The sequence below is a fragment of the Meriones unguiculatus genome, chromosome 15, assembly GCF_030254825.1.
Source record: "Meriones unguiculatus strain TT.TT164.6M chromosome 15, Bangor_MerUng_6.1, whole genome shotgun sequence".
Classification (NCBI taxonomy): Eukaryota; Metazoa; Chordata; class Mammalia; order Rodentia; family Muridae; genus Meriones; species Meriones unguiculatus.
Window position 1 is genome coordinate 63,886,811 of NC_083362.1, and position 288,358 is coordinate 64,175,168.

General features: G+C 42.3%; 2 protein-coding genes, 1 long non-coding RNA gene, 1 other non-coding gene and 1 pseudogene across 5 annotated transcripts; 3 read left to right on the forward strand and 2 right to left on the reverse strand.

The window, feature by feature from the left end:
• The first annotated feature begins 28,868 nt into the window (after positions 1-28,868).
• On the forward strand, positions 28,869-28,975 carry LOC132648173 (U6 spliceosomal RNA). The gene has a single exon (XR_009586550.1). It is a non-coding gene; the product is annotated as a U6 spliceosomal RNA (small nuclear RNA).
• Positions 28,976-49,797: 20,822 nt separating this feature from the next.
• Epha4 (EPH receptor A4) lies at positions 49,798-189,816 on the reverse strand. Of its 2 annotated transcripts, XM_021638595.2 has the most exons (18): positions 189,663-189,816; positions 186,347-186,414; positions 181,578-182,241; positions 125,696-125,851; positions 108,502-108,840; positions 84,454-84,578; positions 82,836-82,995; positions 81,679-81,790; positions 72,399-72,457; positions 70,923-71,036; positions 70,254-70,439; positions 65,478-65,539; positions 64,817-65,026; positions 62,872-63,021; positions 59,379-59,572; positions 56,689-56,844; positions 55,416-56,354; positions 49,798-52,311 (listed from the first exon to the last, which is right to left on the reverse strand). In XM_021638595.2, the coding sequence occupies exons 1-17, from the start codon at positions 189,751-189,753 to the stop codon at positions 56,240-56,242; spliced, it is 2,961 nt and encodes a 986-aa protein (XP_021494270.1). In that variant the 5' UTR covers positions 189,754-189,816; the 3' UTR covers positions 49,798-52,311; positions 55,416-56,239. The 2 variants fall into 2 exon arrangements, with proteins under 2 accessions (XP_021494270.1, XP_021494271.1); XM_021638596.2 differs by lacking the exon at positions 49,798-52,311 and having other exon boundaries at positions 56,225-56,354; positions 56,660-56,844.
• A 7,255-nt stretch (positions 189,817-197,071) lies between these two features.
• Positions 197,072-235,826, forward strand: LOC132647989 (uncharacterized). The gene is made up of 3 exons (XR_009586311.1): positions 197,072-197,209; positions 203,324-203,382; positions 234,548-235,826. It is a non-coding gene; the product is annotated as an uncharacterized LOC132647989 (long non-coding RNA).
• Positions 226,055-226,432, forward strand: LOC110549418 (large ribosomal subunit protein eL37-like). The gene has a single exon (XM_060367871.1). The coding sequence runs from the start codon at positions 226,082-226,084 to the stop codon at positions 226,373-226,375; it is 294 nt and encodes a 97-aa protein (XP_060223854.1). The 5' UTR covers positions 226,055-226,081; the 3' UTR covers positions 226,376-226,432.
• A 1,647-nt stretch (positions 235,827-237,473) lies between the features above and the next one.
• On the reverse strand, positions 237,474-237,861 carry LOC110549411 (small ribosomal subunit protein uS3-like; annotated as a pseudogene).
• Between the last annotated feature and the right edge of the window lie 50,497 nt (positions 237,862-288,358).

Sequence of the window (288,358 nt, forward strand, 5' to 3'; positions counted from 1 at the left end):
CCTCTGCCAGTGGAGTGCAAAGATAGAAGAGACAGATATAGTCTAATAAAAGGCTCAGATTCTCCTTGGTCAGCTCTGTACACTAAACAAACATTCTAAAAATAACATAATAAATTTATGCAGCAAGGAGAGACAAGCTGTGGACTGCAAAGCAAGGTAAACATTTCCTCGTTCGGTTTGGAGGTTACCTTGGATTTCAACCAAGCAAAAAGCCAGCAGCATGCCTGAGTGTTGCAAGTATCCTCCCTGAGGAGGCATAAACAATATCTACCACTCCTTTTAAGGCCTCAAACACAAGTAGGATTCCACCAAACTCCTACATGGCAACCAGTTCATCTGTTTGACCTACTTACAGAGCGTAGAGTAGGGGGTTGCATACAGGAGTATGATTGATCTCAAAGCAGCCAAACTGGAAAGGCGTCAACCAGGATTAAAAATGTCTTCCCTATATGCAGCCTCAGAGATGGAGTTCCTCTTCAATTAACCCCAAGTTATTTATGTATTCTAGCATCTCCCAAGACACGGGCAATTAGAACAAAATTGAATGAAGATGGCCAGGAGGAGCAGCTGGACTCTCAGGTGAGGGTTCACTGACCCTCCCTAGTTCATCCTTCTGTGAGAGATGTCAACAGTTAGGAGACTCAGTGGAGATAGACTCCCTGCAAGCAGGCACAGCCAATCTGATGAAGACGGCAGCTGTCTTGCTAGGAGAACCAAATTCCACAGAACTTCATGAGGATGGCACCCAGAATACAATTAAAGGGACCCTCTTCCTAAAGAAGTTTCCATAAAGGCTGAACACTCAAGAGTCTTTTTTTTTTTTTTTTTTTTTTTTTTTTTTGTAGCAACTGTTCCACTGTAGAAGTAAAGCAGGAGGGCTAGGAGGGTCCAGAGGCCTTCCTCATTTACTCCACAGTGCACATGCTCTGCCTAGCCTCTAGAATCTCTCAGTAAGTGGCTTGGAAGTTTAGGAGATGAGCACAGAAGAGCAGGAAAGAAGCATGGGTCCTATGTTATGCCTTTCCTTCAACCTGTGTGTCACAACCCCTGTTGGGGGTCAAATGACCCTTTCACAGGAGCCACATATCAGATATCCTGCATACTACCTGTGACAGTAGTAAGATTACAGTTATGAAGTAGCAACAAAAATAATTTTATGGTTACAAGTCACCACAATATGAGGAACTGAATTAAAGGGTCACAGCATTAAGAAAGTTGAGAACCACCGATTAACCTACTTCCTTATCCTGACTAACACAGCTGGCCTGCCACATGCCTTTCGGTGACATAGGTCCATGACATAGCAACTTCATTCCACCAAGTGCACTGTGCTACAAATACTCTCCAAGACAGAAGAGGGAGGCCTGCTCTCTACGGTCCCAAAGTATAACCATGATCTTCCGCTAAAGCCATAAGGGAATTCATGTGGGAGAAGATGAGGCACTACCGGAAGGTTGCTTTCATCCACTTGCAGAATCGGTGTGTTTAACACACATGTAGGAATCAAACCCAAAGCTGACCTCCAAAGACAAGACGCCAAGCAGTTTTCTTCCCTGCCTCTCAAAGGCCTGGACCTAGAGGCAGACAACTCTTCCAGGCCCAAACTGGGAAGACATGTTCTGTCTCGCAGAAGTAGGCAGATCTCGGTGAGTTAGCAGCTAGCCTGGGCTACCTACTGAGACCTTGTCTCAACTGGGGGGGCAGGTGCTCTTTACAACCAGAAACCTGAGAGAAACCAAGGACCTGGGACCCCGTTCTCTCAGGAAAAGACTGATTAACCAATGTCACAGCTACATCTGCATATGGCCTAAACCTTGGTCTCCTGGTTGTCTATAAATTGTAAAACAGCCACAGATAGAATGGGAAGGACTACACATATGTACAAACATGCAATCACATACATATCATATACACGTTTGAGATTAACTATGGATAAATCTATATTCCTGCACCAACTCCTACTTCCTAGTTTCTTGGGGAATACAAGGAAATTAAGTTGACGGAGCTCAGCGCCGTCACAAGAAAAAAGTCTCTGTGCCAGACCCCGCAGTCTGCACAGATCAACGCTGCAGATCTAAAAGGCCTGGACTCACAACTATGTCAGAGATTTATTGTTGTTTAGTTTTAGAATATGTACATACATATAATACATTTCACATGAATGTTTCATATGTGGCCTAAAGCTAACCGTATGTAATTTTTTTCAAACGACTGCATGCTGAAACAGCACACCGCGGTGTGGAATGTTCCAGCTGTGGCGTCTCATCAGTGCACAAAAATCTTCAGAACTGGAGTAGTTCAGATTCCAGATTCCCGGGTAGGAGATGTGCAACCTGTATTTACAAAAGTTACTTTTTAAAAGTTTTCCCCTGCAACCATCTCTAAGCACTGTATATCACCTCCCACAAAAACACTAACCATCTGTGGCTGGAAATGTTTCTCTTCTGCAAACCATGTTTGAGTTTGGAAGGCCTGAATTCCCTTTATACTTTTGTTAACCTAAGGCTTGTGGAGTTGTTACACTGGAAGGTCTGGTTAGCAATCAAAAAAACAACAAAGAACTGGAACAGCTAAGAAAGTTAAACATCAGACATTCCCAAATTATTTCCCATGCTCCTCTGCAGAACTCCTGAAGACCTCTTCTTTTTGTGGGGAACTAGTTAAAACCCAGTGCCGGGCTGGCATCTAGCTCTTCTTATATATGTGGCCAGCCTCCATAGCCACAGAGCCTGGCCGGCTGTTCTGGCAAATCCCTGGGCTGGCGTTGTGAGTGGGTGTAATTGGGCATGGAGTAATAGGTAAAAGTGAAGTTCACCTAAATTAGATCGTAAGACAAATGTTCTGCTTTTCAGATGCAGCTGCCTTCAGCTCTCCTCTTTGGAAAAACAGGCAGGAAAATCAAACGTGTCCCTAAATCATGCAATCAGTCCAGCCCTGCCCCCATGACAGTGGGGTGACAACATCCAATCAGTCCTACCGCTCCTGACTCTCCCCTGAAAGCTCATTTACAGAAAAACACCAGCCAGCAAGAGGGCTCCGCCTGGCTGCCCCCGCCCCCACCACTCTGAACTTTCATGCCACTGCCTGGAAGAAAAAGAAATTCACCTTGAACTGCAACAAACTGACATCCTGATGTGGTATCAATTGCCTGGTCACTAGTGAAGAATAAATCCAGGCTAGCCTGTGTTTTACAGCTCATCTATCTATCAATAGACCGAGGAGGCAGGCAGGGGGATGCTAGATATTTACCACACATGACATTCCCGCAACAATGAATCAAGAGCGGAAACGTTCACTGGGTTAGAAATGACAAAGCGGGGGAGAAAGCGATCTGCTTATTATCATTTCAAAAACTGACCAGGGTTTGAGCCAGAAACATGGGAAACAGGATGAGACCAGTAGGACATATGTCCTTCCCCTGAGAGCTTGACAGAGGGAAATAAATGAGCCGGACAGCACAACACAGTACTGGAGGGCCAGGAAGAGAGGAGTGTATTTGTTCTTTCCCAAGTCTCTGAAACATGTTTGAGATTAGCCTATGGTGGAAGAACTCAGATGAAAGATGAGCAGGCCTACAGTGGCCTCTGGGAACCATGAGGAAGCCTGCTGTTATGTGTAATTCTGGCTGAACACCAGCAGCATGCAGTCCAGGGTACAGGCAGGAGATCCCAAACCCTAAGTCCAGGCACCTCTCTAGGCAATCACCTTGCTTGAAGTGGACTAGGAGGGTATATGATTTGGAAGCTACTAAAAGCCAGGTAGCCAGCTTCCCTCTGGGAAAGTCACTATACAGAGTGAGCAAATAGAGACAGGGAATGAAGGGAAAGCAGAGAGTGGAGGACTGCCAAGCAGCCAGCAGCCATCCCGGATCATCCTGGGGAGGCTGACTCTGGGGCTTATAGTATGCACAGGGACACTTCATATTCAGGATTGTCTCTATGCATGTGAAGCCAACTGGGAAACGAGTGGAGGGGGTTCATCTTAATTATGGACAATTTCCAGAGAGAGAGAGAGAGAAAGAGGGAGAGAGAGAATGGCTTCGTTTTACCTCTCCCCTTCCTGAAATATCTGTGTTTACATCCCCATACAGCTCAGCAGTCTGGAACAATAACAGTAAATCATGCTCCAGTTGGGCAGCGTCTGAGGTCAAGTTCAGGCCCAGAAAGACCAAGGCAGCTCTCCTAAGAGTGTAATGCTACACAGTCAAATGGGGACAGAGGATGGTTATACGGTCAGATGGACCTAGCGTCGGGTCTGAATTCTGGCACTCGAGTAACCACTTTGAGCTTCACTTTTCTCACATCTCTAAATGAGACACCACTGTCACGCTGTCTCAGTACATCAAGCACCAGCTACTCTCACCCGCACAGATTTGCTGTTATCTACTTCAGGGCAGAGTACCCGGCACAGAGTTTTCCGAGTAACTAGCAACTGACTGGCATGCCTTGTGTCGCTTCCTCTGTCTTTTAATGGCTTATGATTTCAATTACTATAAGTAACTGGACGAGGGTTTGGAGAGATGGCTCAGTGGTTAAGAAACCAGGAGAGTACAACCATTAGCCAAATACCACCATGGTTGCGGCTCCAACAGCCTTGTGGCCAAATTATTTCATAACCAGTTTTGGAAATGTAAGCTCCAGTCAGTGATGTAAATAATAGTATGAGCTATTTGTTGGGAGATAAGCCACATGAATAAAATTGGCAGGGTGAAAATCACAGGGTCAAACTTCTTTAGACCAACAATGGAGGGAGGGACACACGGAGGAAGAAACAGCCGAATGTTGCACCCTGAGCCCTGGGAGCAGTGATGGTAGGGACTCTCCAAGAAACAGAAGATCAGGCACATGTATCCTGACCCAGCAAGGACATGGTATTATTCTTCAAGACTCTGGGAGAAGATGGAAGAGGATGGGAGAAGCGAAGTGAGGCTGAGAACAACTTCTCGTTGAAGTTCTTGGGGTAGGCAGTTGCATATCACCCAAGGCTTGGTAATAATCTTCTCCATGCATATTTATCAGAGCTTGCTGTGTGCTCCTCCAGGCAGCAAAAGGGTTGAATTGTAGAGAGCTGTGTAATGCCGTGCCTGAAAGATGGAGCTGATTTCCGCCTTCTACCTTCCCGATGGTGAGTGCTCTCTGTCACAAACAACTCCACATTTGGCTAAGGCTGAGGATCTGGCTTGCTTCCATGTATGTGGACCTATCTGCATTGCCCACGTGGCATGCTGAGGTTGGCTACCCAGAGGCTATTTAAAGTGGGCTGGCTTTACCCAGGGTCAGATGATTGTTCAAGGTTCCTGAATAAACTGCATTGAAAAAAAAATGGTAATGAAAAGCCATTAAAGCGTTTCAAGTGATGAAGAAGCAATAAAGCATCATCTATTTATATTTTAAAAGTATTTTTCTGACCCACAGTGGCCAAAGAGGAGTCGAGAGCACCAAATGGGACATGCTCCCTGTAGTTCAAGGACAAGTGAAAGACAGCTTGCACTCATGTGGTCTCTGTGAATGGGGAAAAGTAGATGAACTGAGAAGGTATTTGGAACTGGTGATGACGGCATTTGGGGGTAGTAGCTGTGGGAACTCTGAGCTAATCAAAAGCCTGAGAAGATGCCAGAGCTGAGAGAACCAAAAAACTAAGAGTTATCTGGGTACGTGAGTTTTTTAGATATTTGTCAAGAAGTGAAGTAGAAAACCCCAAGTGTTTGTGAGCCTGAAGCTCACAGGAAAAGACACAACATAATTACTTGGGAGTGACGGTGAATGTTCATGTTATTTAAAGATGGCACTAGGTGCAATCATATAGAAAATGTGGGGAAAGAAAGGGAGCTCACATGGTAAGACCTCCTCATTTTCTCACTCCCTTAATGACCCTAAGAATCACATATGATTATCACGCAAACCTTATCTTTGTCAACAAATACATATCACGAAAAGATACTTTAAATATAGTGTGACCTGCCTGTGTCAAGCTTAGCTCTGCATTTCCATTAAAATAGTATCATCTGAAATGAATTTTGAGTGTCCTTTATAGTTCAATGGTAGGGAAACATTTCTGTGTATATAGCAAACTGTGTCATTTGTCAGATAAGATTGGATTTATCTCTCTTTTTTTGTATGTGCCATGATTTTTCTATCTCATAGAAATTATTTATTTATAATTTTTTAAATCTGACCTTTGGAGCAGTGTCCAGAAATTTCTTTCCCATTACTAAGATTTTAGGACAAAGTATAGCTCACCAGAAGCTTATTACAGCACTGTATATGATGCTATGTGTTTGTTTTGCATGTCTACATGTATGTGTGTGTATCCCCCAGTGTGTGTGGAGGTCAGAGGACCACTTTTAGGAGTCGGGTGTCACCTTTTAGCTTGTTTTGAGGTAGGATCTCTGGTGTTATTTCTGCATTTGCACAATGTTCCAGACCATCTCTGCCTCCCATCTTGTTGTAGGAGCTCTGGTATTACAGATGTGTGCCACGGCATCTAGATTGTTACGTGTGGTCTGAGGCTCAAACTCGGGCCAGCAAGCTTGTGCAATAAGTATGTTACCTGCCGAGCCATGGCTTCAGCCCACAGAATTTTTCTTTTTAATAAACCTAGAGATAGTCTAAGGATAGATCAATAATTGACTGTGAAGATACATGATCCTCATTCAGAAAGGCAAATGGGATGGACCTCGGAAGATGGAGAAAACAGGAAACAGGACAGGAGCCTACCACAGAGGACCTCTGAAAGACTCTACCCAGCCCTACACTGAAGCAGATGTTGAGACTCATAGCCAAACTTTACCAGGTCACAGAGGAAGACAACACAGACAGTCCTCACGAGACCTGTAGGCTAGGGTCAGATGGAAGGGGAGGAGGACCATGGAGTGGGGAAGGAGGATGGGAAGAGATGAGGGAGGGAGGGCAGGATTGGGAGGGGACTCTCAGAGAGGGGGCTACCGCTGGGATATATAGTGAATACATTGTAATAAATAAAAAAATTTAAAAAGATATGTGACTTTACAGCTTAGAATTATTTTCAGCCATGAAAAATAATACAACTCTATTTGCTGACATTGAACTGTAACTATTACATATTTAGTACAAAAAAGAGAGAGAGAGAAAAAAGTAATGGAAAATATATATACCGGATGATTCACTTTTGGCCTAGTGTTTTACATTAACAATCTACTTTTTTTTTCTGTTTCTATAAAAGAGTAAAGTGTAACTATTTTGTCTTTCTGTTACCTTTTTAAGAAATGAATCAGCTGAATTTTATTCACCCTGACACACACTTACGGCTTTTTAAAAATGTGTACTGGTGCTAAAGATGGCTGACATGTATTTCGTATACACTATGTGCCGGACTCTGTCACATTCATACATTAGTGGAAAAAAAGCAGAGAACTGGCAAGAAATATTTCAATGAACATGTAATGAAGTTATCATTGCCTTTCGGCTAATTGAGAAGTCAGAAAGCTGGCTGCTGCCTGCCTCTCCTAGAGTGGCTGCAGTTCTTTTCCTGGACGCCACAGGGCCTAGAGCTTTCCTGTCTTTCATGACCAGGGGCAAATGTGAAACAATCCAGTATTAATACTGACAGTCTCCCACCTGTCTTTTTGCTGTGTTTTCACTTCTCTGCTCAGCAGAACCAGAAATCTACCTCCAGCCTCAGAGTCTATTACTCATAAATTTCCTTTGCCCCCTTCTCACTCCTTTTGCCCCAAGTTGTCATCAAGAAATGCCATCTCCTTCAGCAACAAGTCTTATTTCCTTTGTACAGTGGTCCTACCTAGGAATCCAGGGGAGGGCAATAAGCATCAACTAACTTTTCTCTGAAGCGTTGGTAGATGACAGTTGTTGTTTTCTTTTGTTTTGTTTCTTTTCTTTTTTAACCTTTCTGGGGTTGAATCAAACCAATGAAAATAAAATGAAGGTTAAAAGGAATAGAGAAATCTCTTACTGAAATGACTCTCATGGGTAGGAGGACATTAATTATATGACCAACTGAAATGAAGAAAATCTTAAGGTCAGTCCTGTTCTTCCAACTGGTCTACCTGAGGAAGAGGCATGAAGGCCCAGGCAAAATGTGTGTGGGGACCCCAAAACAGGAAGAGGTCAGCGTCTTTTATGAAGCTCTTGATTGCCATAGTCTCTTCACTGTCCATAACCTCAAAACTCAGTATTCTGCTTCTTTAGGACCCTTTCGTCCATGTCCATACCCACAGAGGCTGGGCAGTGGAAGAGGAGTGGGCTTCTTATAGCTGAAAATGCTTCTCCATAAGAAACCCAAGACAAAATACAGCACACGGCAGCCCCAAACCATTTCACTCACTTGTACTTTAGATCAACCTCACATTTCCTGTCTCCAAAGAGTCTCACCAGATCCTAAGTTGGCCAGGACTTGAGAAAACTGAGAAACCACACTGTCTTGGTCCAAAAAAATAGACACACAGGGCTTACATTTTTCTCTTCCATTAGCATTCAAGTATTTTAATGAATACCAGATTTTACTATTTGTTCCTACGGGAGGGTATTTGAGTTTTCTGTGGCTCATTTTATTTTTAATATTTAAAACTTTTCCTCAGTGAGGCATAGCCATAATTATATTCGTAAAAAGTCGGCTGTGTTTGGTGACTGGAACTCTTTTCTAAATGTAGTGACAAAAATTAACTACATATTCCTTTTGCAAGGTGCTTTCCTTACCCACCCACCCACCCCCCTTTTTTTTTCAATTTATGAAGACCTTAAGGTTCTAAAGCTAACCCGAATCCTGTCATGTGTGAATACTGATGCCAAACAGCTTATAAGAAACCATTTAAGCAGATACATACAAAGAAAAACTCATGTACAATATAAAGAGCATTCAAATTGCTCAATCTAACCACGGGGAAGAGCAAATCGTCCTCCAAGTACAAAGATGCTTAAAGACAGAGACTTGAGAACTAAATTTGAAGCTGACATCTTGACAGGCTCATGACCTAGTTTCAGACACAGAGCTATGGAAGAGTGACAAATGAAGCAAAAGGAGGAAAGGTAGGCTGCAGAAGTCAGGGAGACAGAAAGGCAAGAGGAAGAGGGTGAGCTGGGAATGAGGAGCAGAATGAACACAATGAAGAGTAAGACACTGAGCAGAGCAGAAAATTCAGACTGGCTGCCCGAAACAACGTTCTTCAGTAGATGAAGAATGCATCAAATAAATACTGTAAATTTTAGTATTACTGTGATTGTAAACATTTTTGATGACAGACAGATCACTTTTCTGTCTACCAAATAAATAATCGTGATGGTTAATATTGATCGTCAGCTCGACAGGATCTAGAAACATGGAAGGACACTTCTCTAGGCTTGTCTATAAGGGATTTTTCCAGATTAGGTTAATTGAAGTGAAAAAGTACCCCTAGATCTGTGCGGAGCCAAGATCCTGGGCTCATTAAAAGAAGAAAAAAGTGGGCTGAGTTTCAGCATCCTTCTCTTTCTGACTCTTGGGTATGAATTCGTTGTGGCTAGCAGCTCAGGCCCTAACCACTGTGCCTCCCTTGACACGATGGACAGTACCCTTAAATCATGAGCCAAAATAAGCCCTTCTTTTCTTTAACTTGCTTTTGTCAGGCATTTTGTCATAGCGATAACAAATGTAACTGATACAAAAATCCATTAAATACTGATAAAGGGCAGACATCTAACATTAAGCTCTACAGATATTCAAAGATTTAATTTCTGTGTCCCTGTGTATACAGACACCATTAGATCAGATGAACTTTCAGGAAATGGCTGTGGTCAACAGAGTTTAAATCCATGATTTTCTTTCAACACAGAAACAATCTCAAATTGGCGTCTTTATTCTCAGTGTCTCTGCTTTTAAGAGATTAAAAAGAAAGAAAAATCACTGGCTCCTAAACAAAGCAAACAAAAGAAAACAAGCAAACAAACAGACTCTGGTGAAAAAAAACAAAACTGAACTTTAGACTCAGTCCAAATCCTTGCTCCTCCTAGAAGGTAGCTCTCCAGAAAACTGCCATTTTTGTTTCTTTTGTGTTCCCTCTCCCTCTCTCCCCCGCTTTGGCAATCTTTCTGTATAGGTGAGCCCCTACTAGAGAAAGCACCAATCAATTGAAATATGAAGAATATAGTTGTTGCAGGTTTTTTTTTTAAGAGCTAGGTGTTTATTGATATATATGACATTAGATTTTGATTTAAAATACTCTTCTATTGACATAAACATTGAAGGAATGTTGGAGAACACTATTTATAAGCAACTGATTGAAAGCTGATTGAAAAGAGCCAGGTTCATCTTATAGAATTGGTTATATGCGAGTTTCTAAGAAACAACACTCAAGGTGTAGAATTGTGAATAATGTTTAGATAGTTTTGCCATGTAATCTTTTTAATATTAAACTTTCTCTTTCATAGATTTCTGCCTGGGTTGTTGAGGGACATGGAAGAAATTGGCGTTTTCAGAATGTCAGGATGATTTTGCTATAGACTTTCCTGGGACTACATTTCTGAATAGTCCTCAGTTTTGATGACATTCACATATAAACTACAAAAGTAGGGTTTTTCTGGCTCTATAGAATTCATCAATATTATTGTTACTTCAGTTATCCTTCTGGGAAGAGGCTACCGGGCTTGTCAAAGGCAGGAATAGCAGCTCCTCCCTCAAAGCACCCGTTAGCATTTGAAGCTCACTTTAGCATGATAGTATAGCCAAATGAACCTCTTCCCTTTCATGGATCTAATTACTTCTAGTTGACTCGGGCACAAAGCAGCCCTGCTGGGAGAAAAGAAAACTATGCTCCATCCCATCAGGAACTCCTTGATTTTATTTATTTGTTCATTTGTTTGTTTGTTTATTCACTCATTCATTCATTTAAGAATTTGACTCAGGGCGTGGTGTTGTATGCCTTTCATCCCAGCACTCATGAGGCAGAGAAGGGCAGACTTCTTTGAGTTCAAGGCCAGCTTGGTGTACACAGGCAGGGCTATATAGAGAGACCTTGTCTCGAAAGAAAAAAGAAAAAGCCTGACAGCACCTGGACTATAGGAAAGACTAGAGTAACCCTGGGAGTGACCTCACCACAAGAATGCACATCTGAACACAAACCACATACAAAGCAAGATCTAAGCAGAGCTGGGAGAGGACAGACAGGCTCTGGTACAGTGTGGAGTTGGTCTAGGATCCTTATCCTGGCACAGCTATGCTAGCTGCATGGAAGAGGATGCGCTGACCATCCCTTGCCTAGAAACAGCAATGTGTCCACCTGGAGACAGGAATGGAACATTCTGAACAGACACTTTTGCCCCCTCCCTTCATCTATCAGACGATTGAGTCAATAGCCCGCTCCCCCCCACACTGCCAAATTGAAACTTCCACCGGACTCTCATGATGGGAGAAAGGAAGAGCTGGGCCTCATGCCAGCCAGAGGGGAAGCTGGCCTCCAAGAAGAGATTACATGCAGTTCTGACAACTTGTCAGCTCACCTTGCAGGATAGACTAGAACTGAGACAATGGTGATGGCTGGGGCCACTCCTTGACCAGGACTGCCTAGTTACGAGAGCTCTTGTTCTGTATTTGCACCTGAATCTCATTGCAGGTGGCTGAAGACAGACACAGTAGGGGGGAGGAATGCACCTATTTGTTTCTCTTCCTAGTAGTGGGACATAGACTAAATCTCCTTTTTCTGCTTTTCTCTATTACTTGTTTAACAAGGTAGCTGAGCCGGGCTTGTTAGGGCTGCCAGGGCCCAGGCACTGACATTAACAACTCCAGTGCCGCAAGGCAACCAGAGGCAAGTCCTGCCTCAAAGGAATTAGCAGTGGACATGTACCTTCCAGGACCGCCACGCCCAGGGTTAATGCACAGACTCCACAAATAAACCAGGAGGAGTGCAGACCACGTATCCAACAACAGTCAGGAGAGGTCCTAAAGGCCATGAAAATGGATACGAAGCCAGGCTAACTCTCTCATATTCCCAAATAAGGAATGGACGGTACCCACCGGCATTGTTTTCGCTTTCTAGCTTTTACACAAATCCGCTGAACTGGAAAAGGCTGAAGTCTTCACTGCTCTGCGTAACCTCTGAATGTCACAACTCCTTTGTTGATAGTCTCCAGGTCACGCCTTCCTCTGAGATGGTTTTTTTAAAAAGCTATGCTGGGCTTTAGTATTTAAAAAAAGAAATTGTACACCTTCCCCAGATCCAATGTCACCTGGCAGGCTATCCTTATTACCCAAGGGCCTGTTCTGTGCTTATGTTTTTCTTGCCCCTTCAACAAGGTGTGGAAGAGCAGAGGGCTTTGATGTTTAACGGCTGTGAACCAGGACATGTGGGTTTCATCGCGGAGTCCCAGCCCTGGCCCTTCCACAGCCCAGCTCCGGTAAAGCAGCATCCCAACGGATTGCATCCAGTGCTTGACTTCAGATTCCACTTCCCACTTCCCAAGGGTTTCTCCGCCTGAATGAACGGAGATTTCATTTAAATACAACTCAAGCTCAAGGTTTAAGATAAAGTGTGTCCTTTCAAACATGAAGCCCTGACGTTTATATTCTTACCAAGGGCTGGCATGTTTTCTCAGCAAAGAAACAGAGATGGAAAATACTTTGGGTTATGTGTCTATACAGTGTCTGACAGAAAACAACACCACTCTGCTACACTGCCCTGAAGATTTACATGAGTTACACAGAAACAAAAGGACATGAATATGTTACAATAAAACTTTATTTACAAAATCAGGCTGCAGATTTTTTTTTTTTTTTGAAAGGATGATTCTGGGCAACTATGATTAAAAAAAAAAAAAGTCCCTATGCTACACACAGATGAGAGCCTGAAACGCACAAGTACATGAAGCCACGTTTCCATGTGAGCGGCAAGGCGGCATCTCCCAATTGCTGATTAAGCCTGTAAATTTAGGGGCTGGCAGGCATGAGGATCCAAAGCCAAAAGAAGAAACAAAGTAAATGGCCTTCGCTCCACTTTGCTGTGGCTTCTGTCGCTGACGACTGCCTTCAAAGCCATAAAATTGGGAAAGAAAACTTCCTGACTTAAGCCACTGGCTTCTCATTAGCAAATATCATGTCCAAAGATAATATGTTGATTTAAACTTTAAACTTTCCTCAGGAAATATTTTTTATGGGCTTGCGTTTTAGTCAAGACATTGTTTAAACAAACACCCTCTGGAAACATGTTACTTTGCTGTAGCTCCTATCGCGCTAGAGACACAGTTCATATAATTTTCCGTTTTGAATATAAGAAAATTAGTTGCATTTGAACATGAAAAAACAAACTGATAAATTCCTAGCCACTTATCTGAAACTTAAATGACTAGGAAGAACTCTCTTTGGAGTTAAGCTTGGTTACTCACGCCGATAATACCATCATTGAAGGAAGGAGGAGCCTGATTCTGAGGTCACTATGGGCCCCATAAGAGAGTCTAAGACCAGTCTAGACTGTGCAGAAAATTCCAGTCCAGCTAAGGTTACAAACAAAACCCTGTTTCAAGAAGTCAGAAGAAAACAAACAAAACAAACAAACAAACAAAAAAATGCCTTCAGGGCCATTTTGCAAGCTTTGCTGTCCACCTCTTAAAAAAAATTACCATAATTTACTTTATACATATTATATATTTTAGAAAATATCTATTTATATATTTTGTACCATTTTATATTTAAACATCTTATATGATATATTTTTATGTATTTTAACACATATATGTTTAAATATTTAAAAGAGTAACTAGGGGTTGGAGAAATGGTTCAGCAGTTAAGTACACTTGCTACTCTTGCAGAGGACTTAGGTTCAGGTCCCGGTACCCACATGGTGACTCACAGCTAACTGTAACTCCAGTTCCTAGGGATCCGCCACCCTCTTCTGGCCTCTGAGGGCATGAGGCACACACATGGTACACAGACGGAGGTGCAGGCAAAATGCCCATGTACATAGAATAAAAATAAAATAAAATAAAAATTTAAACACCAGAAAGAGCAACTTCTGTGAAATATTCTTTTCTACCCATAATTCTTACATTTCAAAAAGAAATGTAACTTTTAAGTTTGTATACAGTAAAAATAAAATTCCAGTTCATGCACAGATTCTGTAAACACTATGATGGAGAACAAGCTAGAAGAATAGACCTGCTGTCTCCAAAGCATCCTTCATGCTGTACCTTCACAACCCAGCTAGCTCTACCTCTGGCTCCTAGCTACCCCTGATCCGTCCTTTCTCGCTAGGGTTTTATCTCCTCTCATATTTTATTTAGACAGAAGCATACCATAACTAATTTCCCAAACTGCTTTCTTTCACTCAGCACAATATTTCTGAGGTCCAGCCTCACCCTTCCATGTATCAACCGCCCCCATCATTTTTATTGTTGGGTAATTTCACACTTCATTGATGAACTGCGATTTGTTTATGCATTTACCCATTGAAAGAGATTGCATTTTTCTCCAGTTTGGTGGAATGATAAATAAAACAGATATATGCATTGATTTAAAGGTTTCTATATGAACATACATTTCCATTTCTCTTGGGTAAATCCTATGGATATAGGATGCCAAGTCATGTAGCAGGTGTATTTAAGTTTTGTTTTAAGAGACTGCAAAATAGTCTTTGAGAGTAGCTATAGTATTCCCAATAGGGTGGTGTGAGAGCTTTGGTTTGTAAAGACCTCAACAGTTTCTATTATTGCCAGAATTTTTCTTGACTCATTCTAGTTGATGTATCGCTCCTCCTCTTCCCTAAAATCAAATTTTTTGTCAGCTTCTCTTCCTAGTGTACTCTAGTCCCTGGGAAAGATAATACCTGTTCCCTCAGCATCTTTCTTCTTTCATTCTTAGTAGTTCTGTGCTCACTGCAGACTTGATTTCCATGGCAGAAGCAATGGACTAGCCCGTGTTGCCTTGTAATTTGCTGATAGAGACTCTTCCCAGGTTGGGGCAATGACCTGTTCTTTGGGAATAAGCCATGTTGACTGTTGACTCGGGGATGTGTTATTTTTTTACAGAGGAGATCTGGTGATGTCAGCAAGATGATTCATCTACAAATCATAGGACATAGCCTAGACTGCCTAAAGGAGATTTATAACAAATACTGTGTATGAGAATATATATTGAAAATTTACACTACAGTGGTGGCACACAAGTAGCTAAGACCGAAGCCAAGCTTCTGTGTGTCTAATTCTTGAACTGAAGTTTCTGTAAGCTAGTTAACATTGGTAAGAAGAGGATATGTGTTGGTGAGTTTTATGTCAACTTGACATGAGATATATTCATTTGGGAAGAGGGAAACTCAGTTCAGAAAATGCCTTCACCAGACTGGTCTTTAGGCAAGCTTGGGGGAATTTTCTTAATTAGTGATTGATGTGAGAGGGTCCAGCCCACTGTGGGTGATGCCACCCATGAGCAGGTGGTCCTAAATGATTAAAAAAAAAAAAAAAGAAAAGAAAAGAAAAGAAAAGAAAAGAAAAGAAAAGAAAAGAAAAGAAAAGAAAAGAAAAGAAAAGAAAAGAAAAGAAAAGAAAAAAACCAGCTGAGCAAGCCAATCAGGGAAAGCCAGTAATAGGCATTTCTCCATGGCCTTTTCAGTTTCCTCCTCAAGTTCCTGTCCCAATTTCCTATGGAAATTTAAGATGAAATAAACCCAGTTTTGCCCTAACTAGAAGTATATGTGTGGGTGGGTGGGTGGGTGGGGGTTATGGTGTTTTATCAAAGCAGTAGAAACCCTAAGACAGGATGTAGCTGGAGATCTCAGTGAAAGGATTTATTTTGCAAATTTCCAAGGTACAAGATACATGAGAAAGAGAGAGATGGTGAAAGAGAGAGAGAAAGAGAGAATGAAGAACCAGTCAGAAAATGACTGAACCTCTTTCTGGATCCAGTCACCCCTTCTCTACCCTTCTCTATACTCTTATTCTCTTTTGGTGGAACTGAGGTCACCAGGAATGGAGACAAGAAACAAGGGGAAGATGAAATTGGTACAAATGTTGAGCTGAAGATGATGGGAACAGTGATGCCAAGAGAATAGACATGCCATGTTGAGAACAAACAATGCTGTATTTGCTAGAGGGTCTCAAAATTGGAAGTGATATAAAAATTTTGCTTTTGTTGATATGGGGTGTCATGTAGGTCGAGCTAGCTTGGAACTCACAATGTTGCTGAACATGATCTTGAACTTTTGATCCTCCTGCCTCTGACAAGTGTGGACCATCCTGTCCTGTTCATTAAGTGTTGGGAATTAAACCCAGGATTTCATGAATGCTAGGCCAGCACTCTACCAACTGAACAGCATCCCAGACAAATGCATAGTTTTTAAAGGGGATAATCTGATTGTCCTTGTCCAGGATAACTCAGGACAAAGCAGAAAGAACTTATTGGAAGGCTCTGGAGACGGTCTTGAAGTACAATCTCCCTTTCTCTTATGATGCCAACCCAAGCTCCTCTGGTCCCTTCTTTTATAGGTTTGTCATTTCCACCTCAATTGGCACCCAGATGCTTCAGTTTTGGGTGACTACTGGTTCTAAACTCACTGACTTCCCAAAGTTCCTGAAGAAGGTTTTATGAAATTATACAGATAACATAGATCAGGTTAACATATAGATAGTGGAAAGCAGTAGCTGTTTTCTCAGAACTATTTTTAATAAAAGCGCTCTTTTATACATGGTTATTTTTCCACAGAAAAATGGGAGGCAGGTGCTTAGGCCATAATATAGCCCAGCAGGTGCCCAAATTCCCAAAGATGAACCAGGTACATTTTTCAGATCGACTTTTTCTTAATGTATTTGAAGGCAGGAAGCTGCCGCAATCTAGATGTTCCCAAGGAATATATGAACAAAATCCATGAAAATAAATACATTTTTAAAGTCATGAATTTATACAGGGCCATGTATTTATTTCTGATGTTATTTTTTATAGTGTGTGTGTGAGAATGTGTATGCATGTCCTCGCGCATTAGCACTCGTGTATGTGTGTGTGTGTGTGTGTGTGTGTGTATGTGTGTGTGTGTGTTTGCAGGCCAGCGGACAGCCTCGGCTATCATCCAAATGAGATCTATCTATCCCCTTGGGCTGAAGTTCATCAATCAGGCTTAATGTCAGGGAGCCCTGGGGATCCTCCTGTGTCTTCCACCACGCTCAGCTGTTTCTCCTGGGCTCTAGAGATCACACTCATACCCTCATGTTTACAGAGCAAGCAGCGTACCCCCTGACTCATCCCCTCGCTCTGCACAGTAGTGCTCCTCTCCGATATAGATCATCCTGTCCAAACAGAATTCTAATCATCCTATTTGATGTAACTTTTCTTTTTCCAGCTTCACTTTCTTTCTTACCGTAAAAGCAAGTAATAATGTATAGTTATGTTTCTGAAGAAAAAGGCTACTGTGGAGTCAGACATAGAAACGTAACTATCCACGGAAGTCTTGGCTTGGGGGATGTACCTATGATTGCACACACCATTTGCACACATAAACTTGTTGATACATAGTCAAATCTGCACTGCATTTGTTTAAAGTTGAGAGGGACGTTTTTCAACAGGAAGTCTTCTGATTGGTTGTCGTGTCTAATTTTCCACCCAGCTCTATTTTCTACTGTTGATGAGCCAGAAACAAAACAGAGGAGAAAAACAGTAGGGGACACTTCTTGGAATGACCTCATCTTAATTAAGCCTTACTTAATTACATCTACTTAATTTTTTTTAATTTTTCATCAATTACACTTTATTCATTCTGCATCCCCCCCATAAGCCCCTCCCTCCTCCCCTCCCAGTCCCACTCTCCCTCCTCCCTCTGCATGCATGCCACTCCCCAAGTCCACTGATAGGGGAGGTTCTCCTCTCCTTTCTGATCTTAGTCTATCAGTTCACATCAAAAGTGGCTGCATTGTCCTCTACTATGGCCTGGTAAGGCTGCTCCCCCCCAGGGGGAGGTGATCAAAGAGCAGGCCAATCAGATTATGTCAGAGGCAGTCCCTCTTCACATTACTATGTAACCCACATCTACTTAATTTTTAACACCCCCTCCCCCCCAAAAAAAAAAAAACAGAAAAACTAGAGAGTATCAAAGCTACTTTTTCATTATGGCTGAGAAGCACCCACCTCACCCATTCAATGACCTCATCAATCAATAACTCAGCTCTTCTACATTTTCTGAACTATTCAATCCATATAATTGATTAAAATCCAACCAACCAAGATTGTCATATTATTAGTATGTGGTAAGAAACGTCCCAAGATTTTTTTCTTTAACTAATATCATCAATTTGGAGGTAGAATTGCAGGCCTTACTCTCCTCCCCTTTTTGAAAATAAAATGATGTCGGTTAAAAGGAAAATGCCATAGTAGGGCAAGTATCAGAGAAACACAAGCTGCCACAATAGGGCAAGGGTTACACACATGCACATACCATCTCACTATCTCAAGTAGATACTTCAGGGAGTGCTTACACACAGAACACTGTAACCGAGACCCCATTGACTATGTCCATTAATTATGCCCATAATCATTTACTTTTCCTAATTAGCACAGAGTATGTTTTCAATTGGTTGCGTGTTTTCGGTTTGCTGTGTGTTTGTTTGTTTGTTTGTTTGTTTTGAGCACTGCCATCTTTTCTATTGTACCTACAAGATTAAAAAACAAACATATAAACGCTTCTCTGAAGAAAATTGCATTGTTTCTCATTACGTTTTCGCTGTTGGGATCTGAGTTGAAAAGTTCAGAACAGTTCCCTAGGATGATACCAACTCCCCCGCCTTTTCCCCCCCATTGGTCTTACTTAATTACATATATTTCTATACTTCTGTGATAAAAAGATTATGAAACATTTCCTCAGGGAAGCTGAGGTAATTGCACTTTTGAAAGTGTCTCAGGTTAGGGATCCACTTACTCTTCTTGTTTGTGTAAAGTTCTAATGCATCTACTGCGTTATCAGTGGGGTTTCTCCCGGCAGCCTTTGAGCTTTGTAAGTCACTGGTCAACGTTTATGTGTTTAACAACAGTTCAAGACAGTTTCATGGCCCCATCCTCCCACCCAGTGCTCTGGATCCTAGGGTCTCTGCATAGTTTCTCAGCCATAAAATGACTTCTAAACCCCATGCTTAGCTCTTTGAGGCCGTGGGATGCACCCTTTTCCTTCCCCTCCACTTCCCTCGGATAACCTCAAGAACACTCAGCTGGCCTGTGCTAAATCACACAGGCTGCAGAGGCCTGGGCTGGGGGATGTTAGGCTCTGTTTATTTGTAAGCTTTGGTCTCGTCTGTTTTAATGCCTGTCTTGTGTATTCCATCTTTATCTGCTTCTCAACTGGTCACGGTGACAAAGTTCTAACCAAAGAAAAGGTTGTTTTTCTTCAGGTTGCTGTGTTGAACACATTCTTACTGAATAATGGCTGCTTTTAGTGAGAAATAAAGACACCAGGAGCTCATCTACAACCCATGATTAAATTTAGTGTGAATTTTAGTGGTTTCTCTTGTTAGCTACCACTGCCTTGTAATAGCTGCTCAGAAAGATAATACAGTATTTATGGAGTACTTTTACTACCAGGTACAATGAATAAATGAGTATTAAAATTGGGCCCAACGTTCACCTTTTCCTTTCCACCCAAGCCTTTGCAAAGCTGAGAGGAAACGATGGTCACCTGTGTAAATAGTTTTCAGTAGGGAGAGGACACACCTTATTCAAGGAGCCCCTGGGAGGCTTAGGAGGTGCTGAGTGGAAGGACTCATTTGCATACAGGAGAAAGAAAATTGTTGTTCAGTGTCCCAATAAGTGGTTATAAAGAAGGTGTCCTCCGACAGATGCATGGAAAGACAACCTTCAGGAAGGCTCGGCGGTCAAAAATTCTTGCTGCACAATCATGAGGCCAGAGTTCAGATCCTGGTACGGGCTCACAAGATGGGCTTCCTGCAAAATCCTATAACCCGAGTTCTAAGGTGGGCAGAGACTGAAGGGTTCAGAGAGAGACTCTGATTGTTCCATGAAAGCATACAGATATTTCTAAGCTGTAATCCACTGTTGTTTCTTTGTTTAGTTTTTTTATCTGGGCTAGTTGATGACTGAATTCCCGCTCATGACCCCCATGATTAGAAAAACCTCTCTTGCAAAAAGCTGAAGGGCTTCCTATTTGTTCTGCCTGAGGAATTCAGAAGGGAAGTTTTCACTCCCTGCATTGTATCTGGACTAGCAGCCAGCGGGTAGTGGTTCCCTTCAGCCTTGCATACAGCCTCAGCTGCAGCCCAGGAATTCAAACACAAGTGGAACTGGGAACTTGGCTTGTCTCAGTATCAATAAACTTGTCTTTATAATGAAAGACAAGACTTGCTGGCCAGACCTATAAGGAAAACATATCTGTTTTGTGTACTGCAGACCTCTGGTCCATGGACAATGTCACTGAATGAAGGCAGAGGCCCTCCATGCCGGAAAGAAAAGCCTAACATGAGCTGAGGACCGCCTGGTTTTACCAAGTGCTCTCAGATGCCCCCCTTCAAAAGACTGGCTGGTTTTCATCCACCAGTGATTGCTGTTAGCCATGCCGAAGCCTGTGTAAGCTTTGCCGGTCCCATCACTAGGATTCAAGACCAAATCAAGACAGCATGATTGATGCTGATTTGCAGTTTACACAAAGCAGGAAGAGTGCATAATTTTCCATGTGACTTTTTTTGTTTTTTTCAGAAAGACATCTGACCCTGGATAAGTTCATTTATCAAGGTTTATTTACTTGTGTTGGCCAGTTTCTTGAAAAGAAAGGGAGCTCAGTCTTTGCTGCACTGAGTTTCATGAAACCACTTTAAGGGAGCAAGACAGTTGTTTCCAAAAAACAAATCTAGATCCTTATCTTTTACACTATCTTAGTAAATTTAATTGATTTGTATAAGAGGAAAATTTAATTAGGGAAGAAACTAGAAAATCACTTTAATGTAGTGACGTAAGTGTAAAACTTAAGATTTAAAAATGCCAATCAGCCCGATACATTTTATCTCACAAAAGGCACCATTCTCTCCCTCCCCCCTCTTCTTTTTTCATTCTTAACTTTTGTCTGTCTGTATTTTTGTCTTTCATTTTCTTTCTTCTATACTTGTTTTGACGAGACAGAGTCTCATGTAGCCCAGGCTAGCCCAGAACACGCTATCTAGCTGAGGGTGCTCTTAAACTGTTGATGTTTTTGTCTCCATCTCCCCAGTGCTAGGATTACATCATGCAACCACTAACTATACATGGCTCGACAAGGTGCTGAGGTTGAACCCAGAACTTGTACAGACTAGGCAGGTGCTCTACCAACTGAACTACAGCCCCAGCTCCTCAGAGTGGAGGCAGTATCATTTTCCTGCCTCCACACTGAGGCTCTGCAGAGGCTACAGGAGCTAAGTAAGTGGAAAGGATTGACCTTGGTGGAGAGGCTGAGGAGAAGCCGACTCTCCGCTTCCCTGCTGCTCTAGATCATCTTGACTCTAACATTCAGCTTGCCAGTAGTTCATCTCCTTTACTATGAGACATATGAGACACCAGAGCTCTAGACTTTAGATAGCGAGCATTTGGACTGTGCTATCTTGCGAGCAAAAGAACTCCAGTTGGCTGACGCTGCTGGGACCTACGGTGAGAGCCTGAGCCTGAGGAACAAGCCCTCCCCCCACCCCCTTGAGTTTCATTCCCAGCTCAGGCTTTTCTCTGGGTGAGCTATGGGGAAAGTTGTCAGTTGGAAAATGGAAATAATCGCTCCTATCTCAGAAGCCAGTTGGGAAGGCTCAAATAAGCCATGTGGGCTCTCATGAACAGTTATCGGATCTGGGCACATATGACTTCTCCAGGCTCAGACTTGAACAAGCGCTAAAGCTTGCTTTAGTCCCCTTCTCTCTAACGCTAGTGCTGAGAGCCAGTTGTCCCCTTTTAGACAGGGGTTTGAGACAAACAGAGGATTTTTGTGCTAATGAAAAAAGAAATAAATAAAGATTATCATTCCCAGGAGGCATCTGGAAGAAGCAGCAAGAATAAAATAAAGCCTGTGCTGGGCTAAAATAAATTAAAAAAAAAAAATCAAAGAATAGTCGAAGTTTTCCCAGACAGGTTTCTCACCAAGACTGATGCTTATGTTTCTGACCACCGTCTTTCTAGACTCTGCCTAAATCAATATTGACTTCCATGGTGGTTTTAGATGGTTTCCCTTAATATATATATGTCCTCAGTACAGTGTGAACTCCAACACCAGGGTCCACCCCTAAATTAGTCATTCTTCCCAGGCTTTCTCTGCTCCTCTTACCTGCATTTTCCCATCACATCACATTTTGAATGCGGAATTTGGAATCTGATGTGCACAACAAAAGAAAAGGCAAAAAAAAAAAAAAAAAAAAAAGCCACTGTCAGAATCCTTGTACTACTAAAACCTGTCATCTGTTTTGCTGGGTGTAACAATAAATCAGCCCAGAATATTTCTTGCTCAACTATATGGCATGAGTTTAAAACATTCTGATTGACAAATCGCATATGCACAGAACAGTATACACAGCGTGACTGAAGTATTGCGAGTTGAAGACCCCTTGTCACTATCACTCACGTTTGAATACAGATCATGACAAGCCCCCCACCCCCCGAAGGCTCCCTGTGCCCTGTCATTTATTTTCTCCCTTTTTCACTCTGAAAAACCTCAGACAAGTTGAAATAGCAAAATAAACACTGGCACGCACTTTTGTTCAGTTCTTCAGTCGTTAACATTTGGCCACTTTAGTGCTTCCCCCATCGCCCCATTTAACCACTTGGAAAACATAATATCTACTAAACAAATTTAAAAATTTTAAAAATGCTTGCATTCCCTCAGAACACGGACCTCCTCCTGTGTCACTGTTATCATGACCACTTCAACAACGCAGAAACAAGTGACATTATGTTCAATGAAGTCCATATTAAAAGTCCCCAAATTGTCCCATTTGAAGAATTCTTTCTTTAAGAGGTATGAAATAAAACTTTCTACTCCCCTCCCCGATGGCAGGTCCCACTGACAAACCAGAAGAAGCACAACTCCACAAAAGCTCACCCTAAGGATCCAGTGAGTTTATTGGGCTTACAATACAGATTATAGTGACACCCCCCAAAAAAAACCTCACTGCAAAGTCTTTCACCCAGCATGACCATGGTAGCCCAGCAGACATGTAGACGGTGCCCATTCTGTTAATCTTCTGCAGCTTCTAGACTTGTTCCTCCCAAGCCCACAAAGGCCATGTGCAATTAAGGCAGAATTGTATACACATGGCATGGAGGAGCAGCCAGAGCCTGTGGTGAGGGTTCAGTGACCCTCCCTAACCCTCCCTTCATTAATAGTCAACAGGCCTGCTCCTAGCAGCCTTTTGCAGAGAGGTATAACAACCCCAATGTTTACCTTATGTTTTTGTCTATGGATCTGCTCAATGTTTCTGCATTGTTTCTAGGTTTTATATCTCTTTGACATTCCCCATTCCAAAACAACGTCTCATCTTTTAACCTTCAGGACATTAAGAACACAAACTGGCTTACAGAATATCCCAGGAATGTTATTGGTATGTGTATGTATGTATGTATGTATGTATTATAGACAGGGTCTCATATTGCCCAGGCTGACCTTGAACCCCCATGATATGTAGCCAAGGCTAATCTTAAACTCCTGATCCTCCCTCCACTTCTGTAGAACCAGGATTACAGACAGGAGCCACCATGTCTTGCATGTATTTGCATGTATTTCCAGTGTCCCTTTGTGTATTATTTTATTGTCTCTTCAAGGGCAAAGAAACATAAACCTTTAAGTTATTTTTGTTCATAGTTGGCTCATCTAGAACTTCATTTAAAGATTTTTTAATCTTCAAATAAATGTTATCTTTTTTTTCTGTTTTGTTTTTCTTTTTGAGACAGCATGTTGCTATATATCCCTGCCTGATGTTGAATTTATTATCCTCCTGCCTCTGCCTCCTTAGTGCTGAGGTACAGGCATGCAGCAGCATCCCTATTCAATTTCTAGGTTTAAAGAAATTGATAATTTCTAATTATTCTATGTGATAATCTAAACTCTGTGAAGAACTCCAACGACTGCTTAATTCAGTTTGATCTGTAGCAAAGTACTTGTAACCTAGATGGCTTATAGACAGCAGACATTTCTTACAGCTCCAGAGGCTGGGGGTCTAAGATCAGGGAGCTAGCCTGGTCAGATTCAAGCACAGGTGAGAGCCTGCTTCCCTGAGACAGACTGCTGGCAAGTACTACATCCTCATGAGGCCCGAAGAGGGTACCAGAATCCCCTGGGGCCTGTTATGAAGGCACTAACAGGTAAACAAAAAGATGCTCAGCTTCCATTGCTAATCATCAGGGAAATGAAACCTCAGTGAGATACCGTCCCATTTCCGTTAATATGGGAAGCATTAAAAACAGTTAAACTCCCTTCCGTATTTAAAACACACACACACAAAACATTCACTGGAAGGTTTGAAACAGCAATCAAAACATATATGCGGATTAGGTCTAGAATGAGTGCTCCTGGTTTAAAGAACTCCCACAAAGAAATTATGCTAAATTAGAGGCAGCTCACACTTAGACACCTTAATGTTTAAAACTCTGCTGGGAAATCGGGTCAAAGATGTAATTCAAATAAAGCCATAGCCAGTGGAAGTTCACCAGCATTACTTATTCCGTTAGATAAAATTGCTGCTAATTTCCCCTGGAATGCAGCAAGAAACAAAACTGAGAGTAACTAGAGCTACCTTCAGACTCAACGCTATCAAATTAAAAGGGAAATGTAGCACACAAATTAGGTAAAAGAATTTCCCACTGTGGGTAAGAGCTATGAGGCCAAATTGAGATACTGTCTTGGCCTAATTTTCACTTGAAATTCAGAGTGTCTTCATTCTCCCTAAGCCACCTCCCTCTGAAGCCTTCTTCCACCCCTTGTGGCTCTCAGAGTTCCCTTTAGCACAGATAGTGTACAATTGGTTGCATGAGTTCAATATTCAACAGCTATAATTAGGATGGGGAAAAGGCAATGAAGGCATATTCCTCACAAAATGAAAAACTACAGCTGAATTCATTTTACTTAGCAGCAATTAAAACACATTTGTGAATTTATAAATATTTTGCAGCGTGGTTCTACAAGTGTTTCTAATTTGAGCAATGACAGGTGTTTGTTGTCTAAAATAAATAGCAATCCTGGGGTCTTTTACTCAGGATTCAAAATATGTCTGTGTGGAAAGGCTGAATTGAAATGCCAGCTCAATTTCCTTCAGATGTGAGATCTGCTCATTGAGTGTGCGCCTGTGTTAGAGCAATGTGTGAAGAAGCACCTACTAAGTGCCAGGTGATAGTGCACCTACTTCCATTTAATCTCCCCAAAATTCAGAGGCTGCGCGCGCGCACACACACACACACACACACACACACACACACACACACACACCTGAGAGGATAAATGACTTAGCAAAGAGCATATTGTCATTAAGCAGTTGTAGTATGGTTTATACCTAAAGCTGAATCTTCCTTGGGATGGTAGCTGGTATCAGTCCTCATCTCTCCGAAGCATGGTTTAACCAAGGCCCTGCTGGATGACTTGTCACAGCAGAGCAGTAGGTTTCTACTGACCATCTCCCAAATACACTCCCGTATTCAATTTAGAAGACAGTTGAAAGATTCCATTCTAACTTCTAGTCAGACAAGGTTACTTTTTTCATTAGCTGTGACAAATAACTGAAAAAAAAAATTGTTTAGAGGAAGAAAGACTTATCGGCGCTCATGGCTTCCTAGGTGTTAGTCCATGGTCACGCGGCTCTCCTGTTTCTAGGTCTGTAGAGAGGCAGCACATTGTGGTGGGAGCCCACGACAGAGCCAAATTTGCCCCCCCCCCCCGTGGTAACTGGGAAGCAGAGAGGGAGAGGAAGGATGAAAGGACAAAGTGACCTTGTTCCTCCATGTACACCTCACCTCCACGTCTCCATCACTTTCTAATCATACATAGCATCAGAAGTGACTCCATTGATAGATTCATCCCTCCAAGCCAAAGCCACCATGAGCCAGTGACTTCCCCCAAATCCTAGTAGCTGGCAGCTTGAAAACATGAACCCCTTAGGGCAGTGGTTCTCAACTTTCCTAATTCCGTGACCCTTTACTACAGTTCCTCACGCTGTGGTCACCCCCCCCATAAAATTATTTTCATTGCTTCTTCATAACTAATGTTACTGCTGTTATTAACAATTGTATGAACATCTGTGTTTTCCACTGGTCTTAGGCGACCCCTGTGAAAGGATTGTACAATCCCTATATTCAAAGGGGTCTCGATCCACAGGTTGAGAACCACTTCTCTAGTTTGTTTGTTTGTTTTTTTCAAACCAGGATAGTTTACACTCAAACCATCACTGCCACTTTGTAGTTCATGAACTTTGTGGGTTTCTACCAGTACACAAAGCCTTGTCACCTCCTCTTACAAGATGAGAATGAGCATGTCTACCCCATAGGGCCACTGTGAAGCTAAATCCATAGAATCCCTATAATTCACCAGCACAAGATCCAGGTCCACATCAGGAAAGACAAGAGAGAAAAAGAAAGAGAAAGAAAGAAAGAAAGAAAGAAAGAAAGAAAGAAAGAAAGAAAGAAAGAAAGAAAGAAAGAAAGAGAAAGAGAGAGGGGGAAGGAGGGAGGGAAGAAGGAAGGAAGAAAGGAAGGAAGGAAGGAAGGAAGGAAGGAAGGAAGGAAGGAAGGAAGACAGGAAAAAGTTCTAGGGGATCAAACAGCCTCTTCAGGCCTCCATGGGCAGCAGACATGCATGTAATACACGCATAAATATTCAGGCACTCAGAAGCTGCCAGCACACATAGGTAACCCCGGTGCTCTTGGTACATACAACATTCAGGGATGAGAAGAGGGGGAACCCAGGAAACTAGAAGGTCAGCTAGCCTGGTGTATGCAATGGTAAGCAAGACAGCCTGCTTCGATAATAGCCGAAGGACTCACAATGGAACACACTTGCCTCTTTCACCACTAGGGACACCACTGAAATGTGAGACAAGGCCCGCAAATGCCCACACTCACAGGCATGAATGTGTGCCTGTACCCGTGCACACAGACACACCGAAATTTCTGAACAGTTTCTGCATCAGTGTCCCATTTTCCAAAATGCCCTATACCAGCGTGTCTAGTACAGTGTTTATCAAACCATGCAAAAGATTAAAGTCAGTTCTTTTGTTTTTGACCGCCGCCCTGCTGAGGCTGTCTGCTGTAAGAAAGCAGAGACTCTTGAGGCCTTCTAGAAGTGCTGTTTCCCACCCTAATCTGCTGAGATGGGACCCATGTGGACAAAGCATCTCTGCCTGCAGGCCTTTCTGCAACACCTGGGTATAGTGACTACTGGTTGAGAGTGCCAGGGCTCTGCTATGCTTGGGGGACACCCTTGTTTCTCTCACCACTATGGACACCACTGTAATCTCCCACCAGGCCTAAAGAAGACATTGGGTATCAATACCACACACTAGCCCTAAGTTCTTCTGTTTTTAATTAATTAATTAACATCCCAGTTGTAGTCTCCCTCCTCTCTTCCTGGTCCCACCCTCCATCTCTCTTCTCCCTATCCCCCATTTCCTACTCCTCCAAAAGGGGAGACTCCACCACCACCAGCCCATCCCAACACATCAAGTAGAATCAGGACCGAGGTCTGGCAAGGTAGCCTGCCAGGGGGAAGTGGTCAAAAAACAGGCAATAGAGTCCATGTCAGAGGTAGCCCCCATTACCCTTTATAGGGGACCCATGTGAGGTCCAAGCTGCCCATCGGCTACAACTGTGTAGGGGACCTAGGTCTAGGCCATGCATGGTCCTTGCTTGGTGCTTCAGTCTTCCCAAACTCCTCTGGGCCCTGCTTAGTTGGCTCTGTTGGTCTTCTTGTGGAGCTCTTGTCCCCTCCAGGTCTTTCTGTTCTTCCCCCAACTTTTCCACAAGACTCCCCACGCTTCGCCCAGTGTTTGGCTGTGGCTCTCAGCATCTGTTTCTATCTGCTATTAGACTGAGCAGAGATACCACTAAATTCTTAATAATCACTGCAGTTACTATCCAACTTTCAAAAACAACAAAATTGACAAAAACTGTAGAATTAACTAACGTAAGCTTCAAAAGATCAAATTTTGATATTAATCCCTTAATTCACATGATCATCTACTTAGGAGACATTCAGAGAACTCTTCCATCTGCTGTTGGCCTCCAAACATAGGCACAGCTATAGAATTTCCTTACAGGAATAAGGAATGTTCTTCAGTTAGCCCTGTTCGTTTGGGTACGGTACATGTTTGCAGGGTTTGTCTCCAGAATCCTGCATATGCAAACAGTAGATTAGAAATAAGAGCAAGCCCTGTAGTCCCAGCACTCAGGGAGGCAGAGGCAGGCTGACCTCTGTGAGTTTGAGGCCAGCCTGCTCTACAAAGTGAGTCCAGGACAGCCAAGGCTACACAGAGAAACCCTGTCCCAAAAAACAAAAACAAAACAAAAAGAAAGAACAAGCCGATTGAAAGGACAAAGGACAAACCATACTCCTTCCGTTCTGTCATTCTGTCTCCTCCTTATAGCTCTGGTATCAGATATCTATAAACAACAAAGCACAGTGCGAGCTTTGAGTTTATCCAGTAGCTGTACATTTAAGTTCCTGTATCAAATTCCTAGTTGAATTTTAATAAAAGTATGACATTGGAATGTATTCTTTCTATTGTTTTCTTAGAAGAAAAAAAATCAAGAAAATAGTGGTTGTTATTGCTTCATAATTATGCCCGAAGTCCTCTTGTAGGGGAGGGAAGAAGATTTCGAACAGGTCTGTTGTGTTTGTCACATGTGTTAGGAAAGCCAGGACAAACTGCACTTACTCTTTGGACCATAACATCTTACAGATTCAGAAGGATCACACAGATACTAAAAACTCTGGTTGCTTGCTTGCTTCGATGGCACATATACTAAAATTGGAATGATACAGAGAAGATTAGCATGGCCCCTGTACAAGGATGAAACCCAAATTCGTGAAGTGTTCCATATTTTTAGATGGACATTGGAAGAGGGAGAAAACAGGGAACAGGACAGGAGCCTACCACAGAGGGCCTCTGAAAGACTCCACCCAGCAGAGTATCAAAACATATGCTGAGATGCATAGCCAAACTTTGGGCAGAGTGCAGGGAATCTTATGAAAGAAGGGGGAAACAGAAAGACCTAAAGGGAAGAGGAACTCCACAAGGAGAGCAACAGAACCAAAAAATCTGGGCACAGGGTCTTTTCTGAAACTGATACTCCAAGGACCATGCATGGAGATAACCTAGAACCCCTACACAGAAGTAGCCCAAGGCACCTCAGTATCCAAGAGTGTTCCCCAATAATAGGACCAGGGACCATCTCTGACATTAACTCATGAGCTGGCTCTTTCATCACCTCCACCTGAGGGGGGAGCAGCCTTACCAGTTCACAGAGGAAAACAAAGAAGCCAGTCCTGATGAGACCTGATAGACTATGGTCAGATGGAAGAGGAGGAGGACCTCCCCTATTATTGGACTGGTGGAGGGGCATGGGAGAAAAAGAGGGAGGGAGGGTGGGGTTGGGAGGGGGTGGCAGAGGGAACTACAGCTGGGATACAAAGTGAATAAACTGTAATTAATTTAAAAAAATAAAAATTAAAAAAATCTCTGGTTGCAATGATTAATTTTATGTGTGATCTTGCCTAGGTAATAAGGACGGCAGATGGCTGGTAAAGCGTGATTTCAGGGTGTGTCTGTGACAGGAATTTAGAAGAGTCTGGCATTTGAATCAGTACAGAATAAAGGTGGAGGGTGGGCATGGTTCAGTCTGGGGAGGACTGTGATGGAGCACAGGGATGAGGACCAATGCTCTGTTTCTTCTTTAGCTGGAATATCCATCTTCTGAGCTTGGATGCAGAATCTCTAAGGTCCCAGGCTTCTAAGAGACCGGTGACCGATTAAATGGTACCAAAACTGAACCAAAACTGGAGGAGTTTGACCTTGTGCGCTGGTCAAACTTACCCCACTCCTCATCTGACTCCATTCCCAAGGCCTGTCAGTTCCTGTATAAAGATTCCTAGAGAACCTTGCCAATCCCACTGCCATCCCTATCCCCAGCACAGACATTCCCAGACACTGGCCACATCCCCAATCACCCAGTATAGGGCAAGTGCTAAGTGAACTGCAAATGAAAGGCATAAGTTCAGCCACAATGGCATGGTAGTGTTTCATACACCCTGCTTTCCTTGGGGCTGGTTGAAGATTTGGAGGAAGGAAGGGGGATGGGTATCAAGGACGTAGCTAAAAAGTCAAGGCAGCTGTTAACAGGGGATCTGCAGGGCTCTTTACTCACTGCTTACCCTTCTCAGATCATAACATGAATCTGTCCACCAGAGTGCGTTTGTGTCTGTCTCTGTGTGTGTGTGTGTGTCTGTGTGTTAGTTTCAAGGCTTTCCAAGTTTTGGAGCTGACAAAGAAAATTGCATTTTGTTGCTTTTGTGCTTCCATTAGCATTTGGGTTTCATGCTTTGCAGGCTTTAATTTAGTCTTCAAGGCTCTCTGGAGAGCTTGTCTAGGCCTCAGAAGCATGTGGAACAAGAGCAAGTGCCCAAGAAGACCTGCCAACCCCTCAGTAGGGATCAGGATGCCTTGCCTCACTTTCCACTGGTCAGGCCCACACAGTCCCTTCAGCAGCATTTTTGCAAAAATAAAAGCACACTTACTCACTCTCTGGCTTCAGATGCCATCAAAGATTGGGATATACTCAGTTGTACTTAATTATAGTTGAAGACCTTCAGGAAAAGGACACTAGCCTTTTGAAAGTAATTTGAGGTAAGCAAAGGAAAGGGAGAGGGAGTTTGATCTAAAATCCTGAACCAAATTTTCCTTCTTTTTGAACCCCGATGATACTTGGTACCTGAACCTATCCACAAAGCAGGAAGTTGGTACTGTGAAAACAGGAATCTCTGTCCAACTTTAGAGATCCCTAGAGACTTCCTCGGTAGGCCTCTCTACTATTTGAACAGTGGCACCACCCACTGCCTCTGGAGTCTCTATAACATGACCCACCCTGAACTTCAGGGAGGCCATGATGTCCCATGTACCCACCATACCTTGTATCACCATCTCCTAACCTATCTCCAGACTGACTTAGGGCAAACTCCAGGAAGGCTGTAGATGATTTAGTATGAGCCATCATCTAAAAGGGCACTCAGCCCACATGATCATGACCTAATACCTGTGCTTATCTCAGCCACTCCCAGACCGTTTTGAGACATCGAGGTTCTCATAATTGGGCAGGCTTTCACCCTTGTATGGCCCTATGAACTCCTGATGTGGCCCTATAGGCCCCCAATTTCATGCCGTGCTCTTGTCATCCCCCAACCCTCCCAACTCTTCCATCTGGGATTCACTGTATTAGCCAAAGTCTTGAACGTCACTATTTTCTTCTAGGTACATCTCATTTCTTCGAACCTTTGCTAAAAGCTTGCAAAGCATGATTTCCCTACACACTTTGCTATTGTTCCCACATACCCTAAAGCCTGAACACTTACTGTCATCTTCCTTACTTTAGTAGCCATTTCCAGTTTCTTGTCCCTCCAGTAGACATGCATTTCACAGAAAGAAGCACATCTCTCAGGCAACAGTAATGCCCTTTCATTGTGTTTATCTATCAAGGGTCCAGTCAACCTCCCCAACCACTGAAAATGTTAGGTCCTACACTCTGCCAAACACATCTTGCCCTTACTTTAACTCTTCCTTATCATACCAGCCAATCACACTTTACAATGTTTTCTCCAGTTCATCTCAGCCCTCAGTTTTCACGGTCTTAGCAAATGAGATCTCATAGCCATGCAGAACAGTGTTCCGTCTAGGACCTTGACTGCGGATGCTGTTCTCTCTGAGCATGAGCTCTGCCATTCCAGCTTACTAGTCTAGCATGCTCCCCGTTGCAGCAAGTCTTTGAGTCTCCTTTGGACTTTGAACCTATTCACTTTTACATTTCTCTCAGACCCTCCAGCATCCTCAGGCACCTTTTGCTCAACCCAGATTCCATGACTCACACAGATGTGGGGGCTCAAGAACCAGAGAGAGGCTGGGTTTTCTAGCTGCTGTGGTGGCAATCAAGACTCCATCAAGGATAATAACCACCTGAGATCTTGACTGGGACTAGATGCTTTTCTCAGCATGACACAATAATGCAATGTGGCCGGTGACAGGAGACTTCATTTCCACACTATGTGGACACCTCCATGATGTAGTTTGAATGTCTTCACTAATGACAGTGTCATTCACCCACAACCAATGACTCAAGAACAACAGCAAGAAATTACAAGGACTTTTTAAGACCTAATTTTATAAGCCACACACCAACACTTCTATCTCATAGTTATGTAGTGAATAAGGTGTCAGTCAATGACAGACTACATAGAGGATGGCGTTCCTGCAGGAGTGAGTTTCCCCAGTGATGTCAGACTCATTCTGTCTGAGCACAATGCACTATGTTTGTGCAATGATGAAATCACCTGATGACACCTCTATCAGCATCTCCCCCCTCATTAGGTGAAGCACAAGTAGACTGTTTGTTTAAAGGCCAGTTGCCAAACCCAGGGTACAATCAAGAGAAGGAAAATTCAGCAGACCATTTCAAGGTAGAGTGGCACATACATGTACATGTTTCAGAACCACTGCGGCATCTTGTCGATGAAGAAACTGATGTGCACATGTGTCAAAAAACACTTGTGTCTCTTGCTTATAGATAAAGTGCTAATCACTGGATTCTTCGCCAGGTGCAAACCCATTGTGCCTCTCTGCTGCAGCCTTGCCATCAACATTCATACACAACTTCCAAGGTGACATTCTTCAGCCTCAGAAAGAAAATAGTATAGAACAGTTTTTCTCAACCTTCCTAATGCTATAACCCTTTAACACATTTCCTCATGTTGTGATGACTTCCAACCATAAAATGATTTTTGTTGCTACTTCATAACTGTAATTTTGCTACTATTATGAATCACAATGTAAATATTTTTGGAGATAGGCATTTGTCAACGGGTCCTGACCCACAGGTTGAGAACCACTGATACAGAGAATGAAACGCTTTAGGCTTTATATTATACCCTCTTTTTTCTTTCTAAAGTTTTGGGGATTGAACCTAGGGCTTCATTCATAATAGGCAAGCATTCTAAGAGAGTTATAACTCCAACCTGATTTTTGGTTGTTTTTTTTTTCTTTTTTAATGTTAATACAAGTTCATACTAAGTTGCTTGAGCTAGCCTGATACCCACTCTGTAGCCTGGATGGGCCTTTAATTCATAATCTTTCAGCCTCTGAATCTTGAGTACCTGGCATCTCAAGCCTGTGCCACCAGGCCCAAATTTTCTCTGATAGTCTTAAGAGTGACTGAGTATCATTTCCACTCAAATTTTATTGGCTAGAACTCATCTCATGGCTACAACTACCTATAATGAATGCTGGTAAATGTAGTCTTACAGGTATTTAAAAAGGACTAGAAGAAGACACCAGGTGTAATGGCTCATACTTGTAACCACAGCATTTTGGAGACTGAGGCAGAAGGATTACCGTTTGAGCCCAAAACAGAGAAGGGAGATGGGCTTGGTGGTAAGTTAGCAGTTACTACAAATCCTCTGCTCATGAGTGTAGCAACTCATGTAGTATGTAATACGTGAAAATATACATTTGTGTCATTAATAGGAAAAGAATGTTGGCTAGAAAAGCAAGTAGTATCATGAACTCTTTCTAGAATAAAAGCTCAATGCTTCTGGGGATCGACTGGCAAAAACACAGCATGTATCTCTGCAGAGCCAAGCCAGACAAGTCCATCCCGGATGAATAACACCCCCGCTAAGCACCAGGGAAATGAGGGAGAAACAAATGCTGTGTATTCTCTAGACCAGTAGTTCTCAACCTTCCTAATACAGTGACACTTTAATACAGTTCCTCATGTTGTGACCCCCAGCCATGAGCTGATTTTCATCGTTACTATTATTGCCATTAGCTGTAATTTTGCTTCTGTTCTGACTCATAATGTAAATGTCTGATATGCAAGCTACCTGATATGCGAACCCTGTGAAAGGTTCTTTTGCCCCCAAAGGGGTTGTGACCTCGGGTTGAGAACCATGGCTCTAGACAGATAGTTTGTATGCCATTTTTATATGACAATTGCTGATTTTTTTTTTCCTAGCACTTAAAATCCAGGCTGAGCCAGAGGAGAATCTTTCATCTACATAATGTCAATGCTTTTCCCTCTTCGAGGTCTACCAACCAAAATAAAGTAGGTCTGAGTCCACCTTGAGAACTTAGTTGATATAGCTTGGTACCTCTGATTAAAAGCCACCAGCCCAAGGTCCTCATGAGTCAACTGTACCATTTCTTTAAATGTTCCTTTAGAGGAGTTCTGTGTAGCTACTGTGCTCAGCATGTACAGAGCCTGGACTCCATCCCAAGTTCCCTTCCCAACTGAAAAAGAAGGGGAAAAAGAAAGAGAGAGAGAGAGAGAGAGAGAGAGAGAGAGAGAGAGAGAGAGAGAGAGAGAGAAGGCATTTGGAGATAAAGTTTCAGAAAAGATTTTCATTACCACCTTAAAATTGTAGACTCAACATTTCCTGTTAGAGAGAGGTTTGCTCAAGTTTTCTCTATTTAATTAGGCTCTCATGAATCATAGATCTTTCGCATAAGTAAGCTGGCCCCTCAGGGCAAGTGGTATCTTTGCTGGCAAATATTTTACAAAGAAGGCATTTGTTTCAGAAATAAACATTTAATTTGGATAAATTTTAATAGCCACCACACTTGATTCTGATGAAAATGTTTACCAGCGGTGTTTCTGCCTGGGAACCATTTGTTTCTATTATTTTGACAGAAACGGAATTTGGTTGGTAGCTGTTTGGGATTTGAAATGGTTCTGTAAGCATTTCAGCTAGATGCCCAGGCAGGCAGCCACAATCATTCTACTTCAAATAAATGGAAAGCACCGTTTTGCTTTTCATTACTTCAATGAGAAAAGTTTAACCAGAGAAAAGATTTGCAAACGACCGAATCACAAAGACCCAAAGCAAAGGGAAACAAAAGTGAGTGTATTTCTACAAATATTTCTTCAAAAGTTTGGGCAATCTTTTCTTTCTCAAAATTCTTGTCTGTGCACCCCAAAGAATGAAAAAGTCAAAGAAAAAAACAGGGTTTTCTCAGTGACAGCGTGGAACAGCAAATATTATTGAACCATCTTATGTGTTTCATGAGTTACACATCAGTGGAAAACTGTAGTTTCCTACAAACATATTAAGAAAGACAGAAGTGACTTCTGCAATTATGTCATTTTTCAAATCATCAAAATTGAAAATAAGCGAAAACAACTTCTGAAGAAGTCCAGGGTCAATCAACTAAATAAACTAAAGTCATTTAGCCAACTAGCATTGATTGGATTTGAGCAGGATGGAATTGACTTCCCTCCAACTCCACCCACTCCACAAACTAATTAAAAAAGCACATCAGTTACATCTTCAATCAGCTGAGGAAGATAAGTGGGCTTCAAAGTAATCAACTACACAACTGTCAGGAATAGCAATAGATTCTCAGAGAACTTCAGGAAGCTGGATGAAAGTCAGGGATGTCAATCAAAGAAGAGTACCCCAGAGCTTGTAATTTAGGGGCTTAAAAGAAAGGGAACAACATATAATGGCACACACACACACACACACACACACACACACACACAGACACATATTGCCATACAGCATCTCACTCAACTTCAAGTCTCCTAAAATACTCATGTGAGGCAAGAGTGCTAACAATGCCAGGACCAGAAGGGTTTGAAGGGCCATTAGGGAAATCAGGTAAAATACGTAGAAATTCATAAGTTCCTATAGGCCTTAAATTGAGTAGATAAGGTCTTAGTTACTGCTTTATGGCCATGAAAAGACAGCATGACCGAAGCAACTCTTAGAAAATAAAGTTTGCTTATAGTTTTAGAGGGTTAGTTAATCCATGATCATCATGGCAGGAAGCAGGCAGGTATGGTGCTGGAGGAGTAGTTGAGAGTTTTAGCTCTTAATTCACAAGCAGCAGGGAGAGAGATAGATGGGGGGCGAGGGGGTCTGGCTTTTGAAACATGGGCTTTTGAAGCCACAAAGTTCACTGACAGCTCCTCCAATAAGGCCACACCTCCTAATCATTCCCAAACAGTTCCACTAATGGGGACCAAGCATTCAAATATATGACCCTATTGGGTCTGTTCACCTTCAAATCCCCAAAGGGGGTTTACTGGACTACCTTGGCAGAGAAAAAGGTGTGCATATCAACAAGAGTTTGGTAGCAGCTCCCCATCTCCTGCCCAAAAGAGAATAGAACATCAGTTCTACAAAGAAGGTAACAGATGAAACACCGAGTTTTTAATTTTTTATACTGACACTATAAATGCTTCCTTTCTGGATGTGTTTCCATACTGCAAATACTGAAGACCATACACCACACACACACACACACACTCACATCATGTATATAATTGTATGTTGTTGTTGTGGGATACGGGAGAGCATGTTGTATCCCACAGTGTTCATGGATATCAGAGGATGGCTTTGGGGAGTCATTGAGGTGGGGGGTCTCTTGTTTCTCTATGACATTGTGTTTGCTCTAGGCTACCTGACCTTTAAGTTTCTGAACAATTCTCCTGTTTCCTTTGTCTATATTCCCAAACGAATTTTGGTGTCACAGATGACTGACATACCATCCAGCCTTTATATTACAATTAATTAATTGTGTGTGTGTGTGTGTGTGTGTGTGTGTGTGTGTGTGTGTGTGTGTACTTATACATCAGGACCCAGGTGTGGAGGTCAGAGGACAACTTCAAGGAGTCAGTGGTGTCCTTTTACCATGTGGGACTAGCAACCACTTTTACTCACTGAGGCATCTCCCTGGCCCTTAAAATGTGCTTTTTTTCTGCTATAAAATTTTTTTTTAATTAAAATATAGTCTACCCTGCCTCCAACTCTCATTCAAATTATGGCCTCTGGCCTTTTCTTTTTCTTTAAATAATCTGTTCAGTCTATATAATGTTACTCTAATGTATATGATGTCAGGGCTGACCACTTGGTATTGGGGGACTCTTGTCCAAGGAACATTGTTTTTCCTATGCTCAGTGTCCTCGATTGTCTAGAGTTCCTTGTCAGGGGCTGGGGCCTGGTGAGATTACCCCAGGAAATTCAGTGCTATTCTGTTGACAGTCCTAATAAATGATTGATAAAGAAATCTGCAAATAGAAATTTTCTTTCTTTAATTCTTGAAGGACAAGAGAAGGAAGAGGAAGAGGGGGAAAAAAGAGAAGACACAATGATGCAGGAAGAGAGACTGCCCGTATGTAGTGTGGCTTTTCATGTTCTTTCTGTTCCTTTCTAGTAACGGATAGATAACAATTTCTTCTTCTTCTTCTTCTTCTTCTTCTTCTTCTTCTTCTTCTTCTTCTTCTTCTTCTTCTCCTCCTCCTCCTCCTCCTCCTCCTCCTCCTCCTCCTCCTCCTCCTCCTTCTTCTCCTCTCTCATTTACTCACTTGCTTACTCACCACCTTCTCTTAAATCTATTTAGGATTACAGTTACTGTATATATTTCAAACTTCTTCAAACCTCAAAAAATAATAATCAGCACCTGTGACTGTGGAGCGGGTAATGCAACCGGCCAGAGGACCACTGAGGATGCTGTAGGATAGTGACCATTTACCAGCTGCCATGGAAGAATTAACACATTGTGGCCACTGCTGCAGCAGCTTCAGCATGACTTCTGCTGCACATGATTATCTATGACCTCCTGTTTCTATTCTGTGCCCTAGTCCAAGCATTCTTGTATTTAGAAACTCATACCTGGGACTTTAAAGAACAGATAGAATTTCAGAGTTGAAAGGTGATACGGGACTCAGGAGATGGCTCACTGGATAATGAGCTTGCCATGCAAACATGGGGGCTTGAGTTTGAATCCCCAGAGCACACATAAAGCCAGGCAAGTGAAACATGCCTACGATCCCAGGACCCCTACAGTGATATAGGAAGCAGACAGGAGAACTCTAGAAGCTCAGCCAGCCAGCATATGTGGTAGAGTACAACAAAGGGACTGCCTCAAACGAAGAAGAAAATGCGAACAGACACCTAAAGTTGTCATCTGAACTCTAAACACATTTTGTGTCTTTCCTGTACACACCTCTCACACAAAACACACAAACACACACAGACACACGGAAGGAAGGAAAGAAAGAAGGAAGGAAGAAAGTGGAGAGGAAGAAAGGAGCTACAGATGGTGAAGGATATGTCCTCCTTTCGGAGTACAAAGTATATGACAGCCTTTTGCTCACCAAGCTCTGTTGGCTGAATTCAGGCCAGGCTGTCTTCTAAACTGTACATTTTTTTCCCAAGGATATCAAGTGAAGTGCCTATTACACTAAGTATGCTTTCTATCACTCTGGTCTACAGCTAGGGGAAAATCAATTTCAGGACATCGACCAGGGAATTAAAAATCGTAAGATGTGAAATGTTGGCTCTCACAAAAAAACACACATCTCGCCTCTTATCTCACTCCTCCATCAAGACATTTGGACAGACGGCAATAATAACAACTTATATGGAAATAACTGCTCAAATTTACATCGCCAGATCCATTTTATGGAAAAGGTTGTAGGAAATGAAGGAGGAGCCGCACACTTCTCTGGGCCTATGTTTGTTCAGAAGAATCCTGGTAGGAAACCTCCATCGTGTTGAGAGCTGACAAATCCCACACAGGTCTTTCTGCCATCATTTTACAAGCAATTACATCTTGGGCCAGAGATTAACCCATCCAATTCCCATTTTGTACAGCAGGGAAATAGAAGTGAGAATGCTATCGCCTAGTTGTTGAGAATTGAGTAATTGTCCTCTGACCTCTAAACACTAGTTGTGTCATGCTCAAATGCTCTACTCTCACAAATGAATACCACACACAGACACACACACACACACACACACACGAACACACACACACACACATACACACTTAGATAAGAGTAGAATTAGAAAGTTATATTCATCAAATAGCAAATAATGTTGAGCAGAGAGAGGGCCTAGAGGGCCAGGAGGGCCTGTGGGCTAAGGAGACTTCTGTAGAGGATTTGGCAGTGGTGATGGTCAGGGACAGGAAAGAGGCCACTGTACTCAAGGATGAAAAGCTGAGGAAAAGAAGTGGGCCTCTGTCATCAAGTTGAGCCACATGGTTCAGGTCATGAAGATCAAGTCTCTAGCTGGGCACCTTGAATTCTAGCGCTCTGGAAAGCAGAGGCAGATGGATCACTGTCAGTTCAAAGCCAGCCTCATCTACATAGTGAGTTCCATGGCAGCCAGGGCTACAGAGAGATCTCAAACAGACAAACAGAAACAAAAAACAGCCAACAACCAACAAAGCAAACCAAACTAACAACAAATGCCTGCTCTCCTGGCCCATTAAGGAATATGAAGAAAATGAGGTTTTCATGGGAACATCCGATATGGGAGAGATTTTAATTATCAGATCAGTGCAGAAGTAGACTTGAGCAGCACGCCAACCAAGGGGAAGACTTTTGTCACTAGTGGAAATAATGGTCACGTTGATCTCTGTGTGTGCTGGTTAGTTTTTGCTCAACTAGACCGGATCTAGAATTACCTGTGAGGAAGAAACCTCAATTAGAAGATGTCTCCATCAGATTTGCCTGTGGACACACATAGGGAGCATTTCCCACTTATGGGAGGACCTAGGCCACCATGGGTGGTGCCGTTGCGGGCCAGGTGGTTGTAGGTGGTATAAAAAAGCTGTCTGAGAGACCCACAAGGGGCAAGCCAATGAGCAGTATTTCTCTGTAGTCAATGCTTTAGTTCCTGTCTCCAGGTTCCTGTGTTGAATTCCTGCTTTAGCTTCTCTCAATGATGGACTTAACTGAAATAAACCCTTCCCTCTCCCAAGTTGCTTTTGGTTAGTGTTTTCTCACAGCTACAGGGAAATAAACCAGAAAAGGATGTTAAAAGCTATTAGGAGGTGGCCACTACCATCTGAGGGACCATTAAATTGGCCAAGCTTACCATTAACCCGGAGCAAAGTGACTGCTGAGAATTCAGGAGGGGTAAGATACAGGTTGCTGCAGTTCTGTGATGTTTCACTTCATCTCTGACCCCAGAGGCACTGACATTGTCTCTCTTCTCTGACTAAGACGCCACTGCTGGCCAGCAGTGATGACTGTATACATCACCTGGCACCTTTGCCAAGGCCACCTTTGATGCCAGCTCTATGACTCTCAGCCTCTGGAAAGAGACCATGCTCACCAAGTCTCCCTGACAGGAATTCATTGACCATCTTATGAAAACCCACACCAGAGTCAGGGAGATGACTCTTAGGCAAAGGCATTCACTGCCAAGCCTGATGATCTGAGTTCAATTCCCAGGACCCACATGATGGAAGATAAGAATGAGCTTCCACAAGTTGTCTTTTGCCTTTCACATGGAACATAGCATATACTCGCCCATGCACAAAATAAATAGATAAATAAATGCAAAAATGCCTAAAATAATTTAATTTTTAAAGGAAGGAAGGAAGAAAAAGAAAGAAAGAAAGAAAGAAAGAAAAAGAAAGAAAGAAAGAAAGAAAGAGAAAGAAAGAAAGAAAGAAAGAAAGAAAGAAAGAAAGAAAGAAAGAAAGAAAGAAAGAAAGAAAGAAAGAAGAAAGCTCACAACAGAGTATCCATTCAGAGGGTCCAGGCTTCAGCTATGGCTACCACATAGGGTTTTTATATGAGAATAAAACAAAGCAAATTAAATCTGTTAAAAAACAAACTAACTAACAATGGCATATGTAGCTCATGAGTCAGCTTCTGCTTTGGTTGCAAAATGATGTCACATTTTCTTTTCATGACTCAACTATCTCTTAACCAACTGCTGGCAAACAGTTCCCTCACCAAGTCTCCAAGTTTCTCAGCCTCCCAGGTGGTCCAAAACAAATCTATCTGTCTCTCCTGGACTATAGATAATACCCACCATAGCTGTTCTTCCAGGGAACTATATTTCATGTCAAACCCCCCCTCCCCCGAAAAACCCAGCTTTCTGCTCAATCTAGTTCCCCAAATCACAACTGGGAGAGGATTAAAGAAGATGTGTTTCACCCCCAACTTAACCGGAGTTTATGAGCTCCAACAATAATTTAACAGCTGTTACCATCTTGTGAACACAGCTCTGCCTGATAGGCTCCGCATTCACAGGCATCAAAGGGTGTTTTCCAACGTCTCCTATTCAGTCTTAATAACATGTGTGGGACAAGGGTGGCTCAGTTCAAGCCACTGGGACCCATCCCCTTTCCCTCTCTTTCAGTGTTTCACCCTGCCGAGGGCAAAATGCAAAACCACAACAGAGAATACATGGTTTTTGTCAGAGTTTTATAGTTTGACCATTTGCAAGCAGAGGCTCAGTCTCCCCTGCTCCCTCTTCTTTCCCATGAGCAAAGTGTGCATCTTAGTTTGGGATGCTGTAAAATCATGCAACCAGAATTCATGAACAATGTATGGGGCATGGAAGCCAGTAATCTTCCCATACTCTCAACATATCCTCCCATCTGCTGGATACCTGGGCAGATACTATGTTCCTTTGAAGTGAATGGTGATGCCGTTGATGGGGGTGGAGAAGAAAATGAAGGAAGGCAAGAAAGTTTGATAGCTTTGTGATGATTTGTATCCATTAGAATATGTGTGTAACAAAAAGGGTGCCATGGGTTAGGGAGAAGCTTACGGGACTCCTCTATTCCTTACTGAACTATTACCTACAATAAATTCTGGGAAAAGGGAACTTACAGCCCTTAGTTGTGTAGGCCACCAACATCTGATAGACAGTCACTACCCCATGGTCAAACAGACTGTCCTGGTTAAACTCAGTGGGTCAGAAAATAAAACAGAAATATGGGAATTTGAGAAAGAGAGTTTTAAGGATAGGGGAAGAGAAAACAGAGGGTGGAGTGAAAATACTTAGAATGCACTACATACATATATATGAAATCATCAAAAAAGAAATTGTCATAAAAACAGATCCCAATACTCCTTCATTCATTGAAGCAACTTAATCAGTATTGACTGAGCAGCTATCATATGTCAGTCATGGTCTTAATGAAAATACAAACAAACAAACAAAAAGATAACAGTTCTGCTTTTGCTGATCTTGGCATCTAATGGGGGGAAATGGCAAGAAAATCAATTATGTAATCTGCATTGTTAAAAAAGAGCAAGTGAGTACAGTATGATGTGATGGTCACCTAGCGGAGACTAAGAGGATGATGGAAACCCTCCATGAAATAAAGACTCAGTGTCAGGATGAATGGGACATGGTCGATGACATGAATCACCATGGTCCATCAAGAAGTAAGAACATGGGAAAGGAAGGAGGCCTGACCTGAGCATTTGAAGCACCGAGAGTCTGAGAACGCTAAGCCGGTCTCGGTCTCTTTGACACTTAGGTAAGTGGCATTTGTATTCTAAGGGTTCGTTTCTTTATGAGCTAGAAACGATCAAAGAGTCTTCTACGCAGAGGTAAATGGCTTGTTTGAGCTGAAGTGGGTTAGTACTTACTGTAGTTCTTAGTCTTGGTCAAGGCTCTGTGACTGGTGATTCTTGTTACTATAGAGAAGCCTTAGTTCCTATGGTTTGAATTTCCAATAACAGAAACTCTAGGAAAAGTAACTCGCTTTTAATATGAAAGGGCTCAGCCTGAGATCCATGCTGCCAATAGCTGGTCAGTGCTTAATAACCAGCTGCCAAAAGAGGGAAAAGGGAGCATTCCAAGCAGGAAGAAAAAAGAAAGCGGGAGCCTTGATGGGCAGCTTTTACAGATTTCCATGGAGTCCCACTCCACAAAGGCCAGCGTTGACATGAACAGGTTCATGAGATTCCTGGAGCTTTAACCCTCAGCTCTTCTATTGCACAAGCCAGGTCTAGAATGCCTGTAAAAACAGCATCATGTCTATGATGATTTTTTTTTTCTGTCTACATCACCTTTATCTTGAGGATGGCTTTTCTCATGTTTATTATATGGCTGCTGGATAGAACAGTGTCTTTGGGTCATAGAAAAGTAGACTAGGGGCAAGAAGCTCATTCTTCACACCAACAAAATGCAGACTACAGCTTCACTTTGGCTTCAGCTTTGAATCAGGGATTTTGTTAAGGTTGCTTCTGGAATTAACTTCATAGCTGGTTCTGGGTCATTCCTACTCAAATGACGTGAAGGAAGTTCATGGTTATGTAATTAAAGGGTCTATCATTAGATAGAGCCGCCGCAAGGCAGCTAGTTCATGGCTGTGTACTACCAAGTTTTATATTACCATACCAAAAAAAAAATCTGATCAAAAGCAACTTGTAGGGAGAAGGGTTTGACTTATATGTCCTGATCATAGTCCATCACTGCAGAGAAGCTGGGTAGAGACTCGTGGTAGGAACCTGGAGGCAGTCAGGAACTGAAGCAGAAGACACAGAGCAGGACTATTCACTGGCTTGCTCTGCCTACATTCTCATACAACCCTGGACCACCAACCCAGGGGCGGCACTACTCACAGTGGTCTCGACACGCCCACAGCAGTCATTAGTAACAAAAATGCCCCGCAGAGTTGCCTACAGGCCAGTCTGATGGAGCCTTTTCCTCAGCTGAGTTTTCCCAGAGGACTCTAACCTGTGTCAAGTCAACCTAAAACGAACAAGCACGGGCTCTACGCGAGGGACAGCTGGGTTCTTCAGTTGGAAGCCACTGGTAGGAAGGTGCCTATACTTCTGTAAATAACCCCATCCCCCATGGTCCTGAAGGCAACCCTAGGTAAAGTTGTCGGGTCAGAAGGAGAAAAGTAGGGGGACTAGTTTGAGAGGGGGAAGGTGATGAGAGAGTAACTGTGAGCAGAGATGGTCAAAACACTTACATAAGAATGTCACAACAAAACCTGTCATTATGCATAATTAATATATGACGCTACAAACACTGAAAATGAAAATGACCCAAAGGGCCACAAATGTTGGATAAGTTACTCACGGGAGCTCAAGACACAATCAGGAGAGTTTGAACCCAAACTTTCTGGGAGAAGTAAATCATTGGAAAGTGAGCCTTCCCACACTGGCTGTCTCTCTCCATCTCACAGCACTCTGTATCTGGAAGCTTCATTATTTTACTTCAGGTTCCAGGTTTGGACATTTTATAAACAGCCACGACCTGACTTATAAAAAGACAATTTGCAAGTATCTTCTTATTTTTACCAAGGAAAATCTGTTTTTCAAAGATACATTTTAACTTCTCTCTCTCTCTCTCTCTCTCTCTCTCTCTGTGTGTGTGTGTGTGTGTGTGTGTGTGTGTGCCACATGGATGCATGTGTCTGCAGAGGTTAAAAGAGAGCATCACGTTCCTGGAGCTGGAATTACAGGTGGCTGTGCGCAGCCTGGTAGAGGTGCTGGGAGCCAAACTCTCAGGTCCTCTGCAAGAACAGGAAGTACTCTTAACTCCTGAGCCATCTCTCCAGCCCTTGAGAATTTATTTTGATTCTATAAGCTCATCACCATTTAGAGAAGGAAGGGGGGGGGGAGAAGAGGGGAGAGGATGAACTCAATTAAACCTTAATAAAATGGTAAATGAGGTAGCAGTTCTATTATGTCATTCACAAGATAATGCGAAAGCAAGAAAACCTACAGGATAATTAGCCTCCTGAGATAGCTCTAATATTTCAATAAGTCGCAGAGGTAAATCCTGAGCCATTGAGGAAGAGAACTATGAATTGTCATGTTCACCTGCTTATGTAGGTAAAAACAAAACCAAACAAAACAAAACCTTGCTCAAGGACGGCCTCATCCTTTTTTTTTATCAAGTATTTCTTAGGCTTCCTTGCAACTTTTCACATTTGCCTCTGGCTGATTTTAAATTATGCTAATTGGAAGAAGAAAAAATGCTGGTAATGGAATAAAATGGAAAGCCGTTTTTTATAGCATCTGGTGCAATCTGAGCCGTTTAAAAAGTGCATCTTATGGAATAAAGATACGAATAAGCCATGCCAGTCTGATTACAAACAACCTGGTCTCATTAGAACACGTCAATCCGATTACTAGGTGGTGAGACTGTGCAGATTAGTACAGTGGGCCGCAACTGTTTCTTACATATTCTCTGTGTAATGGATAGTTTCTCTGGGTCTACATTTAAGCTGCTTTCTCTCATGGCTATCTTTTCCAGCTCTACACAAAGCTGTGTCTGTCTTCTGCTAAGTTGATTTCAGCTGGGTTCTTAGGTCCTAATTCTATTTTCTCCCCAAGTATTCATCCAGTTTTCTCCAGCGGTGCTATAAACAAAGCAAAACAAAACAAAAAAAAAAAAATTACCCAGGGTGATTGCCAGAAATCAGATATGTCAGTGGTCTATTCAGCTGGGAGCCGTCAGTGGCTAGGGGCACTTCCTCCAGAAGGAAAAGGGTAAACTAACTGGGGCCTCAGCCCCCCACTCAGCAATAGGCCTTAATTGGGTTGTTGCTTTAAGTGGGTGCTGCAAGTTGTTCCACTGTCAAAATCCATTTGGTTCTTTCCTAGGCATGGAAGAATTCAGACACTGTAGCCCAGGTCAGGACTTTGGTGCACACTGTAAAGTTTGTGACTTATAGCATCCTAGTGCACTCTGAGATGAATACTTCAACCATCCTATTCTGAGGTATCGCGAGCTCCTTAACCTTCGCTTCAAATCTAGCGTGCTCTAGGCCCTACCAACACTGCAGCCGCTCGACCACCAACACGGAGAGGGAAATCTCCAACCAGCTGAAAACTGGGGTGAGAACTTGAATACGCCTTGTGGTGTGGCAGGGGAAACCTCAGGGCTAGCGATTCCGCTAAGGAGCTCGAACGCGGATCCCAGAGCTCGGTCCTAGGGCGGGCAAGTCCTCACTCCCCTGCTTACTTGTATCTGAGACCCCAGAGGACAGATATCCGAAATGAATTTGAAAACAGCCCCGTTCTCCAGAGAAATGTAAAGGATTCGAGTTTCGAATACAGTTTCAAAATGCTAGATTAAAAATGGTCAAACCGGTTGAAGAGAGGCCTTCTCTGAGCCTTTAATAAACCAGTGGGTTTATTAATGAATCAAAGGGGAGTTGTAGAGTATATCATGTTATCTAGTCTGTGGCCAGACATTTAAACCCAGGCCTTACCTGCGCTCTTCTGAGCTGTGTTTCGCATTCACGGCACCTGACTGGCCGGTGAAGACGTCAGTTTGGCACAGCAGTTTCCGGTTGAACGGATTGCTCCAATCATTCACACCAAACGGATACTACCGGGAAAGTTCACTCTCGTTTTATAGACGGGGAAAAGTGACTCGAAGGGAGGGGAAGCGATCCCTCTAAAGTCACACAACTGGGAACTGGCTGACGGAGGGTGTTCATATAAAAAATCTCTCATTGGGCGATGTTCCGCCTGTGCCTCAGTTGATTTTTCTGTTGTCAGTGGACCCGTCTCGTGTTTCTGTGTGGGTAATGACTAGCCTCGCCGTGTCACAGGCAGTGAAGAATGGCATTTGAGATGTGTTGCCTGTGGCTTTTATGCTCAGAACATGAAAATGGTAATTAAGGAAAATCACCACCTCTTTCCACCCTTCCCTGACTCCATGTCAGATGACAGTATCTTAGCTGTAGTAGATTAGGCTTTAGCAAAAAAAAAAAAAAAAAAAAAAAAAGTGGAATAGAGATGCATTCTTACAAAGTGCTGTCTTAGATAAATATTGCACTTAAATTATTATTTATTCAGTGAGGAGGGAGAGAGAGAGAGAAACAGGACAACAAATCAGTTAAAAATAGCCTAACTGGCAACAGAATGGCCAGGCAAAAAAAGCAGTGGACGGAGCACATACTGCTGAGAGTACTGTGTCGGTCCTGCTGAGCAAACCATGGAGCGTGCTCACCTGACAATATACACTGATTGGGTGGAGAGATCTGGCTACCTCATAAAGTATGTCAGGGTGGTGAGGAGCCAACCCCCCAACTTTCAGATCAGTGGTCCTCAACCTTCCTAATGCTGCGACCCTTTAATACAGTTCCTTATGTGGTGGTGATCCCAACCATAAAATTATTTTTGTTGCTACTTCTTAACTGTGTACGAATCATATGTAAATATCTGTGTTTTCCGATGGTCTTGGGTGACCCCCGTGAAAGAGTCTTTTAACTCCCAAAGGGCACGCTCTTTGCTTGTGTTTAATTTTCCAATTCAATACATATCAGCAAGGTGGCCCTGGATCAGCCACCACACATAATGTTCACACTTGTTGATGGGGAAGGATAAAAACATTCATTTCGTTGGTTTTACCTTTGTGGACTGTTATGAGAATTATATAAACCTAGCCTAACACCACGTCTGGTAAGACGTTTGTGTTCAGAAATACTCAAATAAATGAAAGCCTGAAGTGTGGGCTCCAAAACAATGCTTCTGTAGACAGGGCAAGGTTCTAAAGCCTTACCCATCTGAAATCAGAGGATCCAGGTTGGTTATAGTTTCATATTCTAGCTGCATATTTTATTTTGAAGAGGAAACACTCTTCCAATCTCTAGTCAGAGGTTAGGGTTTAATTGTGAACTCCCCACCCTGTAATGGAATGGTCAAGACAGGAGAACACTGCCAGGCAGGCACTTCTGTGTAGAAGAGGGTTGCCGTTAGAGACGTCTCGAGATAAGGGTGAGAATGGGCAGCATGGCTCAACTTCCCCACATCTTTGGGAAATGAACTTTAGAAGCGCCTGTGAGGAAAGGTAAAACTCAGAGGCCTATGTGTGAGCTCTCTCCTAATGGACATTTTCTCTACCACTTCCGTGTGCATCCTTCTGTGCTTGTGGTAGACTGGTCCATTCCTCAAGTTTCAGCTCCTTTCCCCATGCATTTAAGAGTACATTTCCCAGTGTCCTAGCACTTACAATGGGAACATGTGGTTGAATTCTAGCTGATGAGAAGGTAGAAATCCAATAAATTGTCTTCCAAGGATACCTAAGGATCTCTGAACATGATTATCCATATTTACTTCCCCTTCTGTGGTGACCTTTGTTTTCAAATCAAGCATGGGGGGCCATCAAGGGACTGGACCCATCACACAGTGCTTGGAGGAGTTGCCATGGTGATTTGTTGCATCTTTATCAGGCAGAATAGCCTCTGCTCTTTGGAAGTCAGCCCTTGTGCCCAAGGTTTTGCTTGACTGATGTTAAGAACTTGAGTCTAGTTTTCAGCGAACAGAGACTTTTACCAACTGATGTTTTACAAAACAGTGTCACAAGGTCATTTAACTGAAGACTAGCTTTTTGTTGTTGTTGATTGCTGTTTGTTTTTAGAGACAGAGTTTCTCTGTGTAGCCTTCTGTGCCTTGGTAGTCCTGGACTAGCTTCGTAGAGCAGGCTGGCCTTCGAACTCACAGCAATCTGCCCGTCTCTGCCTCCCTGAGTGTTGGGATTAAAGGCAGGAGCCACCAAGCCTGGCTGAAGACTACTTTTTAATGGTTTGGTGTCTCCAAACCGATTTAGAATTTGAGGACATTTATGGGACTCCCCTTTCAAAACATATGTACACATGTAAAAGCAACAATTTCATAGCTTGGGTGGGGGACTGTCTTGAACCTTATTGGGCTTCAGTGCTAGGACTCATGGATCTTGATTCAAAGCGCAGAACTGGTGTTTGCAGCTCACAGAATCAATTGACGGGAACTCTTGGGGGCTCGATGAGGTCAGGGGAACTGTAGGGGTCTGATCTAGGTCCTCATTCTTGGAATCCTAAGAGTGGAAGCAGGCACTAGCCCTGTCTCTTTCACCTACTCGTGGGACCCTATTCCTCCTGAGGGTTGGCTTGTCCAGCCCTGATGTGATAGTATGTGCCTGGTCTTATTGATAGCTTGTTATGTCGCTCGGAGGCCTGTTCTTTCTGAGGGGAGGTGGGGAGAGACTAGGGGAGAGGAAAGAGGAGAGAGGAGATGGAACATATGAAAGAATACAAAAACAAAACAACTGGTGCTTCGCATCTTGGGCCAGTAATAAAGATGTAAGAGAGAAGAGGGCTGATGCTACTCAAGAAACTGGTGCCATCAAACTGAGAATTGCCATAGTTCCTCCACACTATTGCAAACAAGGAGACAAGCCCAGAGAATGCAAGAACCTTACTCTACACTATGTAATTAGTAAGCAGGGGAGCCAGGACTCCAACATCAACAGTCTTAAAATGGAATAGGGAGGGAATCTCAAAAATCAGATTGGTTTCAGGCATGATTTTCAATGGCAAGTCAGTGTCTTTTCAAACATTGTATAAATGAAAAAAATCACACTGTCCTCCATAAACATGTACAAATAAATTAATCATTAGTACATTGGGCATGGCAGCACATGCCCATTATCCTGGACTCAGGAGGAGGCTGAAAATTTGAGGATAACTGGGGTTACATACATGTTAGATACTTTGTCAAACAACAAAAAGGAAAACCAAATAAATATTTTAATTAAGTAGTCAAATATTTGAAATCCTCCAGATATTAGGATATTAGCTAAGATTCTGTATTTAATTAAATGACAAACAAACCATATAGCAATACCATACAAATGAAAATTATTGAAAAGAGACAATGAAAGCAGAGTGATACATAGCTGGTAATCCCAGCTCCTAGGGAGGCAGAAGCCAAAGGATTGCAAGTTCAAGGTCAGCTCAGGCTATAACATGAGTATCAGGCCAGGTTGGGCAACATGATAAGATCTTGTCTCAAAGTAAAAAGAGATTGGGTCTAGCTCTTTGGTAAAGCACTTGCCTAGCATGAGTCCCCAAAAGTGAAGAAGATCAATGACATAGAACAAAGACAACCAGATTTTGGGTTTGTATACGGCAACTACTTTATTACTTTCAAATGCAAACTCTTTGCATTTAGTTTGCTATTTTACAACTTTACAAACTAGGTATAAAAGACCATAAATAAATGACATAAGTTATGTGTACCTAAAGTTCATGAAGGGAAGAAAAATACCTTGACAAATAAAGACAAAATAGAAAATTTATGGCTAACTCAAAAGACTGCTCAAAATTTGGAACACGTATGAACCAAGAGATGTTCAGTTAATGTCTTTTCCAGAATGAACTAAATTATAATATGCCTTATACATTCTAATTATAGCCACAGTCCTTGCATATTCCAACAGACTTGGAGTAATACAAAATAAATGCACTCTTCAGCACTTAGTAATTACTCGATGTTATTTGGACAATGCTAAAGGAGTGAAAATATTGCTTCTAGAACTTTCCTTTACCGGTCAAAATTTAAGCGTCTTCAGACAAATAATTGAGGCTATAGGAGTGTACGGATTAATACACGTACCCTTCACAGATGAATACAAGAGGTCTCAGAACGCACACAGCAATCGTGTTGTGAACACAACCTTTCTTCCTCTCTTTAAACACACCAGAACATTTCATTTATAAGATTGCCAAAAATAACTCAGAGCCTGCAGACACGCGGTGAAACAACTTGGTTTGGTGCAGGGATCAGCTTGAAGCTGCTTAGTAGATCTGAATAGAATTTAGCTTTCTACCTCTCCAGGCCAGCACTTCTCCTGGGCCAGATCCAGACCCAGAAATTGGCCTCCTCCCACCTGACCTCTGGGAAAAATGATCCTCTCAGAGATTCAACCTCATTTTGTTGTTTTTGTTTTTTTTTTTTACACATATTTTTCAGGCATCAATGCATAGGCACATCCCTTAAAAAATATATTAAGGTCCCCCCAAAAGGGGTGAATTAACTTTTGTCACTCTGGCACAGTTACTAGAATACAATGCCACACACCCTGTCAGAATGCAATAAATATTTATTGGTGATTTTCTCTACTTATTCAACAATATATGGTTCAGAATCTTTTTTCCCCCATTTTTTTTTCCCTGATTTGATGTTAGAATTTCTATAAATGGCCACAGTCTCTGCAACCGTAGCTCAGAATAAGCAAGGCAGCCACTCAGGTTAAGTCAAATGGCAGTATGCTGGCTGGAGTTTGGTATACGTATCCTGTCAATACTGAATCTTCATACACCAGAACTCAAGATTCTTAGAAGACTGATGTATTTTCCGAGGGCAAAAGGAGTTATAGCTGCATATTAATTACCGGAGAACTTTCCATTCGTAATTGGGGAACCTGGAATTGCTAAGGGCCACATCATCCCAACTACATTAACCTCAAGAGCCGCTGGCATGTACGTATCTTTTCTGTGACACTGGGGAACAGAGTATTACTCCAGACACACCATCTCAAGGCTGACACACATATCTAAGTTCATCTCCAAAAGTATAGGAATTGCATATATTTGCTCGCATTCATCAGGTTCATTTATGCAGGGGAACAAAAGGCGACTTGTACTCCATCTGGGGTCACTACTCGGATTCCATTCCCTTCTCTCTCCATTGTGGAACTGGTGAATCAGGCTTATATCCAAAACCCCCTCCACCACCAAGGCAAAAAAAACATCCGTCCAGAGCTGTAGAATTGCTTCTCAGGGTGAGCGGGACAGCTACATTACACTTACAGATAAAAGAACACGTAGCATTTTCAAGCTGTCTTCCCAAGGGGGCGGCCATGGTCCCCGACCTCGTCTATCATGTGGCTCTTTATATCTGAACTGGTAATAAACCAGGATTCTCCAGGTCTAGCATTCCACAACATTCACAGGCAGTTCTAAGCATGAGGTTACACGCACGCAAACGCACGCAGGCGTGCGCGCGCACTCACACACATACGTACACACATACGCGCGTGCGCACACACACTCACACCTATGTACACACATCAAAAGAGATATTCATGTCATATTTTAGTCTAGGAAAAAAAATATATTTATATCACTGCAATGGTACACCCTGGGTAAAATGTTACTTCAGCAATGCGTATCGTAGGCAGCTTGCGGAACTGGCTTTGTTCTGTGTGGTGGCGCCTGACCTGGCGTCCATAAGAAAACCTGTAACGTTTGGTCACTTGCTGTCACACGGATGCAGCAGTAGCGTACAGGAATGAAGTATGGAAATACGTATAAATAAAACCACAAGGAGTTTGGGAGCGAGGGCTCTGCAGAGCTGGTGCCTTGAGACAGTACATTCCTCAGTGGAGCTGGGAGAACAGATGCCAAAGCTGGATGGTGCTGTTTTCCTGGGCGAGGGGGACTTGAAACACGCCTTCTGCTTTTCGGGAACAGGTGCTTCATCGTGTCTTTGCCTTCAAAAGTGGCAGAAGAGAAGCCAAAGAAAAACATTCAGGGGGAACGGAGGAGGGTGTGTTCTGTTTTCTTCCAAGGGCTTTGTAACCAACAGGAAGGGCTGTGGGGCTGAGATAGCAGAATCTATTCCCTGTAGAGAAAAGAGAGACGGAAAACGTCAGCCAGTATTACAGCCAGCAGTCTATGAATCAGTTATAAGTCAGGCTAATATCAACAGAAACAGGACACACAACATTTTGCATTCACAGATAGTGACAAGGCCCAGTGCCTACTGAATCCCATCAATATGTACATTAAGTATAGACCAGAAAGGACATCTCACTTGTCAACACGAGGCTGTTTATCATTATCCAAACCATTAATATTGTTGTTGTTGTTATTTGAGACAGGGTCTCATTATGTAACCCTGGCTGGCCTTGAACTCCTAGAGATCTAACCTGCCTCTAACCCCTGAACTCTGGGAATAAAGGTGTACACCACCACCATCTGGTTATTCAAACTATTATTTTAAAAAAAGATACAGAGAGCTAGTCATAGTGGCACAAACTTTTAATTCCAGCTCTCGGGGGACAGTGGCACATGAATCCCTGAGGTTAAAGCTAGCCTTGTCTACACACAAGTTTCAGGCCAGAGCAGGCTACATGGTGAGAGCCTGTCTCATAAACAAAAGAAAACAAAACAAAAAACAAAACAAAAAAAAAAAAGGGAAAGAAAGAGTCTCTGACATGCTTTATAATCTTTCCATTCTGGGAGGGAGTAAATCCATCAAATGTAGGTTTTGAAACCCAACCATAGACGGATTTCATAAGGCACACATGTGCTATTGTGAAGGACAAGGGGAATGACCTCAAAACACCAATGTGCAATCATGCCATATAAACAGGCAAAGTTTCACGGACGTTCTCTTGCTGCCTCTGCCCACTAATCAGCCTGCTAACCCACTTATCATTCAATCTGGAAATATCAATACCTATTGTGTAAATATATTCACAGTCCCAAGGGGACATTGTGGGGGCTTGCTTCGGTGAAGATGAAGAGAAGAGGACCATCTAGTTAAGGTCAGAGTAAGAGTCCAGAGTGTTCCTTTATTATTAAGAGAGTTCTAGAATTTAAGCAGCTGGTCTATGAAGGGCCTTATGACACAAAATAATAGGACGCAATATATCTCAATACACAAACGTGCTGCTCTTTTGAGTCCAGCACAGGAAGTGCAACTATCTTTATAGCTGTTCTTTAATAGTGATAACACACACATTTCATCTCAGTCTCCCACAAACCAACATGAAGGGCCTTCATTTGCCTGGTCCTCTGCACCTGAGCTGCCTTTTGATCCCCCGGGACCCCATGCAGAGAATGCTCGGTGGTCCTGGATGAGGTGGGAGAGAGCACCTGTTCCCCTTGGCGCTCTCTGCAAGAGCACTTCTCACATTCGCACACCACCGAGGCTGGAAAGCTATTATTATGAATGTATCATTATCTCTCTAATTTACAGGTGGAGGAACTGAGTTAGGAAGCAAAGTGGGGCGAGTTTCCAGTGTCAACGTTTCGGTTGGCATTAGACTCCAGAGCTGTCTGGATGCCAGAGTCTGGCTCTGAGCCCTGGGAAAGAGTGTGGCTTTCCCATTGTTCTCAGGGCTCACTGCTAAGGCTTCAGGAGGCGGTAAACACTTCTACTGCTTCTTGGGTATTATTACAGACACTTGGGACATCCTTTTTTGGCCTTTCCATTGGCCATGACTCTAACACCAGGCTAAGACTCAGAAGGTGGCCTTTGCATGATGTAAACTTCCGTATTATTCCATTTGCAGAGATGACCGCCACAGAATGGCAATGTTATACGTTCACTTGTTAGAATACATTAGGGAAGTTGTGCTTTGAACACATTCTGTGTTTAGAAAAACATGTCAAGCCTCAAGTTGGTGACTTAAAAAAGGAAATCTTTTAATCATTCAGTGCTGGCTGAATGATTCTTTTTTCACTTAATGTACAATTCCATAATGCTTTATTATTAGGACCATGCAGAGGTTAAAAACAAAGCACCTGGACCAGTGATATGGTTCAGTGGATAAGAGTCCCTGTTGCCAAGCCTAATGACCTGAGTTCAATCCCTGGGACCCACATGTAGAACTGACTTGTGAATGTTGTCCTCCAGACACATGCCACATATGTATATGCCTGCACACACACACACACGCACACACACACACACACACAGAATAAAGTAACAAACAAAAGAAGAACACCCCCCAAATTTCCACAGCTTCTTAAACAAAACTATATTTGTAAAACAAAACAAGCAAAATAAAAAATGTAGAACCCTACCCACAATTGTCAACTTTTAGCATCAAAATAAAAAATTCCTAGGCTGCAGCAACAGGAGAAAACAAAATTTGGTAGAGTACTTTAAAAAAAATCATATTCCTTGGGAACAGAAAAAAGCTTTTTACAACTGATAACTGTAAAAAAAAGTTTTTACTAAACTGTCAAAATTTGACAGCATCAAATTTATCATTACTTACTCTATAAGAAATAGTTTTTGGAGAAAAAAAATGAAGAAAAAAAAAGGTCATTTAACTCACCCAACCTCTTGGTTAAAGTTAGGGCTTTTGCAGCTAGGAATGAACTATCATATAATATACCTGTTTCATGAAGAAAGTTCAGTTCTAGAAGTTAAAATAGAGGAAGCATCGGTTGCTGCTAATGGAGCTAGAGATGAAAAGTGCCTTTTTAGCAGGTCATTTTCTGGTAACGAGGAAGTCAGAGATACCCTCAGTCTCACCACTGAAAGCTGATGATTCCTCCAGGGTCAAGCTGGTCTGGTATAGGGGTTGTGGGGATGAGACACATGCTTCCTTATTTGAGTGTCTCCCCCAGAAGATGGGGTGCACAATTCAGTAGGTAGAAAGGCTCCTATCACTACATCTGATTTCCCGATGTTGACAGGCATCAAAGGTCAAGGTGAGCCTTCTGGAGGTTACTGTAGCCAGTGGGGAGTCTAGGATCCATCAGCATGACACTGACTTAACTTGAAGTGATTTTTCCTATTTCTTGAAGAATAACACAACTAGATTGGTCTTGTTGTCTCCTACCATCAGAAGAGAACTGAAATCACACACAACCCAGCACCTGACATGATGCTTTTCACTGTTTCAAAAGGAATCAAGTTATGTGAGAGAGAGAGAGAGAGAGAGAGAGAGAGAGATTTTACCGGAAAGTCATTGTTTATTAACTTACCTTGTACATTTGAAAGTTGCCTTTTTAGAGGGGTGTGTTTGTGAAAATTCCACACACAGGATTGTCACAGCCCACTATCCATAAGGTAGTCATGGTAAGTTTGTAGCATTTCCAAATAAGACTTTATATGGCACAGCCTCAGGCCCAAGAGACCTCATTTGTCCAGTTAGGGGTAATAGGGCTTGGGAGTTTGTATTTTTTAAAAATCCATTCTCCTTTTCTTTCTAGGCCCCTCCCTGCCCCCATGTCATAAAAATCCAAGTGTCCTGGGCACTGAAGAGGCAGCATGGATGGTCCACGTGGCTTTCACCTGGATTTTATTCTGTGGTATAAACCAAGCCCTGACAGCCACCACTGAGTCCTTTGACAATCAATGCTCCTGGGGCAAAGCGGTCTTCCTTCCAAGAGGGGTGATGACTGTAGTTGATGCCACAGACAAAATCCTTCGGTTGAAAATTCCAGACAGACAAAAGATTAGGGTGACTTTAAAAACTGGGTATCTGACGGGAAATACAGCATCGGAACTCAGAGGCAGAGTTTTATTTATATAAGTACATGTATTTTACACACCAGCGATGGCAGAGTTGTTCTGAGAAATTACTGGCTCCGGGTTTAATTCCGATTATCAATCAAGGTCATTCATACAAGCTCCGTGGTTTCAGCAATCTCGTACACCAAGCAACGCTGCAGATAACTTCTGTTTCTGTTTTGTTTTTTCCTTTAATTTCAGAGGGCGAAGACGAAGTAAAAAAAGTGCAGTTCTTCAATTAAAGTGCATGGATGAGGTAAACTATTCAAGAGTTTTGAGTCTATTCAGTACTGGCTCAGACCGGAACCATCCTGCCGTGCAGCTGCTGCATCTGGGTTCGCATCGCCTGGACGCTGCTCAAAATCTTATTCTGGTGCGTGATTGCGGTGATGCCAATTCTCGCCAGGTCGCTGCAGGGGGAGGCCAAGAGAGAGAGGGAGAGAAAGTCATAGGCGGGTGCGGAGAACAGTCCTCCTCAAGGCTTCATGCAGACACACATTTGAATCAGCCACGATTAATACAGTACAAGGCAGGTGTGTAAATGTTTCATTAAGCAATCCAATACAAGGCACGCACTACAGAGGTCGTGTAAAACTATACTCAATCAAAATGAGAGGCATTCCAGGTTTCTTTCTTTCTTTAACTGTTTAATGAGTAGGGAATGATTATGAGGCTCAAAAGCAAAACAGGAAAATACTATGAAATCTAGATTTACCCTTTGGTGTTACATCGCTGAGTACTTACTCCTGGTTCACGTGAACCACGGCTTCTAGCGTGGTGTACCCGGCGGCTGTGAAGTTATCCTTGTACCGGTCCATTTTGATGGCCTGCAGCCAGTCGCCCACCGATACTACGGCAGAGAACTCAGGGGAGCTGGGATCCAGCAAGGCAGTGTTTGGTCTGAAAGGAGAATGAGAACAAGTCAGATTGCATTAAGGACAGGCTAGGTAAACAAAAGGCCAATCAAAGATTTAAGTAAACAACTGTCACACGAAACTAACCCGTTTCCCCACCCCCACACTATAGGTGGACCACTCAGGGCATTGCGCCTGAAAGAATCTTTTTTAAAAATCAGGACCAAATACATTGGTTCAACAGCTCTGGAATCCCCTGTGAAGCACAGGGAAGGAAAACTGGGAGCTTGCAAGCTGCCAGGCTTGACGCGAGCTGAGAGCAAGCTGTGAGGGCACAAGCCCAGCACGCTCTCAGCCGGGTCTGCAGACACGCTCAGTACACAGACCTGGGCCGATGGGAGTTAAACCACCCTCTCATCAACCCTCGCCTGACCAACACATGTGCCACGACCAGCAGAAAGAACTTTGGTTGCTCTTTGGATTGCGGTATGTGTTCCTCAGACTCGTCGGCCAATAATGCCAATGAAGTCAAGGCACTTCTTATTAACTCAGTTCGTAATCTGTCGTCTCAAGGAAGGCGTTTGCTATCAGATTGATAGTCAAGACAGACTACCTCCACCTTTCCTCACGATAGAGATACACAAGGAATCGCCCATCCATGAAAGTCTAAGTCATCTCTGTCTTTCTATCTGACCCCTACAGGTTAGACCTTCAGGGAGGCATTTTATAACACTCTTATTGTAATTCTCTGCAGAGAAACGCGGTTTTCTTAAACTTCTCTTTTCCCTCAAAACCACAGAAAGTCTGTGTCTGATTTTAACATTTTAGCCTGAAACAATGGTTGTACACACATGCATTTAAGTTGGAATAATTTCCTCGATTAAGACAATTTTTTTTCTTATTTAAAAAAAAAATAACAGAAGAAAGTTATTGTAATGCCTATATTTGTTTTTTTAATACAGAATTAATCCAATCCTTCAAAAGCTCCCATTTTTACCTAAGTTGTTTTGATTTGCATTATCGCCATTTTTACATAAATTTTTAACAAAAACTTACTTTACACCAATCAACTGTGTTCAAATAATTTGCCTCTCTGACTTTTCTTCTCTATCTTGTTGTTTCAGTTGTCTAATTTTTTTTCTGAGTAAAATTCAGTTTGTTTACAATAAAAAATAATCAAGGTTGAATTCTCCTAATTTTGAGTTGATAACATCACCCCATAGAATTGTATTTTTTTGTCATTAAGTGTAGGACGTAGAACCACGGCCTTTGTTGTCAGACAAAGACCAAATTGTTTGTATTTATTTGTAATTTCAGGATAAGCTCATGAACAGAGCTCTTAAGTGCCTGACAAAGTCAGAATAACCTCAGGGTGGAAATACCTCCCCTGGATGTCAGTTATTGCCAAGCTTGTCCTGAAATCCTCATTTTCTTTGTACAACACCACATTTTCCCTAACTTTGTGTCAAATCATGTCCTGCATTTCATTACATTCTATTATCAGCAATAGTGACAAGCATTATTTAAGTACTATGATCAAGAAGAAGTCCAGAGAAAAAAATACATGCTGTAACTCAGTCTGCTCTTGGCTTTGGTGCAAAATGGACATTATATGATATTAGTGGCTGAAGGGCTTTTAATAGTTTTTTAAATGCTAAGAGAAGTACCAAATACTAAAAAAAAAAAAAAATTAGCCTTACACAATACCCTCCCCTCCACATGCACACACATCCCCTCCCCCAAAAAGAACACAGCTGAAAACAAGGTAGGGGAGGTTCACCCGGGGAACTGAAGAAAATGGCCATCCCTAGAAAGGGGGCTCGGGAGCCATTTTAGCCTTTCCAAGAATAGGACAAACAAACAACAAAGCCCCAACACGGCAGAAGATATCTTTTGTCAGTTAATAAAGCCACACAAGGTCCCAGCCTAAGATGTGAATTTCAGCTATGCTGGATGAGAATCCTTTTTGTGCCATGGCCATTGGCAAGGATTTAGAAGCACAGACACAGAAGGTTTCTCTGCTACCTACTCAAGTCTCTCTTTCTTGTGTTGTGATAGCAAATATATTCTTTTTCTTCCAGGATGTTCTGAACAGAACTTCAGAGGGTCTGCAAAATCAGAAGGCTCTGGACATCCTAACATGGAAAAGATGCTCTATTTTTAAGTCAAGGTCACACCAAGAGAGACAGCTTTGAGAAGCTCAGATCTGAAGCCGAGTGGGAGTCTCATTTGACACGGGCCCGAGTCTGAGCATTTTTCACTTGTGAACAGTCTAACCAACAGGCCTTTCTGCCCTCATCTACATCAGAGGAGTCAGATGTCTAGGTGTCCTGAATCTGTTGACAGTAAGGCCCATTCTCTAAATGGGGCTTCCTAGTAAAGAACGGCCTTGGGACCCCTACGTTTTTCAGACCAATCAGCTTCCTCTGGCTCAGAGTAATTAAAGAAGCCACCCAGTTGCAGAGCTTGGAGGTGGACCGTGACTATGCAAAGGCAGGAATCAGGATGCAGGATGCACCACACTCGCCTGTCACAAATGATGTAGTCCCCCATATATCACTATTAGCAAGCAAGGCAAACCTGGAACTCTCCGGCCCTGTCCTCTTCAGGCTGTTGGGATTGCGGATGAGTTTGTCCAACATGTTGACAATCTGCCCAAATTTAGGCCTGTCGCTTCTCTCTTTTTGCCAGCAGTCCAGCATTAACTGATGGAGGGCAATGGGGCAGTCCATGGGTGGGGGTAGCCGGTAGCCTTCCTCGATGGCTTTAATCACCTAGAAGACAACAGGGAGATGTGGTAAGCAGCCAGCAGCTTCGGCATGGGCACAACTCCAATGCCTAAGCTAGGTATTGCTGGCAACAGGGGACAGAAGCCAGCTGTTAAGTGGAAGTGATGCCAATCTGAAACTCAGAAGTAAAGAGGCATTGATATTCCAAAGTGGTTAGAAGCCAATTAGATCACAGCAGGGTGTCACAGCTCTGGTGACAGCCCTCCAACATCACAGGGTCCTGTCTGCACCCTGCAAGTTGGCATCAGCACACCTACACGCCCCAGGAAAAGTGACCTGGTACCAAGTAATTCCTCACTGAAGTCCCTAGGCATCACTTTAGCCCTGTGGCCCCTCACTCAGGGGACTATGGGGCTACTATGTCAGCATCTATGTCCACTTCCAGACACCTAGCCATTTTTTCCAGGAGGTTCACACCTTTATACATCAACTCAGTCTCTGTCTTGGCTACAGTCCACTGCTGATTAACTCTATTCAAAAGTGTTAATAAGTCAATTCTTTAAAAAAAAATATTTTAATACATTCATATTATAAGGGGATCCTTACACACAAAAGGAAGTTTCAGTGGTAGATGTCTGTTGTCTTACTGCTCAAGGTCATTCGGAGTGGTTCGTCTTCCTGCCTAATTTTAGATAAAGGAATCACTATACCATGTCTTCACCACTAGAACATCGGTTTTCTTTCTTTTTTTTCTCTATCCCTTTTGTTTTCTGAGAGAGGTTCTAACAATATAGTTCAGAGGGCTGGCCTCCCACTCTCCATCCTCCTGCTTCAGCTACCATGCTTGGCTCATACTACTTTCTCAATGGCTTTCCCCCCCCCCCCAAATCCCTTCCCCATTGGGAAATGAACCCTATAGAGGTGATCTGGCAGATTCTTGCCATGTTCAAAGAGGGGGAACCACTTCCTACTGCTTCTTACTCATCAGCCTCAGATATTGAAAGCAGCTTTGTTTGATACTTAAGCCTTTTATTTGTTGTTTTCTTTGCCTCTACCCAAATGATTGCTGTCAAAAAAGAGAAAGTACTGCAGCCATCCCATAACCACACTGGATGTATCCCACAGGGGCTACTGACTGCTGAGAAACTGGCCTGTGTCAGAACATAGTCAGTTTGAGTGGATCTAGATTCTAGGCAGAAATGTGACCGCTTTCTGCTTAACCAGCGCACTGCTTTCACTAGCAGCAGAAGGACTATTTGATGGAGGACCAGCTCCCAAGTATTTTTCAATATCTTATTGCATCTGAATTATCTGCTTTTCCTTCTAAAGCAGATGTCTCTACCTCATTGTATTTAATTTTGACAAGCACATTAGGTCAGTTTGAGCCTTGCGTTTTTCCAAGTACATGGTATTGATTTTGGAGTTGATGAAAGCATTCTCCATTGGAGAGAACCCAAATAGCACTGGGCTGGTGGCTGGAGAACTAAAATTGATGAATGCTCTCTCCCAGGCTCCCTACCCATGACCAACTGGAATGATAGCTTTTAGGTTTAAAAAAAAAAGTGTTAGTGATGGTGGAGCACACATTTAATCCCAGCACTCGGGAGGCAGAGGTAGGTGAATCTCTATGAGTTCAAGGCCATCCTGTTCTACAGAATAAGTTCCAGGACACAAGGAGCTACACCAAGAAACCTTGTCTTAAAAAACAAACAACAACAACAAACCAAAACAACAACAAGAAGCATGTTTTTCAGCTCAATGCTGAGTCTTCCGAGTGGGGGAGCAAATGATAATTTCTTTTTTCAGATTACTAAGTTTGGTGTATTTTCCCCAGCATTGCAATTCTATTTGCTATATGCCCCATGATTTCACTTACAAGTCCTGATGATTCCCATTGGTCCCCAAATCCAGAGAGACAAACATATGAATGATATATCAACATTATTTGTGAGCAAGAAGTGGCCTCGAAACTGCCCAAACGAAAAGTATAGAGCAACCAAATTGCTTTCTGTCAAAATCATTGAGTCTGAGAACAGGTAGGGCAGGAATATTGTTCTTTCATAGACACTCACTTAGCTAGGACTCTCAACTGAAATAAAGGAAGCTTAATGCCACGTAAGTCGAAGGGACTGTAGACGCCTTCAAGAATGCATACTCTTTCAGCAGTGTATGCATCCAGTGCCTCAGAGAGACAGAGGTAATATGAACGAGCATGAACTCCCAAACTCCTATCACTCATGCTAGCTGTTACCTTTCATCCTCTCCACTATGAATCTCCTTTTATGAATGGCTGATGATGCAGTGTCGGTGCTACAATTCTTTTTTTAAACTGGCTAGGCACAGCAGAGAGATCGCCCCTCCTCCACTTGGCTGCGAATGCCTGGCTTTCCCTATTGCTCTTACCACCAACTCTTCCACTCAGAGGAACCTGTGCTCTATTCGAGGGCACCTTGGCCCTTTCCCTGTGAGGGTTTTATAATTTCCTGTTGTATTAGGCGGATGAGGCAAGCCTCCACATGAGAACCAAGTTTTAAAAGGAAAGCTTTACTAAATATAATTTTAAGTGCTAAGCTAGCTCAGTTTATGGGAGAGTATGATACTCTCAAAGCATCATTTTAATCGATAACTATATTGTAAACACTCTTCTATAATGTCTTACCATTAGTGAAAAATCAGTAAAGTTTGAAAGGTGTGGCGGTGGGGTCACTTTATTTTTAACCCTAAAAATTTTTCCAAAATTAACTAAAACATGTTCTAGAAAATCCCCAATCTGGGACTTAGTGTGTTTTCCATTTGTTTTTTCTTTCCTCACTGGAGATGTCTGTAATTAAATTCTATTAGCCCAGAATCTTATTAGTGTCATTATTGAATGCGTCTCTGAAATTGCATGCATCGTAGATACTCCCTCACGAACTAGTCCAGATGGTACGTTTAAAGGGATGTGCATAATTTACAAAGGGTCATTTAGGGAAGCTTTATTTAAGAGTCCTTGAGGGCCAAGGTCTAATTACAACTACACCAGCTTTAAAACAACCACTAGGTTTCCTGCAACAACACTTTTGCGTCAGTTTACCACATTCGAAATTTGTTTCCTCAATCTTTGCGTTGTTTTATCTATAAATCCGAGGATCTATCTCCCCCCTTACACTAAACCATGGAAACACTTTTTTAAATTTTTGGTCTTGAAATCAACTCACTGTTGGGGTATGATGTGAAACGTGGCTACTAGATATAGTCATTTATATTAAGAATATTGACTTTAATGTACCCTATCAATCCTAACACTCACTTAATCGTACGGTAATGCAGAACTTCCTGAAGCTCGGGGTAAAAGAAAAACTCACGTCTTGATTGGACATATCCCAGTACGGTCTCTCTCCATAAGACATCACTTCCCACATAACGATTCCGTAGCTCCAGACGTCACTGGCTGAGGTAAATTTACGATAGGCAATTGCTTCTGGCGCGGTCCACCGGATAGGGATCTTGCCACCCTGCGAACACGTCAGCTATTAGCCACCTCACAGATGTACCAGCCGTTTTTTACCTCTGAATGCAGTGACTAGTTGGCGAGCCAGACAACAGCATTCCCGAGGTAGCTCTCAGTAATAACAGACTTGTTCAGATGAGCTAAAGTCTTCCAGGTTGGGGCCGTTCTATGTGTTTGTGAACCACAGGGAAGTGAGTGAGTAATCTGTCTAATTATTCTCTGAGTGCTGCTTCGGGCAACATTATAGAGAGGAAATCTCAGGTTTTACATAAATACATATGTTATTTGGGGCCTATCAAAGCATTTGTAGCTTAGGTTTATTTTGCCTTCTTCCTGTATTTTTTCCATCCAGCCTTGCAAAGGCAGTGAGGCCTTAACACTGGCATCAGATACAATGAACAAAGGAAGGCAAAAATAGACGCTTCTACCCACCACCCTGTCTTCCTAGCCTTATGTAGCATGACATACTTAGTAAACCTAAAAAGGCAATAGGCCCTTAGAAAAAGTTAAGTATGTTTTCATGAAAGAAAGACTATTATTTGAATTATTAAAAAAAAAAATCAAAAAAGTGATAAGTTAACAAACTCTCACCCAGAAAAAGATTTTTTCCCCCCAAACCAAAACTAAATTACACTAAACACCCTCAAATATACTTTTAATTGAGTTTCAAATTTCCTAATGTTCTACCTGGGTAAAAAAACTTGAACTTAGATCCACACAAGGTTCTATCAGCCATCATTTAAGCTCGCCTTATAAATTGCCTGGAATTACTTTCCTGTTCCATGGTTCACTGTGAAAACCCAGACTGTTATGTTCATACACCTTATCACAGATGGACACATATGCTTTCTTTAAGTATGTTGCTAAGGGATTTATCTATATACATGTATCCTTCTAGAAGCCTCTGTAACTATTCCTCTCGTTCAACATTGGAAGCGACAATAAAAGATCTTCTGAGCTCAGAGATATTCTCAAAATTTTGAAGAGGACCCATATGGGTATCAGAATCATTTGAGGACTGTGCATTTATAATATTATATTCTGATTGTCAGCCTAAGACAATATACATTATGACCCTACTCTGAGCATTCCCCACTGTGTCCTAGTCCCTGCTTATCTATCAGTACTAAAATGAAAGCCATTAGATATTGGGAAATGCTCTATAAATCCTGTACATACATTCTCAAATTCACTAGAGAAATATTGCTTTGGCTTATTAAGATCAAGAAATTTTGCCCCACCTCCCCAAGAATGGAGAAGAACCAAGTAGAAAAGCTCAGACGAGAAAAGGAGTATAGAAGAAAAGAAAATCAGAAAATCAAGAGCACTTTAGCATTGCATGGATATATATTTGTGATATATATATGTGTGTGTGTGTGTGTGTGTGTGTGTGTGTGTACATACATAGTAAGTCACCCAATCTCCAGATTTCATAATAATGTATCATTTGTTGAGTAAATTGACCTTGATGGTGGCTTCTGATTTGGCTCAATTTTAAAGACACCGTCTCGTCATTCATGAGCACTTTACTTTGTCCAAGAAAATTTAGCAGAAAGAGAATTCATTTTGCTAGTAATTTGTGGCTCCATAAAATGGTTACCCATTACAGTTGGCTTCAAATCCTTTTTTTTTTTTTTAAAGCGTGGTTTAAAAAATGAATGCAGAAATATGGAGAGGGCTGGAAGAATAAGTAAACTTGAAGGAAAAAAAAATCTAGGAAGAGTTCCAACATCATGATGACAAGAGCAGATTAGTTTCAGAGCGGATGACGTGCCTATGACATGGGAAATGGTCCTTACCCTGGTAGTATAGGCTGCTTCAGGATCATCTTCAAGCACCCTGGACATGCCAAAATCAGACACCTTGCAGACCAAGTTGCTGTTGACCAGGATGTTCCTGGCAGCCAGGTCTCGATGCACATAGCTCATGTCAGATAAATACTTCATCCCAGAGCCAATGCCACGAAGCATGCCCACCAGCTGAATGACTGTAAATCGCCCATCATTCTTCTGAGTAGGAAGAGAGTGGGAACAACAGTCCCATTAGCATTAGGCCAAATCAATTATCACCAAGCATTTATTACTGGGTTCTTTTTGAATATCTGTATCCGGCATGCAATGAAACTCGGCATTATTTCCGGGCCTTTCGGAGCAAAGTCACTAATTCACGAGTAGAGTATACTCAACGAGCCAGGCTGGCTTCCTGTGATAGATGGAAATTGTCCAAGCGTAATGAATCTAAGGCTCAAAGAGCTCCACGGTGTGAGAATAAATCAAATGCTACCCCCATTGCCCATGGATTATTCAATAGTCTTAAGAATCACATCAGATTCCATTCCTCCTCTTCCTGAACCCTACTGGAAAAAAATCCCATGAATGCAACTGAACAGAATGTATACAAGGAATCTGTCAAGTGGCTGGACACTAGGATTTCGTGGCTCAATAGAAAGTAGACACATACCCTAAGGAAAGCATCCAAGGAGCCGTTCTCCATGTATTCCGTTATGATCATTACTGGTTTACCTAGAGTTTCCAAAAGAGAAAACAAAAGCCCTCGATGAGCAGTGCAGTTAATGAGATAAAAATGGGCTGTGCAAAATTTTACTGCCAAGACACCTGTCTTGTGTGATCTAATTTAATTAAAACAAGCCGAGCTTATGCCTCAGCTGTGGGAAGCTAGGAATGAAATATTCAAAGGACAAGTAGGCTTAAATTCCATCTGGAAGGTTAACCCTTCGGACGGCTTGTTGACAGGGTCCTTAACAAAAGTGGCCTCTGGTACCCAGGGACCACATGAATGGCTAATTGCTCACTTAAACAACAGGGGGAAATGATAAATGAGCAGGCCTGTTGAAATGCAGGGAGAAAAAAATAAAGAGAAAACAACTTTAGAATAATTCATTGATTTTTATCCCCAGAAGAGCAACTTGTGTGATGCTGAAGTCTGTGGAGAGAGAAAGTGTCTTCTTTATGTAGAGAAACTCAAGTTTCCTTAGGCTGTAGTTAACACTGAATACTTCATTATTCATAGAATGTGAAGCACACACCATATAGAACTATGTGCCTTCTCTTGTTCCTGTCCGTAACACATCTGTTTTATTTGCTTCCTTTAACAACTTATCTTAAAAAATAAAATCTGTTTTCTCCCTCTTCCAATGTTCATCCCATTTGCCTTTCTGAATGAGGATTGAGCAACTTCCCCAGAATCCTCCGTCTTGCTTACTTCTTTAGGTGTACAGATTTTAGTATGTTTATGCTATATTATATGTCTAATATCCACTTATAAGTGAGTATATACCATGTGTGTCTTTCTGCTTCTGGGATATCTCACTCAGGATTATCTTTTCTAGTTCACAGGGAATAGGACAGGAGCCTACCACAGAGGGCCTCTGAGACTCTACCCAGCAGGGTATCGATGCAAATGCTGACTCTCATAGCCAAATTTTGGGCAGAGTGCAGGGAATCTTACGAAAGAAGGGGGTGATGAAAGAGTTGGTTGGGACAGGAGCTCCACAAGAAGAGCAACAGTACCAAAAAATCTGGGCACAGGGTTCAGACTGATACTCCAACCAAGCAGCATGCATGGAGATAACCTAGAACTCCTGCACAGGTGTAGTCCATGGCAGCTCAGTGTCCAAGTGGGTTACCTAGAAAGGGGAACAGGGGCTGTTCCTGACATGAACTCAGTGGCTGGCTCTTTGATCACCTCCCCCTGAGGGGGGAACAGCCTTACCAGGCCACAGAGGAAGACAATGCAGACAGTACTGATGAGACCTGATAGGCTAGGGTCAGATGGAAGGGGAGGAAGACCTCCCCTATCAGTGGACTGGGGGAGGGGTATGGGAGGAGAAGGGGAAGGGTAGGATTGGGAGGGGATGAGGGAAGGGGCTATAGCTGGGATACAAAGTGAAAAAAAATTAATAAAAAAATCTGTTTTAAACCATTGTCTTGACTTTTGTGTTTTGAAGTTGGTTGAGTAGGGAGTTGGGGAGGAGAAAGAATAAGGATCAAAACAGATTCTATATTTTTAATAACAATATATTAAATCTCTAAATAATTTCACTTGAGACAGGAGCTTGAATTCAGCATTTTGTTTAAAGGTCCAGCGGGACTTGGGACTTTTCATTTTACTTAGGAAATAACCCTTTTTAAGTTTCTTACAGGCAGTGAATTAGGGTCTGAAATTCTTTTGAGGGGGCACTGTTGGGGTGGGGGGAGGTACGCATCAGCCAGCGTTGTAACCCTGACAGTACAGATCAACAGATCCCATTTGATGAAAACATTTATTGTTCTTGCTAACTGGACGTAGTGATTTAGTCAGAAAATAGGCGGACTATCTCGCCGTGGAAAAGCACCCCGTATTCTAAACCAGTATATTCTTCCAAAGATGGAGTGGAAAAAAGAGAAATGTCCTTGATTCAGAGGCAACAATTTTTAATTTCAACGACATCCCAATTTATTTTTGGGTGTGTGTGTGACTGTCATGTCTAAGACCTATTTCAGAGGTAATCACTTTAAACTGGAGAATGATTCCATTCAGACTTCTAGTGAGGAATGAAAGTCAGAACTGCGATGTAGGCAGAAGGACACTAGGAACTCTTTGGTCTCGCTGAAGAAAGGGGTCCTCAGGAGATACTTTTTCATCTTGCTCAGTCCACGTGGGGCGCCTCACTCTCAGCACATTTGCCCTCTACAAGTCGTTGGACACAACAAAATCACCTATGTGAGTTTTAACCATCCTGCCCCAATCAAAAGTTACTTTGTCAACTAATGGGGAAAAGCCTGCTCTCCCAGCCAAGCTCTAACACCTAATTCCGTCTCACCAGTTCCCTCTGGAGCTCTTCCGAAGAGGAGATCCAAGAGAGCGGAGTGGGGAGAATTTGTGGTCCTCCCCTCATTCTTAATCGCTCCTTGGAAACCAGCTGGTTATGAAACACACTCTGATTGGGCCCTTTCACCCTCACAGCTCCCTAGCCTGGCTCTTCCTATCATCTACTCAAGTTTCCTGTATTCTCTTGTCTGTTTATTGAAAGTATCCATTTATCAGCATCTTGAAGATCTCCACAAGGGAAAAGAAGAATCCTTTCTTCCATGGCACGGGCTTATAAACCAAGCAGGGGCGGGCTCAGGGATGGAGGTGGCTGCTTCCCTACACAAGGTTGGGATTCGGAGGGGAGGGGACAGAACGGGAGGCGACCCCAACAACTTCTCTGCTGGAAAATTTTAAATCATTTTTAATTCAGTGATAACTGCATTATGCAAATGAACGCAGTCGTTTGTAACAGTTACAGCTGTAATAGCTGCGGGTTTTTAAAGGCGCGGAGGGATTTTAACACAAAGATCCCCTGTTTCTCCTCTCTTCCGCAGAGGTGCTAGGAAAATCACTGTCTGCGGCAGGAAAAACACCCGGGCTGAACAGAGCCTCCTTTCTAGAAAAGGGACCTGCAGAAGTATTTAAAGGGAATGTTATCTTTTAATTAAAGTAGTGAGGGGCTCGGGCAGCCTTGAAGGCCACAGGCAACAGAAAAATATCCTGTCTGTAAAACCAATCTTAGAAAGCAAATAGAACTATTCTATGCTAATTATAGCCTTCACCTGAGGTAGGAAATTATACGTCCTTAGCATTCAATTTCCCTTTTTGAAGAATTCTCAATGTGAGGAGAGGTGTACTCCTTCAGACATAACACCCGTTAACACTTCAAGAGGTGCATGTGTGTGTGCATGTGTGTGTTTAATTTGCCATTGTGCAAACCACTCTAAATATTTTCCTTCCACCCCAGATAACCTTGCAAGGCAAGTTTTATTTATCTCCATTTTTTTTAATAGATGAGAACAGTGAAACAAAAGACTGACCAATCCATCCAAGCTGCCACCAGCTTCTGACTGAGCTATGAGCCAACGCTTTATCGTCAAAATGGATCCTGGATCCTTAACATGGCCTGGCACCACCTTTACTGAATCCTTCAGGAATGAAAACTCAGGTGGGTCTTCCCTATCCCCCATGCCACAACCCCTGCCACCACCCATTCAAACGGCTTCAGAAGAGGCCCAGGAAACTGTCCTAAAAACACATTTACTTAGTGTCACAGGGTAGGGGCCACATATGCCCCAGGGGACTTGTCCTAAGGTCAGAGGACAGTCTTCGGTAGTTAAGCTCTCTCTTCCCAGCCACATAGGTTCCTGACAGGCCATGAGGCTCGTCCGCAAACACATTTTCACGCTGAGCCATCCTGCTGGCGCCTAAACATCATTACTTGGAGTCTCAGAGGTTGGCTTAAATTTAAGGTGCCTTGATTTCTTTTCTTTTTAAGGAACTTTTTTTCTTTTAAGGTAGACTTTTAGCTTACTGCAAGGGTAACCCACTCCATTCCCCGCCCTGTATCCCATCCACTGAAGCAGCCACCCTGTCGCTCACCACTTGTTGATTGACAAGCTTTTCACAGAAGCCTTAAATCAAACAAGAGACATCTTGGCCTTACTGAAGATGGAGCCCCAGGCTTACAAGGTCCTTGACTTGTACTAACTGTAGTTAGGTGCCAGGGCTCCTGGAACAGAGCCATCTAAAACACGCCCTGCTTCAGTGCCCCGTCCGTGTAGCACTTTATAAGTCAGTCTTAGCCAGCCTTACAGATGTACACAGGGTTAGCCTCACAAAACGCATCTGTTGAACTGTGTCGTATTTTTAACTGAAGCGTGGTTCACAAGCCTGGTGAATGCCAATGGACTAAAAAAAAAGGAAGGTTCAACCAGGTGTTATTGTAAATAGGTGCTGAATGGCAACAGCCATAAATCAGGCAGAGTAGACAAGCGAATCCCCCACTATAATAAAGATTCCCAAGTTTCACTCCCTGCATCTGGAACCCAAGCTTCCAATACAAGGTGTGGCAGGCTTTTGTTTTCCTTTATATAAAATTCATTTTGTTTACCATCTGCTTGTGCCTACCCTGCGACAATCAGTTTGTTCTAGCAAAGATTTGAAAGATGGTGTGTTGGACCCAAAACTCTGCAATATTAATTTCCCCCAAATCTCACACAAGCTGCCTTGGAGACAGGGCATCAGCTGCAGTCATAGACCCATTTAGAGCTGACTGAAAGATTAATGACTTGTCCTGCACTGATTTCCTCTTATTAGTAATCAGTAGGCCTGTCCCATCTGTCATTTCCCCAGAAAGAAAATGTGTATTTAATCTCCCTGTAGCTCTCAACTTAGCTTCGTAGAGGGAAATGACCCACATACATTTAGTGACAACGCCTTCCAGGTGGATAATGTTTGGGTGGTCAAACTGTCCCATGATGCTGGCCTCGCTCAGGAAGTCTCTCCTCTGCTTGTCAGTGTAACCAGCTTTCAGAGTCTTGATGGCCACACAGATCTCCCTCTTGCCAGGCACTTTGAGACGCCCGCTGCAGACTTCTCCAAATTCGCCTGTGGGAGAAGAATCCAAGAGGCATCAAAAAATGCACTCAAGATAAAAATAACCTTCGTTGTCTTCCTAGCTAGGAAACCCCAATGATGACTCCATTTAGTCTTCCCAAAGCTCTGGAGCAGACGCTATTCTCAGAGGCTCCATTTTAGCACAGGAAATTTAAGCTTAGGGTAAATCTCACCAGTCTTGCAGCTAGCAAGAATTAGAACATTCTGAATCCAACACGTCTGGCTACAGATCTTATGTGTTCATTTATTTTATCCCCATGCTCATTTTCCTGAAAATAAAATACAGATTTGTACCAAAGTTCCTTAAAGAACATCACATTCATACTCTGAATAAGGAAATCTCACTGCATAATATTTACATATGTAGACAGACATGCAATAAGCTCATACATGTGAATGTAATTGTATAATTTACATACATATTTAACATTTACAAAGGAAGTTGACTCACTGGACAGACACTCAGACACTTACCGACTCCTATGACCTTTTCAATTTTAATGCAGGATGCATCGATTTCTTTGGCAAATTCTCGAACTGCCTGGTTGGGGTCTTCGTATGTAAAGGGATCCACGTAAGTTCTAACACCTAAGTAATGAACGTGAGATAAAGTGACTAGATATATCCTAGGAAACATGAATAAACCTAAAGGGTCAAGGTCTTAAAAAAAAAAAAAAAAGCCCTGCACATAGGGAAAGTTAACTATATGGCCGTTGACATATGAAAATGTTTAAATTCTCTCTCTGGTTTTCATTAGTGGGTAAACAAAGAATTTGCTAGCTGCTTAAGACAATGTAGCTCTACTGACTTCCTGGAATGTCCTCACACTTCAAGGATAAGAGTTTAGAAACAACTTGTCCCTGGAGGAAAGCGAATCCGTTTTATCAGAAAATTTGGAAGGAGTTGTGTAACGTGGATCTGTTCTCCCAACCAGTGTCTCTTAGCTCTACTGTCCTAGCACTGAAGTCATGTCCCTCACTTATCTCAGTCTTTCCACAGGCCCCGTCTATAGGGTGTCACATCTCTACCATAGCTAGATCAAGTAAGTACCCCAATAATGAACCAATAATGAATAGATATAGATTAAACCTAGATTATTAAACACGAGAGGAGTACTGGCCACTGGTTGATTTGAAAGGAAGGACTCTACATCGGAGCCCCACTTGCATTCTGTTTGGAAGAGAAGGTTCAGCTGGAGGCATGCTGTAGTCTAGCTGAATATTGAAGGTCCTACGAGTACAGTTCAGCCATGAATCAACCACACTCACTCACGCGTTGAGAATGAGAGCTCTGAGTCAGCTGGGAACACGCATTGCTGACGCCTTCCACTGGCATCTGCCCTGAGGACTTGAGTATACCCAGTACCAGCTGGCCAAATCTCCCCGGGACTGTCTTCTTTTCCTTCTTTTCTCTTCCTTCCTCGGTATGAATAACTGAATAGGCTGGGGCTTTCTCCCAGAAAGTACAGTACAAACTACTGCTGGGTCATCTGGCTTCTTTTCAGTGTTTTCAACTACTTAAGTCAATTTCTTTGAACTTTCTCTTTGCGCCTCCTTGTAAGATCAACATCTAGAGCCCACTAACACATTCTTGAGAGCAATACACGCCATCGTTACATAACTTCTTATGCTCTGACCACTCCTCTCCTCAAATTTTTCACTTATGAAAATAAAATAATAACCCATCACATCTTGCCACACATCTACAGAAATGAGCTGGCTAGAGGAACACTTTTCCAGAGCAGAAGATAAAATAAACAGATTCTGAAGATCTTCATGCCTTTACACAGTATTGAATCACTGACTGCACCTTGACATACTTGAAGAATGTTATTCGGATAAGGGATACATTATATAAATATTAACAGGCACATCGACCAACATTTCTAATTAGACAACACAAGGCATGCTCTAAAAACTGAAATTACTTTTGAAACCAATTTTTTAATACCTTGATTCAAATGTTTCTCTTCGTCTGCTTCTTGTTTTGCTTTGCTGTACTTACTCCGTCTATTAAATTAAAAAAATAAAATAAAATGAAATGATTTCCAACACAAAACCTCTAACAAAAAAAGCTGTAAGCAAATTATTCTCTACCACAACATGAGTTGGACATTTCACACATCGGAAAGCTGAGGCTTAAGAGAGGTAAAATAATAGAGAGAATAATATTACCTCATGTTGAATTAGGGTTACAAGCTTAAGCCACAAGAGCCCAGAATCTCTGATTGGCTATGTTTTTCATAGGACTCTTTATTTGTTTGTTTATTTCTATGTGTGTGTATGTGTGTGTGAGAGAGAAAAAGAAAGAGAGAACATGAACACATATTGGATGTGCCAGTCAGAGGACAACTTTGGAGAGTTGATTCCCTCGTTCCATTCCACCTTCATGTGGCTTTCAGAGGTTAAAGTCAAGTGCAAATGCCTTTTCATTTGCCAGCTCTACATATATATTCTTAATTAAAGTAAGTTTCATTACGGAAAGTACCGCACGCACACCTTGTTCCTCTACTCATGACAGCGTCATAACACCTTTCATCATCACAGTAGGTTTCAGGGATTGGGGATTTAGCTCAGTGGTAGAGTTTCTAGGTTAGGTCTTCATCTGGGGGCTGGGAGATCGGGGAAGAGCCCTACCCTATAGCCTACAAATACCTAATTTACAAATGAAATTTTAGAAAGTAAATATTTTGCTTTGTACTTGATTTCATTCCAATAGAGTTTGTAGACACTAGTTTCTGTATAATTCTCTTCTAATAGGGGGCACCTCGTCTCGAGGCTTACATACTGCCTGTTGGAGTTAGGTTTTATTTTTATTTTTTTTAATAAAGCTTCGGGAAATATAAATCTCTAACAGGTAAGTCTTGAGTCAGGAAAATATGAATCACTTGTATGCATAAGGTAAAAAAATCAACTCAAGACTTGAAAATAAAAAACTTTAAATATATACACATACGCACATGTGTACGCATATGGAATTTTGTGCCCGTGTTTGTGTGTGTGTGTGGTACCTGGAAGAAAAGCCAGGACCTTGATATGCTAGACTAGCATTCCACAACGGCCTACATCCTCGCCCCCCCCAACATGTTATGTTGAACAACAAGAAAGTATATCATATAAAATAATAATAAAAAAAAAATCAACTCATTTAATTATTACAGATCTCTTCACATTGGGAGACTAAAACCAAATTAGGGAATAAAATGTAACACTTCTAGTGAAATTGATCAAAGACTGACTAAGGCCACTCACTGTGTTTGAATTTCTCAGCCCCTCCACTTCGAAGAGGTAGAAAGGCAGGAGAAGCCCCCAGTAGAGGAAGGAGCCTAGAAACTAAGCGGGGCAAGCAGGCAGCCCACCTCTGGCACCTCAGCCCCAGGCACATGCGCAGAGCTTCCCTCCCACATCCCCTCATTTGTCAGCTCTGTAGGCACCAGCTCAGCAATCAGACCCTTGGAGCCCACAGATGTTCCTCTACGTGGATAATTCCCTTGCAAATAATAATACCTTGTGCTCTTACATTGCATTTAACTTTTCAAAGTAGTCTCATTACATACATTATCTCCTCCCCTAACTGTTTGCAAAGCATGAGCCGGCTTAGCAAAACAGAGACCCCAGTTACCACAGTTAACTGCAAAGTGCATATTTCGGTACCAAATAACAGCCTGTGTTTTCCTTTGCAGTTAGCTTTTCAAAGGGCCTTCAAAGGGTCTATTATTTAATTGCTTGTTCACAACAACCCTAGGAAAGGAATCAGGTGCAAACCACATGTTCAGCTCCATTGTACAGATGAGGACTTGCTACAGATGAGGACTCAGAACCAGGGGCATCAAGTGAATCACTCACATCGCCTCGTGCCCTGACCCTGTGCCTTTCCAAGAGGAGATGAAGTTACAAGATAAATGATGAGACTTAATTGTGCATTTGAAAGTATGGATTGATTGATTCATGTTGTGTGTGTCTGCCCACATGTACATGCACTCGCCAGACTACAACCTTGGGATTTGCTCCTCAGATGCTGTTCACTTTTTGAGACAAGACCTCTCGCTGTGTCCTGGGCCTCCCTAGCTATCCACCTTATCCCTGGCTCCCCACATTGGATTAGCAGCACATCTACCCCCATGCTGGCTTTAGTTGGTACCACTTGGGTGCTAGGGGCTGAACAAGATGGCTGTTCTTGCAAAGCAAGCAATTTACTCACTGAGCTCTCTCTCCAGCCTTAACACTGCGTTTTGTATCAGCAAATCCACCTATCAGACTCAACTGCTCTTAAATGGCTTCAAAGAAACTTAACAAACAGATTTCATGCCATGAACAGAATGAACTTCCTATGAAGCATGAAGTCTCCTCTAACCTGACCCCCTCCCCTGTCCTTTGCCCCCTTTTTAAAGTAAACAAAAAGGTGTTTATTCAAAGACCAAGGAAACGATGTTTCAGGTAAGGAAAGTCCCCAAGGTGTGATGGGCTATCTTATCAGAGCTCTAAAAGCCTTATCTGAAATAGAAAGAATTATCTTTTAAACCATTTTAGAACTTCAATACTGAAATTAAGGGGGGTGGAGAATATATAGGGAGAGAACAAGAGAGCTTTAGTAAGTCCCTCCTTTATTTACCTTTCTGGAGGCCCAACACTAAACCTAGTGCAGGCTAGAAAAGAATTCAACCATTGAGACATACCCTTGAGCTCTTGGCACCCATTTGAAATTAAAGGGTTGGTTTAAAAAAAAAAAAACAACAATGGCTATCTACAATAGAAACCATTGCCTCAAGCAACCCTAAAGCATGGTTCTTTTCACATCAAGCACATTCATTAAAAATGGACAAAGCCAGAGGAAATACAAAATGGCAGAGGTCATTAATGATAAGGTTGACCCTCCCATCCCTTTCTCAGACTTGCCAACATGGAAGAATTAAATAAGCATCGAAGGTGCTTTTAAAGATCTTTTTAATGGAAGTATTATTTGGAGTAGAGGACCCAACAAGGGTACAGGGAATATTGAGAAAGAAACACAAGGATTACTGTTCAAAGGCTAATTGCAGCCTATTAGTGCTCTAATAATACCTTGAAAACAAAAATTCCTAAGTTCTGTTCTACCTCTGTCACCTATGACCCTTTCACCTTGGCTCAGAGTGGGACAATGTGGCTCATTATTAACCCAGGAGAGAAAGACCACTGAAGCTTACTTTGGGTGAGCCCTCCTGATGAGCTCAGTCTAAATTGACATCCCAGACAGATCACCTGAATGGCAGAAGCAAGGCTTTGTGGGAGATTTTCTAATTACAGAGATGTGGACGAGGCGATTAACTAGGGGAAATAGTGAAGTGGTTTGTTAGCCGGGCCCAGAAGAAAACGTGGAACCTTGCCACAGCAGGCATCCTGGCAAAGGGCCCTTGCACTGCAGGTGAAAACTGCAGTGAATGGAATCCTTCCTGCCATCCCAGGGTCTGGCTAATAAGGGTTTTAACTATCACTGGAGGGAACAGCAGGAAACCTCCCAGCCAGTGCGCTCTTCCCCACACCTTGACTACTCAATAAAATCAGTAAGAAGACAGGAGTGAGGCAGGGGCCTTCCACAAGCCTCGCCTTTATCAAAACACCAACGTTCCCCATCAAGTAGACAGAGTTGATGAATGTGGTTCACTGTTCCAAAGTTAATTAGCAAAAGGTAAGTAATTTATTCACTAAAGTGCAGATTAAAGATGAGGCGGTAATAAGGAGCATGGCTCCGGGAGGGACCCTTTTCAGAGCTCAGGAGTCTCTCCCACAAAGATTCATAGCTGACATCCTTCTTCTGCTTCCTCAAGCTGCCACTGTTCCTGAATCAAAAGATAACCTAAACACTGCTCCCCAGCAGCAATTAGATAGAGCTGGAATTGCAGTGTGGGTTGCTTGTAAGTTGCTTAGAAATGTTCCCCTGGGAATCGTTCGCCTCCCAGTTGTGTGACTATATATGACGTCATCTGAGCCCATTTGGGTAAACGTTTAGGTGTATTCTTCCTATGTGAACACGGCATTCCAGAGAAGCATGAGGGTGCAAGGAAAGATGTACACTGGCAGAGCAGATAAGGACTGCCTCCGCTCCAAAGTAGAGAATGCTAACCTTGGGCAGAAGGACAATTAACTCAGAACTTGTTCCACACATTCAATGTCATTTATTCAAAGATCACAGGTTGATTTACAGGTCCTGGTAAACACATCTGAATCTTTCCATTGATGCTACATTGTTTTCCTTAAAATCAATTTGGTTCTTTGTAATGTGGTGAGAGGGCCACTTTATAACCTTTACACAAACGGAAACCCGGTAGCACTAGCCATCAATATTAGGTCATCTTGAAGAGCAGCATGTATTTGCTCGTCAGCCATGCTGTCCCTTAACCAAAGAGTCTTTTAAGAAAACCCAAGGACTCTTACAATATTTTAGTCGTTTTCTTAATATTGTTTCCCACGTTTGAACAATAAAATACTGTTGAGGGACAGCATGGTGGTTCAGTGGGTAAAGGCACATGCTACCACACCTGAGGACCAGAGTTTGAGCTTTGAGACCCCTGTGTAAAAGAAAACCAATTCCTGCAAGTTTTATGTACGCTGTGGCATACACATGTGCACACACACATACATGCTAAATAAATAAGTTATTAGAGATAAATAAATAGCAGAGAAAGAGTGGTCTAAGACAATTTGAAACCACTGCTATCACAGGGAAGAGCTGTTAGAGAAATTTTAATTACTACAGGGGCTATCTGTAGTCCATGAGGGTCTGAGTTTCAAATTGCATTTAATGATACATAACGATTAACAGTCCTTTGAAAGAGATGTTTAAAAAGCGGTAAAGAATATGGCTAAACTAGAGACCACAAATATATAAACATATAAAAAGGGGAATGGCACTTTTCTCTTTAGGAGAACGTGTGTATAGCTTGGGTTAAAAGTTCTCATGACAGTAGCACAGCGTCACACTGACAGCAAGGACAGTTAGGTGCTCTGGGAAGCGTACCTTCCTGAAATGATAATCTAAGCTTAGATCTACAATGCCATAAAACGTAAATGAGGGGCTTTTGAGACAGCTTACTGGGTAAAGGTATTTGCTGCTAGGCCTGAAGACCTGTGTTTTGTCTCTAGAAACTACATGGTAGAACAAGAAAACAGACTCCAAAAAGTTGATCTTTGACCCCCACACACATCAGAATACACAGTAGATAAAATGTAAAATAATAATAATAATAATTTATTTACTTGCCATTATGTGGGCTGTAAATACATAACTCAGTGAAAATACTTTGCACAGCAGGACAACATTTCATGTTGAATACTTAAGTAAAATCTATAAATGCGGTAATTTCATTCACTGATGGAAATTCCTAAATGCTTACACAGTAAAATTGGCAGAGAAAGAGAGCAAGAGAGAGAGAGAGAGAGAGAGAGAGAGAGAGAGAGAGAGAACTGAACCTTCTGGTTAAAAGAGATTTTTTTTTCTGCTTACTCCAAGTTCTGGCTTCTCATTATAAATTAAATGAGCACAATAAAATAAATAAACACCACCACTATTTTAAGATCTAGCAACATGCCAACTGTGAGCCGGAGGCAGTTTCCCCTTAAATAACAAATTAGCAACAAACAGATTTTCTCCTGGTGGTCACCGGAAGTTCTCAAACAGTTCTCTCCCTCTCAGGCTTTTGCCATGTACGTATTTAGAAATCTCCCATTGATGGACATGCCAATAACACCACGGGATTCATCTCCGCTCACAGCGGCTCTGCTTCACTATGGACACAGTCTAGCACCGATCTCTCAATCCTCCTGCCTCAGCTTCCCCAGGACTGGGTAGGTGACACTATGCCTGGCTTCTATAATCCTTTCTGACATCAACGTTCTGTAGCTCTTGGAAGCAAAAGGTGGTGCCAGGCAAAGGTGACCTGGCTTCTCCAGGCTCAGATGCTCTGCATGTGGATTTCTCACACTGCTGGCTGAGCCCAGGCAAGACTATTTCGGGGTACCTGTCTCTTGTACTCTAACTAAAGCCCCGAGTCTGACTTCTTTGTCTGCAGGTCCTGTCTCCTCTCTGCTCACCTGTTGTTGTCCCATTTAAACACATGTAGTTGTCCCAGATAACAGCAGACAGCACGAGGAGAAGAATTAGCTGACTGAGCATGCCCTGCCGCAGGCTTGTCAGCTACCTGGCTCCAGGCAGCCCCTTCCCCTGACAGCTTTATGGCCAGCACTAAGGAAGAATCAATATGAGGGCAAGGGGCTGACATTTCATTTTCTAAAAAGTGATCCATTGAGGACCAATCACCAAGCAGTGTTTATCAGACTTAGGAAGTGACTTTTTTTTTTTTTTTTTAAACTGGGGGAGAAGGGGCAGGAATCATCACCGGGTAACTCGACAGGCTCAATTCTCTAAGGAGGCAATGGCCTCATAACTGTGAATCCATGCATCCCGTTGCCACTCTTCTTGTATATAACACAGTGATCAATAAAAGCACAAGGGGAATTAAGTCCTCCTACTCAACATGCTGCTTTCACAGCCAACTTTTAATAATCCTGTCTTCCTGCATTATAGTGTCATGGTTGTTGTTGTTGATTTTTTTTTCCTTCTCTTCAAAGCTAAGATTTGATGCAGAACATTCAAAAGGAATGACTTATCTTTAACTGCTTGACTCTGACTATTGTATTTGGGGACATTTAAAATAAAAAATTATTAAAGAAAAAAGAATGAAAATTAAAGAAAGGAAGCTGGACTGTAGAGGAATTTTAATTCGGAACATGGCTGTTCTGGCAAAAGATCACATCCAAAGATCTTCTTTGTGATCCAGCTAGAATACAAACACACCTTTAATCTAGTAGACAGAGGCAAACAGATTCAAGGCCAGCCTAGTATAGAGTAAATTTCAGGTAAAGAAAAGCTTATGTCCAGGTATGGTGGTATATGCTTTTAATCCCAAACAATGAAGGTAAAGTTAGTTTGTAGAAGGAAGCACCCATGTTTGAAAATGATGGCTAATTGAGTGGCAGAAACAGTGATGAATCAGAGAAAGATTTGACAGACTAAGATACACCCCAACTCTCTCATGAGAAGAGAGAGGAAAGGGAAGCTACTTAATGGGCAATGCAGAGAGAAGAGACAGTTTTATAAGGACAGATTAAGAGACAGGTTAAAGAGAGAACAAGTTAGACATAGGTGAAGACAGAACGAGGCTGGAGAATGAAAAGGAGCCAGAAGATTAGAGCAGATTGCTGGAGTTAGTTTGAGGCCAAGAAGAGCAATTCAGAGGCCAAGAGCAAGGCCAGATTGAATAAGTTAGCCTGGAGAGGAATTTGAGTCAGAACACCCGAGATGAACCAGCCAGCCCAGAGCGCAGTAAGAACAAGAAAAGGTGAGTTTATTCAGCAGTTAAGTCTCAGCAGAGGAAATCATTCTAGGCCTAGGCTAGATTGTATGGAGGCTATAAGCTTCCAGAACTAGGCCTAAGTTAAGACAGAGGCAGAAATTCTTCCAGACAACAGTTGAAACAGGCGAATAAAATTTTCTTTTACACTGGACCACCAAGTAGACAGAATGTTCCCAGTCAATACACAAGATGAGTTCACTTGTCAAGTGTTTGAAATGCTCATGTGCCTCTGAGCATCACACAGTGGCTGCACATCAGGATACTGTTTTTAAGGTAGAGGTCATTCATGTTACGCAACAATTTTCCCATTTTTAACTTCCTGTGTTTATACTTGAAACACTGAAATATGCATTATTTAAGCCAACTCCCAAGTTATTTCCACCCCACGTGCACACACGCACTCTTCTCCTTGCAATTTGAGTTCAGGACAATGCACCACTTCTAGGCGTCATCTAAGGCATCATTTACATGACACAAGGCAGCAGATAAGGACATCTTGATTGCCTTTTAAATTTTTTACTTCTTAGAGACATAACTCACAGCTCTAGTCAAATATACCTACCAACAGACTTTGCCAAAAGGAATGAAGCCAATGACGAACACAGACACATCACACAGAGCAATACATTGTTCCATGTTGTGTTGTTACTAGAGCGAACAAATGGATCTTTGTATACTGGGTTCAAGGGTGGTATCATATTACCAAATGCCTGTGACTAGTGGGGCTCTCACTCCTTCTCACATCTGTTCATTGCCCTAATGTCAATGTATATCAGCATGAAGTGAAAACATTGTGGCTTACAGATGTGATGGCAATAGCCGAAGACATTGATTACATTGGTGAGATCATCAGCATGTGGATGAGACAATATGACAGTCAGTGGCTTGAGAGCCAAGCATGGCTATTGGGAATCCAAAAGATGCTCTAACTACAATCATACCAACGACCATATCTTCCTTATGTTACTTTCATGTTCTGTCCCATAAAAAGCTTTATACTGAAGATCATATTCACAACAAAAGCCTCTCCTTGGAAAGAAATTGTGAATGTGGTAGATGGTGGGGAAAGTTCAAGGCGCTGCTAATATGTTGGGTACGGGTGATGTTACCCATCTGCGCCCCATACTATTGGTCAGTGTGAACAACCGGACAGAAGTGACAGTATGAAGATGGTTCCAAAGACCATGCAAGCAGGCCATTGTTTTGTTTTCTTTCCTCCCTTTCAAGTATCAAGGTACACCTTAAATGTACATGGGATAAATACTCAGCCCAATCAGATTCTCTTATAAGAGGAAACACCTTTGTGCCCAGAATGATCAATGAGTGTTCTGAAAATGCTGATGTTTTTCAAGGGATGGAGAAGCACAGTGCTCATATCCCTTCTCTGTCTTGTTAACCAATATCATGCTGCAGCACCTATGGAGTTAGAGTGCTACCTAACATGTTAATCAAAGTTTCTTGCCAACAACCCTTTCAGGCAAGAAACAACCCCTGCTATCTTATAAAAGAAAACAAATACGGCTGTGAGATGGCAATGTGCAACATTCAGGTCTGCATTTTACCCAGCTTCTCATCTTGGATACAGAGTCCAGGGTTAACAAAGGGATAAATGAAACCCCCTCGAAGCTTAATGACTCCAGAAATCTCCCCTTGGCTTCCTGGAATCAATTGGAATTTTCTAGAGTAGGCTGTCACCCAGTTCCTGCCATAAAGTCCAGGATGGATGTGGGATGGTCAAAGTGAAGAGAGAACTTGGCATGCAAAAAGCCTTTGGCTTTGTGTGGAGAAGACAAATCCTCCTGCAGAAGACTGGGAAGGAGAGGGGTGTGCTTCTGTCCTTACCTACGACTGATGACAAAAGCTGCGATGAGAATGACCACAAGCACCACACTGCCGGAGACGGAGACCAGCAGGACAGTGGAGTTGGCTCCATCACCAATGATGCGGGAAGGCACTGGAATGACAATTACATGGGGGTCACATAGGGGGCAGTTCGAAGTGATGGAACTTGCTAGCAAACTCAGCTTTCTGAAGATGCTATCCATGCAAGAGCATCTGCTAAGCATATCCCCAAACCTTTTAATCATTCTGTGAAGAATCTCAAAATATATGTTGATGCATGCCTTTATATCTTTTTATGTCAAAAATTTCACATGATGAAAATATACATTCCTTCATAAAAAGACATTTGGAAAATTCAGAAGGTTTGCTCTCCCTTCATCCACAGGTATTAAATTCCAACCTATTACAGGCCAGCTCTAAGACACCTCCTCCTTATAGCCATCCTTGGTAACACCAAGGATGTAGTGTCCTTTCGCGTCATCTCAACTTTCCCATCTGTCTTCCTCATTCTCGTTTAATAATCTGCAAGAACAATTTATATCTGTAACAGATGTTCAAAATTTGGTCCAACCATCTCCTTATTAAGTAGGCCTACTTTAGGTTAAGTAATTAAGGAGGTGGAGATCTCTTGCTCAGTAAACTTTTGTTCAGTTAGCCATTCCAGCGCTCCAGGGAGCAAGACTTAACGTTCCTACAAGAGACTTAAAAACATACATGCACACTAATGACACTATTTAAACAGATTCCTAAAAATAAGTAGGAGAGGAAAAAAAAATGGTAATTTTTGTTCCTTCTTTAATCTTCTCAGGAAGAAAACTCCTTTTTTTAAAGTGGGGGTAGCTACAGAACCCTCAATTAGTCAGGTTAGCAAACCCATTATTCACGCTTGGTAGAATGTTCAAGATGATAAACACTGACATTGTTTTTCATTCATGGGAAGACAGATGAGAAAGTATTGTGGAAAATTTTCTCCTTCAAACAGCATGGAGTTTTCTCAGAGGTTGGCACTGGTTATCCTGTTTCATGCACATATCCATAGTAGCCAAATGCTTACATAGCCAAAAATTATACACAGCTCTTTGGTTGCACCAGAGCGGTGCTCAACCCATAAGTAAAAAGCATCTGGGAACAGGTGGCATCTAAGTGGTCTCCATTACCTGTATTGGTAGTGACCTCCAAGGGTTCGCTGAAGTCCCCATAGCCAGCAGCAGTCCTGGCCCGCACGTGAAAAACATAGGAAGTCAGAGGGTTCAGGCCTTTGATATCTGTGTTCCTGGCAGCTGTCCGAACTATGCGATAGCTTCGTTCATTCTGATCCTACATGACAGGAAAGCAAAACTGGTGAGGTGCAGAAGGAGTCCTCTGACTCTACGCAGAATCAGAGAGGACAGTCCAGCTCCCCAAGAACCTGGACGCAAGTGACAGGTCATAAGTACATTCTCTGGAATGCTTTCCAGGGTTGAAATACTGGTGTTACTTTTTACAAGTTAGAAGAAAAGAGAAAAGAAAAAACAAAAAAAACTTCATGGTCATTGTTGACATTGGTCATACTACGTTTTTATTATAATTCAAATTTATATTTTTTATTTACAATTTATTGAATTGTTGAAGATACATAAAACAATTGAACATCAAATGATGGTTGATGTTTTTTCTAATTTTTGCCCCCACCCCAATATTAAGATATTGAAATCAGCATCACAATCTCCTTCATTTCAGACCTATATCCCAGTTCTCCTCAGTATACAGTGGACTGAAACACAACCATGCATTGGGAACCATTATATCATTTCTATTCCATCTATTTGGTATATACTGCTTTCCTTAAGAAGGTCTGTAAAGTGGCAAAAATCTTATAATTTGAATTCAGCTCAATAATCCAGCCCCCTTTCTGCTTCTAATAAGGAAGCCAATAAGAGACTCCTTTAATCTCAGCACTTGGGAAGCAGAGGCAGGTGGATTTCTGAGTTTGAGACCAGCCTGGTATATATAGAGAGTTCCAGGAGAGCCAAGGCTATGCAGAGAAAACTTGTCTAAAACAACCAAAAACTGGGGGCTGGAGAGACAGCTCAGAGATTAAGAGTACTGTTGTACTTCCAAAGGACCTGAGTTCAATTCCCAGCAACCACATGGTGGCTCACAATCATCTATAATGAGATCTGGTGTCCTCTTCTGGCATGTAGGTACAATACTGTATAAATGATAAATAAATAAAATATATAAAAAAATAAACAAGAATCAAGAAAAAAAGTCTGATTGTTCATTTTCTGGACAAAGCTTGGATGCAAATAGCTCTCTTCAAGACTCTATCCAAGAGACAAGTTATTTACAAAATTAATGGGTTTCTATAAAATGGTGATGAAAAATGTAATTTTCCTCGCCCAATTTTCTCTTAAAAGTTATCAAAACCCACACCTTCATTTTGAACAGCAGTGATCTGCTTAAACATATCATTATTTTAGCAGTTATGAGTCATTCTCCATGATAGAAGGTATACAGATTAGGTCTTGAGTTCTCTTACTTGAAAGAAAATATAATTATATTAGAACACTGTGTGTTTTTTCAAGATAATGAGCCAAATATTATATTCCATAATCAGATTTTGTTGGGAACCAAGATGCTTTAAATTTTGTTTTTTATGACTGGTTCATGACTTGGAACTGTTTAATGCTTGAAGAACAGACAGGAAATAATGGAAAGAAAGGGAAGAGAAAGAGGAAGAAGAAAGTGAGGGAGGGAGAAAAGGAGGGAGGCAAAGGAAAAGGGAAGAAATACCTTTTCATAATATTTGACTTCATACTCTAAGATAACTCCATTTGGTCGATCCGGTTCCAGCCATGCCAGGGCCACACTGTATCTTGTAACTTCCTTAGCCTGGACCAAAGCAATGGATGATGGTGCTATCAGGGAGAAAGAAAAGAAAATGACATCATGCTTTAGAAAGAGACATGTTTTGGGAACCATCACTCAACAATTTCACTTTTCTTCAGAAAGTCCCACAAGATTACCTTCCTGCTGACCACATGGCCATTCTCCAGACAAGGGCATTTGTCATTATCATTCTCTTCAGACTTTGCTTTGTATATGGCTTGTCTTTAAAAGACCGTCTGGGAGGGGACTGAGGACACGGCTCAGTGGATAAAGCTTGCTCTGCAATCATGAGGACCTGAGTTTGGCTCCCTGGTACCCACAGAACAGCTGTGTGTGGTTGGCACTGATTTGTAATTCTGAAACTAGGGTGGTAAGTAGAGAATGATAGAGAAGGACACTGGATATTCTTCTATACCTGATGTCTTCCTGTAGACTCTGCACAACTGTACATAGAAATGGGTATGTTGAGTGTACACTCTGTTGCTGTCTCTCTCTCACATACACACAAAATTGTGAAGCAAAGGGTTGGTTCAGGAGCCCACAGTGTCATTTCCCCATACCTGAGACCACTCTTGCTGTTGGGCCATGGGTACAGGGCATGCACCTAAAGTATCCTTTTTATAAGCCATAGTTTGCCCACAGCAAACCGCCATTCAAGCTCAGCAAACCTTTCACCCTACCTCCAAGTACTAAGTCACCTTACTGATACTTAGTTTGATTAAGTAGAGGGATTTGCCATTCTTCCACAGTTACTGTGTGGAACGCTGGAAGGCAAACGATTTATACACTTTCCAATATAAATAAAAGTACTGTTTAATTACAGTACGACTTTTCCATTTAAGCACGGCCATGCAAATAATGAAGAACACAAATAAAAGCTGTGATGGTCTCTCTGGACATAAACGGCATTATGCAACTGTTTTACAAGAGGTTGAAGTTGTTTTTGTGCCCTGATGAGCAACAAACCTTCCTTTCTACTGAGAAAAGCAGGAACTGCAGTCTTCTTGGGCATGTTGCTGGAGTTACTTGAGATCTGTAAAACCTGGCTGCCCAGGCTCATATCTCTCCTCTGTGGAGTTGTCATCTCCAGCCAGCTGTTAGCAAGCTCTGCTGTGACAGATGTGGGCCAGTGCCAATGTGCAATCCCCAGAGAGAAGAGGAAACTTTGATGAAATCCTTCATCTTATCTCACAAAGCTGGCCCGAAGTACCAGAGATTAGGGGGCTTGCTAAATTGAATGCATATTCACTTTACTCCCCAAACTGTGGGAATGTGAAAATGGGCTTCCAACAAATGAATGTTATCCTCCCTCCCTGCCTCCCTCGTACCCATGGGATTGCCAATTCTCAGTGCAGGAAAGAATAAGTAAAATAAATTATCACCAGAAACAGAATATGGAAAGCGTCAGACCCGCCTGACCACACGTGGTGTGTGGCCTGGTGGCAGAGCGGAGTGGACAGGCCAGTCATAAAAGGAAGTCTCCATGACAGAGCCAGTCCAGCAAGGGCTGTCTCCTAGAGGCAGATACTGACAACCTGACATCTCTGTTAGGGATGCCTCAGGATAGAAACACACATTCAGATAGCCCTCCCAATATCTCCCCACCCCAATCCCCCCCTCTCTCAAAACTATCCCAGATTGGAACCCAGGCATAAACAGCAGTGAAAGATACAGTGTGTACACATGTTCTCCATCAAAGGCAAGGCCAAGGTTAGCAATACCCAACTGGATGAACAAAGCTGTATGTACCAGACATATGGAAGCCAATGAACATCTGAACAAAATGAAAAAACGGAAATGTGCTCGTTAGATGTATCAACACACACACACACACACACACACACACACACGCCATGTTTTTCTTTCTCTGTACTGGTTGGCATAGAACATTTATCCTATAAAAGTCAAGCAGCAAGTTTCCTAAATATAGAGTTAGGGAGGCAGCCAGGCTCAGAAAGCTGTGAAAAGCCATTTCACTCCAGGTAATAAATATATTGCCTACCAGAGCACTTTAGCATACACTCCATTAAAAAATGGGGGGCTCTTTCAACTCCAATGTTCGAGACTGGGAAATGAAATAGAAAAGTGAAGCCCATTAGAGGAAAGGTAGGAGGGAGCAAATCAGAAAATTATCAAATGAACTTTCTCTAAGAAATGGTCTGGGTTAGATTCTGAAAAAAAATCGACAGATTCTCTGGGCAACAATTGCCTGTCTACCCCCAGAGTGCTGCTGAACTAAAATGGCTTCTCTCGGGCTAGGTTATGAGGACACCGCAGCATGGGGAAATGAATCCAATTTCAATTTTTGAAGTCTGAGCAGCAGCATTCCTGTAGCCGCTCAAAAGGGACCTGAGCTCTGCGTGGATGTTTGAAACTCTCAAGCAGGGAGTAAAAAATACAATATGATCCCGTTTGTTAATGGAATAGTCTTAATGCATACCTACTTGGAAGATTGACATGCACTGATGGGAAATCAAATGGACAACGTGGATCTTGTCTCAGGTGTCATAAAAATGCAGGAAGAGAGGAAAAGGACATAGAAACACAATGGGAAGGTAAAACAGTGAAAATGATCGGCTAAGGGTGGCCAGGAGTTCTGAGTTGCTGCTTGTCTCTAATTCACAAAAAAGACCCTGTGATGTGACTGCCATATCTAAATTCTTGATTGAACAGCTGTTCTTGAGAGGGGGTGTGTGACTGGGCACCATGACAAAAGCAATCCATGGCCAGTGAGGCCTGGAGACATACCTAACTAAGTCAGGCATTGGCCCATGCCACAGTCTCTCAGAAGAGCTTCTCCTGGGAAGAACTCGGGTCTCAGAAAACTTCAGCCCTGCCATCCTGCCACTTTGGAAAAGAGGCAACTTGGATGTCCTCCATATCACAAGCCACACATGGGCTCAGCCCTTGCCTTTTTCTATCCTGTTTCCAATACTGCCTCCAACTCTACATCTGGAAGCCATCAGCTTGCCGCGTGTGCCTGCCTGCAGCTCATTTCCCGAGATGAGGCACTTGGCAATGGAATGTCCCAATCTTTCCCTTAGCCTAGTGGTTCCCAGTGGTCTTCCCATACCACCCATCTGCTGTCACTAACCCCCCACAACTTACTCATTGTATCATGAATAAGTAACATTCTTACGAAGAACACAATATTTGAAACTGTGGAAGGAAAACTTGGAAGGAAACTTCCCCATTAATAAGTTAAACACTATTATCTGGTTAATGACAGATAACCAGCAAAATATAAAACGTAAGTAAAGCCTTCGCTGGACACTGTTGCCTCCTCAAACTTTGTTAGAACGTGAGAAACATTGAGGCTATTGAGGCACTGACTTGAGATCCTGACCTTGGCAAACTCAGAATTACTCAGTGTTGAGAGAAAAACAAACAAACAAAAAACTCGATCAATTCCTTCTATTGTCAATGGTCTTTTCCTAGGCTATCTTCAAGACCACTCCTGGTATCAATCCGCATTGGTTATCCTCAGTCCATCTAGAAATGTATGGGTTTCGTTTCTTTGAAACAGGGTTTCTTTGTGTATTCCTGACTGTCCTAAAACTTTGCTCTGTAGAGTAGGCCAGCCTCAAACTCAAAAGAGCTACCTGACTCTGCCTCCTGACTGCTAGATTAAAGGCATGTTCAACCACCTCCCAACTCATATAGAAATGTTTTGGATGCTGCATTCTAGCGTGCTAGGGCTCTGTTCCTGCAACAAATAATAAAACTTATTAAGCCCCCAACTAAAATATTTTGATAAGAATTTTTCAATAAGAAGATCGCGCAAATAAATAAATAAATAAAGAACAGGTGGCAGTTGCCTGTTGGTCTCCCCATCACCTCTGGAAACAATTCTTCCTTGAGAGAAGAACTACGCAAGAGTGAGTACAAAAGTTATTCTACAATCAAGTACCATCTGATGACTTTAGTATCATTTTCTTCTTTTAAGGAAATTTTTATAATACATTTACACAAAAGATCATTTCTAATGTCTACTCAAGGACTCCTTTTTCTAGAACTTAAGAAGTCAATTCTACTCTTCCAATTTCAAACTTTCTGGCAGTGGCAGAAGCACAAAAAGGATGCTTCTTCCTCATGCTGTAGACACATAGTGCACCTGCTGGAGGGCCACAGGTAAGGTGGACGAGCCATTCCCAGCTCCCCACAGCCAACAGGTCTCCTTCAGGGGAGGTCATTGTTTTGAGGTTAGTTTTGTTCCTCTGGACAAAGGCAAGAAGAACCCATTGTCATTGCAGCTTGTTTTACTATTTATTAGCTTTACTTCCTTTGAGACATGGTCTGGCTCTGTAGCTCAGGCAGGCCAGGAATTTACTCCGTAGGCCAAAGTAGGTTTCTGCTTCAGCCTCTGGAGTAGTCTCTTAAGTGTTCTCTTAAGTGTTATGATTGAAAGGGTGTATCATCACACCTGTTTTTTAACATTATTATTATTGTTATTTTGTAGTGCTAGGATCCTACCCAGAGCCTTGAAAATTCTTTGTTAAGTACTTTAGCATCAAACTATGTCCCCAGTTCCAGGTATGACTGTATCACAGGCCAGACTTTGCTCCGCAAAGAAGGGATGATCGCATTGACAGAATACAGGTAAGGAAAGGTGGATCCAAAGTTCACAAAGGCAAGCACAAGGAGAAGGCCATCTCTAGACAAAGATTTATGTTCTCATTCAATTATGCTCATAATTTTCAGTTTTGTGGCAGTATTTTGAATAACAAATAGATGACAAATGTCCTAGTTTGAGATATGTGGCTATAAATGAGCAACTTCTCTCATCCTCAAGGGAATTTTAATCATTTTTTTTTTAATTCTAATATCCTTCAATTCTAATATCCCTCACTTCCTCGTTTACTTACAAACCATGCTGACATATCCATTCGGCCATCCAAAAAAAAAAAAGAGAAAGAGTATGCTTTATGTCTTTGCCTAGGAATCTTTATTGGGACTGACGCCCACGTAGGTGAAGGCCATGCTGTAACCAGATGCTGGGAAAAGGAGAAGGGCATCATGGGTCACAAAACATTTTTCAGTAGTTTGAGGTAAGGTCAGAGCAGTGTGGTCGGGTGTTTCTGCCATCTACATTAGAAATAGTGGAGGACACCTGTAATCCAAGCACTGGGAAGGGGAACACAAGCAAATCAGAAATTCAAGGTTTAAAAAAAAAAAAGATAATCATTCAATCCATATATCTTAAATATTTTTAACCTAAATGATTTAGTAGAATGTTCAACTGACTTGGGGAAAAAAAAATAAAGGACATTTTGGAAAGAACTATCTCATTCTAAAATGTGTTAGTTCCCATCTTGGACAAGTCCCTCATCAATGCTTCATCAGTAACGGGTCTGCCTTCCAGACACAAGCATAAGCTGCTAGGATGCTTATTTTAGGGGCAGGTCTTCAGTTATCACTGCATCTTCAGGATTCAGGGTGTCTAGCAAATCCCTTTGGGTGGTCAATACATTCAAGTGAATAATAATGAACTAAATGTTAAAATTGATCTGCTCTTTCTTTTCGGTGGACAGTGAAACATTTCCTGAATATTAAGTGCCAGTCACAAGACATCCTTCAAACTCTCCATCTGCACTTACATCTCATGACCTTTCGTGGGTTTAGTTTTGTCATTTAGTTTAACCAAGACATTGAAAATTGGAGGCGAAGCAAATGACAATCCCAATTATAAATGGGACCTCTGTTTTCGAGGTCCATGTGACGTTTCTGAACACTTTTCAAACACACAGGCTGTAAAATGTCATTCAAATGCAAGTTAACAGGAAAGCCAGGCTTCACTGCACCTGTTCCAGACATTTTGAGGGACTGCTCTTTAGGCTGACAAAGGTGTTGACAATTTGCTCAGCGTTCCTCATCTGTACCTCTAGGATGTATGCAAATAGTTTTCCTGACGTCTTCATTATGAGGACATGATTGAGATTTCCAGGTCATTTCCTGGAACCCAAAAGGTCCCTATAGCATTTCTTTTGTTCTTTAAGACTCTGTGTATCACTGTAGACAGGCAGCAGGAGCGGGAGACATCCCTGGTTACCATATATCCTGGGAACACCCATCAGGCCACTGAAGCAGAAGAGGAATTGAGAGCCCTCTGCAGTCAGACTAGGAGCACCAAGATTAAACAATTGGAACAGACTACCTTTCCACACACCAATGGAAACAAGTAAAATTGCTGTAAAATAGAGCAAAACCCTAGAAAAGATGAAAGGGAAAATTCACCCAAGTTTGGAAGTTGAATGAATTGAGCTTCCTAAAAGAAAACCAAGATAAATTTCACATACCACCCCCAAGCCACTCTCCATTATTCAGCACTCAGAATCCCACATATCCCTGAGAAAAATGAGAATTTGCTCTGTACCTGTAGCTGCATCCGGTTTGGGGAAGACCACAAAGCATTCAGAAAGCATGTGTGGTTTTTATCTCCGTGTGTGTTTTAGATAAACAGAAACTGCATAGATTAGAGGGCTCCATCATGACCCTAACAGTGGCACATTTCACTGGGAGGAAGAATTACAGGGGATGCTTTGATGTCAAACAGAGGTGGCTCCCTTTAAGAACATGGTAAATTTAACTTTCTTTGGTTCAAAGCTCAGTGGTTCTCCTTGCTCCCCACTGATGTGAATACTGCAATTTTCTTTTATTCACTTCCTCAATGACTTGCCATTAAACACCTACAAGTCATTTTACTGCCTCAGTTTGGTGCTTGTGACACCCAAATGGGATGGAGAAGAGAAAAAGAGACAAAGAGAAAAGATATAGGGGAAGATGTACTCAAATCCTGGGCTGTATCATTGCTTCCTTGAACCCAGCCAGCATCATGAGCTCTGAATAAAAAACTGTTGGGGGGGGGGTTTGGGGGGATTTATAGGTGGAGAGAAAACAGTTAAAATAACTCAACTGCTTTTCATACCTGGCTCAAATTAGGGTTTGGGGTGGTGGTGGATGAGGGAGGAAATAAAAAGAAAAAGATCCCCTGCCTATGGGTACGGAAGAGTGAAAGCAGCTCTTCAAAGTCTAGAAGCCTGAATGGGTGGATGCCTAGGGTACGCTGACCACTGTTGGGAAGGAAGGTTACCTTTCTCCTACCCTGGAATCTAGATTTAAAGAGATGATGTTTAGCCAAGGGGTCTCTTCCCAGTTCAAACAACAACAATAAAAACCCACCTAAATTCACAGCTTATAAATATCACTGCTTTATTCAAACAGTACATTTAAATTTAATTACTTGGAGCTTAAGGTGTTTTTTTTTTTGTTGTTGTTGATGTTGTTCACTTTTCTTCTTTCTCAATTCAACACCACAGCTCTGATTTACTCTTTATCAAAGGTTTGTGCATTTTAAAATGCTGTCAAGCATCAAAATTAAATGCTTCAGAGCACTAATGATATCCCTGTGATTAAGGGTTTTACATCTCAGAGATGCTAAGAACTCTGGTGCTAATATTAATTGCTTTCTCTACATTCAAGGAGAGAGAAGAATTTCTCCTCTTGGACTCAGCAATATCTATGACACAAGGAACTAACCACTGAGCAGGTTCTATATACTCAATGTTTTTTACACTATCATTCTTAAAGTATTAACAGTACCAAAATTTACACACACACACAGCTTGTAGCACATTCAATCAGTTGGATTACCTTTGCTCTTTTCCCCCCAGTGAAGTCATTAAAAAGCTCAGTTGCCTCAGGATCCCTGTGTAAGAAGTGCAGCCCACTCCCCACTGCTCTTAAGCTGTTAAATTACTACTTCACATGAGCACATTATCATTTTGAAACTAAGCACCTGTATTTGGCGGTACACATCTGTAATCCTGGGGCCGAGGCAGGCTGAGGCCCTGACTTCAAAGCAATCCTTGATAGTTTCAGACCAGACAGAGTTGCAGTGTGAGACCTTGCCTCACAAAGAAAACAAATAAAAAAACAAAACGAGGCAAACAAAGAAAACCTCACAACAACCGCTCAAAAGTGAAAAAAAAAAAAAAAAAAAAAAAAAGCAAACAACTAAGCAAAAGGTACAGAAAAACTAAAGTGGTATCAGCTTTTGTTTTTCAACTTAACAAAAAACAAAACAGAACATACAGCTAAGTTTTCAGCCAAAATCTTCAGAAGAGTTTGAATTAAATGACATTTATTTACATTTAAATACGGACGGATCCATATGGATTAATTTTAAACTTTGAAACACAGGATGACTGCGTCTTTCTCAGACAGTGATTTTCCAGAGGGAAGTACAGCACGTATTCTCAACAAATACTACGACGCAAGCAATGCGTGCGAATGTTTATTGAAGGGCCCAGCTGAGCCGTGCTTCCAAGGATTTCGAGCATCTGACTCTGGAACACTAACAATGCTTCATCTGAAGGCTTTAAGTGCTGAGAGTGTGCACGGGCTGTCACTCGGCCTTTTTTTTTTTGGCTCACTGTGGAGTCAAGACGTTATAAGGTTGCCTTCTCGACCCCCACACTAAGAGGTGGGCAGCAAATTCTTTTCACCCAACTCTCTACAGAAAGCCATCAGTAAAACTTTACATCACGGGACGAGATGTTCTTCTGAGCTTTCATGCAAAAGCGCCTGTGCGCTGCGGTGGGAGGTGTCGGGATCCGCTCCCTTTAGTTACTGTCCAGAGATGTGAGTTCCCTTTACCCGAATAGCTGTTTCAAAGATGGAGCTGCCCAGCCAAAACCGCATTCCTAGACTCCTTTGTATCCAAGGACGATCATATGACTGAGTCTAGGGCTATGGAATTCGGTTGAAGTAATTACTTATTTTCTGGACTCACTCATGAATATCTCCCTTGTGACTCTCCATTCTCTCTCATCTGTGATCTGCCAGCTGGAGGTGGATGCCAACCTCGGCCTATCCTGGAGGCCCCACGCCAACACATCACCACCAACCGAATGTCACTTCAGCAAGAGATTATGTTTTATTGCAATAACCCACTTGTGGACACTGAGGGTTGCAGCAGGTGCCCAGTGGAGCGAGGTGGGGGCCACTTAGCCAAAAAGACATTTTCCATGACAATGAACTTGAATCAAGTGTGGTGTGCTGTGGCCAATAGAGAAGATTGATTGATTTGTGGTCTGAGGCTGCCAGAATGGGGTCCAAGTTCCTTCCAGTTCCTGGCTATGGATGATGGGTGGATTCCTCACTCGTTTGCAGGGAACTGGAGCATGCTACCCTGAGGTGAGCTGCTAGCAGAGGCAGAGACTCTGAAGGGACACAAATCATGGCCATGAGTCCTCTTCCAACAGTAGGCCCAGCAAGATGACAAAATAACTGGGCCAAGGGATTTGGCTGAGCTTGTATCCGTGTGAAATGAGAAAGACAATGGGGTTGGGTGAGCTTTTCATTTTTAGAAAAGAGGCAATTTAATCTCCATTGCACAATTAGCAGTGCGCAGTTGAAGCCTTGGGCCCGTGTGGGGAGGAACGGGTCACAGAAATGAGTGAAGAGGACACTGTCCCCCTTCGCTGGAAGTCACTTCCACACATGCCACACTTTTCTACTCTTAACTGCTCTTTCAAATAATTAGGAGTATCACTCCTATGTTTCAAATTCAGGAATTCCAGCAGAGAGAAATTAAATAATTTGACCAAAGCTATAAAATGTGTTCAAAATCCAAGTCCACTTGACTCGAGGGATCCTCCCCTAACTCCACATGTCTGTAGTGACACGCAATGAGCCCACCTAAGGGCACAGTGACACACCAAGGCTCTAAGTTCACACCAACCTCATGAAATAGGCACTATTATCATCCCATCTTACAGACGAGGAGAATATAGGACAAAGAAGTTTAATTTCCTCCAGATAATTCTGTAACTGGTGAATTTCAGAGCCATGTGTTAGCAGCCGATCTTGCTCACTGATCTGTAGAGAGCATCACATCTCCTTTCTGTTAGGAACTGAATGGAAATTTACCCTCCCAGGCTCATGGGTCCATTTGTTTCCCAATGGAGGTCCTGTTTGGGAATGTTTTGGAAACTTTGTTACTGAGGCCAAGCTAGTTGAAGCTGGTGGCTGAGGTCAGGTCTTGAAGGTACCCCTGGCTGTCAGGAACTCACTCTGTAGACCAGGTTGGCCTCAAACTCTGAGATCCACCTGCCTCAGCCTCCCCAGCTCTGGCATTAAAGGTGTGTACCACCATGCCCTTTAACTGGTAAGAAATAGTGTATTTGAAGGCTAACTTTCCTTTCCACAGCAATGGCAACAAGCACCACAAATGTCCCAAGTCATTAGATACGGCCTCTGCTTACACATAAATCCTACACTGTCTCATTTTGATTCATATACACTGAACTAATTTAAAGAACTGAGAGAAATAGAAAACAAACGAGTACAATAACTTAAAATATAAAAATAATAGTTATTTTGAGTTATAGAAAGGATAAGAGGACAAGAAAAGCATTTGAAGGGTTATAATAGTCTTATTGTTCTGTGCTTGGATCCGTGTCATGATGAAACAGGAAGTCAACAGTGATATGTTAGAATAGTGCCTACTTTTCTAGGCTATGTACATTTTTTCATGACAAAGAGAGCAGAGATTAAATATTAAGGTTATTATTAAAGGGTAGAGGTAGTGAACTGCTGAATTTATCATTAGAAAGACTCATCCAAAATCCTTGGTAAACCTCCCTGGTCAGGAAAAAACTAAAATAAGTCAAGAAAGCGGTAAAGTTTTACAAAATAGAGCTTCAGTGACTAAAACCACGATGCTATTGAGTTCCCTGCTCCTGGTGACGAAGAAAATTGCATTATTGCTTCAATTTTGACAGACACCACCGTATGCGCCTCCAAAGCGCTGGTTCTAGAAGCACCTTAAGAGGCCTTCTTTACCTGCTCTGGTATCTCTGTGCACAGAGCATCTCCTCAGCTATTTGTTTTACTTTCTGCATGTTTCTCAAGAGATTTGTAGGTGCATTCTGACAATTGCCAACAGAAACACCACAGGACTCCATGTGTGTACTTCCTGCTAAGTGAGAACACCAGTCTGAGGCAAAGGAAAACAAGCCTTCCCACTCGGGGGTTATTTGTAAGAATTTGCCTGAACTAGACAACTGTATTAAGATAAGAATACATTAAATCTGGCAACAGCAAAAGAGCATAATTCCCCCCCTCCCCCCACCCCAGATGCTTTTGGTGAGAAGAGCATTCAGGCAGGCTTACCTAGATATTGAATAATTATTGAGTATTTCAACTGTTCTGCCTGTATGTGACTTGGATAGAGAGCTCCTTGTCCAAGCCAGGTCCTCTGTGACCCACAGTGGCCTCCAATATTCATTTGGAATATGTAAGGAAAACCCTTTGTGCTGAGCAGCCAAGAGCAGGCAGGATTAACTGCTATATGCCGAGGCTTTATTCCTTCAGCTCTCAGCCCCACTGGAGAACTCTGGGCCTCCCAAGGCTGCAAAATGAAAAGCTGAGCCATGTGCTGCCCGTTCTCTTTGTTTCCCAGACAGCTGCTAATCGTCCCGACAATGCTGTAACATTTAGCTTTCTGACATCCAGAGGATCTAGACTGGTCCTCAATTAAACACGTTTTAATCACCAAGCCTCTAAATGCCAGCATGATAGATGCACCCAGTAAATCTTTGCTCCTCCTGCCTCCTCCTTCCCATACTCAAATTTCCACGTTTATACACAGGAAAACTTGAAAACCTTCTCCAGAAGCTGACGAACAGAGTCCTGCTCCTTCATTTTTATTGGCTACTTTCAATTTCTTACCTCTGTAAAGCCATTCTTTAGAGGTAAGGTACTGAACAGGAGCCTGTCAGTTTTAATAAATAGACCAGTGACTGTTATTTTGAATTTTTTAAAAGTGTGTTAGGGTAGTTGTGGCTTTGCTACTTGTTATAGGAATTTTTGAATCACCTGTGAGGTAAAAGAAGAGGAAGACAGGAGAAAGAAGAAGGAAGAAAGAAAAGAAAAAAAGAGGAGATGACAGCAGCTAATAGATGAAACCAGAAAATCTCTATGGACAGTCATATTAAGTCTCAGTCCAATTCCTAAGCTGAGAGGAACCAATGATGCCTTATTCTGGATTCCAATACTTGTAACAAAAGCATCTATGTTGTTGGGTCTCCTTTACTTTCACCCTTTGAAATTCAGCTTAGTTTTTGTTTGAGGTAAGGTCTTACACGTAGCCCAGGCTGACCTTAAACTTGCTATGTAACAGATGACCTTGAACCCCTGATTTCCCTGCTTCCATTTCCTCCGTGTTGGGATTGCACCACTGTACCCAGATCATGCTTAGAAATTTGCTGATAACAGGGTCTCATGTCACTTTTTCATACTGTTCTTCATTTTCCAGAACCACGAATATAGACTTACGTTATCTATCAATAAGCATCTTTGGTAGCTATTGCTAAGAATACATGATCTTGTTATCAACCCTACTCAAGGTGCCAATCTTCATAAATGCTGTATATCCCTACAGGACAATTGAAAAGAAAAGCTCAAAGACAAGAGGCATTAGCCATTCTGAGTTATTGAAAAAATTTGAAAATTAGATTCCTGTTTCCTACCTCTTAGGCTAATGGGGCTCACGACAGACATGTGCAATGTTTACAAGGTAGTAGGGGTGTCCACTCAGGGAGTTCCGTTTCTTTACTGACTGAATACATCATGAACTACTTCTTCATGAGAGCTGCCTCAGAGAAGGCCCCAATTAGTGTCAGTTACGATGTGAACACCTGTCGGCAAAGACCTGGACTGAAACCAATCCCATTACCATAGTCACTCATGGCTGCCAAATGGTCAGGCTTTGGATCACTTAGGATGTCGTCCACATTCAAAGAGGTGACCCAAAGGCAGAAAGGTCCAAAGCCCCATTAGTCATCTTCTGGGCCATCCAATTCCCCATCACATATACATGATGTATGTATCTTGGACAGGGCATCTACTTTCTAATGGTCATTTTAAGAGATCACACAAGCTACTCACAAAAGTCAAGGTTACTGTAAATTGAGAAATTGAGTCTCTTTACCCAAACTTTTAAACTCTTTTTAAAAAGAAAAAGAAATCTCTCTCTCATTGCATTTGAAACACATAGTGGGAAGAGAGAAAATTCAGGCAGCACTATTTGGAAAAGAATAAAGAACAACACAAAATTATAGGATAGAGAACACTACTGACAGGGCCCTACTGTCTTAAGAAAGATGTTGGTGAATCTTTCCTTGCCAAATTGATGTGTTCTCTGCTATGTGGGAGCTTTCCAAGCCCAAATGTCACTCGGCTTACAGAACCACGGGACTGAAAAAATGATGACTCTGGATAATAAAGTGGAATGTCACAGTGGAAATGAGAGACAGGAAGAGCAATGGATGAACACCATATCTTAATTCCGCTTTGATTCCTCAGTATGGAAGTATAGGGAAGTTATAAATACAAAGGATCAGATATGTATGGGGCAAAAGCTGTGGACCAGGCTTCCACTTTACACACAACTCTCTCTTGCTGTGGTACAATGAATCCCCCAGTGAGTGGAGAAAGAGAGAGACCTTCGGGTTAGATTATAGAAACAACTTCTTTTGAAAGTGGTTCCTCTAAATGGTCATCATATGCTATGTTCTCAAAACAAAACAATTCAACAAAAACAACAACAACAAACCCAAAACTATGGCCATGAAATGATCTTTCAGCAATCCTCAAATCTAAAACTTTATCTTTTGGACAATTCTCTTCAAAGGGTATATTACAGGTTAGGAACAGAAGAATCAGTTGAGAGAAGATTTTAAGCTTGGGAGTTGGCAACAACATTTTTTTTTTAAATTTTTGGGGTATCAGCCAGAAATGAAATTGTGTGTGCCAGATAATTTAAACTCCTACGTGCAGTATAAGCTCAGAGCGGAAACAACTGAGCCATTAAAATTTAAAATGTTATTAAGGCCAATAGATGTCTTCAACTAGATCTGTGCTTAAGAATTCAAGATGACTTTTGTAGTCATAAAATATAACAAAGAATGCGTTAGGAAAGCCATAACTGATCTGTGCTTAAGAATTCAAGATGACTTTTGTAGTCATAAAATATAACAAAGAATGCGTTAGGAAAGCCATAACTGTTTGGGGATTTTTTTTTTAATAGAGGGGTTCACAGCACCTCTCAAGGGCCTCTCTTTAAACACAGTTTGCTGAAGTGTGACATTTGCTGGATCCAGCTCCGCCCAGGAGTGAATCTCTAAGTGCGGGAAGAACCTCATTAGAACAATATCTCACCTGAAAATATTCCCCCAGCAGTCACTAAGAAACACGGAAAACCACAGCTCCAGTGCGTGGTGCAAGTTACCTTGTAACGGGTTCAGAAATGAAGGAGGAAGAAAAAAAAATCAAAAAACATGCCGTGCAAGAGAGGCTCCAGTTCAAATATACTTTGAAAATTTAGCACTTGTATTTCAAGGACCTCTCCCCCGAATAACACATCTTTTATATTCTATGAAGACTCCCTAGCTGCATTGTCTTACACCCTCACTTAAGTCAGTTGACTTCTCTACAGTGAAGTTTCAAATGGAAGCTGTCAACACCATTTATGGCTTTAAGAGTCTCCATCCTTTCTTCCTGCTTACATGAAGACATGCTTCTGACTCCCATGTCTTCAGGGGTCTGTTGTTGTTCTCCTAGTTGTTGGTGAAAAGTGAAGCAACAGAGACCTACCACCTTCTACAGTGATAACCCTGCCTCTATTTTAAGCGAGAAGAAAGGAGTTGATGGAAGGTGGCTTCCTGGGAAGCTCCCTCAAACCTTGATCTCTTAGAAACCCTATAGGGTCAGGGTAGGTTCAGTGGGTGTCAAAACAATCATGGAACTCCATCCTACATCAGCAACACTTGGGATCACCAGTAATTTCCAGAGCAAAGAGTCCTTGGCTCCCTTAGCGAGGGCAGAGAGAGAATACCTGAGTAAGCTTTCTGCTACTAGCTTATTTGAAAGACTGGCTTGTTTTCATGCCCTTAGCGTTGGTAAGGAAACATAGACGAAGCTGTGTTTGAATCTACCTTAACACACACACTTAGTTGCCCTCCCCCACCCCAAAGAAAAGTTGATTCCGGAGGCTGCAGATTTACTGCTTGCAGTGTGTTATCTAGACAACACAAACTCTCCAGGGAGCCATGGTGAGCTGTCCCTTTTCAATGTGTGTTCTAATGGATGGCTCTTACCCAAGTGTGCAGCGTACTGAGAGCCTGCTGGTGGCAGATCCTTATTTAGCTCTCAACTGAGAGGTTGGCTCTGCCTCCAAAACGCCATGTGCATATGCCACGGACCAAAGGCTCCTGTGAGAACTTCCTCAAAACATCGATTCTACGGCTTTCATCCAAAAGGTGTTTTGAAAGTGCACCTCAAACTGCCTGAGAAATCTGTGTATCTCTGGTATCGTTTGGGAACTGCAGAGCAAACAATTGGCACACTCTTCCTTTCTTCTCTGATTCGGCCGCTCCACTCAAAAGTGGTAGCAAAATAGCACAAACATCTCAAGGCACTTTCTCCATCATATGCGTTAGATGTATATTTCATATAAATGTTATATTTTAGTAAGTGGTCCCTACGCTTTGTTATAACAAAACACAAAAGATGGCGCAGTACAGAACTGCAGTCTAAGCCTCAGCAATTAATTCGCCAGATAGAGAAACAAGTTTAAGTAAGGCTTGTTTGCCTACTCTGTCTATAAAGTAATCATTTTGAAGGCTGTTTAGCCTGATTGCCACAGCCCTGTTCTAACACTGACCCTCATATTGTAATGAGCTCGGCAGAAAGAAAGATATCCTACCTCCACATACACAAACACACAAGGACTCTCCTTCTGGGAGAACAAGAGGTGCCAGCCAGAGAACTGCAAAAAGATTTCACACAGATCTAACAACTTATCACAGCAGCTTACAGGATGGGACTGCGGCGCGGACAATGAAGGGTCCGTGGTGAGCAGGCCCACACCTCGACTGGGCTTGCTTAGGTGTGCATATTAATTCTCTATTTAAACTTTAACCTCGTTTCAGGACCTTAAGGGCAGGCTTGGGACTTTACTGGAACTCTGTCCCTCTTTCCCAAATGGTAACAGTGAATAAATTTCCTTTTTCTACTTATCGCTATTAACCTGGCTCGTTTGTTTATTGAGGAAGGGTGACCAGGCCTGGCTTGGGGCACATGCTGTGTCCTTCAAAATTAGATAACAATATGTGAGAGGTATTTCTCAGGGTATCCACCATGTTCATGAAGCAGGTGACCACAGAGATGTGGCACTATCTCTATTTTGTCACTATTGTACAGCTGAGAACTCTTATCATTGTACTTCTGGCCCAGGAGGAGAAAGCAGGGTCATATATTGAGGGCGTCAGGGCCAGGTGGCCCCCATAGAAAGGCTAATTTAAAAAACAGTGTTCCAACAGAAAGGCAAATTACAAACCTAATGCAATATTTTCTGATCCACCTGAAGACCACATGCAATGTCTTCCTGCCTAAAACAACGCTATCTTTGGGAGACATGGACAGGGATTCCAACTAGTCCCTGAAGACTTCAGAACCCTCAAGACAACATGGTTTTCATGGTATTTAAGGCAAAAAATAAAAACCATTTAGAGATATCAGTAAGGTGTTCATGGAAGCTTCAATAAAGATTCTCTGGATCTTTTTATTGATGTTCAATTGCAGACTGGAGTCTAGTCTCCTTTGGCTTCTCTGAGGAGACAGTGATTAATTTCACTAGTTGGAAGGGCATCTAGAGAGTGGAGAAAGAAACCCACCTAAAAGCACTGGTAAGCCCTGCACTTTTCGGTTCTCACCTCAGACAGGCATTTATTTTTTGGATCTCTTGATGGCTTCTCCAGAATGTAGCAGTTGGCAGTGGAGGTCAATGTAACGCGCACAACATTGAAAAATGAGAAAGAAAGCAGAATTAGACTGCCAAAAGCATGCAGGAGAGAGGCTTTCCCGTCTCACAGATGAACATGTGTGTATATTTATGTAGGAGCAAAGCAAATGGAGTTAAGGAAAACAGTGTTCTCTGGCTTGGGTGTATAAATAAAAACCAACGTCCATTTTCTGAAAATGAAATATTTACCTTTCTAAACAATGAGAACTTTCACTTATACACAATAATCACCGCTAGGCGCTGTAGGCATACCATTTGTCTATGCTGCTCAGTCAACCTTGAAGTTGGATAATTTAGTAGATTCCTTTGGAAGGCTTTTTATTTTATTTTATTTTTTTATTTTTCTCCTCACCAGGCCTTATGGTACTAACCATGAATATGAATCCAGGAATCCTAGTTCCCCAAACAAAAAGGCTAATATTTTCTAGAACTGCTTATGTATTTTATTTTAGAATTATAATTATGAATTAAGGAGTAGGCTTATTAATTATAGTGAAAGCAGCAATATTCTATAGAAATAAGACTTTTTGGTATTGAGTTTAAATCAAGAGTTTCTTTAAAAAAAAAAACTGAAAAAAAAAAAAGCAAAAAAACAATGTACTATATGTTTTTCAAATACATTTTCCTAAGGACTTTTTGAACTAAACCAGGACCTTGAGGCTGGAGCAGAGCCGTTAATGAGAAAAGCACAGCCTGGCCCTTCTGAAGACCATTGTGTGCTTGGTCAAGCTTATAATTATCCTAGCAAACAAAGGTCTCTCAATCAGCCTCCACTTTTGCGCTGCCAGCATTATGCACCAACAAGGAAGGATGTGCAGACACCATATCAGCACAGTCTCAGAGGGATTTCTTTACCGAGTTCCTTGGGAGATCTTACTAGTTCTACCATTTGTTTTTCCCTTCAAATCTTGTAGGGGTAAGGAAATGTATAGGTAAGGAAAAATACCATGATTTCCTGGAGATCAAAGCAGACAGGAAATCATCTCAGTGAGAGGCTAACATGAACAAATCAGAGCAAGTGATTATCTTAAGACTCAATGTGGTGAGGATGTAGACTTTAAATGAGAACCAGGATCAAGGAAGGGCACTTGCTGAGCAAGACAGATGGCTGGGGTTCAATCCCTGGAACCCCATATAAATAAAGGTAGAAGGTAAAAACTGACTCCAGAGTTTGCCTTTGACGTGGCCTCTGTGTCCATATATACTATGTACACACACATATAAACACACACACAAATGCACAAATAAAATAAAAAATTTAAAAAGTAACTTGAAGAGAACCTGTGCACACCAACATCAAAAAGAAAGACACATTTAAATGTGAGTATCAGTGGGAAAAAATTTGTGGTCCAAGGAAGCAAAAGCAATGTTTGAAATCGTAATTGCTTTGGCTAATTTTCTTAACACAATCAAAACATCTTACAAATAATGGATCTTGCCAAATACAAACTGTCTCATATGGATTAACTAGAGTGCTAAACCACCACATCCTTCCCCCGAAGCACTGTTTCCCACAAGTGGCATGGCCATTTCAACATCTTAACCTCAGCTCTGACTACTTCCTTTACTTGATTTCGTATTCCAGAGCAGAGACCAGCTTTTAATATAAATGTAAAGCCAGAGAGTTAATTATGTTTACACTGCTGGCCATTCACTCTCCCATGTTTTGCAGCCGGAAGCCCTCCTACACAATATGTGAACCAATGACTGGCCTTGTGTTCCAATAAAACTTTATTCTTAGATGCCAAAATCTGAACTCTACATGTCCAAATGCCACAAACTGTTACTCAACTCCTGACTATCTTTTACCCTTTAGAAATACAAAAGCCATTTTTAATGGGTTGTCTTGAGTATAGGGCAGGTAGGATGTTGAAACAGTTAAAAAACGTTGTGAAGAATTTGTTTTCTCTCCTTTTCAAGCTTAAAGAAATGCCTTGGTCCTGAGCCCACTTCATTTGAGTGTTGTATTCCACCATAATTCTTGGAATGTGCTTTCTGCATGTCCTTTGATCTCACATCCTCCTTCTGGCTAACTCCAGTATGGCCTCCACCTCTCACACCTAACCACTGGCCAGATGCCTAGTGAGCTATGACCTTGCTTTTCAACACCTTTCATATAAAGCCAAATTCTCCTCTTCCTTTTTCACCTTGAGCATACTAATGCAGAGCTCTCCTTATCTGACAATTGTATTCTCTTTAACCTTGTCAGAATATGGCATAGGAAAGCTAAAAATTTTCATATGGGTCCCAAACTCTGGTTTCTTGTTTTGTTTTCTATTTTGAGCCCTATTCCACTCTTAATCACACAAAACCCATCTCAGCTTCAGACCCCAGAAAACCTGCTCCTTTATGCCTATGGTATCACCTCACTCAATTGCCCCAAGATTTTTTTTTCCTTCTCCCACCATTTCTCTGAAGCTTTCTTCTCCTGTCTAGAAGACAGGTAGCAATTATACCCAGTGGGGAAGAGAATTCCCACTGTTCTCCATTATCCCACTCAAATAACATAATGTGTCTAATTAAAAGATGGCAGAGAAGGAAAGAATGGGAACTTACCAGTTGAGTAATAACAGACAGTGTGCCTCTTGTACTTAATTATTTTCTTTTCTCATTATTTTGAGTTTATTGGATGTATTACTACTATACAGAGTTAACCCATTTGTTTTTACTGTAAATAAAAGTTAAGTCAACAAACATATTAAATAACTACTAGGACATTTGGTACAATGGTGTTATGGCAAAGAGTCATGCCACTGTATTGGTGGTGTGGCTTTCTTCTTGCAGTTTCCTTAACTGTGCAGCTCCAAAGAACAATGCCAACCTAACAAGTACTACCGGTTTAACTAATGGCAACACAACTGGGAAAGTCTTCAGAGAGGTTCCTGAAGGCTCAGACATCTGCCTTAGAGCACCCATGACTAAATTAAGTTCTCAGACTACAACAGCGAAACAAAGGAAACCAACTGCTTCATGCTCTACTATGACTAGACAGGAAAATGCCCCCTGGCTATGGGACCCTTAGGAGATGAGCATTACTGTAAAGTCACACCCGAGTGTGGCAAAGTTATAATGACAACTGTACTGAAACCCTTCAGAATTGCTTCCGACCTTGGAATTGCTCTTTAGGTCCACTTCTGAACGTTAGCCTCAAGAGTCCAGCCCTATGAGCTCCAAGGTCATGCTGGCTGTTGGCTGTATATTTGAATGCATAGGATTCCATAGAAAAGGCAGCAATTGGGTGGGTCTGGATAATCATACAATCTATACTATATCTATAAAGTATGCTTTTGGTCTCAGTGTTACAGATAGTCCTCAACACTATTGATACGGGAGAGAGGTAGCCAGATCTTTCCCACCTGGTTATACGCCAATGAAAACCCAAAATGTACATTGGGGCTGGTGAGATGGATCAGCAGGTTAGTGTTTACAACTATCTCATGACAGAAGGAGAAAATGGACTCCAGAGAATTATTTCCTGGTCTCCCTACATGTGCCATCATGTGCAAAACTTACCTACCGATATACCCTTTCTCATACAGAAACAAACAAACAAAAACACTCTTTATGAAACAAATGCCACTGCTTTTGTTCAGCATTTGTAGAGAAAACTACTAGTGGAGGTCAGGTTAATAATGATTTAAGACAAACCAGTATCTTTCCCTCTCTGCATGATCTAGTCTCCAAGCAAACCAATCCTGAGAAGGTTGGGGAATGCAAAGCAGAAACAACTCAGCAGTGTTAATGTTGGCTGCTCCCATGACATTTTAAGGGAAACGATCACAATTCTGTTCCTTAGCAAGGAAACTTGTTTCATTTACACAGCATCTCTCTCCTAGGAACACGCCCTGTATCCAATTGCCTGAGATGGTCTGCTTAAGTCTAAATAAACTGCATATCCATTTCTCATAAACACTAAAGCAATTTCCTAAACAAAAGGCAGAATAACTGCTACAGGATGGAAGATACAGGAAGCAAAGCCTCAATTTACCCCCCCCCCCCTTTGCCTGTCATGAAGAACAGGAAGCCTGGGAGGAGCTTCCCCCTTCCAACTCTAACGCTTTAGGTAGTTCCACTGCCCCATCCCACCTCTTTCATCACTCCTGACATGGGGAGTGGAGTACTGACTTCTCCTTAAGCATTTGTTGAAAATAGGTACTCCAAAGTAATATACATTCAACACAAACCATCTGTACTTTCATACCACATACAGAATGCTCACTCTTCAGCCTCAGCACCAGCTTCCTTCCTGTGGGACCCTTGCCACCAGCCTACTGGGTAACAACTGGTTGTCACCCCATTAAGACCTTTTGGTTAGTTACAAAGCTGGCATCCATCATCACCTTATCAATAACCAACTGCCAGATACCCTGATTCCCTTTGTCTTTTCTGTCAATTGTTTTTTAACCCAGGGGGGGAAGAAAAGGCTACTGCTTTATCTGGGTTCAAATGGTTTACACATTCTTGAGAGAACATGGCCCATTCACACTGCCTTCCATCAAAGCCCCTCTAAATCCAAACTTCACACCCCTTTCACAATGGGAGGCAGGCCAAGCTGAATACAGGAATACTATTGATTTCCTAATAATTGGAAGGCCACTATCTACACTAAGATTTTCTCCTTGTTATCCAGTACTTGGTTTGTTTTTAAAACAAAACCAACCAAACAAAAAACCAGTAGAAAACAAAACAAAACATGAAAACACAGCAAAGGTGGAGAACTGTTGTGGGTGTTATATGCTAACATCCATTAATCCTATGTATTCCTTAGAGAGTAAGCAGTCATTGCCTATACAGGTCCTTAAGGAATGTAATTTAATGGAATGATGGAACCAAATGCAATTAGAATATAATTGTGCATATGTAAATATGCTTAGGGGAGCTTCCATAGAGCTGACGACTGTTACACTCACCCAGGAACTTAGCCTACATTATTAATCCTTACTATTATGGAGAAGAGGTTTGTTAAGCAAAGATAAACTACCCAATCATTTTGAATCAGTGGACCTCAAAGGTTGTGGCAGGACACTGAAGTGGCCCTGTGCACATATGTAGTTCTCTGCTGAGCCAAAACAGTCTGTGACTGTCCTCATAGGAGATCTCCTTATTGAAAGATTTATTTTTAATTCTGAACAGCTTCTCAGCATCCACCTCCATGAAAAATTAAAATTAAGAGACGAAATGTTGTCCTATTAAACAAACCTCCCCACAGGATGGCTCAACATGACAGGGGGAAAAGATACCTCACTAGATTCAAAATAGTTACAACAACATTTTTCATAAAAATGTTGACTCTTTCCTCCATTCCTACCTAATAAAGTTCTTGCACGTGTTTTTTTGTGGGGAAGATTTTCTACATGCCTTCGCTGTGCTCTTTGGACCTTTTGGCATATAGTAGGGGCTGACATAATTTTTTGGCTTGAGTCCTTTTGAGTATATGAAGACAAGGAAGTCTCTTCCTGAAGCCCGTGGAGGTTAAGTGCATCTGCAGCCCACCTCCCAGGGGCTGCCCTCTGCCAGAGAGTGACTTCAGACTTGACCCTGAATAGACGTGGCCTCCAAAGGTACAGTCCTAGCTGTAAACTGGTCAAGACCCATAATTCTCTTATTTGTGGGAAGATAACTGAAAAGGTGCAATGAAAGAGAGAGGACTGAAGAGGAAGCTCAGTGGAAGAGCAGCTGTCCAGCACTGTGGGTAGAATGAGGATAGGGAAGGACTGAATTTAAGAGGACCGACATGTATGCAAGAATGCACAACCACAGAAACACAAATCACGTCCACACATGTGAACATACATAGGAAAAAAGATAAAAGCTTGCCCAGTTGACATATTTATGATTCAAAATAACAAGATGTTCTCTCTGACCTCCGCGTGTGAACCCTGACTTTCCCATACTTTGAAATATTCAAGATTGTAACAGACTGGTAATTAATTCAGCCAAAGCACTTGAAGAACATCTTCTAGTTACATCTCTTTGAAATATGCTATACAAGAAATGGAGGAGCTACCACCTCCAGTGGCTCAGGTCACTCAGAATCAACTAGGCAAATGTCTACAAAATTAGCATGCATCCTTTTTGAGAAGGTAGGGTGGAGTTTGAGAAAGGGTGTGACCATAGCCCAGGCTGGCCCCAAGTTCCTCATCTTCCATCTCCTAAGTACTGAAATTGTGGGTGTGTCTATGACACAGGATGAGCAAGCTTCTTAAGGCTAATTTTGTTAAGTAGAAGTAAGATTTACACAGTTGGTTCTGATATAAAGCCATGTATATTACTGATGGTCTATTACATTTAAGAACAAGATCCAAGCTATAGCTGCTAAGGTTTTTGTTGGATACTTTAGCAGATGCCAGGGTAGCACACTGCATTAGTAATATCAATTTTATGGTCCTATGTCATTGTAAATGCAATTATGTCAATCTAAGCACTTGGGGGTTAAGCATCAAACAAAAGGACCAGAGAGATGGTTCACTGACTAAGAGTACTTGCTAACCAATCATGAGGACCAGAATTTGAATCCCAGTGATCACATGACAAGCCAGGTTATCACTAGAAGCCAGGTTTGCTGGCTTCCATTCTGGCCTAGAAAAACAAAACAAACAAACAAAAAAAAAAAACAAGCCCCAAGCCCCATGTTTAGGGAGAGACACTGCCTCAAAGGAAATGGTGGAGAGGTGGACACCAGGCTCGTTCAGTCCCTTAGTGCTCTGGTGCTCATAGGCTCTTGTACTTACACACACATGAATCTACACTCACACATAAATAGTTAAACCTTAAAAAGACTTTAGCAAATAAAATATAAAATGCACCCAAGTGACTCAGTTTACTCATGTTTCATCATCTTTTAATCACACTGTCTGATTCCTCATTTCATTTCTATTGCCTAATACCAGAAATGGTATGCAGCTGCTGTCAAAGCTATCTGTCTGAAGTTGCTAAACTAGTAACTGTCTTCCTCCAAATATTTTGTATTCTAGCACAGCTTTATAGATTTATAATGGGTTTTGTAATTCATGCTTATCGGCACCTATGACTTTCTCCATAAACATTCAGAGTTATGTAGTACATAAAAATGAATTCCTTCCTACCTGCTTGGTTGGTTGTCACTGTGACAGACACTGACTGGTCTGGGCTAGGGTTGTACTTAGATACTCCATTCACTGCCCAGATCTCAAAGGTATAATTGGTGTGTGCTAGGAGATCAGTGATGGAGACTCTGGTCGTCTTGAGGCCATTCTGCTGTGGTGTGTAGTGGACTCCACTGCCACAGGGCCGACACTTGCTTGGATCACCAGCTCCACATTTCTTGCAGACCACATTGTAAGAAATGTCCTGACGGCCACCTGTGTTCTGAGGACTGCTCCATTCCAAGTTCACCGACGTCTCATTGACGTTCGAAATCAAGTTGAGGGGAGCAGATGGTGGGCCTGGGGGAAAGAAAAACAGAGCGTCACACCAAGAACTGAGATCCCGTTGGGCTCCGTCGGAGTTTGCATTATTCTTTCTGCAGCTCTAGGAGAGGAGGGAGGCCAATTTGGCAAACCTAGCAAAAGGCAAAGAAAGCTAACAAAAAGGATCCTTTAAAAGAACAATACGATAGAAGTTGTGCGTGTCTGTGTCATTCTACTTCCAGTGCAAATAAACACGCCACTTAGAGACATGAAACCACTCCACAGCGAGCGGGCTCGAAGCCCAGGCCTGTTCTCAGTTGGCAGCAAAGTAGCATACGTTATCTGGTCTCGATCTTACCTTCTGAGAGTCGGCTCTACACATGGGATTTCAGTTCTCATGGCTGTGGGGGGCTTAGGGACTGCCTTTGAAGACATGTTCAGATTGCTCAGTAGAAACACATTATCAACAGCAAATTAAATGACCAGGGCTATATAAAAGTGGGTCTGCAGCCCCAGATGCGATGAGAGTAAAACCACTGGTGGGTAATTAGCAGGAACTGGTTTAACACGACTGCAAAGATGTCAAAGATATACACAGCTGCTGAGAGATCTCAAAGCTGTCCATCACTACCAGAAACCTATACTCTAGCCTATCATTGTTTGATAGACTAGAGATGCACCAGGCTATATAAAAGCACATTCATCCCCACTGACATCAAAGTTTCTGAAACGACGGTGACTGTCATAATAAATGACTGGTTACTCAAAGCATCATAGGTATTGAAAAACAATGAAAGATTGTGGACCCTTTAGTCAAGAGGCTATGTCCTAACTGCTGTCAAGTAGAGACTGAGATTGAGGGAGGAAAAAGTGGCTTTCTTGGTCTAACTCAGTTTCAAAAGTTTAAGAGATACCTTTAATCTAAAAACACACACACACACACACACACACAAAAAAAAAAAAAGTGAAGAGACAAAAACGTGAGATTTCTTTTAAAAAACCTGTAGTGAGAATTTTGGTTTCTTTAAAAACCCAATTATGTTATGTAAATGTTTTTGTTTTAATCCTATAAAAGGCTGTTTCACAGCAGGTGATTATGATTTGCCTAGTGCCCTGGCAAGGGTGTGATTTTGCTAGCCGAGGATAGTTTGGCGTTCTGGTAACTTTACAGAAGAGATAAAGGCCAGAGTTCCAAGAGGGGCCGGTCAGGGGGTGCTCTGAAGAGGAAGGCTCTGTTCTTCCTCCTGATTCCTGTTGTTTCTGTTTAAGGAGAAGTTGGAGCTGTCCTGACAACAAAGATTGGAATTGTCCCAAGAAAGCAGTTTAAAGACTGTCTTTTGCCCTTTAACCTTTCTCACCTACCTAGTGTAGGTGGTTGAAAGGGATTGGGGTAGAGGAAGGTGGTAGATATAAGAACCCAAATAAAATATCTAAATAAATAAATAAATAAAATTTCCTACCCAACCCATTCTTTCTACACCCACACATGCCACATGTTTTGGGGATGACTGCTTTGAAGGTAATTTTACACTTGCCTCTAGAAGGGAAGTTAACTAGAGGCCTGTATGAAATTGACACCTTGCCCGTTAGCCACAATGGAACCCTGAATCCGGTCCAAAGCAGTAATGGAGAGAGAAGTGAAGCAGCTAGCCAGTGGACATATAGTCACATTCAATATTTATTACTTGGCTTGCAGTGATGAATAGGGCCAATGGATTTGGTGGAAATGTTCTGTGTGGGAAATCTCCCCTTCTTCTCTCTCATACTGCTTAATTAAAGAGGTTATTTTTAAAAGGTAAGCAACTTCTCCCTGTCTCCCCTTGAGACTAATTACCTCCAATCTCCTTAGCTCTAAGATCTATCCCCCCAACCTTCAAATCTTAAGGAAAAGGAACAGAACTATTGCAAAATTTGTGTTACAGCTAACTCTACTTCATAAAAACCCCAGAAACAAAATATAAATGTTCTCTTATTTAGATTTTAAGACTGGATTTGTGGTCTTGAACACAACAACTAGGACAGAGTAAGAATGAATAAATAGCTTCAGAATATATAAACAAAGTTACTGAAAATATCAGGCTCTAAGAGCCAAATACGGTGGTCAGTATCAAATGTTAAAGATGAGGGAACTGAGAGGCAGAGAGCAGAGAGACAAGAGTGAAAGCTGACATAATGTAATTCATAACAGAAGTTTACTGATGTCCCAAAGTACTGTGTCCTAGTCTGGGATTATTTCTGCTCCACCAGGCAGAAGTGTCACTTTAAGTAGGATTTTGCATTTTCCACTCTTCAAATTCTGTGGCTTATGATGGCCACCACGGTGAAAGCCATCACTGGTCTGCAGCTGAAGCTGCCCACAGTCTGCTTTATAAAATAGGTCAGCCACTGGGTCTTATTTTGCTGCGACTTCCAAGGCTAAACAAGAGTGACTCTGAAACCATTAACCTCCTCGCCAAGGCTCCCAGTCCACTTTCACATGGGAAAATGTGACACAAAGAACCAAGCGCTGCAGAGGCAAAAAGTCAGTAATTAGTATGTAGGACGGGGCACCGTGGTGTCTAAACAGAGAAGAAATGGAGCAGAAAACTAAATGGTCACAGGACCCGGAGATGTAACACTGCCATGAGGAAAGCAATACAAAGATGCAGCAGGATTTCGGAACGGGGTGGGGGTTGATAGGAAAACAAGCCATGGTCTCAAACAGCCCTCTCGGTTCTTAAAGGCCTTGAGGTAGATGCTTAAAGATTAAGAAGCAAGTTCAAGTTCGATGTTGCCTCCAGGGATGGTTTAGAGAACAGCACAGCTTGTGTGTCCTATTTTGCTGTCTTGGAACATGATGAGAACATAGTAGCAGCTGTGTACAAATTGGACAATTACAGTTGTAGGATAAAGGGGGAAATGAAACATGGAAAACCCCGCCCCGTATGATTATCACACTGGCCTACAAAGACCCAGAAAGGCATGCATGCTTTACAAGCTAACATCATAATGGCGGCTGTGCTGTCAGTGGGATTGTGGTTTCTTTTTATAACTCCTGCCAATTAAAAGATGATAAACATAGGATGATGAGTATGTTCCTTACTTACAGAAGAGTCACTGCTTCCTCAGGAGTCAGGAGGGAAAAAAAAAATCTTCTGGAGACAATGAGGTGGGAACAATGGACTTGAAGACTGCCAAAGCCAATTGAGGTCTCCAGCTATAGCTAACTTCACTGCTGCAACTCTTTGCAAGGACAGCTAAAGGAAAGCACACATGCTGAGAAACAGAAGCTTCAGCAAAATTACAGAAAACATACAAAAAAAAAAACCCAAAAAACCTCTGAGTACGACCTATTCTCCTCCATTTAAACCTTGTATCTGAGTCTCTAGTAATAATCAAGTCTCTAACAGCGATTGCCTTCCTGCCCAGAGACAAACCCATTGGCAAGTGAAGTTTCCAGTTCTAAGTGCAGTGGGGCTCTCTCTTCACACATGGTCCACTCCCAGGCATCCAACAACCAGCTGAAAGTATTCAAGAAAGAGTGTGTTCTCTAGATCTGTGAGTGAGTTCAAGGCCAGCCTGATCTACAAAGTGAGTTCTAGGACAGCCAAGGCTTCAGAGAAACCCTGACTCAAAAAACCAAAAAGGAAAACAAACAAACAAACAAACAAACCTCAATCTCAAATGGCCTCATGAACATAAAGGGCCAACTTTTTTCATTATTCCCCTTAATAATACAGTATAACTACTTAGATAGTGTTATATCAGTTATAAGTATACCAAAAATATTTAAAATTTATGGGAAAATGGTATTGTTCATATCATATTAGATATGGGTGCAGACCATCTTTGGATTCTGGTACCCATGAGATGCCTAGAGCCAATCCCAAATGCACAGTTAGAAAAAGACCACAGGACTTTATATCAGCAAAAGCTACTACAGAATGTGATCAAGTTTTCTAGTCTTTCTGTGTATGCTACTCTTATTGAGCACACATTGACACCAGATTGCTTACGGGTCACTGTGAGGAAAAAAGGGGGCTTCTAAAATCTATCAATACTAGCCAGAACACAAGACTGGCAGCAAGTCCAATACTGCTTCCATTTCAGCTTCTTGTTTCTGTGGCCCAATTCAATTTTGATGCCTGACATTTTCTTACTAACCAGACATCCGCTCCACATCTGTCCCCATCTATCACCTGTGTCTCAGTCATCCTCGAGGGAATCAATGTTCTCATTATTTCCCATTGTCTACCATTATTTCCAAATATCTAGTTCAGAGAAAGCTCAATAAATGTTTGATGAGTGAGTAGATGGATGGATAGCAAACAAGGTCCTTGAGTGTAACTTGTATCGTGTGGATGAATGAACACAGGCTTCCTTGAGTTCAGGCAGGTTCACTAACACTAAGTCTGTGAAGGACTCATTCCCATAGACTAACCAAACTAGAAAAGGTGGGGAAAGACCGTGTCCACTGTCAGTGGTTACTAATGCTAGAGGGGCTGCAGAGTGCTTGTTTATTTAACCCTTATTTATCAAGTGTCTCATTTCTTTACCTGCTGGAGAGGAGGTGTGTGTGTGTGTGGGGGGGAACAACCTTCAATCCATTTTCACGCATTTGTAATAGATTCCTGGATAGAAAGAGGATTTGTAGAGGAAACAGAGGCTGAGGGCATCTAAATACAAAGTCTGTGTGCCCTGGATTTATAGGCAAGCAGGCACCCTGCTCTCATCTATTTGTACTGACTAGGTGCCTAGCCACGGTACCTGGGGGTTTAAAGCGGGGCCTGTCAGTTAAAGCTTTGTCAAGTCAGAACTGAATGACTCCAGTTCCTCTTGTGCTTTGTTCTCGGGTGATGACGCATCATGAAGTTAGCTAAAAATCTCTCTGGAAGAACTGGATTCTAACATTTCCAAAGGAAGCCTTGTTATTTGCCTTTAATAGAACTTCAGTCGAGCTTCTCCCCCATTTAATTTTATTTTTATCATCAAATTAAGCCATTTTAAATATGAAATAATCAAATGCTGGAAAGCTCATAAGGGAAGACACTCCTCAGTTTCATTTTAAATCGCACTTGTAAATCTCCCCATGGCATTCACGTATAAGCTCAACATTCTCTGTCTCAGCAGCCCAAGAATGGGGCTGGCATGTGAAACTCTTTTAAAGTTTTCACATTTCCAATGCCCTTCTTGTTTTTAATATAATTTAAGTGGCACAGATAATAACTATACTACCAGAAGAAACAAAAGGCAAATGCAATAACCTTTAATTTATGAATAGAGCGGGGTCAGCATTCTTTCTTTGTAAGAACTTTTTTTTTTTTTTTTACTACGTAGCCACATTGTAAATATTTTAGTCTTTATGGGCCATATGCTCTTAGCAACAACCACTCCTCAGCCACAGCGAGTATCTCCACCATCGGGCACGGCTGTACCTGAGAAAACTTGGCAACAGTAGATAGCAGTTGAAATTGGCCATAGCTTGTCAATCATTCCTAGAGGGTCTATCAGTGACTCTCAACCTCCCTAACAGTGCAGCCCTTTTACAGACTTCCTCATGCTGTGGTGACCCCCAAGCACTAAATTATTTGTTGCTACCTCTTAGCTTTAACTTTTGCTACTGTTATGAATCATAAATATCTGTGTTTTCCGAGGCTCTTAGGTGACCAGATGATCCTTCCTCCCAAAAGAGGGTCTCTGAAGAAGGTACCACTCACAGGCTGTGAAACCTTGAAGGGCTAAAGCTTTATTAGACAAAGAGGTATGTATGCTAGTGGTCGCTTCATGAATTGTACCCTGACCTGTGCCCCCTGCTTCCTGGCAGTTGCAACAATGTAACCAGCCACACCTATTCTTTCTGCAATCACAAGATCCACTCCCTTAACTTGCTTCCATGATGGGCTTGTATCCCCTTACCTCTGAAGCACAATAAATCATTATTCTCTTTCTGTCAGGTATTCTGCCATAACATAGTAATACTGGTACCCTCATAATTATACATATGTATATATATTATTGTTATTATACATATACACATATGTAGATATATAATATGGCCATTAAACGCAGCTTAAGTGAACATAGGAAGGTCAGACTAGGAAGCCATGAATAATGGGGATTTCTAAAATCTAAAATCTAAGATATATACCTGATGTCACTGTTGCGAGTATGGAATGAAATACACGGACCACTACTTCTCACTGCTCTAACAAAGATGGGCACAGCACGTGGAGAAGTTAAATGAACATTCATTTCCTGCGGTGGTGTGAAATGCTTTCCACATCACCTAGCACGTACCGGTGAAAGGTGTTACAATGGGTAATTACTGTTTTCTTGCGGAATGTCAACTTGCATTCGGTTGACAAGAGTTTGACAGTACGAGGGCCCGAAGAAATTATAGCCATATTATAGCAGATACAAAGGGTTATCACAGCATATCCTCGTGTATCATAAAGTATCACATGCTATATCGCAAAAGGGAGGTTCTTTCTCGTTCCCCTTTGGGAAAAGGCAGCACATACAACTGAGGTGGCTTGGGCACTGCTCCTGCAGAGGACCTGAGTTTGGTTTCCTGCACCTTTGCCTGGTGGTTCACAACTGCTTGTACCTTCATCTCTCTTCGGGTCTCCCCTGGCCCACACTCCCATGCACACATCCTACACCTGCACAAATACACACATGATTTAAAACTATCAGCCAACCACGAGTCCGGTCCTTAATGTGTGCGATATGAGGTGGAGCCAGCATGTGAACCAACTCCATGGGAAGCTATGACAGCAACACCTGCTGGATGCCATGAAACCTCGATGAACTGGAACGTACTTATTGAGTCCTAAAGGAAGAGGCCAATACTTCATCTGTATGATGAGTCCATTTGGATGTGAGTTTAACAGACACATATAGACATATGGTGTAAAGTTCCACGAAAACCTGAAACTTCAATATCTTCTAACAACCGGAATCAATGTGCTAAAAGACCCCAACACATAACCTTTTTATTTCCTTCCTGTGAGAACATTAGTTTCCATTCTGATTTCTTGGTTTATTACTATTTTGAGGTATGTTCATGTATATGGATTGAGTGTACATATTTGTTCATGTGGAAGCCAGAGTACATCAAGAACCCTTGCTTGCTGACTGTCCCACTTTGATTTTTTAGACAAGATATCTTATTTTGCCTGGATCAAGACAAGTAGGTTAAGCTGGCAGGCCAGCAGGTGTCCAGGCTGGGTTTACAAGAGCATGCCACTACATTGGATTAAAAGCAAAACGGGTTTTGGGAACTGAACTTGTGCCCTCATGCTCACTGACAAGTACTTTACCTACGATGCCTTCTCCCCCGCCCCTGGTGTCTTGTTTATATTCCCATTCGACCCTGCACTCTAGTGGTATTTAACAGCCTAGTATCTAACTGCTGGCTGAGTAAGTGATAGCTCCTTTATCGGGAGAGTTCAACTACATTATCTGACCCATCATTTCCATAGCTAGTGGTATGTGTGAGAGAAAGAGAGAGAGAAGCTGACAGAAAAAAATAAATAAGAGGCAGTACCATATTAAATTAAAAAAAAAAAATAAGTCTGTAACCAAGACAAGGAGTGTTACTTGACAGAAAAGTCACAGCATCAGGGCTCCTGTGGCACAATGGCATCCAGACCCATTACAGATTTTTTTAATACTTAAATGATTTTTAATCACCATTTTAAAATTCAATGCCTGAGCCATGAAATTAATTCTGGAAGTAGCAAGGAACATCCCAGGAGCCTGGGCAGAAACGTAACTCTTAACATGATCAATTTCTTTAAGCGCAACTGTCACCCGATTAAAATGCCAAGGCAACCAGTTACAAGACATTATCTTCTAAGGAAGAGGCACCTTGGGGCTCCAGTTCCATTTCATAAGGCTTCCTTGGAGCATGCGCAACTTTTGGACTGTCAATAATGCTTCAGTGTCTTAGCTGGAAAGCCCTTCAACCCTTCAGATAAGCTTTTGTTGTTAATCTCTCTCTGGCTGAAAGACAGGTTGTAAGGCAGAGTAAACAGTTGGGGGCGTAAACGTTTTAGACTCTGAGATGAAGCCCCTGCTCCTCTGACAGCTGTATATGCTGCCACCACTAATTGCTTTCTCTTGACCCTGGTGGCAGGGTTAGTTTACATAAAGACTGCTGTCCAGGGATACCACTTTTGAGATTTATGAACGGTGCACAATCTTTTATCACGGCAGTTTATGTGTCTTAACAATGAAGAGTGCCAAGGCAGAGCTGTCCATAATTTCAAAGCTGAACCACTTGGACACATCCATCACTTGTTGCTGTCATGAAGAAGTCTTAGCTTCTCATAGAGGTCAGCATGCTGCAATTCCGCTAGCATCTATTCTTTCTCTTATTCCTGTTTCGCCATTGTCCTCTCCAGGGATCTTTGTCTTTTCTTTCTTTGACTGGATGTTTTGTTGCTTTACATGAGCTGACTGACTAGAGTATGGCTGAAGTACTTCACAGATTCTCAGTTGCACATTAGCACTGGGGAATATACACGACCCAGGAAAGTGTAACTGGTATTTCATTCAGGAATTAGCTGAGCTGTGCATGAGCGGTGTTCTTAAAATACTTTTTCATACCTTATCTTTAATTTAATCCCCGAATGAAATTAAAGTAAATATCAGGGCAATCTGATAACCGAAAAGTGCTACGAACAGAAGCTAAACGAAGTGGGAGATGGCTTAGCTGGCAGAATGCTTGCTGGGCTAGTGTGGGGACCTGAGTTCAGATCCTAGGCAGCCATACAAAAGCCAGGTACCATGACACTATCAGTCTGTAACACCACTGCTGTGGGAGAAGTGAAAATAAGTGGATCACCTGGGGGCTTGCTGGTCAACCAGCCCAGCTGGAAAGGTTCAGGGAGACCTTGTGGAAAACAATGAACTCTATGTTGGTTGGCCTTCTTCTCTCTCTCTCTCTCTCTCTCTCTCTCTCTCTCTCTCTCTCTCACACATACACACACACACACACACACACACACACACACACACACACGGATACATCTCATACACAAAGGAAAAAAAAGAAAGGAAGGAGGGTAGTCTAAGCAACTCAACCAATTAACACAGCAAGTTGGTTCCAGCTTTATCAAAAAAATTCAGATTCCAAAGCAAAGTGATCCCCTCAGCATCTCAAAGAGACAGGAAACAATGAGGCTTAACTGTGAATTCTCATTTTGGAACGGAGTGGAACATTTCTAAGTCTATCGACTCACCCCAGAGTTGCATTTCTCTAAGTCCACCGCCCTTCGTGAAGATGGCTAGCTGGCATTGCTCTGGGGACAGTGCCCTGATCTTCACTGATCTGTCTTCTCTGCCTGGCTTCTACTTTCCTCACAACAGGGTACTTAGGAGTTTCTGATAAAAGGCCCCTTCCCTGGTGAAGATCACAGGAGGGGGCACAGGAGCAGTTATATCTCTGCAATGGGACTCCACCATCAGCTGGGCCCTAGAGAGCAGGCGGAGCAGGAGTACAGGCTAAGAGAAAAATCAAAATGCTGATAGCAAGGAAGAGCCTTGGTTCTCACTCCAGGGGGGCTCAGAAAAAATGTATAATTGACCCTGTTTCAAAGAAGCATGCTGTGCGTAACCACTGTATGGCTTCAGTGAGGACTGTCAGAGATGCCATCCAGAAATGATGGGGCTTGCTTGATGGCAAGCCACTCCTAATTATTCATGGGGACAGAAAAATCGTAGTAACTTGGCTGAGTGGCACTGGCAGATTACCCGAGCCTTTCACTTGAGCAGAGATTCATGTTCCTCATACCTAGGCATTTCCTCCTTGAGTATGCAGCACCTTGTTTATTCCTGTGCAGTTTAAAGTAGGTCAGAGGTGTGGATTCCATGAGATAGTAATTGATCCCTAAGGAATAGCATGACACACTTAGCACACAGTCAGCCCGACACCCCCACCCCATCCACACCTGGTACCTAACATTCAGCCACGGTGTGGAGGTCAGAGGTCAACACCCCTTGTTTTGTAGGGTGACCTAGGCTCACTGATAAGGCCAGTTGAAGGGCAGAGATCTGCCTTCACCATCTCTCTAAAGTTGACAGAGCACTGCCATCACCTCTGGCTTTTTCAATATAGTTCTGAGGATTGAACCTGAGTCCTCAAAGCTGCAGTAGCAAGCCATCTCCCCAGCGCCTCCCTCTCAACTTCCTCAATTCCTATATTGTCTTTCTGGAAGAATCCTATACTTGCTCCACCTGTCCTCACAATGCCAAAAGGGAACAAACGAGAACATGGCTGCACCACAAACGAATATTAGACCTTGAACCTTTGAGCAGGTGGCCTAGAAATGGGAACGAGATGGCAGCTGTGTCTGGATCATCACAATGTCTTAGGTTGCTTTGACCACATTAGCTAGATTGCCACACCTGAGTGACAATGGGGGGGGGGGGGGAGCACAGGATGCCAACTAAAACCCAACCATGATGATGGGGAAATCGAGATTTGATTTCCACCTTATCAACAAATTACATTGTTACAATATAGAGTTGCTAGGTGACGTAAAGAAATTCCCCTGGAGGTCTTGGAATTCAAGAGTTTTTATGCATAAACAGATTGATGGCGCAGATGATAAAACAGTTAGAGAAATCACCCGGTGGACCGCCTGAAACTCCCATGAACACTCGGGGAATTTTGTTCTCACTCTTCTACCAAACAGGTTATGACCCATATTCACTGATCTGTTCATACAATTGCCCCCTCCCCACCATTACAGTATTTGTAACTCCAGGGTCTAAAATAAATAAATAAATAAATAAATAAATAAATAAAGCAAGCAAGCAAGCAAGCATTTTTAGGGTGGGGAGGAAGAGTTGTTGTATACTTAAAACTGAAGGATGCCTTTTATCCTATGGTTTAGACATCAAAGCCTTATTCTAGACATACCTCCCTAAGTCCCTAGCCACACTGCTAATCTTTGGGGTAGGGGAGAATTAAACCAAACAGCGGAGGTACCTTTAAGAACTTGTTTTAAAATGAATACAAGATTCTCCAAATTAGAGCACTCTGAAAAAAAAAAAAAAATAGAGTTTTCTTCTGACCTTGGAAGCTAGTAAGGACAGTGTTACTTTTAATTTGCATTCAGATTTTAACAACCCAGTCACACAGCACCGGTGGGACCATCGCTGGGTTTCCACTGAAGACTGCTCATCATTTCATTATGGTTCATTATGTTGATAACTGCCAGCAAGCATTAGAAGCAAGGGCTTTGAGTAATAGAACTGAAATGATGATTTTAAAACAATACACTTTCTAGAAGAAATACAGAGGCCCACTAAATTCAATTAGAGGAGTTGAATGCAAAGGCAGCGAGGATCACGTCAGTACCCTCCCTTGCTTGGAGCTTGGTCATTTCAACTTCGATACCCTCAACTTCCAGAACCTCTCCCCAATCAGGCCTCTTTTCAGCCTAGGTCTGGGCACATTTGTGCTTATTAGCCTTCATCTTTTTCAGTGTAAGTTGTATCAAAAGCTTCGATTTGGGGGGATGCTCACACCATGATGAGTCAATCAATCACTCTCCCTTCATTTGCAACAACTGATGGAATTACTCAGGGCCATTTACTAAGAGAGGGGCCCTTCAAGTTGGCCATGTGAAGTATGAGCTCTCTTGCCTGCAGCGCACTGCGCCCCTGATCTTGGACCCTAATAACGAGTGGAACATAGAGCAAAAAAGCAAGGATGCCTTTTCGGTTGAAGGCTTACAGAAAGCCACTTTGTGAATAGGACTGAGTAACAATAGTGGGGTCTTTTTGTTGTTGTTGTTAGATAAGCTAATGACTTCCTTCAAAGTTATGTTGCTTGCATATTTTGAAATGTATCAGAAATTGCAATAGTTACCCTAAACTTAATATTGGCTCTGCCTCCTTACGACAATCACCAAACACCAGCTAAGCGCAAAGGTCATAAAGGACTTCCTGTTTTTTCACAGGAGCCTTTCCAACATTGAAGAAAGACAGACTGCATTCCAGAAGGAAAACAGAAATTTGGGGGGAGAAGGGGCTAGGTAGCTTAGTTATAGAGCGTGCATGTTAATAATAATAATGAGGAGGAGGACGAGGATGATAATACTCGATATGGGGTTTGGGGGCTGGAGAGCCAGTGTCATGCACTTGGGAGGGAGAATCAAGAGTTGAAGGTCATCCTCAACCAATAGAGAGTTGAAGATCAGCCTGGGCTACATGACATCCTCTCTCAAAGAAAAACAAAAAGAATAAATTTCTTTGAAAAGAAAACAAAAGTAAGAACTCAAATTCGTCTTTGGGTTCACTGCATTCTTGGGTCTCTGTCTGCAGGCAACATCGGCAGAAAGCCAGCGTCTTTCTCCTCTATCAGGGCCCGGGAGAGAATGGAAGGGAAGAATTTACATGTCTACTGTCTGACATCACTCTGTAGGGAGTCTGAAAGAACCACAAAAAACAAAACCAAAATCATGCATAGTGAGGGGACTTGGTTGTATGACCTCCAGCTGGGCTGGGTTATTTTTTTTTTCCGAAGGAGACAAATGAACTCTTTGATTTCCATTAAGAGCAAATGTTCTGGGTCCTTGAAATATCCTTCTAGAATTTCCACAAGCTGAAAGTTACCGGCATGAAAGAGAATCTCTGAGCTCCAGCTTCAGACAGAGAACGTATGCCCCATAGAAGGCTGGTTCATCCAAGTCACGTGGTCACTGACAATATTGTCAGGTCTGGCCCCTGGTCCTACTGACCCCGTGAGTGGCTTTTATGTGGCTTCTTCCACAGTGACGTGTAATGTAGGCACTGCGCTGGCTGGGTCTGGTGGCACCCAGCTATGATCTATAATTTTCATAGATGGAACCGAGGAACATGAGTCTGAGGCTAGCCCACAAAATTTAACAAGATCCCATTTTTTATAAAAATCAAAGAGCTCTTTCTTAGCATATGCATGGCCTGGGGTTTAATCCCCAGAAGTAGGAAGAAGAAAGAAATAACAAATAACAACAATAATAATAACAACAACAACAATCTTTTCCACGAGGTTCCCTTCTTTTTTAAGTAGGTATGGGCTACTTTTTTTTTTTTTTTTTGAATACTCAGACTGGAACCATCTTAGTCTACCTGAACCACATTCATTCACATCAGGCTAACCAGAGGTTCCTTCAAAAGTCCTCCAAAAACCAAAGTGCATTCATTATCAGACTCTCCTAATTTTACCAGGGGTGTGGACTTTTAGGTGTCTCCTTCTAAATTAGCCGGTGTGATTCATATTCACCTGGTCTAATCGTTCCCCAAGTGAACAAAAACCTGATTTTACAAGCCAGTGAAGCAAGAGTCTCACTTTGGCTAGGAGAATGAGTCTCGGAGAGTGTGTTTTATTTCTTCATTAGTGTGCCGTCACAGTGAGCGAGCACTAAATGCGGGGCTGCATAAGAATGCTGGGGTTAAAGACAGCATAATGAACAAAGAGGGTGCCTGATTATCGTGGCTGTCAGCACAAGGGATTGGGTTTGTCACCTGGTTTAACCAACTGGGAAGAACTGATTAGGGGCAGGAATCTGTTTGAAAGGATCCCCCCACCCCCCGATGTTTATTTTCCCTTCCATCCCCACATCTTGTCAAGAGCAGCCGATAAAGCCCGGCATGGAGGGGATTTTGTCTGTGGGTTATCTGAACAAGAGGTTCTTTGAGGAGCTCCCACCGCTGGCTCTACCGAACCACCTAGGCAAGCTGAGGTTAGAATGAATGGAACTTTCTGCAAAGTCAGAAACATCTACACTCGCGCTCTATATCCCAGCAGCGTCTACAGCAGCCCCGTGTGGCTACTCAGCTCCAGAAATGCGGAGAACACAAATGAGCAACCAAACGCGAAACTCAGCGCTCATGGCGTTCCGCTTAAACAGCCACGTGTGCCCACTTGACTGCAGACCGAACAATAAGTTTCCAGTCTAGTCAACAGAAGGGGAGAAATATGACCCTCAGAAACAGATTCTAACCCTGCTGTCTCATCTAATAATACAGGTCCCTGAGTGTCCCTCTCAGACGAAGGCTTCCAAGGCTTACATAATAAATAAATAAATAAATAAATAAATAAAGATAAATTAACTCTGTAGAGATGTTGATATCCATCTTAGCTGTATAGGATTAGAAGTCAGATTTTTGAGTCCTGCCTCGGAGATCCTGGGGTTCAGTGTAGCCGCTGAATAATTTAATTGTGTAGTGAGGACACAAATCACAAGTCAGGACAGAGAGTTGGTAAACAGTAAGTAATGCCCACTCCCTGAGAGGTGGTGTGGTCAAGGAAGTAACCTACTAGAGATAAAAGAGACACTTCAAGATTCCTACCAAGTGTCAGGCTTTCACAAATATTTTAATTCTTTTTTTAAAAACAGTCAATGGGCATAGATAGTGAGAATACATTTCAAAGATAAGGAAACTGGGACCTGGTGATATAAAACACTCTCTGTCACTAACCAAACTTGGTTAGTGCTAGAAACCCAGGCTAGCTGGGAAGTCTGGGAGATGTCATCAGTGCTATTTGTTCTTCTGAGACGCCCTGGGGAGCAAGCCAGCAGGATACAGCTCTTAGCCCACAGGCAAGGTACACAAGACCTCAGCGGAGAAGAGTAGGAGGGATTCAAAGAAGCCGAGAGAAAAGAGCTCCCGCAGCTCCTTATTGACCTCTATTCACAACTCAAAAAGCTCCCAACTCTAGTTCCTTAAACTTGTGGAACACAATCTCATGGGAGAGAAAATTAGAAAAGTCACATCAGATTTTAAATATTTTGGTTTCGGTTCATGAGTTTAAAAAAGAAAATCAGTATTTTGTTGTTGTTTTTTTCACTTGCATCTTTGGGATACAGCTTACAGCTTATTTCTGACACTGTAAAATTTCACATAGCTGTCACGCATACGGCAAACAGCACGGCACGGCGCACATAAAGCAATCTCTGGAGGTGCCCTACACTTCCAAGTACCAAGGAAGGGGTGGTCACAGCGTTGGCACACATGGCTTATGAGAATCCTAGAGAACAACAAATGGCATCTGGAGAATAAAGAACAGCTATGCCATTCAGTGCTCAGTGTTAAGTTTCCTGACATTCACAGCACCGTCAAACCTTACCCAGAAGTGAGGAAGGAGGCTGCGGGAGAGTAGGTGGAGTACCTCATACCAAGAAAGGGCCATTATGTAAACATCAGCTCCAAATACTTCCTCTGAAATTTGCTCTTGTTCCCCGAGAGTTCCCAGCACTCAGGAGCTGTTTGTTGCCTGGTTCTGAGTGTAGACAAAGGCAGGGAGTTCATTCTTAAGACAAGTCAGCTCTAACACAAAACAAAAATACTGAAAAGGGCAGTATTTTAATATTTTTTTTTTTTTTTTGAGACAGGGTTTCTCCGTGTATCCCTGGCTGTACTAGTACTTGCTCTATAGACCAGGCTGATCTCAAACTCAGAGATCTGCCGGCCCCTGACTCTCTGGGATTAAAGGCATGTGCCATAACCCAGGTTTAAAAAGGTGGGGCAGGGTGGAGGGAGAACACACAGACAAAAGACTTAGTCCAGGAGTGGTTTCTGTGTTCACTGATGGCGGCCCAGGCCGCTCCATCAGGAATATATAGTAGTTAATTTAACAATTAAAATAATCAAAACAATTAAAAGTCATAGTAACAGTAAAAGCTAAAACATATCTAGGAGGATTGCTTTTACACATTACAGATACACAACCAACAGAAGTTACAATAACCATGGTCCTAAGAAAGGTAGAGAGGAAGAATTCCTAACCCCCAAATTCCAAACTGCTCTAGAATCTGACACTTTTTGAGCAGGAGTGACATGATAAGGAGACAGATTCCACACTTGACTTCCTGTAACAGGTTGCAGTCAAAACAGAGACACACCATACTGTGTGAAGTTACCATCAAGCTATGAAGATAGCATGAAACAGAAATGATTTTCAACTTTAGACTTGGGTCTCATTCCAAATGGGAACTCTGTGTGTATTGCAAAAATCTCCCAAATCTCTAAATGTAAAGCTTTCCAGAATAAAAAAATATAAAATGCTCTTATTAGATCCATTCCACAGATGAGAAAATTAAGACTTCAAATGCCAAGAAGTCAGTCTGCCAGTGAATCAAGTTCAGGCATCGGCCTGAACTTGAAGTCCTGTAGGCAACATTACCAGGCTATACCCTGAAAGACAGTCCTCAATTACTGTAAAATATGAGGGAAATGCCCAGGGCCCATCATTCCTGCCTTAGTCAAGGTCACAGCTACTGCAAGATCTATGGTGGCTCCTCTGGAACATTGTCCAAAGAAAGTGTGAAAAGATTTCCCTATCCACCCTCCCACCAGGCTTGCCAACCCCATCTATTCATTAGCCCAGCATTTATTAAGTGTCTAATATGAAATAAGCATTTATTAGGGTCCTGGCCTAAGTGTTATGAACACAAAACTATGACGAAAGAAGGAAGAGGTATAATGACAACCAAAGCAATGACCTCAGAGTACTCTAAGCTGTTTCTTATGGGACTGAAACACATTCCCAAACCCCGTCCTCTACCTATTTCTCCTGTGGCTGTCAAATTTCCCCCAGCCCTTGATGCAATGGTAAAGCCATTTATAAATTCCATTCTCAGCTGTAATTACACTGTCAGAGAACCTGAACACTCAATTTCTGTTCCACAAACTAGTCTGTTGGCAGCTGTGCATTTTTGAAGGCAACCAGAAACAGTGAAAAAGAGCCTTTCTTTTCATAAGCGTTTCTCCTGCTATGCTAGAGGGGGCTATGTGCTTGAGATCTAATTTGCCCCCTGCAAGGTTATCCTGGGCAAAGTCCTGGCAGCACCCCGCTAGGTGGTAATGAAAGCTGCTGGCATCGCAGAAGACAGGAGACAGGCAAACCACTTACGGGTGCAAGGCATAGACGCAGCGTCGTTGTCAGCTCTGAAAAAGCCTCGGTCACAGGTGCAGGACGTGGCTCCTTCCCAGACAGAGTAGCTGTGGGGTGGACACTTGGCACAGGTGGCATCCGTGGAGAGAGCTTTGTAATATCCAATTTTGCAAGCTACAGGGAAGGAGGAAAAGAAAAACAAACATGAACCATGGTGAGAACAACAGAACAAAATGTGAAAGTATTTCCACAGTGGCAGAAGTGTGTCTGTGTGTGGAGGGGGAATGAAGGAGGTGGCATAGCTCATCTCTAGTGATCACCTTGCTTGAAGTGCAAGGTAAAGCAACCCAAAACATGAACTGACAGGTCTTCAGTAACCCAGGCAAACTCTCTTTGTTGCTGAGGGTGACCTTAAATTTAGCCAGGTGGGTGGCACATGCCTGTAATCCCAGCACTCCGGGAGACAGAGGCAGGCAGATCTCCGTGAGTTCAAGGCCAGCCTGGTCTACAAAGTGAGTCCAGAAGAACCAAGGCTACAGAGAAACCCACAACCAAAGCCCCCATGTCTGCCTCTACCTCGTTAGTGCTGGGCTGCAAGCATCTGTTACCATGCCTGGTTTATGCAGGGATGGGGAAATCAAACCCAGAGCTTTCTGAATGCTAGTTTAAGTATTCTAGCAACTCAGCCATACACCCAAGCATCATAGCTTGTCTTCAAGGCTCACTGTCCTGGCAATTCTGGTTACATGTCAAAGAGACTCCGAAGGACCACTGCCTTAAAACTAGTGTGATCAAGTACAGTGCCATGAAGTTTCCTGGAAGCCAGCAGCCATTAGAGCCACTATCTCAGTCAATCTTACCATAGCCCCTTTCCAAAGCACTACTATTATTGTTCTTTTTAAAAGGGAGAATTCCAGCTTCCAGCAGGTAAAATTGTTCAGGTAAGACCTTGCACCTCGTTAAGTGTCAGCGTCCAGCTTTGAGTCCCAAGCGCTCTTTCCCTGCCCCCAGAATCTAGACCCATAACCACTTACTTTGGAATCTGAGAGTGGAGGTCTTTTATTTAATCAACCAGATGAGTGAAAAAACATTGCTCAGTGGTTATTTCCTAATTATGGTTCTAAAGACAATTAAATTGAAAACACAGAAGCATCCCTAAAAGATAAGAGCTCGTAAGGCATGAGCCATTCCCTTTCAGGGCAGTGCAACAAAGACTACTTAAAGACAGATTCTAGAATAGGATAAGTCAGTTATTGAAAAGCCAGCTCATGTGTGGTGTAATGAGCACTCTACATGGGTTCACACAGTCCGTTACACACCTGACTCGGCTTTCCATGATCTCATCTTTATAAACATCACACGGACACTGAGGGCTACTTTCACTAATGTGGAAAATTTCAATAATGCTGCAAACCCTCATCATAAAAATTAATTAATCGGGCTTTGCTCCCTTCCCTTCTTTTTCCTCCCCACACTCTTGGTGATTACTCTCCGAAGCTATCTTAACCTAAAATAAAAGACTGACCAGCACAATCAAGTATTAAGGTCACAGATAAGGACACTTATAATTAAGTTATTCTGTAATATCTGAGGTTGGAAAAGAAAATGAGCTACCCACAGTTTCCCCAGCATGATTATCTCTGTGCGCGCATCATTCATCATGCTATAAGAACACGTCAATATCACCAAAACCTATGTGGATGAAGGACTCATTGCATATTCCACTAGGCTGACATGCAAGAAGCCAACCACAGTGGCCATCTGGGGACCTCTCAAAAAGGAACAGATACAGTGATCCACGCATTCTGGATGCTCTGTGGAGATATGACTATAGAGAACCATAGAGACCTGCAGTCACAGAGAGCTGCTACATTGGTCTATGAAGCATCTACCCACAAAGCATCCACTGAAAGCCAGCCTCTCACCCTCTGGCCTGGCCGGCAGGTATTTTCCTCCTCATCTCCCGTAATGACAAGCGGAAAGGGACTTTAGTGCTCAGAAAGGCCTACGGTTACTTCACTCTTATTAACTAAAGCTGTTTATGGAATCTCCCTTAACGAGCCAAAACTTTATGGTGTGTGGAGCACCGACAATAAAAGTGCTCCCAGATCAATCTCTCCCTTATTTGCTTTTCGGTCTTTCACTGGACCGAAGCATCTTTAGAAAAACAAATTGCTTTGGTGGCTGTGATTTATGTGTCTCAAGTTCATATGCATCCCATAATTAGATAAGGTTCAGTATGCAAGGTGCTTTTGGTCATGTTTGAGATGGCCGCAGGGTTTTTATAAAAATCTGTAAGCCTGAGTTTGACAGGAAGAGCAGATGTGGCCCCACAACAAACAGGAAGAACCCTAAATGTGGACCAACTCCCTGAGTCCCACCTGCCATTCGATGAGTCACAGAAGGCCAAAGCAAGTCGTGTTAGAACTACCAACAAGACACAGATGATTTTAATGTTTCTCCAAAACAATGTTCTGCACATCCCTGGTGAATGAAAAATGAGTGCAGAAAGGAAACCAAAGCAGATGCTGATCTGTGGTGAAAAGTTTATTATAAACTGCAAAGGTTACCTCCTGGAAACGCAAGGAGAAAGGGTTAAATGAGAAAGGGGGCTTGTGAGCCAGCATAGGGATAGTGAGTAGGACAGGGAGCCTAGAGGCTAGCATTGACCTTGACAAGTTAATAGGGAGTCATATGTTAATGGCAGAGCCATAAGATCCTCTAGCCAGAGAAAAGGAGAACAACTCCCTTTTAGCAAGGAGGAACTTCTTTCAAGCCCCGAGGGGATGGGGGCTTTGTCTAAATGCCTGACCTTGGGAAAAGGACTTTCTTAGGGGCCCAGACACCTGGCTAATTCAAGCACACTTTCATTTTTATAAAGCAGCATTATCTAGTGTTGCACAGCTAGAGTAGAAGGTGATAATTGATAGAAATTAATCAGTGACTTATCAGTGTGATATGAAAATACCATATTCAAAAGCTGGCAGGACCAAAAATTCTAATTGGACAACTTCTAGTTACAAAATTAATCTGGAGTTGTTTCTTCCAATTTGTTAAAAGCTCGGAATTTATTGTACTTCTTCAGTGAATTTAAAGGCGAGGATAAAATGCATTTCCAAGTTTACATAGTTTTTCTTTTTACCCCAACGTTTGTATTAACGCGTTACCAAGGATAAATATATGTGAGTTTATTTGGGAAATACAGAGTTCTATACCAATTTAGAAAATTAAAGGCCGCTGTTCTTTTTTTCTTCTTCTTCTTCTTTTTTTTCCAACACACTATTTTCACTCTTCTTGCTTTTACAAGCACAAGCAAAAAATACAAAATTGTCATTGGGCTATTCTCAGCAGCCCTTAACTACATTAAAACCATGTCATTAATATTTCAGGATTCTTAGAAAGGCTCTTTCAAAATATAGTAGTGGCTTTTCACACACAGAACCGTTTTGCTGCCTACGTTCAAAATGACCTACTAAATTGATGGTTTGGTACATTTCTTTGCTCTGTGTGGTTCAGCTTTTCAGAATTTAGCCCATAGATGCGATAAGTACATCCTACATCTATTTACCAGTGTACTTAAACATTTTAAGAAGCTCACTATCCCTTTTATTCAATATAATTCAGGAAAGATGCACTTGGTACGATACACATGGACATAGGCTTATTTCTCATCTTTTTTTTTTTTTTTTCTCTTTTCTCTTGGTTGATTGAGAACTGTTGTTACCCGGCATTTTTGAAAGCAAGTGACTTCATACTGTTTTCTCAAGGAGCACCTTTCTGCAGCAGCGATGGTGCCCAGGACAGGTCACCTCTGAACAGGAGTCTCCCATGTAAAGATCAACTCCAAACAGCAAAGCAAACACCCATCCCAACCCCTTTAGCTACACCTTAATCAATTGTTTACACTAACATGAAATAAAAGAAAATGGAGGAGGGCAAAGAAGGAAGATGAGGAGGAAAAGAAGACATTTCTTTCATTAGTTTACCTACAATCATACCAAGTTAAACTTTCAGATTCTTCACCAAAGACAGCAGGATATGGATGGAGCTTTTCATGGTCTGCACTCTGAAATCTCAGCCCACAGGAATATAAGACAGGAAGGGAGCCATAAATTCTAACAGCGTGACAAACTCGATTGAGACCCTGTCTCAAACAAAACAAAAGCTAATGTAAATTCTGAATTTTTTTAAATTAAAGGGGATTTTGCTTTTTTTTAGATTACAGATGCAACAGGCTGGCTATGCCTACCTACTCTTTTAAAAATACCCTGTACAAAGCAGTTGAGTTTGAAGCCAGTGTTCAACAAAAAGAACTACAAAACACGCCTGTATGGGATGGCAACGGCCACTTTTCTTCTGGAGTTACAAAAAGACTCACAGTAAGTAGCTGTCTTCATGGCTCATTTGCAACTAATTTGTAAAATAACCAGCAAAAGTTATTTTGGTGGCAGATTTCAAGCATCCGTTGAGCTTTATTGTATTAACACAAATAATCCATGTGTTCCAAGTATTAATGCTATTTTGCAGATGCAAGTATCCAAGGCTGTAAGGAATCTTCAAGGTCATACAAACATCTGACTCCAGAGCTCATGACCTCCTAAAGGTTTGTATGCACCGCAGAAAGGATGGGGAAATAACAGAGATGCCACCCAAATTGCATTTCTTCAACAGCCATAGTTTGTCATCTGTGATCAGCTTCTGATTTGGGATCCTCCAAGGCTGTCACTTTCTTACTGGTCTACAGAGACCACCTGCAGGAGTGAAATACACTCCAGAAATCACGACCTAGCCCTTAACCCCCACGCACACCCGGAATATCTCCTTAATTACATTATCTATTGAAAGCACAAATGTCTTGAATAAATAATGTCATTACCTGGCATTTCGTCTTTTACAGTATTTCTCAGGGGCTGGGAGATCACCCAAAGGGTAGATGCTTGCTGCATCAGCAAGAGTGCCTAAACTGGGATCCCCAACACCCAAACAAAAATAGCAGGGGTGTCACAGGCCTGTAATCCCAGCACTTGGGAGACAGGCTATACTAGAGCTCCATATCCAGCCAAGGTGACCAAGTCAGCAACCTGCAGGCTCAAGGAGACCTGTCCCCAAAACTAATGTGGACACACAGTGTAGACCTCTGGCCTCCATGAACACCCGTGAATACACATAAACAGGTACATAAGACCTATCTGTACACACAGTTGTTTTTCAGAGTGACCCCTCTGCAATCCTCCATTTTATTTCTCTTGTATAAAATTGCTCTGGAAACAATAGCATTGATCCTAGAAGGTGAGTGGGGCGCATGCGTGTGCCCACAACACTTTTGCAGAAGTCAGGAGGATACACCTAGAAACCTTTATCATCAACACACCCAGAACCCACCTCAAAGAACCTGATCAATTTCCTTAAACTCAGCTTTCAGGTAGCTAATTTCTATGTAAAATTTAATTTGAATTACAATCCAAATTAATGGGGGGGGGGGGGCGGCGGCACTAAAGGTTACCTTCCCAGGGAAACTGGCATTTCAAATAGAGCCTCCAGAAGTTCAGAGCAGAAATTCCAATAGGAATCCTCTGAGGGGAATTTGAGCCACTCATGCAAACTGGTCCCTAAGGAGTATTTGGCTCTTGGCCCAAAGGCCTGTCCACTTGTCCCTGTGGATGTGATAGAGGTGCACAATTTCTGCCTTCTGTGTGCTAGACACAGCATATTTTCTTTACGTAGGACCATAAACATCAAAACCACCTACTGACCCTTACAATGAATCACTTTTTAAATTATGTGCATGACAAGGGAAACAATCTGTATGACAAGGGATTGCTGCATTCAAGAGTTTATAAAATTGTGCAAGCCCCAGTAATGTATGGGAAAGCTGGAAGCATGGAAACATTAGCCAATGACCCTCCTCCCACTACAGATAAAAAAGAAGAAGAAGAAGAAGAAGAAGAAGAAGAAGAAGAAGAAGAAGAAGAAGAAGAAGAAGAAGAAGAAGAAGAAGAAGAAAAGGTCTAAATACAAATAAGGTTGGCTTTCTCATGTATGCAATGTGATGCCACTAACATTTAACCTCCAGCATGCAGCTGGACTGGAAGCTGTTACAGGAAGTAAGCTCTGGTTCAGGACTCACCCAACTCCAAGTAAATACAGCCAAATGCTGCCCAACACGTATTACTCAAATCACGTTATTGTATTAATAAATGAAAGTGGACCATTAAAAAGACCTTAAAGATTATCTTTCATTAAGAGTCAGCCAACCCTTCCATAGAGCTGAAGAGCAAATAACTTAGGCTTTGCAGGAAAAAAGATATTACGTAACAATAGAAAACAAATTGTAATGGTTAATTACTTTTTTTGTATTAGATATTTACTAATGAGGAGAACAGGATTCTTTGTTGAAGAAGAATCCTTAATTGGTCTTCAAGGAAAGTGTTTTCTATTACCAAATCAATTGCAAACACCATCTATAAAAACATTACTAGCTTTCAGGTCATATAAACACTGGTAGCCGGCTGGATTGGGCTCAGGGGGCTCTATACTGTCAGCCAATGATTGAGATGTTCGAAAATGAATGCCTTGCCTGAGGTTCCTTTCTGGAGCAAGCAAGAAAGGACTGGGTTGGATCTACACCCCACACCACCCCCTTCATCTGAATAAAGAGCGTGAGCTACCTACCTTTCCTGGCAAAATAGAAAACTTCCCATCAGCTTATCTCATTGGGAACACTGATAACTACCTTTAAATTGATTTTTCCTTGATTAAATGATGTAGCCTGACTTGGTTGGTGGGGAAGGACTTTGCTACTCTATTCTCAGACCAGTTTAAGTTCCTTCATTATAATTTTGCAATTATAATGCTGATTACTTTAAAATTGTCTTTCTTTTCTTCAGCTCCCAGAACTGGAATGGTTAATCTACATCATAAAACATCCAACTGGGATCTGGGTGTGGTGCCACAACCACTCCGGAGTTCAAGGTTGACCTTCAGTAATAGTGAAATCAGGAGTTCAAGGTCAACCTTCAATAGTAGTGAATTCCAGCCAGACTGGCCTAGGAGACTCTATAGTAGTGATAGGGATGATAATGAGAATGACAGGCAGAAACATTGGTGCAGCTGTTAAGAATGCATATTGTTCTCGCAGTAAACCCCAGTTGAAGTCCCCTCACCCAAGCTGGAGAGGTCACAACTAATCTATAACTGCATCTCCAGGGGTACTGCATCTTCAGGGGATGGATGTTTCTGGCTGCAGTAGGCACCAGACTTACACATACACAACCACACACAGAAACACACAATTAAAAACAAACTAAATATTGCAAGCAACAACAGTGGGGCAACAGAGGACCAGGGTTCATTTCCTGGCACCCATGTGGGCGCTCACAGCCATCAGTTCCAAAGACTTCATCCAATGCCCTGTTCTAGCCTCAGCGGGCACCAGGCAGGCCCACTGTACATAGGAATAAATGAAGGCTAAACAATGAGACATTTCAAGTACAGTTATAATGATGATGATGAAATTGGTGTTTGGTTCCTGAGATACTACAAACATGGTAAATATACCTGCAATCAGTGTCTCCCTGGAACAAATGCTTCCTCTGCTTTGTACCTGTGCAGATGGCTCATACCAACTCCAACTCAGACAGACAGAGAATGGTCCAAGAACTTGGCAAGATGTCTTGAGTGATGCCTAGGGTTCCTAGGTACTAGTTCGTGACATTAAAGGACCAATGAAGAGCTGAAACTGAAGACAGCCTGAAGCTATGTTCTTTGGATGCTAAAGCTCAGTAAATTCTACTCAGCTTAGTGTCTTAGTTCTAATTTTCCTTCTTCAAATGACATGGGGGAATATAAAGTCAAATGCCAGGCTCTACTTTTATCATTGTCTGGTGGGGCCCAAGAATGCTCACTTCTTTTAAATTTCTGAGGTTAATGAAAACCCTGTTGCTGCAGATACGCCACTCTGAGAACAACTGTCCGACTGCAAACGACAGAGCCACCTCTTAGTGTACGTGTGTGCGCTCGGGTGTCTCGGTGGCAAGCGGCGGGCTTCAGGTGTCATGCTCTATCAAGCTTTACCTTATTTTTTTGACTATCACTGTTGCCATTAAATACTATGCTCCTGGACTTCAGACCCTCCTTTCTTTCTCCATATTTCTGGCTCCTCGATTATAAGTTCAGGAAGGTAAAACCAAATAGTTTTTAAAGGTTACTAAATACAGTAACTGTTTGGGGATGCCTAGTGCACCCTGGGGAATATAGGAAGTCAGACACAAAGGTTCCCTACTTTTAAACAGTTCAGGATATGAGACAGAGATGTTTTATAATCATCAACAGCAAGAACATGCTAGAGGATGACATGGGGAAATAAATGATCTCTTATCCAACAATTCTTTCACCTCTGCCTTCCTTTAAACCAAGATTCATGCAAAGAGCAGTGGAGATTAGACTTGGCTCTTAGGCTAGTGCTTGAGTTTGGGGGAAAAAAGCCCAGGCTTGGCTCCCTGGTCTCAATATGCCAATTAAAGAGACAAGGGATGGTGAAAACCAGAAAGAGACCTAGTCACTGTGACCACAGGAAGAGGAACAAAAGAGGAGGCCAGTGACACCCCTCCAAGCCCACTATCTAGACAGTGACAGGAACTTTAGGTTGAAAGGAAGAATAGAGAGGTGGGGCAAGAGATAAGCAGAAACAAGTCCCGACCAAGGTCTCCTCTTGTGGATCATTTCCTCGATTCTGGTTTCGTAAGATGGTCCAAAAGAAGTCCTTGTTGCTTTAGCAATAACAAGGCGGGTCTCAGGAGGTGAGTATTTCTGCTCCAGGCTGGGCCCACATTCACAGATAACTGCCCACATCTGAGAATGTTGGATTCCTGGAATCCAAGGTGACTCAAGCGGACAGACTAAATACAAAGTTATCTCTGTGGCAAAGTACAGGAGGCTGACAAGACAGAAGGATGAAGGCTTCCATCCTGCTTCTTGTCTCCTGTGGGCCCAAGTAAAGTCGATGCTTTTTATAGCCAAAACATGTTTTATGTGTCTACTTATTGGCTGTGTGAGCTTGAACAAACAATGCAACTGTGCACACTTTCTGATTTTTCACCCTCAAACGTGATGGGGAGACTGGCTAAGACAACACCCAAAGCACAGTTGAGGTGTGTGTAGGTGCTCATTGTTATAAAGACTTGTTACCTCCTGAATGAGGCAAATAAAGCCATATGGATTTTTCCCCCTAATACTAGGTTTTTTAAAAATAAAACTGAATACAATTTCTATCCATTATAATTTAAAATCTACCCTTATCATAAAATAAAATAAAACTACTGAGACAGAATTTAGCTCATATTAACTACAACTTATTTAACTGCAAATAAGTAGCAGGTAATTTTCACTTAAAAATTTTAATTAGATAAGCAACTGCTGAGGGTTCTTGTTGGTTCTTCTTTCCCTCTCCTCCTACAGGCCCAGACCTATCTGGGCTCTCAATCCCCTCACATGCATCCTCTTTTCAGAGCTAGCTTTCAGAAAAACAGACAAGAGGGGGGAATGACGGAAAGAAACTGCTGGAAATTGCCTTGCTCTTTCATGAACAGAAGGCAGTGTAATCCCATAAATAGGTGGGTAATTCCAAAATGTCAGCCGAGGATGCTTTTCACAAGAGGTGCAGTAAACCCTCTGGAAGCAAATTCAAATAAAGCTTGCTCATTTCAAGTTAACTCCATAAAAGTTATTGAACACCAGCAATGGGGAATACAGCGAAGAATGCTGCTGTGAGACTTGGCGAAGACTTAATACATCTCTGTCTTGACGGCCAGAGGTTTTAAAAACCACTTCCTGAACTTTTTCTGTGCCCACTCCATTTTCTCGGAAGAGGGAGCTATCCTGCACCTGTAACAAACCCCAATAGAGTGTGTTCACGGAGATCAAAGGCCAAGCTAGGATACTGTTTCCTCAGAAGAGATCTATCACATCTTGGTTTTTGAGAAGGTCTCTCGTGCACTGGGTTCTGGAGTTTATAGATCAGGCTAGGCCGTCCAGTAAGCCCCGGTGTCACAAACAAAACAAGAAGGATTTTGGTGTTACACAAAGGGGAAGCTTTCTTGGCAGAAAGGGCTCATCCTAATATGACCCTACTAGCAAGCGCACTGAAGCTATCCCGGCTTCTCTTGTCTTTTATGGCCCACATGTGTGGTGACTCGTCTCCTTCCCATTGGTGGGGGAGCTCAACTTTACAATCTGATGCGATTGGCTAGTTGGTGCAAAGGGGATCATTCAGGAAATGAATCTGGCCAGCCTGGCTACCTTTGATAGAAAGAAAAAACCCTTTTCTCCTACCAAGAATCTACTTGTCTCACCTCCTCGGTATCTGAGATTATGGGTCCATGACTGGGTTTGTACGCAGACCCTCATTTTTTAGGGGCAAGCATTTTAACAACTAAGCCATCTTCCATACACATTTGGGGTATGGGTAGAAACAAGACGATAAATTATTTCAGCTCAATAAAGTGGTACCAATTTTAAAATAGAAGCAGACAACAGCAACTTGTAATCACAATGAAGTTTTTTCCCCCCTTTTCTTTCTTATTTTAAAACATGTATTCTGCTAAATAAAGATCCCTCACTCCTACTCTAATCTTTTTTTTTTTTTTTTCATTTTCCCACTTAGGGCAAAAAAACCCACAAGTCACTTATTTGAATACCACTTGAAAAACTATTAGGCTAGTACCATAAAACATACAGCTCTTCAAATTTTATGTATTTCTCCCATTTTATGATGACTTTCCTTCTAAATTTCACATAAGAACCCTATGACTTGTCTGTGACTAAAGTCTGAGATTAAGAAAATAATAACTTGATTTTCCTCAACTGATTTCATAAACGAACAGCACTTGAATGAATGATTCTATTAATAAGAAAACTTCAAGGTCAAGAAAAAGATGGAAATATCTGTTTGCCTAATGTACTGAAGTTTGTGTGATGCAAAGGCTGAAATTTAAAGGAGCCTCCATGTAAAGAAAAACCAAGGCTGGGCTGAAGAAATAACTCAGCAGTAAGAGGTATTTGCAGCTCTTTCAGGGGACCTGTATTCAGGTCCCAGGTCCCACATGGTGGCTCACAGTCATCCCAAATCCAGTTCCAGGGAATTGATCCACCATCTTCTGGTCTTTGCAGACTTATGGCATACATATGGTACACATAAACACATGTGGTCAAAATGTTTATACACAATAAAAATGTAACCCATAAAAATAGAAAATGAAGGCTTAGGTACACACTCAACGGCTGAGCACTTACTTGCCCAACAGGCTCAAGGTCAGAGATTCACTACTGCAAAAAGTCACCTACTTGGTATAAAAGAAGCCAAATATTATAGGATGAACTAAATGCTGAAAATGCTAAATTGTTAAACAAATGTCTACCTTTAAGTGTAAAATCAATAAGCTGCCATATGAACTCTCCATCCTTACGGGGTTGGGGGAGGAGGCGCATCTGTCACAGCCAGGACATGCCAATCAGGAGTCACTAACAGTGACCTTGATTGCCCTTGGCATTTCACAAAGCATGGGGCTTTCCGAGTTTCTATTGTCTTGTTCCCTCCCCTTTGATATTTGGGGTACATGCAGACTAACTAGTTGCTCATTAGAGACTTGCTGGTGACAGCAACAGATCACCGCAGCTGCTCCTCCCTCACCCCTTCTCCTCACTCTCCCTCAACCAGAATTTAACGTCAGGGTCAGCCAGTGTGTCACTGTAACTGCAACCCGTATGATATGCAGGGCGGTGTGGCCACAAGGCTATCGCTGTTTCCACAAGCACTCGTTCAACCTTTTCCTGAGGATTACATTAACAATCACGAGAGGGACTTTACTGAGCATATCTAAGGGCTGAGAGGCTGAGACTATGAAGTCGTCACCGGGCACGCTGCGGATCACAGCTGACTCTTACATCTGAAAGGGCGCTGTCTAGTAGAGGGGATTCAGACTCCGGGGGTGGGGAGGGTTCTTCCTATACACCTTGCCCAGGCGATGCGCTGTGGCGGTAACAGCAGGAAGAAAATGTGACAGGAGACCCCGAGCATCAATCAATCAAAGAAAAAAGCTCCAGAAGCCAGCTCCCCCGGCGGAAGCTGAAACAGTAGTTATTGATCATCAAGGAAACCAGTGGGATGGGGTGGGCACTGAAGGTGTTTACTGAGCTGGCGACTGGCGAAAGAACGGACCGGAAGCAAAACGCTTTCGCTGCTGTTCCTCACGTTGTAGTTAAGCCTCCTTTGCTTAGTTTCTCTGTTTATTTAAAACTAAAAGGCTGCAAAGGAGACAGGGAAGGAATGAAATATGTAGTAAAGCTGGGGCCAGAGCAAGAGAAACACGTGTTAAATAATTATTTGATTAACTCAGGCAGCATAGCTAGTCATTGTCACCCAAACGACTTTATAGCCAGAGTTGTCACCAGCCATGATTTATGCCCCTGAAATGACTGGAGTCATAACTGCTGGCTGAGCGTCTTTCTTTGTTATGTTGATAGGGCCTGCGGATCTCAGGGGGAAGAGGAAGAGGTTTAAAAGAACTCAATTTCCCCACTGCTAGTAATTAGCAGTGTCTCCCTGTTCTCCTTGGAGGTTTTGGATCACTGTCACCTTTTGTGGCCTTCAAACATTTTGTGTGCTGTGAATTTTTTTGAAAGAGAATTTTAAAGTTCTGAGTTTACAGGCCATTTTAAAAAGTGATTTATGTTGAACAGATACGATCATGCTTCACATCTGGTTTCGGTATTACATGTTAGCGGATTAGAGATTTTTCTATAACTATCTGCCAGCATTTAATGTTATATGTGTTGGACTATTCCAGCCTTGCTTTACATCTGACGAGGAGAACAAAATAAAATCTCTCCAGGAGTTCCCTGAAGAGAGCTCGTCTAGACCAAGTGAAATTTATGGAGAAGCTGCACTGTCTGTTTTTGGTTTGATGTAGAGCAGAGCAAGGGGGTCATTGCAAAGAACAGCATCCCAAACACCTGGGACAACACTGATGATCTTGCTATATATATATATCACAGTGTGTGTGTGTGTGTGTGTGTGCGCATGTGTGTGCTCATGCACAATTTTACATTAGGAACTCATCAGCTGGAGGTGTCATTGTCCCACGAAGTCAGTGTAAATTGCTAGTCAAACATAAAAAGCCTGGCAACAGACAGCTCATCTGCTTGAGGAGGACCTAGCAGCCTACCAGAGATTTACCTGTGAGCTGGCTCTACCACATCCCCACAGGAGCTGCAAGGAGATCAGCATTCAAAACCCCTCCTGCAAATCATGTAGAGCTGCTCATTACACAGGCTGGCAAGAGAGGCTGGTCCTATTCTCAGGGGCCCTGGGAGGTTCTGCAGCAAGTGCTGTGGCAGCCCCTGGCAGGCCAGCCTTCTGTCATCAGATTGAATTCATGGGAAAGGGCCAGATGCCAAAAGTGCTTGCAGGTGAATTCTTTGTTCCTTTCAAGTACACCTGACTTACACTGATGACTTAAAATGTGATTATCTTTTTTTTGGAAGGGATTATCATTTAGGTCAGAAGATCACTTCCAGATGTAAATAATAAATCACAAGCAGGCATGTAAAGAAACTAGCTAGTCACAAATAACTCATTTGTTCATTCTCACTTAATATTCCCCATATCAAAGGAGAACAACTGGAATGAAAACACAACAATAATAAACATGGCGTGCATTATGTTAAGTGTTCCCCAAATGTTGGGTAATGAAGGAAGAAGAAAGGGTAGGAACGTGCCTTTCATAAGGAGCACCTGGTTTTTCCCATTAAAAAAGAAAGGGAAGGAAGAAATGAGGCAGAAAAAAAAGAGTAAAGAACAAAAAGATAAGGAAGAAAGAGGAGCAATGGAAGGAAAAGAGAAAAGCAAGAACAAACAGATTTTTGGCAAATCTGACAACCTAGATTCACCCCAGAGTGTTTATTCAAGCAAATCTTTAAACCAGCCTCCAAAAATGGTTTAAAATAGCATGGGAAATGTAATAGTTTTTCTTAGTGTTTATTCACAAGATATATTGTACCTTGATTTTGGAAAAGGGAATCTGTGATGTTCACTAATGACACTTCTTGTTTATTTATTCCCGCACAATTTACAAAGTACTTCCAATAAGCCAGCCCTAGCAAGTCTTCTTGTGTGTTCCCGAAAACCAAAACACTAACACCTGAAAATTTTACGTATGACAATGGAAATTCTTATTTTTATTTTCCCCTACCACTGGATCATTGTGAACCAGGATCAGACTTGAAAGGAAAATAGTGGCATCATAAATTCTTCTGGGGAGGGAAAGGGGCAACAATGTTGTAAGGTGGTCATACTGAAGGCAACTCAAAGGCAACTAAGCTATGTTAAGGTTCCACAAATCCTGGCGGGGCAGTGCTGGCGCATGCCTTTCATCCTGAGAGTCTCACTGTGTAGCTCTGGCTGGCCTGGAACTAGATACACCAGACTACCAGACTGTCCTCGAATTCACGGAGATCTGCCTGCTTCTGTGCTGAGATTAAAGGTGTGTGTACCCAGACCCAGTTTAAAATTCTAATTCCCTACTCTTCCCACAGGCAAACTCAGTGACTATGGAACAACCTAGGATGTTTTTAAGCTTGACTTGGGAGCTATGTTTTCAGCACCCCAGTCTCCCTCCCATGACTGACCAGATCTGATCTTGGCCACACAAGCCTGAGGTCATCTACCACACAACTTTGTTCCCACTAAATTCATTCACTTTAATTTGTTTGAATTTTTACACACTCCCCCAACTTTGAGGGGACAATGACAGCCAAGTTCGGTGCATTCACAGGCACATGTTCTAGAGGCAAGCATAGAATTCAGCAAGTGGAGAAGGTAGAGCTGGGAAGTCCGCCGGAGCTGGGACACAGGCTAAGACCAGGGCAGGAAGGAGGGATAGTAAATGGGGAAACAGGAGAAGAGAGGAGTATAGCACCCTTGGGTAAGAACTTGCTGTTTACAGCTTGGGGAGGAATGCCAAGGCCAGGACACTAGAAGACAGATGCAAAGAACAGCCCTTGAGTCTCAGGTGCCATCCTAAGCACCACGGTGAGAATTGCCACGGATTTCCCAAAGGTGCCATTAGGGTTAGGGATGTGGCTCGGCGGCAGGGGGCTTTCCCTGAATGTACAAGGCCCTGGGTTTGATCTTCAGTATCCCGGAAAATGATTCCACTGACTACTGGAATGTGGGGCACCCAAACTATTAGGATCTGAGACAGAGAGTCTGCTAAAAGGCTCCGGAGGTGGTATCCAAGGAGTTGGGTCGAAGAGGTGGGGCTGAGTCAACTTCCATTATCAGTGACATAGGAGAGCAACCTTGTTCCTCCTCACTCTCAGAAAAACATTCCCTTAAGTAGACCTGAGATTCCAACCAGGTGACACAGGAGCGATTTCTGATTTCCCCTTGGCTCTACCTCTCGCCATGAGTCACATCTACAGCCACCTGCGAAGGGCCAGCACTTCCGCAGCTAATTAGGCTCAAGACACCTCCCCGTGTGTTATACCTTTAGGATGTTGGAATCAGACCTGCTCCTGATCACTTAAGGAGGGCCACACCTTGATAGCAGCCTCATGACAGTACCATGACTCCCAAGGGCCCACCAGTGGCTAAATTCCTGACTATGATTCAAACCGGAATTAAGTGCAGCTGGTGAGAACCTGCCTAGGCTGCCAGAAACGATGGAAGAACTTTTACAGTGTTTTTGGAATGGCATCAGGTATCAACGCGTGTTGGGCAGTGTGCGCTGGTATTCACTTCACGTGAGGTATTTTTTTTTTCTTGCCGCCTTGTCATTTTTACAAAGACAGAGAATTTATGTAGCCCGGGCTTGCTGGAATTCCTTATCTTCCTGCCTCAGTTTCCCAGGTACCAAGAATACAGGTGTGTGCTACTATTACCCAGAGAGGTTCACTCTTTACCAGCCTTCTCCACACTGTGACTACTCAACAATGCGGAGTCTTTTTGGAAATCTGCGGTGCCTGACCCTCTGCAGAACACACTCCAAGCTGGGCAGCAGCAAGTCTGCCTATCCTGTTTACTGCTTGAGCACTGGGGTTTCCAAAGGTTCTTGTAAGGAGAACTGTACACCATCTCGGGATAGCTCCTGCACAGACTGAATAGCATGAATGATGTTCCTGCTGTGTTTACTATCTCCACGTTGAAGACTGCCCCTAGCACCTGGATATAAAAGGCAACTTGGACTACCCACCTCCTGGCTACGAGCTACACAAAGGTGTTTTTTTTTTTCCCCTAGGTTTTTATTTTCTTGTTCCTATTGCCTTTGTGACTTGTATTTCCCTTCAAATGGCCTGCCAACAGTTTAGACTCTGTTGGAAGTTGCCAAAAGGGAAGCAGGGACAATCCCACCCCAGGCAGGCAAAAAGGATTGCTGATAATCCCTGCCGACTGGGAGGGGCAGGGGAAAAGGGCTTTCTATGGCCTCTTGTTAGGAGCATTGATCACCTAGGGGTTGTAGGGAGCCTGTGGCTCCGATCGCCCACCGGGAAACGAAACAAACGTGGGGAACAACCACTTTAAAGTGTTACAGCTTAGATACGAATAATTTTCAGAAGACAGATAGCACTAAATGTTGGAAGGGGTGGAGTTGGTTGGGAAAGACATAAGCCCTATCCCGGGCAGGCTTGGCAGCCCAGGCAGATAGGATGAGAGATAAGGCCCTGGCTGGGTTAGTCACACCCTCCCACACACAATTCGTTTGGCACTCTCACTAACAAAGCAGGTCCGTGCTTCAAGCAGAAGGCAGTACAGTCCAACACCCAGGGTGCCTAGAAAGGTAGTTTTAAGTAATTTATTTTTATTCCCACCCAAAAGGTCTGGTAATAGAAAAGTGTGATCAATTAAAAAAAAAAAAGAAAAAAGAAAATTATCTGTGACACTCCCCAGGCCACAGAAAGAAGCCAAGATTCCCCCAATGAACTTTCTGGAAAGGGGTCAGAGACAAGGGTCTCAATTTGCTTTGAAGTGGAAAACAGATGGTTATTCCAGCACAGGAATGCAAAGAAAGGAGAGAGGGGATGGAGAAGAGAGGACCACTGACAAGAGTCATGAAACCCCATGCTCCATTTCTTTCTGTTCTCAGGCCAATCCACTGGACTCTCTCTCTCTCTCTCTCTCCCCCAGCTGTAAAGACATCCTACCTAGGACTTCAGTCCTGCTTGATACAGGTGTCAATCCTATCATTAGCTGTCCCAGGACAAGAAGCACCTCCCAGGATTTAGGAAGAAGGAAGAGTGAAGACCAACGCACAGCGTATTCTCAAAGAACCAAAATAAACATTCAAATACAGGCCTGCAGTCTCAGAAACCAGATAAACGAAAGCTGTTTGCCTCCGCTACAACCTGCATGCAGGGTCCCAGCTCCTTGATTTAGAGTCTTCCTCCTGCCCTCCTTCCCTCCCTCTTCCTCTTCATTATGTAAATCTAAAGTTTTAAAATATTAATTTATGTAATAAATAAAATGTTCATAGATGATTATGCCAGTCCCTAACGTACCCTCCCCTCCACCCCATTCTGTGTGCTATAAAATTAAAAAGAAGAGTTAAACCATGGCCCCCATTTGGCATTCAGCCCCCTTAAATACCCTCCTACTTCAGTACAAGCAGACTGTACACCATGGGCTTCACACATGGCAAATGACTAAAGTCTTAACTCCTTCCGAAAGCCTAAAGGCAGGCACTACCTCAACTATCAAGCATTACTCCATTTGGAAATCAGAATACAAATTTACGCTTGTATATGCACCACTTCCTGCCTGAATGTTTATTGGGCGTGTACCCACTTCCTTCATTTCTCAGCACCCAAATGAGAGGCCCAGGAAATAAGATTTCTTCTTCATCTCTCTCTTTTTCAATTTTTTTTCCCCATCTTCTTTCCCACAAGACTTGTCACCGTATAAGCCCAGGCTAGCCTTAAACTCATGATCCTCTTGCCTCAGCCTTGAAGCCCTAGGATTACAAGTCTGTGCTATCATATTGGGCTTCTAAAATCTTGTTTCTGAAAGTTCATGAAGTCTCTGACTTTTTCCCCTATAAGTTGATGATTCTGAACAAATGAAAGAAAGCCATCAATCATCCTTAAAATTCATGTTTTATAATGACATGATAACATTTTGATGAACCCCCTTGACAGTTCTACTTTTAGTATGCATTCTTTGAGAAGTATAGCATGGCACATTTAATGCCTCTTTAAAATATATTTGCATTTTATTAACTTTCATAGCATCTGCATTCATTTAAAATTTCCTATGGCTCATATTTTATTATATCCCACTCTTTGATGGTTTTTCTTTTAAACTGTGTTAAGCTACTTTAAAAAAAAAAAGAGGGAGATTATGAAATGCTTATTTCACGCACAACAATACTTGGTGCATGGAACATTTAGCCTAGAGGGATTGTACAGAAACCCCTTCCTTATTCTGAGCCTTTCAGACTGACTATCTCATCTACCATTGTGAACTCACTCCATACTTGGGCTTGTGCTAAGAACAGGGGACAGCGGAGACCCGTGAATACCCCTTCTGTTTAGATGCTACAAGCTATTTAAAAAAGTAGTCTTTAGACTGTCTTAAGGAGACAGGTGAACTGGTGCACACCTGTAATCCCAGCACTCTGGGCAGGTGGATCTCTGTGAGTTCAAGGCCAGGCTGGTCTACAAATTGAGTCCAGGAATGCTAAGGCTACACAGAGAAACCCTGTTTTGAAAAACAAAACAAAATGTCTCAGGGGTTCCAAGCCAAATGCTGGAGACTGTAAGAATATAACTCAAATAGGGACAGGGGAAACAGCGAGTTTTCAAAAGAAGAGTGTGAGGTTCTTGAGATATTTAAGTGAAGATGTTTAAGGTACAGCTGAAAATACTGATCTGATCCAAGTTAGCACGACCACAGACCGTGGGAAACTTCTGCTATAGGCTCAAGAGTGAAAGTCTTGGAATCATATTCCTAAGGCAAATGGGAAAAAAATTTAAAAACAAACAAACAAAACCTTGATAGACAAGAGAAAGAAACACAGAGTAAGGAGGGATCAAGCATCCATTTAGAACTGCCAGGGACGAGGCCAGGCATTCTCATCCAGACCTCAGTCTCTCTCACAAATGGCATCCACCACACCACTGTCCAGGTAAGTCTCCTGAGAATTTCAGAGCCAAGGCTACAAATGACTACAGCCTTCACTGAAGAACCATCAAGGAGCACTGAAGAAAGCTCCCCCACCCTCAACCCCTCAACCCCCAACTCGAGTGGAGGTTGGGGGGGGCAGTTAGCTTCACACCATCAAGGGGATAGCAAGGCAGGCACAGATTAGAAGGATTAGAAGAGACTTTCAAGACAGCCCATGTCAATGATCAGGTTCTTTTCCCCAACTACAGCATCCAAGAAGCCAGCCTGCTCACCCTGTTCCATTTGCCAAAGTTTTACCATCTGATCATATTCCTGGTCTGTTAAATCACATTTGAAATCGTCATGAATTGAAACAGACAACACAAATACAATACTCATAAGGATATTATTTTGAATTAGATCCTGTGTTGTATTCAGAAACCTCAGCACCATGGGTGAGCCTCCCATTCTTAACAGAATTGCCAGTGACAGTCAGTGTGAGCAGTGCGGGTAACTACTTACAGGATCTGTCCCTATCCTCTCTCCCACACACTCACTCCTTCACCCTGCTTCCACATACATACATGAATGTGTGTAATATAGTCACAGATGTTAAAATCCCATTGGTTACGTTGATGGAGAGCAAGCGAGGAGTGGTAAATCCATACAAAAATGTTGGGTGATGAGAAATACTCTGAGAAATGCTATCTATGTCTTTTCTCCAAATATCCAGAGCCAAAGCACCTTACCCACGCAAGGTTTGCAGAGGGCAATGCACATCTTATGAAGTGGCAGAGGCCAGCTGCAGAGAGCTAAGGCTTCTGGATCCTTCCATGTGCTATCTCCTCCGTTGTTGAAACTAGGGCTAACACAGCAATACTCCAGAGCAGCTGAGCATTTTGCCCAGCAGATTCTCCATGAGCACAAGTTGACGACACCAGGCCTCGGATAAAAATGAAACTTCAGAAAGGGCCATCGTTCGTGTGCAGTCAGTAAATGCCTTACGGCTTAGTGTTGAGGTTGGCGTGCAACAGCACCGGGGAGGCTCAGGAAGGAGGATAAAAAGTTTGGTCACAGGAAAAACCCCCAACAGCAGCAACAACAAAAGCCCAGCAACTGAGTTCGAAAACTCTCCGGCGTCTTCTGGTTGAAATGAAGGAGCAGAGGGTACGGGTGAATCCCGCTCTGCGTCACGCCTTGGTGTAAGTTGTTAGAACTCAACACTGCAGACTTAACGGCCAGCCCTTTCGTTCCTTTGTATTTTAACCTTGACACAGGGGCTCACCACGTAGCCCTGGCTGGCGTGATACTCAGAGTGCTACGACGAAAGGTGTGTGTCACCTTGCCCAGCCTACACCCACACAAATTAGAAAAAAATGGGGGAGGGGGGGCATTGTCCTTAGTGACCTTTCAGAAGGTCCAGAATTCTTAACTGTCTACATAAAGTTTATAGAGACCTTAATGGCTTTGCTTAGGCTGAGAAGATAAAGTGTGCTAGGAATTTCTATATATCTAAGTGTTTATCCAGGTTACTAAACAACCAGGCTTAGCTGTGTTTATTAGCTGGAGAAAAAAAAAAAGAATCTTGATTTGCTCACGTTTTACAGCTTTTGTTTCGAAATAAAAATGTGCAGCAGGCATATTTTCTAATACATGTATTCAGAGTTAAAATTTCCAAGTAATGATCTTATTTTCCAAATCTTCCTAGCCTCAAATGTGTCCTACCTATTGTCTTGTTTACCTGGGTGGTGGGGAGAGAGGAAGCAAATTTTATAAATATAAATATGTAATTTTAGAGCCGACTGAAGGAGCTTAACATTCCTCCGTGCTTGCCAAATTACAGCCCATGATAGAATTTTGTTTCATGAAAGAATGCAATAAAAATGGACGTAAACCGGACCAATCTGTCAAGCAAGTGGCGCTCGAAACGGCCTTAGGGCAAAGCAGCTGCAAGTCATCTGTCCCCACAATGTGGGCACAGAGAGGACATCCTTTATGCTGCATGAAGCTTCCCATTTAGGGGAATGAGAAGGAGCCCCGGGCTCAATGGGCAGTGTACACATCTAGGTAAAAGGTTAATTTTATGACTCGTGGATTTGAATATTAGAGATGGGGAGGAAAACGAGCTGTCATATGCTCCCTAAATTACTTTTCAGTTAGATAAGATGAGGTAGATGCGTCCTTTCTTTACGTTCCTTAGTTCCAGCAGGGGCAGGTTCCTGGCCATACATACCAGTCCTATGTTCCATCAGCAAAGACAGACATGCTCAGTGGTTAGACACACCTGAAATGACTGATGGTACTGCCACTTCAGAGCAGTGGGATGTGAAATGTAACCCTCATCAGTGGAAATGGGATTCAGTCATGCAAGGAATAATGGAAAGAAAAAAAAAAAAAAACTGGCCACAAAGTACATCCTTGGTATGTACACAAAATAGGCACTGGGTGTCTGTTCCTTCATGATCCTGGTGCCTTCCACATCCAGTTACTGACAGTCCTTGAAAAAAGCTATTAAGAAGAGAGAGTAAGGGTGAGCACAAAAGATACAAGCAACTGCTAGGTCCCCTGAGGGACTACGTGTCCACAGTGGTAGTTCCCCTTCTGCAACTTTAACTTAACTTGGCTTTTCCCCATGACACTGTCTAGGGAAGAAAACAGGTTCGGCAAAGATTCCAAGCAGTTAACCAGTCAAAGTGGGAGTCAGCTTGAGGATTAGCACATTCCAAAAATACATATTACTAATGTTTACAGAAGGGTTGTGGCTCAGCTCTTTGCGTATGCAATGATAATTATTAACAACCCTATGAGTAAGGAAAAATATTATACCCAGCTTAAAGCTAAGGAAACTGAGGCAGGTAGAGTTAACCCATTGCCTGACTGTGCACGTCAGGAGTGGCAGACTCAGAACTTGAATGACAGACGCAGTACATGCATCCCTCCAAAATTCATTCCTCACTCTCATGAGCTCAGAACACAATGGAGCCTAACTCTGATCAAGAAAAGCATTCACACATGCTTAAAATTCGCAAGAGGGAGAGTCCATGTCTTTAGAATGGCATGAGAGAATAGGGCATAATATGCAAACTAAGTAAATCCAACTCTCCCACATCTTCCACCTTCTGTTCTACCCTTAAGGCCTCCCTTAGAGTGACATGTGCCTCTGGTTAATACATGCATACATGTCACCACCTGCCTATTCCTTTGATTAATACCTGTGGGCAAGGGTCTACCTGCCCAGTCTGTCACTAGGAAGTATTAGGAGCGATGAGCAAAAAGGGGGGAATATGAACTAGGACCCCGGTTAGGAATGGCTGAAAGGCACATACCTCACCAGGCTCTAGATGAAACTTAATACTTACTTGCCCGGTATACACAGTTAATCCCAGCACTTGGGAGGCAGAGGCAGGAGGATCTCTGTCTACAGCCTGCTCTATAGAGTTTCAGGACAGCCATGGCTACACAGAGAGATGTGTCTCAACAAACCAACCAACCAAAAAGGAAAACACCTGACTTAGGACAATAATTTGGCACCATGGGAGGAGAAACCATAGCCTAAGAGCCTAAGAGCTCATCCCAACAAGGGAGATCCACTTGTATTCCAAATTGCAGACACTTAGGTGAGCTGTTAATGACTCTTGAGGCATCTTCTCAGATCCTTTAAAGGACTTAACACATAGTTGGCAAGGATCTGTCTCCATGCTATCAGTGGCTTACATTTATCTCACAGCTGATTTGAGCTTAATGTTATTGCTTATTTCCAGCTTTGAAGAGGAAATGGGGATGCAAAAAGAGTGGGGAACTTAACCCTCATTGACCAATGGGACAATTTAGACTGAGACAGTCTGGCCTGAGTTTCCTGATACCGCCCTGCAGGGCCCTCCCTTTAATATTTCCCCAATTCCTAAGGCTCATGAGCAGAGACAAAGACATTCTTTCATGTATTAAAGGTGTTTATGTATCTTTCTCAGGCCCCACCCCTCCTGAGAGCTCCCGCTTCCTCTCCCTGCACCTACAGCAGGTGAACCTTATCTGTTGTTTAAGACACAACCATGCCCGTCCAGTTCCCCCCTGTGTAAATGCATGGAGATTCCTGATAGGAGGTGTGTAATCCACAGCAAATGGTCTGATAAGAGTCTCTCAGGTAAGAGAGCAAACACGTTAGCTTTACAGAAGAATGTACACGCAGAGTTAAAAATACACAGACAGAAGAAAGAGCAGCCCGCTCAAAACAAATAGCAGCCTGCCTAAGCTGCCTCCCTAGTAGAAAAATCTCCTGTACAAATAACCATACTTCCAGGCTGGATGGGCTCAGAAGGATCAAAATGAAAAAAAATTCCACTAGCCACTGAAGCTTTTCCTCTGTCCTCTGTTCACACACATAAGACCTCCACCCCCCCCCCCCCCGGCTCACCTGTCCTGGCTCCCTTTGAATCAGGGCGGCTGCCATGCCCAGGTGGAACATTAGTGTTGTCTATTTCTACTCAGCTTTCTTGCAAAGCATTTTCCTAAGCAGCTCTCAGCTAACCAACTCAATCATCAAAAAAAAAAAAAACAAAAAACAAAACAAAACAAAAAAAAAACAGCCAGGAGAGTAGGAGTTCTGTTTCCCAGATGGAGAAACTGAGTTTTAGGGATGTTACCAAAGCAAGAGGTAATCAGTCTCTGACTTTCTCCAGTCTTGTGTGGTTCTGGTCCTTCATCCCTCCCTCCCTCCTTCCTTCCCTCCATGACTTCCCTACCATTCTGAGTCCCATGGTGTCCTGTTGTGTCATGTAATAATCTACATCTCAAGAATTTTTTTATTCTCCAAATGCTCATAAAAATAAAGGCTTGCTTTTTGCCTCTACCCACTATGCCCTCTGATACAAGCAGACAAAAATCAAGTTAGCATTTGTAGTCTCAGAGCAATTAAGAACACGTGTCCCTAAAAGAATAATCTGTCCACATGCCGCAGGACCTTTTTCCCCCTTCAAAAAGAAGGAAGACAAATCACCTCTAACAGTATACGTAATATAATAATACACAAGTGGTTCTCTCTAAAAGTAGGATTGAATATGATTTCCTTCAAGACAGTATTCCATACTTATGAAATGTCTATAATTAACATATATTGCACTGTTTGACATCAGTGGGAAAAATGATTTTTAAAAATATTAAGGAATGAAGGTCCTGGAAAACATCATGTCCCTCAGGGAAGGAGGGAGAGGAAGGGACCCTATGGAGAGGCCTGACTGTGTCAGTGCTGAGGAAGGCTGCAGAGGGGCATGTTGGTGGGGAGCTGAGTAGGTGGCTTCCTCTCACGGAGAAACTATGACTCCTGAAAAACAGCCACCATTAGGGACTCCACCTAACCTGCTGACTGATACCACGGAGAATGCCAAGTTCAAAGCTCGGTTGGATCTGGCAGAGGGGGTGCAGCTGAAAATTGCACCAGACTTAACTAGTCTAACCAACGCTTTGCAGGTAGCGGCTCTGACTCCAGTTCACAGGATATCACACAGGAAGCCTGGATATAAAAACAAAACTAGATGATGTGGGAGGACGTGGCACAGGGTATAAAGTGCCAGCCTCAATGCTACAGAGCCTTTTAGTGCCACACCACGGATGGACCGTCTAGACACAGAGCAGCCTTTCCCCTATATTTTCTTCATGTAAAGGCGGAACACTGGAAATCAAGAGCATGTTTTAATGTGGACACCGTTTCCAAACCAGACAGTTTGACTTTACACGCAGGGAAAGGAAGAAAAATCCAACTCAGAAGGCAGAATTGTTTCAAGTGTTATGTTACCTTAACCTCAAAAATAGTAAGCAGACAAAGGAAACAGCCCAGTATGGTGGAGTAATAAGCCATGATGCTCACGGATCATGACGCTGGTTGGGGAAAAGGGAACTGTTGTACACAAGCAAGTAGAACCAGCTCTTAACATTCTTTCTCTCAAAAAAAAAATGTTTGGTACAAAACTCTATCCTCTTTTTTTTTTTTTCCCTATGTGGGTACATGTCTATGCAAGTCACAATCAGCTGTTCTTTGTTAGCAAGGCTCTGTATAAATATTAAGGCGAGGAGACTGACTCATGCCTGGGAACAGGAAGAGAAAGGACGGGAGCTCACTGTTACTTCCATCAGCAGTCATGTTCGGCGTCACCCATTCCAGAGGGGGTGTCACTTACCATCCTGCAGCGTGAAACATTGGAATGTGGCAAGAAGCAAACTCTAGAGCAGACCAGCGGGAATGCCCACAGTATGCTGAGGGGACGTACGAGTGGAGGGGTCGCAGATCCACAATCATGGATCGCACAGGTCGGAACTCTGCAAGGAGTACTTGCAAGCCTAAGCATCATTTCCAGAGTCATAATGGCCACGGAAGTTTTAGGCTCGGAAGACTGAGGGCCATAGGGTGTGTGTGTGTGTGTGTGTGTGTGTGTGTGTGTGTGTGTGTGTGATCTGGAAATTAGGAACACAGGGAAGGAAGTCTGTTCTGCAGCTCCACAGGCTGATCTGTGCATCTGCCTCGGCCAAGGGAAGGAAGAATTATAGCAGTCCGTGGGGTTTACAGTACATTCCTGGATCCCCAAACCAGACACCCAGATTCCAACTTTCCACTGTGCAGTGGGCGGTTACGATTATTTGGTTGTTGTTATTTAATTCACTTACATTTTTGACTGCTTATATCTATTCATGCACTATGTCAAAACTGTGCTTATGACAGATGTGGTAGTCCCTTCCTTTAATCCCTGCTCTTGGGAAGCAGAGACGGGAGAACGTCTGTGAGTTCAAGGCCAGCTTGGTCTACATAGTAAGCTGTTCATGGCAGCCAGAACTACATAAAAAGAGTATCATAAACAAAACAACCCCCACCCCTTCAAAAACAACAACAAAAAAACCAATCCTTCAAGACTGTACAAATTTATGAGATCCAAGCCACCCCTTCTTGCTCTAAGTACTCAGAAATTTCATTTATCAGCTAGGGCAGCTAAAGACAGCTCAAAAACAGCCTGGATAATGGGTCATTTTGAGGGGTTCAGGGTCAGTTCAAAGTACCCAGTCACCATCAAGTTCAGAAAAGGATCAGAGTACTTAATTCCAGCAAAAGAACCCAAGAACACAGGGCCACCCAGCACTGAAAAGTGGACAATGATAAGTGTGTTCACTGCATTCCAGTCAGAAAAAGTACTTATATTTTTAGTATATAGTTCCACATATCAATAGATTAACCACTCCATACCTCTGACTGATCCACTGATCATTATAAATGTGTGTATGTATATATGTACTTATGTATGTATAGAATTATAGAGTGTAACTATTATTTTACATCCTTCAAAGCATTGGACATGGTTCTGCTTGAGAAAGCCCTATCTGCTGTCTTGAGGTAGGTCAGCATGCCCCAGCTCGAAAATCTATTTCCAAAGAACTTTTGCCAAAGCCTCAGCAGTGCCCCAGGCAGGAGTCTCATAGTTATTCTAAATTCAAGCTAAAAAACAAAGGATACTCTAGTTCAAGGTTGAACTAAGGTAGAAAGGGAAAGCAAACAACACTATCTCCTAGACACATAGGACACGAGTCACCTTCTTCTTTTGGGCTGGTTTGTAATATTATCTCGTCTGTTCACTGATTATATATATATATGATTTATTGTTTCTTTTAAATAGGCTGAAAGTTCTGCCTACCTAACCATATCATAGATAAATATACAGATATCTGCTTTAATCTTTACAGTATAGCCAGACCCAAACTGAATCAAAGGCCTTGATTTTCTTTGCAAGCAAGCAAATGGTCTTGAAACAAATGGTTGCTGGGCTCAGGGGCTGTTGAAACGTCTCAATCAACGTCAGGGACAAGAGTCTGTATTACTGACTCCTTTCCTTTACTAGCAGCAAAGCTCCCTGGGAAGCACACAAGGGAACCCACAAGGGCAAACCTTAAAAATGGGGTGTTAGGTATTTAATATTTATGGATCTAGATCTGCCTGCTGGCTACCTTAACTTGCACCAATTAAACACCAAACTCCGACGGAACATTAAGGACAATCAACTTCTAGTTTCTGCCCAAAGAACCATCCTGGGGCTACTGTGTAAACTTACAGAAAGTCAAGTCAAAATGACCCATTGCAGATCTACAACCATTGCAGTGCCCGGGGCTGCTTTCCAAACCCTTTGTCTACAATTGAAACCTCACCCTAGAGCTCCAATGAGAACTATGGTATCCGGGTCTCAGATGGAGGATGAAAGAAGCACTTCCACAAGGCCTGTCACAGCACTTGACACAGGAGCAAACATGCAAAGCTACTTCCTATCCAAACAGGTACGTTTGCCTTCTAACTTAGGACAGGTTTCGCCCAGTTACCTGTTTTGTTCATTGATGTATGTGAAAGGCCTGGGCTGCTGTATGACCTCTTTACAGTGGAGCAGCTTTTCACTACACTGTCACCTGAACTTTGGCAGGTGGGGAAGGACCCTGCTTCTCTGGGGCTGGTTGCCTTGAGCTGTTCAGCGAATTGCTTTTGAGACATGGAACTGGTAGGAGATCAGAAGAGAAATCAAGAAGAGTGAGCAGACCACCTCAACAACAACAAAACCTGCTCATTCCACTCACTGCACTGGAGCCACCCACCGAATGGCCTAGCCATCTAAAATATGGGTATGTCACAGCTAAGAAAGCAGAGGATGCTTGTCCTGCTGTCCTGCTGCTCCACATCTCCAATCCCTAAACCTGGTACAGCCCATCACTAGCTCAGGCCGCCTTCCTTTGCACCTTGGCTCCTCCGTAGCCTCTCCCACCTTTTGGTAATGTGTGAATGAGGAAATGGAGGCAGTAGCAGTCTGCCCCCCCCCGCCCCCCACCGTGGGTATCAATGAAGGGCACAGATGTTCAGCGAGCTGAGGTGGCTGGTAACCGACTTAGGAAGAAGGAGGAAACTTCTTCAAAGCAGAAGTTCAAAGGTGTGTCTTGGGAAAGAAAAACGCTGAAACTCTGGCCTCCACCCACCTGTGTCTCCTAAGATCAACACAGCTTCCAGACACACAGGGCACACTGAATGGGTTGCGATTTGTAGAGTTTTATCATATATATTTAAAGAATGGAACCAGAGGCCTGGCCCGCTTTCAAGGAAATCAACCTGATTTCAAATACATGCTTTCATCTTTGTGATTATTCTATTAAAACAAAACAATAAAGCAAGCAAAAAAAAAAAAGTGCAGGGAGAAGATTTGGATTGTTGATTTTTTTTTTTTTTTAATCACTAACAAAATGTCTTCACAACCTTCAACAGGGCCAAGGCTACTCCTATATCCAGCTGTGGCCTACATATCGGTAGGTAGACTTGGGTCTCCTGGGGGAGGCAGGAGATCATAGTGTATGGTCCAGATAAACTGTACAAGAAGAGCCTCGGGGCAGAAGATGCTGCAGGTGAGATCACTTTTTCCAAATGTGTCTGCGGCATGCCCTGTGGTTCTCACCTAAGTAAGTCAAATTCCTGTTCATGCAGGCATCTCTGCTCCAGGTTCTCGTTTGTTCTGTCCAGCCTGGCTACGCAGAGATTAAACTGCAGAGAGCAATCCAGCCATATTATGTCTCTGTCAGGTAAGACATGGATGGTGTCAGCCCACCTAGCCCTAAGGATGCCCAAGAGAACATTTGTAGAACAAAATGGATTTATACAAAAGTTTTCCAGCAGTTACTAAATGGTACCCAATCTGGTTCTCCACAATGGTTTTGGATGAGTTGTCTGCCTTGGCTCCTGGCCCTGTTGATGGCTTCTGGTAGGTCTTGAACGAGGTCTAAACAAGTTTTTTTTTTCTCTTAAACGGAACACTGTGCTGACTCCAGAAGACCCTGAGGTTGTTTCTTTGATCATGTATCTACAGCCTTTCTCCCTAGAGAAATGTAGACGCTGCAGAGGCACTGGGAGATCCTCTGCGTAGCTCAGCTCAGTGGTTAGGTCCTCATTTTTTACAAGGATTGAACAACTGCATGGAGGCTGCCTTAGGCTTGGTCAAGGTGTTAGCACAACTGACGGCCTCCGCGGCCCGTAACTTCTGTTCTTCTGGTAGCTCTAAATTTACCTGATAGTTTAATTTTATACCTATAATCAAACGGAGCAGCCTTTCTTATCTGTGTAGTATATTTCCAATTATCTCCTTCTCCAGGAGATAGAACTGCCGACCTTCATTTAGGCATGTGTGTGAGTTATTTCTGCCCTCTCCCCTTTTCTTCTAGATGCTGGAGTCTGGACTCAGGATCTTATGCATACCAAAAAGGCTGGAAACTTAGCTTATAGTTGAGGCTTTCATTCCACCTCAACTTTAAGTATCTTCCTGACCAGAAAAGAACACCTAATCTAAACACTCATGGGACTGGCAAGTTCTGCCATGGCAGAGATTGCCCCTGTCAGCTACTTTGGGTTGGGTGTAAATGCTGCTCTTTTCCCACAGCCCCTGGATCCACAGACCTTTCTATTAACTATCAAGCTAAAAGAAACACCAGACACCCTTATCTAAGATCTACTCAGTACGGAGACCCACAAATCACGTTAGCTCTGACACCCAGGATGAGTTGGAGGGATGCAAACAATAATAGCTTCCAAGTGGTGTCTTTTAGCCCAAACAAATCAGAAGCTGATTAAAAAATCAAGGCCACTCGGGCTGGAGAAATAGCTCACTGGTTAAGGGCACTGCCTACTTTTCCAGAGGAACTGGGTTCCATTTGCAGCACCCACATGGGAGCTCACAACTACCTAAAGGCTCAGTTGCAGGGGATGTGGTGCCCTTGTTTGGTCCCCACAGGTACTGGGCATATATGCAGTGTACAAATACACAGACAAAATGTAAATACATGAAGATAAATTAAAACAAAAACAACAACAACAACAACAAAAAAACCCCAACAAGCTGGGTGGTGGTGGCTCACACCTTTAATCTCAGCAAAGGCAGGTGGATCTGTGTGAGTTGAAAGCCTAAGCTTATCTACAGAGTAAGGGAGAGCCAAGGCTATACAGAGAAACCCTATCTTGAATAACCAAAATTAAATTAAATTAAAAAAAAAAATAACGCAGATCATAAACTCCAAACTTTAAAACTGTTTTGGTAAGTGACCTTAAAAAAAATACCTGTGTGGTAGGGCAGGGGCTGGGGTTAACCCAGTGGAAGGCCCTTCAGCATGGAAGAGGCCTGGGTTCAATTCTGAGCACCAGATAAACAAGCAATGTCCATTTGTAGCAAGCATCTCAAAATGCTCTGATGTATGAACTTCCTTCTGGAACCCCACTATGGCTCATTGTCAAAGAACAAAGAGCAACAAACAAACAAACAAACAAATCAGAGGGTCACTGACTCCTCTCCTACTCACCTTCCACTAACTTATCTTAGGGTTTTAACCCAAAGGTAGCAAGCATGTATTGACTTTCTACAACACTTCCAAACTCCAAATCTCAGTGAACACCATCCTCAGGTCCACCGGCCTTAACGACTCATCTACAAGGCAATAAAGTATCAATCATGCTAAACCAAGGGCTCCTTCTTTTTCTCCTCTTCAAACACCAGATCTGTTATTTTGTCCTTTTGTTTAAATACAGCCAAACACCCTTTAAATTTAACCCTCAAGTCAACTTTGCTCTGAGGGTTTCCTTATCTTTTCTTGGCATGCTCAAAGTACCAGCACTAAGATTCTGGTAAACATTACAAATCCTCCTATCAATGGTGCATTCCCTTTGGTTGAGTAAAACAATCTACCCCTGCCGACTATAGTACAGAAAAGGACCTCCTAGAATCAATGGTTCTCAGTGGCTGCAAGATAGAAAGCAACCACAGAGTATCTGATAAGTTGGCTGGGGGAAGAGACCAAATTCCCACACTTTGTTCTTCAAAGCCCCTCAGGACAGAGTCCTAGGTGGAGCAGGCAACTCTAGTTCCCCTGTTACCTTAGGCATTTTTCTGCATTTGTCCAAGTCTTCTTCCCCCTGGGAGCCTTTCCAGATAAGGCCAGTCCACACACAGTTATGTTGTCTGTAAGTCTTAACCACACAATTCATACAAGGATCTTACCACAGCTTGAGAGCTTCAAGGCATTGGCAGATGACCTATTTTGCTGAGTGTTTCTCTGGCCAATGAGGTGGGAGAGTGGAATGCATTGTTGAAGGGCAGATAACTAGTAGCTTTCAAAACGGAGATTTGGAAAGCCTCACAGAAGATCACAGGCATTTGGGGAACTTGGGTTTTGGATGAGAAATGGTTCTGAATAATTAGGATGCTCTGAAGTAGCATTTGAGAGTGTGGGGCATGGTAGGGTTTTCTCAAACCCTAGGCAGCCACTCTAGCAAAGAGCTTTTCAGACAGGCTTATCAGTTTCCAAATTAGCTCCCAGGCTCTGATCCCCAGCAATGAAGAATCAATTTTTAGAGAAATATATAAGCACATAAATGAACACCATGCCTTTAATTTTATCACTTCAGAGGCAGAGGCAGGTGGATCTCTGAGTTCAAGGCCAGCCTGGTCTACAGAGTGAGATCCAAGACAGTCAAGGCTACATAGTGAGACCCTATCTCAAAAAACAAATTAATTTATTACATAGATAAATAAAAAATATAATATAATATATATAAAACTTAAAAAAAAAAAAGCTGGGGTTGGAGAGATGTCTCAGTGTTTAGAAGCACTGGCTGCTCTTCCAGAGGACCCAGTTTCAATTCTCAGCATCTACATGGCAGCTCATTAACTGTCTATAACTCCAGTAATACGGCATCTGACACCCTCACACCAACGCTGTTGGGATCAGTAAGCAGGCACCTCTACAGCCAGCCCCAAGGGACCTGACAGACCAGTTATCAGGCATTTGTGAAGGCACCCAGACCACCTGCTGACCACCTGAAACTACCTGGGCATGCCCTGGGTCACCCTATAAGAACTCCTGGAGTATCCCCCCTTCTCTCTTTCTCTCCTCTCCCCCCTTCTCTCTCTCTTTCACCTGTCTCTCTGCAACCCCCCTTGCCCTAATAAACCTCCCACGTGGAACCGACCTCGTGGTGTGATTTGTGAACCCGCGTGTAACCTGCACAGGCACACAGACACACATTTCCCTACATTGGAAGGTACGTTTCCTAACAAACGCACCTAAAGTAAAACTAAATAAAAGGAAAAGGAAAAAAATATGTTGTAGACAGAGGGCCCTCTCCTCCCTCCCACCTCCCAGCCCCAGATTGTTTGTGTAGCCCTGGTTGTCCTGGAACTCTGTGGAGCAAGCTGGCCCTGAACTCACAGGCATCTGCCCGCCTCTGTCTCCTGAGTGCCGGAAGTTAAAGGCGTGCACCACCACCACCTGGCAAAAAAAAAAGAAAAGCTGAAGATAGTTTGAAGACAGTTCCGGACAGGTTCTAAGAAAGTACCAGCAGCATTACCACAAGCTGCAAACCACCCCTTTAAAAGACTTAGTTGCAGAAAAAGTCTTCGCATTGCTTCCTTTTTAAAAGATGGATGCAGATTCCTTTGTATGACTGTATCATCTGGGAAGCCGGCAGGGAACTGGATATGCAGCGAGCACAAAATGAGTGATTTATTGGCTTGAACTAAGAGCCTCAAACACACGGGGATGAAGCAGACGTGTGCGAGCCGGGTCGTAAGTCTTCTATCCTGAGACACGGATGAAAATCTCCTTAGGGATACAGCCCCACCTGTAATTTATTTGCACATTATTCTTACGCGCAATATTATTTTTGGCATGTTAATATATTGTCAAAGAATTCCAATCTAGTGTCATGACAAAAGGTGTATTTCATATCAGAAACGTAAAAAGTGCGAAAATCAATTGAATTATGTATCAATGACATTCAATAAAGGTAAGCAGTATATTCTGGGTAATGTCATTTCTCTGGAATAAATTGCAGCCCAGTGAGCTTGGATTAATTACCAGAGTTTTATTCTAACTACTCCTATCAACTGGATTTGTTGATGGAAGATGAAAACCCAGAGTCATCTCTGTTATCCCCTTCCTTATAAGAGAGAACATTTGGCTGGAATCCATATAATTTAGATCATTTTTCCTTTCTTGGCAATTGCCTAAACCTGTAACTTTACATTTGGCAGATAAAATAAATGCTGAATGTCAAAGTCAGTCTTTGATCTGGTAAATAAGCCCACAGAAAATTCAGCCTCAATTACTCTTTACATTTATTACACATTCAATACCATAGCAAGACGGCAATGCGTGCGCATTCTGTGCTGTGCTCTTGAGTGTGTGACAAAGAGCAACCAGATGCCCGCCTACAAATAAACAAAACCCTACTGACACCTGCACATTCTCCTGTCCACACTCACCTCATCCCTTCCTGCCAGGGATCAGTGGTGAGGGCCTGGACTACGAAGGACTCTGTGTACTATAATTTTAATCATTCCAGTAGATGCAAAGACAGTTAATGATCAGAAGCCCCAAGAAGAGGGTGAACTCTGCCTCGGAACTGCCATGTACAATAGAGGCTGTTCACTGGACAAGAATGTCCAGCTGAAGGGGAACGAGGTAACTGGTAGCCTAATTTCTCTGAGGAGACAAGGGCACAGAGCCACAGCAGGCCAGCAGTGGTGGTAGATCAGTAAGAGCCAATGGGTGCTGAATGATTGCTGTCTCAGGCCCAGACTGCAGCTGCTTCACACTCTTAGGTTTTCTCCACACGAGTCTGATGGAGTCTATACCGTTCCTATGTGAGTACACTAGACACAGGGAAATCCACTGACTTGCCTGAACTTCAACAGCTAATAAACAGAGAGCACTTGCTCTCTAAGCAATACTGTGGGCCCTGAAGAGTGAAATAAATTGCTATTAGGACGTTTAGGTGACATCACGGGATGCAATCAACATACTTTGGAGAGGGAGCAGTATTCTGCTGCCCTGGTAGGTAAAAAGGCATTTAACACCGAGGGAAACAACAGGTACAGCCTGGCCATCTGAGAACACTGAAAAAGATCTGTCTTCAGACAGCCTTTCTTGGCAAGGCTCGTGTGGCGGTGCTTTCTGTGTAGAAGTGACCATGTATTCAACGCTTTCATGACTGTTCATGTAATGAGAGGTGTGCGTGCGTGCGTGCGTGTGTGTGCAGGAAGGAATGTGTGTGTGCATGGAGGGTGTGTGCATGTATAAAGGGAGGTTTGGTATCAACTACATAGTGAGAGCTAGAGAGCAGCAGACAGAAGGAAAGTGACACTATTCTACCATCTCCAACTTTACTTACTAACTTTTGTACATTTCTATAAGATGCTACTCTCCACTCCAAACATCCAGGGGCTGCTCCTTGTGGTTATTCATTTGTGTGTGTATATATATATATATACAAACAAATCTCTAATCTAACTACTGACACAACTACTGTCTTCTCAGTCACAGCATTTGACTAAAGGAACAGGAGCCAGTCCAGCATCTTGGGGCATGCCTGCAATTCAAGCACAGGGGAGGCGGAAGCAGGAGGAGCCTAAGTTCAAAGTTAGCCTGAGCTACACAACCAGTGAGATGAAAGCTTATCTGGGCAAGAAAGAGAGACCCTCAAGTAAAGAAAGGTTGGGGGGCGGGTCCCTAGAGAGATGGCTCAGCGGTTAAGAGCCTTGGCTGCTCTCCCAGAGGACCCTGGTTCAATTCCCAGCACCTACATGGCAACTCACAACTGTCTGGTTTGTAACGCCAATTCCAGTGGATCCAACTCCCTCACACAGATATATATATGTATGCCAAACATCAATGGTACATAAAAATAAATAAATTAAAAAAAAAAGAAGGTTGGGGGGAATAAAAGGATCAATATGTAATTTAAATGGTCTGGTCGATATCATTTAAATGATCAAACATGCCAGTTTTGATCAGCCCTCTTTCTTTCTATTGATGTGCCCTTTGTAACAGTTAAATTTACATGCCATTAGTGTGCAAGAAGAGCTTTGGTGCCTAACCTCATTCTTCCAGTGCTGAGTTCAGAACTGAGACTTCAGCAAGGTTCTCTATTGAAGCTGTTGAGTGGACCAGCAACTGCTGAATGACAATCCCCTCAGAGGGATGAGGGCAGGGCGGCTGCCCCATTCCTCTGCAGGAAAGGACACTGGCTAACAGTGTCTAAGTGTGAGGGAAGCAGCGACTCCACTTGTAGGTAGAGGCCACTGCTTCTCCCAAGCACAACAAAAGGGCAATCCACAGTAAGGAAGTGAATTCACTGCCCAGCCGGTGAGGGATGCTGAGGTCACCAGCCAAACACTGGCTGCTGTCTGCAGGGGCATCAGAGGAAAAGTTAAGTATCACCATCCAGGCAGGGAATTCCTACCGAGGCTCCTACAGCAGCGGACAGGAACCTTTACCCACGACATCACCAAACTGGACTTCATGTTTACTCTGTATGTTGGGGTGTGTTCCTGTTTGATCTATTCCGTGATCAACACTACTAACTTCACCGATAAGTTCTGTTAATGTGTTTAGTAGAAAAAAATTAAGTTTTTCTTTTCTTTTCTTTTCTTTTCTTTTTTAAATCACGACTTAAAGAGTTAGAACGGCAGAGGGTACAGGAATATTTCGAGGTGAAGGTGAGAGAGTGGAGAACGGTGGGAGAAAGGAATAGGCATTTCTATACATTTTGTTTGCATGATTGGAAAAATAACTCGTGGGAAGTTCAAGGAGTTTAAAAAAGGAAACGTGTCACACTTAACTGGACCATGAGCATTCTGTGGAGAACTGGGACAGCCACACACAAGGAAGGTATGGGCAGATAGATGGATGACCCCGCGTCATGGCATTGAGGATCCGGAAGAGAGAAGGATGAATTCTGAGGTCACAGAAACAACTGATGACAGAGTAATCAACACCCTGAACTCGGGAAAGAGGAGGGTTAACCACATCTAGAGAGATCTGAGGTGCTATTTCCTCCAGTGTGGGTATTTTTAAGTCCATACTTAAGCCATGAAGTCATTTTCCTTTCTGCCTGGTGAAATCCTTGAGGACATTTTGGAAAACCGTTAGGCCACAGCGCCCAAGCTACTGTCGGAAAACAATCAGCCTCCTCCAGGGAGAACAATGGCTTTGAGCAGGGCGGAATTTTCTGAGCTCCCAGAGCATCTCAGTCAGGAGAGAAAGCACGGGGAGAGTCAGAGGCAGCGATTTGCATCAGGCAACTTAAAATACATATAACCCGTTATATTAAAAGCGAGCTGCCAACAACTGTCAAGGGTAGACGAGGAATCGTACCTTTGTTTAAAACAAGCTTAAGAAATTAATTGATTTTTTTATTTTTAGAAAGGGAATAAAGGCTTTGATGGTAAGAATCTTGAGAAAGTAAAGACTTAGAAGAACTTTTCTCATAAGGAAGCGCTAATGAGTAAAAAGAGAAAAAAAACCCTTCACTTTGGAGTTCTTTTCATTAATGACTAGTGCATGCAAATAACACAATGACCCAATATTTGTGCTATTTCTCATTGCATTTGTCTCCAAATAGAAATTTTTAGCATATATGAAGGTCTACAATGAACACATTTAAACCAAAATTTCAGATTTGAAATAGTAAAAACTAGTTTAGGGTTTTGCTGATGATAATTAAGGCAATGTGGCTAAAAGCGTCAAACTGAAAAGAAACTCAGTGGCTAAACAAATAAAAATAAGGTTGATGGGGTTAGGGAGCTGGGTCAGTTGGTAATGTGCTTGCTTTGCAAGTACAAGGATCTAAAGTTCAAGTCCCCAGTACCCATGTAAGCAAAACAACAAAACAAACAAACAAATAAAAAATAGGTATTAGAAGGTGGGAATTAGGAGGGCTAAAGCTGATTGACAGCTACTTTTGCTCAATAGCTGGGCTCTGGGTTCAGTAAGAGACACTGCCTCAAAAATCCTCAGTCTTCACACATACATATATACATACATGCACACACACAGAAACACAACACACACACAAATTAAAAATTTAAAAAAGAGAAAAGAAAAGTGCGGGTTGGGGTATGCCGATCTTAAGTATATCCAGATCATAGAAAACTTACTATAGCCATAAAATACTATGTCATTACATAGTATTGATCTGGACTTTTATGATCATTGCATGTGAAATAATATGGTTTTAGAGTGTACTTGTGCTTATATGCATGTGCAGGTATACAAAGGAAGCCCAGAAACCAAAGGATATGCTTGGAAGAGTGATGATGATTTTGCCATTTTTTTTTACATTTGTCTGTGTGTGACATTTTAACAAACCACAGGAATTTGTGACTTGTTTTCAAACCCAGTAACTGTGTGATTCATGTGCTCCCGTGAACATGGCTTTAAGCCATATTTAGACAGGAGAGTTTCCCATGCTATGTTAACACAATATAACAGGAGTACAATTAAATCTCTTATAGTCTGGTTAAACATTAATCAGTCAAAATAGTTAGATCATTGATAGACAGATGAACACTAAAGTATTTTCTTCATCCAATGACTTGACACACATATATAAATACATACGTGTACATGAAGTGTTAGAGTAAACACTTAAAAATACATACACATCCATGTATGTGGACCTATCTGCATTGCCCACGTGGCATGCTGGGGTTGGCTACCCAGAGGCTATTTAAGCTGTGGGCTGGCTTTCCCCAGGGTCAGAAGATTGTTCAAGGTTCCTGAATAAACTGCATTGAAAAAAAAATACATACACATATAAGAATATGTATGGACATCTCAGACAGCTAGCTAGTGTAGACATGAAGAAGGGTACGTAAAACCACTGAAGCCCAGGCATGTGGAGAGACACACAGCAAGTATACAGAATCCCCTCCATCCAACAGTTAATTTTCTGTTGCTTTGATAAAACAACCTGATTAGTAGCAACCTGGGGGAGGAATGGTTATTTATAGGAGAAAAAGTTTTATTATGGAGAAAAAGTTCTCACCTAGTTAAGACAGTTCTCCCTTGAGTTGAGATGATGTACCTGTTCTGTGCATATAAATTCCCAATTAGTAGGGAAACCTATCATCCCTTTATGCTGTGATACAATGTCCAGATAGGGATAATTTCCCCTGGGGGCAGGAGAAATGTCTTCGATCCCAGCACCCCCACAGGAAGCTGGTTTGGCATACACACAACGGTAACCCCAGTGCTGTGTCGAGCTGAGGCAAGAAGACCGCTGGTGTTTGCTGGCCTCTGGCCTTGCTCTAGGCTCAGCAAGAGACCTTGTTTTAGAGTGATAGAGCAAGACACCTTAACACGCTCCTCTGGCCACCACGCAAACACAAGCATGCACATGTACACACACATGTATGTCTTCCATACATTCAGAGACAGATGGTGGAAGGGAGAGATAAAAGCTTTCTCACACCCAGAGAAAGCATTGCGGGCAACTGGAGGGCTTGGGGACCAGGAAATGTGTGTGAGACCAGTTGCTGGCCTGGTCCGGTGACTCGGGGCTGACACCCTGAGTTCTCAGTGATTTCTGAAATACTGAAGTGCCAGCAGGGTAGACCTACAATTCTTAGCAGGGAACTGTTTAATGAAATGGGTCCTGCGCCATCTGTCAGTGGTACCCCACAGAGAAACAGGGGCCTCAAGCCTCTTCCTCATAGAAGCTGTTTGGGTAACCACTGGGAATGTGTGCACAAAACACAAGGCATAGAGATGGAGCTGCGCCCTCGATTAGTCAGAAATACCGGCAGAGCTAAGCTTGGTGGTCCAGGGCTGTAGTCCCAGCTATTCAAAGCTTACCTGGACTGCAGAGAGATTGCATGGTTACTCTGAGTAATTCAGTAACTAGACCATGACTCCAAAATGGGGTGCATATAGCTTGAAGTTAAGTGACTTGCCCAGCATGTAAAAAGTCCTAGATTCAATCCTGTAGGCATAAGGTTGTTGTGTAATTCGTAATTCAAGTGCTGAGTTCTGTATCCCCCATATCTGGTTGCAGTCCTGGTTCTGGGAATCTGTCTCAAAGTAGTATAAACTCTGCTCTCCAACTGTCCCCTGTTATGCCAATAAAGCAGCTTACAGAGAATCACTGAGCAGGAGAGAGAATAGACTGGACTGCCTACCAGCCAGGGGAGAAGGAGTTGGAGGAAGAAGGAGGAAATTCAGCCATGGGCAGATGTTCAGGAGGGACCAGGAGAGAGAGCTCAGCAAGAAAATCTACAAAGTGCAAGTATCTCTGGGATGTACTGAGCTTAGAGTATTAAGAAGAGAGTAATAACTGTTTAGTTATTGCATTGTGAAGCTTATTATTAAACAAATAGTAAGCTTATTATTAAACAAATAGTCAGTTATTTGTGTGATAGATATGTTAAGGAAGAAACAGAGAAAACAAACACAGTTGTGTAAAATTAACATTAGTACCATTAGTCTTCAGTACCAAAGATAAATACTCAGTTCTTCCTTATGTTGAAGTGGACTTTGTCTTCCTGGGATCTGTACACTCACTGTGGCCTACAGAATAATTTGTCTAGTTAAGCAAGTAATGAAACCTTCAAGTCCTCGAAATCCACACATCATTTTGTCAAAGCTGTGCTTGAAAAAGCACCAGGTGTTTCTACATTCCTTCCATGTCCTCTCAGTCTCCCTCTTCTCCTCCTCCCCTTCTATCTCTCTTTTGATAAGAAGCAGACAAACTCAGAGGGGCAGCACCCATGCCTCCTGTGAGGTGGACAGTACCTTAGCCTGATGGGATATAAAATATTTTCCCATATGTATTACTATGACACTCACATTTCTGGCTCCTAGCAGTTCAACCATGCCTGTGATCAAGCCCTGAGTTAAACAGTCTTATTACCCTCCATTTACAAGCTTAAAGATCTACTCATGTAATGAGAGTCATCAACAATGAGAGGATGGGCAAGGGGAAAGAGCACTTTGCTTTTCTTCATGAAGACAACAGAGGCTGAGAATGGTCCAAGTCAAGAGAAAAGACTACAGTGCTGGGTTTCAAAATCCACTTGTGTGATTCCAATGCTCATGGCAGGGTCCCAGGGTTAGTGACGTTGCTCTTGTGTTTCTACATACATCTGGAAACGAGTCTAAATCGCAAGCACACCTCTGAACCAAGGCGAACAGTAGAATCTTTTAAACTTGCAGGAGACAGTTCTCATGTGATAATGCTCTATAACGGTATTATTATCAAAATGGAAGCCATCTCAGGTTCCTGAACTGACCCTAACCCGCTGAGAAAACATGAGGAAAAAAAAAAAAGCCATAAGTATACCAACACTGTGTGGGTATTTATTTAAGATTAAAAAAAAATTAAACATCCACATTTGCTGGATACTAAGACAATTATTTCATACGTGAGGCTTACATAGGTTGCACAGTATTTAGTGTGGTGCCCCCACAGGGGAGGTCCTGTCAGTCCCAATGTATGGGGAGCGGAGCAAAGTTCTTAAGTCAAATAAGCAATTAATAGTCACACACTGTGCTGGCGTGATTTATGTCAACGTGACACAAACTATATATAGTCATCTGAAAGGAGGGAGCCTCAATTGAGAAAAAGACTGGACAAGCCTGTAGCGAGAGCATTTTCTTAGTGATTGAGGGGGGAGGGCCCAGCCCAGGTGGGTGGTGCCACCCCTGGGCTGGTGGTCCTGGGCTGTCTAAGAAGGCAGGCTGAGCAGGCCAGTAAGCAGCACTCCTCCATGGCCTCTGCATCAGCTCCTGCCTCCAGTTTCCTGTCCTCCCTTCAGTGATGAGCTACAATATGGAAGTGTAAGCCAAATAAATCCTTTTCTCCCCAGCTTGTTTTTCAGTTATGGTATTTCACTGCAGCAATAGTAACCCTGACCAAGACACACACTGAGGGGGCAAGCTGAGATTTCCCTCCCGATCAGTCTTGTTCCAAAGACCAGACCCATGCCCCAATCTCATTTCAAATGAGCAAATTAAAATTGAGAGACCACTCTTCAAATGTCATTGTGCCACATAGCATGGTTTTCCACCTACAAATACAGTTTTGGACTTAGTATCAGAAAAAAAAAAAAAAAAGATGCAGTAACTCTCCTGAGAACAACTCACCAAAAAGTAACTGAAGAAAATTTAACATTGATTCATTCATTCTACGACATGTTTAGACACTGTAAAACTAAAGCTAGGAATGACAGCTCATACTTGTCATCCCAAGATTCAGAAGGCAGAGGCAGGGGCATTGCTGTAAGGCTTTGGCCAGCCTGGACTGCATAGTAAGGTCTAGGCTATAGAATGTGGCTATCTCAAGAAAACAGATATAAACAAATACAAAACAAAAATTAGAAATACAATAGTAGCAAGGCAGCAATACCTTTAATTCCAACCCTCAGGTGGCAGAGGCAGGAGGATCTCTCTAAGTTCAAGGTCAGCCTGGTCTACAAAGTGAGTCCAGGACAGGCAGGCCCTGCTACACAGAGAAACCATGTCTCAAAAACAAATACACAAACAAGTAAACAAACAAGAAAATAGTTTGCTACAGTTTAATTATGTCCATTAAGTCTAAGCATAAAATAAGAATGTTCTTTGTCCTTGTTGCTGTTGATTAATAGTTTAGCAATTCTGACCAATATTTCAAAGTAAAAAGAAGGTCTAATTTTTGGGGTGGAATGGAGGGAAAATACTATCACTTGCAATAAAAACTCTTTTGTCTCTAGAAACCCCTGGAGTAGTAACTGAGAGCCTATTAGGATTCACACAAGAGCTCAATAAAGAGATTGGGTATGAGATAAACATACAAAAATCGATAGCTTTTGCGTAGACCTATGATAATCAGCCAGAAGATATAATGGAAACTATTGGAAAAACTTAGTGGGTCTGTGTTCCTCCTTCCTTATCTATAGCAGACATCAGTAATCCTTTTGTGGACAGGGGGGCTCTTTTCTCAGTGTGTCTTTATAAACATAATATTTTTAACTTTAAAAAAGTGCATTCTTTTACTCAATGGATGCTTTGCCTATGTGTCTCTCTATGCACCACATGTGTGCCTACTGACTAGGAAGCCAGAAGAGGGCATTGGATCCCCTGAAACTAAAGTCGCAGACAGTTGTGAAATGCCGTGTAGATGCTGGGAGTAGAAGCTCTGATTCCCTGGAAGAACCAGTGCTCTTAACATGTGAGCCATCGCTCCAGCCACCACAACTTGTGATTCTTAAAAGGTAACGTGACCTATGTCTCTCTAGGAGGGAGGAAAGCCAAGATCTCTAACACGCTTTTTATAGAGCTTTCAATCAAATGCCAGCCCACGTGCATAAATCTCGCCATACGTAGCAACCACCTAAAGACAACTACCAAGAGTTATAGCAAAATTTTACCAAAATGGGTCTTAGAATCCTTTCTCAAGACAAGAAGTTACTTAGGCCGCCACCATGCTTGTCCTATGGAGAATTGTTCACACACCATCCTTTTCTACATCAAGCTATCTAAAATGGCATTCCAGCCTTTGCGAAAAGACAATGCCCATCTTGTTCCTCCCATGAGTTCCTTCCTTTGAAAAAAAATCCACAGGACCTCCTATATGCCTGCATTGATGCTAATTTTTTAAACTCTAGGATACAAACAAAGACACTTCCCCAAAGAAAGGGATCTCAACCTGTGTGTTGCAGCCCCTTTGGGTATCAAGATATCCTGCACATCAGATATTTACATCACAATTCATAGCACTAGCACAATTATAGTTATGAAGTAGCAATGAAATAATTGTATGGTTGAGGTCACCGAAACACGAGGAACTGTATTAGAGGGTCACAGCATTAGGGAGACTGAGAACCACTGGTTTAGAAGGAACCAGGAATTACTGTGAAAGAACAGAGAGTAACGAGCTCTCAATTCTTCTCATCAGTTAATCAACACCTCTGAATCTTCAAAAGACCCAACACAGTTGTGTTAGCTACCTTCAAGCCTGCTCTCCAAACCCAGGGGGCTGCTGGGCTATCTACAGTTCTAATGCACAGGCTTACACAACCCTTAAGAAAAAACAAACCTGTAAAATATTCTTCTCAAAGCCCAGACTAAACTTAACAAAACGGAGTGATGAAGGTGAGCTCAGACAAGGAGCGCCAGCTATCGATCGCTTATCTCTCCCAACACTTTCCTTCTAATCCTCTCCATAATTACATAACTGCAAGTGCTTTCTGAAGCTGTCAATTCCTCTTGCATCCATTTTCAAATGGCCTGCGCTGCGCAGACATGGGCTGGGCACTAGATCAAGCTGTCAATGTCCCCCCACCCTTACCCCCCACTTGTCTATCGACAGTCCTCTTGGCACATCTGTCAAGGGCCTCCTAGGGTTCTTCAAAACTCTCTCCCTTGGAAGGGAGCAAGAAGGGTGGAGGAGCCAGAAGTTATTGATCCATTCTTTTAACATGCTAATTTGCTGGAGGCTGCTTCAGTCACTGCCAGGACGAACACTTCAAAAGGAAACTGTTTTTCAAACTGGAGATGTCTTTTTCAAACACTCAAACTGAAAACAAATGGATGCAAGTATCAAGTTCACGGTACGTGGTGAAAGAGCTTGGCCAAACTGAAAAGCCAAGACTTAGAAAGGTGTGTGTATATGAAAGTTTGAAACATTAAAAACAAAACAAAAACATGTTTGAGATGTATTTTATTCATTGAGTGCCTTGCCTGCCAAGTATGTCCCTGTATGCCTGCCTGCCTGCCTGCATGCCTGGTGCCTGAGGAAGTGGTGAGCCTCCACGTGGGTGCTGGGAATTGAACTCGGGTCCTTGCACTGACCAAGTGCTCTTAACCACGAACAAACTCTCCAGCCCAGTTTGAAACATTTTAAAACCTCTCAAGCCTCTGAGCATCACATCCCAAGAGAGTGCAGCTGAGTTAATGCTATTTATCTTGGGGGGGGGGAGGAAATTAAGGCTGGCAAGATTATGATAATGTAAAACATTAACAACATGGATAGTGATAATGGCTTGGGTATCGCCTTAGAGAAGGGACATAGAAACCAAACAAAACCAGTTCTTCACTTAACTGCACCTGGAACTGGCCACACATTGAGAAGGCTAGACCAAAAGAAATAAAAAATAAAATATTTGTTTTTGCGTTGGTTATCAGTTAAATACGTGATCATTGAAACCTAGTACCCAAAGACTACAAAACAAAACTGAATATATAAGACTATAAAGTAGTAGCACATTATTAAATTTGTAAAAATGAATTCTTCAAGATCAATAATTTTCTGCTGGGAGTTTTCAGGTCATGTGCCTTGGGGGTAGGGGGTGTTGTTAGTTGTGAATGGGAATTAAAGGATGATGTCATATAAGAGAGAATGTAGGGGTCTGCTGTGGAAGCAACAGTGGGAAAGTGGGCATCTTAAATCACAGACGTTCTTAGGGACAAAGGCTTCGGAGAAAAGCATTCCTAGCTGCCTGGGCCTTCCCTAATCATGAGGTTGGGCCAAATTTACCTGCCATGGTATTATGGGAGAAAATCAGTATTCTGTTAACCTCTGACCCCTAGAGCTCAGGCAGACAAAGGCCCAAGCTGGAGCCTTGGGCAAAAGTAGCCAAATGTCAAACAGCAGGGAAGCAATTGTGAGATTGGCTTGGGGACAGCGGGCTACACTGGGGCAAACTGCTATTCACAGAAACGAGCCATGAAGAGATACCGCCATAAAATATGAACAAAACGGAACCTTTTGCCTTGATTCTAAATTGTTAGTTTTATGGGACTTCATGCTGAACACTATGAAAAAAAAATCCAATTTGCTTTGAAGCGCATTAGTCTGTCTAACATCCTAATTATTGTTTACATTGCCATTTGCCTTCTATTAAGAATTGAATAATTACCCAGCACTTCATAGTTTAAAAAATACAAGCAAACAGGATTATCAGGGTAATTAGGAAACTGTACCATGGCTTTGTACTGGTGTGGGAAATATCTGTACTTGTAGGGAAATGGCCGTTATCAATCAACTGACTTCAAATGATAATCTAAGGATTTTGGACAATTTGAGCTCTGCAACTTATTAAGAAGAGGTTAGGAAGATCACCTTTGAGAAACGTGGGTCTGTTTAAATGCGGGCTTAGAAACAAGAGCCAGAGCAGCAGCTGAACTTTCTCAACCAATCACGACACCAGAGAACGCACCAAGTCCACAGCAGTCTGCGGCTTTCTAATCCTTAATAATCCATCCCAAATGGACTTTGCACAGAGCCATCAAACTCTGTCAGACCACGGAGGAGCACCCCCAAAACTCCCCCAGACCCCCACTTAAATCTTATCTTCTGACCTTCCCTCCACTTTAATGAGTCTGGCCGGGCTTGGTTTTCCACCCTGTGAAATTAACTGGACTCAAGACTAATTAATTGAACTTCGGAAACCACTTCATGCAATACCCTCCTTAAGTTTATAAATGAAGACCACTCGGTAAGACAGGCAGTGGACTTGCATCCCTGTCTTAGAAGGAATAAGGTAAAACGTGGGACCAGTTGAAGATTTGTGGGAAATGAGGAGACTGTAATGTAAAGGGGCAGCTCAACCAAGGGTGCACAGAATATGCTTTTGTCCAAGGATGTTATCAGAGAAATAAGAAAACCGACTTGTTTCCAGACACGGGGACTGACTAGCGTGTTCTTTCGGGGGATTTGTCCCTGATACACTTTCAATACCTACACGTTGAATGAGCAAATGGAGCCATTAGTGACCGAAAACTTATTTTTGGAACTTCCTGGGACCCGACAACTCTTAGAAGTTTTCCTCTTTTCCTTGAGAAATTGCTGAGGCTCTTTGTCGGAACACTTCTAAACATTCCTAGCATAATCTGAATAATGCCATCTCCTCCCACCTCAGGAAAGAACAGCAAGATTCCAACTGGATCTGTCAGTCTACCGACAAGTGTCGAGATGCACCAGAGCTGGGGTTCTTTCCCAAAGGTCAAAATGAAATGAGCAGCAGGGGCTTCGGTCATTTTGCACGGGGCAGGGAGACATGGAGAGCTGACAACCAGTCAAACTGCGGGCCGGGGGAGGGGCCTTACACAAAAAGTGTCCAGCGCAAACAGTCCACTCTGGCCTCCAGGCCCCCAGTCTCTGGAAGCATTCAAATCAAATAGAGGCTGAATTAATTTGCATGGTGTCTAACCCTTTGGGTTCCGCATAAACAGACCGGGATCCTGGCTGGGGTTTCCAAAGGCAGCAAGCCCCGGCTGCCTTTGTGAAAGGGGGAAATGGGTGTGCTGTTTTGCATGAAGGCACATACAGAATATGCAAATGGAGTTTGCAGCCTAGAAAGGCAAGCGCAGGCAGACAGCTGACGACCCACATTCACCCCGAAAATGCTGGGTGTCTCCGAGAGGAGTTGAAAGCCATTCCAGCATGCCTGTTTCCCAGGAAGGGGAAATAGGCCCTGAATATTCATAGGATGTCCGTTTAGTTAGGGACCTATTAATTACCCTCTAGATCATGGAACCTCACCTGATTTTCCTTTCTCAACTGGCTCAGAGGTACCTGCTGTCAAAAGAATAGGAAGAGAGGGGTTTTAAAGTCCAAAAGAAAAAGATCGGGTCTCTCTAGATCTTCTTTAATCATCCCTTCATAGTAAGTCTAAAGTGAACACTGAGCCATGTTATTGGACACAGACAACCCAGTTTTTAAGCCAAGAGCTATAAATTGCTCCCTAACTTTATGGAAACATCTATAAGTTGACTGAAATGCCATTCTTTCAAACTACCTACCAGAATCTCCCAGATTATAGAAAAGAACCCTCAACATTACCCTAGCCCCAGAGTTTCCCAAGTCTGTTTTAATCAGTACAGTGAGACACGGTCTCACAGGGGGATAGGGGAAAGCAATATGCCCACTTTAGGTTAACACAAACAATTATATTAATGAAAATAAAATGAAAATCCTGTGTATCTCAGATAAAAAGAAAAAGGGGACATAATTTTCCTAATCTGTTTTTTTTTCTTTTTAAATGTCAGACTTAGACTGTACACCCGGAAATTTATTTTTCAAGACAGGGTTTCTTCTGTGTGTATCCTTGGCTGTCCTGAAACTCACTCTGTAGACCAGGCTGGCCTCGAGCTCACAGAGACCCACCTGCCTCTGCCTCTCCAGTGCACCACCACTGCCCAGCTGAACACCTGGATTTTTATATTTGGCTCTATAAATAATCCAATGAAATATCACATATCAGACATCTTCTCGGAAACTCAATTTCACTTTTGAGAGGATGAGTGTTAGGGCCAAACAATATCACAGAATCAAGAATGTTTTGACCTTGAATAGTCGATGAATCACATTTTAAAACCACTGCCAGACAAGCATGGTGGAGTACTCCTTTAATCCTAGCACTCAGGAGGCAGAGGCAGGCAGATCTCTGTGAATTCAAGGCCAACCTGGTCTACAGCATGAGTCCAGGAAAGCCAAGGCTACACAGAAACCCTGTCTCAAGCAAACCACACCCCTAGAACAATGACTTAGGAAAGAAGATGTGTGTGATGTGATCAATGTAAGTGAAGACCAGCCTTGGAGCAGAAGAGATGTCTCAGCAGATAAGGTCATCGATTGTTCTTCCAGAAGACTCAAATTCATTTCCTAGGACCTGATTTACACCTGTAACTCAAGTTTGAGGGGTCCGACACCCTCTTACAGCATCTTCAGGCACCAAGCCAAATACTTGCGCAGTGCACATACATATACGAAATGATTTGTATACATATTTAAAAACCAGCCTTTATCAGTACGTTGTGATAGTTTGTCAACTTGACACCAGTTAGAGTCACCACTAATTAAGAAAATGCCTTATGGCTTAGTGGTGGAGGGACTCGCCTTTAATCCCAGCACTTGGGAGGCAGAGGCAGGCATATATCCGTGACTTCGAGGCCAGCCTGGTCTACAGAGTTCCAGGCCAGGCAGGGCTAGCTACACAAAGAAACCCTGTCCCAAGGGGGTACACGGGAGGGAGCCTTACAGATGAATCTCATGGAGTCTCAATTGAGTATATGTCTCCATAAAGTCCAGCTGTAAAGCATTCTCTTAATTAGTGATCAATGGGGGAGGGCCCAGTCCATTGTGGGTGCCATCCCTGAGCTCGTTGTCAGGAGTGCTAGAAGAAAATAGGCTTAGTGATCCAGGAAGAGCAAGCAAGTAAGAATCCTTCCTCCATGGCCTCTGCATCAGTTCCTGCCTTCAGGTTCCTGCCATGTTTGCGTTCCTGCTCTCGATGCATTTGATGTCACAAGTAAGTGAGATAAATTTTTTCCTCTCCAAATTGCTTTGGCCATGGTGTTTCATCACAAATATAGTAACCTAACTGAGACATATGCCATTATTCCTTTCCTGAAAAAGTAGCCAATGACCTTTTAAAACAAACAAATAAGTCTCTATGCTGAGACTATCAGTGCTATTTGTTGGGCAGAAACTGACCAACCAGCCCATACTGTTACCATATCCATACTTGGCACCAGAAAAATAAGAGTAAAGGTTTCTACACATTGGAGCTGGACAGAGACCTCAGTAGCTGAGAGCACTTGCTGCTCTTCCAGGTTGAAAAGTTCAAAGACACCTGAAACTTGAGCTCCAAGCAATTCAATACATTCTTTTGGCTTCCTTGGGCACATCATACATAGCCTACACATAAAGACACACACTTTCTCTCTCATACACACACACACACACACACAAATAAAAAAATAAATATTTAAAAAATATATTTCCATGTGATGACTGGTGATAAGCCGTACATACTTAATGCTCCTATGTACATATCCTACTATATGGCGTATGGCTAAATATCACCAATTACACATGTGGCCTTGAGGTTAGTACCCATAATTACCTATCCAGTTAAGTGGCAAAATGAAAAATTCCACCCAACTTTTTAAACTCTAGAGGTATTTTCTTTTCCTTTGTTGTCATTTTGTTTTTTGAGACAGGGTTTCTCTGTGTAGCCTCGGCTGCCCTAGACTCACTCCGTAGACCAGGCTGGCCTCAAACTCACTCACAATGATTCGCCTGCCTCGGGCTCCCTCGGTGCTAGGATTAAAGGCATGCACCATCACAGCCAGCTACTAGAGGTAATTTTGAATCACTTGGTCAGTCTGGGTACGCTTCATGAGCATCATGCAGTGTTCTGGCAGAGGTACTAATGAAAAAAGGTGACAAAAGACCTAGCTTTTTTCCCACACTGCTATAGAGCCTCACAGAGGTGGAGGCTCGGCTTCATCTGCCATAGCTGAGGAAGGCGTGGATGCTGGCTGTGCCGGACACTGACACCGCCACACCGCCTTACAGAAAGAAGGTGCTGCAGAAGAGGACCCCCGTCCATGGTGCCCAGTGCATAGAATTCACGGAGCTTCCAAAACCTTCCATCAGTGCCACACTCATCTCTGTGCGCTTGCATCTAATTGTGTTGGGCTTTAGGTACGTAGAGCGGCTGGGAGGAGCCTCTAAGTCTGTACAGTTTGTGGAGTCCCTCTGTGTGGAGTACCAGATCAACCAAATTAAGGTGGATGACAATAGGCAACTTTGGGCATCTGTAAACACTGATGAGAGGGGAGGAAACCCCACAGAGCAGCTGGTGGTAGCTGTGCAGTGGTTAAGGCCACAAACAACAGAGAGACCTTCAAATGCAGGCAAATGAATAATTCGGTTCATTCGAAAAAAGAAGAGTATGTGACTGAAATGAGGAATACAGAAACTAGAAACTTATCCATACATTAGTCCACATTCAAGTAATTCCACAGTTCCTGATGACTCCATGAAATGTAATTCTTCCAGATAAATGTTTAATATGGCACAGGCCAGAATTCCTTGCTCGTTTGTTTACTTATTCATTCATTCAATGAACATTTAATGAGATGTCATGTGCTCCACTGATTGTCACCATGGCAGTGACTTGGATAGATACAACTAACCCCACTCATCCGTTTCTATCATCAAGGAATTGTACTAAATTTTCTTGTTCAAGATGAAACCAGAAAACTAAAAACAAAACAAAACATGGCTCATCAAATGTTTCTAAATAAAAATTGCAAGGATAAATTAAAATTTAAAGTGTTAGCTTAAAAATATTAGCCTGGCATGGTGGCCCACACCTTTAAAACCAATATTTGGGAGACAGAGAGAGAAAAGCACATGGACCAGTTATGTTATGAATTTTCATCTAGCCTGGTCTACATACAGAGTCCCAAGGCAGCCAAGGCTAGCCACACAGTGAGATCCTATGTAATAAATAATATCTGAGAGACTGTAGTATGACTATCTTATTTAACTTTTCCACAACAGAGGAAAGTTACACTCCTATTATGAAATGATGTTTATGATAGTCAAATTTTATAATAAACAAGATGACAGTTAAAATGATGGCTATTTTTTTTTAATGCATAAATAGAGGTACTTGTCAAATTGTGAAGAATAGTAACTCACAAAGAGCTGGAATGAATTTGAAACCTGAATGCCTCTCTCTGTGAGTGAGAGGGTGAGTGACTTCTCCTTTTGACTTTACACAAGCCTGTGCTGGGAATCTTTCTGACAAGCATGCAATTCTTTGGTAATATTCAATTCATCAACTAAAAGCAAAAGAGAGAGGAGAAAAAAAAAAAAGGTAAGTGGTGAAGTTCAGTGATGTGAAAAGCCAAGAGCTGTATTAGAGCTACCTTTGCTCTGAATAGTGGCAACCATGAAACCGTTTAATCAGCCTTTTATCTAGCAGCTCAAGTATTAATAAAAATAATGACATCTTAATTCACTTTTGAAAGGTACAAGGAAGCTCAGTTAGAATAAAATAAGTCATCAAATCTCAAATAACCTATTTCAAAAATCCCTGACTGTGATAATTTCCAAGTGATGCTTTGCTGAACCCAAAATAAAAGACCAGCACATGATCCCCCTGCTCACAAAGGAAGTCTGGTCACACAAAGAAAGGGGGGGGGGGACATAAATACATACATATAGATAGATATAACATATATAAGTATTGAAGAAAAAGGACAATAATTAAACCTTGCTCCTCTGAGATAAAGAATTAGGTCTGTGAGTGATCACAGACACGCTTCAAAGCTGCAGATAAAAGCAGCTTCGGGAGTCAACTGATTGATTCTTAAAGGCTTGATTCAAAGGTAGAAGAAAAATTTCAAAAACGAGAGGGTATGGAGAGGTGGCTCTCTGAACTATATTTGAAATCCTTCTGTCCACTGCTTCTTCCTTTGACAGTCCTGCCCCGTATCAGACAAACACAGTCATCTGTCTTTTTTGATATGGCTCTCTCCTTTGCAGAGGATAAATTTATAATATTTCAGTGTCATAGCCACTGTGTCATCTCTGGATCATTCCTTCTTTCTTGATGAATATTCGTTCTATATTCATTCCTGATGAATGACAATGACAGTGTCTTTAAAAGACATTTTTGCTGACAGAAACACATGTGTGATATGGTATCGTATAGGTCCTAGCCAAATACTTCAGTTCATAGTTGTTATTCATATTTGTCTCCATACTGATTTGTTAGTGTACTAGTTTGTTTGTATTGCTAGGGTTGGAATTCATAGTCTCCCCTGCTGTGGGGAAATGCTCTACCAATGAGCTATACATATTCTCAGACCAGAAAAACAATATGTTGTTGATTCCTCCTTAACTTACTTTTGTCACTACTATGATACTTTGCCTTTTTAAGGATCCTTTTCTTTTTACTAATATTCTTTTTATATGCACTCTCTGAAAACATTGTTTATTGGTACTTCCCAAAGAGTAAATCTAGGTCTCTCTTTTCATTTCTCAGCTTTTAAATTAAGATTTTTAAAAATATTAGAAATCCTTTGCTCTGCTCAGTCTTCTGAGCTAACGGGAACTTTGCTCCCTGGACACGGAAAGAGGCTGTATTATATTTGATTTCTCTTTGCAGATCCAACTAACCCTGAGAAACGAACTAGGAGAGTTGAGTTATCCTTTGCATTGGATCCCTGAGTCTGGGCTGACTGGGTCGTATAGTCAGTCTCCTTGAGGACAGACAAGCGGCTGACACCCTTTATTGTCCTGGTGAAACCAAACCAAATCATTTTTAGACCGTGATAACCCCCAGCACAATGAACTCCTTGCAGCTGCTTCAGTCAGCGGAGCAGCTACCATGGCTCTTGACACCTTCCAGGCAGTCCTGCATCCCTCTTACATCAGCATGTAGTGTTGGCTCTAAGAACTGCAAGAGGAAGTGTCGTACTGTCACCAAGGTCCCTTGGGGACTCCAGAGGATGGCCAGGGTTAGGCTCAAGACAACAGTACACCCCAGGCCCCCTCCCGCCCTGGCCATTTTCACCCAAGAAGCCTTTGTCAAACATTTAAAGTCTTAATCAATCTTCGCTCTGACCTCTCAGACCCCAAGGAAGATGGATGAGGAAGTAGGTGACCTTTCACCTGTCCTTCTATTTGTCCTGCTTCAGTGGACCCATTGAAAAGACAATGGGGAGGACCCTGCTGCCACAGTTGTGAAGAGTTGGCTTGGTCTCCTTTATGCTTCCCCTTAAGCTCTCTTTACATTCCTCTTCTTGTCCCTCCCCCAAATCACTGGTCTTTCATTCAAAGGAAAGTTTTTGCTATAGAGATAGAGAGAGAGAAAAAAAAAGGCAGAGGAGGGGGGAAGAGAAAGGACACTCTTCAAATGATTTTCAATATGAGATGTAAAAAGGGGTTGTTATTAAAGATATGGGGGTGCTTTCCATCTTTAGTCTTGACTGCAGATAGTGCTTAAGAGACAGATCTTTAATTATTCTAACTCAGCTCCCAAGTCGAAAGCTTTGACCTTGGGAAGAGCAAGTGACAGAGATAGTACCATGTCCACCAATTTAGTGTTTCTGATCTACAAGGCAACTTTTACTGCCTGGAGTCCTTTGGCAAGTTTGTGAGTTACGTATGATCCCTGTCATTCTGTCTTATAGATGAACAAACCAAGGTTTAGAGGGCTTAGGAAATATGCTCAAGGTCATATAGCCAAACTATCAAACAGAGAGATGGTCCCTAGTCCCCACACCTGTCCGCCCTATCTGGTGACTGATGATTTGGGCCCAGTAAGGTTGTCAATCAAGGTCAACTGCGTTCTTACTTTGGGGAGTTTTACAATGTTGAATCACTTTTAAAGATGTCACTTAAATTTGGAATTTAAGAAATGCCCTGTTGTTCAAGTTTTTCCTTCTTTCCTAAATTTACCAGAGACTCATGCTTGGCAGAAATGAAAAACAAATGACTGCGGTTTGTGCTTGAAGCATCTCCTTGAGAGAGTTATCCACTTTATTGAGGAAAAAAAGAAAGGCAAATTTAACACACATAGCTCCCTCCCTGGCTTGTATGAAAACACAACGTTCTAAAAAAAAGAAAGAAAGAAAGAAAAAAGACTCAGATCCTGTGGTGCTGCATTTGGGAAGTGGAGGCAGGAGGATCTGTGGGTCAATGCCATTCTCAGTCACATAGGAAATCTGAAGCCATCCTTACGTGATTTGTCTCAAATAACAAATAAAAAATTCGCGAGACCCTGTTCTCAAATGAGCCAGAAGAGGAGCTAGGGGAGATCCTCAACATCCACATAAGAAACCTAGGTATAGCACACACCGAACTGTAACCCCAGGCCTGGGGTGGGTGGAGACAAAAAGGTTCTCTGGGACTTGCTGGCTGCCAGCATAGCTCTGGGTGCCTCAAGACCTTGTCTTAAGAGAATAAGGCAGAGGCAGCACATCCTCCTCTGGTTTTACCACACCACACCACACCACACCTCACCACACCACACCACACCCACCCAGAGTCATCCCCGTGTATTTCATTCATTTTCAAACGGCCTTTGTAGACAATTTGCTCAGAAATGGACAGGGCCTGCAGAGTTTAGCTCCCCCACCCCTTCCAGGAATCACATGATGAACCCCTCTCTTCCATAAAGCAAACCACAAAAATGTTCACTTGCCTCTCCACTGACTTCATCCCCTACCTTCTTCTCTTTTCTCCCTAATTTGGAATGTAAAGTTATCAAGGAGTTGCAGGGCGAGCAATATATGGGTTACCAGGATCTGTGACAACTGAAAATCAATAGCATTAGGTAGACAGAGATGAGTAGTGCTGCCAGAGAACGGAAAAAGGAGAAAATAACAACAACAATAACTATACACAGGTTATCTCCTGAAGATGTGAAAGTTCCATTTTATAAAAATCAAACAGGCAGAGGAGAATCGTTTTCTAGAAAACCATAGTGCGTCACTGTCCTGTGCATTTGGTGGTCTGCTATGGCTGTTGTGATTCCTTCACCAGTAAAGGAACTTGTGCCTTTTCTCATGTGAATGCCAGGATATGCTTCCGCCCTTTCTACTCCATACAAGTGTATTAAGTACTTGCCAAGTCACACCAAACCAAACAGCGTGAGACTCATCTTTAGAGAGAACTTTCCACTGTGACTTGAAAATATTCAAGCCAACACTTTAGCTTGGAAGATAACACAATCAATCTATCTTCTCTCCCCGACAATGAAATAAAAGAACCTTCGTAGACAGTCACTCCTAGAACTAACTAGCCAATCAGTGAAGGCCCCAGGCGGAAGCAGAAGAACTCTGAAAGCGGAAGAATATAACCTGACCACACCGGAATGACTATCAGTGCACTTTTTCTTGATGCCCACAGACTCCCACTCCAGCAAGTGGAATGACTTGCACAAGATCCCACCCCATCATTAGGATGCTTGAGATACCAGACAAATTGCTTGGCAAATTGTCATTTACTTTAGGCCCTTTAATCACCAAATCAGGTGAACCCCCAGGCAGCGACTGAACAGAAAGGTTCATCCCACCTGTCTTATAATTGGAACCTGGAGACACAGTGACACTGTGACACTGGCCACTACACAGCAAAGGCCATAACAGACTGGGGAGCAGCATGCCGTGGCTGACCATTTACAGCTGATACCAAGCAAGCAGAAGACTTGGGACGACTGGCTTGTTCTGGCATTGTAATCCCCACATGAAATAAGCAAACCCTATTATAAACATGGGAGCTCCTCTCATCCTCAAAGCAAAGCTACCCAGAAGCCCGTCTCTGCTCTGACAGACAGAGAGGAAGTCAAGAATGAGATGCCAATGCTCAGCTTTGGGTGAGGTGGGTGAGAATCGCTTTCGGAGCATAATGAATTGTGATCGACACAATAGAAATGTTATTTTTCAAAAACCCGATAACCAAAATGGATTGCAATTTATTATTATTGCCTTTGACCACAGATCAAATCAGGAGTCTTCCTAGCTGCACTATGATCTCCTAAGAGAAAGGAAGAGGTCTTTTTGTCAAGATCAATTTTGCTTCAAAACCCTTCAAGGGGTGTTAGGTGGAACAGAGGCAATTGAAGCACCTCCTAGTTTCCTCTTTTGGGCCGCTTTTCCACTGGTCCACGGAGCAGGAAAGAATTTAGACTCTCCCTACACGGCTTAATTGTGATCGGTGGGAAGGGGACCAGGTGGGTTAATGTATAATTCACATTTAACTCCTTCCTGCTCACACACACTTCACCATTTTTACCAAGTCAGAGAACCACAGCTCAGAAAGGTGTCCGCCCTCTTTAAGCACGATCAATCAGCTTGTTCATTTACATTTCAGAAGGGGCTTCAAGCAGGCTGGGATCTAAGTGCCTGTTAGCAAATGTGCTTGGCCTTGTGCTGATTACAGCCGCATCGTTTGTTTTCTCAGTATTAGAAATGTCTTAGCCTTGCCACCTGGAGCTACAGCACTTACTCATTAGATCCCTCTGTCCCAGCACATCCCACAGGGGCTGCTAATTACTGGCTGTACTCCATTCAGTCGCATCTCTGATTTAATTACGTGCCACTAAGCCCTAATGAAAAGTACAGTATGGCCGTTCTTACCTTGGCATTCACCATTCTGCTCCTCATGCCCAGCATTGCATAGGCAGTTGCCAATGGGTACCAGCCATTCGCCATCTGCCCCACAGTACATTTTTGGCACATCCTTCTCTTCTGAGTTATTGACACAGGAGCCTCGAACTTCCACCAGGGAAGAGGTGTCAGCCCCTGTGATGGTGTCGGGAAACTGGGCTAGATTTCGAACAGTGAGTGGACATTTCTTGTAGAACACACGGACGGACACCAGCGCAATGCAAGCACCCACATCCTGAAAAGCCAGATAAAATCCCTTCCTGCTCAGCGGCCCTACATCCCGGATCTCTGTGTTGAGCTTCATGATTCTGTCACCAATGTCCACCTGCGTGAAGCTCTCGTCAGCCGCGATGGTGTCAATCTTGCCAAACTGGCTCTCTCGGATGAAACGCTCCTTGTCGTTGTCCGATTCATAGTAGTAGAGGTTAAACGTCTCCTTGCAAGTCCCCATGACGCCCGGAAGACTGTTGCAGTCCCTCAGAGTGAACTTAATTTCAATGTACACCCTCTGCGCCCCTTCTCGGGTGATCCAATCAGTTCGCAGCCAGTTGTTCTGGCTGGCTTCCATCACGTTGCACACCTGGTAGGTTCGGATCGGTGTGTTCTTTTCATCCATAATACTCACTTCCTCCCACTGCAAAGATCCGAAGAAAACATATCAATGAGAAAGTAGCATCCAGACAGAGATTCGTCAAATCTATGCCACACTCTGAGGATACCCGTTATCCTTCCAATGGTGAGGAAAATGACTGTGTGCCAGTCCCCCGAAAAAAGGTGTCTTATTGGCTATTTTGCTATTTTCTTGAGATAATCCCCCCCACCTCACTGCAACCCCGCTCCTTCCTCCCCACAGACACTGTTTCTTTTTTCCGCCTAAAATCGAAAGGCAACAGTGGATTTTCTGTTGTGCGTTCTCAGTACTTCCAGCAACCTTAGGTTCACCTATTATAAGAGCCACAACTACAAGTGGCAACATTTACTCATAAACGAGAAAAAAAAAAAAAAAACAAAACAAAACCTGCATATGCATTTGTTTCAACCACTAAACAGAAACCTGTAAATTAAGGGCAGGAAGAGTTGAGCTTGCCAAAGGGAGACAGTTATCAGTTAATTAGCAGTGTTCCTGTCAAAACTTTGCTCCCCTAATACTTTAAAAAACACTTAAAAAAAATCATGATTCAGTCTTTCTGGGGGGAGGGGGTGCGAGAAAAACGAAAATTCCACCTGGTTTCAGTAAGCCTGGGAAGACAGTACATTTCCTGGTTTGGGTTCTCAAATGTACTATCACAGTATTAACTTTTTAGAGCCCGCAATTTAGTACAAAGTGTGTACATTTTTAAACACACACACATACACACACAAACAGGAATGCCTGAAAGAGTGCTTCTCTTCCAATCAGTCTCAGCCAGTTAAAGTAAAATAGTAAGTGGTGTTTGTGACTGAAAGCCCAAGCAAGAAAATTGAAAGGGGGCACTTGGGCTGTTTTCTTTGCATTCCGCTTCCTGACAGATTCTAAAGGTGGGCACTGGCCATGATGAGGGACTCATTTCGATTAGAGTGGTCATCTCACCCCTCCTGTACTCTTGGAAACTAATCCTAAAAAGCAGAGAGGCAGTTTGGGTTATACCTATCCTCCAGCTCCTTCTAGGCTGCTAGACAGCCTCCATTTCTTCATTAACATTGAAAATGATGCAGGATTGATATAGATCTGGCATAAATCAGCTTAAGTACCCAACAGGAATGTAATTAGAGCAGAAAAAGAGTTTTGAATAATTTGTATTCCACAACACCAACATTTCACTCTAAGGAGGTACATGGAATCTTAGTGCAGCTTTCAACAAGTTCCCGTCCTTGCAGTGAAAACATAACGGGTGGAAATATGAACGGCTAGAATACATAAAAAGTATTCTGTATTTGATTCCTCTGCTCTCGTTGTGAAAGTTAGAATTGAGGGTGTAAGTACCTTGTGGTGGTTCATATTACTACTATTATTATATGCAGTGAGCAATAAGTTATCAGTAATTTATTTGGGGAAATTTCATGTAAACCAAAAAATAGATTCTGCACCAAAAATACCTACTCAGCATGTCCCTCACCTCAGAACAAATACAAATTGGAAAAGCCCATTTATTCATGTAAATGAAAGTGCAGAGTTCTCTCTAGAGCCCCTATAAGGAAATTCAGGTCAGGTGAACTTCTATCCTGAACTACAGTGTTTGCCCACACTGACCTATCCCATGGCAGTCATGAATGAATCCTCCCTCAGTTGCCTATTTCATAACAGCCACAGCACCCAGCTCATCTCTTTAAATGTTCATTGTCAGGAAGGAGTCCTGGTACGTGTTGCCAGCAGGAGCCAGCCTTCACTTGTCACCATTCTCTGGTTCTTCCTGATTGCCCTCTGGGACATGGAGACATCTGATTCCATCTTATATGTTACTTGGGGGTGTTGGCAAATCAGGTTTTGTTTTTAAAAGAATATACTACAGGTAAATGCCATTACCAGACAACTCTTCTGTTTCCAACAAAGATAGGAAAATATTCTATCTACAAGAAGAGAGCCCTGAACAAGCAAGAACACCCCATTTTTTACCCTCAACATGGACGTTTCCAAGAAAATCCATTTCTAGTTAGTGGATCTTCAGAATTTACTTTCATATAAACCTGAAAAGGATTTCAATGATAAAATGGTAGAGATTAACTAAACATTCAGCTTTGACAAATTTTTTTCAAATGGTAACTATGTCTTTGAATGACTTTAGGTCAATTTTTTTAGTTAGTGTACAAAATAAAGGATTTGATTATGACATATAATGACACTGTGCCTCGCTCTTCTTCTACCCCCACGGCCCCTTTTCTTGCTGATCTCCTTCCTGCTCAATTTGCTTTCATGTCACACATCATGTGTGTGTGTGTATGTGTGTATATACATATGTACACACATACCTGTGTGTACAGATACATATGCAGAATATGTAGATTCTGCATATGAAGGACAACATGTGACATTTTGTCTTTCTTTCTTTCTCACTACCCCTTCCCTCATTACCGCAGAATGACTAATTCCAATGTATGCTAGTAAAATTTCATGTCTGACCTCACATAATAGCTGAAATGGTACACACCTCATAATAATGGAGAAAAATTTGAGTACCTAAGTCCACAGAAAGTTCTGGATTTGTGCACAGTGATTTTGTGTTTTTGTTTTGCTTTGTTTTGAGTAGAGACTTCAAAACAACTAAAAAACATTTTGCATCTAGAAAATGTGACTCTTCCAGCAATGCTACAGAGAGAGGAGGAAAAAAAAAAAAGATGTGTGCATACTAAATTGCAATTAACACTTTCTAGAAACCAGAGACCCTAAGACTATGCTTTCAAATTTGTCACTCCTTGGTTTTCTATAGTTCAAGTGCATAGTTAGTGAAACAAGTTAGGTTCAGAATGATTTTAGCTATAGTCTTACTTCATGCTTGGGGAACAGAGAAAGAGAAAGGGGGGCTTCTGTTGCTGAGCATAGACCCTTCACCCTCTGTTGTGTTGGCTAGCCCATGTCATACCTCTAACCCAGGGAGTGAAACTCATGGTGGGGCCTGGGAAAGCTTCCCCTGCACCAGTGACAGGTTCAGAGTCTGGGATTAACACTGAGTCTGACTCCCAGCAAGATAAAGCTGTACCTTTCTTCACATTCAAAGGATGGGGGCAATGGCCTGCAATCAGTACTGAATACAGCCTGTCTACACCACCAGAGGGCTGCCAATCACTCTCCCTTCTAGATTTAAAAAAAAAAAAAAATGGCTTGGGAGACAGAATGGAATTTTTCAAAGACCAAGTCAGCAGCAGGCAGTCAAGTTCAGAGAACAGGAAAACAGGGTGATCTCCATTTTATTTTAGATGGATTACAGGGCCTGCTTTGACTCCTTGTTTTTGTTTTTGTTTTGTTTTAGTGACTATTTAATTGCAAACTCTTAGTTTTGAAACATATATTGTATAACAGTGTCTACAGATCCCTTTGGCGCTTTGTTTGTCAGTTCTTTATTCGACCATAGGGTGTGGAACACCGTGCTGGGTGCTGGCATCCCAAAGTTTGCCTTGCAAGAATCCTAGTCTTTGCTCCTCACTGTTTTTGATCAACTGACTCAGCCATAAACTATCATGCATGTAAAAGATTGGATGGCTTGCTTGATTTATAAGAGATGCTCAAAGACTGTAGAATTCTTTTGGGTTTACAAGCCCCTGGAAGAAACTTTTTTAACCAGCAGCTGATTTAAGATTATGACTACAAGATTAGCAGCCGAGCCTCCCTGCTGCTTTGGTGGGTATAACTGGAGATGTTTTCTTTCTATCTTTCTTATTCTCCTTCATCTGGAAACAGAACAATTGCTCTAAAATTAACCCCGCCAGGACTCCATGACCACCAGAGTAATAGGCATAAATTCTAATTTGGTCCCCAGATCATGTTTCTTGTCGGTATTTTAGTTTTAAATAGGCATCTAAGTCTATACCTCCACCACTCTCCTAATTTTGAAGCCCCTTTCTGCCCTCTTGGTTTCTAGCTCTTCCATGGCAGAGGTATCCGAAGGGAGTATTGGATTTCTCCAACAAAGCGTAATTCACTTCATAGGCCACAGTGGAAATCTGACCCCCCTCACCACAATCACTGAGAATCAAGCCATTAGACTCTCAGAAAGTGGCTAATCACTCTTTTTTCCCCTCTTGCATCAGAGGGCCTCAGAACTTACCCCTCCTTCCAAAGGACTTGCTATCCACCCAAGCTCTCCCTGAACAGACCTGGAATCCAATAAAGTAACTGCAAAAAAATATAAAAAATACAAAGGAAAATAGATTAATGTCCAATTGCAAAACACCAATACTACAAAAACCATTTGCCTGAGCGTTTCCATATGTGATGAGGGTGCACATATCCAATCTGATCAAAACCGAACCTCGGTCTCACTTATGTAAATAATCATTCCTCACAGGATCTTCTCCCCTCTCTAAATCTGCAGGTTCATATTTATTTAACTTGCTTAGCATTTAAAATTCCATCCCAGGACCCGACTGATTCCTCTCTCTCTCTCTCTCTCTCTCTCTCTCTCTCTCTCTCTCTCTCCCTCTCTCTGAAAAGGATGAATAGGGCATCTCAAGCACAATTCAAACAAAATAAATATATCAGTGTAGGACAGCAACACCAGAGAGCAAAGTCTGCATTCATCTATGTCTGCTATCTACTAGATGTATTTGTTTTTTCAAGCCTCAGATGACCACATAACTCACCAGCGGTGGTGACAGAACCACAAGTGAATGCTATCGGAGGACCTAAAGGGTCAAGGAAAAGGCTCTCTCCTTCTCAACCCCCCAAGCCCCCACCACTTCCACCACCAAATAAATACAGGCCCCTGTATGTAGCATCCGCTGCTTTTTAAATATCAAAGCTCCAAAAAGAAGGAATGCCAGACGGGTAGGGTTAAAATGCAAATGTACTGAAGTAGTCTCTTTTTCCTAGGTCCTTTGGAGGACAATCGAGATGGATGAGCCCTCCACCCCCAGGAAATGGCTGGTTTGAATTTTAGGTATGGAGTGCTGCCTAATGGATTTAGTATGCTTGCGCTACACCTAACATTGGGCCTCCAAGCTAGGGGGAAGGGAGAAGACGCCTCCAGAGCTGCGGTACCCTTCTCGGGGTGGAATCAGGCTATGGGTGCCGACATTGAAAGAGTCAATGAATTCGAAACCTATCCACATTGCCTTTCCCACCGCGATCTTCAGCTCTGGGGTCGAAAGGCCCATCTAAAAGGAACCCTTGGGTTATTAATTTGATCAGGGAGGCTTGGCTCCTCAGGCTGGGGGAGGGGTGGGAATAGAAGGCCTCTGTCCTTGCGGCCCGAGCACCCCAACTCTCAGTCTTAGCCCCAGCGCCTGGAATTCTGCCCACCTCTCCTCATTTTAACCCTCAAATCAAGGAAGTTAAACGCAGCCCCTTTGCCCTAGCTCTCCCGAAAGATCCTGTATCCTTGGGGTCTATTAATTATTCTAAAATGTAGAGGCTTCCCCGGGTCGTTCCAGCCCGGAGTTGTGGTCCCTTTCCTCTTCCCGATCCCTAGAGAAAAGCCCGCTACATCCACTTGGATTTATGTAAGGTGGATTAGGGACACAAAGGGAACAATAAGACCCAATTTACAAAAAAAGGGAGGGAGTAGAAAGGGAGGGTAAATGGGAGAAAACGAAACGTGACGGGAATAAAAAGCAACAAAATGAATTAATTTTTAAGGAGGGGTGAGGGGGACAGCCCCCCTCCACTTCTTTCAACCTCCGTCTAGGTTCCATCGAGCGCCTTTTTGTCTAGGGCGCCCAGTCTTGTCTCCCAAAGGAAAAATGGGGGGGGGGGGGAGCGAGGGAGAATTAAAGGTAAAAAGAACCCTAACCCTAACTCTAACTGTCTCTACGTCTGCGGCGAGAGGTCTCTGAGGACACTTAACAAGTGTGTGAAGTAAGTAGCCAGCAGAACGCGAGATACGCTGTTCCGCTCAGAGGAAAAGCCCCAGGGATGGGGCGGCAGCCGCTGCCGAGGTGCTAAACCGAAGCCCCAAACTAAGGAGCGGGGAGAGGGAGAGGGAGAGATCACCCTTCTACCCCCACCAAACCCTCCTCCGCCCCAGCCGCGTCTGTGGGCAGGAGTACAACAGCGACCGAGCCTCCGCCAGGAGAGCTCCCGGTACCCTCTGCCTGGCCAAGCCTAAGTTGGTTTTTGGCTCCCTCCTTCGGAACAGAAAAAATGATAGTGGATTGCACAGGAATAGATAGATGGACGGATGCCTGGGGAGACGGAGGATGGATGGATGGATGGATGGATGGATGGATGGATGGATGGATGGGTGGATGGATGGATGGATGTTTGTAGGGAGTGGAAAAGAATCGATGAGACGTATGCACAGCTAATGCACGCAGGTTGGAGCACGAACATAGGCCGGAGCCCACGTTTCACACAGTCTGCACTCTCTTACCCGGCACAAATCGTCCAGGTCCATGCAAGCACCCGCGCGCCAGGCACACATTTGCCCTCAACTACACACACACACACACACACACACACACACAGACACTCACACTGAGAGAGAAAGAGATACAGAGCGTCTGCTTCCCTCTAGGCCCATCAGAAACTAAATGGTCATCACCTCTCCCACACCTCGAACAGATTAAAAAAAAAAAAAAATTAAGACAATCCTTTCAGCATGTCCCAATAGACAAACAGAAAACAGCGCACGAATGGGTCCCGTCTGTCATGCATGTCCCTTCTAGACTAGTCCAGTTCACCATTCCGGAGAGAGAAGCTTAAAGTGGGATATTGTTTTAACTCGCTGGCTGGTCCCCTGGGTTTCATGGATGACCTAAGGATCTGGGGGGAGGGGAGAGGTAGGCCTACGTTTGCAACCTTCGGGGTGCGCGGCCCGAAGGAGAAAAAGGTGTCTGAGGCCCGGTGCTAGAAATCAGGTCATCGTTGCCCGACAAGCGGCGCCACTACAGCTGCGCTTCGGGGACCAGGCAGCCGGGTCCCAGGGAGCGCAGCGCTGGGAAAACTTTGCAGAAACCCGGGCTCGCAAGGCTTGGACAAGAGGCCGGGAGCGCTAAGTCTCCACTGCGCTGCACATTTGCATTGCCCTTCTAGCCCGCGCTGCTGATGCTGAGGACTTGACTCACACGTTTTTTTGTTTTGTTTTCAAATCCTGAGGTTGGCCCCCGGGTATCCCCTCGGGGCGACTGAAGCCGGCCCCGCAGGCGGATGCTGATAAACTTTGGCCTTTCGCTAGAAACTTGGGTAGAGCGGCAGCTTGCAGCGGTCACCCCCCTCCGTTCAGACTGCCTGACCGTCCTCCGTCTCCACTTCGAGGAACCCCTCTGTCCGGCACCCTTCTCCGGAGCGGGAACGCGAGGCTAGCGCCGCGCTCTTCCACCACCCCCCAGCCCCATCCTAAACTGGCTCGGAGCTCCCGAAGACCATTCATCAGTGCATCACCCCCTCCGGGTCCCGGGCCGCGCTAAGGGCTGCTCGGCTCGTACCTTCATTCGCGGGGTATACCCTAGAACCGGTGACAGCGTCGCAAATCCCAAAGAGAAACGAAAAGAGGACGAAATAGAAAATCCCAGCCATGGTTCGCCGGTGCCAACGCTGCTCCTGCCGCTTCTATCCCAGTGGAATAAATGCTTAAGTTAGGAGTGCAGCAGTCTGAAGACATTGCCAAGAGGGTGGGCCCGGACCATGACGTACACCCGCCAGTCCGGAGCGACCGACCAATGGAAGCGCAGAAGAGGGCCCACGGCTCCACGCCCATCGCACAGAGCCCGCCCCCGAGGTTCCGCCCCCTCCAGCCTCCGCTGGGCGCAAGGTCTCCGGAGGCTGGGTGCGCGGCCGTGATGGGTCTGTGCCCCCGCGGGTAGAGCTCGAGCCTTGTTTTCCAACACCTCGGGGACCGATGCCCTGGGCGGCAGGGGGAACTTGGAGAGACTCCTGAAAGGACGGTGGGGAAGGCCAGGAAATGTTGGCAGCCCCCCGCCCCACCCCAACTCGGGCAGGGTGAGGGGAAGAAAAGACTGTGGAGATGAAATAAGTCTGAAGTTGACCTGTACCTTGGCCCTTGCCCCTGGCTGAGGTCGTGGGGTCGCTGTCCCGCCTGCCCCAGCTCGGGTCCGGAGCTCCCCGACACACCTCGCCACCCTCCCTCTGTCTCACTTGCCCGGTATTGTGTCTTCACCGCGCTCCTCCGGGGGAAATGCTTCGGGCTGGGGGACTTTCAGAGCTGGATTATTAGTTTCTTAGTTACCTAGTCAAAGGGGCCCCGTGGCCTCCCGAGCCTCTCCCGAGCCGCCCCCGCAGCAGCAGAGCGCAGCCACTGTCCCCCGCCTTTTTAACGTCGGGAAGTGCTCCCGGGCCAGGTCCGGGGGTTCACATCGGCCGAGCCCAGACCCGGACTATAAAGGGTAAAATCAACATGAGGCGGCCCCGGCGCCCGGGAACCCCCCGTGAGAGTCTCTGGAACCGGGTCTAGCCGTTCCGGGACACCTGGGTGTAGAAGGGAAGGGTGGAAGGGTGGACGGGGCAGACGGAGGCTCGCGAGCTGCCTGCCGTAGCCGCGGCGGCCCTGAGCTCTGACGTCTCCCCGGTGCTGATGGGACAGTCCCCCGGGACACCGAGAGGCTCTACCCGCGGAAACTTGTCCCACAACTCCGCGCCGTCCTGGGAGACGATGCTCAGGCCACGGGAGAAGCCGCCTGAGCGCCAGCCGGAGACAGCAGCTCCGCCGGTTACCCGGGGACCCGCCCCGGCTGCAACTGGGTGGCTGGTTCCCCAGGCGTGTGAAGGGTTGGGATTCCAAAAAGACGCACCTTCCGTGCTCCCACTCAAGCCACCCCTCCTTTGGCTCCCTTCCGGGCCAGGTTTTCCTCCTCCAAGTCTCCGCCGGAGAGCTAGGACCGGTGGTGGAGGCACCTTGCAAACAGCCGGGGCAGCGGCTCAACGTGAACCAACTGCGCCACCTGCCGGCCACTTGCGGGAGCGCGCGGGGCCCGGAGCAAGGCAGAACGGACAAAGACCCCAGAACCAGACAGACAGGTGGTCCAAGCCAGGCCAGTAATTCATTCATCCACGCGCCCGGGTCCTGTCACGCTACAGTGTGGGGAGTCCTGTCGCACGTCCCTCCGCCCCGACCACGAAAGATGGACTAGGGAAACGTTTCATGGAGAAACTTCACGTTCGGTATTCGAGAGACGGCACGAGTGGCTGGTCCCCTAAAATGGAAATTTGGAGTGAAAATTCGAGCGGATTGGCAAGGTGTGGAGCAGGGAGCAAATCGAGCGTGGCTCCCGGCGCTTTCTGGTTATTGTCACCAGGAACCGATCGTGTTTCGCCTCCGGGGCTCGAAAACTGTCCTTGCCAACAGTTAGAGCCGGGCTAATCACACCAGCAACTTTTACGGAAGGCGGGAGTGCCGCAATGGGCAGTAGCTGAGTCGGTTGTCCAGAGGAGCAGCGTGTAAGGCTCCTAGCATTTTGACTCTACGACGAAAAACCTATGGAAATGTCACCCACCGGGGAAGTGGATTTCCGTTGTTGTAGCTACTGATTTCACATCAGTGACGCGGGCGAGGGGTGGGGGAGGGGGTAGTGAGGGAGACTGCCCAGGGGGGGCAATACATATGTGTGCTTAAATTATTAAAAATAACCGCGCTAAGCCCCCTGAAGGAAAGTCTCGATTCTTTCATATGTCTTTCTGGGTTTTGCAGGAAAAATAAATAAATAAAGACATAGGTCCCTGCCATTTGGCACACAGATTCAAAAGAGAAAAGAGCAACCCGAATTCTTAGAAAACGTTTTTTAAACAATAGATGCCGCTTGTGTCTTGGCAGGAGAGTGAGTACCGTATATTTTCTACGGTTGAAATAGAAAACTACCTGCCTGTCTCGTTGAAAGCAGTAACATTTCCAAAACGCGCACCCCAGCCCATGTGCACACTGAATGCAACCGTCTTTCCATGCTACAGCGGCCTGAAAAGGCAAGGCAGGGTGACCTAAGACACAGTCCTCCCTTCTCTTCCTTCCTTTTCTTTCGTTTTTCAGGCCTCAGGGCAACCCAGCTGTGAGGAGAACACAGGAACTCAACCTAACTGGGGGAAAGCGCCCTGTGACTTCGCTCGCCAGGGCTGGGCAGCTGTCGGTTTTCAGTGGTAGCCAAAGGGAACACTCTCCTGTCCGTTGGGACCATGTATTGCCTGGCAAATTACATTCTTTCTTAAAATAGTGCAGAAATGAAAACGTAGCTCTGGCCCTGCTGCCCACCAATGCAGAACTGCCCAGTGTGCAATGTATAAGGCCCTGGGTTTTTCCTAGTGTCCCCCTGTTTATAAGAAACCGGCAGAGTCACCTAGAAACAAGAAAAATTGCTATTTGCGACTACAACCCAAATCACTCGCCTCTAAAAGAAAACAATCCACAGGATGTGGGCCACGCCTTCAGTCCCAGCACTTCAGAGTCCAGCAGAGACCAGCAGACCCAGGGCAGTCTGCTCTACACAGTGAATTCTACTCAGGGCTATACGGTACGACCATGTATGAATACGTTACACATAGGAGTTAAATATAAAATTAAATAGATGGAATTATTGGGTCCTTTAGGTGAAAAGACTGCGCCCTTAAGAATTTAGGTGTAACTTGAAAATACTAAGAAACATATCAAAATACTTGTGCTAATAAGCATTCTAAGAAGGATAATTTATTTGCGTGTGTGTGTGTGTGTGTGTGTTGTGGTTGTTGCTGTTGCTTTTTAAGACGGGGTTTCTCTGTGTAGCCCTGGCTGTCCTGGAACTCACTTTGAAGACCAGGCCAGCTGCTGGTCTTTTTGACTATCACAAAGACTTGGACGAATTAGACTGCAAACGTTTAGTTGAATTAAGGCTAAATTTTCAAAATATTTCTTTTTAACATTAAAAATTTTAATTTGTGTGTGTGAGAAATAGATAGATAGATAGATGGATAGATAGATAGATAGATAGATAGATAGATAGATAGATAGATAGATGGATAGATAGATAGAGAATGCCATATATTTGAAGGTACCTTCAGAGTCCAGAAAAAAACTTCAGATCTCCTGACCCTGAAATTACAAGTGATTGTGAGCCACGTGACATGTGAGGGGCAAGTCATGAGGGTATGGGGTAGTCTGGGAACCAAACTCTGGTTCTATGGAAATGCATCAAATGTTCTTAACCCCTGAGGCGTCTCTTCTGCCTCCACCAGTGTTTATATCAATGATAAAATAGTAACTGTCTCTATGAATACATTGAAAAATCATTCTGAACTTGAATGTTCCTTTCCAAGAGGACCTGAGCATCCAGACTTCCCTTCTGTGATGCAGGAGTATGGGGGCATAATTTCAGTAATTCCTGCAATGGGAAGGGATGGAAAATGATTTTGCATTTCTTCCCTTCTCTCATTGATGACAGCTTACCTTTGTCTCTCAGATTCTTGGATGATTCTCCAGGGTTTGAAGCAGGGATTGTACCTCCAACAATAGTTACAAAAACAACCAAGCAAAACAAGAAGAAAGGGTGCTAAGGGTCACCAATAGCTCTCAGCCTTCTCCAGAAAAAGCTTTGTACTCTACACTACCACTACTCGTATTCCTGGAGTACCCAGGAAACCCAATTCCAGATTTCATCCTCTGACGTCAAGCCTGTGGCACAGCATCTCATGCAAATGAGACTCTTATCAGCCCTTTGTATCTGAGTGGGGAAGATGGCAGCAGAGCCATCCATCAGGTTTCGATGGATCAGAAAGGGGAGAGTAGGACACAGTAAGAGACTTTTCTGAAACATTAAGGAGGCAAGGGCTGCCTAGAGTACTCCTAGGGCTAAGTCTTTGGATTCTACTCACTTCAGACCAACCTTGTGCCTGGTTTGCAAGGCCTCACAGGTTCCTTCTGTCGCTTTTGAATGCCGTTTCACCTTCCATGTGATAATGTGAGAGACCAGAGAAATGGTCACAAATCTTTCCCTCTGCATCCCAAAGGGATGGCGAAGAGAACAAAGAGCAGGCAGGAACCCTCCGGACAACCCTACCCCAGATCTAGAGCTTTGAACTAAGTTTCAGATAATTGGGGAGAGGAGCAGAATTCAGACCAGACACCTTGTGTCTTTTTGGGCTACACTGTGAATGTGAGATTAATATAAGAGTTATTCTTAAAAACATGCCCAAATGAAGTGCAAAATGCTCTTTACTCAGCATCTTTTAAAATCAGTATCTATGATACAGGTTCCCTCATTCTAGCGCAAAACTGAAAATCAACCTATATGTTAGAGTTATTAAATATCTTTTTGAAGATTTATTTATTTATGTATATTGTGTATGTGAGTGCTCTATTTGTATGTATGCTGCACCCCAGAAGAGGCATCAGATTCTATTATAGATGGGTCTGGGCCACCATGTGGTTGCTGGGAATTGAACTCAGGACCTCTGGAAGAGCAGCAGGTGAGCTTAACCTTTGGTTGAGCCCTTTCTCCAGCTGCCATATCTTAATGCTATAATAGCTGAGGTACAGTTACTAAAAATTTTTGAGAAATATTTTTTTATAATAAGCTAATGGCTATATATGTGAAAGACATAAAGTTGATGCAAATTACAAAAGCTTCTTTAAGAGAGAAATAATTATATTTGGAACACTATTTTATGAGCTTACAATTACTGTCCCAATCCTCTCTCCCTTTTCTTTTTTTGGAAAAACAGTGCTTAATGGCAATTCTGTAAGAAAGTAATATTGGCCAACACTGGTGCTGAAAAGGCTAGAATCTCTGTTTTGTTACACATCATGTAAATGTTTTCCATGCTTCTTTAGATAATGGAATGCGTACAGCTCTGGAGGAAATGGTGCTTTCACAGCTGTGTTTCTGTCTTTACTTCTTCAGCCTAACCAGGTATGCTGGTTGGTAAGGAAGAAGAGCGGCTTCCTTGAAATGGCTCTGCTTCTCAGGAGGCAGAAGCAGGTAGACCTCTGTGAGTTTGAAGCCTGTCTGGTCTATAAAGTGAGTTCCAAGGTAGCCAGGGCTACACAGAGAAACCCTGTCTTGAATCAATCAAACAAACAAACAAACAAATTGTGTTTCTGGATCATCTTGTCAAAAGAACTAAAGATATATATGTCGTGAAGACTCTAGAAAGCATGGTGTAGGGTTCCTTGTTTTCCTGAATTACACACCACTTGAACTCCAACTGAAAATTAATGAAGACCCCTTAAAAGCAACCCAAATTGACACACACACACACACACGCCCCCCCGAAGTAATACAAAACCACACACTATCAGCATTGGAGCTGGCGTTGTTTAGAGGCCGGATACATGTTTAGAGGCAATGAAGAATTCCCGGATGTCTAACTCAGAAGCCTTTGGATGGAGAATATGCCCTACCCCTTTAAGTCACTCTCAACAGCCCTTACCCATAGACACGTGGAGACACTTTTGGTGATGTGTACGTCTGCACAAATAAACTGGCTTAATTCAGGCAACGGCCCGGTGATTTGAAGCAGAGAGGTAAAAAGAAACAGTTGATAGGCGGACCATTTGGCTCCAACTGGCATTTAAAGTATACCAACTCACCCATTTGTTTTCCTGGTCATGTGAATTCATTCTGGGCTCTCCTTTTGCTGGATGTCGAAGATGTTAAGAGTTCAGTATGGAAATCTGAAGAACAGTTTCCTTATGAGTTTTATGATTGATAATTTTAGAAGGAACTCCCTTATCTGTTTCTGAGTTTATTGGAGGCTGTTGACCTGTGTGGCATAAATCTTTGCTGTGCAGTATCTGTTACAAAGGATGTAGAGATGTAGTTCCATATTCATAGTTGGCAGGTGGAGTAATACACTTGTCGCTACTCCCAGTTTCTATCAGCTTTTTTTTTTTTTTTTTTTTGAAACCAGAGTTACAAGGAGTTTGAACAATCACACACAGGTGAGATTAAGTGGGATTCCAGTGTACATTCCCCTTAAGAGAGAGGGCTGGCGACTGCCACTTCAACCTGCCTATTTAGATTACGTTAGACACCTATCAGAGGTAATTGCACATTGGCAGGAAATTAATCAAGTCCGTTCCACTAAATGGTCAGTTTACTGCAGCTCAGTAAAGCGGGCCTCATTTCCTCTGTGTGTCTCATTAGAATCTCACCTGAAACTTTTACGGGCCTTACTTGGATTGTTGCAGTTTAAAAATGTGTTGGTAAGTGTCTAGCTGCACCGCCCGTACGGGTTAAGTTGCTCCACGCATGGCAGTGCGGAACTCCCAGCCGAGGCAGAAAGCAGAGTGAGCAGATGAGAAAACTGAGGCTGCCTTGCGTCTTTCCACCTACAGCTTTCTTTAGCAATGCTCTCTCCGCGTTGCTGTATGCTAGGTGGTTGTGTGTTTGACATCTATCTATTTCTAAGCCGGGGTGCTTACTATTCTAAAGACCTGACTTAAGATGGACTGGCTTTAAAGCTCTTTCCCATATGTCCTCCATGTGGTTAATCATCACAGAGGTCCAGCTCTAGATCTGGAAAGGCCTGTGATTTAGAAGCTTCCCTGGCTGTGTCCTGCTTTAATCTGCTCAGCTCTGTCTTTGCCATGCCCACCTACACACAGCTGTCCATCTCCTGGAAACCTTTCTGCTGTCAGTCAAGTGACAGGCTTCCCATAGAAGCTTTGTGTGCCAAGGCCTCCCAAGGCCCAGGACCACATTTAGATGGAAAGCAAAGGGGGGAGTGGGGGAGGGAACACAAGGGATTCTCCCAAGGCCAGGGGTCCGGGGTGTGTGTGCGTGTGTGTGTGTGTGTGTGTTTCTGTAGACTGCTGGTGGGAGGCAGCTTTCTCAGACACACAAGAAAATTCATGCATATATACCAGCCCCCAACATCTGCAGCCCAGAGGCACTGTAATGTAAAATCCCCGTGGGAAGTAAGTATCCGGGGCTGGTGGAGGCAAGGGATAAAAGCAGGGCTCCGTGCTCAAGAATGGCCCCTGTTTCTCTCTTAGTACGGGTGACAGAGGTGCCTAGCTTCCTCTCTCTTGGATTCGCTGATTCTTAGCTGACCTGTAAGTACTGTTAGTGCCTCTTCCTAGGTCTACTCGTGAGCATGCTCTGTAGTTGGAGCCGCCAGGGGATAGTTCCGCTTCCGATTTTGTATGGATCTCATCCTCTGAGACTCAATGTCTTAATACCGGGAGGAGGGGGCATCTGGTGACAAGATGCCAGGCTGAGATGTCTCTATTTGTACAGTAGCTGACGTCCCTTTCACAGCTTTGTAAACGCAAACTGGGATAGGATAGACTCGGATCCCTAGCGAGGTGTCCTGAATTGAGACCCTGAGTTTATCCAGACTACTTTATTTTTTATTGGATGCCATTCTCGTTCTCACTACAGTTCTGTTTTGTGTGTTTTGAGGCAGGGTCACACCGTGTAGCCCTGGTTTGCCTAGGACTCACTACATAGACCAGGCTGACGTCCAGTGGGCGGTCCATCTTCTTGCCTGTTTCCTGAACGCTGGGATTCCAGGCACGGCCACCATGCCTAGCTGAATTATAGTTTCTTAAACTTGACTCCATATTTCCAGGCAGCAAAAACTCAGGACTTTTCTCCGAGCATCCTAAATCTATAATAAAATCACTAGAATTACAGACATTTTTCTCTAGCAATAAGTAGATTTTTACCTACCTGGCTAGAAGTTATGTTTGCTTCTAGTTCAAGGTAATACAAAGGTACATATCAGTTAAAATAATTATGATTTAAAATAATTATAATTTAAAATTGTATATTAACAGAGACTTTCCATTTGCTGTACTCAAATTTCAATTTTTTTCTGTGTCTATTTTTGTTTTGTTTTGTTTTACCGTAAATCATGAGGTAAAAGGAAACAATTGCAGAGGTAGCTAGCTATTTGAATATTATAGTTTCTCTCTGATACAGACCCTGTGTTGCTGTGTCTGGGAACATTGTCTATGCTCACAACCAGGTCTGTCCTCTTGTCAGGCAAAAGGCAGACAGCCATGACTTAGGAGCAACAGTGTAGCCAATAAGCCTGAGCAAACAGCTTTATAACCCTGGAGGGTGCTTGGGATGTTAGCACAGATGCTTGGCAAATCCATGAGGAATGTTTGGCAAATGTTTGATTCACCATTGCTCTAAACTTGTTGAGTGCAAAGCTAATAATTACCAAGTCACAAAAATTTTGTGACTCTTTTTTTTTTCTTCCTGAGCACAACTGATCTTCAAAAACAGTGTTGTTGTTTTTTTTTTTCCAACTTAGTATAAAAATGGGGGAAGGGAGCCCAAGAAATGTGGTAGGTTCTGGGAAACTATATGTGCTCATATACAAGACCAAAGAGTGGTAGACAGCAAAGGCTTTAAATTTTTTAAATTGAAGTCACATCAAGCAGCCTCTTCAAAGATAATTTACCTATTTATTATTCTGTAATGTTTTGCTCTTCATGTTCTGATAAAACACACATGTATAATTTAAATCTAATATCACTTGGAGTTCAACTTTTTTTTTGACAGTTGATTAATTTTCAAAATGATGAAATTGGAGAGAACAAGTTGAATAGTACTCGGAATGAATATTTCAAAGCTCTGGGAACACCCCTGATAAATTACACTCAGTTCTGGGTGGAAAGAGGCTTTTAGGAAAGTATCTTCTCAGGAAAATAACGCCAAGGATAATAGTGGTTTTAGAATTCAATTTGTGATGGTTTGGTGTAGTTGAATACCTGGAGGACCCAGAGATTTTTTTGTACAAACATTATACCCACGTGTGTACACACAGGCATGAGTTGCCACAGCCCCTGAAATATTGTTTGTAAGCCACATAACTTCATTAGCTTGGAAGAATATATATGCCTTCCATGCAATCTAACCTGCAGCAATCTGACCCAGAATAAACACAGTTTTTATGTCGGAGGAGGATGGATGGTTAATTGTTAAAGGAAAAAACAAACTGTTTGAAAATCAGCACCTATAAAAAAAAAAAAAAGATTGTCTCATAGCTTCATATGCATGTTGATTTTTCTCTTTCATTTTGTCGCTCTGGGTTTTCTCTCTGATTCTCTCTCCATCATGTGAAATGTACATTCTTTTCCATGTTCATTTAATACATTCATTTAAGGAGAAAACTATAAAAGTAAGTTTTGGAAGGTCTCTGTGTACATCCCCACTGTGTGTGGGAAGGACCCCTCCGCTTATGGGGGGGCATCCCTCCTTTGTGGGGAAAGTGTCCCTATTGTTTGTGTGTGTATACAGCTTCTTATCGTGTGTATGTGGTATAGTCCCTGTTCCTGAGTGCTCAGGTTGTTACAGGGATAGAATGCGTAGTTTTCCCCCACACATGGAGAGCTATCGTTCTTTTCTGGGACTGCATAGAACTTTCGTTGCTCTGCCTTCTGGGTCTGTTCATTAAGCCATTTGGGAAATGGATGTAAACTTTCACATGGTTGCTTTCTGTCTGCTACGCCAAATGAACGGCCGTGTGTCATGCCATCTTGGGCAAATGTGCCCACTTCTGTAAACAGACTTTCTCATCTCGTTTCCCATTGTCTGTGCAGGAAACTTGTGATTTTAGGAGGTCGATGATCGCTCCCTCAAACCACAGACATTTGTTTCTCCTTCTAGCTGTTTATTTTACCCCAGCAAGCAGAAGAGGGAACTAAAGCCTCCAGTATCCACAAAGATTTCAGCTGGTTCTCAGCCAGTCAGCTGAAGAGCTTAACAGCTTAGAAGACAGGACTCGAACTGGTGGTTAAAACAAAGTGTAGAGAAACGGACACTTTAAAATTTTTACCCTCTCACTTCTCCATATTTGGCCTTGGAGAAGACCCCATAATTAGGCAAAGCTTAAAATTTACTTCTTCTTGAGTCTAGCATAGTTCATGTACAGATTTAATCTGAGCAGTTCTGTTCATTTGGAGTGACTGATTGTCTGTGGCATGGGATTTGCAACTTTACTGAGACCCACATATGAATCACATGCTTTAGGCTAAAGCAGAGGGGTCATTTCAAAACTTTAGCTGCACTGGCTTCAACCTCAGCTCAGGCTTTCTGTGCCCTGCCCTCATCCTGACACACACAACAAACACAGTTCTCGTTATGTGTTTCAAGTTCTGTGGAATGCCTACGTGAGAGCATCCATTCCTTCTTTGGTTAAATTGGGCTGATATCCATGGCTACCCCAGGATAATTTCAGAAGTGACACACTTTACATCCAGTCACCGCAGAGTGGCTGACACAAATAATAGTTAGTCTTCTCTTAAGAGTACAGTGCCTTGAACTCGTTCAGTGGATGAGGTCACAGAGAATTGTGCTGAATCACTGGTTTTGTTAGTGTTTGTGTGTGTGTGTCTTCATGGATATTAGTGTTTGTGTGGTGTGTATGTGGTGTGCTCATGTGATGTACATATGTGTGTGTGGCAGGTGACTGTGCCATGGAATGCATGATGGGTGGAGGAGGATGCTGACTGTCCTGCTCTATCCTTCTCAGACTTAATCCTTTAGCACAGGGTCTTTCTGGAGCTAGGCTCATGGCCAGCAAGCTTTGGGGAGCCTCCTGTCTCTACCCACACAGCTCTGAGATTACAGGCATGCGCATGGCCACTTATTTTCCCAGCAATTTAGAAATGTCCAACACCTCCTTATTAGCTATATATTCGCGGGAATGCACCAGATTCTCCAAACCCTCACTCATCCTACCTGAGACTTTGTACCTCTCTACCCTTTTACAGATAGCTTACACTTTTAGCGTCTCTAGCCAATCAATGTTTTGCTCCTGTGAGTCAGATTGTTTTAGATTCTATCCATACTGATGCAGAATGAAAGAATTTACTTAGTTTTTAACGACTGAATAATATTCCACTAAACACACACACACACACTCACACACCCCTACATTATCTGTGCCAATGTGGAGAGATATCTACGTTGATATAATTTGATATGACTTTCCTGTTGCTAATAGAACTGCAGACATCTTTTTAACAAACTAATTTAATGTCTTGGGGATAAATATCCCCAGATTAGGATCACTGGTCTAATTTTTGGTTTGTTTGGCTTCTGTTTTTGTTTATAAGAAACCTCCATACAGTTTTCCATAATGGCTGTAGTAATTCACGTTTCTATCACTAGTGTGCAGTGTTTTCTCTTCTTTACATGGGCACTGGCTCCAAACTTCAGGAGAGATGCACTATTGATCTGTGGGGGATCTCATTCTTGCGGACCTTCTCTAACAGAGACTCGCCAGCTCTCTAAAACAGACTTAATTTTATTGTACCTAATTATGCATACGCGTGTGTGTCTGTGTGCACGTATGTACGTGCGAGTTCTGCTGTCCACAGAGGCCAGAGCTGATGAGTCCCCTGAAGCCGGAGTAACAGGTTACGATGAGCCATCTGATGTTTGGCACATGGTCTTAACCACTGAGCCACCTCTCCAGCCCTCATCAACCTTTATACATAGGTATGTAAATACTGAGCTTCCTCTACTGTGTGGGGTGTGTGTGTGGTGTGTGTCTGTGTGTGTACATATACTGCTCAACCTGAAAAGCATGAATCTTGCTTTCTTTCCCACACCAGGTATTCATATTACACGCCAGTGTCAGTAAATTTGCTCCCTCTAAGCACAGATGATGCAAATCTCAAAAACCAGAAAGTGTGTTCTGCCTATAACATAACAAAGTAAAACATGGGACTCAAACAGCTTAACATGGAGTGCTGTGAAAGCATATTAAACAGCAGAAGGAATATCAAGTTAGAGAGCTTGGGTTCTGGGTTGTTTGATATTAAACAAACATCTCCTTAAGCCTCAGCCTTCAACAGAACATCCGATAGTCCTTCAGACTCGGAAATAACGCAGTCCTAGTGCTAGCACATTCTACACTTTGTCCTTGAGGGGGTAAAAAATGTTCACAATCAGTCATTTCAGAATAATTATCTCCTACTCATGAAGTAAAAAGCAAATGGGTTATATGGAACTTGATGTTTTGTGGGCAAGTCCTTCATTTTCCAAGGAGAATAGATGAATCTTATTTTGCATTTTAGAGAAAGAGTCTGTTTTCCTGAAAGTGCTTGTTTAAGAAAAACTCAAACCTACTAAAGAAATAACAGAAAATGTTCTCTCTGCGTGCATGCTAGTTGCAATGTCAACCTTTACTGTGTGCGTGAATGTAAGATGGAGAATTCATAACTCTCACAGTTAGAGGGTCTTCATAAATAAAACAGCCAACTTAGTTTTGCATCTTCCAAATAGCAAGGCAACATACCAACCAACAGATGGACGCATTTTTAATCAGTCAATCCATTGCTGTCTTTTAGTTAGAAAATATGCTCGCAGGTTACAACAAAAATCTTTCACTGGGTTAAAATATAAAAGGAAAATCTCAGAATCACAGGTTTCATGAAAAGAATTATAAATTTTAATACTTTGATAACCTATTCAGATCTTGTATAGTGATAAATTAAACTAAATTATTGGTGGAAAAACAAATCATGCAAAATAATTTGGGGTTATTGTAAATCTGAGACATGAATAGAATTCCCATCAGTCTTTGGTTTCTTTCATGTTTATCCATTCTGAGTTAAGTAAGCTGATGTGATCCAATTCAACTCAAGGCTGTTTCTGCAATGCTGTACACAGACATCCTACAATATTATGCTTCTGCTCTTAATTTGCATTATACTGACAAATAACTTTGGAAAAAGATGCTCTTTGTTTTGGAGAAATTACTCTAAAAATGAGAAGATAATATTTATCAAAGGAAGCCAGATGCAACACGACTGAAGGTTTTCAGAGATTACTTTGGGAGGGTCCCGAATTTAAACGACTCTCTTTTTAAAAAGAATAAAGTAGTCTATCAGATTATCCCTTCACACACAGAGCAGAAGGAAGGGGGGGAAATGAGGTGATTATTTCTATAATTCAGGCACTTAAAACTTTCCTTTCAAATATCTAAATGATTGATATGATAATTTTGAATGAATAGTCAAATTACTCTTTCACAGTTTGCCTTCTTGTTACACGAATAGATACAACTTAAGTGTAGATGTAACATTTGTAAATGGGGACCACTAAGCTCACAGCTTATAGCACCTTTCAAAATTCATCCAGTTTTCCAGAATCACTTACTTTTTGGCAACACGGTTAGTAACACTTTTATCATCTTCTTCCAGGCACCAATTTGGACCATTCCCTCTGACACCTGAAGCATGGCTGTAGAAGAGATCTCAAGGTAGGACTGTAGGCCATGAGTGCATAACTCTCAACCACTGTGGCACACACCGACATATCCTGACAGTAACAATACAATCATGGGGCAAAGAGTTGAATGCAGTAATAGTTATTATAGTATCTTTAACCCACTTAACAAAACCTGTTAATGTCAAAATACCACACACTTCTGCAGAGACTGCAAAAGTAAAAATACGGGTGTTACGCTGGAAATCCAATGATTGATTTTTAAGTACATCTGATGATGGCTTGTATAATTTTTCCTTTTTATATAATTTCACTTTTATATTTTATTTATTAAGTTAGAAACACAGACTAGAGGAGGAGACAAAACACTGAGACATTTTCAAATCATCCACTCAGATATTGGAAGCAAAAGAAACGCCTAAAACCTTGTTTCTTCCTACCTTGCTTTCTTTTCTTTCCCTCTCTCACGCTGCCTTCCTTCTAGTCTCTCAATTCATTCTCACTCTCGTTCTCTCTCCTTCTTTCTCTTCATACCTCTTTCTTCTTCCCCCGTTCCTTCCTTTCTTTTTTCCATAAAAAAAAATCATGTCTTTAAAACTAAATGCATTTTTTGTCTCCTTAAATTCACGAGAGGCTGGCAAAACGGCTTAGTTAGTGGGCCGGGTGCTCAAGCCTGATGACCTGTACGTTGGAAGGAGAGAACCAAGCAAGCTGTCCTCTTACCACCACAGGAATGTTTTTCACACACACATGCACACACACACACACACACACACACACACACACACACCCCTGCCTACACGCATCAATCATCAATCAACCAATATTTTAAAACGATTAACACTGATGAGAAAATACTGTGTTGTCACAGCCAGGAAAAAAAAAACAAATATTAATGATAAAAGAGGGATGTAAAAGACTGAAATCCTTTCTTCTTCTTCTTTGCCGAGATGGACAGATGGATTATCAAACTAGACTTTATTACTCAGAGGAAAGTTGGGGAGGAATGTTGAAAATGTAAATAGTCAGCAATCAGGATGTAAAGAAACTAGACTGTGGTGGGCTTCAATACGGTCCACCCCTGTCAGAAAAACCAAGCAATTTACAGGTGTCACTGTGAAATCATGGCTGGTCCTTACATCATACTAAGAACAAAAGGGATATGAAAAAAATTAGCGAGTGAAGAAGGGTATCTCCCTATTTCAAAAGTAGAAGGAATAAACTACAGAAGAGATCGAGCATGGAGATGAACAACAGAGTCCTACCAGGAAGTGACACGGCAGTTTGGAAACATGTGGGGGAAGGAGAAAGACTGTAAAGGCATCAAAACTATTTCCCTAAGTTCAAGTCAGGTCATAGCTCAGAGTTGGTTTCTGGCACTGCAAGCTCAGAGTGCCAACTTGTTAACTCCTATTATTTCTGCTAAAATTTTTAGATCATGTGACTCTATAATGTGTCTTGACTTTAGACAGATGGATAGCAAAGCCTTATCTTAATGGACAAGTGGTCCATGTCCACTTTAACACATTTCTTGGATGACTAAGTTACCATAGAAAGCTACTTGTATCTATGGTACACAGGGGGGGCAGATCATCATCCATTTGGTTGGTCAATCATGGAGAAAGACCTGAATTTTAAACTTGCTCCACTGGCACAAAGGAATAAAAGCCTGAGCTGAAATTGCACAAAAAGGAAAATAAAGGGCTAGGTTTGACTTTTAAGAGACCAATTATGTAAGCCCACAACAAAGGAGCTATACTCTATGTCACTTATGTGGGCTGAAAGATGTCTTCTTTTCCTGTTTTTTTTTTTTTGTTGTTTTGTTTTTGTTTTTTAACCTTCTGTTTGTTTGCTTTTGTTGTTTAGTTTTGTTTTTCAAGACAGGGTTTCTCTCTTAGCCCTGGCTGTCCTGGAACACATTCTGTAGACCAAGTTGGCCTCCTACTAAGAGATCTACCTGCCTGTGTCTCCTGAGAGCTGAAACTAAAGGCAAGTGCCAGCAAGATGTGATACCTATTGAATCAAAGATCTCAACATGTGCCAAGAATTGGGCACAGAGGATTGAAAAACCAATGTTGATTTAGACTAAATCAATATCAGTCCATGGTGTTAGACCAAGTTTGGTATCTTCTCCCCCCCTCGGAGAAAGAAGAGTCGCTCCACCCCCTGCAGACTGCACTCTATCACATCTGGAGTAGGTGTCCATTTCTGGAGGCCACATTTTTACAGGGACATTGACAAATGACAAAAATCTGGGGGAAGGCACCAGCGATGTTGACCCTCGAGGCCATGTCTTCTGGAGGAAATGGACTCCATTTAACAAAGAGATGCTGAGATGAGCAGATCCTGACACCTCTCCTCAGTCAGTGGGGAGGGGCAGATGGCAGCCTTTGCTCTTTTGCTTCGAGAGCTGAGCTCAGATCAGTGAGTAGCTTTATGAGGAAGCGGATGTCTTGTCAATACACGAAACGCTTGTCACAGAGGTTGAGGTATTCCGCATCTGTCCTTCTGCTGAGCGGTGGTCCCCAAAGCAGGATCAAGGTAACCACTTATCAGTACTTCTGCAGAAAGAAATTCCTGTGTTGATCGGAAATTTAAATGTCTTAAGCTCTATGACTATTTATGAAGTGATGACTGAAATCAGCAATTTGTTAGGCAATCCTAGATGAATCTGAGAATTGCCAATAAGAATGAAAAGGGCAGCACTGATTGTAGATTTAGAGGAGACAGTCATTGCCTAAGACTGTGCAGTTGGTACAATATACCTAGAACCCAAATACGTAATGTCTAATGGCTTAGTAGCCATATTTAACTAGAAAAATACACCAGATGATTTTATGTATGTGCCTGCCTATGTATGTTTGTATGTATGTATGTCAAATGTACATTTATACTATATCTGCATGTAAGTATGTATTTGTATATGTGTGTATGTGTGTACACATGTGTACACGCATGTATGTGTATATGTGTATACGTATGTATATATGTGAGTCTATATATGTATGTATATCTTGCGTAAGTAAATGCATGTTTGTGCATATGTATGCATGTGAGTGCATGTATGCGTGGAAATTGTACCCAAGGCCTCCTTCACCATAGGAAAGTACTGTATTACTGAGTGACAGCCATAGACTTAAGAATATACTTTACTTAACCCTATGCTCCTGAGACAATACCATTTCAATGTAGTCTCACAGCAAACAATTATTAATGAGATGTTTTACATGTGGTCTTTGAAGTCATCATGCTTAAGGCACATTGCAGTCCAGGCCCTTCCTATTTTAAGCGTTCAGTTGCTACATGGTAAGCAGCTACCATTCTTGATGGCACAGACTAGAGTTACTTAAGTCTCCAAACATGCAGAGTTAAAACAAAGGGAGTTATTAGCGAAATCAGGCTGAGCCACAGAGGTTACCAGGAAATTCGAGAGACAGAGCCAAAATCAAGAGGGTAGCACCACAGAATGTTTGTATTCTGGCAGCCACTGGGGTGAGAGCAGCCAGGAATACAGGCGGAATTTGACCAAACAGAGCAAGAGACTCCAGTGGCGGCTAAACTGCACCTGCCCCACTCCTGGTTGCTCTGGCAACCAGACTCCCTCCCCATGCTAATGACATTCTAATGAGAACATCCACATGCAAATGAATTAAGCAGTAATTACAGGCAGATCCTTACTTGTTCTACCAGCTAAGAGGGTGGTGGCTGGGAGAGGAGTTGGGGAGAGGTTGGTACCTCGCTGGAGACTGCGGAAGCAAAGAATTGGAGTTACAAATAAAATGTGATAAGTCAAGTTGGTACATGGCCAGGTTGCCCTTTCTGGTTGTCTTTTTTCTGCTCCTATTGTCACTCTCCGTGAGACCAGCCAGCAGAAAGAGAAGGAAACTGTGGAAAGAAAAAGTGGAGCCTGGGAGCCACGAGCATCCCTGTCCCTCCTCCTCCCACCTCAAAATAAATTACTTATGAATTGCCACAGCTCCCCACTCATCCATGGGGAGCCACAGTGAAACTCTGGGAAAACTCAGAGAAAAGATAAAAAAGAAGAAAGCCTATCTTTTAGTCCTGCTTTCGCTTCTCTCTTAATTGCTTTCTGTAGTTTCCCCCAAGTAGACCACAGTCGCGTTGTAATTAACAGTGAATGAGTTGAATACAGAATTGCAGAAACTTGATAACCCCAGCAACAGAGTATGGGGATATAGGTAACATGTTGAGGTTTGCATCTTAGAGGAACTTTTTGGTTTCCAGAAGCTTGTGGAGTTTCTAGGAAAAAGTAAAGTTAATATGGTATATTTGTAAAGAAAACACAGATGGTAAGACATCCAGAAGTCAGTCATTTATCATTTAGGCACGGTGACCTACGCCTGTAATTTCAGGTACTCGGGAGGCTGAGGCAGGAGGAATACAGGTGGAAGCCAGCTTGGTCAATTTGCAAAAGACCCTGTATCAAATAAAACTAAATGACTGACGATGTAGCTCAGGGGTGGATACTCAGCTAGCTTCCATGAAGTCCCAAGTTCAAGTTCTGAGACCACCACGGTGAATAAATAAATGGGTTAATCCGTTAAATCAGCTCGAACAGTAGGGCATGCATGGAAGGATACAGGGATTGTTTGGAGTCCCAGTTTTATGAACAGTGTATATCAGTATATGGCCATCAAATGTGAGTGCATAAGGGAAATAGTTCTCCATGCTTTTTGGGAAATAACAGTCTGATTGTCCTGCTTACTCTGTGCTGGCATGGTTCTGAGCTGAAGCTTTATCATGAGTTTATATTTCAGGTGGAGAAATAAAACAACTTGCCCAAGAGAGGAAGTGGCAGAGTAGATTTCAGATAGCTTGACTCCAACATCTTCAGATGTGCATTCTAAGATATCATGGAGAGAGAGCTTCTCGGAAATGAGTCCATCTTTGTTGGTGGTTAACTAACCAGCTCCTTTGCTATCTATTGGGACTGCTGATAGAATGGCATAATGTAATGTGGCAGTCATAGGTAGAACAAATTGTAGAATATCAAATAGGCTAGTGTGGCTGTGACCCCCCACGCAGGTCATGAAAAGGTGTTCCCAAGGGCCTGTCAATGAACCCAGAAAAATGCCCCAAAAGGTTTCGATGTGAGGAGATTGAAGTCAGCAGAGTATAAGTTTAGGAAGTGCAAAAAGCTGAAGCGATCTGCTGAGTATAATCTCTTAATCAATCTCTTAATCAAGCAGATGTGTGTAATATGGTAGAACACTGACCAAAGGAAATAATCAACGAGCAGATTTTTCCAAGTCAAATATTCTAGGGAACCTTTTGGGTAGGAGCAAATCACAAGACAGAAAGTAGGGAAACAATTGCAGAAATCAGGTCTCTGCTAAGGAAACCAGAGGGCATCAATGAGGAGGTTTCTGTGCTAGCTGGGTAGGACAGTTTCAGCCCGGACACCAGTGGCTGTGCTGTGGAAGCCTCCTGGTGTCTGGTGTGTGGGAAAGATGTCCTGGAGCATTCTTAACTTTTACCAGCTGGGCGCCATCAGCGTCCCTTCTCAATGTGGTAATGGTTCCTGACATTGCCCCATATCCTCAGGGATGAGCATGGGTGGTGCTGTGAGAGCAGCAAAGTCAACACTGACAAACAGCAGTTTAAGGAAAGAGAAGTTTAGCAAACTTCGGAAGTGATGGGGCAACCAGGTGCCAGATTACAGAAGGTCACAGCTATGCATCCTTAGAATCCCAGATGTGAAAAGGGGAATATTGCAGAACTGGGGTAAGAACAGGGGTGAGTTTACGATCAAAAACTAAAGCAGAAAACCCTAAAATAAGCAAAACTCAGAGGAAAACAGGGACGAGAAGGGAAGCTGAGATGGCCCTGTGATCACCTCAAAGCTGGAAGCCTGGAGAAGAGGCCCATGGACAACACAGTGGAGACTGCTGACAGAGAACATGCTCTTTGTGGTTTAGAAAGAAAGGTGACATTAAGATTTCTAGGCAGTGGTGGTCCACACCTTTATCCCAGCACTCAGTAGGCAGAGGCAGGTGGATCTCTGAGTTGGAGACCACTTGGTCTACAGAGCAAGTTCCAGGACAGCCAAGGCTACACAGAGAACCCGTGTTTCAGAAAACAAAAACAAACAAACAAACCAAACCAAACCAAACCACCACCACCTACAATAAAAAAGATTTCTGTGTTGCTCAATGGTGGTGCAGACAGGTTCCAGTGTCCTAATTTGATCTTTCAAGACTGAGATAAGCCTTGCTTTACAGACTCCCTTCTAGAAACTACCAAAAGCAAGACAGAACAGAAAATGAAACAGGAATCTACTTCTCAGTGAAACTGGCTATCAAATCGGGAGAAACTGTAAGAAAGGAGGCTTTTCATAGTGTGCTTTTAACATATATAGGTATAATTTTTACTATTTTATGTATTTAATTTATGTGAATGGGTATCTTGCTCGTGGATGTATCTGTGTATCATGTACATGCCTCGTACAGGACCACAGAGGTCAAAAAAGGGCATTCGGCCCCCTGGAACTAGAGTTACAGGTAGTTGTGAGCCACCACAGGGGTGCTGGAAATTGAACCCCCTATCCTTTGGAAGAGCGGCCAGTGATCTTAACCACCGAGCCATCTCTCCAGCCCCATTTGGTATATTTTTATGCTTAACTCATGGAAATGCATTTTTCCGACCCCGCAAAACTGAAAAGATATAGTCTTCCTGAAGGAAGAAGGCAAGAGTCGGAAAGGGAAATGTACATTTTTTTCATCAAAGAACGCTAGAATGACAATGCACACCGTTCTTACGCACACCATCCGTGGGCGTGAGATTGTATGGATCTGGGCTTCTGCCAGTTGTCTGAGTCAGTCGTTTACACATTGAACCCAGAGGGCTGTCGACATCATAAGTAAGTGCAGCTTATTGGGGAGATCAGCATCAACGGTCGGCAAGGAAAGGAGACTGCGGGTCTATGAAATCATCTACTTTCTTTAGTCTGTCTAAGGTGTAATCTCATACCATCCCAGAGAAAGGACTACTTGCGTCTCAAAAGCTTCTTGCTGTGGAATTGACTCTCTCGTTTTTTGTTTGTTTGCCTGTTTGTTTGTTTGTTTGTTTTTGTTGGTTTCTTTTGTGTGTGTGTGTCACCAACACTTCTGCTTCTGTGCTTGAAACTCACTAGAATCAGAGGTGCTCGTCATACGCAAGTTTCAGGTTGTTGTGAATTTATTATAAATCCTGCTGAGACCACTCAGTCACCGGGACTTTTGAAACGGTTTCTACAACTCTACACTAATCAAGGAAATCTCCCCATTCATCTCTGCCCTTGTCCGTCATCAGCAAATGTAATGTCTACATAAATAATGTATCCTTGTGGGCAAGAAAACTTTGTATAAGAGCCAGAAAATCAATAACAAATATAATATGCTGATCTGGGGTTCATTTAACTGATTTTTATCAGCTTTATTTCTCCAGTTGTGGAATAATGCCTTGAGAGTTTCAGACATCTTAATAATAAGATTTTGTGGTGCTTTACCTCTAACCTTCTTTCACACCCACCTTTGAGTTCCTCTATGAAAAAGTGCTTACTGAAAGCAGTTTACCGAAAATCATTATTTATGCAAAGAGCATAGGATACTTGGTGTGAAGCACTAGACTTGAATGAAATAGTTGTCACTGTAATTGACATGTCATTAATTTTACAAATACAGAGCCTTCTTGTGATGCTTCTTTCATTTTTCTGCAAAAGAACAGAGGCAGTCATATATACTGGTATATGCACATGTGTGCATGCACACACACACACACACACACACACACACACACTTTAAGTACCGTGCCCTATGCTGTGGTTGAGACATACTACAGGGACTAAGGCAGTGAAGCCTTTCTCTTTTCTTCTAAAGGGGAACTCTAGTGTAGGTGAGGAACAGACAAACAAATGAACAAATTGTCTACTGTACTACATGGATGAGGCGTTGCTGACTGTCTGAAATACGGTCTCCAGTGTGTCGTCACCATTTATGTATGTGTGCATAAGTTTCCTTGCCACATGTTTTTAGGTTGAGTTAATACTTTAAGGCTGAGGAGATGGCTCATTAGGTAAAATGCTTGCTGTGCAAACAGGAGAACCTGAGTTTGGATTCCAACACCTACATCAATGGTGAGGCATACATTGCACTATGCCTGTAATCCCAACACTGGGGGTTGGGGGGAGACAGAAGAATCTCGGAAGACTGTTGGCTGTCAGCCTGGTTGAAACAGTGAGCCCCAGATTCAATGAGAGACCTTGCCTCAAAACATAAGATAGACAGAAATTAAGGAAGACACTTGACCTCTGGCTTCTATGCAAATGCACATGCAAGAACATAAACAAGAACTGTGCACGCACGTATATCATACACACGAAAGAAAAGTGAGATGTACCCCTAAACTTATATAATTTAAAGTGAGTATCTTCAAGTGCCTGATTATAAAGGAATATTAATATTAATATTTTTAATATAACCTCTCCCTAATCTACACTCTAGTTAATTAAATTATAATTTAATTCTAAGACATCAACTTTGCTTATAGGAAAGACACATTGACCCGATTTTTATTAGTTTTCTTATTTTTTATTATATATATATATTTATTCACTTTACATCAATTCTTATTATTCTTCAGTTAATACTTTTTTGTTTGATTTAGAGTTTAAGAATTGGGGTAGAGATGATATATATATATATATATATATATATATATATATATATTCTTAAGGAGCTTAGCATCAGATTTGTTCCTAATTATACAGATAATCATAGACTTGGCTTTGTCATGTTATATCCCCTGATTCACGTTCTGGTCCACCATTTGTGAGAGCCAACTGTTAACATTCCATCAGACAGAGTACGGACTTGTCCTTTCTCCCAGTGTCTTCATCTTTCCTGTTAGCTGCAAGATAAATATGAAATCAGTGATCCAAATGAAAGCTTATTCAAGATGAAGTAAATATTAAAATTGCTACAAAATATAAAACAAATTGACAACATCCTTAGGATGATACTCAGGAATGGGTGCGCTTACTTGCCTGTGGTGGAAATCAACTTGTTTTATGTTGTGGGGTTAAGATCCACAAAATGCTAAAAGAAACCAAATCAATTAAGTCCTAAACAAGAAGAAGCAATTAACAGGGTCAAATACAAAAGAGATTGGAATAGATTTAAAAACAGCTTTGTGCCTAGATAACATGGCTTTCTCCAGATAATCTTGAAGAGTTGGCTTCAGGACATAGCTGGCATTTTTGTAGAGTGATTTCCAAACACTGCAGTGTATTTAGTCAGAAAGAATTCCAGTTATTTTACACTCAGTCATTTCTCCAGAGAAGTGTCCCTTCTTTGTAGAGCTTTCTACCAATATACCCAGAAGTTCCTTCCAGTGGGCTGTTTGTTCTATAAAGACCCCTTGACATGAAGTATTGGCATGACCTTTGGTATATTAACCTGGAAAATCGTCATGAAAAGCATAGGATCCCTAGGCTCATCATATCTTCAACTCCACAAACATCCAATTGTTCAGTTTTATGTTTTTACAATGTTGTCCAAGCCAACGATATCTATCCTTGGCTGTCTCTAAATTGTCTTCAGTTTTCCTGTAGGGCCTTTGAAATCAGTGATAAAAAGACAAACGAACTTAGGAGGTCTCAAGAGTCTAGTAAGGGATTAACATTTTGCTGAACCCCTAAGGACCAAAGAAGAGTCACTGCTCATGGAGGCTGAGCTTGGAGGGCTTGTGATTTTGACTGCTGAGACAAGAAACAAATAGCATGCGGGGGTTAAAGCAACAAAATATATTACAAGTCCAATTATAAGGACACAAGTCTAATTGTCACTCAAGCTAATGTTTCATGTGATACTCAAAATCAATAGAATACACTTGGATATAAATGCAGGTTATGTAAAAACCTAGTATATACTTTTCCTTGCTCATATTAACCCAATCTGTCCCTGGCTCTCTTTCTCTTTCTGTCGCTCTGTCTTTTTCCCTCTAGTCTCTGTCTCTATCTCTTTCTGTCTCTCTCATGTCTTAATAGAAAGCTCAGTGAGGAAAATCAAAGAGGCATGGATGGAGGCCTTGGTTCTCTGTATCCCCCAGCAGCTGTCTCCTTAAGAGCTTAGGAGCCACCAAGTGCCCCGGAGCAGCCCCACATTATTCCGACTTCTTGGAGCCTCCGTTAACCCAGTTTCTGAGACCCAGCAACATCTGGTGTCTTGAGAGTTTTGTCTGGCTCTGATGGCCCTTCCACGTCAGCAGATGGATGTGTCCTGAGTGCCAGTGTGGATGATTGCAAAGCCCGCATTATCACATGTTGGGGTTGGGTTGGGCAGATGAATTCTGGGGCCTTGCCGTGCAGCGTGGCGGAGTAGGCAACAAAGGCGAGGTGGCTGGATACACAAAAAAGCGCTTATGCCAGAAGGTCTGACACGCTGCAGGCGGTCTGTGACATCTTGTGGCTTTTGCCCGTTGTTGGGTGTGATGTGTGTCACCGTCATGATGGATGACTTTCAGATCTTTCCCATTATATCATATCTGTAAGAAATTCCCTCTTCCTCAAACGTCTTTTTGTCCCCTTACCCCTGGGCTGCAGATGGCACCTACCCACGCATTCCCATTGTGCAAAGCCTGCAGAGGACTCCACCATTCTTAGGAGGCTCTGCTCATGGTTCAATTGCTAGCATTCAATTAAGACTTGAAATTATGGCTTTGGGCAGTTTAACCTCTTTCAAAAGACTAATGGGAGCCACACTGGCCATTTGGGAATTTCCTGGGGTTTTCAGGATAGATTTCCCTGCGTTGAGATCTTGAAAGGACTGAATTGCCAGGCAAAACAAAGGCAATTGTTTCCTTTTACACACTTTGGTTAAACTGTTTTCTACAATGAAAAAAGAAATATTCTGGTGAACAAAGTCATGTGAATACATGGATTCCTCCAAAAAAAAAAACACAAAAATCTTGCAACTGCAAGTCTAGTCTACAATATAGTAAAATTCATACAAAGTACAGAGGTTAAACATGCATGGGTGACACTGGCCAAAGTCACAGGTTCTCTTTCTATGACTTTAGCCCCACCGGCACCGATTGTATAGCTCTGATCTGTGAAGTCCTGTTCTTTACTTGGGGAAAGCTACAGTGGAGAATAGTGGACAAGAAGCTGACTGGTTAGACACAGCCTTTCTTGTTTCTTTTTAAAATGGTTTTTCCATGCATTCTGTTGAAGAAGAAGAAGAGGAAGAAGAAGAAGAAGAAGAAGAAGAAGAAGCAATAGTTCTGAGTGAAGTGTTGGGTTTGTTCTCTAAGTTATAGAAAAACGAAGATGCTTTCATCTGGATCTTCCAAGGTTCGGAGGAGGCACTCGGTCCCTGCAACATGGAGGAAGCAGACTACTACTCAAATGGGACCTTCAGAAGCCAAAATGTAAACCTGCATGAATGGAGGCTCCACTAGTCAGGGACGCTGGAGATCACACGAATATCCACAAAGGCCAGATCAGATTTAAATAATCAGTCACAGACTCCAGGTAACAAATAAACGAGGCTTAGCAGGGGGATCCAGTCATCCACTCTGATGGCTATCAGTGGAATGTTAGAAGTCCCAGGAAGGAGAATTTGTGTGCACAGATAAAGAAGGAAAAGGCTCTTGTAGGAAAATAAGTATTAGGAGGGACACTGAGATAACAGAAAAGATAAGAAAGTTAATGACAAGGGGACAAGAAACCTGATGATGCACCTGAGAAAGATCACAAAGGGGCCAGTGGTGGCAGGCATCTGAAACACAGGCTCTGGTCCCTTGCTGGACAAGGACTGAGGGGTTTTGAAGTTTGGCTAGGTGAAATGACAGTATCTACCCCACGCATTCGAATGGAACTATTTAATAATGCATTGAGAGCTGACTCTGATATACGCTTCTTGGTGTACTCAGAATATATATGATTTCTGAGGGGTGAGTCTCCAATGAATTAATAGTTTAAAATGTCTGTTTCATTTCTCTGCCATGTATTTATTCTCTCAAAGCATCTCAAGTGATCCAATTATGTGAATCCCTGGACATTATCTTAAAATATAGATCCCTAGGCCCATTTCAGAGAAGTCTTGATTAAGTTTCACAAAACCTTGTCTTTCTTGAAATGTAGATAATTTTTAGTTTTGGGCATTTGGGGATTCTGTAGAAAAAAAAAAAAAACACAAAGAGCTTCCTGGTGTGTGTGTGTGCTTATATAGTTATAAACTACACTTCTATATTCAGAGGTCAGCAAAGCAGACGTGCACACTAGACAGCAGATAGTACATATGTAAATACTTGCATGAGAACCTTGGGCTATACAATCTTATGTAGGTAAGCTTTCCTAAAATTTCAAGATAGTTTAATGACAGAGTAAAGGGAATTTTAAGGAAAGACACGACATGCTTTATCATTTAAATTGTAGCCAATACACTACCTGTTACTAAGTGACTTCATAACATAGCTCAATGGATTTTGTCAGAATGTGTGGGCCAAGGCTGGCCTCTGAGGACATGGTAGGGTCTTGTGTGTTTCTCTCAATGAACTTTGAAACATCCCAAAGAACACAATGCACTCTCTCAGAAAGCTACCTTAAATTATATGCAAACCCAGCAGGCTCTTCCTTATCAGTTGTAAATCATGTAGAATTCTGTAATTCACAGGTACCTGAGTCAAAAAGATGGGGACATTATGTTTTTTGGGGAAACCTGCCTGTATATCAGGCCTCTTATTTAAAAACAAACAAACAAGCCATTCAAGCATTCTGAGAAGGCAGGCTGAACATGATTGAAAAAAAAGCATTTCTTTGTGTCCTTATAAAAGCTGTGTTTGTGAAAATCAAACTGTTTTCCAAGTGAAAGCTATTTATAATTTGTTTTTTGAAAGTCCCTGCACCATGAAAATGTAGGAGCATAGTCTGATGCCCAGACCCCAAAAAGGTTATAAAAGAGAACCAGTCTTGGGAAGAATTATTTCATTCCTACAAAAAAGGTTTGGGTTTAAGCATATCTACTAAGTTCTCAGTCCCAAAGTGAATCTGAATATTTATAAAACTTAGATAAGTTTTCAGTACATAACTAGGAGGTATCCTAAGCATTGTTCTCATAAATATTTGGCTGTTGCTGATGTGATCTGATTATTTTTGAGTAAAAATCTTTGGGTCAAAAATGTTCCCATAGAAGATTTCCAGTGAAACAAGTGTGAAATCTCTTCCATTCATTCATTCTACAGTGGTTCTTGAGGGCGCATTGCAGACTGGGCACCAAGCAAGCAGGCAGCCCACGGCTGCTCTGTTGAGAGCCGGAGCAAGTTTGCAGCGGCTTTCTACTGTGTTGCGATGAACAGAATTTACATTTGTCGGTGTTCAAAGAGTTTTGTTTCTTTTCTACGAAAGGAAGTGGATAGTTGGGCATCATGTAAAAAAACTGAAAAAAAAACTGATCAAAAAAAAAAAAGTTCCCATAAAGGTGAATGGAGGGAAATTGAAGAAGGGGCGCTTTAGAGTCATGGACGTTTCTCTACTTTGGCCAGCTTGCCATTTGGAGTAGGAATTCTTTCCTGGAAGAGGGGAGTGGGGGTCTCTGCTTTTCAGGACACTGATTGCCATTCCTTTATTCTACATGCAATAAGACAGCAGTACTCCCTACCCAGCTGTCCCCTGGTTGGAGTGGGAACCTTAACTATTGTTGGAAAACACTATTTTAATGTGTCAATCAAAGAAATGAAATTCCATTGAACCAGTCCGGGTATATACCAGCTTGTCCAAAAGCAAAGGAAGCCTGGAAGTTATCGCAGGCAGCAAGAGTGCTAAAATTTTATTTTAGCTAAGGCACAATGTCTATAGTTCGTTTACGCTAACCTTACTTTTTAAAATTTCTTACTTCCCTCTTTCCTTTTCTCCCCTTCCCTCCTTTCCCTTCTCCTTCCTTTCCTTTCCTATCCTCTTCCCCTTCCTTTCCTTTTTCCTTTTCTTTCCTTTCCTTCCCTTTCCTTCTCTTTCTTCTCTTCCTTTCCCTTCCCTTCCTTTCCTTTTCCTCCTTCCCCTAAAATAGTATGGAAATATACTTCCAGCACATAATAATATCAAAATACAAGAAATAGCCTCAAAATGAACAGATATATACCTGCTGGGTTACATTGGCTTCATAGTAACAAATTGTCCCCAATTTGTGCCATTTTTTAAGTATTTGAAATTAAAATAATTCTGTTCTAAAAGTAACAGAGGACATATATGTCAATGTACATATTAAAGCCTAAATACCACTAGGAAAAATAGTATTAAGATATTCCAAATGGCTTAAAAAAAGAATCAATTTGAGATAACTTATCTTCCATGGTATCATTTGCTCAAACTTTACTGTGGACTCTAAGTTTGCCTTCTCTTAGGAGGTTGAATGGAATTGTGGGATCTCCATTCATGATTTCCTTCTTTCTGCAGGTGTGAGTTTGTGTTTCTGACTCCTGCTTTCACATGTTTCTGTTTACGCTGTCTTCTCTCCTCCCCCCTCCTCCTCTCTTGCATCTTGTCACCATAGAGGTAGAAGAGAGAAGGCTTCACTCACTCAGAGGAGATGAGAAGTCCCATAAGGTTAGAGACAGAGGTTCTTTGAAAATAAAGGCTAAATTGCTTCCAACTGAGCACATTCAGCCAGGTACTACAAAAGGCAATGTCTGAGGAGACCAAGAACTATTTTCTCCCCAAGAAATCAGCACTCCCTATTTAATAGAGTGCTCTTATTCATTTCAGTCAGTGTGCCATCGCCAACCGTGGCTTCCCTGAGTGACATCCACCCTGGACGCAAGTGATAAATATTTAACAAAGGGACCTCCCCCTACAGCCTCTTTCCCTTTTTTCATATGCATTAAATTAATTACTTCATTTTAACAAGCAAAGCTCCTCTCTGAAATGCAATCCCACTAATTTCACACTTTTGAAAATTCTCTGCAACTACTTTGCTCTACAGAGAAACACTGTAAAAGATTAAAGTTTCCAGGGTTAATTCTGCTAAGAAAGGCAAAGCCATAAAAGCCGAACTGTTCAGAAGTGCCTCTGTCCTTCAGTGCTGGTGAACATGGCCCCATATTTGGTCATTTCAATGGAATGACACTGAAATTTTTGCTTACTGCAAAGGAGAAAAATAAAGACATTTTGCTGGCTTTGTAGAGGATTTGATTTCCCAGAGACCTTTTTTCTCCCTCTCCTTTTCTTATTCTTTTTTGGGTAAAATTCTTTCCGTGCTGAAGACATTCTGTTCTGGTGAGTTCTGCACTCCTTATTCATGGCAATTACATTCACATCTTTGATCTTTGATGAAATCTCTCGTGCATATTTTGTTCTATTTACGTCTTTGATCTGTTTTTTTTTTTCTTTAAGGTTGTGTTTTTATTCGAAAGACATTCACCCTACAATATTTAAAGAAGAAAACAAGCTGACATTTACTTTATCCATATGACATTGTCTTTTGAGGCAGATGGATAACTGAGACTGTCTTTATATGTATGTCTCAGCTCCTTCTTCCAATATCCAATAGTTTGTGATTTTTAGCTGTCATAACAGCTCACAGTTGGATAGATGGCAATGTGTTTGATCTAAGTCGGCTCTTGGGTTTTGCAGTCTAGTTATTTCATTTGTCTTAAAACAGTCGATTTTCCAGCAACCCAAGAGCAGTGCATCTTTTGAACATGAAGTAAACTCACAGAGCACTTGCTTACGGATGGCTTAAGTGGTCTTATTTATTGGCTATTATCATTATAATTTTATTTACTGTGAAATTATTTGCTTGCTTATGTAACATGTCATTTACATTCAGGTCTCAAGAACTCACCCAGGTAGCTTTAAAGATATGTGTCGCTAAGGGGAGATTAAAAAATAAGATAACAGCTAGCGGTCGCTGTAGTGATGGCAAAGAGCTATGAATAAGGGGGCCGCATGGGACCTGGGAATGTACATGACAAAAATTGGTCACCATGGTAACATTTGAGCAGTGGGAGACGGGGAGCTGAAGTGTACAACACTGAACCACAGTGGCCTGATTGAAAAGAACTGCCTGTAATTTAGCTTGACTGGCTTGTTATGTAATATGCTTTCTGTGCTATGCAAATGATGGTAGAAATGTGAGAATTCAAAATAGTTTACAAATCCAGACTGCAACAAAAAAGAAGGATAAAAGGGAGACATGCACCTTTAAGGGGTCAGATCAGAGTTCCAATTTTTAGCAAACCAGAGTGGCTGATGACCTTAGATAGTAGTACCATAGGTATTTCTGTATATAAAGCCCTACCTATAAACAACATTTTAATGTTTCTGAGATGTGTTTACATAAAATGTTAACTATGGCTTTTTAAAAGCAAGTAACTAGAATTAGGGGCATAAAAAAGTGGCATATTGGTAGGAAATTGTAAAGTTGAAGAGCTCCATGCTGAGCCTCCTTTCATAAAAGAGAATACTGTGAAGTTTTCTGTGGGATTTGCTTTTTAGCTGGTTGTTTGCTTTTTGAGGTATCTAGACAATTGTCATTGTTTTCTTTCTCAGTTGATTTGTTCTGCATATAGCCACATAGAAAGAGGGAGCTCAATGATATGGCTTGGCCAAATGGCATTTTGCTTTGTTTGCCTTCACATATATTTGACTCTAATGGACAAATATCACATGAGTGTCATCAGGAGAGCCAGAATAATTTATTAGAAGTGTCAGAGCACTGACACCCCAGTCAGTAAATCTGAACGCGAAATCTCTTCTGCAGATTTAGCAAGCGGTACATAAACATTGTCTATATCTGAGGAAGCAGAGTTAGAATGAATCACATAGCTTAATAGCAACATTCCTGCTAAGCTGTGCCTATAATAGTGACAATAATAAAATTAGTAGTAATTATAGAAATGATTACTGCTTAAATTTACTGAGTACTATCTGGATGCCAGATACTCTCTTGCCTCATTTACGCCTCACAAAATTGCTGCAAGATAAAAACAACCACCCTCCCCTCCCATTTAGTAGATAGGGGACTAGAAAGGCTAACGTCATTTGTCTGTGGTCATGCAAATAGTAAATTGTAGTACCCTGATCAGAATGCAGAACTATCTATCTCCCGAGCATCATTCTCTAGGCAAGGTTTCTTTCTGTTGCATAGCCAGATGATTTAAAACTACTCTGTTTTGCTATTCCTGTGACCTGCACTCTCCTCTGCCCAAATTGTCTTATTGAAACACCTTCATTATAGCCCCAGCTCTAGCCATACACCCAGACCCTGAAAACCCTTTCTCCCTGCATTATTTCCTAAAACTCTTATGTTATTGTTACATTTGGGACTCAAATTGCCCTCCACCTCAGGTTCATATATTTTTGAAAGCTTGGTGTGCAATGGAACAATCTTCAGAGATGGGGCATTGTGAAAATGACGGGATCATAGGGCTCTGACTTCACTAAGGGATTAATCCACTGTTAAGTTTATAACCTGATGAAGGTGATGGATGTAGGTAATAATACATGAGGAGGAAATGAATGGAAATTTAGGAATTGCGATGTATTTGAAAGGAGGTAGGTTGCTGGAGGCAGGCCCTAGAGGTCTATGACTTGTCTTTGGCCTCTTTCTGGTTTTTTGTAACCTCTCCTTTCCAGCTGTTAGGAGGTATGTGACTCTGTTCCCCTATGCAGTCCTTGTCATGAGGTTCTGCTTTACCACAGGTCTGGAAAGAATGGAGCCAAGTAACCAAGTAACCAAGTGACACCTTTGAAACTCTGAGCCAAAAGAAATCTTTTCTCCTGTAAGTTTATTTCCTCAGGAATTTTGTTACAGCAATGGAAACAGTGCGTCCTGGTAAATGTGTCATGAAGTCTCTTATGACAGTTGTCTATTGGTCTTTGCTTCTGCTTTATTTGGCTGAACTGGATGTGTAAATGTGGAATGTCCTCACTGTGCTGACCCCATAGAAGGATCAAGGAGCAAGAGAAAGCTACAGGCCAGAATTCCCTAGACTCTGGAATTCAGTACGGCTGGGAAAGCTGCTTGGTAGGATGGTCAGGAGTTCTCTCTGCTCTCCATCCCTAGCTTTGCTCACTCACCTTTATGTGAGTGGTGCCCATTCAGGCTGTTTTGTGGGACAATAGATTTACAGTGCTGCTCCAGAATGGCAGACCTTGAGACTCAAAAGAAACTATAGGCTTTGGATTTTTGAACTGTGTTGAGACTGTTAAAGACTTGAAGACTTTTGAAGCTGGACTTTTCATCATGAGATGGATATGAGCCTGTGTGGCCAGAGTTGGGCTGTAGCATTTTGAATGGGAAATGGCCCCTATAAGCTCACATATTTGAACATTTGGAAGTGGCATGATAGGGGAAGGTGATGGCATTTTTAGGAGGCGGAACCTACAGAAAGCATGTCATTGGAGTGGGCTTTGAGATTTTATAGCTGTGTCCCATATCCAATCAAACACTTTATGCTTTTTGCATGTGGTTGAAGATGCAATCTCTCAGCTTCCTGCTTTGATTGCTTGCTGCCATTGTCCCAAATAATCTCTTTCTTCCATAAGTTCTTTTTGGTCATGGTATTTTTATCACAGCAACAAAAGTTACCCATACTGTGAGACATAAAATATGCAAATTTCAATGCCTGCCAGCAAAGTTTTAAAAACACCACTGGGGTATTTTCTTTCTCACCAGTAAACAGCACAGAAAAACTTCAGGTGCTACACATTGTCACTAACACTTTGTGCGCAGATAGTTTTAGATTCAGCCATCCTGGAAGCTTTAGGATAGAATATGTTGATATCAGGTCATCTGATAATGATGGTGAGTACCTTTTCATATGTCTGTTGTCTGAGTAGATGCACTCCTCCAAAACATTAACAAGCAACCCATCCATTTCTCTACATGACCACCTGTCGTTCTTGTGTTGTTTGGGTAAACAGCATTGATCTAAATTGATAAATCCATTGATCAACGATCTGTCACATGTAGGGGAAGCTTTTCATTTTATTTATTTTTATTTTCTGTGCATTGGTTGTTGTGCCCGCATGTATGTCTGTGTGAGGGGGTCGGGTCCCCTGGAATTAGAGTTACAGACAGTTCTGAGCTGCCATGTAGGTGCTGGGAATTGAACCAGGTCCTCTGGGTGAACAGCCAATGCTCTTATGTGCCAAGCCATCTATCTCTTCAGCCCCTTAGGGGAAGCTTTTTATTCTTTAGAAATCATCATTTTTATTTCTCTTAGTACTTGAGTATTAAGATATAATCTGGTCTGTTGTAAGGCCAGGTCTAAATTACAATGGCTCAGAGGAGATAGTAATTTACATTCCCCATATACAGACTCTAAACAGCCAGGATATCAAGTACTTCAGGTGAGTTAGACTGATACAACTCTTCTTTCCACGTTTGAAATCCTGAAGGTCATGCTCTTTTCCTGAAGGGCGCTCCTCACTACTCCACACTCAGGCTTGATGCAAGAAGCCAGGGACATGCTACTTGGCCTGTATGGAGAGCACTTAACCCATACCTCGTTAATTAAGTCCTTACCTTTGAGCTGAGCCTCACTTACTAACGAGGGTGAGAAAGTGTGCTCTCAACACAGTCCACATGCAGCCCAGCTAAATCTTCCAGTAGAGTGGAAGAAGATGAGAGATGTTGTCGGTAGACTGTGGCCTTCACCAGTGCTCTCAACTGCTGTTTTTCTAAACCTTGAACTTGGGGATGAGAATTTTTATTATTATGTATTTGCCTTCGGTGTGTTTCTTGCAGATTACAGTTCTGGGATCTCAAAAGTGTTAGTCTCCAATTCCAGGAATTAGTCCCCAACAAGGAGAGCATTTCATAAACTTTTTTTTTCTCTTGCAGTAATACCTTGCAAGGAAATAAAACGTGTTTAAGTTACCAGGTCCTGTTGCATTCATTCCTTTAATCATTGTTGTGCCATCACAGCTCTGCCCCATGCCTAGGACTCAATACGTTGTGAGTTTGGAGACCAGAAGTTCTTACATGAGGGGCTAGGAGTGGCTGTGGGGTAAATGCAGGGACTGGGGTGAAGAGGGGCTGTGATGGTACAAAGCAGGGCTGGGATGGAAAGATCTGGACATGGCTGGGTCCTGGGAACTAGACAAGTTTGGTTTAATATTCTGCCTCATCTTTCCTACCATCACTGATAAGTTGATAAGAAAGGTATGTAGATACACTATAAGGACTGAAGAAGAAGGAAAAAGAGCAAACATTGTGGAGTCTACAATAGGCAGAGAATCACAATGTGGCAGCTGGGGCCATTACCACAAGGATACTGCGATGAGAAACCAGGCTCTTTTTCTTCCTGAAGTTAAAACAAAACAAAACAAAACAAAAACTCTTTGATCTGCTTACACCATTGTGTTCTGCGGTGTTCTTGCTGATGTTTTTGTTTTGATTTTGACACATAATGTAACAATGCAGTCATCATTTTTCCAGTTGAAAAATAAGTGCACAAGATACTTGATTGCACTCATATTAATTTTGAAACTGTGAGATTACAAGCTGCTTCTGAAAAGTCTATGTCTCAAATTTAACTCTAGAAAAATCACAAAATCATTAGTATAAAAATAAAATCAAGGTAACAGAAATACATGACAATTTTTTTTTCCTGCAACGATTTGGCTCATTGCTGGATATTACAAGAAAAGATCATGAAGTCACTTAGATAAAAAGTCATTAAGATATCTCTCATGCGTATCCATTCATTACGTTTGCATCTCTCTGTACATTTATTGTGCATGTTGTCAAAATAGTGCCTCGTAAGCACAGAAGGCTACACTTCCACTATGCCCATTATTTGACAATGATGATTCTAGACAAACAACCAAGGCGTTGCCTTCTCTCTTTGTTCCCTAACTTCTAGTGGCTCTTGGTACCTCTGCAATGAATACTGAGTAGGAGAAAAGCACCATGCTAGCCGCTGTGAGGTTTCACCTGGCCCAAAGAAATGCTCTTTTTGCCCTTTAGCAATTTAGGAACCAAGAGGGGTGACAGCCATCCCAATTCCCAACCCATATGCTGAGGGGGAGAGAGCTGTCATATGGCTATGTAATGAGGCTCACTCTGGGGGTCCTCTCCTCTGCTGTCTGGAAATGTTGTGCCATCTGGAAGCTGGTGGGGGTGGGTCAGGAGGAACCACGTGTGGATGTCCAGGCAGTGGGGCATCAATGCTGTGTGTTTGCAAGAAGCACTGTAACAAAGACCTGACCACATATGGAATTTGGGATAGGAAAGGAGCCTTTAGAATGTGGGATGAAACCCACAGACTAGAAGATACAGTAGGCGTGCACAGAAGAAACACACTTTTCTTTCTTTTTTTTTTTTTTTTTTTAATTATCTATGTGGAGTCAAGTGTCAAAGGAGAGTAGGTGATGGCGGGTCTGAGTGGGTGATGGTGGCTCATCACAGTTAGCTTATGTCAATTTTACACAAACTTATATATATACCTGGAAAGAAAAAATATTAGTTGAGGAATTGCTTCCATCAGACTGGGCCTGTGGGGCACTTTCTTCATTGCTATTTGATTAGGGAGGGCTCATCCCACTGTAGGACATACCACACCCTAATAGGTGGGCTAGCAAAGAGAGGTAACTGAACAAGCCCATAAGCAATGTTGCTCGACAGTCTCCCCTTCAGTTCCTGCCCCGGCTTTTCCTTGATAATGAACTGAACTCTGTAAACCAAATGCACTGTTTCCTCCCCAGGTTGCTTCCAGTCAGTGTTTTATCAAAGCCACAGAACAACAGGAAAGAAAACTTGCACAGTGGGCAATGGTGGGTCTGTGCGAGTGATTGAAATTGACACTTTCAAGACGTGAGAAGGGCAAGCCACAGAAGTGATTGGGTAGAAGAATCAAAAAGTGCAAAGGCCTTAGTACAGTGACCAAGGAGGCTTGGGCCTGGAACGAATAGATAAGAAGGGAGAGAAGCGAAGAGATAAGGGACAGACAGAAAGTGGGGCTCATGTATGTTGGCACATGTAGCTGGCACGAAGTACTTTAGCTTCTTTAATGAATCATCAGGGTAGTCACTGAACATTTTGAGATGTAGAATATACTCGCAGATCCAAATATTAAGCGCAGGAACATCTCAAGCTGGTATAACACAGAAATCGGATGGTTGGTACCAAGGCCTTAGGTATGGGTAGGAACTTGGTGAAATGCTTTGAACGGGCTTGGGAAGATGATGTGGTTGTCACCGTCAGTGGCCAACAGAGCCACACGGTACTCAGGGTGACTGTACCTGTCCAATATGATAAGGCATCGACAGCTGCTCTGTTATCATTCTCCTGCAATGCAATCCTTTCCTGGAGTAAGGGGGGTTTGGGGTCTTCCTCCTGTTCCCATACTCCAGTGAATGGAGTTAGGGTCCTCTCTCATGAGGAAGAAGGATGGTTTGAAATGATGAAATGCTTCTGGTGAATGAGGGAAAGACTTATGATTGCTGGGAGGGGAGATGACAGATAACTTTGAGGAATGGATGGTTGATTGCGAACAATGAGAACTAGTGGAGGCTGGGGAGGTAGCTGGCACAGAAAGGAATAAATCAGGCAATATTGTGACATCATTAGAGTATCATCAACTGGCAAGGAACTGAATAAACAATGTGCAGGCAGGGCAGGGGATGTAGTCCAATTTGTAGTGTTGGCCTGGCACATACGAAGCCCTGGGTGCCATCCCTTGCACTATAAAAATTAGGCGAATGGCTCTCTGGCCTCGGCAGCAGAAGCAAGATGACGAAGGGAACGTCATCCTTTGGGAAGCGTCGCAATAAGACGCACACGCTGTGCCGCCGCTGTGGCTCTAAGGCCTACCACCTTCAGAAGTCGACTTGTGGCCAAGGTGGCTACCCTGCCAAGCGCAAGAGGAAGTATAACTGGAGTGCCAAGGCTAAGAGGCGAAACACTACCGGGACTGGTCGGATGAGGCACCTAAAAATTGTCTATCGCAGATTCAGGCATGGATTCCGTGAAGGAACGACACCTAAACCCAAGAGGGCAGCTGTTGCAGCATCCAGTTCATCTTGAGGATTTCAATCAGTCATAAAATAAATGCTCTGGTTTCAAAGACAAAAAAAAAAAAAATTAGGCAAATGGTGCATCTCTATAATCCTAGCACTTGGGAGATGGAGATAGGAGATTCTGGAGTTCAAAGTCATTCTTAGTTACATAATGAGCTCAAAGTCAGCCTAAGATACATGGGACTCTGTCTCCAGAGCAAATAAACAACAAATACAAACAAAGAAAAGGGCAATAATGACCCCTTACTGATCATAGCACCTCTGAGTAGTTAATTAAGAGCTCATCACTTTGATTTCTTCAGAGATACTCCCACATCTCAATTTTTCTTTTTTAACTTTTTTTTAAAGAGACTATAAGCTCATTATAACATTTTTCCTTCCCTTTTCTTTCTCTAAACCCTCCCATATACACCTCCATGATCTCCTTCAAATTCATGGTCTTAAAAAAAAAACTTGATTGTTATTGTATGCATATATATGTATAGACATATATTTATATATTCTTATATATAGATTCTCACTTTGTCTGTATAATGTTACTTATAATGTGTGTTTTCAGGGCTGACTGTTTGGCCCTGAGCAACCAATTGCTGGGCTCCTATCCTCAGGGAGGGCCACCCCTCCTGTTCCCAGCTTATTCTTGTCCTGATTCCTTCTTGGAAACAGCCTGCTATCTTAAACTGATATTAATTTCCCTGGACATTGGCTTACTACAAACACAGAAACGAAAAAGGAGAAAGAGAACTTCTATCATACTTCGTCATTTATCGGAATTATCACTGGGGAGGAAAATGTCTAAACATTTTCTATTTCAATCACAGATAAAATGCCCCGTGGGTAAATATCTTAGATTGTGGAGGACACACATGTCCATGGTGGATACCCAGCTCTCACAGTGTAAGGCAAAAGTGGTCAGAGTGTTCAAGTAAGTGTTCTCAAAAACCTTCATTTACAAGTGGGCTTGATCTGGCTCTTGTGCTACAGTTGGCTAATTCTAGCCTTTTAGGACCATCTGCCTTTTAAAAAAACTATGGCTAATTTGATAAAATTTATATTTTCTCTCTAGTATGTAGATTACTTTTAAGTCTGATTAACAATTTTTTTTAAATTAAACTAACAGGTTAAAACATTTCTTTCTTTGGTCCTTTTTTTTTTAATTTCAAATTTTAGTCTTTGGCAGATATTTAGGGTAGATGTAGGTAATGTTAAAGATTTTAATTGTCTACTTTCTCCTCCCTGAAGGGAATAAAACCCAAAATTCCTGCATCATCTTTATGCTACATCAGCTCCGTCATTACTAGTTTACCATCGCCAATGCAGTGAAAAAGTAAAAATTAATTTTCTTTCGTTTGAGTCAAAGCGTCCCTATGCCGTGATACAGTGCTAAAGCAAAGCTGTAAAGTTAATGGAATATTGTACTGTGCAGGATGCTCCTTTGTTTGAGAAAGAAAACTGGCCCTTCCTCCATGGTTTGAACGCTTCATAGCAACCATACCAACTAGATCAGCGATTAACAGCAGAACACCAGATAAAAAACGGGAGCAATCCGGTCCTCTTTTGCAGAGAGGAGAAATCCCTACTGCAAAAGCTCAAACTCCTTTTCCATGTCGGCTTAATCCTTAGGTAAACAAATGCTCTTGCTTCTAAATCTTGAATTGAGAGACACGTTTTGTTTTTTTTTTTTTTTTTTTTTTTTTTTTAAAGAGCGACGTTTACTCTGTCTGCCGTGGGAATGGTTAAAATCTTGACAGCCCACTAGTGGCCTCCGGTTTGGGTGACAGCTGCCATCGCTGCGGAGCCCGTCCACAGAGCCGGGGTGAACTTTATTGGTAAACTGCTCCGCCGAGCCACCGGTGTTTCGCATCCACTTCCCACTTGTGTCTGCTGCCATAGTTTAACGCTTTATTTCGCCAGCCTTGACAAAGGCAGAGGCTCCATGCTTGTTCTACAGCAGACAGCTACTGGACGGAGGCTTTCCTAGGACCGTGTCTACAAACCGAGGCTGCCTTTTCACCTTTGATTTTTTTTTTAATTTATTTTATTTTAGTAGAATACAAAACAACAACGACAAAAACCAAACACTTCCCTTTCTGGCATCATCTGCGTTTAGGAAATGGAGATGACAATCGTGTTCCGACGTTTTCCTATTCAGCAGAAGGCAGAAGGAGCGCGCTTCTCCTTCTTCTCACGAGCTTCGCCAAGCGAGACGGGCGGCAAGCATTTTTGAGGCATTCCCAAGCATGCCCCAATTTGTGGAGACGGCCCTGGTACCATGGCATTTTCTGATGACAACAGCTCCCAGGGCGGCTGTACCAACGCTGCCGCTGATATATCCATTAAAAAGAGAAGCATGTGAAATTCCAGATTTGAAATTCAATAAGGAATTCAGAGGAAAAGTCTTGCTTTCAGGCCATCTCCTAGCTAAATGAATAAATGAATAGGCAAACTATTGCATTAAAAAAAAAAAAAATTCAAAAGCAACCAAAGGAGGCTTGGCTCACTAATGTTTGAAAATAGCCCCGTCTGGAAAGGTATGCTTTTAGACTAAGAAAGCAGAAAAAAACTAATTAGACAAGAAGTAACCGTGAACAAACATGTTAGCAGAACCAATAACTGGAACTGATCAGCTATTTCTCTAATTGTGCCAGCTGGACAGCTATGATGCGCTTAGCAGAGTATAATTACTAATTTCTATTCCATACCCCAACCCTTTTCTCTCCTCTTCCTTTTGCAGAAATACTCAGGCATATGCCACTTAATAAATAATAATAAGCACTCCGTAAAAGCAAAAAATGAGCAGGAAGAAGAGACAGCTTACGTAAGGTGACTTTTTTTTTTTTGTGAATGATCAGGAGGTTGAGTGAGTTCACTCCTTCAGTTGGGCTGATCAGCTATCAAGGAAATGTAGCAATATCTTCATTTAAATGCTATTATGTGTTCCCTGGGCTAAGGCCGCCTTCCATAAAAGGAGGGACAATTTACTTCACTACTTTATCATGGGCTTCCTGGCATTTTTCTCACTTGTAGAGCTATGATTGATTTCACCTCAAAGCACTGTGCCTCCTATGATGTGAAGCCGTGCAGTTCAGTCGTCTGGTGCTGTTAGGAGAAATTAAAATGGACTACAGTTTGTGCATGTGAAAGGAACAGAGTTGAGAAATATTTCCTTGTTAATTCAAAGGGGGAACAATTCCTGGTTCAATTGATTTGTACACTCCCCTCTCCTGCCTTCCAAATGACAGCAAAACAAAGGTCTGTGAGCATGTAATAGACTGGAGAGGCCGGTGTTTAAAAGTCTGAGTTTCGCTGTGTGTAACCCAAGGAAGCTTATCATTTCTGACACACTGCTGTGGGAAACAGGCCTCTTCAGGGCACTTGTCACTGGGAAAAGTGACGTGTTAAAGGAAATATGAACATAGGGACTGAAGGGCGCACCACAAAATACTGGGAGATCCTGATAAAGTAAGGGTTTACCGAAAGAGTTGCTTATTCAGAGCTTAAACATTTTTTTTTGGATTATTTTCTCTTTTTCAAGACAGGTTTTCTCTGCAGAATAAACCTGATTGTCCTGGAACTCACTTAGTAGACCAGGCTGGCCTCGAACTCACAGCGATCTGCCCGCCTCTGTTTCCTAAGTACTAGGATTAAGGCATGCGCCACCACTGTGTTTTGCTGAGAGAAAAATGTTTCCTCAATTTATTTTGAACAAAATGAAAGAACTCATAATAATAAAGGCCTACATATGTTTTCTCCAACATGAAAACAATTTATGAGAAGAGGACAGAAAAATAACATTTTGGGTGACAAAGGGTCTTAGTTTCATTGTTTTGTTTGCTTTTGTGTTTCTTTCCTTTTCTTTCTGTTTTACTTTTTCTTGGCAAGATCTCATGTAGCTCAGGCTTGGCCTGGAATGTGCTATCAAGTTGTCATCTTGAATTTCTGATCTCCCGTCTCCACCTCCTGAGGAGGTGGTGCTACCTAGTGACCCAAAGTAGGAATAGCTTGGGCTTTGCGCATGCCAGGTAAGCATCCAACCGAGCGGGATCCCTGGCTTCCGGCCCGTTTTTTCTTTTCACATGGTTCCATGGTTCTACAGTAACACCTACTTTCCTCAGGACAGTGGGGAGACTGAAGCTGCATGGGGCTCTGGATGCCTGCCTTCTCCCAGCCCCGGAAAAGGGTTCTTTTTCCTTCCGTAATGTTGTAGGAAGAGAACCGTTACTCCACCTATCGTCATAGCCAACGATACATTTAAACGCTTGGGTTTGCCTCAGCTCGGAGTAATTTAACAAATGCTTACTGTGCAGCTTCCGCTGTCTAGCCTACAGGAAGGCAGGTATTTTTGGAGACCCCACCACCACCTTCCAGTTTCAGGAGGCATTCATAGTGTGTTTCCTTCATCTGCAGATTTTCAGATGCAAAATTATCCCAAGGTATTCCTGCTTGAGATCACTAGCTAGTCTGACTCAAATGGCTTGCATGTGAGTGGCGCAGAACCCACTTTTAGCATCCATAGTTTGTGTTCTGACTTTGGATAGGTTATTGGACGTCCTTCAAGGTTCACAACCCCCGTGAGCTCATGAGATATATAGTATTTATTTATCTCGTTATATTTATTCTCGGGGGTGAAAAAAGCAGAATCAGTCTTCTCCAGCAATGAGTGCCTCCTCCTCCCTTAAACAATCCCAAGGAGATCAGCCTTAAATACATAAGATCAATACTAAGATTGCAGTGTATACAAACTTGAGAAGGCGTGGGGAGAACACGAGAAGACTTAGAGAGAGAAGAGAAAGGGGAGGGATGACGTAAATAAAGCACTCATACGAAATTCTCAAAATTAAAAAAAGTAATAAGCCAAAGTTACCCCCTTTTCCCCTTTTCCATGTAGGTATCCATGCACCCACTGTCACTCGTTGAAAGGACAATCTGTCCTTATCTTATTGAATGGTCCCGACACCCTTGTTGAAAATCACTTTTACATATCATGAGGCTTGGCCTACACTGCATCCCACTGACCTGTATGCCCAACTTTTTGTCACGATCGTACAGTTTTGACGACAGCATCTGTGTAGCATGTTTGAAGTCAGGAAATGGGAGCTCTGCAGCCTTGTTTTTAACAAGATGGCTTTGTTGATTAGGTCCCTGAGATTCTAAACCATGTCCAGGCAAGATGCTCTGTGTTTGTACAAAACATCACTGGGATTTTGACAGTAATTAACACTGAATCTGAAGATTACCTTGGGTAATACTGACACTTTAGTGATATTGTCTCCCATGACATGAACATGGGATATCTTGATATATATGCAGATAGTGAAGTGGCTACAATATCAATCAAGTAAGTGTGTCCTTTACCTCACATTTTGTGGAATATGACATCAAAAATCTACTTTTAGCCACAATCCCAAGTAGAATTCAAATTATTAGCTTCATGCATCTGGGTTATTTTGCTCAGCATGGTGGCTTCCAATTTCACTCATTGTGTGTGTGTGTGTGTGTGTGTGTGTGTGTGTGTGTGACAAATGGCATGGTTATGTGTAATGAAGTTGAATTATATATATCCATTATACACGTGTCTTGCTTCATCTACTCATTGGCTGGTTGCTTCTGTACCCTGCTTTTTATGGTAGATGCTGCATTGAACATGGTTGTGTGGCTAACTAGTAGGTAGTGGCTTTCTTTCAGAGAGATGCCCAAGAGGATTTCTGACTCACACAATAGTTCCCTTTTCTATTGTTTTATATACTTTTAGTTTCAACTCATTGGTGCTCTTAGATCTACTGAGTCTCTTGTAGGCAGCCTACAGTTAGATTACTACCCTCTCTCTCTCCCGACCCACACACTGTGGTCTGTTTTCTGTAATATGGGGTGTTTTCATTGCTTCATGTTTCTTATTATTTCTTCATTGTTCCTACCTTTTATATTTAGTTCAAGTTTTCTAGGAAAGTATTTTAATTTTCTTCTTGTATACATTCTACACATATTTCCTCATGGTTACCATGGAGATACTATTCAATATGTTAAGGTTATAATACCATACTTGGAATTTTTACCATATTAGCTTTGATAGTATACAAAATCTCTGGGTTCTTTATAGAATCATCCTCATCTGTTGACATGAAAAACTATATTTCTACATATTATGTGTCCAATAGCATCAATAAATAATTTTAAGGCACCTGTTTCTTCAGTAGAGTATTAAATATTGTGTTACAAACTTAACTTATAGAAATGCTCGCTTCTATAACTACGGTGAAGATTATCCACTTTTGACTGAAATTCGCCCCAAATTAACCAATAATAAACTCACCAAGTCTTTTCTAGTGTAATTATTTTCTGAGTATGAGAAGCTATCTCTCACATTTGTTTTCAACCTTCCCTTTCTCACCTCCTGTGTGTGTGTGTGTGTGTGTGTGTGTGTGTGTAGCCTATGTGCATTTTTAGGAGCCAAGAGTTGTCTGTTTTATCCATCTATCATCCACATTTCCATTTTACGTCACTTGAGTTATAGGCGAATGAACAACTTTTTTAAAGCTTGTAAGCAGGTGATGGGGATTTTTGTTTTGTCTGGTCCTCATGCTTTCACAGCAAGCACTCTTAACCACTGAGCCATCTCACCAGCCCTCACATCTGTTTTCTTCTTGCTTACACTGCTAAGAATTAACCCAGGAACCCAGGCTCCATAAATGTTAGGCAAGCACTCCATTTATGACTGAGCTTTAATCCCAACCCATTTTAATATTTTTAGAATTATTAATCCAGAGACTCAAAGATCTTCTTACCCCTTTGTCTCACCTTTCTTTCTCACTGAGATAATATTTGACCTCTTCTTCTGCCCTCTGTAGTTTTCATAGTAACTCAAAGAATCATGAACAGTGTGTTTGTGTAATATTGTTTTATATGGTTAAACACATACATAATATTAACTATCATTATAAGTCACAATTATCTTCTGTAGCTTTCGTGTATCGCAGTCATTTATGCTTTCTTTTATTACTTTTATAATTTAATTTTATGAATATATTTCTTGTAACTATATTATACATTAAAATAAATTAGTATGTCTATATATGATTTATTTCTGGTTTTTTACTTTTCAAACCATTCTCCCATGAAAATGACTGTAGTCTGAACAGGACCTCCACAAGGAGAACAACAGAACCAAAATATCTAGGCCCAGGGGTCTTTTCTGAGACTGATACTCCAACCAAGGACCATTCATGGAGATAACCTAGAACCCCTGCACAGATATAGCCCATGGCAGCTCAGTGCCCAAATGTGTTCCCTAGTAAGGGGAACAGGGACTGTCTCTGACATGAACTTAGTGGCTGGCTCTTTGATCACCTCTTCCTGAGGGGGGAGCAGCCTTACCAGGCCACAGAAGAAGACAATGCAACCAGTCCTGATGAGACCTGATAAACTAGGGTCAGAAGGAAGGAGAGGAGGACCTCCCATATCAGTGGACTAGGGGAGGGGCATGGGAGGAGATGAGGGAGGGAGAGCAGTATTGGGAGGGGATGAAGAAGGGACTACAGCTGGGATACAAAGTGAATAAACTGTAATAAATAAAAAAAATACATTAAAAATAACCACAAAAAAGAAAATTATTGTAGTCATCTTACCTATGTAGGGATTTTTCTGAACAATATATCTAGAAATTACAACCACAGGGCTGTAGAGTATATGTATTTTTAATTTGACATGATTTTTGACTAATATTCCTATATGAAGGTTTACATTTCTGGGAAGCCCGTAAATATTTTTGTTTTCCCATATTCCAACATTGCCATGTGCAATGTGAGGCTTCCTTAGATGAAATCAAGATCTCACAGCTTCGTTAACATTTTCCCAGATAAACTAGTAAGATTTTTTTTTTTTTTCTTTTCTGGAGCCTTGAGTTGTGAGTGGAGTATAGCAGCAGGAAGAAAAGCCTGTTCACAAACATCATTTCTGTGACACTTAGAGGTCCTGGAATTGTCCTGTCCCATGGATGTTTCACTGATTGTACATTTCCTGTGTGATGACAGACTAAATATGATGGTTAGTGCTAATAACCAATTTGGCAGGATCTAGAATCACCTGAGTGGTGGGCCTCTGGGCTTGGATGAGGGGAGTCATTTTTATTATGCTAACAGAGGTGGGACCGTATGCTCACTGTGGATGTTTTGCCTATCTGCAGATCTGTGTACCACGCGAGTGCCTGGTCTCCCTGGAAGTCAGAGAAGAGCACTGGATTCTCTGAAACTAGAGTTACAGACGTCTGTGAGCTGCTACCATACCCAAAGTGCTCTGGAAGAGCATCCAGCACTCTTAACCACCAAGTCCTCTGTCCATCCAGCTTTGCTGCTTCTTGATTAAGTTAAGATGAACTCAAGGGCTTAGAAGGGGCTGAAAGGGTGCCTGGCAGTGCTACATAAATGTTTGTTGTTGTTTTACTAACAGCCGTACTTATTTTTATGCTTAGTTGACTATTTTCGTTTTTGTTGTGTTTCTCTGTATAAAACATTTTCCCATTTCAATTTTTTTTAAATCTCTTTGATTCATTTCAAATGAAATTAATCACGAAGAGCACTGTGGTAAAATGCAATATATTTGAGATTCTCAAAGAGCACAAATGAAAATAATATGCACTAAAAGCACAGAATAAGACACTTAATACTGAGGACATTTAATGTGTCTCTAATAAAATTTGCAAAAGAAGAGAATGTGAAGGGAGAAAAAAAATGACAGACATTTTAGGATTAAAAACAATATTTTGGGAGCTAGAAATGTAGTTTATTGATGCTCTGGGTGCAATTTCCAGGACTAAACGAAAATGAAAAACAAACATCTAAACAAAAAAACCAAAGACATTACTTGAGGGGACATACAAATGGCCAAAAAGGACATGAAAAAATGTTCAACATAATGAATCACTAGGGACATTCAGATCAAAGCTGCAGTGATATACCGCCCAGTGAGGCTACAGCTATACAGCTGTAAGTGCAGCTCTGGGGCTGAGGAGGACAGTGGAGATGTGAACACTCTAAACACTTGGCCAAACAATTTATCCCAAACTGCCAGCCCCAGATTCAATTAGAGAACGTGTCTCAAAAAGTAATGGTGGAAACCAACAGAAGATGTCTGCCCCTGGACACCATATGTGCATACAAAGGTGATCACTCCATGCAGATAGGTACAGGCATGGAACACACACACACACACACACACACACACACACACACACACACACACACAGAGGGAGAGTAAATTTAAAAAAACAAAACAAAAAAACAACCATACATTTAGAAATAAAATTTGAAAAGAAAGGGCTAGAGAGGTGTGGCTCAAGCCAGTAGGCTCACAACCAAGATAAGGCCAAATTAGAAAAGGAAAAAAAAATAAAAATAAAAAAAGCCCTCAGGATAAAGATATGCCTTGCATATGAAGCAGGAAAAATTGACAAGGCCACACCTAGACACCCGATAGTATATAGGCTTGAAATGTTGCTCAGAGTATCATGGTTTGAATGCTTGTTTCCCCAGCTGCTGGTGCTAATTTGGAAGGCTGGAGCTTTAGAAGTGAAGGTCTGGCTGGTTGAAGAGGGTCACTGAAGGTGAGCCTTTGGAGAACCCTAGTTCTCCTCGTATGCTCCCTGATTTCTGATTGTTGCGATGTGCAGAGCCTCAGACAGACAGTTACACTGTCATAAACTGAGCTGCCCAAAATTGGTTTCCCCATCATTATGAGCTGACACTCTCTTGAGTCATAAGCCAAAAAGAAATTTTTCCTCATTAAGTTTTTTTCCCAGCTATTTTGATCAAAGAGATGCCAAGTAACTAATACTGTAAGTCGGGGAGGGAGAGAGAATCCAAAATCTACTAATCCCATTGATTTTTATTTCCTAAATTTTTACTGGCTTAATTTTTCTTTTCTTGATAATTATTGGAGGGACATAGCTCAGTGGTTAAAGCACTTGCTGAAGGGGAGTGAGGATTGGAAGTTTAGAACCCTAAAATTCACATATACGTTGAGTGGGTATGGACGCCCACTTCCGATTTCAGCCTTGGAATGTGGAGGCCTGGGGGCCACATTCAAGATGGCCATATGGGCAAGCTCTGGGTTTGGTTGAGAGACTCTGCCTCAGTGAATAACGTGGAAGACCAACTGAGGAATCCTGGCATCAAAATCGGGACTTTACCTAAAATAAACACACCACAACAGGTACACATTTACAACAAAACCACATTTATAACAAACACATATACAGAAAACACAGAAAAAGAATATTTTGTATGGATTCTTATGGCAATTTTTCTTGAACGACAGCCTAGCAGAATATTAAGTTTGAAATGGACCGTTCTTCCTCTTATTTCTAGAGTTGATAATGCATGGTCTTGTGGCTTTGAATAGAGCTCATCAGAAGTCCCTTGTCAGTAAAATTTTTATTCATTTAAGGGAAATATATCAAAGTTATAACTAATTTAAAATATTCTTTTTAATGTATTATAATAGTAATAAAAAGGTAACTAAGTGAAATCCAAAGACATGTAAGATCTTTGTGAAGAAACTCATAAAACATCTTCAGAAAGATCTCTGTTCCCTCATGCATAGTCTATGTCCATGAATATTCATAATGTATATATGGCCATAGGTACCTTGTGTATGCATAATAGAGGTATATGTGATTGGGGCATTTCTTTCTATGCCAATAAATATTTCATCATTCCCTTTAATAAAATGTGGCAAGCACATTTTATAATTCGGATGGAACCAGGAAAGGCCAAAAATAAGGTAATTTTGAAGAATACTCAGAAAGTGAAGACTTTTTCTCCCTGGTAAACATATGGAAAATCATATAATGAAGAGAGTGTGACATTGGTAAAAGGCTGGAATAGGAAACGCGTGGACCGGAATAAGAAATTCCTGTTAATTTATGATCTGCTCATCTAGCTTTCTTTCTCCATTTAAAAATTAGCTTTGCGAGTTCACACGGAGGGAACTTTAGCTTATTACTGCTTTTCTTTGTCTATGCCTTTCTTCATCTTTTCCCCCTTTGTGCAAGACTGTATCAAACATCTTCACGGACCATCATCCAGCCTCCAGAGGTAGTTGCCAAGACCCTGTTATGCTGTGGGCACTGGCTGGGGCATGGCAGGCGGCTCTGCCTTCCCACCCTCCTGGTCTGAGATGGGGGATGGTGAGCCAGCGTTTTTCTTTAGGTTCCTCTATGCTCACATGATCAGGCAGAGACTTCTTGGGAGCCCATCTTTGCACTTGGGTCCCAGGGTAGCAAGAGCTTCACTCTGACGCCCAGCACATGCTGCCTGAGGAGCACATGGCACACAGCAGTGTCAACACAGCAGTTGACAGGGTCTCCACCACGGATCATCAGATCATCGGAAGCTTCATGGACTTGGTCCTCTGCCCTCGGAGCTTCCCAGATGCCATGAACTCACAGCCCTTGGCCCCACTCTCCATAATGAACCATAGCAGGCCCTTGGCACAGCAAGCCTTCCTAGGAGTCTGTGACATAGAGGCTCTGCCACGGCAATGGCACACAGACCTCTTGTGGCCACCTTTTCTGCATGAAGTCCTCCACTGCCCTCAGGGAAGCCGGACCTCTTCTGGATCACAGCAGTCAACTCTCTGATCCGACCACCCTTCTCCTCAAGGTGGCTAAAATAATAATTACTGTTCCGGTTGGTGTAACTCGGATTTCAACTCCAGAGTTGCCATCCTCAGCCAGCTCCTGAACGAGAAACTCATTCAGTCAGCTTTGAAGATGCCATCAGTCACAAACTCCTCCCCTGGAAATGTATACCACCATCTTGCAGCCACACATCACCAAGAGGATACGACCTTTCTTCACCTTTTTAAATGCTGATTTTTCCATTATGGCTCCTCACTAGAATCAGGTATTAACATGTGTTTGGGGGAACCTGGTTTGTAGCGGTATGAGAAACGTTCCAACAGGGATGTCTAACCTTTTGGCTTCTCTAGGCCACACTGGACAAAGAATTGCCTCAGGCTGGACATTGCAGGTTCAGTACAGTGAGCTGCTTGATTCCTGGTTATAAGAATGTTAGGATGTGGCCTCCTTTAGGGCCTCCATGAACTCAGAGCAGCAGCTTTCATTTTTCTTCTTTTAATACCAAGAAAGCCCCATCAGCTACTGTCTTCAGACATTGCTCTGATCCTTTGCCTCAGGGACTCAGATTCCACTATCCTTTAGAAACTGCATCGTCAGCCACAACCATCACTTTCCAGCAAGAATCCAGGAGGCCAGAGGTGGTCAGCTCTATTCCTTGTTTCCTCAGCCTCCAATTTTTCCTCAGTGTTTGTGGAGTGTTTGAATCACTGGGCAAGAAGATACCACAAACCCAAGTCGATGACACCATCTTGAGCAGCAGTCTTTGAAATTGCCATAAACTTTCTTTGGAGTTTCCTCCCAATGAAATGAAAGAGCATGAATTCACATCTATGCTAAAAAAAAAATTGTAAAAGCATCTAATTTGAGAAACTGGAGAGTCTGTTGAATCCTAAGCAAATTCAATAAGTCCCTCTTTTGGCGTCTTTGTATATGAGAGTGAGCTATGAAAATAAAAAAGTTCTTGCTTACATGTGTTCCTACAGTTCCGGCCTGTCCCAGCTTGGCCTATAAATCCAAGCATCTAGTCTTCTGTGGAAAAACTGTGTGCAGTGTTCTCTAAGTTCTGCTGGATCCAAATCAAGGCTCTCTGGTGTATATGCTTGCTGCCTGTAGGCTTGTGATAGCATTGCATTTTAGAGAGTTCCACCAGCGAATGTTGAATGTGAGAAGTCCCAGTCTATCAGCAAATCCAGCTACAGACTGTTAAATATGATAGAACCCACATACTCTCTAGTATGATAGCCAGAGGCTTCCACTGTTCCTCAGAGTAGCTTTTCATAAATAATCACGGCACAGTAAGGTTCCTTTTGGCGCGCCTATGTGTGTGTGGATGTCTGCGTCTATGGAAGCCAGAGGTTGACGTCAGGTGTCTTGCTCTATCACGCCCCACCTTATTTTTATTTTTTTAGACAGGATCTCTCACTCAACCTGGAGCTCCCTGATTCAGCTAGGCTGGCTGGCCAGTGAGCCCTGGGGATCCAGGTGATGTCACCTCACCCTACTGTACCACGATGCTTGGCTTTTACATGGGCACTTGTGATCTGAACGCAGGTCCCCAGGCTTGCATGGCAAGCACTTTACCAACTGATCTATTTCCCTAGCCTCACTTGGATTTTTTTAGTCTTTTCATCTGCACAATGATCTTAATAATAATTATGTCATAGGTTTCTGTGTTTCATGACATGAATTTAAGAAAAAGACAGAGTAGCACCAAGAGAAGAGATGGCTGTTGGGCAATTCTTTCTCTCTCTTTTTGGATAACTGACTTTCTCCCATAGGCCATCCTTGAACCTATGAAATTCTAACAGTGTGGAGAGGGAAATGCTTAGTATGAACTGTAGAGTAAGGTTCATCGGTAGGCAACCAGTGCTACAAATATCTATCCGGACATGGCAAATGCTACTAGAGGCCTCTAATGCCAAAGTATTTTGACCTGAGGTCTAGTCATCTTTCTTGAAGATGTCTAAATGCCCATGTAAAGGCTACCGCAGGAAGACCACATACATCTCCACACTGCCAAAGGACATTTACATTTTTGGGTAAATGGGATTTCCAAGGAGCATAATTCAAGGAGCATCATGAACTGATGTCAGGCTGTAAAGATCAACTGAACATACCATCAGTTTGAACCCTGTCCAGGGACTTCAAGAGTCAGGAGATCTGTAGGCTCCATCTGGCACACGGTTTAACAGTACAGCCTCTGTCCTCCTGCCCCTGGAGGAAATCAGAAGTGGAGTCAGGCTACAGGATTTTGTAATAGGGCTACTTATGGTGGGAGCTCTGGATGAGCCAAGGACTCTTCATGTTGCTAGGAGACAAGTAGTTCCCTTTCATAGTGAAGGATGCTAATGGAGATGGGACAAAGGCATAGCAACTTAATATTTAGGATCTTGGCAGCCTCTGACACAAGCTAAGTGAAATTGCCTCACTTTTCCTACCTGAAAAGCATATTTTAATTACAGTACCTGCTCACGTGGAGTGGATGCGAGATGTAAACATTTTAATATTTCAAGGGCTTAGCACAGGGTCTAGCCTCTAGTCTAAACACAGTGTTTGCAGTGAAATAACTAAGGATTGGAGTGCGTGGCCTGACTCGCAGAAGTCCTCAATTTTGGAAATCCATGTAAAACTTTCAGCCTGCGATGGCAAAGGGAGCTTTTCTTCACATCTTCAAAACAGATGGGCTAGTTTCTTCCCCTGCTAAGATTGTGGGACTATTTCTAGATACGTATGAAAACAGCCAACTGCAGAATGGCCTTAAATTCATGTTGCTTGCTCAGTGATTTATGCAAGTTAAATGCTTGTAGCTGGAAGAGAAAGCAAATTTAGATTAAATTCAGTATTGTCAAAAAGCAGGGAGCCCTTCCTGTATGTCTGGGCCTGTGTGATGAGAATGCACTGCTCCATCTGGGGAGGTGAATTACCTCTCCGGCAGGCAATGTTACCTTCTCCAATTAGGAGCCATAAAAGAACTTGTTTTGTTTTGTTTTGTTTTTTTTTTTTTTGATTCTTTGATTTAAAATGTTCCACTCTCTGTACCGAATGTAATTTGGCATAAGTCGAATTAGACGAGCTACCTTGTCTGCCTAAGTTGCTCTCACCCAAGCATTGATTTGAAACAGCACCTAAAGAGGCAGAGAAAATAAATCTGCCATGTATGTGTGAGCAGCATGGCTCAGAGAGAGCAACTGAAGTCACATAACTGCCAGCTAAAGCAACGGAACCGTTCTAAGGGCTTCTCACCAGCACCAAATTACAGTCTGTCCAAACAGAGAAAATTAAATTAGACTGCTGATAAATTAAACCTCTTCCACTAGTGAGATTGCTCTGCCCTAAAGGAAGTTTTGCTCTGAGGAAATAAGCAGCTTCAATAATATGACAGCTGGATCCAGTATCAAACTTATACTGCTATTAAGAAAGGACGTCCTCCTCTCTCTCCCCTGCTCCTACCTCCCTCAGAGAGAGTGAAATTGGCACCAGCAGGTTGGTTTGACTTATGGATGCTGGAAGACCTGTCTCCGTAGAAGGTGTTGGTGTGCCTATCATTTGAGAACCGTGTTTACAAGTTCATCTCATGAACTTTTAGGAGGCCACATTGGTGGTGTACTACTAGGACAGTACTCAGAGGTTTTAAAGCTGAAAAAAAATGGCTCCCCCACTGCTCTTTAGATTTCAAATGCTCTGGCTAAAATCCTGTTCTTCTAGGTCAAGCTAGGACAGGTGTGGGCAGATGTTCCCTGTAAAGGGAAAAGCAGTAACTAGTTCAGGCCTTCAGGCATTGGGCAAGGGTGGAGGGGTGGAGGCTTTTGGTTCCTGTTTCAGCTCCTGGACCCACCACGGTAGTATACAAAAACAGTCATACACACACAATATGTAAATGAATGGCCATAGCTGTGTCCCCATGAAAGTATTTAAAGATAGAAGCAGCCTGTCATGGCTGGTGTGGGTAAGCAGTTTTAAGACCAAACAACAATGCAAAATCAATGAAATAATGGCTACTTATTTAGAAAAGAACAGACATTGGTTTTCATTTCTTAGAAATAAAACCAATACTGATAAGACAGACGAATAGCACACACTGCCACACCTGGAAATCCCAGATTTCTAAAACCAGTGAAGACAGTTCTCACCTGAGGGGAAAGAGCCAAACATACTCATATGCAGACATTCAGAAAACATGGCACTGAAGACTTCAAAAGTCTTAAGGAATTACTTCAGTCCAATAAATGATTACGTCACAGCTAACACTCAAGGCAGAGAAGGCAGTAGAAGCAACAATCAAAAATAATAAAATGTAAAACTCATATGGATTATAATACAGATTATAATATCTGTTTATATTCATTTATGTAAAAGAATATATATCTCTTTGAGATAGCATATCTACGTTATACCCTGAGTTAGAAACAACTCAAAGTCATTGTTTTCTCTGCGTCATCCATCACCTCTGGCTCTTACAATCTGACCTCCATACACAACAGGACTGAGGCACATGTGAACTCCCAGAGGCTGTGGCAGCATGCACAGGGCCTGAACTGGTTCAGGTCAGATGGGGTCCCAGCACTGAGACGGGGAAGTGAACATAACCAAAAAACTCTCTTCAATTGATACCTGTTTGCAAAAGAAAATTTGTTTTCTCCAGTGGAGTCTCATTTGTTATTTTTATCACACTTCAGGGTAGGTCCAATGCCTAGGAGCAGTTAGCCAACACAAAACAAACTCAATGGTATTTTTGTAGACTTTTTCCCTGACTTCAGTGACCTTCTTTCAGGTAAGCCCCAAAAACAGCACTATTAGCCAAAGACCAAACATTCAAAACATGAGCCAATAAGAAAAGTTCATATCCAAAACACCACACACACACACGTACACACACACACACACACACACACACACACACACACACAGTGCTTTGAAATCTAGATATCTAGATATTGTTAGCCATCATTGAAATTGGAAGGACAGAAAATCAGAAAATAAAGCCATATTTATAAGCAGACATATGTTATCTCCTACATCGATCCGTGGTAACCTCTCTGAAAGTCTTTGCAGTGAGGTACTGCTTGGTTCACTCTGCATAGTGAAATTGTCCATACTCTTTATTTCATTCTTAGTCTGCGACTATATTCTCTAACTTTCTGTAATGACCTTATAAAATTTATGGAATAGAAAAACAATAAAAAGTACTTTGGAATTAAATTTAATTTACGGGCAAATTAATTTTATACATGAACAATAATGCTTCTCAAGCAATTGGGCAATGAGCATGCATAAGCTTTAAAATTATTCATACTCTGACTCTGTCATTGTGCCTTGGGGAATTGACCCTAAAACATTGTCTTTGATGCACAAAGATCTCTGTGTAGAAAAATTATTTACCAAAGTTTTATTTACAACAATTCAGAATTGAAATAAACATTTATCTAAGTTTAAAAATGCCATTTCTTAAAATACTGTGGAGCAAAAGGTGGAAGTACACAAGTGTTTGTAGTAGTGAGGAAAAACACTTGTGGAAAAGTGAAGAATCACAATTACAGGTAAGTGTTCTCTCTGTGATAAAATTTATATAAACTGTATACCTTAATATTTTTATAGTTTGAAAAATTTATGTTGTGTGTCTCTTTGTGGGAAGGTACACATACAGAGATCAGAGGAGAACTTATACGTCTCAGTATTTTCTTCTACCACGTGGATCCAGAGAATGGAACTAAGGCTGTCTGGGCAAAAGTATCTTTAGCAATTGGGACATCTTGCAGGCCCCACCCTATCTGTTTAAAAAATGAAAACACAAGAGAGAAGAATCACTTGGGATGTAACTCAGTCTGTAGAGAGCTTGCTAAACTGGCAATGGGCCTTGCGTTTGATCCCCAGTAGCCTAGTATGGTTTCCTAAGTGTGTAATGGCAACACTCAAGAGTTGAAGGCAGGGATTCAAGATTATCTTTCACAACATAGAAGTTCTAGGCCAAGATGGGCTGTATAAGACTCTGGGGGTGGGGGTGAGGGGAGGAGGAAGCAGCAAGCATCAAAGCCTGCCCTCCATTTCTTGGTGAGTAAAAAAATGTCCTTTCCATCCTCGTGGTGAGATTAGATGAAGCTTGAGATAATACATGAAGGCCAAGTTCAAGTGTCTATACAGAGATAGGTGTTGTACAAGCCAACAACCCTCACAATTGTTCTACTTTCTTGTCCATTGCTTTCGTAAATGTCATGACTGAAAGCAACTTGAAGCAGGACAGGGTTTATTTCACTTACAGGTTACAGTTCACCAAGAGAAGGGAAGGCAGGAACTGAAGCAGAGACCATGAAAGAGCAGTGCGTGATCCTTACAGCTAACTCAGCTTGATTTCTTCCTTCCTTCCTTCCTTCCTTCCTTCCTTCCTTCCTTCCTTCCTTCCTTCCTTCCTTCCTTCTCTTCTTTCTTCCTTCCTTCCTTTCTTTCCTTCTTTTTTTTTGTTGTTTTGTTTTGTTTTGAGACAGTTTTTTTTTATCATTTTTTTAACTTTTATTAATTACACTTTATTCATTTTGGATCCCCCCATAAGCCCCTCCCTCCTCCCCTCCCAGTAACTTTGGATGCCCTGGACTTCCTTTGTAGACCAGGCTGGCCTCAAACTCACAGAGATCCACCTGCCTTGCCTCTGCTTCCCTGAGTTCTGGGACAGCTTGATTTCTTATACCATATAGGTCCACCTGTGGAGAAGGAAGAGCAAGTGTAGGGCAAGCCTCCCACTTGAACCATTAATCCAGAAAACATCCACAGACTTGCCCAAAGAGCTAATCTGGTGGAGGAAATTCTTCAGTTGAGATTCTCTCTTCCCTGATCTGTGTCAAGTTTACAAAAACTAATGACTCCTGGTCTGCTGGGCACACAAATGCATCACTATTCAACCATAACTTTTCCTTTTTCTTTGTTCCCTAAATCACATTGATATTATTATTAAGACCAAACATAATATAACTTGAAAAGTTCCATGGTCTTTAAAAAATTCAAATACTTTAAAAGCTCAACATCTTTTTAAATTATCTTGTCTTCTAGCTGTGGTCACCTCTAAAATTAAAGTTAAATTATTTTCTAGGAGGGAAGTCCAAGGTAACAGTAATAATCAGATCAAAGCAAAACCAAATCCCAACAGCTCAGCATCTGACCTCTGGGCCTCACTTACCACCATCTGGACTCCAAAGGGCCTGGCAGTCAAATTCTCCATCTTGGTCACCAAAACACGTGCAGAACTCCTGCAGTAAGTTTAGCTTCTACAGTCCTGGCAGCTCTGATCTTCTAGGGTCTCCACTGCAATGCAAGATGCACTGTCATCAACAAGTTCTCCTGGCCTCCTCAGGGATTCCAACCCTGCCTCATGGTCCAAGACTCTGCATCTCTCCATGACCCCTTCCATCCTGGAATCTCCTCTGTAACCAAGACTGTATAGCTTTACCAGTGGCCTCTCCTGACCTCTCAAAGTACCAAGCTCAGCTGCTCTCCATGACCCCTTCATGCCTTCAAAACCAGCAACCATGTGGGAGACCCTGGCACATCACCAAGTTTAGCTCCCAGCATTAGCTCTCTCTGGCCCACAGTTCCTGTGTGTTGTACGGATATAACTTATTATTAGCATGACCATGATCATATTTTCATTTTTCTTTTACTTTTAAATAAGATTTATTTTATTTTTATTTTTATGTGTCTGTGTATCTCTGTGTGGGTGTGTCCATGTATGTGTATGCCATGTGTGTATGTCACATATGTGTCTGTGCCATGTATGTGTCTAAGTCTGTGTATCAGTGTGTGTCTCATGTCTGTCTGTCTGAGAAGGACAGAGAGGACATCAGATTGCATGGAGCTGGTTGCTAGCCTCTAGCCATGGATACTGGACTTCCTGGAAGAGTATCAAGTGCTCTTAAGGACTGAGCTAGCTCTTGATCTTCCATACATATATTTTTCAGAGAATATTTAGGCAGTAATGAAAAGAATTCATGAGGGTTCAGAATAGAGCAAAAGGCAAAACAAGAAAATTACAATTGTCTGATTGCTTTGAATAGAAGCATGGATTCTCTAGCCATGTTTTGAATTCCCAACCTCTGCAGTGTATTTTGGTGTGTCTATGCTACTATAACAGAATGCTCAAGACAGAACAACTTGCAAACAACAAAGATTTATTCTCACAGTTGTGGAAGCTGGGGAGTCCAAGATTAAGGTATCAATAAATTTATTGGCTGGTAAGTTCTCATAGTCTCTGATGCCTAAATGGTGGTTTGACCACCACATCCCTTGAAGATAGAAATGCTTTGACCTCATAAGAAGGACGATAAGAGGCAAAGAAGCAAAAACACAGGCCGTTCACTCATTTATAACAGCAGTCATCCCATGGCGTGCTGTTTGGTCTCACAAACTTGCACGTGGTTACAGTTCTTCTTGCTGCTGGTTTCCAGTCTTATCACATTGTCATCAGATAGGATATGAGGATTGTAGTTTTTCTGTATTTGTTAAGAAATTTGTGTGTGTGTGTGTGTGTGTGTGTGTGTGTGTGTGTGTGTGTGTGATCAAATATTCCATTTTAGAGAATATTGCCTGGGTTTCTGAGAAAATAGGTATTCTTCAGTTCTTTGGTGGAATATTCTCTGGATGTTAGTCCATTTGGTACAGAATGCCACTTAATTCCGTTGCTATCTGGCTGAGCTGTCTTGTGACAGTGGGTATTGAAATCACTCGCTCTCATTGTGCTGAGGTCAGTCTGTGACTTCACATCCAGGAGTGTTTGTTTGGTGACATTTGGCTGGCGTGTTGCAGTTCTGTGTATAAATGTTCGGGGCTGTCTTGCTCGCTTGATGGATTACCCCCTTGATCTGTAGGAAGTGACTTCCTTTGCCTTTTCTAAGTTTGTTTTTAAGTCTAACTCATCATATTTTAGTATGGCCAAACCTATGTGATTTTTAGAATAATTTACCTAGATATTTCTTTTCATATTTTCTTTTGTTTGACACAGGGTCTCACTCTGTAGCCTTGGCTGGTCTGAACTGACTATGTAGGCCTTTCTGGCCTCAAGCTCCTAGAGATCCACCTGCCTCTGGTCCCTGAGTTCTGAGATTAAAGGTATGAGCCACCCACACCTGGCTGCCTGGAATTGTTTCTCCTTTTCACTATAAGGCTGTGATTTTCTTTGCCAGAAAAGTGCCTTTTTTTTTTTTTTTTCTTAAGGAAACAAGTAGATGGGTCCCATTTTTAAACCCAGTCTATGTCTGTCGATAAGAGAATCGAGACCATTAATATTTAAAGATATTGTTTAGATTCCAGTATTCATCCCCATCATTTTGATGTTTTTGTAATTAGGTATTAAAGGGAGCATAAAAGTTAAGAAAGGAACATGGTTTGGGGGGTATAGCTCCTTATAAGTTCTTTCTCTGTCCAGTCTTTCCCCACAGTGGGGTACAGGCAGCCTCCCATAAAGACAGAGGGTGAGTGAGTCCCTATTGTGTGAGCGTGGGTCCTGGCACTGGTTTTGCTCTTGTGTGGTCAGTTATGGAGGCAGAGCCTGCAGGCCAAGCTCACCTCCGCATAGTCTCCTGTGTGAGAGGGGTGCTGGTGAAGTCTGGCTTCATACGGGGTCCTTGTGTGAGCACAGTCAGTGTAGAGCTCAGGCATGTGTGTGTGAGAGTGTGTGTGTGTGTGTGTGTGTGTGTGTGTGATTTACACCAGTCTGCTGCTTAGATCAGAGTTCTACCTCATGGGACATGGCACAGCTCTGATTCAAAGTTTTACCCCTATACCCACAAGAATTGTATTAGGTCAGATCTCAGACTACAACCCCGTGATGCTTGCTGTTTCCACAGCCATTTGGTGTGCATGTGGGAGTAGGAGGCATGGTTCCATCCAGGGACATCTGAGCTCCAGTTCAGCAGGAGTCTTTTGAAAGTGGCTTCTTGCCTCCGCTCTGGTTGAGAAAAGGAGGTTTACCCAGCAGGGCTCCTCCCTCTGCTGGCTCAGCTGCTTTGGTGGCTTTGTCTCCCATTCCTCTTGGTCTCCTCTTTAAAAAAACGATCTGAAGCTGCAAGTGTTGTATACATTTTCTGGTGTCTCATTGTCTCAGGCCATTGCTTCTGCATCTCTGCAGGAGCACTCAAGTCTCAGAGCACTCCTCAGTTCCCCATTCCCTCTGGAATGGATTCTGGATTCCTTTGCTGTGTTTTCCAAAGTTTTCCTTCTCTGTGTCTCTTCCCTCCTTGCTCCTTTTCTGCCTATCTCTGTGTCACTGATGCATCGTCAGCCACTGTGTGGGATGGCTGTTTTCTAAGAGCCCCACTTCCTGTCCTGAGATTCTAGCAGTCCAGCTCTGAGTGTGCCATCTGCTGTCTTTTCCAGATTTAATACATACTTTCTGTCTGTTCTGTTTCTCTAGGGAATCTCGACCGATACAAACACACTGTGGTATACTTACAAATAACAATATAGAGAGATCCCATGTATCCAGTGACACGCTTTTTTCTAGTTAGGTCTCACTGCTGGAAATGTCTGGAAACTCTCAAACAACATCTCACACCAGCCAGCCAGTTTTCAGTCCATGAGCCCTAACGGAGAACACATCATAGCTAAGATTTAACCATTAGTTTAGACACAATAGAGTTATTTCTCTTAGTTCTTGCTACCGGATACACTGGCAGGACTGCTGGGAGGTTAGGGCACCGTCTGCCCTTCTTTTGCTTATCGCTGCATCCTCTGTAGGGGATAAATTCTATATCCTCACGTGGCAGCAGGGATGAGAGTCAGAGGGCCTTACGTTCAGCCTTGAGCCCTTTTATAATAGTTCTTAGCCCATTTAGAAGGATAAAGTTATACATTAGTCACTCGCCAAAGGACATAACTCTTAATACCAGGAATAAGGTTTTGATACTTTTTTTTTTCTGTTGTTGTTGTTTTTGTTAAAATTAGTGTAATAGCCAAAATTAACCTGTAAGCCCTGCCTGCCCAGGAACCAGATAACTTCCTGTAATGCTGCACGTTGTAGTTCTTGGAAAATACCAAAACCTCATGGGAAAGTAGGGTGGCCTGTAGGTTTGTCCTCATAAGCCCCTAAAACACATGGCTTGAAGCCATTCCAGATGGAAAATTCCAGGGAATGGTCCTGACCGAAGTCCATCTCTTAGTCAGTATTTAACATGTAATAAGTGCTTGCTTTAAAGTCGGCCCCGAATGGTGGACTTGGTTTTTCTGGTGAATCACAGGATTAACATTTGCCTACAGTACAGAAGGTTTCATTTTGATATTTCATATATAAATATTATTGTGCTTTGATGTACTAGCTGTCTCTTGCTTTTCCCATTTCACCCCCATTTCTGCCTCGCCCCAAGTAGTCCCCTTTCTACTTCCGTATTACCTGCACATATACGTATTTAAATCTAGACTCTCAATGAGAGAAAAGTTGTATTTTGTCTTTCTTCTCTCTTACTATCCTCTCCCTCTTTACTTTAGGTCTTTTCCTTCCCGTGTAGTAGTTCCCGTGTATATGAATTATATATGAATATAAATGTGTATACATGTTCATATATACATTTATATCTATGAATGTATATATATTCATATTTATATTCATGTTTAAATATAGATTCTTCATAGAATAGAAAACACGATACTTGTCTCTACAGGTTTGACTTATTTCACTTACCGTGATGATCTCAAGTTCCATCCACTTTCTGGCAGATGACGTAATTTCAATTCATTATAGCTGAGTAAAACGCCGTTCAAATAGCCAAGATCTGGAACCAACCTAGACGGCCATCAAGGTATGAACGGATGAACGTAAACTTTGGAGGAAATATCATCACTCAAATTGTAGCATATTTCAACCAGCTTCCTTCAGTGGCAATCGCTTTTCTTAGTGTGTGTATGTGCGTGTATGTAACTGTGGGCACACGTGTGCCAAGGAGAACGTCAGAGGATGACTTTCGGGAGTTGGTTCTCTCCTTTCATGGCTTTTAGAGTTTAAAGTCAGGTCATCCATCAGGTTTGCACAGCAAGTCATTTCCCCAACCCATCAACTGTAATACCTCTTACAATACGTTATCATTACTGTATATTAATGTCCATACAATCTTCTGATCTTACACGGGTTTCCTTATTTCTTACCGTACTGATTGGAGTTTCTGTGTGTGTGTATTCAAGTCTATGTAATTTTCTTTGCATGTATATTTGCATGCCTACTACCACACAAACCAGAGAGTCAACTACAACATCAGAGATGTAGTTTTCAGTGGCTATGTATTGTTTAAATTCTGAGCCAGGCGTGGTGGTGCACGCCTGTAATCTCAAACACCACCAGAGGCAGGTGGAACTCTGTGAGTTGAGTTCGAGGCCAACCTGGTCTACAAAGTGAGTCCAAGACAGCCAAAGGTACACAGAGAAACTTTGTCTCTGAAAATTAAAAAAAAAAAAAAGAAAAGAAAAGCTTCTGATGAATCATTTACATTCCTTTCATCACCTGTCTTTTACATTGCTGGAATTCATGACCAAGGGCATCCTTGTTTGTAAGCCAGTTGTAAAACAGTTATGTAACTTTAAGTAAGCGACTTGCACTTCTCTGTGAAATCTAGGCTGTGAACCTCATTTCATGTAGTTATCATGAAACTTAAGGAAATGTTATGTAAAATAAGCCACACAATTTGCCATGAAGATGCTCAAGAAATGGATGCTGTTGCCATAGAGATGATAACCCGGGGTGTTGATGGTAGATGAATCTTAACAACTGCAAGAAAGCGTGAAAGAATTATAAAGCAAATTAACAATAATGAATGGGGAAAAGACATTTCTGAAATAAGTACTTTTGCTAGACATCAAATATCAATTTCACCCCAGCTAGGAAAGAGGAGAAAAGAGATAGATTCTACCTCCACCAAGAGAATGTAATGTTAACAAGCAGTCAGGGATATTTTTCCCCCAAATCTAAGTGTTACACAGAAATTACATCTTATCATATTTTTTAGTTAATTAGGAATCAGATATAATCAGTGATGTGATATAATAAACAATAGTACTAAAAAATAGTGAACAGTTTCAAAGGAGGCTGAGAGCAATTCAAGTCTCGGAAGCTGTGCTTCTATGTTCATCTTGGCAAACACACTTTAAGAAAATTCCCATGGAAGAGTGAAGTCCCTTCGGACCTGGAACTTCTAATAAAGACAGCTTTGTTCTCAATGCCGTGGGGGAGTCTGTGCAATGAAGAGACTGAAAAATACCGTTCTTGCTGCCCTCCACCACATCTGCTGCTTCCTCTCAGGAAGGGCCACACCCTTTTTGCAGACCCTGGTAAAATGTTTGATCAGGAACCTGCTTTTCAGAGTCTCCCATGTCTATCAGACTGCTGTCACATGATGTTGGCTGGGCAGTGGCTTTCAACGTAGGTTTTAACTCCATGATTGCTAAAGCATAGAGTGGCTGTCAGAATATTGGGACGCGGGCTGGAGCATCTTCTCAGGTGAGGTCGGCTCCTTGAAATAACTGTACACCGAGAAACACACAATGAAAGAAAACAAAGTTCCAGATGTTCCCGATGAAACAAATGCAGGAGTCTTAGTGAATATAAAACACGGCCTACTTAGGGGCCCCGGTATCTGCAAACTTACTCCCTCCATCCTACTTTTAACAATTGAAGAAGCTTGTTACATGCTTCAGATATAGAGAAATAAAGGGAAGCGAACTTTCAAATGCTCCTCCAGTGGGCTGAACTAGACCTCCTCAGGCCTCCCTGGAGCCTGAACTGTAAAGTCTGTGGTATGAATTAAGAAAGCTGGAGCCTGTGGGCTGCTCTAGCCCATGGGCTTTAAGCTCGTCTAGCTATCTGCAGCAGAAAGAACTCCCGAAGGATGATTGGAATCTGCTTTTATTCTAACGGCTTCCATGGGCTTTCTCAACCTTAGCACCACTGGAGGTTTCGGACCTCGTAGTCAGTCTTCTGTTGTGGAGACATCTGGTATACCGCAGAGTGTGTATAGGCGCCCCTCGCTTCAACCGTCTAATCCATAATAGCAAAAGTCCCACATGGTGAAAACCACAAATGTCACCATACACTGCCACGTGCCCCCTTGTGGAATGACGGTGAAATCACACGACTAGGAAAAACACCTGCCCCATTCCAATTCTGGTGCCTGTAAATTTGTTCATTCTGGATATTTCTGTCGAGCACTGCTCGGAGGCATTGGGGGAAAGGTAAAGAGAATTCAGCTTTGGCCTTAAATAACTGTCTTCTCCCAGACATGCTTAAGGGGAGATTCGGTGTTGTTCAGGGGATGTTAAGCCATTCCTCAACAATGACCTTGAATTTGGAAAACCTAGTTTGACCACACAGGCTTTGAACTGTCATTCCTCCCAAGAAGGAATTATGTCTTAGGCAAACAAACATTTCTCTGCAAGTCTTTCAATTTCTAGTTCAGAAATGACTACTGTGTCCAGACTTGACACTCAGAGCAAATGCCTGCAGCCCCATGAAATTTGTTTTCTCTCTGAGTAATGGGCTCCCGCACCCTGTCTCCATGGCATCTGTGAGATCAAAGGCATTTATTTCACAGCAAATATTAAGGTCTGAACAGCTTAATCTTGACAGAAGGCAGAATCTCTAGGGAAAATGCAGAGTTTAAACAAAAATAATCCACTAATGCCTTTATCCAGAACTTCTAAATCTTGTATGTCACATGTATCGATCCAGACCCTCATATGGCTGTTATACTCAGAATATCAGGCCTAATAATCATTTAAAAATAAAGATTACTTTTCATTTCCACTATCTAAATTTGATGATTACAGTGGCGGGGGATTCTTTTGCTACAAAAGTATCAGAGATCTCGGGTATAAATGATACCGGGATTTGGGGAAGGATGACTTTAGTGGAATAAGAAGCAAAGTGATGTCTTTGTATAACAGTCGCTCTCACATTTTCTAGGGCACAGGCTGTTTTCTTAGAATAATCTCTTTGAGCCACCCTATATTTCAGCCATATGAAAGCATCGCCAGGAGAAATGGGAAGCTGGCTGCAGGCTGTAATGAGGTATTGAATCAAGGAGTGAGAAGGTAGGAAACTGAGCAGGACTTGAGGCACGTTCGTTCTAGATGCAGGTACCTGATGGCAAGATGGTCTTTTCTAACCCTTTCCTAAGGGTTAGAAAGTGAGATTCTCAGAGTCTGAGTTTCCTTATTTTGTTGATTTAGGCAAGGCAAACTCAAGTTTATTAAGACCCAACACCAAATCTGTGTGTGTCTACGGCTAGCTACACTCCCACTACCAGACATCTATAATCTCTCACACACATACTCAGTGTGCATGTACCACAGGTTTCGCCTCCCAGAAAAGCGACAGGACACCCTCAGGAAGGACTGAAGAGAGGCCATCATTTTTTCAAATTTGGAAGACTGAAATGATGAGGAGAATTAAGCTTCCAGTGAGGTAGAACTAAAGCTAGGGCTAGGAGAGCATCGTCCTTTCTTCCCCTGACGCCATGATACAGTACACTGACCAAAAGCAACTGCAAGGAGAAAAGCTTCATTCTAGCTTACAGGTCAGGGGTAGAGGCTCTCATGGCAAAGCCGGAGCAGGAGGAGCTTGAAACAGGAGGTCACGTAGCATCCACAGACAAGAAGCAGAGAGCAACTAAGGCACGCTGGTGCTGACATTGCTTCCTTCCATGTTTGTGCATTCCAGGATCTTCTGTCTAGGAAACGGCCCCGCTCACAGCTTAGACGGGACATCTCACATCAGGTGACACCATCAACATCACCCTTGCTGGCATGCACAGAGATCTCCCCCAAGTGATTCTAGGTTTTCCAGGTTGGTAATTAATACTGTCACGGGTGGTAAAAATGACTCAAGGTCAACAGCACTAAAATTAATCTTGGTTTACATTTTGATCAGATAGGTAAGTTTTTTTCTTTTAAATGCTATTTTGTGCATACACACAGGAACTCTGTTTTGTGATTTATTTATTTATTTGTTTGTTTGCTGTTTATTTTACAGTGCTGGCAACTGAACCAAGGTTCTTACGCATGCTAGGCCAGTCTTCTATACTGAACTGTACTCTAGGCCTCTTTTTACTTTCGACTTTGAAACAGGGTGTCACTAAATTAACCAGGTTGGCCTTGAACTAGGCTTGAATTTGCAACCCTCCTGCCTTGGTCTTCTAAGCAGCTGAGATCACAAGCCTGTATCCCCAGCCCCAATGATATTTTGTATTGAGTTTATATACATTTTCAAGAAAGAAGTAGATCTTTTCTGTTTGTAGACAGGACACTGAGAACTGCATTAGGAGGAAAAGTTATTAGTATTCTGTTTCTCCTTTGATATAAATGAGTCTCATTTGAATATGAACTTCATGGAGCAGCCTCTTAATAATTTATTAATTAATATTATTTTTCATGTCTGGAAAATGTTTGTAGTAAACAAAATGCTTCTTTTCAGCAGGATAAAAGGACACACAAAGGGGAAAACAAAGGAAAAGAAAAGAGTATTATCCTTTTACAAAAGCAGAGGGAGACATCCTGATAGATACTTATTGAACCAATCCATTTATTTTGCAAGAAAGGTTAGATACAAGTTAGCTTTTGAGGCTTTATTATTGAACCCCCGAGTCTTATAGTCACTCTCAACTTTTCCTATGATTATAATCGGTTGAAATTTCACACAGCCTGGCACTGTATAAACTTCTTTTAGATTCCTTCATTAGGGGATGTGTGACTTGAAGATTATACATTCGACCAAGGAATGTGGAAAGGAAGGAATGGAGCACACACCGGGATAGAAAAATGCAAAAATGCAATGTGACATCGTTGCTAGAGACCCCCCCCCCCCCAACCTGTGTCCAGGGCATCCTACGAACACCCTCAGAATCCTTCTCAACCTAAACAGCCATGACTACTCAATTATCCTGGGCACCAGAGAGGAAATCTATTTCCCATTATGGGGAACAGAATTTATGTGATTAGATGACAAGAAATCATGGATAACTGAATGAAAAATATTTCTGAATACTCACCAGGCAGGTGGCCTAAAGGGTCTGAACCGAACGATGCCTTGGACATAAATTTCACAAACGAGAAAGCCAAGTTTCACAAGGCTGTTCCCTGACAAACTCAGATATAATTGACGGCAACCATAAATAGCACATTTCAATGGCATCACGGCGAACACCATCCCACCCATCAATCAGGGGCAGGCATCTGCATTTTAAAATATGCCCATAATTGCTTATTATTCGAGTTTACTGTTGGAAAAGCACTCGTGGTCCTATATACTGTGAATAATGGCATCTCCTCTATATATTGTTAGATGATATGCATGACGTGGACCGTAAGTTCCTGGCATGACATTCCTCTCTATTCTCATTACTGGCTATTCACAGCATCCAAAGATGTGACAGAAGCCCCAACTAGGATGCCCTGGATCACTGCCAGGCCCCAGGCACCACAGCCATGCACGCAGCAGCCCTCTCTGACTAAGTTAGATGCGTGCTAAAACGGAGAGCAGGATCCCAAAGTAATTGCCTTGCAGGACACTGAAACAAAGGCAACACAGCAGAAGCTGGACAAGGGAAAGCTTTTGCGAACCTTGAAATTGAATTTGAAGTCACTAATATAGCTGGGAAATGACAGCGTTGAATGACTCCAGGTCACTTACAGCAGAGAAAGGGGCCTTATCTCAAAGAAACTGCCCTGTCTTGCAAGATAAAAAGGAGACATGGACACACAAAGAGAGGAGCAGTTGCTGCAGAGCTCCGCGGTGGGATTGCGGAGGAGCCGATCAACAGCGGCGGAGAGGATGTGGATCGCCGCTGTGGGTTTCTTCCATCGCTGGGCCAGAAGGGTTCTGTCTTTTGATGCAAAGTTGAAAACTAGGCTGGCTCCAAACAGCCGGCTGGGCCCAGTGGGGCCGTTTGCAGGAAGGGCGAAGGCAAAGATGTAGCAGGGCTTTGTTCACGTGCAGCCGGGTAGTAATGGTAAAAACACATTTGGAGCTGGTTTGGGCCACGCGGCTCAGCTCCCCGTACATAGAGGGTCTCCCCGGCCCTAAACGCCGCTTAGCGCTTACCAGATCAGATGGCCAGGTAGACATCTCTCTTGTTTTCGGAGATGAGGAGATATTTGAGCAAGAATTCTCTCTCCCCTTTATTTCTAGAATTTGCAGCTCAGGTTTCACGTGTTCTGTGATTTGAGTTCCTTCTTTTCTTGCCCGGAGAGAAAGATATGACTGGAAATTTGAATTCGCGTAAGAGTGGCCATGTGTTTCAGAAGCAGCATTTGCCTTGTCCTCTCTCACTTGAATCAGCTAACACCTGTATGCATATGCTTATTTCTAGGTTTTCTCTTCTGGCCCAGTGATTTAGCTGTGTCCTTTCGCTGCTATCATGTGGGTTTTATAACTGTACGTTCCTAGAAAGCCCTTGAAATTATTACGTGTAGGTGTGTGTCCGTGTGTGGCTAAGTACAGGCGGTGTGAGTGCAGTACCTGAGAAGGCCAGGAGGGGGCACTGGATCCTGTGTAGCTGGACTCACAGGTGGTTGGGAACCACTCAATTGGGAGCCAAATTCGTATCTTCTGCAAAAGCAGTATGTGCTCTGAGCCACTGAGGTATCTCTCCGTATCTAAAGAAGCCTTAACTTCACTTAACTCTGTCTTTGTTGGTTTTGAAATTCTATTGACTCTTGCAGTTCCATTAAACACCATTTACAGTTCAGAATTAGCTTGTCTGGACACACACACACACACACACACACACACAGAACCCGCTGAATTTTATAATTGGTATTATATTGTATTGAAGTTACATAATGATGATTAAATATTAAGACCAACAGCTTCAAGAATTTATATTGCTACTTCCTTTTTTTAACCTTTTCTCTGCAACATCTGTCTGCCTTCCTCCAATCAAGTGGTCTGGACATTGAAAACTTTGTCATTACCCCTTTACTTTCTCCTCTGTAATTCACACCGTTGGTGAATAACACATTCACAGTGTAGCTACCAACATACTTACTCATAGCAAATAAAATCTTTTTAGCATGTACACTTTGATTTCCCTCCCTTTTTAAGAAGTGTGCTCTTTTTTGTATTTCTGAGCATAGTCATTCTACAACAAATGCTGTCCCCTATTGTTCTTCTAAAAGACATACTTTAAATCCATTTATCTTAGATATACCCTACCTCCCTCAAAAATGGAATTTACTTTCCTCCCCAAAAGGTAAAGATACGATTGAGAAAGAGAAAAAAGAAATCCGGTACTCCAACCAGAATTTTAAAATATTTTGTTAGTCAATGTAGTTTGTGACTCTATGTTTCCCATTTGTCTAGAGAGAAAAGTGACATGTCACATAATTTTTTTTCTTTAAAAAAACTTTTATTCTGATTTGTTTTTTTCCTGAAAACCAAATGCAGAAATTTATTTCTTCATGTTATACTAATAGGAGACAAAATTTGAGATACAGAATAATAGTCTCAACAACATTTTCTCAGATATGCAAAAGTGAGATTCATATAAAAATTCATTACTGAAGTGTGAATCAGTAAAACAATAAACACTAAAACAGTAAAAGCTTTATAGGGAAAGGTTCATGTCTTATTCTCTGTCTTAGACAACGTTATTAAGAACATGATATAGTTTTTCTATTGTGGTACACCTCTTATCTATTTTATTGTGCATATATACATTTAATGTATATCTTTTGTATATAACATATATTAATTACTTTTCTTGATGCTTAAATAAAATATTTTACAAAAGCAACTTAAGGAAGGAAGGGGTCCCTTTGGCTTACAGTTTGAGGGGACATGGTCCATTGTGGCAGGAAGTCACAACAATAAGAAGAGGAGACTGCTGGTCACATCATAGAGTCAGAAACCCAGCAGGGACAGGAAGTAAGGCCAAGCTCCGAAATCAGAACACCTCTCCATGACCCACTTCCTCCCTCAAGGTTCCATTTCCTAGAAGTTCCACAAGCTTCCCAAATAGCTCCATCAGCTACTGACCAAATGTTCAAACACAGGAGACAAAAATGCATGGAGATCTATATTGATTTTGATTTTTTTCCTAATTATAATTTCCCTCTTTCAAACATATGATACAGAACCTTAGTTGACCCTTTGAAATAAGAAGACATATTTGAAAATTATAGCCAACTACTCTTCAGAAGTTTCCTGAGGCTTTGCCACCTTATGTGTGTTAGGTTCAAACAAACCTGGCATCAAAGTCGGGCCAAGGCAGAGAAGGAGGACATTATTTACAGTCATGATTGCGTGGGAAGAAAATATGAGTGAATGAAATCTGCAAACGCAACCACTGAGTGAACTGAGAGAAAACGTGTTAGTGAGCCAGTCCACGAGGAAGGAAACAGTGTACCATTGGCAGTTCCTTAAAACAGTACAGATGAGCAGGGAGTGATTGTGTCTGGGAGGAATCTCAGCTTATAAAAGGGATGAGGGCTTAATGGATAGTAAATACAAGAGCAACCTGAATAGAAGAAAGCATAGATGGAATGAAGATTGCGCTCCCCCTCACAGAGTTAAAATTCTATTTTGTAAAAAAAATGTTATCACCAGAATATCCTCCATGTTTTGTCCTGTTCCATGCCCTTGCTTGATGAAATAGCACCTCATCTGCTTGAAGGGTCTGCTGGCATGTCCATTCTCAGGCAAACAAATTCCCATTACCTCTTGGGGGCCACTGGGCTCGCTCAGAAATTTCTGGGCCTTGTAAGATGGTCTCATATTTTTCTCAATTTTCTTGCCATTTATCTTATTTGAGGACATGAACAGCATTGTGACAGCTTATTCTTTGAGGACCAAGGAGTTATGAAACACCAAGAAGTGGGAAACACCCAGGAGTATGTGAGGAATCAAGAGGGAAATCATGCAAATGTTCAGTCAATCCATCAATCAACCAATCAATCAATCAATCAATCTATCTATCTATCTATCTATCTATCAATCAGTCAGTCAGTCAATCAATCTATCAATCAGTCAGTCAATCAAGAAAACCCATTTCATTTAAGTCATTCCTGGGATTTTTTTTTTGTGAATCAATCAGGTTGTGCTTGCTGCCCACACTTGATGCAAAGGCACACAACTTAATGGAAAAGAAGGGAATCTAGTTACGAGAGACATGAAGTTGCTTTGCCAATGGGTGTGTGTGTTAGGTTTAATACCAACACTGATTTTTTACAGCCTTTTCTTTCAACTCCTAAATAAAAAATTATTTGAACTCATAAATTACTACAATTTTATGATTTGCAACAGAAGGCTCTCATTAGAGAAAAGATTGACTACCAACAGAAACCTGGGGTTTCCCCTTAAAAACATGGATAGCATCTTCTCTTGGTGAAGTAAAAGAGAAAGTTTAACATACACTGGGAAAGACAATGGGTTTGGAGCCTCAGCCTTGAGCTCAGCATTTAGGTCTACTGTTCAAGTTCTATGATATATTGAATGAATCACTGAGTAACATAAGGCCTTGATTTCAAGAGTATCAGATACAACATTAATAAACTAGTTATGAGATTATAAGCATGATAAAATGAAATAAATTGTGAAAAATTCTTGGAAGGTTCTTGGATAGTCTTTAACTCTCTCTCTCTCTCTCTCTCTCTCTCTCTCTCTCTCTGTGTGTGTGTATGTGCATCTATTTATAAAATTCTAGGTTGGCTTTGCTAGGTAAAGAATCCACTCCACATTTGTCTGGCATGAGGCTTGTCTTCACGCAGCTGTCTCCACAGAACAGCTGTAAGACAAAGGGTAGCATCCCCCCCACCTGCTGAGAATAAGTCTTGTCAGCCTTCGGGGGAGAGGGAGTTAGGGAGCTGTGGTATAGCAAAAGTGTACTGGCTCCATTGTCCAAGCATCCAGGTCCTGACAGCTCCCATCCACAAAGAGCAACAGTTAGGCAGCTATGCCTTCCATCTTCAGGCAAGACTTTGCTCTGGTAGTACAGATGTTATTTAAATGGCCAGGAGCAGAAATGATCATAGTCACTAACATTTTCATCAGGTTCTGAAAGAGACCCCTACTATCCACGACTGCCCTCAATTATCCCCATTGGTTACGGCCCAAACATGCCATTAAAGTTCTCTCTCTCTCTTTTATTTTGCTGACAAACAGAATCAGATGCTAATCAATAGGAATTAGTTGGCAGAGATGTCTCCATCATCAGTGAAATTACATCTGGATCTTCTTGGCTTGATGGAAGGAATCCTTCTGATGGGAAGCTAAAATGTAAAAAAAAAAAAAAAGTCCTCAGTGGTTTATTAGAAAATATAAAACCAAAAATCACTCACTCAATCAAGAAAGCAAGCAAACAAGCTAAAACCTCTTCATTATCATTGGGGTGTCAACCAATTTTATCACTCTGTACTCTGTTAACTATTTTAGTCTCCAATTTTACGTAGGCAAATATGACATAATTCATTAATTTGCCTCTTTGCAGTTTAAGCGCTTTTTGGAGCGATTACTCCACAAGCCAGTAGGAGCTCGGAGAAATCTGTCCCCCTATCCATGTGATGCCCTTCACAGCCCTTGTGATCACAATGGACCCTTTCTGTCAGATTCAATGGAATTACTCACCTGAGCCTATTGCTACCGTTTACCCCTGAAAGAAGGCATTAGAATTTCCTAACAATAAGCGTCCCCAGGTGGGTTGGCTTCCTTAGATCCCCTTCAGCTATCAGGAAGGGCCATCAGCTAAAGATAATCTAGGTTGAGTTTGATGCTTTTTTTTTTTTTAACTAAGCCAGGCTCTTACTTAGTACACCAGAAGTATGCTGCTCCATTGCTTGCTTGTTTTCTCCTCAATGTAAATGTAGATAGAAAGGAAGGCTTCATGAGGAGACGCCATAAATAGTCCATTCCAACCTCTCTGTGAATCCTGTTAGTTCCCCTTGTTTCTTTTCACTCTCACTCCTCTCTGTTTGCACTTCAGACTCTTGGGATATTGATACCCAAGCCCCTCAACTTGGTGGTATGGGAGTGAGTCTGTTTTTAGAGCCTCCCCGTGGCCACCCCTTCTTATTCTATAGCATGTTGATGATCAGCGCTGACCATGCATACGGGAAGGAGATGTACGATTATGTATTTGTTTTCCTTTCAGACGGGTTTCACTGTGTAGCCTTGGTTGGCCTGGAATTCACTATGTAGACCAGGCTAGACTACAACTCAGAGATATCCCACCTTCCTCTCTCTGCCTTCCAGGTTCTAGGATTAAGGTCATACACCACCAGCCTCAGCTCTTTACACCAGTTATCAAGAAGATAACACAATGGGTGAAAAAATAGCACCCTAAAGAAAGAAGTATTAACTTAGGGTGACCAGAACAGGATATAAAAATTCTATTGTTACTTTTAGCTCTCTATGAAGAGTGTCCTGACTTGGTTAAGCCTTTAAAATATAATGTTGGGTGTTTTGGAATCAGTTGCTTTCTCCCTCTCTTCCTCTGTCCTTCCTTCCACTTTCATTTCCTCTTCTTGCTCTCACTTCTCAGCCTCTGCTCTTTTTTTTTTTTTTTTTTTTTTTTTTTTTTTTTTTTTGCTACTCAAATGCTGTACATATACCTAAGTTAATAGAAATCTTAAGAAATAGACAGGACAACTAAAATAATACCTGGGGATGATAAACAGGATTAGAGACCTTTTCTGGTCAATGAGCTGAGAGTGGATGCATCAGAGACCCAGATCCACAGGTTTTGATACCTGATGCAAGCCTTTCTGCAATAGTAGCTTGGTTTCCATATAATCTAAGGGTGAAATGCCTACTGGTCAATGCAAGCTTTATGGATGCATTCATGGGAATCAGTTGTAAAAGTCCGAGCAAGCAAAAAAGCATATTGAAAACAATTTCAATTCTGGGAGAAGTACCAAAAATATCAATAAGAATAAGCATTTTCTAGCTTAATCTTTCACATAAATAGCCACTAGTGCTGACAGCGTTTCTCTCAGAGCTGGACTTCCCACTGTCAGCAAGACACATGCTGAGATATTTCCAGTGATTGTGTTTTACATAACACTATCTATATCTCCCCAGCTCTCTCAGCATTCTGTAAGCAGAGTGGGACAAAAGGCTTTATCTTGTAGCAGTGACCTCAAAAGCCCCCTAGGGGGTCAAGGGACACTGTCAATATGACAGCCAGTCCTCAGCTTCTACTGTTTTGAATCCTGCCCTGACAACTAGATGGATGGTCCTCTCTGCACTTGTGCCATGCTGGCCTCAAAGCTGAATTCAGGTCTTATATACAAGGAGTGTTTACAATTGCCCTCATCCTGTGCACAGTCAGTGCTGATCACCACGCTTAGAAGAGACTAGGAAAGGGCCACGACCAGAAGGCTCCAGAAACTTAGACTCACTGTGATACCATCAAATTGAGAAGACCGAGTGTCAATATCCCAAAGGCCCAAACTGCAAACAGGAAGGAGTGAAATAGAACGGAAACAAAGGGGACTATCAGAATTCACAGAGGTCGGAATCTCACAGGGTTAGGACATCAAAGAGAAGAGAGTCCTGCCGTGTAGAATATCTTCTCACAGACCCTCCTTTCCCACACCACACTTCTTCCATCCAATTTCTTTGCAGAAGCACTAGCTTCTGTGTTTCACAATCCTGAGTAAGAACAGCATTGAAAGTTTACTCAGTGTGGAATCAGCCAACACCAAGCTGCCCTTGTGATCTGCAGACCAATGCTATCACAAACTGAGCCCTGTTCTCTGTCCTGAAGGCAGCCTCTGCTCGTTAATCTTGCAGGCTCCGGCTGTGCCTCCCAGGCCTTGGTTTTATACTTTGAGAGAATCATTTCCTATGGATGCATTTTGTGTCTTGTTTATAACGTCCTCACTGTAGGATCTCTGTCTCCTTAGGGTCCTCTCTGTTTTGAGACAGCGACGATGACATCTTCATCGTTTACAAGGCTGTTTTGCCCTTGCCCTGTGTGAGAGAAGTGGCCAGCTGGCCACGTTTGAAGCATTATTATGTGCTTACGAATGCATGGGTGCTTATTTGAATGCATGCTGGGAATTCTTCCAAACATCCTAAAATGTACAGGGTGGTGTCCTGCGACAAAGAAATAGTCAACCTAAAATATAAGCAGTTCTGAGGCTATCTAGCCTGGTTCATGAAACAATCTACCATACTCAAATATATTCATATATATATTTCCCCAATGTTTTTTCTTATACTGATATGACCAACATGTCTGTCTGTGAGGATCAGCGTCTAAACCTAAAAAAAAAAAAAATGCATTTCCAGCACCGAATGTAACCAAATTGGCTCAGTTTATCCTTATAACCCTTTATGAAGCTTGCTTTTGCTTCATAATGTCATGGTCTCATTTTGTAGCTAAGAGAATTGAGACTGAAGACAGGCTTTATGTCCACAATGATAGCCCAGATTTTGAAGCTTAAAACTTTGCCTTCCTTGTTAACAAGGGTGAAGATTAAGAAAAGACATAAAGTTTAAAAATTCAGGACAAGATGAGAGTCCAGCCAGCACCAAAGGGCTGCTAAATTCTAGGATGTAATACAGGGAAAGAGAAAAGAAAGCTAGTTTATGATCAGAAGGTTGAGCCCATCAAGCCTTTAGAGGCACTGTGAGCCGAAGAGAAGTAGAGCCTTGGAGTAGAGAGCAGAGCAGATGAGTAGAAATTCCTTTTGGAAGAATGGATCTGGCAGAGGACAGACAGCTGCGGAGATGACCACAGTCCTCTGATTCTACTTCTAAGCACAATGGGGTGACCACACAAGGGACAGACGGACCAATGGCCAGGGCAGCTGAACTTGCTAGCGCTCCTACAGACAGCTCCAATGTCCTAGGCCCCAGCATTCTGGGGCAATGTCTCTATCATTGTAAACATAACTGGTTACATGTGGGAATCATTGTCTACGTTCTGTGAGTGTGCTACCATACATTGAACTACAATTGCAGACTCTTAGGTGTGTTTTAGACCAATAGCCTCGCCACCTATACCCTGTAGAACTATTGCTCAGACCTGGACTGTCTTAATATATAACAAAGAAGTAATAAGCTCACTTCCAAGATCCAAAAGCAGCAGCATCTCCAGATCTTGCCACTTTAATGTCTTAAGCCTTGGATGACTTTACTAATGAAGTGACCCAGAGCTGTTTGTTGGTTTGTTTGTTTGTTTGTTTGTTTTTTGTCTGTAAGGATGAAGGAGGCGATGGTATTTTTTTTCCCAAGAGTCAGAGCTTGATGTGAGTTTTGATATGAGAAATTCTAGGCAGCTAGAAACTTTAGGGGGTGAGAACACGTTCTCAGAAGAATAATATACAAATCCAGTCCCGCAGCCCCCCAGCACTTACACCTGAGTGAAGTGTGTACCCTTCTGCAAATGTTTCCTGATCTCCCACGGATGAAACAGAATCCAGTGTCACCTGTGATCTATTTCTTCTTTAACTGGCGCTGGCAGCTTGTTTTGCATTTTTTCACCTTCTTTTTAAACATCAGACTAATCCATCACAAACAGACTGCTTTCATTGTATAGGCCTTTGAATTTCAGAACGCTTAATTTGTTTATTTAAATGAAAAAAGAGTTTCCGAAAGAAAGTGGGAAAAGCCGAGAAGGGGCTGGACTTCTCCTTTGTAGTCAAACATCAATTTTGCTTCTAGGATCAGCATTACCAGCAAGACACCTATGTTGTGGGAAAGGCTCATTCCGGGGGCGGGGGCAGTTTCGACATTAAGATGGACAAGAAAGCTAGCTGACCATCACCACTAACTACCTCACTGAACAACCTTTCTTTACTTATGTTGTATAAGGACTTCTTCTCAACCCTCTTAATGCATATTGTCCTGGATTAATGGTAGCTTGAAAAAACCGGAAACAACCTCAGACAAAAGGAATGATACTCATCAACTGGCCTGCTCTCAGAGTTGTAGAGCATCTCAACCATATTGTATTTGCACTTCAGCGTTGCTTTAATGGGGAGACAAGTGTGCTAAGAAAGATTCACGCCCTTTTTGTTTTGTTTCATTCTTAGCTTTTTTTTGCGCACGGGAGGGGGGGTGTTGTTTTGTTTTGTTTTTCAGAGACAGGGTTTCTATGTGCAGCCCTGATTGTCCTGGAACTCTCTCTGTAGACCAGGCTGGCCTCAAACTCAGATATCCACCTACCTCTGCCTCTTGAGGGCTGAGATTAAAGGTGTGTCCCATTGTGTCTGGCTCTTACTTTATTTTATTTTTTATTAAAAAATCATTTTTTTAAATGTGAATTGATGTTTTGCCTGCATGAATTTCTGTGTGAGTGTGTGATAATCACCTGGAACTGGAGTTACAGACAGTTCGGGGCTGTCATGTGGGTGCTGGGAATCAAACCTGGGCCGTCTGGAAGAGCAGCCAGTGCTCTTAACCGAGGAACCATCTCTCCAGCTCTATTTTTATTGTTTTGAGGCAGGGTCTCAAGATGACTGCAAACTCATTACGAAGCCTAGGATGACCTTGAACTCCTGATCCTCTAGATTCCACCACCAGAATGCTAAGGATTAAAGGCATGCACTTCATTCCCAGTTTAAGACATGAATTCTTGGACATGTCATAAGCATCATCAGAACACCAAGGAGCAGAATTCCTGACACAGTGCTACTTTCCAGAAAAGCATTTTGCTGATGTGCAAGAATTCAGAAAGTCTTCTCTGCAGGCAGACTGGGCACAGTGAGGATGGTCAGTTGCACTAGTTGAAATTATGGATCTGGGGATTATCCATAAAGCAAAAGGAATTTATTTGTTTTCTTTCCTACTAATATGCTATTTCCTGCGATGGTCATAATTTACTTTAAAAGGGTGGAAGGTCTGTTGCAAAATCAATCTTAATTTACCAAAAGAAATAGCAAAGAGAGAGGAAATTTTGATGGGGGAGCAAGAACCTAAAATATTATCTTAGAGCTTATAGAGTTAAGAGATGATGAACATTTGAGGGAACACTTACACTCCTTTATTTGTTTGTTTGTTTGGTGCCGGGAAGAGACTCTCACTCTACCACCAAACCATATCCCCAATCTCTTGAGCTGAATTCTAAACTTTACCATATAACCATTCTAAGATGAAGGAGACAGCATTTCAAATCGGGGTAACAAGATAAAAAGTTGGTAAGACACAGTAAGATGGGGAATTGTGGGAGTCGGCAGGAGGTTTTTCTGACAAAAGCCAGAATTTGTGGGTAGGAGATTAGAGGACAAGATTGCAGAAGGATAGAGGGAGCAGATTAAAGGCGGTTGTCAGTACAGAGGAATCTGGACTGGAAGCCATGTGCAGCTTCGTTCTTGTGGGGCTTAGAAAGAGAGGCTCGTGTGGAGGGCAACCTAGGGACACAGAGCCAGTGCTGCCAGGCAGAGGTTGGTAGTTAACTCAGAGAACGCATTTGTGCAGCAGAGAACTCGGTGTCCACCTCTACTGAGCAGAAAGCCAGGAGGCAAATGCCTACTAACAGAATGAGGGCGGGAGGGGAGGACATCACTGGTGCTGACCCTGGGCCTGGAGATGGAAGTGTTGTCACCCATTAAGAACTGTGGTTCCAGGTTTAGGCGAAAACACCTGTTTCTCTCCCCCTGGAAGAGTTCCTGTGGATCCCCCAAGGAGCGCCTAGAAAGGAACAAACGAAAATCATTTTCCAAAAGCTGGTGGAAGAGAAAAATTCCTTTCAAACATGAAAAGCCACTGATTCTATGGGCTGTCAGCTTTAGTTCATTTCTGTTTTGTTATCGCAATATCACTGAATAATTTTTTGAAAAACAAAACTGAGAGAAACTCTTTCTTGCTTCGATCCCTAAATCTTGGTGTATGCTTCTGTTGTCTCCTATACCGTTGGATAACTTTATAACCCTCACCATTCAGACAAAACCTTCCCCACCTGGTGTAGTGAGAACCAAACAGATGCCCTCTTTATTTTTAATTTCCCTTCTCAGCTCTCCATTTTCCTTCCAAGAACTCTTTACCCACTGAACTTGGTGCAGACAAGCTGGTTAACCTAGCATGGACATGCTAGAAAGCAGCAACATACAGAGTGAGTGCTCTGTGTAAAGGAGTAAAAGCAGAGGCATCATGTACAGAGGTCTCTAATATACTGTACATCAGAACACTTTAAAATAAATGTAGCAGAGTGTATTTAAATAAGTAAACGTGTCTACTTATCTATTGATTGCTAGTTTATCCGTTACACTGTTCCAATCTTTCCTCTGTAGGAAATATCCTGACTGAAATGAGCTTGAATTGTTGTCTTTTGAATTAAATCAAGTATTTTCCAAAGCAGGGGAATATACACAGGACTGAAGGGCACAGGGGAAGAGCATCTGGGTATTTGCAGAGGTTGGTCCCCAAAGAGACTGGATTACTTGAGATGACTCTGAGTTGTGCCGATCTGGTCCTTGCCAGCATTCCCAATCATTTCTTTCCAGACTGAGTCATCTAGGAAACCGTTCTTCCCTGTGTGGATGGAATCCAGCCCACGAACACATGTTTTCTGCTTCTCTGAACAATCATTGTTATCCTGTCCCTCAGGCAGATCTGATCCTCAACAGCTGGATGCTAATGAGGTCACAGCTATGACATCCAAGTTACTTCTGGGAACATATAGGAAGACCAGCTGGGGTTGAATTCTACCTCAACCACAAATCAGGCTTTATGGCCTTGACTAAGTCACGTAATAGTCTATATCTTAGTCTTTCTGTAAAATTAGAATAATAATTACTAATTGTTCACCATAAGAATTAAATGAAAATGTGCCAAAAGGGCTTAGTAAGCACCTGATAAAAAATTTAGGATGCAATAAATATTTAGCAGCGAATAAAATATTAGTATTTGCTATTGTGTTCTGTGACCTCTTCATGAGCAAACTGCTCCATTTGTTCTGTCTAAAGGACAACTTCCCACATTTTTCAGCAAATCCCTTTCTCTATTGCCCTTTTTTGATGAATAGCATCTTCTTTCTAACAACTCAGGATTGGAACTACCGGATTTTTCATTGTTTATTTTTTCTCAACCCTCCAACTTTTACTTTACCTAAACCTAACTAATTCACTGCCAACCTATTTCTCCTTGGGGGGAAAAAGGTTTTCCAACTTATCACGGTGTATAGATTTTTTGGGTACTATGAAATCATGAAATATTCATTTTATATAATACTGCCTTCAAGACTACTAATTTTTGTGGGTGGCTATTGGGATAAACTGGTCTTCCAAGTCCTACGAAGGAATTCACTACATGGCCAGGAAGGCAAGGCTAGAAACCTAGCCATAAATATTTTTCATATTCAAGGATCCATCACATTTCTCTGGCATCTTCTTTAGTTCCAAACCTTCATCATGTCTGACATGAATCTCACTTGGTCTTCTTAGTTCCAGTTTGCTCTTTCTGACACCAACACTTTAATCCCCATATATTAACACATTGTTATTCTCTCTCTCTCTCTCTCTCTCTCTCTCTCTCAACAGCCTTTCTTTGTGTAATACTGCCTATCTTAGAATTTGCTCTATAGAACACATTGGCCTTGAACTCACAGAGATCCTCCTGCCTCTGACTCTCCAGTGCTGGGATTAAAGGTATATGCCACTGCTGCCCAGCTTGTTACTCTTTTTTTTTTTTTTTTGAAGGACTAAAGGGTTCATACATAGTGGTCCTCAAATATTACCTTGCAAATGTGCTGAAGAGGTTTTTAATACAGTACCTGGGATGGGTCCCAGAGATCTCTGAGGATTTTAAGCCTCCTCCTGATGAGGTGGCCTCAGCACAGCTAACCCAGAGCACACTCTGAGGTATACGTCACCAGGGCAGTTTGTCAGGCACATTTTGATTCCTGACTTTGATTAACCAACCTAGATTCTATGTTTTCACAAGATGGGCATACTCAGACTGTTGCTTTGTTTTTTGCCCGCTCCCCCCCCCCCCGTTTAATGAAATCTTTCCTTACTGTTATGAATTCACTGGAAACTTACTTTTTAAGGTTCAATCACCCTGTATAAATAAGTTGTCTGTAGATTTGTCTTTAAGTAATTTCCACAATAAAGATAATGGTGCATGGCTATGCTCATAATTCATGGTGTAGATGCATGGAATTCTCAAAGAATAAATAAAATTATTATTAAAATAAATTTCCCACATAAGAATGTTCTATATACCATTTTCCATTTTATTTTTCCCAATCTAGATGCATCCAGAATACTTAGTTGATTTCCCACAAACTATTGAAGGGTGAGTGCATCTCTCTTCAATAGACGATTCAATTCTATCTTGTTATAGGCCTTAACTCTTAATAATTGTGTGAGCGAATGGTGTTTACTATAAGACCTCTACCCGTGCATATTCATTATGCTGCCAACGCAGCAAGAGACAGAGACTCATATCTGGTGGTCTTAAAATGTTTGTTGAACGACCAAATTCACTTTTTAAAATAAATGTCACGCAGTTCTTGAAATACTACAGTTACGTCTCAGAGAAGCAGATCTCACGTCTACAGCACAGGCACCTTGGCGGCCATGATGCAGACCTCTGCTCTGCACTGGAGCAGCCAGTCCTTTGCAAGAGGACCACCTTGTGTGTTTCTTCCCAACTTGGAGGCTTTGAGGAAGCTTGAAACTGGTCACAGTGATATATTTGTACCAAAAAATGGGCAAATGCTACACATGGTCAGTTTTTTGTTTGTTTGTTAATAACGAGTTGCCAGCACAGCACTGACACCAACCAAAATAGTCATGTGATTTCTGATTCTTCACAGGACCTACTATTTCAGGAAGAACCTCATATAAAGAGAGAAAAAGTCTACAATTCTACATTGTGGTGTAGAATGAAACAAGTTTCTATTTAGAAGCCACGAGACGAATAGCAAACTACTTGAGCCATCATCTATATTATAGATCTATAGGATACAAATATTAATTGCATCTCTTATATACCTCAGAGCCTCACTGAAGAATGTCTGGATAAAGCCGTGCACATAGAAACATGTTTAAAAATTGACCATGTTTAAAAAAGACATTATCATACACACGTGCACATATATTTTCCCAGTAAACCTCAGTTTTCCATGGGAAGCCCCAGTCCGTGAGAGAGTGACAACTCCTTGTTCATCTTCATTAACTGATCTAAGTTCGTGAACAGTTGGGTTATACTTTAAACTCGGTCTGTGCTTTCCTTGCCTCTTCACAGGAGATGAAGCTGCTATCCCATCAGTCACATCACAGAGCGAGCCTCTTCTCAGGAAATTCTCCTCTATTTCTATTGACTTTCTTGTCCCTAAGACTAGTAAACACTAACAGTGTCTGATATTTATCAAAAAAACTTTACTGGAATACAGACGGACTATTTAACTACCCTCCTACCCCCATATCCCATAATACAAAAATAAATGGCATTGATTAGTGATTGACTTCAAAGTGAGTAATTGGGCTTTAATGGGTTTATAAAAGGGATTGAAATCAAGGCAATAAATTAAAAGCAAAATAAAAGAGTAAACAAGAAAGGATGTTTTACAACTTGGTTCCATTATAGTCTATGCTAACTGGATTAAAAAGTAATTGCCATGTCAAGAAAAATTATAGTGGCTTCTGCGAAATGAAAGAGCAGTGGGCTCGCTTTGTGTGCAGGGTGCAGAGCAGACAGAGAGGAAAGTAAATGAGTGGAGGGAGATGGGGAGAGGGCAGGATGCTTGCTTCTGGTGGTCATTATGCGTCCGGTATCAGAGATCTCTCACAGAAACAGACATTACCATCCGCTTGTGCTAATGAGCTGCAGTATTTCAACTAAACACTGTGATGTCCTCTATTATCTTTGTAGAACATATCAGGAGTATGTTTATGAGCGCATAGTTTATCCATTTTAAATGCCCCCAAATTAATGAGATCACAGAGACAAAATGCTCCCAATATTTTAGGGTGGCTTTAAAGATAGGTTGTTTTCCCAAATGGATCACAGGTGATGTAAAACAAGAACCACCTGCAGATGGAGAACCAAAAGCCACCATAAAATAGGAAGCTAGCATGAATAAATTTGATGTAGTTACCCTCTTTGTGGGCCCTGATGACCTGTCATAGAGCACTAGGGGCTGGAAGCCATCCTCACAGAACCACAGCTCATTAGCCCAGAGAACTCATGGGCAGAAGCCTAAAGAGTGGTAAAAGGCTATTTTTAAAGTAACTATCTCTAGGCTCTTCCTTTCTCAAGGACCCGCTCCAAAAAAACAGTAGACAAGCCAAGAGCAACAAGATGTAAGACAGTATGTGTTGATAAATCTAATATGCAAAGTAATTGTGACTTAAACGCCACACAGGGGATCGTGTTTGGTGTAATGTTGATGACAATGAATTGGAATGAAGCAAGAATGTCCCCAGGGACACATTGATCTACTGGATGAGTTTCTAAATGGTACCGAGCATACTTGTATGGGATGTCTAGGAGAGTCAGAATGCCAGCACAGAATCTGGAATGAAATGGAAATGTTTTACAAGACGCAGACACTGACCCACAGAAAGGGTGGACTCTTGACCTCTAGCTAAGGCCTTGAGCATCACAGACAAAGAACAAATCTGACTATCCTTTTCATCAAATACTCAGTGAAGGGGAGCATGCACTTTACTGTGCCTTTATTTCAAGATCTCTAATCTAGATCAGGTTGAGATCAAGAAAATAACATGTTCAGATAATCAGACAGGAAGCAAAATAAATAAATAAGTAAATAAATAAATAAATAAATAAATAAATAAATAAATGCCATTCACAGGCCTGGAAATTACTGAAGACATAAACAATACTAACCACACAACCCCAGTGATCCAAATTCAACCCCAAATCCTACATTAAAAAACAGGACATGGTGGCCCCAATTTATAACCCAGTCACTACTAACAGCGACATGAGAGGCAGAAACAGGAAAATTTCCTGGAAGCTTGCAAATCGGCAAACCTGTAATACAGAGCAGCTGTGGCGACAAAAGAACCCTTGCCTCAAACAACATGAAAGGAGAGAATTGACTCTTCAAATTCTCCTCAGATACACATACACACACAGAGGGGAACACATGTACACAGTACACACAGACACACACACACACACACCAAACAAACAAACAAATGAATGAAACGGACTAGCCACCCACCTAATACTATTGACACTTGATGCTCTTTTGAGATTCAGCTGGGGACGTAGAGGACCAGCTGCTTAAACTTAGAAGATAATTCTTAGCCCAAGTTACAGGGAAGAGGCAGAGTCAAGATATACCTCTTCTACGTTTTCTGATTTTGTTGATTTTTTTTTTTTTAAACAGCCCTTTGGTGCATTTAATGTGTTTCTTTCTTTTAGGGGTGGGGATACAGATACCTTCATAACAGTTCCAGAAAAAGCATAAAACAAACAACACTAGCAAGAAAAGCACCCACGACCTTAAAAGAAGCATCACAATACAAATGGATTTAAAAGCTTGGAAACAATTTTATGTCAAATAGAAGAGCTGTTTATCCTCATTTCCATAATGCTCTTGTTTTTAGTTTCGAGTTATTTTAAGCAACTTTCTCAGGCAGTTAGCTGATTTTCTTAAAGCTATTATTGCAGGCTAGTACATATATAACCCATGATGTATTGCAGACCATAATATACAGATATAACATTGTTGCTGAGCACTATTTTCCAAGTGTAACAACCACCATCTTCACTGGATCATCTGTCACACTGCTTGAGAGAGACGCCAAGACTGGGTTTCTTGACTGTTGATGTTCCCTTACAGAAAGGCTGGAGAGGGTCACTGAAACCACACCCAAGATTCCAGCATCGCCTTCCTGTACCACTCAGCCACTTGCCTCAAGCACTGGCCTCAGCAGGTCTCAGGACTTACTAAACATATTAGCTGAAAAAGGTTAGATAACGTGGGAAATCTCCATGTTTTGCAACCATAGGAAAACCATCATCCACGCTGGGTGAAGACTTTCCAATGTAACAGCTTTGAAATCACCTGCTCTCTTCTATTCAGCCCCTAATCAATGCTCCATGAAGAAGCACACAACCCCCTTGGTTCCCCAGGATGAACCCTGGAAAAATTTTATTTTGTATTTTTGGTGGAACCTCATAAGGAACAGACAGACATTTTGTATGACTCCTTAGGGAAGCAATTCTTACAATCTTATTTTTGAAAATATGGCAAAATAAAATATTGATTTTATTTTAGGCAAAGACCGTGGAGCTAATTCAAGATGGAGGAATGTAGAAACAGGCAAGTTCAGAAAAAAAAAAACAAAACCCTACACACATCCACATACAAAAAAAAAAAAAAAACCAAAAAAACAAACACACACACACACACAAACCACCACCACCACCACCAACAACAAAATGAATTAAAAATTCACAAATCATAATGAAACACAATGTTAAGAGTTGTGGGGAAACAGAAACAGAGAGATAATTTAGGTAATAGAGATATTTGATGATCGCTAGAAAAGCAAAATGTACATGCATGCCTTGTAGTGGTTATATTACAGATTCATCCATCAGCAGCAGACATTTTCAGGATTACTCATTGTATCATAGTTGCAACGGCCAAATGATTGAAACGAGATTAATGTCTTCAGAGAACACTAATGAGATAATTTGTGTTAGAGCCATAGAAGGGAACATTCTGCAGCTGAAGAAGAGAGTGAAAAGCCATTGGTAATAGAATGAGGAGATGGTTCCGTGGGTGAAGGCACTTGTTCCCAAGCCTAACAACCTGAGTTCAATTTCTAGAACCTACATGGTAGAATGAGAGAACTCTCTCAACCTGTCCTCTGACCTCTGTACATCTGTTGTGGCACACACATACAAATTTCAAGAGGAAATTTGATAAGAACAAAAGGATAAAAGAAAGGCAGAAGTCAGAACTTGGGAGGCAGAGGTAATCCAATTTGTGTGAGTTCAAAGACAGCCTGGTTTAGATAACAAGTTCCATGATATCCAGGAAGAATATAGATATATTTATATGAATATATATATGGGAAATATATGTATTTATATGAATATATTTGCTTACCCATATAAAAAACTCTGAGTAACTAGACATTAATATGGATAATTATCCAGAATCATAAAAGAAAGAGCATAAGTAAGCATTCTTGGCCATTTTAAAGAAACATATTTTAACCAACAATTACAGATCATTTTTACAATTTTTATAGTAATTCATAAATAGAAATCTGTCGAGTCCTGAATGAGTATTCATCTGATCTGATGCTATTGAGCCCTGAGACTTTGCTACACTTAGCTTTCTAGTTTTTATTTATTTCAAAGTGGTTTTAATTGGACTCTTTCATTACAGAGCCTAAGGCATGCTAAAGACTTCGGCTCCAGCCTACTGTTCATGTACCATGAAATAAGCTGCACACGCTCTGTGTTCTGCGTGGGCCAACACATGCTGGCTTGGATACCGCAGACACGAGCTTTGGGGGTGGCTGCGCTTAGCACAGCATTCTGAATTCCAGCCTTTACAGGTGCAGAGCTGGGAGAGACGTTGTGCTTTCCCTAAATCTCACCTCCGTTCCGTGTCTCCTGTGCCCCATCTAGATTCTTATGTTCTCCAGCTCCACTAAATGTCTCTCTGACATGAGGGCCACTACCCAGCTTAATTTGTTCCTGAAGCGTACCTTTTGATGTTAGTGTGTCTACTTTTCTTGGCTAGTTGCTTGCGCTTCTGAAGTCTGAGATGACTTGCTTAATGAGCATTCCTGGGTCCTGTATGTATGTAAACCCCATGAAGCATAGAGCATGTCCACTGTGTTTTCTTTGCTAGTCTAAGCACAATGTAGGGCAATCCATACATGCTGAATTAGTAAAACTCTGATATAGCAGTGCCAGGAAGATGGTTCAATGGGCAAAAGCACCTGCCATGCTCATTTGAGGACCTGAGTTCAAATTTCCAGAGTCTATGTGAAGGTCAGATGCCCAGAGCTTATATGGGAAGACAGGAGGCAGAGACAAGAAAATCCCTAGATTTCCCATGTGCCAGTCAGCCTGGTGTACACAGCAGAGAAAAACAAGAAAACTTATCTCAAACAACATGGAAGGTAACGATGGACAGTGGAGATTATCCTCTGACCACACGTATGTCCACATTCACAGTTTTGAATGTGAGGCCATATACATAATGCATTGTACATGACATTATTTTGTTCAGTTGTGCTTTTCTGTGCCTTTATGGTTTTATTCAATTGTTTGTGTTTGTTTGTTTCTTCTGCTTTGTTTACCTTGAGAAAACCCTCACTATATAGCCCTGGCTAGCCTCAAACTCACAGAGATCTCCTTACTTCTGCTTCCCGAGTACTAGGATTAATGGCATGTACTGCCACATTGGGCTTTCTTGTTTTATTTTTGAAGCAGAGTATTATGTCCCAGGCAGCCTTCAAACTCACTATATATCTAAAGACGATATTGAACTCTTGATCTTTCTTCCTCTGTCTCTCCATACCTGAGGATATGGCAATGAGCTACCATGCCTACTTTAACTGTTTTAATGACAAATTCTTTGGGTGATGAGTACTTTTTGATGAAGATTTCATATCTATTGCATTCTCTAAATGTACTCCATCCTAACCCCAAATGTCACTGCCAATTGCAGGAAGGTTCCAATAAGCAGGAAGTGGAATCCTAAGTGCTTGGACAAATGGGCATCCCAGCCTGAATCAATCAGATGATCATAGGCAAACCACCCAATACCATAGTCCCAGATGAGTCTCTGTGACTCTAATAAGCTTGAAGGAAGAAAGATACTCAAAAGACAGCTGAAAGTATTGAGGTACGACCCTCTGTATCTCATGTTGGCCCAACTTATGTGGACTTAACTATATGTGGCTCTTAACTACATGAGCAAAGAAGGAGTTTGAATTATGTGACTTCTTAAAAAATACCACCCCCCTTTTACATCTTCTGGTCTTCCTTCATTTTCTAGCTTCATGTAGCTCAGTGTAGTGGGACTGCCTTCCTACATGAAGCTATTTGTGCTCATTTCATTAATTGACCCACTGAGCACTGCTCAAAGAGAGAGAGAGAGAGAGAACTCTCACTTTTTTTTTCTATTAGATAATTGCGTACTGGCCCAATGACCCTATAGAGTCCATCATTCACAACATTATTTATTAAGGAGTAGAAGTTTGAAATGAATGATGATACACACACACACACACTCACACACACTCAGAACTGCTTATCTCTACATCCCTGGCTCATTTAAAAGACATGAAGAACTGCCGCTAAGAAAAGCGAAGCCATTTCACACGGTTGTTGTTCTTCCCTGACCCTTAGTTCCTTCCATAAAGAAACCATTTATGGTAGTGAGTCCAGGAACCCACTGGAGTTTTATGCCCAGGGGAGCCACATAAGGCTTTCATACTTGCATTTAGCATGGCTGAAGGGCATATTAACATCAATAACTCTTAGCCCCTGTGACTTCGCCGCATCTCAGTAAAAGAGTATAAAAGAGTTTTTTAGAATGCAAGTAAAAACTGATCAGAAGACCATCAAAGGGAAACTTCACCGCCAACACGTCTTTATTGTGTTTTAAGGCCTTTTCTTGGCGTGTTAACCATTAACTAAATGAATGCATTTCAAATATTAGACGTTTCTATTCACACCAAAGAGTCCCTTCTTCCATAAAACTTAAATTGAAATCATCTTATGCTTAACAGAAACAGACATGTATTTAAAATGAGAAGAGGAGGGAGCAGAAAGCCTATAAAAATGGATTTTATTTTTATAGGAAGTAGAAGCAGAAGAAAGTTATTTTTAAAGAAATTACCTAATTGATGGGATGCCGGGGGATTTTTACTCACTTCTTTACACTTATCTGAATTGTTCAATTTTCCTCCAATAAATATTTTACTTTCATTATAAAAAATGTCTAATAGTGGTCCAATCATGATAGGCTTATTTAATGAAGTTGGAGCAATTGGGTTTTACTGTATGGTTAGATCTCTCTTCTGGTTAGGGTTAGAAAGCCTGATAAAAACCTATCCCTGAAATACTAAAACTGGGCAGGTAGGGTACTTCCCTGAGCCTCCGCTTCCTTACACGTAAAACAAGGGAAATATAAAAAAAATGTTGTGATAGATTTGTGAAGATTAAAAGTATTTAGGCCAAGCATTGTGCCTCACACCTGTAGATGCAGAACTTGTGAGGACTGAGGCAGGAGAATCATGAATACAAGGCAACCTGGGCCAGAGCATGAGCTCAAGGATAGCCTAGGCTGTATAGCAAGATTCTGTCTCAAAGCAAAAACAAAACCAAAACAAATTAAATATACAAAAAGAGAGCCAGTGAGTTGGCTCAACCGGTACAGTACTTGCCATGCAAGCCTGACAATCATTGTTTGGTCACCAGAGCTCATGTGAGGGTGGAAGGAGAGAACTAATTTGTCAAATTTGTCCTCTAACCTCTATGCATGCACTGTGGCAGGTGCATGATTCCTTCTCCATCACACACACACACACACAGGACATACACACAGACATACCCACACATCCCATAATAAAATAAAATAAACTTTAAAAAGTATCTAGTAAAAATTCTGGAAGATAGTAAATATTCACTATGGTTCATTTGTTGATGATAATTCCATGGTGAGGCCAATATATGCATTTATTTATTAAGCTGGCTTAGAAAGCTTCCCCTCTTCCTCTTTCTTCTCCTTCTTGTCCCCAATACTGCCTCTCCAAGGGAGCATGTGTGGAGTGCCCTTTCCCCTAGTGAACTAGAAAGCTTCCAAGGAGTTATGAATGGCCAGGAAGTTGACTATATGCTCAGCCAGAGGCCTGTGTTCCCTTGCAGGTCAACGAGACAGAACAAAAAAGTATATGAAGTAGATGAGTAAGGATAGCTGAAATCTCATATTCAACCCCAGTGGTAAAGATGTACCACACTGTCTCCAAGGAGCTGCACGTGAGCCTGTCCTTGTCTTCAGGGCAGCTGAACAAGCAGATCCAGCTAGATGGAGCAGCTGTGTGCTCAACCACTGACCTCTGGTAGTGTGCTAATCGGCTTCCCACTACTGTGTCAAAATACCTGGAGAAAATCAAGTGAATGGAGGAAAGATTTATTTTGGCTCAACGTTTCTGAAATTACCATCTGTGTCACTTGGCTCCATCGTTCCTGCCTCCCTCCCCCCTCCTTGAGCTACTTGCTCTAATTATGTCTTACCTCCTAAAATTCCAACACCTCTCTATCCCATTAGGTTATGAACCCTTCGGTGAATGTGAATGCTCCCATGACCCAATCCTTCAAAGGCAGGGCTTTGAATAGCGCTGCATTGGGGATAAGGTTTGTAGTACCTGAGCTCTGGAAATACACTTCGGAATTGGAAACAGCCAGCAATGTAAGTCAACACACCAGCCTTGTGTGCAAGGTATTTAATGGCTGCCACTATTCCTGCATTGAATGCAGACCATCAGTTGCTGTTTTGCTTCAACCTCCTCTCCATATCATATATATTTCTCTTTTCCTCCCATAACATATAACCAGAGAAGGAACCTGTTGGCTACATGAATTCAGTTTAGCTAAGCTGATCCTCAAAACACCATAGCAAGTAGCCTTCTTAGGTTGAAATCCTTGGATTCACAACGCAAGTTTTGATCTAAGTTCAGCTGATGCTTGTCATCTTTGATTCTGGATTAAAGTAGCACTATGTAAAAACAACTTTTTTTTCCCCTTTTCTTTTCAGGGGACACAAATCACTTACTGAACTCTACCACATCTGTCTCTCAGCAGAAAAACTAAGAGCATGGAGGACTCCATGAAGGGCATCTCCATCTATTCCCAACATTTGGAAGTAATTAATGGACCGTGCTACAGCGTTATGACCTATAAGTCTAGGTCATGACCAAGGAGTGGCAATTTACATGCATAAAAATACTCAAGTGATAGAAATACTGATGTTGGAGCCAGAGCTTAAGAACCACTGGTCCTTAAAAATGAGCTATATCAAACAGGCTCACCTTGGGAACTTTCTGAAATTCAGACAGTTCTGACCATCCCAATTCCTGATTCAGTATCTTCACTTGGGGTGAAGGATATGTATACTACTTTCTTGTTTCTGTGACAGAACATCTGAAGAAAGAACCAAGGAAGAAAAGGCTTATTTTAGCTCACAATTTGGGGGTATAGTCCATCATAGCAGGGACGTTATGGCAGCATGTCAGATCATACCTGTAGCCAGGAGGCAGAGAAAGACGAATATTGGCTGTCGTTTTTTTTTTTTTTAATTCAGTTCAGTACCCCAGCCCACACAGAAGGGTGTCACCCATTCAGCCTGGATCTTTCCACGTCACTTAAAATGCTTGGAATTACCCTCATAGTAGAGGTATCTTTCCATCGTGAGTCTATATCCCATGAAACTAACAATCAAAACTTAACATCATAAGACCATCGCGTGTCAGCCTGATACCCAAACACTAAACTTTTAAATCATCAAGTCCCACCCTTTGTCCTCAGAGGGTCATAGAATCTCACAATGCAAAATGCCTTTAGTTCATCTGGAAGAATAAGCAAAAAAACCTTAACAGTTCTAGCATTATTTGAAAAGCCCCTAAATCCAAAATTTCTTCTGATACTCAAGGCAATCTCTTAGCTGTAGGTATTTGTAAGAAAACAAAAGGAAACATGCCCCAAAAGTTACAATGTCACGGAATGAATATCTTCACCCCTAAAAGAAAGAATAGGGCCACAACAAACAAAGACCAGACCAAAGCCAAGACCAAAATCTAGTGGGACAAGCATCAACTCCTGTAGCTCCATGTCTGGAGTCTAAGACATGGTGGAATCATCTGGGCTTCAGAACCCTTTGGTAGCTCCTCCCACCCAGTCCCGCCACCTTCAGTACGTTTAGTTTCTCTCTTAAGCTGCCTCCATATTGCGCGGCTTTCCTTGGCAATGTTTCACGGTTCTGCCCCTCCAATATCCCGGAGTTTCCATTGCAAACTGGCCTTCACTTTCACAGCTTCAAGCAATCATTTCTCAGGAGGGATCCCAACTTTGACACACATTGCTTGGTCTTAGGGGCTCACTTGAACCTGAACACAAGCCCTCTGTGACACCTTTACTTTCACATATTTCATACCTGAAAAAAAAAAGTATTATTTGAGTAATGCTGCTTAGTTCTGCTGTAGCTCTAGAGAATAGCCTGATTTCTTGGAATACAGTGCAATGGCCTCTGTGTGATGACCTTAGGGAAACAACTTTCTAGGTGTTTTTTGTTTGTTTGTTTATTTTGTTTTGTTTTTGAGTGGGGAACCATTTTAGGGTCATTCTTCATTCAGGCCCTTCACTTTAAAATGCATTAGCATTTAACAAGTTGAAGCCTTCAATACGTGGAATCTCGCCAACAGAGTACTTTTCCTATTGTCCTGGTGAAAGCAGTATATCTTTCTTTAAGCATGATGATCTCTTCAACAATTATGTCAGTTTTCTCAACAGATCAGAATCTTGTCTACATTATTAAATGAGCTCACACCCTTTCTTTGCTAAACTTTACATTGTTTCACACTTTTCTACTTACTCACTGTGGATCCGTGAGCAGTAGCCATGTCACAGCCTGTCCGTAAATTTGCTCTGTTAAATAAGTTAGTGCATTACTTTTATATTCATGCTCGCTCAGGTTCACAGGACACAAGCAGAATGCATTCAGAGTCTTTGCCAAATATAACAGGAAAGTCTTCTATCCCAGTTCTCAATAGCATCCTGGTGCTCTCTGAAACACACAGTTTGCATTTTTTCCCAGCATTCTTGTCTTCTGTCAGAATGGCCCATGAAGTTCTGCTAACAACGTTCTAGAACTTCTCTTGCCTGAAGTTCTAAACTCTTGTATATTTTCTCCCAGACTGGTTCTAAAGGTTCAAGGACCACCTGGTTGAGGATTTTCACAGCGCAGCCCCACTTCTCAATACCGATTTCTGTATTAGTTATTTAATCAATGCTGTGACAAAAATACCTGGCAATCGCCACTTAAGGAAAGAATGGTTTACTCTGGCTTACAATTTGAGGATACAGTCAATCCATCATGGCAGAGAAGGCATGGGAGCAGTAGGCAGGTGGCCACATGGCATCGTCAGTCAAGAAGCAGAGATGATGACAGGTACCTCACTGCTTTCTCCTTTGTCACTTTTTCAGTCCAGGACCCTAGTGCAGAGGACTGTGTCACCTACAGCCAAGGCTCTTTTTGCCTCATGTAATTCTCTCTGGAAATACCACCACAGACACATGAAGAGCTATGTTTCTGATCAAGGTGATGATGAAGATTAACCGCAACAGTATGTAGTGTATTTTTTTGGCAGATTTTTACAAATGACTGTGATATTCTTATCCATTCAAGAGGTATGGCTTCCTAATTGCCACATAGTGAATCTCTAGAACATTAATAGATGTTATCAGAAAAACAATGTAGGCTTTTTGTCAACAAACATGGCGAGAATTACAGAGTTGGTTATTTGGAAGCAGGCAGATAAGTAAGACCCAGCTGTAGCTGAGACTGTACAGCAGTTGATAGTGTGAGATGTTATGCATGCTGGACTGTAAACAAGGTGGTTTTCTTATTTCTCCCATTTTGCAGGTGAAGAAAAAGCTACTGAGAGCCGAAAAACATGTCCTAGGTCAAACAGCTCATTAGGGAAAGTCAAGCATAAAAACTTAGACCCTTGGGCTTCAGAATGTGAGCTCTTCGTCATTATGTCGTAATGATCCACCCGGGCTCTTAGGAACACAGTTGGCTTTGGGTATCTGCCCTGAAAGTGATGTTTCTCCTTTCTCAAATCTGAGTAACTACAGAACACTTTCCCACGTCCTTGTTTAGTTCCAGAGACTTTTAAGAAGTGGCCTACTGGAAGTCAACCTGAGAAATCTTGCCTTAGTAACTTAAAAATCTATTCTTGGATCCAAATCTATTCTTGGATTCAAATGTATGGTCTGAGGGTCCTTCATTTAGGCATTTAAGCAGAAATGTATCAAATTTTGTAGAAATTAAGCAGAGGTTGAATCATTAAAGTACAGTCAACATAGCGTCATGGAGAGCACAGTCATGCCTGTTGTAGCAAGCTATGTCTCTAGAATGGAGAGAAAATTAGCAGCTAAGGGCGTCTGCTGCCCTTCCAGAGGACCTGAGTGCCGTTCCCAGCACCCATATCAGACAGCTCACAACGGCCTGTAACTCCAGCTCCGAAGGGTATGCAGGTCTCTTCTGGCCTCTGTGGGGCACTCACACATGCAGGGGTTATATTCACATTAGATACACACACATAGATGCAAACGAAAATAATTAAAAAAAAAAAAATTGAAGCAAACCCGTGTCTTGGCTGTGTGGCTAACGCTGACAATTGACTTGGATTTGCCCCACGGACACTACAAGTCACATGGCTTGTCGCGCTTTACTCTTGCACGTCACTGCTAGAAGGTAGGGCTTCATTCCCACAAGCCTGGTATTACTCGCATTAATTAATACTTAAAAAAAAATTTTTTTTTTAAATCAGAGATCATATATTTCTAGTGAAAAATCAGGGTTGGTTGGGTAGGGAGTGGAAGTGGGGCTCAAAAGAGTTGCAGAAAATTTATCTCAAAAAGCAAGATAAAATTACGAAGAGTGAGCACTTTCAGCGTACTGAGAAAGTGTGCATTAAGTTGTCAAATAAAGACCAAATCATGTTTCTTATTTAGGTTTTCGGGGGAAAATTACAAGACAGCTTAGTAAGACATCTTTCACATTTGATTCTCCCAGTAAAAGTAGAGAAGGTTATTTTTTGAAGAAATGGTGAGGGAGCCCGCTGCTTTTCCCAAGGGCTCTCTTCTCCGCTTTGATATTCAAATCCTAGGCTTTTGAAGCACTCTCCAGTGTGGGCCTTCCTCATCCATTTTCCCTTCGTTAGTTGTTAACCATCCCCCCTCAGCCCAAAACTCCTGGGTCGCTGGTGTGTGATTCAAGCAGTCATTTAATGTGACTTTCATGCCCTGACTTTGTGAAGCCCCACACCTTCTCTGGGACTCACGGTTTCACCCCGAGACGCAGATCCCGCCTCCGCCCTCCCCCACCATCTGTACCGTGCAGCTCAAACAGGAAGGGAGAGACTGACAGCCGGCTTAACTCTCGAGGGTAGGTGCTGGGATCAGGCAAATTGACACTGGTTCGTGAACCGTTTCCTGCAGACTTGCTTCCTCTTAGAACCGTGTGTAAGCCCACACTGGACATATCGGAAAAATGACATTATTGATCGACGACCCTTCTTATTTTATTCCTCATTTTATACTTTTTTATTGGCTCTGTTTTATGACAGCTTTGCTTTTTTTTTTTCACTTTTGTGCAGCAAAAGCATAGCCTTTTTTTTTTTTTAACATGAAACAAAAATGCTACATCAATACTTCGTGTTCCCCATAATCTCCTCCTTCGTCCTTCTGTTCAGCACTAGGTAGGCAGATCCTGATTGGCGCCCTTCCCTTGGCACTGCCTTTGAGCCGTGGACACCGACTCATCTCACCTTTCATGTTTTATATCTCCAGTTGAGCCTCATCACACTCAGTTTAAGAGTGTGTCTGAACTCTCATCCTCCTGCTTCTGTTTCCCAAATATTTACACGGGCCTTCACATTATTGAAATGCAAGCAAAGTCCAGCTGTCAACAATTGGGACATCCCTATCTGCAGGAAAGGAAACTGAAAAGGATTCTCTTTAGTTCTTTGTCCAAAAGGCAAGTGAGAAACATTTTTAACAGAGATATATAATCCTCACAACTAATTATGATTTTTCTCATTTCAATTTTAATTATTTTTTTTAAACCACACTTTTCTTTCATCCCTTATGGCAGTTCCATTGTTATTAAAAGTGCCGCTCTATTGTGCACACTCTCTATTCATATTCATGAGGTCAAGACCATTCAACCACGGTAATTGAGCGGTGTGATTGGCTGACTGTCCCACAGTGGTTTGGAGTGATACTGATTAACAAAAGACACCAAAGCCTCTGCCAGGATAAGAAGGGTAATTATGTGGGACCCTAAATGGGGACTCCAATCATTTGACAATGCCCATCGGACTTGCATAGTATTAGTACATTATCCATCATCTCACTATGATTAAGGAGTATTTAATTATTCCCTTTTCTGGGGGATTATCCCCAATAAATGTGTCTTATACCTACGAGCTCAGCACAGTTGTTTTTCTGGAGAGAATTTCTGTATCCGATCTGAAAGAAACAGCATGTCTAGTATGATAATCAGTAACATTGGTCAAAGAGTTTCAGGAATACCTTGGTAGATAATAATCGTGGTGGCTTAGATATAGACTGCCCTACTGCAGGCTTGGTAAAGTAGGACTGGCTTTCGTCTCATTTTTCTTTTTATGGGAGGTTTAACCCCCACTCACTTTAATACACCGGGGCCCCCTAACTTGCAGCATACCATTTAACTGGCTCTGGACTTCTGATTCCTTCTTGGTGAAACGAGGGAGGTCTGAGAACTGGCTCCTCATCAGCCATCTTCTGGCTTTAGAACTGTGGTTTCATGTGAATGAATGTCTTTTACCGCATGTAAATGTATTTTACTGCAGGACTATTTTACATCAGGGCTTTCATTAAGATTCTGCAACAGACATGGTGCTTTGTACAATGGTTTTCAAAGTAAGTTACAAGAAGGCTAGAAAACTTTTTCTGTGGCAGGGAATGGATCTGCTAGAACTTTGTCTTACTGACTCATTTTAAAGTACATTTAAAGACTCTATTATATGTTTATGTTATGTATCTACTAAGATTTAGTAGCACTTCACAGGTGCCAGACACTATTCTTAAGAACTTAAGTTATTAATAAGAATGCTACAGTAACTGTGAAGTACCTTTCCAGACTCACATTATTGCTGTGGCACAGAAACTCTGGAGGTTGCCTAAGGTTATGACAAACTGGAAGTGTTTAAGCAGAGAGTGTGGTAAGCATGAGTTCAGCCTAGGTCAACCTCTTCTCTACTCTCTATGCAAGACTAGTGTAAGAAAATAAACATCAAGGCAAAACATGATCATAATATAGGAAGAGTGGCAGACATACCTTATGGTGATCATCTTGCCTGTCCCTTCCTTGACTTCTGGTTTTCATAGTTTTATGTGATCCACCCCCTTTGAATATGGGCAGGACCTGTAATTTGCCTTTAATGATCAGGGCATGGTAAAGGTAATGGAACAGGACACTGTAGAGTTATAGTATGTGCTACTTGATTTGCACCAGACAGATTCCTTCTTTGGTGGCTTGGAAGAAGTAAGCTGCTATGTTAGGAACTGGCCATGTGGAAAGCCACGGGGTAGGGAACTGTAAGGAGACTGTAGGAACCTGGGTAGCTTTCACCCGACAAAATACTGGTGTTCATTCCTATCAAGGCAATGAACCAGATGCTGTCAGCATTCCAGTGAGTAGGGAAGTCGATTCTTCCCCAGCCACACGCTAAGAAGTCCTCATCTCCAGCCACCTCCTTGACTGCTTCACTGCAGAGGACCCAGATACACCGCACCAGACTCCTGCCCCCAGAAACTGTGAAATGATGAAGACGCATTGTTTAGAGCCATTGTATGTGAGAACTTGCTATGCGCAGTAGCAAGCTAGCTACTACAGGAAGTAGCTGCTCATTGTTAAGCTAAAAGGGGGAGCCCTTAAAAGAAATAGTATACTGTATCAAGTGTCTCTCTCCAACCAACCAAACACACACACACACACACACACACACACACACACACACACACACACACACGGAGAGAAGAGAGAGAGATGAAGAGAGAGACCACAGTTTTGATCTGTTAAGTTTGTAACATTGAGGATTTCCTTTACTGTGATAAGTACCATCACCAAAAGCAACTTGGTTTCAGTTTACAGCTTGTATTCCGTCATCCAGGGAATTTAGACAAGCTCTCAAGGCAGGGACACGGAAGCATGAACTGATGTAGTGGCCACAAAGGAGTGATGCTTACTGGTTCGCTCCTCATGATTTTCTCCGTCTGTTTTCTTATACCGTCCAATACCAGCCACTCAAGGGTGGCACTGCCCTCTGTGGGATGGTCTATTTACATCAGTCATTAATCAAGAAAATACCCCAACAGGCAATCTGGTAGGGGTCTTTTCCTAGGTAAGATTCCCACTTCCGCAATGACTCTAACCTGGCACACCAACCTTGAGGTAAGAGGAGGGAGGGGTTTCAGAATTGAAATTTCTGTCTCCTCTTAGCTGCCTTGCAGCTTGCCCGCGTCTCCTCAGCCAGCCACCACTGAAGCCAGGAGCCCAGGAATCTTGGAAAACATTAGTCAGAGTCAGTTAGGGCATTTGCTTTGGTCTTGAGGGCCAGGTAGCCAAGGAAAGACCCCAAAACACCTCTCAGTGAAGACGACTTCTTATGGAGGAATATGCACAGATAGGAAATTCACAAAGGCAGACAGGAACGGACAGTGGCATTATCACCACCAAGAAGAGTTTAAGAATGCAGAAAGGACAGAGATCCCATGGGGTTCTCAGCATTTGTCTTCTTCCTAGTGGATGTCACATCTGCCTGTAGGAACTGCTGACACCTGATGCTGGAGTGCTGACACTTTATAGACTGCTCAAGTATAGTAAGATTGCTATGCATCTAAAAAATGCTTTAAAATCTTAGCAAGGGGGTATGAGAGGTGTGTGTGTGTGTGCATAAGCAGACTAATTCCCCTCTCCCCAAATTAGCTTTTTAAGGAAGCTCGTGACAGCTTGGATTATTGAGCATATCAGTAGATTTTTAAATCAACACCCAGACAGTGCTTTGGGTGGGGAGAGTTGAAAAATAGCGCTTTTAACTAAAAATACACGAGTAAGTGTAAAAGGATGGTCACAATTTCCTTAAAATATCAAGTAGGTTCAATTTCTCAGATCTTAGAACCAACATGCAAAGCTTTTAGAACTCTAAATGCTAAGACAAGTCAGGTGGTGGCCAGACAGAACATCAGGTATCCATAGAAATTATCTTTGCAAGATAGAAACATGAGCAAGATGGGGATGGAGCCATGGGAGAGTTGTCACAGAAGAAAATCCACTTGATTCCAAGAACTGGGTTTGTTGTTTTAAAGAGTTTGTCACCCAGGATCCTGAAGACACTTCCTCAGGCAGATTCTTCTGAAACCCCTAATTCTCAAGGTCCAAGGAATAGATAATCTCCTATGACTTATGCAGATAAAGGATTAACTAGCATCTCCTTTAGGATGTTCACACCAGAGTCTCTCCGACACACTCAAGAACTCAATATATGAGTATTGACCCTCAGGAATTTCCACTCTAACAGAGAGTGTTGTTGAGGATTGTCCCCTCAGTGGGCAGGGCTGAGCACTGGGAAAGGGGTCCAAGTCTTAATTTACTTAAAATGTAACTAGAGAGATGGAATCTTCAGGTTGGTGGTAGAGAGTTTACCTAGCAGGCATGAAGCCTCTGCCTAATGCTCAGCACCCCAAACACACACACAAATGTTTTGGGGAAAGGAGTTTATCAGAACCAATGGTGCCAGCACCACTAAATGCTCCTGAAGAAGAGAATCAAACTGTGCCTCCCAGCAAACACTGTAAGACCCCAGAGTCGACATATCGGTATGAGGAAGGACATATTGAACACATGTCATGCTTTTATGACCTTGGCATTTCAATGAGGCAAGAGAAAAGGGGGTGGGTGGGGGAAATGGCTGCTGTCATATAGGAGTGACATGAATATTTTAAAGTTGTGAGTTACAGAGTTACAGTCAGAGTGGTGACTGTCACCACCACCAACAAAAAAGTGTTCTTTTTTTGCCCCCTTTGTTTTGTAGTAACCCTCAAAATTTCCCCATTTATCATATTATCACATTACAGCAGAGATAGTATATCACATACTATCAACAACAGGCCTTCTGAGACAGGTTTTGCAATGCCTTTTCAGCAAAGATTTTTCAGCCAACGATACATATATTTGCATATGGCGTGTAAATTTTATTTGAATCAATCATTCTATCTGTGGATATTTCTCATTACTCGCAATGCAGTTAGACTCATTTGTTTACGTGGGTCTGAGTCTTTCAAGTTGCCTTCCCTTTCATTTTATTAGTACTTCCATGAAGGCACTGGGCACGATGGCTAAATTACTCATTCTGCAGATTTAGCTCCAAGGATCTGTTTAGCCTGTGACAAATGAATTGGCTCTTTGTACTTTTTTCCTCTTTACTATGGTTTTTGAACATATAAAACATTTGTATATTCCAAAGATTAAAACCATAAAAATATGTACTGAGATATCTCACACCAATCCTTGTGCCTTTTTTCTTGTGACTACCTACCCTTTTAGCTTAAGTAATTTTCAATTAAAATTTGAATTGGCTTTTCCATGTTTTCCATGTTTCTTCTTGCATATTTAGTAG

Excerpts from the sequence above, each read along its gene's own strand:
- LOC110549418 (XM_060367871.1), top strand. The coding sequence starts at position 226,082 with ATGACGAAGGGAACGTCATCCTTTGGGAAGCGTCGCAATAAGACGCAC.
- Epha4 (XM_021638595.2), bottom strand. The coding sequence starts at position 189,753 with ATGGCTGGGATTTTCTATTTCGTCCTCTTTTCGTTTCTCTTTGGGATT. Across the intron at positions 182,242-186,346 it reads CAAGTCCTTTGGAAGGAGGG|TGGGAGGAAGTGAGTATTAT; the intron begins GTAAGTTCTGAG and ends GGATCTTTGCAG. Across the intron at positions 56,845-59,378 it reads ACAGGGCCGGAGAGTTCCAG|ACCAAACACTGCCTTGCTGG; the intron begins GTTTGCCTTGCT and ends TTCTCCTTTCAG.